Source organism: Leopardus geoffroyi, chromosome C1, assembly GCF_018350155.1.
Source record: "Leopardus geoffroyi isolate Oge1 chromosome C1, O.geoffroyi_Oge1_pat1.0, whole genome shotgun sequence".
Lineage (NCBI taxonomy): Eukaryota > Metazoa > Chordata > Mammalia > Carnivora > Felidae > Leopardus > Leopardus geoffroyi.
The window spans coordinates 98858135-99129732 of record NC_059328.1 but is presented as its reverse complement, the minus strand read 5'-3'; the positions used below and the strand labels follow the sequence as shown (position 1 = coordinate 99129732).

Sequence of the window (271598 nt, the reverse complement as noted above, 5' to 3'; positions counted from 1 at the left end):
TTTATGCACAAAGGGGAGCAGAGGGGTTTTAAAAGCCCCAGTCTCAGCACCACATAATCAGGTTCTTCCCTTCAGAGTCCAGTTCTGAGGTCGGTCGAGTATCCCAACATCCCTTCTCTCATGGTTCCAGCCTTCGGAACCATTAGTTACGTCACGGGAGGAAGAACGGGGTAAGACCAAAACGACAAAAGACAAATCGGTTTGCAAGCTTCCTTTTTAAAAGTGAACGAGAATGGATGTTTCGAACAGGATCCTGTGATCGTGAGCAACAGAGCTCCAGCAAGGTTTCCGGGCAAATTCAGAAAGTCCCGGAAGCCCAGGGCCAGGTCTCCCTTGGCATCTCTGCTTTCCTCCCTCTCCCCTTCCTTGTCCTCTCTCAGAGTTTCTGTGGGTCTCTCTGCCCGTCTGCTCTTGTCATCTCTCCACCAACCAACTGCCCTGTCCTCTGTTGTCTAGAGCACAGGCTCTGCCTCCTCGGAATATCGGCTTTTGTGTGATTTTCTAACCCGCTGGACATCAAGCACCCTTCACCTTCTGCTCGACTGCTAACCCACTCAGCCTTCCAGTTTCCCAAGTCCTAATTCCTAGGAGAGCTATGTGAAAGGCCCATCTTTTCAAGATGGGCTGCACAAGCTGGTCTGTCTATAAATTGGTGGCCTTTGGGCAAGTTGTCCATCGTTCATCAGCTGTGGCAATTAGTATTCACTGTGTCTGCTTTGGCGACAGGGGCGGATGGAGGTGGAAAGTCTCTTTTACAGGGCGTGTGGGTGGATAAGCTTCATAAATGAGTGCAGGGCAAGGCAAGTGAAGTCCGTTAAAATGAGCACGTTGCCTGCGGCCACACTCAGTGTCTGCCGCTGACCTCGCTCCACGTTAGCCAGTGACCAATGTCCTTATGGCCCTCCCAGAACAAAATCCTTTGGAGAGACTCCAGGATAAGATGCTTTTGATATTAACCTCAATTATGGCTGAGCAGCGTGATGAAGGTTTGTAGAGTAAGACCTGTTGTTGACCCTCCCATCGCAAAAGGAAATGAAAATAATGGTCTTGGACACCGGGGAGACTCCGGGCCTTTTCAGTCAGGCAGACCCAGGTCATTTACCATTTGTACCAAGTGTGACCAGTTTCCAAACCAGCTTTCTTACCTGCAAAGCGTAGAGAGCACAGTAATACCTCCTTCGTAGGGCTGTAATGAGGACTCTTCTTAAGAAGTCCTTTTACAGCCGTGTTATCATTCAGACTTCTTAGCTACACACAACAGAAATCAGTTCTTGCAGACAGAAGCAGAAAAAAAAAAACAAACAGATGCACTAAAGAGGTACTGGGGGCTCCTGGACTCACTGGGGAAGCTGGAGAATCGGGGTCAGAAATGACCAGGAACGAGTGGAGGCGGTAAGTGGGAGCCACAGCCAGCAGGAACACCTGCACAGCTGAATGGGGGCGCCTGGGCCAGTACCCCACACAGCACTGGACCATGACGCTGCTACACAGCACTGCTGGCCTAGAAACCGCTGGGGCCAGATGAAAACTACATTCTCTGATATCCCTTGGTTTGGGGATTTTTTTTTTAAGACTTTTTTTTTTTTTTTTTAAGAGCAGTTTTAGGTTTACAGAAAAATTAAGAGGAAGATACAAAGATTCCCCATACACCCTGGACCTCCACAACTGCATAGCTTCTCCAGTTATGGACACCTCCACTAGAGTGGGGCATTTGTCACACTGGATGACCCTACACTGACACACCCTTATCATCCAAAGTCCGTAGTTTACCTTAGGGCTTATTCCTAGGGTTGTACATTCTATGGCTCTGGGCAAATGCAGAAGACATGCACCCACCATGATAGAATCGTACAGAGTATTTTCACTGCCCCTAAAAATCCTCTGTGTTCGGCCTACTCCTGTTTGGTCCTTTGCCTCACTCATTTCCTCCCTCCAGGCTGCGTGGAAGCCATCTTGGCGCCATGCAGGGAGACATTGCCAAGCAGCTGAGGAAGGAGAAGTGGGAGGCTGGAAAGAGCCTGGTGCTCAGATGACATTGTTGAGCAGCTGAATCCACCCTGGGATGCCTTCCACCAGCCTTCCCATGATTCAGGTTGTTATGATTTAGATCACTTTTAAGTATTGCTATAGTTGCTATTTAAAGCCAAATGAACACTGATACGTTCCCCTTAAACAGCTGGGCTCAAGCACCTTGACGTACAGCAGAGCTCCCTTTCCTGCCTGTTCACCATTGGCAAGAGGAGCTTAAAATGGCTAGGTGACAGTCTCAGCTTCTAATTCAGTGGGACTATTGCTTTCCCCCCCAGACTGTGCTTTCTTTGGATGCGAAGTTCTCTACATCAGTGGAGCCTGAAGTTATCGGGAACGTAAGTGGAATTTTACAAATGGTAGTGAGGCATAACTCCTGCTTCTACCTTCTTGATTCCCAGATAGGTTTATCCTCGCCATGGCTGAAATGGCACCATATAGTGGCTGCGAATTCAGGGAATAAACTTTAACTCCCAATGCCACACTGTAACCTCACCTGCTTTAGTTTCCAGTGAGGCTCCATAACTGAGTCTTTGATGGACTGTCCCGCACTTCTGTTATAGGCTGTGTATACCAGTGTTTACAAGCACAGGCTCCGTGGCTACATTGTTTGGATTCAAATCGCAGTGTCTCCCTTACTAACCAGGTGACCAGAAGCAATTTATTCACCATTCTTAGACACTAGTATGATGATGTGATTACCTCAAAGGGCTGTTGTAAGAGTTAAATGGGTTGGTATATGTGAGGTGCTTAGAACAGTGCCTGGTATGTCTGGTCCCTGATTTATGATGGTTCAACCTAACAATTTTTTGACTTTACAATGGTGCAAAAGTAGAAACCGTATTTTGAAATTTGAATTTTGATCTTTTCCTGGCCTAAGGACATGTGGTACGATCCTGTCTCATGATGCTGAGTCGTGGCAGCTCCCGGTCATCTACGCGATCACGAGGGTGAACAACCAATACGCTGACACCATTCTGTCCCATACAGCCCTTCTGTTTCTCACTTCCGTACAGTAGTCAATAAATTGCATGAGAGATGTAAAACTTTACGATAAAATAAGCTGTGTTAGATGATTTTGCCCAAGTGCAGACTAGTATAAGTGTTCTGAGCATGTTTAAGGTAGGCTAGGCTAAGCTGTGATGTTTGGTAGGTTAGGTGTATTAAATGCAGTTTTGACTTACGGTATTTTCAACTCACAATGAGTTTATTGGGACATAAGTCAAAGAAGATCTATAAATGTTAGTTGTCATTACTATTCTGTAAGGCCAGCTGCTTCTGGGAAATGGGAAATAAATCCTGTGAGTCTCTGCTTTACTTTTTCAAAGAACAGCAAGTTCCTTGCTCAGAACCAGTGCTCTGTAGGATTCCATAGAAGAATGTCTGGCATCTTTGTTTCTACAGATAACAAGGGGGGCAGAATCATGGTGGACAGGGAAAACAATTCTGAACTCAAGAGCATATATCTACCCTCGAGAGGACAAATTTCTGCCTCCGCACTTGAATACGGGAGTCCAAGGTTACCAGGGGGGAACAGGGGTGTGTTGGCTAGGCTTTTGGGGAATACGGTACCATATTTGGACCCCATATTGGTGAACACTGAGAGCAAGTTGGGCACTCTGAAGTGGCAAAAGCCAGCAGCAGGACAGGAGGGCAGGCAGTCCACGATATTAAGCCTAGGAATATTTCTGATTCTACCATCATAGCCAGTACTGGTTATTCATGAGCCTGTTTAATAAGCCCGGGTAACTGGGGGAGGAGGTTGACTAACTTGCAGAGCAAGTAATTTTGACCACCTGATTAAAATCTTCCTCTTTGGAAGGGACTTTTGGATAAACATTTACATGGAACACTGACAGTGCCACCCTTCTAGACCATTCCCAGGGATTTACCATGGACTCCTCCAAACCTTCTTGCTATCAACCCTCCCATCTTGTGCCTTCCAAGTCCCTGACCATCCAACCATATTACTGGCTACTGCTTATGAAATAGAATAGACCCTGACCTCAAGCCATGTCTCCTTCTAAGAGGAGTGTCCCTCTTGAAGTTCTGCCTTCTGGAGTGATTTTCTTTCCTGATTGTCCTCCAGGGCCCTCCTGAGTAGGGATGTCAGGTTGCACCATCCACTCCCCACTGATGTCATCGTATCATGTAGAGTCACCTCTAAGCAAGACTTTTTCCCCTCTCCTCATCCAAGACCATAGGAGTGAATTGAAGAAGACCTACAATGGAGGATCTGCTCCCGTGACTATGGTATCTTTAGGGTCTTGCAGCCTGCCCTATACATTACATCACTTCTCCTGATGATATGGAGCTACCAGGCACGCCCAACTTTATGGCTAGGAGAGGGTCAGCTCTCCCCATTGAACAATGGATGGGACAGGTTGCTTGTAAATAAAGGTGCATCCATTTCATAAAAAGAGAATAATCCCTTGAATTGTGTACAGCAGGAGTTGGCAAACTCTTCCTGTAAAGAGCCAGATAGTAGATATTTTGGGTTTGGGGGGCCATACTCCACTTTGACACCATAGTGTTAAAGTAGCCATGATAATACGCACTTATGCTCATCTGTATGGACACTGAAGTTTGAATCGTGTATGATTTTCACATCATAAAATATTCTTCTTCTTCTCAACCATTTGACAACATAAAAACCACCCTTAGTTTGTGGGTCATACAGAAACAAACAGTGGGGTGGATCTGACTTGTGGGCCGGAGGCTGCCACCCACCGGTGTAGGATAGTATATGGCACAAAAGGATTTCTTATACCCAAATGTACCTCACTTGTTTCTGAGATCAACCCACTGAAGCAGCTAGAGAAGAAAATTCCTTGCCCTATTTTACAGAGAAGGAGAAAGTCCCAGAAGGATCGAGCAATGTACTAAATCAGTTAGTAAGTAGTATAGATTTAGATCTGACCCGAGTCTCCAGAATCTGCTCTCTTTCATCTACCATGCTCCCAGGTAGATACTCACCTTTACAACACATTTTAGAAAAAGGTATCAGCTGTCCACCGTGTATACCCAAGGAACGGGCTGCTCCCACAGGTGAAGGGAGAGCTCTCATAACTGGGGGTTTGTTCACAAGTGGTTTGTAGTCACCGTGAAGAGGACTGAGAAAGACAGAAATATATCTCCTGATTCTCTCTAACCCCCATAAACTTGACTTCAGGAAGCAGGCCCCGAGGGCTTTGAACCTCCTCTGAAAGCTCTCATCAGGGCAGCCCCATGGCACATCCAGCACTTCCCATCTTGGGCCCACCTGGCCTGTGTTTGCTTTTCTATCCATTTTGTATCCCAAAGGCCCAATGCGAAGAGAAGAGAAAAAGAGAGAAAAAAAGAGAAAGTGAGCTGCAATGTGTGGGTTTGTGTCTTACCCATCCTGCAGAAATCTGAATTTCTTACTTGATATACTGCCTACAGGTTGGGTATTGTACTGTCACATTGACTGGAGAGCCCTGTTAGGGCTGCATGATTTGAATACCAACTTCTCCTCAGACGTGGACCTCCAAGTCAGAGATTGGTGTGATTTCCATTCAATTAGGAAGTTATTTTACATTCAAAGTTAACTACTTGCTAAAAAAATAAAACATTAAAATGACCAATATTTATACATGTGTATATATACTATATATATGTATATGTTGTATGTACGTACGTGTGTGTGTGTGTGTGTGTGTGTTTTCCAGTGTTATATACCACTATACCAAATATACACGGTGGTATAATTACATGTGTTCCCAAGAAGAGCAAGATTTTTAAAAAAATTTTTTTGATGTTTATTTATTTTTGAGAGACAGAGCATGAGTGTGGGGGGCAGGGGGCAGAGAGAGAGTGAGACACAGAATCTGAAGCAGGCTCCAGGCTCCAAGCTGTCAGCACAGAGCCCGATGCGGGGCTCTAACTCATGAACAACAAAATCATGACCTGCCCTGAAGTTGGACGCTTAACTGGCTGAATCACCCAGGTGCCCCAAGTAGGGCAAGATTTAAAGATCTATAAGGATTTGGGTATTAGGTACTATCCGAGCCTGTTCAGACTGCCATAACAAAACACCACAGACTGAGTACTTAAACATTTTCTAACAGTTCTGTAGGCTAGGAAGTCAAAAATCAAGACGATAGCCTTTCTAGCTCCTGATGACAGCATTTGTCCTGGCTTGCAGATCACCTGCTTCTGGCTGTGTCATCATGTGACCCCTTCTTTGTGCAGCTGGGGAGAAAGCCTGAGCTCTCCAGTGTCTCTTCTTACAAGGGCACTAATCCCATCAGACCAGGGCCCCATGCTCATAACCTCCTCTAACCCTAATTACCTCTCAAAGGCCACATCTTCCAATACCATCACATTGGGGGTTAGGGCTTCAACATATGAATTTGGGGGTGGGGGACATAAACATAACAAGCACTATTTTCAATGTTTAAAAACACAAACATTGTTCCTCTTTTCTCGACCTTGGGGGAAAAAAGTCATCCATCCATTCATTGATTAGCTGGTTATTTTAATAAGCACCTACTAAGTGCCAGACCTTCAATCTTTTAGTGATTGAAAGCTTCAAGAATCACAGAGCCCCCTGCAACCCAGAGTGGACATCCCTCCCTGCCTTTCTCTTTGGCTCTCATTATCACCTCTTCTTTTTCATGTGTAGTTACTGAATAAAGTCCCCAATGGGTTTTAAATACTTTTTTCTTAGATCTCCACCTTTCTTTTAATGTGGCTCAACAAACAGAAAGTGACAACTGCTATGTGCACCCCATGTTTCCCAGTGTGACTTCTCAGCAACTCTGTTTCTGCAATTAGTTTTTACCACCTCAAAGGAGAAGGCCTCTCTGCCCACAGGTACTATATTTGGCTGTCAGGTGGTTAATAATTAATTACTTGGATTTACAATTTCTCTCCTTATTAATTCTAGTAGGCATCTAGTTCACTTATAAGATTGATTCAGATTTTTAAATGACCATACTCGTTTCCCAAGACACATAAACTTTATACACACAGTCTACATAACATTAGAAATTGTGTTTAAAAAAGAAATACAGGGGCACCGGGGTGGCTCAGTCGGTTGAGCGTCCGACTTCAGCTCAGGTCACGATCTCACGGTTCGTGAGTTCAAGCCCCGCGTCAGGCTCTGGGCTGATGGCTCAGAGCCTGGAGCCTGCTTCTGATTCTGTGTCTCCCTCTCTCTCTGCCCCTCCCCCATTCATGCTCTGTCTCTCTCTGTCTCAAAAATAAATAAACATTAAAAAAAATTTTTAAAAAGAAATACAAAGTGGTTTCCCATAGTTGCCATCACAAGCTTCTGTGTTTGTGCTTCCCAGCGATGCTGTCGTGAAGTCATGGTGCACTTTTGGGCTGAATCTGTTGTGGGCAGCACCATAGGCACTTGTTACTTATATGCCTTTAAATATGTAGACAATTTGCTCTTTGTGTAAATTAAGGCAGAGTCAAGGTTTCTCCCTCAATACCATCGCTACAGGAAACAGGAGGCAATAAGGCATGACATGTAAGAACATTCTACTCCCTAAGCTCTCAGCCAAGCTACACCAGTGACAGGCTGAATAACTTTAGCCATGACAATTAAGATTAATAAGTCTCCATTTCTTCATCTATCAAATGAGGGTTATAATAGGATTGTAAATGACTTAGGTTATAAAAAATTTCAGGTTTAAATTATGAGAATTAGTTCAGAATGTGAATAAAAGAGTAGAGTGCTTGGCATATGGTAAATATTCAATAAAGGTGAGCTAAAATAACGCTATTTTCTTTTTTTTTTTTTAATTTTTTTTTCAACGTTTATTTATTTTTGGGACAGAGAGAGACAGAGCATGAACGGGGGAGGGGCAGACAGAGAGGGAGACACAGAATCGGAAACAGGCTCCAGGCCCTGAGCCATCAGCCCAGAGCCTGACGTGGGGCTCGAACTCACGGACCGCGAGATCGTGACCTGGCTGAAGTCGGACGCTTAACCGACTGCGCCACCCAGGCGCCCCAATAACGCTATTTTCAAAACTACTACTACTGCTATTATTATTATTGTTGTTGTTGTTGTTGTTGTTGTTGTTATTATTATTACAACTGAGAGGCCATCTAACACAGTGGTTAAGAAAGAACGTTTTGGTTCAAACAAACCTGGTCAGGATCTAGCCCTGCCACTTACTAGTTCTGTGAGTCTAGGCAACTTGCTTAACTTCTATTAGCCCCATTTCATGATATCAAAAAAAGTAGATAGAGCACTGTGGATGCTAAATGGACTATAAATCACCTGTTCAAGAAAATACAAAGTGCCTGATAAATAGTGATTGTTCAATAAACGTTTTCAATGATGATAACAATGGTAGTGCTTTCTTCAAAGTGGAAGGGAGGCAGGAATTGTGTTTAGGAAGCCCAGATCCATGATCCATTTGCTCACGAAAATATATTATTATTGATAAGGGAACGGCAGTCCTAGCAGATTTGAGAAATAGTGAGTCTACCAAAACATGTCAACTCTTCCCTCACAATTCCAAACCACCAGAGAAGCCTAGCATCCTGAGACAAACTGGGACTGCTGTATAGATCAGAATTGGGAGTTGATTGCTTATTGACATAAAGAACACATGATTTTGAAGGAAGAAAGAAACCTTAGAAAGTATGTAGTACAAATCTTTCTGTTGTTGTTTGTTGTTCAGGGAGAGAGAGAGAGAGCACAAGTTAGGGAAAGGGGCACAGAGAGAGAGACAGACAGACAGACAGAATCTTAAGCAGGCTCTGTGCTCAGCATAGAGCCCCATGCAGGGCTTGATCCCACGACCCTGGGATCACAACCTGAGCCAAAATCAAGAGTTGGATACTTAACCAGCTGAGCCACCCCGGCACCCCCAGGTACTTAATTTTAATACACAGTCAACCAGACTTGGTTAGAAGACTATGTAAAAGAAGGATTTGGTTTGCATCTCTATTTCTATGTTTGTGTAATGGCATGACTCTAGGGTTTTGATTAAAGATTGTGTTGACGTGTCAATTGAAAACTAAGAGACAGAGAAAGAGGGTTATCAGAATGTTTCAAACATCTGGATGTTTCATCCATGCTTTTGTACATACAAATCATAAGAGAAGAAAAATTAGTATTTACTAAGTACTCACCAAGTGCCAGTCACTATATAAACTATCTCATGTAAACTTCATAATAATCCCAGAAGGAGCTATACCCATCAGGGTTCAGTGCAGAAAACAGAACCTCCTTTGGCTATTTGAAACAGAAAGGGAATTCCGTACCTGTAAGAGTATTGAAAGATCTCAAGGAACAAGCTTCAGATAAGACCTCCAGGAATAATGGCTTCCCCAAACACCACCCTAGAACTAACCTGCCATGGGAGCTGCTCCCTCCACTGCACCAGGAGTCCAGAATCTGCTCCCCCTACTGCAGACTCTAAGATCCTTCCATCGAAGCCATGCATCCGGGACATGACTCCAACAAGGACCGTTGGCCCCAGAGTTGTGCTGTAGCTGCTAGATCCACAGGAGTAACAGGTGATGCCCTTTAAGCCTGTTTTCCCGTGATTCCCAAGTCTGCTTGCATGGCGTGCATCTGATTAGTTCAGCCAAGTCACATTAAGACCTTTAGGGGCGCCTGGGTGGCGCAGTCGGTTAAGCGTCCGACTTCAGCCAGGTCACGATCTCGCGGTCCGTGAGTTCGAGCCCCGCGTCGGGCTCTGGGCTGATGGCTCAGAGCCTGGAGCCTGTTTCCGATTCTGTGTCTCCCTCTCTCTCTGCCCCTCCCCCGTTCATGCTCTGTCTCTCTCTGTCCCAAAAATAAATAAACGTTGAAAAAAAAAAAAAAAAAAGACCTTTAGCTGCAAGGAGTCTAACACATATAGTTTTTAGGTTTTTAAGGCTTTGCAGATCAGGAAGCCATATTAGAAGGAGGTTGCAACAAATGTCAAGCAGGCCAATATCCATTTTTATAAAGGCAATATTTTGAAAGGTTAAATAGCTTACCCAAGGAAGGTTGCATACCAGTTCGTAAAAGGGAAGAGATTCAAATTAAGATCTTCTGGCTCTATTACTGTCTGTGCTTATGTCCTTAGCAGTATGTTGGTATCTCTGGTACATCATTTACCACATTGGGGAGGTTGTATACTCACTCATTTCCCTTGATTAGGAAGTCCCTTAAGGTAGAGACATGTTGTGGTTGATTATTACGTTCGGGGTCTCCCAAATATTCATGCCTTTGTGCAATCCCCTCCCACACTGACTCTGTGGTTGGCCACTGATTTGCTTTGGCCAATGAGACGTCAGCACACCTGATTCAATAAGGGCTTGTGCATGGGGACACTGCTACCACTGTGTCAGGTGGTTCAAGGAACCAACTTGATGGTGAGAGAGAATTCTAGGCCACCTGCCATCCCAACTGAGCCCACCCCTTAGAGACCTCCAACCTCTGCATGAAAGAGCAGAAGAACTAGCCAGTCAACTTACCGAATCGTAAGAAATAATAAATTATTGTTTTTAGTCTCTAAGTTTTGGGGCTGTTTGTTATGTAGTAAAAGGTAACTGAAACATAGCTTATTTATTATTGTGTCTATGTATATCCAGCAATTATTAATTAGCATAGGCTAGATCATAGACGCTGTTGATAAGCACTGGGAGATATAACAATGAACAAGACAAAGGCCTTGCCATAGAGAAGCATCCAGTAAGGGGCAGGAAAAAATAAAGATATGATTATAGTACTACAAGATATAGACTATCAGAAGAGTAAACTGTGGGTGCTATGGAAGAACATAGCAGTGGCATATAGCTCAGTTTGAGGACAGAGGGTCATATGAAAATGCCTGATGTAGACACTCGATGCATACATATATATATACATACATGTATATATGTATATATATATGTATATATATATTGGTTGTTGTAGATGAGAGAGAATTTCAGCTATTTGACCAATGTCACTTGATTATTGGGACTAATAAAATTTCTCCTCTCATTTGAGGATAGTGTACTCAAAGGTTGTTTATTTACACAAGTATTTTGTTTAGTTGGTTTTGTTTTGTCTACAGTGGAAATAATATTCTTGCCAATAAGAACTAAGGTCTTGTGGTCCTAATAACTGAGCTTTCTGCAGGCATAATTTTCTAAAACAGATTAGCCTACTTTCCCTACTTTAATAATTCTTTATTAAAAATTAAAAAGTAGAATAAATTATTAGAGGAGTTAAGATTAAATGTCAAAAGAATATGTTACATTGGAAAGATACTTTTATAGAGCAAGATTTAAGAAAACAAATATTGAGGGGCACCTGGGTGGCTCAGTTGGTTAGGTGTCCGACTTCAGCTCACGTCATCTCACGGTTTGTGGGTTCGAGCCCCACGTCAGGCTCTGTGCTGACAGCTCAGAGCCTGGAGCCTGCTTCAGATTCTGTGTCTCCCCCTCTCTCTGCCCCTCCCATGCTCATGCTCTGTCTCTGTCTCTCTCAATAATAAACAAATGTTAAAAAATACATATATTGAGGGGCGCCTGGGTGGCGCAGTCGGTTAAGCGTCCGACTTCAGCCAGGTCACGATCTCGCGGTCCGTGAGTTCGAGCCCCGCGTCAGGCTCTGGGCTGATGGCTCAGAGCCTGGAGCCTGTTTCCGATTCTGTGTCTCCCTCTCTGTCTGCCCCTCCCCCGTTCATGCTCTGTCTCTCTCTGTCCCCAAAATAAATAAACGTTGAAAAAAAAAAATTTAAAAAATACATATATTGAAACACCATTTGGTGCCTTTCTTAGTAATCTTCAATTATTACCAGTCATGGATAATCCAACTGTTTTCTCCCCATCTAAACCTGAAGAAGCACACAAATCCTGAGACAAAAGTGACCTTCAGGCCAATGAAATTGCTGCTAGCAAGGTCCTATGACCTCTCAAGGAGTCTTAAGTGTCACAGATAGGCAAAAGAATACATTAGAAAAGGACAGACATGATCAGTAACCCGTATTTTAGTTAAAATACACGCTTGTACATAGAAACAAGACCACCAGTCTAGAAAAAAGTCCTCAAACAGGCAGTGCAGTTTTAATTAGTTGAGTACGGAGACTAATTAATATGCAAATGAGGAGCTTACCAATATTAATCATCTGTTTTACTAGGCAGCTTTTACTAAAGAGTTTCTAACGAGTTTGCAAATTAAGTTTCTTTGACATTAAAAATCAGCTAAACGCCTGTCTGAGAATAATCTCTTCTAACTCAAAAGCAGGAAGGGGGGATTTTTTTTTGGATGAAAAACAGCAATATTTAAAACCAATTCCCATGTTGGCAAGCACTGTGCAAGAGTTTGGTAACAAGCCTTTCCAGGCTCTAATTGAAACCATTTCGGCAAGAAGAGACACCAGAAAACAGTTGGAACAAGAGACAAATAGGAACCGTGGTGATTTAAAGATGCATGACCTAAAAAGCTGCATCACAAAATTTGTTCGTGACCAGCATTATTAAAACGTGAAAGAGGTTACACACATTTTTATAAACTCCCCTTTATGGCCTTACACATACTAACTACTCTGCCTCTCTTCTCTTGGAAATGTTGAGGATTGGGTTGGATCTTGATTTTCAGACATGATTTGAAGTAGGAGGTGGATTGCAAGATTTTCCTGTGGTCACTTTTGTTTTAGGATTCCTTTTCCTTTGTTTTGGGTAGAAATGCATGGGTTTGGGCTCAATTGCGTCAATCATTTTCAGTGTCCCCCAGCTCCGTTATTGTGCCACTCAGCCATTAATAGAAAACAATCCAACACAAGATAATAGGATATTATTAGGCAGAATGTCAGAAAAGAAATTCTGTAAAGGAGACAATACAGAGCAAACGCACAGCTGAAACACACAGTTGCCCTTAAAAAGATGTTTTCTGTCCCATCATATCCCTGTGGAGATTCAAAGGAAGCTTTGAAGTGATACACTTTTAATCAGCTCACAATCTGTGTTTCCTCTCAAATTTTGCATCTCTGCCTCCTGTCCCCTTTTCTATAGCTGTCAGCGGGACCAATTTGTTATCGTTCATTCATTCGTTTGTTCAATAGTTATTTATTGATGGAGCTGAATTCAGGTGCTGAGCACCTCACACTGTATCAGGTACTTGTGAGATGCAAATATGTATGATTAGCAGTGTCAAGGGGCTTACAGTCTACTAAGAAAAGAGAACACATTCCCCCAATAAGCCCATTTTGAAGAATTATGTGATAAAATAATGATGTTGTATTTCCCATGTGCTTGCTGCAAATGACTGAACAATCTTATGGAGACACTACGACTCGATCTCTTGATACGTATAGCAGAGATGGTCTTAGTGAGATGCATGGAGACAAGGATGTGATGGGTGCTTCAGTACTTTTAAGGTTTGGTAAGTTTAACGTGGGCTAATGCAGTGAACACTGGAGAATGTTCCCACTTTCTCCATCTTAGGAAGAGACCGTTCTTCAGTCTATGGATATGTTTACTTGCTGACGAGCAATGGTGATGCTAGTGAATCACTGGCCAATGATGGCCAGTGAATGGCATTCACTTAAAGATGGCCGGTCCAGGAGCTCTGGATTGTACTGTTCAGGGTCTATTATAATTCTTGCTCGTCCGAAGCTTTATTTCTTTTGGTCAGTGCCTGTGTTAAATGTCATGGCTGGTGGAAAATACTGCTACGTTCAGATTCATTGAAATTCATGGCAAAAAGAAAGTCCTTAATCAAAGGCACAAGATAGATTTTGCAAAGAAATAACCGCCAGAAAATTAATCCAAAACGCGCTTTGGTTTGGGCTTCTGTGCAAGTGTGATTTGGCGGCAGGTCTGGACCCGAGGTTCTGGGAGTGCAGGAGTGGAAAATGGAAATGGTTCATCCGCACCTGCCCTTCCTCCAGAGATTTGGCTCATCCTCTCCCATGACACACAAGGCCTGTTTACACTCAGAAAGAAGCCTGCAGGCTACCCCCTCACTGATGCCCAGGCCCCAGCAGCCTGGTCCCACAAGTCACTGTCCCTGAAACTTTACTGTTTTACAAATGACTACATGCTTGGATATGGGATGTAACTCTGTGGTCTGTATGAATTCCAATCTTCCGCTCTAGAACAGCTCTGTTCAATAGAACTTTCTGCGGTGACAAAAATGGTCTATAAATCTGTAGTCTCTGATACAGTAGCCACTAGCCACATGTGGCTATGGAGCACCTGGAACGTGCAACTGACTTTATTTTATTTATTTTTAATTAATTTTAATTGAAATAGCCACATATGGCTAGTATCTACCATAATGGACAGTACAGCCCTATAAAATGGCTTCATCCATTTGGATTTTCATGACTAGAGGTGAATAAATGATCACCCTATGATAAGGATATAATCTCAACTTAGGGACATGAACTAATTGTCTTATTTTTGCAATAAACAGAATGAATAAACATCTAAAAGATTTTTTTTGTCCCCAGTATTCAGGTGGCATCTGAGGCTGTGTCTCATCAATACCCAACTATCAATATAAAAAGAAGACAACTTAGAAGACTAGATTCTTACCCCATGATTACCTAGGTGTTTGGAATATCAGTAGATAATTACAGCATCAGACTTCATGTCTTCAGTCATGTATGTATAGGCAACTAGAAGTTATTCTGATCAAGGGAATTCGGAAGAAAAATATTCAGCCTTTCTCCTATTGATGAAAAAAAAAACCCAGTAAAGCTTTAATCTCAGCTGTCTACACTGAATATGTAACTGACCAATTGCTTACTTTGATTTTTTTCCCCCATTTATCATACATCTTTGCCTCCCACTCCTAGCCGTGGATAAGTGAGATTGCAATTTACTAGTTTCCCATCATAGAAGAGACATGAAGATGCTCTAATCAGTACAAACAATTATAAAAATATAAATATTGTAAATACAAGTAATAGTAATAACCTCTAGATAATTCATTCTAAGTGCTGTTTGGATCAGATTCTTTTTTTTTAATTTTTTTTTTCAACGTTTATTTATTTTTGGGATAGAGAGAGACAGAGCATGAACGGGGGAGGGGCAGAGAGAGAGGGAGACACAGAATCGAAAATAGGCTCCAGGCTCTGAGCAATCAGCCCAGAGCCTGACGCGGGGCTTGAACTCACGGACCGCGAGATCGTGACCTGGCTGAAGTCGGATGCTTAACCGACTGCGCCACCCAGGCGCCCCTGCATCAGATTCTTGAACAACATGGTGACATGTCTACACTGGAGCTAAATCTGTCATAATTTGAAAATTATGGAGGCAAGGGGCACCTGAGTGGCTCAGTCAGTTAAGCAACCAACTCTTGATTTTGGCTCAGGTCATGATCTCATGGTTGGTGTTGTGAGTTCGAGTCCCACATCAGGCTCTGTGCTGACAGCGCATGACCTGCTTGGGATTCTCTCTCTCTCCTTCTCTCTCTGCCCCTCCCAACTCCTCTCTCCCTCAAAATAAATGAATAGACTTGAAAAAAAGAAGAAAAAAATTACGGAATCAAGTAGTGATGCATTCTAACGAGAAATGAAGAAACCAGCTCTTTTGTATATGGTGATAGACATGACACTAAGCACAGCTAACACAAAGCAGCACAGACTCCAAAAAACTTTATTTTAGGTTTTACAATATTATGAAATGTAATGCGTAGCTCCTGTCGGGTGGAAGATGCCACCGATATCTGCAACAGAAATAGAAGCACCGGAGACTCAGTGGGTCTGATCCTCAAGACGGGAAGTAAGCACTCCTGAGGTGCTGACCGTACTTCTGGGCCCCCTTCCTCCGACTGACCCATGTTGATCCTACACACACAAGACACTAGTGTTTGTCACTTTTAAATCTGCCCCTATCCATGAATATGGTTTAGACTAGACTGAAAATTGTAGCATTTCAGGTAACCAGAGGCTTCAGCCCAATTCTGGACTTGAGCTTGAGACCACCTGCTCCACTGACTGCATTAGTAGGGCTCCTGGCAGATCAACCTACTTGTTTATACAGCCTGTCTTACTTCACAGGATTCTTGTGAGAATCCAATGACATCCCGAGACAGTTAGACTCCTGCAGTAGAGAAAGAGCAGTCAATGATCAGAAATACCTGAATTCTAATCTTGGGATTTGACTGAACTTGAGTTTTCCTTTTCTTTTCTTTTTAATTTAAAAAAAATTTGTTAAGTTTATTTATTTATTTTGAGAGAGAGAGAGAGAGAGATGCAGGGAGAGAGAGCAGGGAGAGAGAATCCCAAGTAGGCTCCATGCTTAGCCCAGAGCCCTACATGCTGCTCAAACCCACAAGCCGTGAGATCATGACCGGAGCCAGAATCAAGAGTCCAACGCTTAACCAACTGAGCCATGCAGGCACCTGAGTCTTCCTTTTCTTCCCTGCAGAATGAGGGTAGGAGTGTCTGCTCCATGGGGCTTATAGAGTTTCTGTGTGAATTACATGAGGCACATCACGTGAACACACTTTTTAGTTTCACTTCTGTATAGACAGAGATTTCCAGTCTCTGTTTTCCAGATGAGATTCGTTGACTTCTGTCCCTCAGTCACCGGTTGCACATAGATGCAGGATGATTGGCTGGGATTAGTGGTATGGTCTGTGAAGGTGAAATTGAGTGAAATGAGAAGAACCATAAACGCCCCAAATCCGTGGCCTTGACTTCATTAAGCAGGCATGATTTTCATCAATGTGACCTGTCTTCAGTCAAATGCAGCCTTCTGACCTTTTGCCAGCTTAGCCTGGCTGTCTGCAGCTGAGGGCCCTGCCAAAGGGCAGGGGGAGGGAGCCCCAGGTTGCCCACAGTGCAGATGATCTCGGAGATATTCAAGAAGGACTGTAAAATAAACCCCCAGTCCTGCAATTTTACTTCAAAAAGCAAAAAGGCTTCCAGATAATGAGCATTTTGCTCTAATAAGAACTGTAGGATTGATTAGGTTCAAACTGTTAACAGACCTCCTTATGGCTAATGAAGCAGCATTGAAAATGCCTCTTGATTTTCTGGAAACTTAAATCATACAAAGGCAGCAAGGAGCAAGAAAAGAACTGGAGGTGGGATAGAATCAACTGTCTGCTAGTTAATACACTCGAGATAATGAACAAAAAATGTTTGTCCTTTGAAAAGTTAATATTTATTGAGAGTTATCTCTGTGGTGGGCAAGCAATAAACTTTGATGATTATTGTTAAAACATTCTTTGGATAACATGTTTTTCTGTGAATCTTGAGTGGGGGAACGGAAGCTTCTGCCATTTTAATTCCTTTGTTAATGTCTTTATGAATGCAATTAACACTTCATTCACGCTTCTTTGTTTCTGGATCCCATTAGGATGTGGTTTATGCCAGTTTCTCTCTCCCAGGAGACAGCCCCGCATCACACAACACTTCACTCAGCTGTGTGGCTGAGCACTGACAAACTCAATTTACCAAAGGCAAGAGTGAGTTGACACCATGCTGTGGCAGTTGTCCTGATGGGAACAAATGACTCATTTCATTCCAAGGTGGAATCCACCTTCTCTGTACACAAGAGTATGGGCGAGGGAGACAAGGAGGTAGAGAAAGCCTCCGGCTGATGCAAAGTAACATCAGCGCAGGTCAAGACGTGCTGAGAACCAACACCTTATAAAGGAAAGCCGGCTAGGCCACCGTAGGCACAACGGGCTGCTACCACCCCCTCTCAAGCATTTAGCCAGGGCTGACTACCTGGAAAGCCAGGGAAGAGCCCCGAAGTAGGAGACACGGTCACTCCCTTCTGGAGCTTACCGTTGAAATGACAGGCAAAAGATGCACGTAACAAACATATCAGCAAGGGTACTGGCAGCACAGGTAAGTCCTGAGTGGGTGTAGACCATAAGAAAATAGGGGTTCAGACCTCCGTGCCATGGGGAGGCGGTGAGGGGGGAGCTTTTCTGAGGAGACGGGACTTAAGTCAGAGCGGTTCTGAGGCCATGCTATGGAGATGGCCAGGAAAGAGGGGAGGGCGGGAAGAAGTGGCCAGAAGGGGGTGGGGACAGGCGTTAGCAAAGAGGCAGAGGCGCAAAGTGAATAAGAAGGTTCATGTTCATGAGAAATTATTTTCCCGTTATATTAAAGTCTCTTCTCCAATTGATGGCATCATTTCTATTTCAAATATCAGTGTGATATTTGCTTAACAGCCGAAGGCACCGCGGATGAATATATCTGAGTCTTACTAAGATACTGTACAGGAGGTGGAGGAGGTCTGAGGAGACGTCAGAGACAAAGGAAGGAGAAGGAGGTACGGCCCATCTTTGGGGTGACGTTTCTCCTTAAATGAAAAATCACTGCTCAGAGGCCCTCTACCTGTGCCATGATTTTAAGGTATTTTTTTTTTCTTCTGACAAAGATTAAAAACAAAACAGTTTCTAATAATCGCTATGAAGCATCAAATATTACCAGGAGACGAAGTAAAATAGCCAATAGCCCCAAGTCATCAGTGCCTGACGCTGAAGGTGTGTGTTACCATTACTTAATGATATGCTGATTGCTTGCTTTCTTTTCTCAGAGTTTCTCCAAAAATCTAGCAAGTGTTCCATTCGTTATATATAGCCTTACCTGGTACCAAGATGTGTCTCCTGTCTTTTTCAACCAGACCTGGGCTGTCAACACCACCATATTCTATTATAATAAGGCCTGGCTGCCTCTCTAAATCTCTGCCCGATGGGCCGCCCTTGTGCATTAAAGCGCTTCAGACCACAGTCATGCCCCGCACTTTTTTGTATTAGGAAGGGTTATTTTGTTTACAGTTCATCCTATGTGACTGCTCTTCCTGGGGAAAATGGCTTCCTGTGCTACAAATATTTCTCGGCCAAACAAGAAATCCCAACAAATGTCACCACTGATCGTAATCAAAGGTTCAAGTGTGGGTAGATAGTTCTGGGAGTGGCTGTTCCTTTCTCCAAAGCAAATAGTTGTCAACTGTTCATTTTAGAACTACTCCACGATTTACTGCAAGAATGACAACTCATTAGAATCACTAAGTTAATGTCCAAACAGTAAAAAGGGAAAGAAAAAGAAAAGATGATGCTCTGGGTCTATGGGGGTCATGGGGTACTTTGGGGTTCAAAAAAAGACCTTTACTGGAAGTGAAGTCCTTGTGCTTGTGTGCTTCTTGGTTTTTTGTTGTGTTTTGTTTTTTTTTTTATTTTTTGTTTTCTGTTTTTTTTTTTTTTTTTTTTTTTTTTTAATAGAAAAAGTCACTCTGCATTCCCTGGCCTGGAGCCACTAGGTAGGTAGCTATGTAAAACATAAACAGGGTCTGTGTTTTGGTGCATTTGGGAAAGATGTAAATGTGTGAATATGATGGAAGAGGTTTTATTTTCTTTCCCCCTCACAGGAATGATCTGACAGCCCCAGGCGGGAGAATGTGTCTCTCCCAAGTGCTCTGTCACCCTGGTAACCATGGAGACCATGACGATCGATTAGATGCCATCTGATCTCAACCTCATAAAAAAAAAAAAAAAAAGGCAGCAGATGGCAACCAGGCCACTAGACCTGTCTCAAGAGAGACGCAAAGGAAGAGAGAGAAAGGAAAGGAAGGAGGGGAGAGAGGAGACGAGGTGGGGGCGAATCGGTGTGGGGAGGAGAAAGCACAGAAGCAGCCCAGGAAATGAACAGTTTAGGAAAAAAAAAAAAAGTGGAAATAGAAACAAAAACAGGGAAAGCAGGAGTAAAGGAAAGAGGACACACAATGAAAGACTGAAATTAAACCTGACTGTGCAATACACGTCCCTACTGATTGGGAGGAAGAAAACCCCACAGAAAGCGATTGGCATGTTCCTAACTTTCTGCTTGGATTTGTAGCGCTCAGGATGCTGTGGAACCTGGGCCCCACTCGGGCTCCTGGCTCTCAGTATCAGTTGGGATGTGATGCATCTACCCAAGAGTGCTGAGGCCTGGCTGTCAGAATGCGTGCCCCTAATCAGACAGGGTTTCCTTGTGGCCTTTCAGATGACAGGACGCGTCAGGACCCTCCACCCCATAGCCAGCAGTGTTCTGCTTACCCTTTAAAGGAACAAGTGATAACCATGTGAGTAGAGACCCACAGTAAAAAGAACAGTTAAGTCAGCGCTGGTAACTCGGGAGTCTTAGCTAACATCCCAGATGAATGCAGTGGCTAGTATTTATAAAGTGCTTACGGTGGGGGTGCCTGGGTGGCTCAGTCAGTTAAGCGGTCAGCTTCGACTCAGGTCATGATCTCACTGTTGGTAAGTTCGAGCCCCGTGTCGGGCTCTGTGCTAACAGCTGAGAGCCTGGAGCCTGCTTCAGATTCTGTGTTTCCATCTGCCTCTCTGCCCCTCCCCTGCTCACGCTCTGTCTCTCTGTCAAAAATAAATTAAAAAAACATTAAAAAAAAATAATAAAGTGCTCAGCTCACAGTGTGGCCATCACACACACTGCTAACCACTGTATATAGATCACGTTACATAGATGATTTAATGCAATCCACTTAACAATGCTGTAAGACAGGTGCTGTTATCCACATTTTACAGATAGGAACTGTGTTTGAGAAGTTAACCACCTTCATTAAGGCACACCTAGAATGCAGAATGTATGTAACAGTTTGCTTGCTCTTGGTGTTTTTCTTTCCCTTTCTAAATTTTTAAATTTTTGCAGATTACAAAAAGACACAATTCAATGTAGAAAATGGTTTAAAAAAATAGAAAGAAAAGAAAAAATACCTATAATCTCACTAGAGATAGGTGTGTGGGTTGTATATGAAACAGCACGTTCTATGGGTATATACATTTCCATAGAAATATATGTATCTCACATATTTTAACCTAGTATTAAGCCTTAAAAACCATTTGGTTAACCCATCCTTTTTCCACAATATATTATGACCTTCTTTCCACATTTTTAGCTATTCTTCTATTTCATCTTATTTTTTATTTTTTTAAGGTTTATTTATTTTTGACAGAGAGAGTGAGAGAGACAGAGCATAAGTGGGGGAGGGGCAGAGAGAGAGAGGGAGACACAGACTCCGAAGCAGGCTCCAGGCTTCAAGCTGTCAGCACAGAGCCCGACGTGGGCCTCGAACTCACGGGCCGCGAGATCATGACCTGAGCCGAAATCCAGATGCTCAACCGATTGAGCCACCCAGGTGCCCCCGTTTTATCTTACTTAAAGATGACACAGCATCCTACCGTTTAAAGGCATCGTAATTTATGTAACTACTTCCTTATTAACGGATTCCTAGATTTTTGCTACTATAAATAAAAAATCGTACTTCCATGTAAACCTTTTTTGTATTCCTCTGAGTTTTCCCTTAGGATGAAAACCTAATTGCTAAATCAAAGGTTGTTTTCATAAAATGTTTTAGTTGAAGCATAACATATACACATCCAATGAATAAATCTTAAGCATATGCCTATTTGAATTTTACACCTGTGTGTACAGCTATATTACCACTACCTAGGATCTATGTATTAAACATATACGGCTCCCTCGAATGCTCCTTCATGCCCCTTCCTAATTAGTACCTACCTCAGGTTCTTGAACTTCACAGAAATGGAATGACAGGGTGTGTATTTCTTTTGTTTCTGGCTTCTTCCTCTCAACATGATGTATGTGATTTTCATCCATGCTACAGGGTATAGCAGTAATTCACTTTTTAAAAATGTATTTATTTCTGAGAGAAAGAGAGAGAGGAAGGGAAAATACAAGCAGGGGAAAGGAAGAGAGACAGAGGGAGACACAGAATCCGAAGCAGGCTCCAGGCTCTGAGCTGTCAGTACAGCAGGGCTCGGACCCACGAACTGCGAGATCATGACCTGAGCCGAAGTCGGACGCTTAACCGACTGAGTCACCCAGGCGCCCCAGTAATTCACTCATTATATCACTATGTAGTGTTTTGTTTGAATACACAATTTGATTCAGTTTATTGTAGATGGCCATTTAAACTACTATGAATAGAGTTGCTATGAACAGTTCTGTACATGCCTTTTGGAGGACGTGTGTACACATTTTTTTGAAGCAAACTAGAAGTGGTCATTGGGTGGCCATGTTTAGCTTTAAATGCAGGAGAAACATTAAAAAAAATTTTTTTAATGTTTATTTATTTTGGAGAGAGACAGAGCACAAGTGGGGGAGGGGCACAAAGAGAGGGAGACACAGAATCCAAAGCAGGTTCGAGGCTCTGAGCTGTTAGCATAGAGCCTGACGCAGGGCTCGAACCCACAAACTGTGAGAACATGACCTGAGTCAAAGTCGGATGCTCAACCGACTGAGCTACCCAGGAGCCCCCAGGATAAACATTTTTTAAAGGGTTTTGTTTGTTGTTGTTTTAGTCTATAGTTGACTCTGGACAACACAGGTTTGAACTTATACACAGATATTTTGCTGCAGAGTACTGTGAATGTGAATTTTCTCTTCCTTATAATTTTAATAACATTTATTTTCTCTAGCTTACTTTATTGTAAGAACACAGCATATAACACATAATAACATAAAAAAGATGAGTTATTCAATTCCTTAGTTTATTGGTAAGGCTTCTGGTCAGTAGTTAGCTACTAGTAGTTAGTTTCTGGGGGTCAAAAGTTACACACAGTTTTCAGCTGTGCAGGAAGTGGGGGCTTGGAGCCCCTAAACCCTGTAATTGTTCTGCGGTCAACTGTACTTTTTCTTTTTTTAAACAGGGGGCATTTAAAAAATGTTAATGTTTGGGGCGCCTGGGTGGCTCAGTCGGTTGAGCGACCGACTTCGGCTCAAGTCATGATCTCACCGTTTGTGAGTTCAAGCCCCGCATCGGGCTCTGTGCTGACAGCTCAGAGCCTGGAGCCTGCTTCCAATTCTGTGTCTCCCTCTCTCTCTGCCCCTCCCCCCACTCATCTCTGTCTCTCTCTGTCTCAGAAATAAATAAACATTAAAAAATTAAAAAAAAATAAAATAAAAATAAAAAATGTTAATGTTTATTTATTTGGTGGGCAGAGGGGCAGATGGAGACAGAGACAGAAAGAGAGAATCCCAAGCAGGCTCCACGCTGTCAGTGCAGAGCCCAATGCGGGCTCAATCCCATGAAACCGTGAGATCATGATCTGAGTCAAAATCAAGAGTTGGAAGCTTGACTGAGCCACCCAGGCACCCCCAGGGGCAACTGTACTTTTACACTGGCCTCAGAACAGCTGTGCCAATTTGAACTCCAGCCACTCATTGTTATGAGAGTGTCACTCTCTTGGACCCTTACCAACTGCAGCAGCCTTTTCCGTTCTTTTTATCAATCTTCTTTTGCCAATCTGAGTGACTAAATGGTATTTGGTTGTTTACATCCATGTCTGATGACCAGGTACGTTAAACAACTCTTGCTCTATTACCAGACATTCTCATTTCTTCTTTCATAAATTGCCCATATATGCCATTGCCTATTTGGTATTAGCTTGAGGATAAGGCAAAAAGGTGAAACATAATCCATATAGTCTACACAAATTCATGGGCATTGTCAGAAAATGCATTGACATTTATGACCAGAACAAATTTACATTCTTTGCATAAGTTGACATCCTGCTCTATATATTTCAGAAGGAAGCTAACATTTACAGAACACCTTCTACTGAGCACATTTACTTTAGAAGAGCCCTATTCATTTAATTTTTATAGCTTCATTTAATTTTAGTAGTAGCATTTAATTTTCACAAAAGCTCTAAAAGACACTTAATATTCTGCCTATTTCTACAAACGTAGAAATCAAGTCTCACAGTCACACAACTATTTAAGTGGAGGGACTGGGATTTAAACTCAAGACACTTCAAGTCCAAAGTAAATTTTCTTTTCTCTAGATACCACCGTTCAGGGAAGTGATCCTCATTTGTTTTTGTTTTTTTTTTTCCACTTTAGAAACTCTAAGAGGGGTGCCTGGGTGGCTCATTTGGCTAAGTGTCTGACTCTTTATTTCGCCTCAGGCCATGATCTCACAGTTCGTGAGATTGAGCCCTGCATGGGCTCCGCGCTGACAGTGTGCAGCCTGCTTGGGATTCTCTCTCTCCCTCTCTCTCTCTCAGCCCCTCCCCTACTTGCACACACATACTCTCGCTCTCTCTCAAAAGAAAGAAATAAACTTAAAAAAAAAGAAAACTCTAAGAGAGTTCCTGAATTCCATCCTCAACACACATATACTATTCTACCATGATATTGTTACTTGATTTTCTAAAACCCCTTATAATTTTTCATTATTTTTTTTATGAACTCCATATGCTGGATTACCTCTTCGTATGGCAAAGATTTTACATTTTTTATCTAGAAAGTATAAATCTTTCCTGTTCATCGTTGATCAAATTTGTCTTTTATTAATAATTTAGGAAAGTTTGTGAGCCTCTTGTCTTACTATTGGTATCATCACATAAATGTTTAGGATTATAGTCAATTTGGGGAAACTTTTTCTTGTCATATGTGAGTCTTAAGATTTCAGAGCATTTCTAGTTTTTGTTGTTTTGTGCCTTATCTTAGATGTTTTGAATTGACAGTGCTCTCTGTTAACGAGTTTGTTGCCAATGTCCTCACTGTAGTGGTGTAATTACGAGTTACGTTATCTTTGCCAACATGACTATCCTTGTCAAATCATAAAGAAATTTAAATATGTTCACATAATCACTTTTCTTCATTAATTGCATCATTAAATAATCTAAGAGCCTATTTATTATTTCTATTAGCAATTTATCTCTTCCTCTTAATGGTTTACTACTTTTGGAATGATCTGGGTTGGTTTTGTTTGGTTTCAATTCATTTGTAGATATCAGAATAATTTCTATTAATGTCATTTGCAAAAAATTGAAAAATGATTTCATGATATGGCACAAAACCACAAAAGTATTCGCTGCGTCTTCATGTATATTCCCAATGGGAGAAAAACCTCATTTTAACTAGGTGTCAATGAAAACGGAACGCTTTGTTTGCAATTGATTGGAAAAAATTTTCCATGGACTAGCTTCCGGCTCCATTTCAAACATTCCTTTGCCTCCACTAAGGTCACAGAACACACTCGTATTGTCATACAACATCTGTATGTGCCTTTATGTTAGGACATCAGATGTGTTTCTACAGTGGGAATGCACTCCCACAAGAGGAAGGCTAGAAATACTACATGCAGAAGTGACTATGAATCACATAAATATATCCTGATACACAAAAATTAGTATATTTCAAATCCACTTGACTTAGCTTCCCTCCCCCCCAAAAGCCTGCGGTGACTGATGGCACCTGGTAGGAGAGCAAGTTGGAGTCGAAAGAGACAGAAGTCTGACCTGTCAAGACTAAAATATCTGACTTTTACAAATTTTGCAAAAACATATGACAAGTGAATGCATTGGTAGGGTTCCTCCTAGCACAGAGAGGGGCCCTAATGCTTAACATTCATCAGCCTCGTGATAAATCCACCTCTGGAGATTTTCTTCTTTCCCATAAAAGTTTGCTCTGGGTAAGACTCAGATTATCGGTCATTCATCTAGTCACAAATGGTGATTTTGCAGGTATTATGGGTTAAACACCCTTTTAGTTATAAGGGATAAAGTAATGAACAAGACAAAAATACCTGTGGTGTCACAAAGCTTACTTTCTTGAACTAGTGAGATAGACTTTCGAGAGGCCAAGCTGTTAGTACTGTGTTAGTGCTCTCATGGAAATTTGCATTTGAGATCCTTTATCTCTGTCTTTATTCTCCAGTTAACGATTTCAAACAGCAAGGACTCGGGGGATGTATTTCAGATGGGGAGGGATACTTTTCCAATTTCGTGAAGCCTTCCACTTTTATTTTTGCACAAAACCGGCCTTGGCTTCCCCAAGTTCAAGTGACTTTCCTCCAGTCCATGCCTTTCACTGGGAACTGTATGATTATTGTCAGAGCCTCCAGAACAGTCTCTTGACCAGGGCGATTTTAGATTATATACTAGGTTGTATCTGCTTCATGCTCTGCAACAGGTCTTCTGCTGAGGTGGAGTACGGCCCTGGTAGATATCTAGGATTTTAGACCACTTTACCTGGTCACATTCAAACTATCCTGAGTGATGACAGTGCCTTAGGTTCGGCGCTAAATTATTTGATAGTTAAACCCTTTGCACTGTGGAGGAAGCCATCCTAGTTCTATCACGATGCAGTTTCTCTTCTTTTCATCCATTAGTCAATATTACATTCTTCCTTTTACGCAGGCAACAAACAGGTTTTGTCTTTCTCATGAGGACTACTTAGAAGTTTTTAGTTTTTGACAACTTGTATTAGTTAAGATTCCTTTCTTGCAAGCAACAGAAAACTCAAACTGGCTTATAAACTAAGATAAAGTACGGCCACAAAACCAAAGTCTAGAGGAACTTGAGGCTTTGGGGTTGACGGGGTCTTGGGGCTCCTGGCCCTCTTTCGTGCTGCTCTCTTAAGCTCTGCCCTCTTCCGCCTGCACCTTCAGCCTCAGCCTGGTAGCAGGGCACGTGTAGCAGATGGCCTCACATCCAGGGACATGTGATGGCCAGAGAAATGCTTCCCAAGGCAGTCTCTGAAGAATAAGGATATTTTCCCCCAGAAGCTCCAAGAAAAATCTTTTTTTGCCTCACCGGCCCAAATGATTACACACTCATTTCTGAACCAGCCGCTGGCAGTAGGTTGAGATCACCCTCGACCAGATCAGACTCCCCCGGAGAGAGTGGAGTTGGGAGGTGGCCTCGGACCTTCTTTCCTGGAAGCCCATGGAAATGCCACACAGAGCCAGAGTTCTGAAGGGCCTGGGGGAGCAGGAGCAGATGCTGGCAAAGGGCAAAACCGCCCGTCTACTTCAGATGTCATTCTAGTTGCCTCGGTGATCTTTTGTCAATTTCTGAACTTCTTTCTCCAGTTTCCAGTTAATAAGACCAGGCTCAGACATGCCAGGCGATGACTATGTTTAGTATTTTTCGTTGAAGAAAATGAGGCTGGATGTAGTACACAGATGACTAAGATACATAACTTCTCTTTTTAGCTAAAAGAGTTGAATTTTAGGTTTTGAAAGTGGCCCACGGGCTTTAACTGCCGAAGTTTCCATGGAGAAGCTAGGGAGATTTTACTGAATATACCTGCCACACAGAGCAAAGCTTCCTCCGTCCCACCCAGAGGTGTACATGATCAGGTTGTTTGGTTTCACCTGCACTTTGGCATATCTTGAGCCACTGAGGGGCTTGGTCATTCTCTGTGGTTCCCTGCCTTCCGCCTTCAGAGGCATTTTCTTTCTTGAATCAAACCCCGCATCGCTACTGACGTTTCAAGGACATTTGCTGTTCTCCCTCTCTCTTCTTCGGGGGGTGGGACAGAGATGGGCTGTACAAAAATCTTTAATTTCATGTAAATGACCCACCTTTCCTTCTTCCCCTGGGCAGGGCAGGGCGGGGGGTGTATAAAAATTAGTGTTCTAAAAACATTTTTACAAAGTGCTCCCTTGAGATGCAAAGAAAAGTGCTACCAGCTCAGCAGGTTCTCTACAAAAGCTTTTAAGTGGGAGGAGGGAGGAAGGAAAAGTCATACACATGCCTCTGGCGTTTTTTCAGGTATTTGGGAATTCAAAAAATGTATCCTCACAGAAATTATTTTGGCTTTCCCCATCAACCAGTTCACAGACTGGGCCTATGTTCCCTTCTCCCACTTGTCTGGCTGTTGACTTAACTAGGGCGCCTCCATGGGAAAGGTTAGCATATCAGAGTGGTGTTTGTTGAAACTGACAAAGTGATAAACTAGGTTTGTATTTATTATTACCAAGGATACTTTTAACGTCCTTTTGATGTGCTAATAGTCCTTCCTAAGGAAAATTATGCAAACAAACTATTAATTAAATCAAGAGCAGCAGTCCCTACTGAACTACAATATGCAGATATGCTGATCTGCATGGACTTGAGCCAGGCAGTGGCCTTTGGCTGTATAGATGCTCTCAGGGGCCAGGTCTCTCACATCTGTACCCCTTCTAGAAAGGGTTATAGGAGCCCTGTGTCCACTGGCCTCCCTAAGATCTCAGAGTTCCTTCCCTTGGGGGCTCTCCACACATTGTTCCAATTCACCAGGGAAGATCAGCTACGGATCCAAATGACTGAACACGGGGACACAGGAAGACAACACAGAATCATACACGTACCCTATGAATTCCTAAAGTGTCATTAGAGTTCCTGTATGGCTTACAACTCTTTACGGAGGTGAAAGAATCATCACGTCAAAAACCAAAAGCCAAGAGGACGATGTGATGTGTTATAACCCAAATCATGGTTAGCTGAGTACATTTCACCTGCTGGCTACTTGTGGTTCTAGGAGCTACCATCGATGAACATAGTGTGACCATTACTATCACTGGGCTATGAATACTAATTCTGGGGGTGTCTGGGTGGCTCAGTCGGCTGAGGGTGCCACTTCAGTCAGGGTCATGATCTCAGGTTTTGAGCTCAAGCCCTGTGTCTGGCTTGCTGCTGTCAGCGCAGAGCCCTCTTTGGGGTCCTCTGCACCCACCCGCCTCTCCCATGCTCGTGCTTTCTCTCTCTCTCTCTCTCGCTCTCAGAAATAAAAACATTAACAAAATGTATTAATTCTGGCCCAGGTTGCACCTGACCACATGTGTACCGATGCCCGGCACATGCAGAGAGGAGCCAGGTTGTATCTTGGTCCCAGATGGGCTCCAGTTTCATCCACGGCCCCAACCAGCCCTGGCCCTCCTTGATGCTTCATTGTACTGGCAGCTTCCATCCCGCTGGCTGCTCACGCTTCCTGTTGGGGGATTTTCAGCAACACAGCTGCAGGTAGATGTTGTGGTGCACGTGACTTTTTTTCCCCCCCTCATTGGAGGTTTTTTTCCGTCCATCCCCAGAATAATCCCCGTTTGCCCATTTTCCTGCCCAAGCTTTTAACTGTTTAGGTCGGTTTTTTTCTCTTTTCGCTCCAAAATGTTACTGGGTGTTGAATTTCACATTTCACACTGTTAAGTCTGTGAAATGCATTCCCAGAAGGACCCCCACGACTCCCAAGTCTTGAGTGGGACACCTGTGTGAAGTTCTGTACCCTGGTCTCTGCTCCACCCTCATCCAGCCACTGAAGTAGATGGAAAAAGGCTCTTCCCTTTTTCACAGAATGTGATGATAAAGATGCCATGGAGGCTTTCCCCAGAGCCACTGGCTCCCTTACTAAGAGAAGGGGAAGCCTATGATACCACTACTGGAGATGTAATCCTTTGGTCTAATTCAAGCATTTCCTCTAGTTAAAATGAATCTGTCTAAGAGGGGTCACTCCAGCATAAATGAGTCACCTGGACCTTCTAAGGAGGCTTCTGAAGAAGTAAAGGATGTCGGGAGATCACGGTATAAGTTCCAGAGTGGGAGCGGTGGGGCTATATGGTGGGGCCAGGGCTGGAATAGGGTTGAGGGAGGCGGATGGCATAGGCAGGAAGCATATGTTCTCGACTGACGAGCCTCCCACTGTTGCTGAGGGCTGGTCCATCCCAGGTACGCTAGCTGAAGCAGGGTCCTGAGACCAGGTGTGGGGCCTGCTCGCCCTTCCTGGGCCCTAAGTGACCTCAAGACAACTGGCCTCGGTAGGAGTCTCGGATTCTGCAAAATAATCAGCTAACCCAATGGGGGAGGAAAAAAAAAAACCTGGGCTCCCTTGGTTTGGGGAGTTTATTTTATTTCGGTTCTCTTTGTTCAACTGACTGGTTGTTCATGAAAGTGACCAAGTGTGTCACTGAGCGGCCTGGCTGCTTTGTGAAGAGTCACACATGAACGGCATGACCGGTTCTTTTGTTCTCGAGTAACCACAGCCTTAAAAACCAGTCTCTCTGTCAGTGCACAAGCGGGGCCTCTGGGCATATGGCCTTGTACCCAGGAAGGCCGATGCCGGGGTAGGAGAGGCCCAGGGTCCATTTTTGAAGCCCCTCTTTGTCAGCTGGGGGACCCTCCATGCCCTAATCCTTTCACCTGCAGATGGGGATACAGTGACACCAAGCTGGTAGAGTTATTTAAGGAAGAATGATCCTGCACATGAAGGGCTTACACAGTGCCTGGCAAATACTAAGCATCCAGTAGATGCCAGTTTGCTAGTTTTAATCCTAGGGGAGGCCCAACAGGCCAGGTATTTAATAACTAGCATGTTGATAATCAGGAAGATGCACAGCCTCTTTCCAACAAGCCGAATTTATCCTCAGAGTAGTTCCAGGGAAGAAGACACAGCTACGCATAAGGGTGGAGTGGGGGGCAGAAGGAAGAAGGTCTGTCTCCACAGTGTCCTACAAACTACCCTGCAATGTAGGAAGCCGCACCTACATTGAGTGTGGCCTTCTGGGGGAAGGAGCAAGGATTGGGAATCTGGAGAACCCTGAGCCAGATTGATTTCCAGTCCACTGCTCTCAGGAAAAGGATTTGTGTCCTCAACGCACATACAGGTGTATGGCCTCAGCGACTGTACATTTACATGCACACACACGCACACACATTCACTCACTTCAGGCTGGAACACCATTGCATCGAGTGTATTTTTTTCTGGTCTTCCTTCTTATCTCTTACATCCTTTGCAGTCCATTTGGGCATAATTATTATTGCTTTGCTGGCTCGGTTCTGCAGCTCTCTAGAGTGCAGCAGATGTCGACAGCTCTGAAAGATCCCATGCTATTACACAGCAGAACAAATGAGGATGTCAGAAAAGGCTCTTCAGTCTAACAAGAAAACAGAGGAAAGAGACAAAAAGAATAAAGCCTTTGGAGACCAGCAGACTCGCTCTGATTAGATCTTATGCTAACATGATGCCCACTCTGCGTACTAACAGTGATTTAATATGTTTAAACGATACAGGGGAAATACGTCTTGGGGAAAAAAAGAGAAAGGAGAATTTCTTCTCTGGCAGGCATGATTAAGATGGTGTGGGCTCCCTAGGAACACACAACTGCAGCGTGAGACTGTGGAGTGCTGGCCCAAGCATATTTGCCTACAATGCCTGACATGGTCTCATTATCCTGGGCAGCCACTGTTTTCCCCAACACACAGGGGCCCCACGGGATGCTCCGATGGCTTAGCCAGCCGGTGCGTGCTGGGGTGGCGGCCTCACTGCCGGGCCATTGTTCCTTCTCTTGACATGGGAAGCCGAACTTTAAATTTTTTTTTTTTTTTCAACGTTTATTTATTTTTGGGACAGAGAGAGACAGAGCATGAACGGGAGAGGGGGAGAGAGAGAGGGAGACACAGAATCGGAAACAGGCTCCAGGCTCTGAGCCATCAGCCCAGAGCCTGATGCGGGGCTCGAACTCACGGACCGCGAGATCGTGACCTGGCTGAAGTCGGACGCTTAACCGACTGCGCCACCCAGGCGCCCCGGGAAGCCGAACTTTAAAAGCATTTTACATATGGGGCCACAAGTCCACACACCTTAAGCTTCCCAGAACAAAGATACAAGATACTCTAGAGTTTTGGAAGTGGGGGAGAGAGAAGTCTCTAATCAAATGGACGTACCAAAGTCCATGTATTATAGATTGTATCATGCAATTTACTAACTGAACGGGTCTCTGGTTCCTTTCTCTGAACCTATTTACTCATTTTCTATTTATAGTCCTAACTATTAATGTAATAGTTCTTTCACCAGACCGCAGCAGAACAGGGGAGAGAGGATTCAGAAGGGCCAACTTTGGGATAGCAAAGGCAGTGTGAAAGGTATATATGCAGCTATTCAAAAAATCCTGACAGTATCAGCTATCTGATAAGTTGGCTGTAAATGAGAAGACACAAACACCACAAGGAAGTAGAGAGCATTATATGTGTTTGTTTCCTTATTTGTTCTTAAATCCTTCCACAGTGGGTCTGCCCGGCAGCTTTTGTTATATGGATAAAGAGTATAGCACATACTTCAAAAATCCCCAAAGAATAGAAGTTTAAGAAAATAAATAAATGAAATGAAATGAAATGAAATGAAACAAAATAAAATAAAAACTCCCTGAAGGGGAACAGGTTATCAGCATTCATTGTTGAAATGCAATAAATCAAAAACTGCAGGACTTGCCCCTGTGCCTAAAAGTGCCCCGACTCCCTAGTCCAGATGTTAGGACTAGTCCAGAAGCAGAGATGGCCTCAGTAGGAGAAGAACTCAAAAGGTCACCTGGTCCAGCGTCTGCTTCTGACATGTGATCAGTTGGCCCGTGCTGGATGCCATCTAGGGACACTCCCTCATGAGATGCCAGTCCATCGTCAAGAGTGCTCAAATTATTAGAAAGTGCATTGTTACTTGAACCTAAACATGCCTCTGTATTTTCACCCCCTTGGCCATGGCTCTGCCTTCCAGGACTCCAGGAAGGAACACTTGAAGCCTGTTATACATATGAAGGCAGGGATCCTAACACCCGCCTTCTTCCTTGCGTCCCTCCCACCATGGCCCAGCCTGCCTTTTCTCATCCCATATGTCTATGATCTCAAGTCTTCAACTCTGTCTGTGTAGAGATATTACTTTTATAAGGTGACCGGATATACCAAGGTATAAGGTATATCAGCTCTATCTAGGTGTAAGCCAAAGGGCCCAAAGGCAGCCTGGAATGATGGTTTAGCACAAGGTGGGATCAGAACACCATGTTCATGTCCCGGCTCTTGTATGTGACTTTGGACACGTTACTCAGTCTCCTCGGGCTTCAGTTTCCTTATCTGTAAGATGGGGTAATAGTAGCCCCTGACAGGATAGTGAGACTGGATGACAGAATCCACAGAAAGATGTTTGCCATATAGCAAACTGAAAATAAGAGCCATCACTTTGGAGGAAGAAAGGTTATTGCCTCTCTTATATTCTACCCCCTTCCCGTTACAGTCCAAATTTACGGCACACCAGTGATTCGTTTTGAGCCCATAACCAACTGAAACATCTCTATCATTTCCACGTGGGCTACTATCAAAGCGCATCTGCTGCTCATTCCATCTTAGTTGTTTGTTTATTTTAAACAAGTGCAGGACTTTGCATTTATCCCCATTAAACATAATCTTATTAGATCTGGTCCATTGTTTCAGTCCGTCAGATCTTTTTTGCATCCCAATTGTGCCATCCAACTTATGAGCTAGCTCTTCCAGCTTTGTGTCACCCACAAATTTTATCACCAGGCTATCAACGTCTTCATCCAAGTCATTAATAAAAATAGTTAACAAGGCAAGACGGAGGCCAGAAACCTGTAGTGTGAAAGATCCTTTCTCCGGATCGTCATCAATCTATTAATTAGTACTCTATATTCAATCAGTTCTTCATCTACCTGATCCGGCTACCTTCTGCTCCTGCCCAGAGGTTCATCTCGTCTGTCTTCAAGGACAGGGACTTTAGCTGTCAAAAGGACTGCTACAAACGCATTCTGTTTACACAATACCCAAAAACCAGTCTAGCAACTCTCAGAAAGAGATGTGGTACGTCCGGGAAAATGCATTGACTCCTCGCTTCTCACCTGGAGACAATGTCCAGCTCGCGTGACCAAAGATCATCCAAACTGCCTGCCCATTTTTTTTAAAAGATCGTAACTTTCCAGTGGCTGGGCTTCTAGCCCCTTCCCTCAAAGTCTCAGCTCTTCAAAGCAGACAAGTCTCCTAGAATTTAATTTATCTGGCCAGGCCCTGGGACCCTGAGCGGGCCTTTAGAACACTCCTTATTTCTTGCCTGGGTTTCCATTTTCTGTCACCAACATCTGTGGGAACCCTGCCTCTTCCAACTTGAAGTTTCTTTCCTGGATAGGGAATATGAAAAGAACATAAATGCTGCGAGCGCCAATAATAGTACTGATCAAGCCACGGATGTGTTTTTGTCCCTTGCCAAACATAACTAACAACTTTGTTTGAGAAGTCTGGGTGTCTCTTAGCAGCCCCAGGAGCAGTACCAGCAAAAAACTAGATGGCTCACCACAAGCCAGCTTGTAATGGCAGTAGTACCAAGAGGGATCTGTCCCAGTCACTGGCTTCCTGACTGTCCCCTGTCTCCATTTCTCACCCTCAGATTCTGATCCAAAACTTTCCACTATGGCTGGAGACAAACAGTGTTTAAGATCTTGGAATTCTAAGCCCATCAAATGCTAACACACTCTACACGTGCCTGGTGCAGATCTATAAGGGAGACACAGTAGTAATTACCTCTTAGAGTGGCTGTGAAGATCACATGATATAATGGCTTTAAAACTGCCTGGTCCAGGGGTGCCTGGGTGGCTGGTTAACCATCTAACTTTGGCTCAGGTCGTGATCTCACCATTCGTGGGTTCGAGCCTCATGTCGGGCTCTGTGCCGACCGCTCAGAGCCTAGAGCCTGCTTCAGATTCTGTGTCTCCCTCTCTCTCTGCCCCACCCCTACTTTCACTGTGTCTCTCAAAAATGAATAAACATTAAAAAATTAAAAACAAACAAAAAAGTGCCTGGCCCATGCGGGGTCAAATAGTGGTCCTGCACTATTAGCTTCTGGTTTCTGTCTTGTTCTCGTCCCCATTTGGTTCTACTCTTGTCACCAGTCCTTGGCCCCTTTCAGCCTGTACTAGATCTGTCTCAAACTTTAATTTTCAACTTGCCCCTCACAGACTGGCTTCCCCTTCCTTGCCCCCAAGCCCCTGCCCACACACACTGGCTTTTCACAATACCTCTTTTACACTGAAAATCCCTTGCTGACTCTACTTCTGGAGGGAGATACAGATCAAATATGTGTGCAAAATCCTACCCCTACCTGGAGAGTCGAAGTTTCCATTTATGACAAGTCCCAGGGAATAATAACAGCCTTCAGAACTTTTTCACAAATCTCAAAGGTTGTAGTGCTTGGGATCAAATCCTGGCTTCCTCATTTTTTAACTATGTGACCTTGGACAAATCAGTTTGCTGTCTGCGTCTCATCAAAATCAAATCCTGGCTTCCTCATTTTTTAACTGTATGACCTTGGACAAATCAGTTTGCTGTCTGGGTCTCATCTGTGAGGTGGGTATGATAAGATAGGGTTGTTGGGAGCATACACTGTTTAGCATCGCGCTTATTACAAAATAAATGCTCAGTAAATGTTAGCTGTTATTATCAGCCTCATTAGCACCAGCCGTCCCCACTTTACATTTCTTGTTAGTATCCATTTTCTTAATAGATTCTTGTAATTCTAGTGGTTACGTCCACTAAATTTCTGAGCTCAATAGCGAGGTCTCCAGAAACCACATGGATCATTCTACATCATGCCTTCCCTTCTATGAGAAAAGGTATCTAAGCTACAACTACAAAGCACAATGAAAATGATAATTACTGTATTACTACATTTTGAGATCAATTTCAACCACATTTGGATTTGTAGAGTTCATACCCATCCTTCTGTCTTCCTAGAGTTCTTTCACAAACTGTATGGAGCCATGTGTTTGCATGTTATACCATGAGTTAAACTTGACAGTAAATCCACGTTTTAGTCATAACCCTTCCCTTGTCCCAATCTTCACCATTCGTTAATAACTTAATTCTTATACTTACTGAACTTCTGTTATGTGGCAAGCCCTGCCACACATCAACTCTAAGGTGTAATTCCCGTCTTCCAGAAACTAAGTTAAGTGGGAGAGAATTCTGTTTCAGGTTAGCATGTAAAAGATTGCAGCACAGGGGCGCCTGGGTGGCGCAGTCGGTTAAGCGTCCGACTTCAGCCAGGTCACGATCTCGCGGTCCGTGAGTTCGAGCCTCGCGTCGGGCTCTGGGCTGATGGCTGAGAGCCTGGAGCCTGTTTCCGATTCTGTGTCTCCCTCTCTCTCTGCCCCTTCCCCGTTCATGCTCTGTCTCTCTCTGTCCCAAAAATAAATAAACGTTGAAAAAAAAATAAATAAATAAAAAAAATAAAAGATTGCAGCACATCTTCATTCCCATAGGAATGAAGAAAAATGAAGAAAAATTTGGGTAACACAAAAATCATACAGAGTATATTTTCTGGCCACACTAGAATTTAACTGATAACAAATTTAACCAATAACAAAAAGAGATCTCAAAAATATTAGAATATTTAGAAATTGAACAATACTCTTCTAGAGAAAAAAAAAATCTCAAGGAAAAACACATATATATCCTGCCCAGCACAGAGCCCACCACGGGGCTTGAGTCCATGACCCGGAGATCAAGACCTGAACTGAAATCGAGTCGGACACTCAACTGACTGAGTCATTTGGGTGCTCCCCAAGTTTTCTTCTTAAGAAGCTAATAAAGGAATGATAGACTAAACTCAAAGTAAGTAGAAAAATAGCAAATAATAAAGAGTGAAAATCTATGAAATAGAAAACAGATAAACAATGGAGGAAATAAACAGCAAAAAAGAAAAAAAAAGAATTTTTGAGAAGATCAATAAAATTGATAAATCCCTAGTTAGATTGAACAAGGAAAAAATAAAGAGAAAATGCAAATGACCACTATGAACAATGAAAGGAAGGATAGTGCCTCAAATCCTACAGAGCTTTTTTTTTAAACTTTAAAAAATATTTACTTTTATTTATTTTTATTTTTCAAAAAAAATTTTTTATGTCTATTTAATTTTGAGAGAGAGACAGAACACAAGCAGGGGAGGGGCAGAGAGACAGGAAGACACAGAATCCAAAGCACGCTCCAGGCTCTGAGCTGTCAGCACAGAGCCCGATGACGGGCTTGAACTCATGAACTGAGCCAAAGTCGGATGCCTCACTGACTGAGCCACCCAGGTGCCCCAATCCTACAGATCTTAAAAGAAAAATAAAGGGATATTCCAAACAACTTTATGCCAACAAGTTTGACAATGTTTATGAAATGAATAATCCCTTGAAAAATACAATTTTTCAAAATGGACACAAGAAGAAATAAATGACCTGAAATCTGTTAAAGAAGTTGAATTCACCATTAAAATTGTTTCCCCCACAAAGAACACTTCTGGCCCACATAGTGCTAATGGTAAATTCTATCAAACACTTAAGAAATAATGCCAATCTTAATCTCTTACAGAAACAAAGGAGGAGAGGTTACCTCTTGACCTTCTTTAAAAAGCCTAATATTCCTAATCATATTCCTAATACCAAAATCTGACAAATGCACTACAAAAAAAATTGCAAACCGATATTCCTCATGAACAGAGATGCAAAAAGCCTTAGCAAAACATTAGCAAATCAAATCCATCAATATATAAAAGGGATAACATGTCATGGCCAAGTGAGGTTTATCACAAATCAATGCAAGGTCGGGTAAAGCAAAAACAACAAAAAACAAACAAACAAACAAAAAAACAATGTAACCCATCCCATTAAAAAACAAAGGAGAGAAATCACGTGAACATCTCAGCAGGTCCAGGAAAAGGATCTCACAAACCTCACCATCACTTCGTGAGAAAAACTCTAGGCAAATTCAGAATAGAACAGAACTTCCTTAACCTGATAAAAGGCATCTATAAAAACCTATACTTAACGTCACAATGGATGATAAAACATGGACCATGTTCCCTCTCAGGTCAGAAACAAGGTAAGGATGTCTGCTCTCACTGTTTCTAGTCAACCCATGTTATGGTATTTCTTTCCATTAAGAGTCCTGGAGACTGGGAGAGACCAAGTTTAAATAAGATCAAGTTAGCTTTATTTTCAGAGACACAATTTTGCATATAGAAAAATCAAAGGAATCTACCCCCAAATCCTACTGAGGCTAGTAATTCAGCAAGGTTTAAGGATATAATGTCAATATAGAAAATTTAATTATATTTCTGTGTATTACCAATAAACAATTGGAAAAGGAAATTAAAAGCTAATAGCATTTACAACAGAATCAATATCGCGAAATACTTACAGATCACTTTTTAAAAAGATAGGTGAGACATGTACACTTAAAGCTATAAAATATTGGGGTACCTGGGTGGCTCAGTCGGTTAAGCATCTGATTCTGGTTCAGGTCATGATCTCACGGTTTGTGAGTTCAAGCCCCTTGTTTGGCTCTGTGCAGACAGTGCAGAGTCTGCTTGGGATTCTCTCTCTCTCTCTCTCTCTCTCTCTCTCTTTCTCTCTCTGCCTGCCCCTCCTCCACTCACTCTTTCTCTTAAAATAAATAAACATTTTTAAAAAACTATAAAATATTATTGAGAGAAATTAAGACAAATAAATGGGGAGAGATATACCATACTTACAGGGTAGCTGAATCAGTATTGTAAAGATGGTGGTTCTCACAAAATTGATCTATAGATTAAATGCAATTCTAGTGAAATTCCCAGGAAGGTTTTTGTAGAAACTGATGAGTTGATAAAAAATAAAATAGTTGGAGGATTTACACAACCTGATTTTAAGTGTCACTATAAAGCTTTATGGGATTTTTAAAAGACTATTGTTTTTATGTTTCCATATAAATGTTAGTATTAACTCGTCAATTTCTGAGACAGTAAGTTACTGGTATAAAGACAGACAAATAGATCAATGGGGCAGAAAAAAACCCACAATGACTATCGAATGATCTTTGCCAGAGGTGCCAAAGCAAATCAATGTGGGAGGGACAGGCTCTTCAACAAATGGGGCTAAAATGAACTCAGCAGCAAAAAGAAACATACTATGGACACTTGAGACCCCCAAATATCATGTGCTAGACTGGAAGGAGCCAGACACAGAGGAACACATACTTAGAATCAATATGAAGTCCCCACTCATGCAAAACTAGTCTGTGGGGATAGAAATCAGAATAGTGGTGGCCTCTGGATGGAGGGGGTGATGACTAGAAAAGCACACAGAGGAATTTTCTAGAATAATGGCAGTGTTTTAGGTCTTATTTGGGGTGTCAGTTAAATGGGTTTTTACATTTATCAAAACTCACTGAATGGTACATTTAAGATTTGTGCACTTTACCATTATTATAGTGCATAAACATATATTAAAAAAAAAAAAAACCCTAGGTGCAGGATAAGGAGGAAGAAGACACATAAAGAAAAATTACAATATGATGTTGTAAGTGCAATGCTAGAGACACACACAGAGTTTTGTGAGAGAACATGGAAAGAACACAAACAGTTTGAATGTGGACAAGTCTTGAGCTTACATCTATCCACAAGACAATTATACGTCTCTACCCTTCCTGGCATCTTTGCCAACTTGTTCCGAGAGAAGTTCATTCTCCAGTAGTTGAGTGAGGTCTTCACATCAGGAAACAATTGGGGGTGCCCCCTGACTTTTGACTACTGGAATCTGGGACAATTCACTGTGGTATGGTGAACTCTCCATACTTAGGGAGAAGGGGGAAAGGAGGAACAATCTAGAACCCACTTAACAGCTGTCAAATACTGGTTTTTCCTGTTTTCCTTTCCTGGTGATCACCCAGACATCCATCGGCGTTTCCAACACTGCAGCTTTATGAATCCCTCCAGCACCAAATATTCCTATTACCCCACCCGCCCCCCGCCCTGCCTTTTTTGGTCCAATTTAACATCAAGATTCAAACTATGCAAATCTGTTGAAAAATCTGGCTATTTGCAAACAAAGAGAAAATGTATTGCCTTACACACCATATAGCAAAATAAAACCAGATGGATAGGAGACAATTTTAAATGAATATCGAGATGAATATTTGTCAGAGTTCTGGGTGGAAAAGGAATTCCTGTACAGATAACTAATCGAGGGAATAAGAACAAAACAATAGATTCCTTGATGAAAATACAAAACTTATGTACATCAGAAAGTCATTACAATTTTTAAAAGCCTTACAACAGTCTGGCAGAAAACATTTGCTGCAAATATTTCAGAAAAAAGGATTTATATCCTTCATAACTAAAGAAGGAAAGAGAAACACTGCCGTTACACTAAAAAAAAAAAAAAGGTAGGCAATGGACAATATGAATGATTAACTTAGAAAAACAAAAGTTCACCTCAGGAATACCCAAACAAATAAAATAACCCTAGAATACCATTTTTAAATCTACTGAAATAACAAAGTGTTTGAAAAATGACGACACTCAAAGTCTGGTAACATCAGCATTTTTCCCCCCACTGTGGAGGTAGTATAAATTAGTGCAGTCTTTCTGGAAAGCAGTTAGGCAGTCTTGCATCAAAAATCTTAAAAAATAGTCCTGTCCCTTAAGAATTCCACATGTATGAATCTATTGTGAAACAATCAGAAGGGTGAACACATTTTAGATGCAAAGATGTTTAATAAAAATGGAAAACTTTACCTAAATGAGCACAATGACTGAATTATGTGCAATTGACTGAATAAATTGTTGTATACCAAAATAATGGAGTATTTTTCAGGTTTTAAAAGTCTGTTTTAAAAACATTTTTGAGGGGCACCTGGGTGGCTTAGTCGGCTGAGCACCAACTTTGGCTCAGGTCATGATCTCACGGTTCGTGGGTTCGAGCCCCACATCAGGCTCTGGGCTGACAGCTCAGAACCTGGAACCTACTTCAGATTCTATGTCTCCCTCTCTCTCTTTCTGTCCTCACCTGCTCATGCTCGGTCTCTCTCTCAAAAATAAATAAACATTTAAAAAAATAATAAAGGGGAAAGTCTACAGAGAGGTAGAGAGAACACACTCCATGGGGTGAACCATAGCTCCAATTTCCCAACTGCATGGTGACCCTGGACAAGTCACTTTCTCTGGGTCTCACCTTCTTCGTTATAAAGGAGGCATAGCGGCACCTACTCAACTTACTTCCTGAGGAAGAGTAAATTAGCTGGATAGGCACTGTGAAATTTCTTTGTTCTACAAATCTAAGGAATGATTATATATCTGCTGTACACTTGCTTGTTACAATGTGAGGATTTAAGTCTTGGGTGACCTTATATTTCCTTTGCTGTGTGATTTTGGGGCGTAGGGCGTATCAGGTTCACAACTGAAAGCACGGTCTTGCTCATCACAAACCAGGCTGAATGGTGTGTGCCACCGTCAACACACGACCAGTAAAGCCACATAAAAATAAACACCGCAGACCAAGTCTCCCTCTCTCTGAGAAGGAGTCAGATTCTGGGAGTCATAGCCCTCTCCTTACCCCCTCTTAAATCATGGAATCTTGATTATAATAGGGGCAGATAGAGTAAGTGGATGTTGTTGCCAGTAAAGAATGCGATGGCTCATGTATTAAAGACACCGGTGACCATACTCTTAGAGAAACAGTTTTCTGCACCTTCTGTAGATGGTCAATCTGAACAACATTGAGATATCACCTGTATGTGGAAGCCATAACTGAGAAAACAGGAAATGCAGAAAAATTATACAGCAGTTGAGGATTATTTTGTTATGGTTGTTTCCCCTTAAAACCGAGAACTGCTATAAATTGCTGAGAGTCAAGAGTTTATGCTTTAGGGGCGCCTGGGTGGCTCAATCAGTTAAGAGTCCGACTTCAGCTCAGGTCATGATCTTGTGGTTCGTGATCTCGAGCCCCACATTGTGCTCTATGCTGACAGCTCAGAGCCTGGAGCCTGCTTCAGATTCTGACCTTCCCCCGCTTGTACTCTCTCTTCAAAAAGGGATAAACATTTAAAAAAAAAAAAAGTGTATGCTTTAGAGTCAGAACACTTTAAGGTTGAACCCCAGTGGCTTACTTGTCTAGATGTGTGACTTCAAGTGCTCCCATCTGTCTGCACCTTGGTTTTCTAATCTGTTCATCCGAGTTATTTTCAAACTCATGGGGCTGTGCTGTGAATAAAGGAGAAAATGTATATAAGCACTTACCATCATGGCCAGCACAGAATATGTGCTCAGCAAACAAAAGCTAGAAATACTGAATAATGGCTGTTATCGTGATCATTGTTTTTACCAGAATATTTTTGCTTATATAGAAGTCAACTGCATTCGTATACACTAAGTTATAAACTAGAAAGTGCAACTGAAAAGAAGACACCGTTTACAACAACAATCGCACCACACACAAAATCAGGCACCTAGCAGTACACTGAACAAAGTATCTGCAACACCTCCATGAGAACAAAGAAAGACCTAAATGAATGGAGAGTTAGATCAGGTCATGATCTCACAGTTTGTGAGTTCGAGCCCCACATCAGGCTCTGTGCTGACAGCTCAGAGCCTGGAGCCTGCTTCCGATTCGGTGTCTCTCTCTCTCTCTGTCCCTCCACTCTCTCTCAAAAATAAATAAATATTAAAAAAAAAAAAGATTATGTGTTTCTAGTGGAGATACTGTCCAATATAATAGGACCTCAGAAACAGACCCTTGAATATATGGAACTTTGATATTTGAAAGACTTGGCATGGAAGGTCAGTAGGGGAAAAGAGACTATGTAATGAATTAACCTGGGGGAGAAAAAGAATATCCGTACGGTGGGGGGAAAAGTGAAACTAATTCTTTTTTTTTTTTAATTTTTTTTTACTTTTTAAAATTTACATGTAAATTAGTTAGCATATAGTGAAACAATGATTTCAGGAGTAGATTCCTTAATGCCCCTTACCCATTTAGCCCGTCCACCCTCCCACAACCTCTCCAGCAACCCTCAGTTTGTTCTCCATATTTATGAGTCTCTTTTGTTTTGTCCCCCTCCCTGTTTTTATATTATTTTTGTTTCCCTTCCTTTATGTTCATTTGTTTTGTCTTTTAAAGTCCTCATAGGAGGGGCGCCTGGGTGGCGCAGTCGGTTAAGCGTCCGACTTCAGCCAGGTCACGATCTCGCTGTCCGTGGGTTCGAGCCCCGCGTCAGGCTCTGGGCTGATGGCTCAGAGCCTGGAGCCTGTTTCCGATTCTGTGTCTCCCTCTCTCTCTGCCCCTCCCCCGTTCATGCTCTGTCTCTCTCTGTCCCAAAAATAAATAAACGTTGAAAAAAAAAAATTAAAAAATATATATATATATATGCTTAAAGTCCTCATAGGAGACCGGGCGCCTGGGTGGCGCAGTCGGTTAAGTGTCCGACTTCAGCCAGGTCACAATCTCGCGGTCCGTGAGTTCGAGCCCCGCGTCAGGCTCTGGGCTGATGGCTCAGAGCCTGGAGCCTGTTTCCGATTCTGTGTCTCCCTCTCTCTCTGCACCCCCCCCCCCCGTTCATGCTCTGTCTCTCTCTGTCCCAAAGATAAAATAAAAACGTTGAAAAAAAATTAAAAAAATTAAGTCCTCATAGGAGTGAAGTCATATGATTTTTGTCTTTCTCTGACTGACGAATTTCACTTAGCATAATACCCTTCAGTTCCATCCACGTAGTTGCAAATGACAAGATTTCATTCTTTTTGATTGCCGAGTAATACTCCATTGTATATCTATACCACACCTTCTTTATCCATTCACCCATCGATGGACACTTGGGCTCTTTCCATACTTTGGCTATTGTTGATAGTGCTGCTATAAACATGGGGGTGCATGTGTCCCTTGGAAACAGCACACCTGTATCCCGCGGACAAATGCCTAGTAGTGCAATTGCTGGGTCATAGGGAAGTTCTATTTTTAGTTTTTTGAGGAGCCTCCATACTGTTTTCCAGAGTGGCTGCACCAGCTTGCATTGCCACCAGCAATGCAAAAGAGATCCTCTTTCTCCACATTCTTGCCAACATCTGTTGTTGCCTGAGTTGTTAATGGTAGCCATTCTGACAGGTGTAAGGTGGTATCTCATGATTTGTATTTCCCTGATGATGAGTGATGTTGAGCATTTTTCCATGTGTCGGTTGGCCATCTGGATGTCTTCTTTGGAGAAGTGTCTATTCATGTCTTTCACCCATTTCTTCACTGGATTATTTGTTTTTTGGGTATTGAATTTGATATGTTCTTTATAGATTTTGGATGCTAACCCTTTATCTGATATGTCATTTGCAAATATCTTCTCCCATTCTGTCGGTTGCCTTTTAGCTTTGCTGATTGTTTCCTTTGCTGTGCAGAAGCTTTTTATTTTGATGAGGTCCCAGTAGTTTATTTTTGCTTTTGTTTCCCTTGCCTCCAGAGACATGTTGAGTAAGAAGTTGCTGTGGCCACGATCAAAGAGGTTTTTGCCTGCTTTCTCCTTGAGGATTTTGATGGCTTCCTGACTTACATTGAGGTCTTTCATCCATTTTGAGTTTATTTTTGTGTATGGTGTAAGAAAGTGATCCAGGTTCATTCTTCTGTATGTCGCTGTCCAGTTTTCCCAGCACCACTTGCTGAAGAGACTGTCTTTACTCCATTGAATATTCTTTCCTGCTTTGTCAAAGATTAGTTGGCCATACATTTGTGGGTCCATTTCTGGATTCTCTATTCTGTTCCATTGATCTGTGTGTCTGTTCTTGTGCCAGAAAAGTGAAACTAATTCTAAGTTTGTACCATACAGAAAAATATCTCTTGATAACTCAAGCACTTAAATGACAAAGACAATAATACCTTTATTTTTCTTTTTAGGAGAAATTATAGGTGAATATATATATATATATTTATTTAACATTTATTTTTGAGAGACAGAGAGAGACGGCGTGAATGGGGGAGGGGCAGAGAGAGAGGGAGACACAGAATCCAAGGCAGACTCCAGGCTCTGAGCTGTCAGCACAGAGCCCAATGTGGGGCTCGAACTCATGAACTGTGAGATCATGACTGGAGCCGAAGTCGGACGCCTAACTGACAGAGTCACCCAGGCGCTCCATGAACATATATATTTTTAAGTTTATTTATTTATTTATTTTGGAGGAGAGGTGGGGGAAGGACAGAGAGGGAAAGAAAGAATCCCAAGCAGGCCCCGCACTGCCAGCACGGAGCCTGACACGTAGCTCAAACTCACAAACCACAAGATCATGACCTGAGGTGAAATCAAGAGTTGGACGCTTAACTGACTGAGCCCTAGGTGAATCTATTTCTAATCTTGGGATAGGGAGAAAGTTTTAAACAGAAATGCTAACTATTAAAACTTGATGTTTTATTAAAATGAAGAAATTCTGCTCATCAACAGCCACCTTACAGGATGTGAAAGACAACTTACAAATTGGATTGGGAAAAGGTATTTTCAACACATGAATTATTAGGTTAATTATCAGGGGCATATAAAGAAGTCCTACATTTCAGTCAAAAAACATCTCCACCCCCCACTTCCCAAAATGGCACAGCCATAAACGGGCAGTTTACAGGAGAGGCAATAACATAGAAAGATGTTCACCTTGAGGGAGATGCCAATTAAATCCACAGTGGTTATTTTATACCCATTTAAGTAGCAAAAATTAAGAATTCCAACCTACTAAGTATTGGAGAGGCTATCCATCCACAGGATTTTCTATACTTCACTGGTAGGAGTGTAAATGTGTACAAACTCTTCAGAAAGCAGTTCGACATTATCTTAAATGTCAGCCAGATACCTGCCCCACGACCCAGAAACTTCTAGATATATATCCAAGACAAGTTGCTGAACACATAAACATACAAGGGATGTTTATAGCAGCATTCTTCCTAATGGTAAAATCTGGAAACAACCCAAATCTGCAATTATTAGAATATACCACAGTGAATTAAAAAAAAAAAAAAGAATATACCACAGTGTATTTATCCATTCCCTTGGTATATTCATATAATCGAACACCATACAGCAGTGGAAGCAATAGATTTCTGTTACATGTAACAGTGTGAATTCTGTATTTGACCTCTGAGGAAATATGCCAAGGTAGGATTAACTGTGGGAAGTTTTCCTTAGGAGCAATGCTTGTGGAGAAAATGGGAGGAAGTCTGGGGGAGTCACAGACTGCGATGCAAATATGACCCCAAGTGAAGGAGGAGGAAAGGAGGGTTGGACGGAAGGGATGTAGACTGTACTAGATCTGCAGATGATTCAGCAAGGTCACCTCGGTGTCCTTGAGCGAGTGTCAGCTGTCACAGGAGCCCTGTGTCTCCCAGGACTGGGGCTGTCTCAGTGTCTCGACCACACTCAGTCACCAGCTGGGAGCAATGTCCTAGGGATCCGCAGGAAGCGTGGTCTTGGCACAGCTCAGCAATGTTCACAATAGAGAGCCGAGAAGAGGGCCCTTGGTCAAGTACGCCTGCATTCTCATGGCCACCAACAGATGCCTTAACAATATAATATTGAGTGGGGGAAAAAAAACCCAACAAGATTGCATTCAGGAGAATATCCTCTAATATAAAGAATAGTTAAAAAAAAAAAGAAAGAAAGAAAAGAAAAACTACATGTTAAAAAAAAGCAGGGGAATGACACACACAGGAGTCAGGACAGTGGGTGGGAGCCACAGAAGGACAGGATGGAAGACAAGTATGCAAGCTATTGTAATGTAAGCTATTGCCATCAGTTTCCTTCTCGTGTTGATGGGGAGGGGGGTCCTGCATTTTGCTTCTGTTACTTAAGAAAAACAAGTCAGCGAATATATACATGAAAACATGCATATGAACCAAGAGGGCCATGCATGGATCAAAAATGAAGAGTGTTTCATGAAAAAGAGATTATCATTAATCTAATTCTGTGACTCTATGTCCAAAAATATTGCCTCTTTTCTCTCCTATGCTCTGATATGTTTCTCAATAATTGTTGGTGACTGAGCTGTTGATGGATGAGAGACACTGCCTATGTATCACAGATTAAATTATAGGTTTGTTAGGATCTCCCCGATATGGTAATCTGGAACTTGGATGTCCCAATTTAGGATCTCTTTGATGGTGTGTTCGAAGTCCAGGTGCTAAAATAGGAGCAGCGAAAATAGTTAAATGGTAATAGCATTGCTGTACGTGGGTTTTCTCCAAGTACTAGTTGGTGATCTCCTTCTCAAACTAGCGTCTGGCGTTCAGAATTCTAGGAGTAGAGACCTAGCCTCTAGGGCATGAGGTCCAAGGGAGCAGGGAGACGGCAAAAGATAAGAGACCACAGGGTTATCAAGAGGCACTATGGTACCACTGGTTAAAGACACAGACTCTGAAGTCAGACTTCCTAGGTCTGAATCCCAGTTCTGTCACATTTTCAGTTTGTCACCTAATCTCTGTGGGCCTTGATTTCCACATTTCCAGAGTAGGAATAACAGTACTTTCTCTGTAGTGTGGTTATAAAAATTAAATGATTCATTATACCCAAGATGCTTGAAACAGAGCCTGGGAAACTGTGTAAGTCAGAATGAGCTAGGTTATGGTACAGTAACCAGAAACTCCCAATTGCTAGTGTCTAACAAAAAAGTCGTATTCTCCATGCATAGAAGGCCAAGTAGCACAAGGTGAGCAACTCTGTGCACAAGCTTTGGAATGGAACATCTCTGAGCCCTCGCACAGAGATTCATAAAGCCAGGGGGAGAACACTTACGGTACTCTTTAACAGCTCTCTTTACCCAATAGCAGGAACTGCCCACTAAGCCCCATGTGGTTTCTGCTTCTAAGGTGAGGGTTCTGCTCTAGATCTCCCCATTACAAGATCAAGGTAGATAGATCTTCCACTATTAGGAGAACTGTCGATTGCTTTGGCAAGGGAAAGAGACACTATGTGCAATGGTCTTAAAATTTCTTCTCAGATGTGTCACACATCTCATTGGCTGAAGCGGGTGACTGCTTCAAGTGGGCAAGGAACTGGGAGCCCACTACATTCCTGCAGGGAGGAGAAGCAGGATATCTGTGAACAGTCCAATGGACTGTGACATATCCGGTGCTAAGTGTTAGTTATTATAATTCTGGAAGATCTGCAGTGCCAGCTGAAATATGTTAATAGGATATCCAGGAGGAACCAGAAAGGCAGTTTAGCCTACGCACAAGTCCCTCCTCTACCAGTCTGCCGTGTCTCTAGTGACCATATTTTTTTAATGTTCGTATCACTGACACCTAGAAGCACCCAGTAGGTCTTTGATAAGTAACAGAGACATACACCAGGGACCAAATGACCAAAGAATAAAGAGTGACTTCTAGAGAATGCTCCTAAAGTGACTTTTCCTGGGCCAACTCCCAGATTGCTAGTTGAGGCCCCCATGTGGGTTTTCTAGGCTCCCTCAACCATGTATTTTCTGATATCAGAGTCCTGGAAGGAAGAGTCCCCTGGGTAACCATTTCTGCTCTATGGGTCAATTGCTTCATGCTCTTTGCTGCCACTATTAACACAGCCACGTGAAAGATCTCCTGTAATAGAACAGAAGTGTGTTTGAAGGAGACAGAGGAATAAACTTTCTTTAGGTCAACAAACAAATTCACAAACTCATTAATGGCATGTACATGACACAAGGCTCCAATCCACTTCGTCGTGAGACATGTGGCCACTCTGAGTGGAGCCAGTGGACTGCTTCAAAGCCTATGAGGTTCTTCTATTGACTTTGAATTAACCACTCAGGAACGAATAGATACCGTTTCTTCACATTTAACAAACATTTCATGTATAATGATGACTGACTAATAACATGGTCCCTGTTTTCATGCAGTGCAGGGACTGTTTTCGGACCAGTGCAGGGGTTTCGAGGAGAGGACGGTCATCAAACAAATAAACACATAGATCAGTCTATAATTAAAACTGATAGATATCTATCTATCTATATAGATAGATAGATAGATAGATAGATATATACTTTGAAGGAAAAGGTCATCATTCTATGAAAACACGCAACAATAGGACCCCATCTAAGGAGGGGGGAGGGAGTGAAAAATAGGGGGAGGGAAGGGGCCTGGAGCACAGTCAGAAGTGACCTTCTAAAAACAAAGTTGGAGCTGATATCTAAAAAATAACTAGGGATTGAACAAATCAAGTTTAGGGGTAAAAGGTGGTATTAGGCAAAGAGTAATATAGGGGCAAAGGGTCTGGAGTAAAAAGGTGTATGGTAAGTTTTTAAAACTAAAAAAAAAAAAAAAAAAAAAAAAAAAAGTTTCGGCCAGAATGTAGAGGTAGAGGGAGAGTAGTATAAGACAAAGTTGTGCTGTAGGTTATATTAAGAACTTGGTCTTTATCTCAACAGTCACAAAAAAGCCTTTGACAGAAGACCCTTTGGGAGGATCTTTGGATGGGGGACCAGAGGGGAAGAACTTATATGAAAAACAGCAGTGACCCTCAGTACCTTAACTCTGGAGTTAGGTAGGGTTCCCTGCCGTCTCCTGCTAATGGTAAGGAGGGACAGTGGAGACCACCATTTGCTAGTGAGTTCCACTGAACACAAATCCTTCAAGATGTCTCTTTCAAAAAGTATTGTATTCAAATAAATTTTTTTTTTTAATTTTTTTTTCAACGTTTATTTATTTTTGGGACAGAGAGAGACAGAGCATGAACGGGGGAGGGGCAGAGAGAGAGGGAGACACAGAATCGGAAACAGGCTCCAGGCTCTGAGCCATCAGCCCAGAGCCCGACGCGGGGCTCGAACTCACGGACCACGAGATCGTGACCTGGCTGAAGTCAGACGCCTAACCGACTGCGCCACCCAGGCGCCCCTCAAATAAATTTTTGAAGTAGTTCTATACTACCTAGCACCCCTGGAGAGCCATAAAACACAGGAACTATATACAAGGTCAAGTCCTACAGGAAAGATCAACATTGCTCAGACCAGTATTTCTAAAACTTTCTGATCATGGAGGCATTGTATTTTCAAATAAATCTGAGTTCCAACCTGTGGGGCTAATATTCAGTGAAATACTCTTTTAGACTGGTGTAGACAGCTTGGGTTTATGCATGATCATAAGTAGCAGTTTAAAAAATAAGTAGCCCTCCCTGATTTGTGGGGTATATGTTCCAACATCCCTAGTAGATGCTTGAAACTGTGCATAGTACCAAACCCTATACAGGTACTATGTCTTGTCCTACACATGCATATCTATGATAAATTTTGTAAATTAGGTGCATTAAGAGTAACAGTAACTAATAAAACAGAACAATTATAATAAATGATAATAAAAGGCATATGAATGTGTTTTTTCTCAATCTCTCTCAAAATATCTTCTTGTACTGTACTCGCCTTTCTTCCTGTGACGATGTGAGGCAAATGATGTAGACATTGTGACATTAGGCTACTACTGATCTTCTGACAATATATCAGAAGGAGGATCATCTGTTTCTAGACCACAGTTCACGGTGGTTAACAAACTGTGGAAAGTAAAACCAGAGAGAAAGGGCAACTACTGTAAAAAGGAAACCTTTCATAAACATGGATTTTTCAAACACAGATAGTGACAAGTAACCAGCCAGAAAAGCCATAACTGCCTCCAAAACACCAATGTGTTGAACCCCACAGTTGAGAACCACTAGGCAGGAGGCCAATAAGAAGAATGATGTCTGGCCAACCAATGGCTTAGGGACCCCAGGGAACCTATTGATTGCTCTATTGATTCCAGACTGTTCTCTGACGAGTGTGTCAGAAGAAATCAACCAAAGTGCTCTGGAAGTGTAAAGCTTCAAGAGCATGGTCTTTGAGAGCCAACCTCATGGTGGTCTTGATCCATAAGCTGGGGTTGTGATTGCGCAGGACTGCTTAGACTAAACCCTCTTTTTTCATTACTAAGTCTGTGAGGAAAATTAAGTCCAGGTTCCTCACAGAAGAAGGGCCAGAGCTTGTAGTTCAAGGAAGAAAGAATCAAGGATTGCATGGTGGACACGTGATGGTGGGTGCAGAGAACTGGAACAGAGGGCAAGCCTCGCAGGTCTTGGGCTGAATCACAAGAGGAAATGAGCACAACATGAAGAAAAGAGTGTCCTGGGCTGGAGGGAGAAGGATGTGGGACCGCCAGGCTTACCAATGGTTGGGGCGTTGGAAAGTGAAGGCTCGCGGAGAAAGGACTTAGGGACCCTGTAGTCCTAGTTGCTTGTCTTACGGATGGAACCCTCCGGCCTTCCCCGTGGCACACAGCTAGAGAGCATTTGAGCCCAGGCTTGAATGCCAGGCCTGTCTACGTCAGCCAAGTAGTAAGAGCAGTGGCAAGGCTGGCAACGTAGTATTAATCATTTAAATAAAAACAAAAATTAATCTCTCTGGAGCCTGAATTAAGTATAAAGAAAAATTTTTTGTGTTCCTTAAGAGACAGGAAGAAAGGCTAACATTTTTAAATATACATAAGTCTGGGAAGAGAAAATCGGCAGTTCCTAAAATGAGACAGAATTTTTTCCTTTTTCCCATTCATTCGGAAAAATTTATATTCACTTTTTTTGGTTCCAAACAAGATCAAGTAAACACAGGCAACCTCACGTCTCTTATTAACTACAACTAAAAACCTTGGGCAAAACCACATAATTGAACTTTCAGAAGGCTCTGACAGGTGGATGAGATCAGGCAGGGTGAGCAAGGATCACTGGAGTCAAGAAGAGGACGTGGTGGTGATTTCTGAGGCTTCTGTTTTGAGGTTTGTTTTCTGAAGGGGATGGGTCCTCTTTTTGCCTCTTATATATCCTGACCTGGATGTTAAAACAGCCTGAACTGCCAGTGGATGCACACAAACATACATACATAAGCAAGCAAGCCAGCCCCAGTGAAAGCCAGAGTGTCTGGAAAGGGAGGACGTGGCAGGACCAAACCCTACTCCAAAGCCCCAGCTTTCCAACCAGAACACTAGGAAGGGGAAACCCTGGGAGACAGAGGGTGCAGAGCGGGGTGGGGAGGCATGAGAAAGGACTCCATTAAGACTGCATATGAAGTTCCTGGCTCACGCTTGAACTGAGCATGTGTCAACCAGCCTAGAATCAGCCCTGTGAAGACTTTGAATGCTGAACTGTAGGGGAGACCATGGCCCAGGTTTCAGACTGGCAGCTGAGCGGTATATAGGCTGGGCGGGTCAGCAGAGCACTTGTAAATGCTTTCAAAACTAAATGGACATTGGAATCACAGACCACAGAAAGTAGACCAGGTTGTGCCATCTGAACCTAACGAGGTTGCCTGTCTGGTTAAAAAAAAAAAAAAGAAAAAAAAGTATAAACTTTCTAGATTTAAATAGGACTCAGAGTTTCATGACATAATAGTCAAAATATTTACGATGCAACCCCAAATCACTTCACATACAGAAGAACAGGGAGACATAGATAACTCTCAAGGGAAAGGCAGTCAACACAAGCGAACATTGAAAAGACTTCAGTATAGGAATTGTTAGACAAAGACCCTGCAATAGTTATTGTAAACCATGCTTCAAGAAGTAAAGGTAAATATTTTTTTATATAAATGGAAAGATAGAAGTTTGCAGTAAGAACAAAAGCTATCAAAAGGAACTAAATGGAAGCTTTAGAACTGAAAAACTCACTGGCAAGACTCAATAGCAGAATGGAAAAGAACTCTACCTCATAGAATACACAAAGCTTAACTCAAAATGGATCACAGAACTGAATACAGAATTAGTTTTAACTTTAAATACATGAGTTAAATTAGAACTAAATATAAAGTTAATTTGAACTCATGGAAGAAAAACTGGAAAAACACTTTGACTTTGCGTTAGACAAGAGTTCTCGAACTAAGAAATAAGGATCACCCACAAGGAAAACATGGTTAAACTTGGCTTCATAGAACAGAGAAGCCTTTATACTGCAAAGGAGATTGTTAACATCCTGTGAAAAGACAGGTTCTAAGCTGGAAGAAAGTCTTTGTGATCACCTATAAGACAAAGGATTTGTAACCAGAATATATAAAGAACCCAAGATTCAATGAACAAAACAAAGAACATATTTTAAAATGGGCCAAAAATTGACATACACGTCACCAAAGAAGATATATGGATGGCAAATAAGGTGCTTCAGGTTAATAAGATTAATAACATGGATGAAAAGATGCTTCAATATAATTTATGAGTGACACGCTGATTAAATGGCAATTCTAAGTGTCAGTGAGGATGCAAATCAACAGGAGCTCCCACACAGTGCTGGTGGTAATGCAAAATGGTACAGCCACTCCGGAAAAATGGCTTGGGAGTTTCTCATCAAGCTGAATACATGTTTATCATACGACCCAGCAATCCCACTAGCAGGTATTTATCCTAGAGCCATGAAAACTTATGTTCGCTCAAAAAACTGTACACAAATGATGATCGCAGCATTATTCATAATCACGAAAAGAGTTTCAGTGGGTGACTGGATAAACACACCGTAATCCATCCACACCACAGAATACTAGTCCGCAATAAAAATGAATGAACTATGAACACACACAATAACAGAGGTGAACTCAAATGCATTACGCTAAGTGAAAGATCTCAGTATGAAAAGGCAGCATGTGATAGGATTCCATTTCTAGGACATTCTGGAAAAGACAGTGTTGGAACAGAGAACGGATCGGTGGTTTCCAGGGACTGTAAGTGGAAAGAGGGTCTAACTAAAAAGAGGTAGCAGGAGGGAATGCTTTGGGATATTCCACTAGTTCTCCATCCTGGCTGTCAAAATCCATGCAGTGTAAAAATTTACACACAGCACACCAAAAGGTGAATTCTACTCTGTAATTTTTTTAAAGTTTATTTATTTATTTATTTATTTATTTATTTATTTATTTATTTATTTATTTATTTATTTATTTTGAGAGGGAGAGAGAGAGAGAAAGAGAGCGCACAGGTGGGGGAGGAACAGAGAGAGAGGGAGAGAGAGAATCCCAAGCAGGCTCTGTATCATCAGCGCAGAGCTGGATGCAGGACTCAAACTCACAAACTGTGAGATCATGACCTGAGCTGAACTCAAGACGCTTAACCAACTGAGACACCCAGGTGCCCCTACTCTGTGATTTTTAAAATAAAACTTTAGGGAGTTCCTACTGTACGCCATAATCTCTAACAATAGAAGGGCGATTTGATCTTTGAAACTGAATAATGTGAAAATGTAACTTTTGAGATTTCCATGAGTCTGGTTTTCATCCCCAAATTGCCTTGAATTCTAATCAATTTAATCTATTCTAGGGCTTTCTGTGTCTGCAGGCCTGCCTCGGACTAGGGGAAAGAATGGTGTGACTCGTGATATCACTGGGAGTCAGAGGTAGGTAAGGACTTAGATGTTTGATTGGAAATTTTAAGAATTTCTTTCACTCATGGTTGGTGCTGACAAGTAACTTGAAACCACGGAGCAGATGCTGTGACGGGGAACAGCTGGGGACCAAGCACCATCTTGCCCACAGCAATAGAGGCAGAGTTTCAGCTAATCCTGTGGTTGCTTAACCCTCCCTGCATGCGGTTCCAGCTGGCCTTTTATTTGGGGTGGGAATGGGAATTGATATTCAAATGTGTTCTGTAAATACGATAAAGCTTCTTCGTGTCTGTGATGACCCAAAGGGGAAAAATGGGTGACGCTGACCAGCTATATAAGAGAAGACGACCATGGATGTAAAAAACCGAGTGATAACTTCATTACTGAATGCAATACCCCAATACACGTTTCTGTCCCTCAAAGGTGCCCAGACTCCAGGCAGAGTTCTTTGAAGCCAGGGAGTTTACTACATGGAAATCCAGGCGGCTCTAGGCTGTAAACAGAGTAAGTTTTGTTTTCACTTAAAGTGAGACCTACTCACTCAGGGAGGAAACTTAGCTTGGAAAGTACAGGTGTGCACCCCACCCCCAACACTGTGAAGACAGCCCCTCCCTGCTACAATTAGAGGAAGCAAACTCCCAGCTGACCACGGAGATGAACACTGCTGTGATTATTTTCATTTCAAAAAGGATCCACTTAAAATATTTACTCTGGTAGTTCCTTCAAGTGTGGACCACCTCTGGGGGCATTTAGATTTTTCATAAATCATTAAGCACCGGGCTGAGGGCATACAGTGAGGGCGAGTTCAGGATCCTTGCCAATTGAAGATTAATAAAAGCGAAGGGGCCGTCATCCCGGCGATGATGCTGTGAGTCGATGGGAGGGATGGGGTTATGATTTACACCCCGGGCTTTAGGAAGTGTGTCCAGGGAATGAAGGGAACGGTCTGGGTGATGCGGAGGCGGGAAACCGCTCCTCCTAAGGTGGGTTGCTGGGTGCCATGAGAAAGTCAGGAATGTCCTGTCACCTCTGCCCATTTGTCCTCTCCCCCTTCAAAGGGCCTGTGACTGGAGGTGACAGGTTTTGGTGAAGCTCAATGCATTCTGCCTCTGGGCCTCACTTGCTCATTATAGAAGGGCTGCAATTTCATTCCAGATCGGCAGTGTAAAACCTGTTGTCATATTTTATGTGATGATGTTAACTCTGCTATGAAATTATACCCTGAGAATACCCCAGAGCCGGCTCAGTACATATAAATAGCCATTTATCAGATGCAACCCGTAATCTTCCCGCTGCTGTGACCCATTCTGTAATTTTCCCTCAGCTGACAAGCTACAAATGAAGAGTGTACTTAGATTTCAGTTATGAGGTTTAAAATATGGATGTGGATATAAAAAGCTAAGCCCTTCAAGAAGAAACCAGGGAATTTTCCCATTAAATTCTAAGGGCCTTCATCCATCTGCTTTCTAATCGTACAAGAATCCTGTGATCCCTTCGCTGACCCCTCCAACACAATCTCTCCCCCACTGATTCTGTCACTACCACCCCCCGCCTGACCCACCACCCACGTATGTACCCATTTCCTCACACCTACAAGCACACACACTTTCCTCAGATGTGCTCACAGAACGTCTCTGCTAAGCTGTGACCCTCATCATCTTTGCGGACATACTGTTGCAAAGTTGTTTTTATCCACAAAAATCAATATTCACACGGTAGTACCGGGTGCCAACCACTATGTACTAGATACCTCACACATCTGGTCTTATTTTATATATGAGGACACACAGGCTCAGAACAAACTATGTCTATGATGACACAGAACTACATTGGACCCAGAGTCTGAACCCAAGAGTAGCAGACCCTGCATTGGTGTCTGTGGCTGGGGTAACCACCACAAACTTGGTGGCCAACTAATAGAAATGTGGTCTCTCACAGCTCTGAAGGCCAGAAGTCTGAAATCAAGATGTCAGCAGGTCACACTCCTTCCCGGGCCTATAGGAGGGAGTCCGTTCTTCGCCTGTTCAGTTTTTGGTGGCTCCCCATGCTCCCTGACTCCTGGTTCCTGGACTCGGTTCCATCTTCACATCACCTTCCCTGCATGTGCCTCTCAAAACTCCCTCCACCTCGCTCTTCCAAGGTCACATGTGATTGCATTTAAGGCCCATGTGGATGTATCAGGATGAGCCCATTAACTTAATCAAGAGCCATAACTTAAGCACATCTTTCGCCATTTAGAATAACACTTGGCAGATTCCAGAAATTGTATGTGGGTATCTTGGGGGGTGTGCTAACTTTTAGCTGGCCGCAGACTTCAAAGCTGTCAAAACTCCATTTCTGTGGTCCCCATCACTAATGCATAAGAAATCCTCGAGCTGGACCTAAGGGTTGCCTCACCTACAAGTGCACGTAGCTCCTGAGCCAGATCCAGTTACTTGAACTTTCCAGGGACCTGAAATTCACAAACTCCTTTGGATTCAAACATCAAGACATGAACAAAACAAGATATCTGGGAAGCGTAAGTGAGGAGGCATTACCAGCCACAATTACCTTAACTGAGATCAGTTTATCAGATTAACCCTCATCACTCACAGCCCTGCAGAAATGAGACACCAATCACGTCAAGTCTGATGGCCTAGTCAGAAGGATATTAACACTTTCTTCAGGCACGTTATGTTGACAGGAACAATGGCTTTGGAATGTACTTTGAGCCACGTTTTTTGTTTTTTTTTTTTTCTTTTTCTTTTTTTTGAGTCCTATCTGACAGACACCAGAATATCTGGATGAAAAAAAAAATGCAACATTTAATTAACTGTAAGTTTTATCCACAGAAAAAATTTTATATGCTTGATTATTCACAGCACTTAGCTATCTGGCCATCTCCTTTTAGGTTTAAGTTGTTTGTCAGATTGGCATTTCTTGATCCATTTGTTTGTTATTTCCATGTCCCCACACTGAGAACTCTCCAAAACATTTTGCTTTTCCTCCAGGAAAAGACCTTTTTTGTAACCTTTTTAAAAATGCTTATTTTTCGAAGAATTTTATGTCAACATGAAAGAACATCTTTGAAAGGATAAAAAAAAAAAATCACCCCTAATCCGACCAACCTAGCAAACAAGAGTTTTCAGGAGGAGAAGGTTCTAACATTGAACATCACTACGCTCCTCCAGCAACAGCTTGAGACTGTATGTAAAAGAGAAACAGGGGGCGCCTGGGTGGCGCAGTCGGTTAAGCGTCCGACTTCAGCCAGGTCACGATCTCGCGGTCCGTGAGTTCGAGCCCCGCGTCGGGCTCTGGGCTGATGGCTCAGAGCCTGGAGCCTGTTTCCGATTCTGTGTCTCCCTCTCTCTCTGCCCCTCCCCCGTTCATGCTCTGTCTCTCTCTGTCCCAAAAATAAATAAACGTTGAAAAAAAAAAAAAGAGAAACAGGAAAATATTTGCTTTTCAGTTGTGAGGCAAAGAACTACTTCAAGAACTGATTAAAACATTTAGGTACCCTGGCAACAGTCTTATGAATAAATAGGTCTTCATCACGCCCTGGCACCAGAAAATGCTGACGGATGTGCTCAAAGAAGTGGGCAATCACCTGGTAAAATCCCAGGTACTATGAATCTTCACTGTGATTCGTTGGAACTTTGTGCTAAAACTTTGACTTAGAAATCGGATGGAGTCCCTGGGGATGTTGGGATTTTCCAGGGCAAAACGCTCTCTTGGTGTCTCACTGACACCTAAGCCACCTCTTTGGAGCCCGAGGAATGTACTCTTAATTTTAGGATTACTGGGAAATACAAGAGAGACACTTATTTTCCTGGAGGGCAAACACTACTTACTAACATGAGGTTCTCTGGGAAGCCTTGAAGGGGCACCAAGGGATGGATCTAGACTGGATTTTCTAAGATTGCCTCCGTGTAGCCCAGGGTAGCCTGCATTTCCCTTTGTGTCCTGAAGAACGTGTGGATGCACATTATTGGTTGCTTGGCGAAAATCGTAATAAAAAGGAAGCACACAGGTGCTAATGCCAGCTTGCCTTGTGTGAGCTCCAGTTCTGTCACAAATCAGCTGTGTGACCTCTGAAAAATTAACTGACCCCCCCCCAACCCCGCGCCTTTGTTTCTACATCTGAAAATTGGGGATAACGGTAGTACTTGCTGCCTAGGATTATTTGAGGCCTGAATGAGCGAAGTGCTTAAAACTTCACACATGGTGTATGCTCTGTAAACACCAGTGACTGTTAGCATAACACCTGTCCTTGGAAAATCATGCTGAGTCCAGGGATTTTTACCCCTTTATTCCCCCAAGTACTCACAAGCTGTCTGCTAATTAGGACAGCCCAGGATTTTTTCAGGGATTAGCATCAAGCCCACTGGGTGTTGGTTGCTGAAATATGTACCCCACTTCTTAGGAGAGAGCACCACGTTTGTCCTTAAGCCAGCATGGGTCCTCATGCCCCACTCGCCTCAGGTTTTATGTAAGGGTTCACAGACACACCTGGACATCTTTCATCCAGCCAACAGATTTGAGTCCGTTTAAAGCGAGTAAGGGAGACTCTTACTGTTTATTCAACCCGGTACGTACTCCAATCCTGTCCTAGCCAGTATCACACTACCCGTTACCATTTGAAGATCATTTTCCTTGACGGAAAAGATGAAAGAAACACATGAAATGAATTGTTCTGCCTCCTTTGTGCTGCTGTTAACACCCAAACTGCGCTGTGGACATAAGCTTCCTTGTTCTTCTTCCAACCCCAAAGATAACTGAAAGGTCTTTCCGATTACTAGTAGGCTTCCAAGCCTCCCCTAATTCTGTCCTTTACGTACAGAAAAAGGGACCCATTCTTGGTGTTTGCTCCCGGCTGGATGTTTTTGGTTCACTCAGTGCAGGGCTCCTAGGGACCCAAACTCATCACAGAGCCCCCGCGGGGGCCACACTGACCTGTTTTCTTGGGAAACATCCTGTTGGTGGCAATGTAGGATCGAGAGTTAGAACTTAAGCCACCTTCCCTTTTTTAAATTCAGACTATGGGATCACAGCTGCTTTTAGCTCAAACTTTCTGAATTCCGTTTTCTTAAAATCCAGGGTATGTGCCAGAACAACACACACTTTCTTTCTACACTCTCATGTCAGGTCCCTTGGATGTGAGGCTGTCGATTTCACTTCTTTCCTTCCAGTTTGCCAGTGTGGGTCAGGAGAGGGCAGAAAGAAACTGTTTCTTTCAAAGCACCTTCCACCTTCTGGGACATTCACTAGCAAGGGAATCAAGACTTTATTCGATGTTGTAGTTTTTTGTTTTGTTTTGCTTTGGGAGGAAGACAGAAGGAGACTTTTATTATTATTTTTTTTAATGTTTGTTTATTTTTGAGACAGAGAGAGACAGAGCATGAGCGGAGGAGGGTAGAGAGAGAGCGAGGGAGACACAGCATCAGAAGAAGACTCCAGGCTCCGAGCTGTCAGCACAGAGCCCGACGCGGGGCTTGAACTCATGAGCTGTGAGATCATGACCTGAGCCAAAGTCAGACACCGAATCGACTGAGCCACCCAGGGGCCCCAGAGACTTTTATTATTTTAAGTAAGCTTTTCATTGGGTTATAACATAGGTATAGAATACACCTTAAGTCCTAAGTGTACTGCTCCACAAATTTTCACAAGGCGGACACACCCCCTCTAGTCACTTAATCTCGAAACCTATCAGCTCTGCCGAAACTTCCCTCTTCCTCATGAATTAGTTTTAATGGAGTTATAATCTGTGCTGGAAGAGGATCATTACCCTAACGGGAGCGAACACTTGTGGAGAACTTGAACTACGTGTCAGACACTGTGCCAAACAATGTATATGCGTCACCCCTTTGAATCCTCACAGCAGCTCTATGAGATGGGTGTTATTATTTCCCCCATTGTAAAGCTAAGAAACGGAAGCTTGGAGAGGCAAGATCACTAGCCTAGAAGGAATGGAGCAGCGATTCAAATCCAGGTCGTGGGGGGTGTCCTGTGCATTATAGTATGTTTAGAAGCAGCATCCCTGGCCTCTACCCACAGGATGCCAGAACCACAATTTCCTCTGCTGCAGAGATAGTCAAAAATGTCTTGCCCCGTTGCCAACTTTTCTCTGGAGAGTCAAATTGCCCCCAGTTGAGAAGCACTGCTGTAGATAATCCCACACTTCCATGCTTAGCTTCTGTCTCCTTGCTGGTTTGATCTTTGCTATATGAGTCCATCTGAAACCACGTTAACACAGGTGCGCACCTTCCTGGTAGAGAGCGTGATTCTAAACCCCAGGGATCCATCGGCTTCTTTGGAACTATGGCCTCACTGCCTGGATTGCATTTAAGAATCTGAATTGAGGACTGCTTCATTTTGTTATGCAAATACGTTCTTTCCCAGTCAGTCTTGTGAAGCCGCGACTACCACTGCTCCTGCCACAACTGTCATGGCTGCTGAGTCTCTTCCCTTTGACTTTTCCGTAGAAACTCAGTGGGCGCTTCTTCCCATTCACTCCCCTCTTCCACCTCACACCCATCATCCTCCTTATATAACTATCTGTCAGCTAAAGCATACTCAAAAAGGGCAAGAAGCAGTTCTCAGATATTACTTATGAAGGAGAGAGCACGATTTGGGGAAACCGAGGCAAGATACTGCAGCACTCTGGGTGTGGCAACCATAGGGAGGCAATCCCGTTTCTAGGACTGAAGGGCAAGGGGAAGATGTGGTTACTTGAGCCCAGAGACAGTTCCTCTATGGTGGCCCTCACTGGTTCAAGCGAAACAGGAATCTGACCATCATTGCATCATTGCAGCCTTTATGGTCAGATTGCCAGGCACAGAGCAGCGGGGAGTGGGGCAGAGAGTGGATCTGGATGGGCAGGTGGAACGTGTACAACATAGTATCTTTACAGTTTTATCTGAGCGCGTTTCTCTGCTCCCTTTGCTACATTTCCTTTTGGAGTCCTCCTTATCAGATCACAAGGCTTCTTGCCAAACGTGCTATCCTGGTTTTTGAAAGATACCTTCCTCTTGTTGCCAGGAGCCCATCATTCTAGCATCAACAGCCATGGTTTAGAAAACAAACTCTGGTTTTTGACACCACCTATTTAGCCAGCTGTCATTTCTCCTACCCTCCCTTCTCTTCCAAAATTATAAACTTCAACTGGAGGAAGAAATGAGAAAACCTGATTTACCTTGTGGGATCTTGGGTAGGTTTCTCTATCAGCTTCAGGAAGGAGTAACTCACCTTGTAGCCCTTTCTTTGCCTGATGTCCAGATCAGGATTTCTCAGACCTATCAATGTCTGGGTCTTCTCTCGATTAATCTCAAGGACACATAATGCTGCTTTTCCCTCAGATTCATCCTGAAGGTCTTCAGGACTCGGTGAAAGAGAGCCTCAAGATGGAAAGTTTCTGAGGTTTTTTCCTCTTTTCCTCCATGCCATACACCTGCTGGAACACCCCTCTGTCCTCTTAAAAATTGCCCCCCACTTTTACTACCCGCTGGGTTATTTCTGCCACTCAGTCTAAGAACCCTTTCGTTCTCTCTGCCAAGGCTTTCCTCAAATCCTTTTACCCTCTGCAAGGAGAGCAGTGGCATTTATAGCCCATCTGAGAGAGACAGAGAGAAATAGAGACAGATAGACACCAAGTAAGTGGGCTCCAGAATATTCCCTTTCGTGTTCCAACCATCTGAGAGTCAAGTTGAAAAAAGAACCTTGTGTAGTTTCTTCTATAAATTTCTGCTTCTGTTTGCTTTCAAGTTCCTGGTCTCTTGGGGATTCTTGGTAACAAGCGACATCAAGTTGACAGGGCTGTTTTCCTCCCCTTCTCACCTAACCTCCGATAATCTACAAGGTATTGGTAATTAGCAGTAAATTGCACCAGCTACGAATCGAGTCCAGTTTCTTGCAGTGAACACGGCGAGGCAGCAGTACTGTTCTTGATCCACAGAGACCCCGATGACAATGACTCACGCGTATCTCCCCACCTCTGGCCATGCCTGCTGTTTTGCGGCTGGGCTCAGTGTAACCGCAGACCAACCTTATTACACCTTCTCAGTCTAATGGTAAGCTTAACTAGTGGATTTTTACTTTTCATTAAGACAGCCTAGCACTTTAAAACAGTGTTTTACAACAGTTAGACTTAAGAGCAGCTACATAGACAAAATAGACGTAAATAAATAGACGTAAATAAAATTGATAAAGCAGTTATGACAGTCTTTAACATGTAACTTTTAAAAATTTTTCAAAGTGCTTCTGGGGCACCTGGGTGGCTCAGTCAGTTAAGCGTCCGACTTCAGCTCAAGTCACGATCTTACGGTTCGTGGGTTCAAGTCCCGCGTCCTGCTCTGTGCTGACAGCTCAGAGCGTGGAGCCTGCTTCTGATTCTGTGTCTCCCTCTCTCTCTGCCCCTTTCCCGCTTGTACTCCATCTCTGTCTCTCTCTCAAAAATAAACATTAAATAAATAAACAAATAAATAAATTTCAAAGTGCTTTCCACATTTCCTTAATGTTCCTTATGTTTACATATTGCAGATGAGACAACTAAGGCAGGCATTTGATTTATTCTTACTTTTTGACTTTCTCCGTCTTACATTTATTATCAGGTTAACATCTTTAAATTCTGCATTCAATGTCAACATTGATTTCCTGATTTGGATAACTATAGGGTGGTTATGTCCTTGTTCTTAAGTAATATACACTGAATGTTTAGGAATAAAAGAACGCAATTCGCTACTCATTCTCAAATGGTTGAAAAAGGAAAGATTATGTGAGTGCGTGTGCGTATATATATTCATATATACCTATGTATCTTTCTACATCTAGATCTAGATCCCTATTTATCTACCTATTTATAGCCATCTATCTAGAGAGTGCAAATAAAGTGTCATTGGTTACCTTTAGAAGCAAGGAAGGCCCTACCCTATTATCAACCCTATCTGAAAATTGGGAAATAAAAAGAAATAATAAAAAAAATTCTACTGGTCATGTAGTAGTGGTGAAGCGGTCCTTTGCTAACTACATTTTTTAGAAGGGGCTCTCCAAACATTTGGTCACACATCACAAACAGTAAAAAGTTGTTTGAACACATTCCCTCAGCATATGTTTGTTGCTTTATTTATAAATTACATGTAGTACCAATGTACTGATAGGGAATACACAAATAATAAATCATATTTAAAAAAATATATACATTTCCCTTATTAATAATATGAAAGCCCTTTTTAATATCACTAAAATGAATGTTAACAAATGATAAGTAGAGAGAGCAATGTTATTGAATATGCTTAATTTTTTAAAATTTTGGCTGAACTCTTCGTAGTTCAGCAGTTCAAAGTTCTGGTTCTAAGCTTCGTCTATCCTGACTCTTGATTTTAAAGACTGGCATAGTGAAAAAGAGATCTTACAACATGTGAGACCCAAACGAAGGACCTGTATCATTGCCTCCACATACTGGTTTTCATTCAAATTTGGCTAGTGAAGCTCCATTTTTTCCCTGCCAAAACCCACCTTCTTCTTGCAAACTACTCAGAAGGCATTGCATTAAAAAAAAAAAAATTTTTTTTTAGAGAGCATGCATGTGCACATGTGCACAAGAGTGGGGGAGGGGCAGAGAGAGAGAGAGAGAGAGAGAGAGAGAGACAATCTTAAGCAGGCTCCTTGCTCTGGGCTGGATCCCATCACTTTGGGATCATGACCTGAGCCAAAAATCAAGAGTCGGACACTCAAGTGATTGAGACACCCAGGCCCCTCAGAAGGCACTGCATTTCAATATTTACATTTTTATTTAATATTTAGTATTTATCTGGGTTTAAAAGTTATTGAAAGCTTTTGTTTTGGAAACATTTTAATTTTAATTAGTCTCCAAATTGTTTGTAAAGGGAAGAGGTATGAGGTTTCCTTATAGGTGAAACATATTTTTTTCTGGTAACAAAATCACATTTCCATCCTTCAATGATTCCTCAAAAGCACCAGTTTTTTTGAAACATTATTACTTGCTCACTTTTTGTTACTTTGGCAGAGCAGATTAAGTGTGCTTGTTTATTTATTTTTGAAAACATATACTTGGTTACAAACTCCTTTCTGTCGTTTGTTGTCATAGGAAGGTCAGTATGTTTGGAGGACTTCCTTTTTACAAAAGAAAAGTGTTAAATTCCATTTCTAGTTCACGGCTCTTCAGAGTAATTTTGCATGAGTTCACTAGCAAATTCCCATGTGGGATACAAGATCTTGAGGGGCACTCCTCATCTCATAAAAAAAACATACCCTGAAGATTCTCCGATGGTGGAAAGGTCTTGCTTTAACAAAAAGTAGCCACACCAGTGCTACCCTCTTAACACCAAGGCTACTATGCCCTGCAGTTCACCGAGAGCAAAATAACACGCGTGACTTCCACTGCCATCCCCTCCCTGCAGCAGGGTGCACATGTGGCTGCCCAAACGAGGTCATCGCTGTCACTCTGTGCACTAAAGAATGGTAACAGTTATTTCATCTTAGCTAAAATTTAAAAGTGGTTGGAACCTTTTCTTCCTGTAGCCCGAAGGATTAACTTGCTCTTCCCCTGGGGTATACACACTCCTCTTTAGGGACCACTGACTTCAAGAATATGTTCCATGCAACTGCTCATCCCTTCATTACTGTCCCCACCAGAGTGCAGGATCATTTTCCCCACCATGTGGGTTTTCCATCGCTGAGTCTAAGCTGCACGCGGCTCCCATTCCCTGACGTCTTCCGTGCACTTCAGTACCTTCCCTCTGGACCTCAAGATGGGCAAATCTACCCAGGGAAGTATGAAAAGAAAACACCATTTTATTTTCAAAAACTGACATTACTTCAGATATAGGTGTCAGTATTGCCCGTAATTGCGAGGTATTGAAACAACCTAAATGCCCATACATAGGAGAGTAAGCCCCGATGTGGGGCTCGATCCCACAAAGCGTGAGATCACGACCTGAGCTGAAATCAAGTCAGACGCTTAACTGACTGAGCCACTCAGGCGCCCCTAAAGATTTTATTTTTAAGTAATCTCTACACCTAACGTGGGGCTCAAACTTACAACCCCGTGATCAAGAGTTGCATGCTCTACTGACTGAGCCAGCCAGGTGTCCCTAGAATTTCTATAATTTCTAATTTCTATGTCCAATATTCTAGCAAACGTTTTATCTAAAAAGAGAAATTAAGCCTTACAGACATATAATATGTGGACTGATCCTCGTTCCTTCAGTTGGGTTTATGTCGTGTAGCCATATGTCATGTGTGGTATAAAAGGATCCTCAGGGCAGAGTGGGAGTTGTCAAACTTACAGGGGTTGACAGTGGAGAGGCCTCTGCCATTTAATCCCTTTCAATGTACTGTGATGTATTGCAGTTTGAATGTGCTTGGTTAAGAGGATTTGCAATTATATTATCTAGCTTTAAGAAAATAACCCTCACAAAGAGACCAATGGCTTAAAAATAATTCATTTAAAGATGCCATAAATTATATATCATACTACCAATGCAGATACCAACAAACAAGATGGCAGCCGTCACTCTCTCCATTGCAGACATGAGTGCTACATCAGACATTTCAACAAACACCACGTGGAGCTAAGCAGGTCCATCAAGAACTTATCTAAAAATGTAAAATTGTTAACAGTGTAAACTAGTGAACAATGACACTCAATCGAACGGTATCTTTTATCCTTAGACATAGCTCATTTGATGATAGTGCCATGCCGTCATGACAACCATGAGTTTTTACAATTACTCATGGAGTTTCACTTTTGCTTAGGCTGTGGAGGGCTGCAAAGATGTCATTCCCATCCTAATATTGAGCAAAATCCAGATAAAAAATAAAACTGAAAATTTCAGCGAACCTTTCTGAGAGCTGAAATCACAAAACAAGGAAACAGCCTGAGTTCCAAAGACACACAAGTCCTTCTAATAAGAGGTGGAAGACACAAACTCTCTCACCTATGGAAGAGTACATGAGAGAAAGGTGTTGGCCAAGAAACATGTGAGGAACGAGAAACAACTACAACTTTAAGGGGTTGCTAAAGGCCAAGAGGGGGTTCGTGTGTCAGTCCAGAACAGTGAGGGCCCCACCAAGGGGAGTTCATTGTTTTCATAAGCTCTTATCCTTAAGCCTTTACTGAATGCTCACGAACGAGAGTAGGGGTGGAACAGGTGTATGGGAGGTCACTGGCAGGCATGGAGTTCAGGCAGAAAACACCACTTGTTTCCCTAGATTCTTCTCCCATGTGAAACAAAAGCTTTAAGCTTTTGGGGGACTGGCAGCAAAGACTGTTGCCCAAGTCACAGAAAAAGACCTGCTGTGGGACGAAAGTAGGTTATACAAAGAGTAGTCCTAGGGGAGAAGCACAAAACCATCTTGAGCCCAAGATCCTGAATTGATGTCAAGCAGAGGTTTCCTACCAGTGGGGGAGGGGGAAGAAAACTGCTCAAGATCAATCACAAATCCAAGACAGAACTTGAGCGCCATAAGGAGGAGGAGCAGGAACGCAGAGAGGGGCCCACACCTGAGGCTTGAGTACATAGGTCCTTTCCTAAGACTTAGACCAGGGTAGAACAACAGAGAGGTCCTTGTACTCCCAACACAAGCCTGGTACAAAGCAATAAACACCAGCAGTCTGTAGCTGGGGACGGGGCGTGCACATGGCGAGAGACCTAGGCTGAAAGCTGATGGTGGAGTGATAATCCCGAGAAAAGCTTCTATCATGACAGCTCTTATCCTAACCACGAGGCAAAGGTAGCCCGCCACTTGAAGAATTTAAAGTCTATGGTTGTACTGAAGCTCAGCATAGCAACACCAAGACCCACAGCCAGCCCAACGCTGACTGAGTTCACTCACATGACTCAATTCTCCACGCTAACAGTCCAACCAAAGAAGAGCCACGATCATTTCCTGGCATGAATAATATTTATCTCAGTCTCTACTGTTCTACATGAAACATCTGGTATTCACTGGAAAACTACACTTTACACACACTCACACACACAGAAAACCTACTGTCAAGAGACAATGCAATCAATAGGAGCAAACTCAAGCAATACTCCGATAATGGAATGAGCAACAGGGATTTTACAATAACTATAATTAGTATGTAAAAGGATATAGTGGAAAAGGTCAACAACAGGTACCAACATATGAGGAGCTTCAGGAGAGGGAAACTCTAGAAATGATAAACCCAGTATCAGAGATGCAGAGTGTCTTCAACATGTTCATCAGTAGACGGAACCCAGCTGAGGGAATCAATTAGCTTGAAGATCTGTCAATAGAAATTACCAGTCCCCCCCATCACACACACAAAAGACACAAAGAGAAAGAACAAGGCCACAGCAACAGCAACAATGACAACAACAGAACAGAGCATTCCAAAGATCCAGGAGAGAATCAAACATCATAACATACTTATAATTGAAAGCCAAGAAGGCGAAGAAAAAGAGAATGGGAAAGAAAAGATATCTAAAAAATAATGGCCAAGAATTACCCCAAAATAATGAATCACAATAAATCACAGATCCAAGGAGCTCAGACAACTCCAAAGAGGATAGACACTAAACTAGCAAACCAAAATACTTCACACACACCTGCATACATCATAGTTAACCTGCTGAAAAGCCAAAATAAAGAAAAAGTTTTGATGGCAGCTGGAGGAGTAGAGGGAGAATACATGATATACAGAGGAATAAAGATAAGGACTAGAGCAGACTGCTCGTCAAAAACTACACAAGCCAAAAAAAAAAAAAAAAAAAACAAAACAAAACAAAACCAACCCAGCACATATTTAAAATACTGAAAGAAAAAAAATAAAAACAGCTGTCAATTTAGAATTCTATACCCAGTGCAAATCTTTCAAAAATGAAAGCAAGTAAAGACATTTTCAGAAAAACAATAGGTGAGAAAATTCAGTGCCAGCTGACCTGAGGTTAAAGGGCATTCTCCAGGCAGAAGAAATATGTTCCCAGACAGAAACTTGTATCTCCGCAATCATATAAGGAGTTCTGAAAATGGTAAAATGGGTACTCCCCTGCAGTAATAAGGAACAAACTATTGATACATACAACAGTACAGAAGGATCTCAAAATAATGACCCATTGAGAAAAGGCACGCAAAAAAGAAAACCTAATATTTGATCCCATTTATATAAAATTCTAGAAACACAAAATAATCTCTAGTGACAGAAATTAGACCAATGGTTTCCTGTGGGGTGAGCAGGAGGGAGGATGAGCGGGGATGGATAAGAGTATAATTGATATGCTCATGGCCCTGATGGTGGTGATGGTTTCACGGCTCTACACATATCCCCAAACTCTATTACACGGTGCACTTTAAATGAATGCAGTTTATTAAATGCATTATACCTCAGTAAAGCTGAAAGGGGGTGGGGGTTATATAAGATAAAATTACAATGAGATACCACCAGACACCTATTAGAATGGCTTAAAATAAGCTTTTAAAAACTAACATAATAAATACTAGGGAATTTGTTGGACAGCTGGAGCCCTGCTGGCAAAAATGTAAAATGATAAAACTACTTTGTAAAAGAGTTTGGCAATTTCTCATGAAGATCAACAAACACCATACCACCCAATGATCTCACCCTAGTTATTTACAGGAGAACTGTATATACATATGCCCTCACACATGCCTGTATGGGCATGGTTATACCAAATTTGTTAGCTGTATTTTTTTTTTTTTTTTGAGAGAGAGAGAGAGAGAGAGTGAGCAGGGGAAAAACAGAGGGAGAGGGAGAGAGAGAATCTTAAGCTCTAACTCACGTCCATGAGATCGTGACCTGAGCCGAAATCAAGAGTCAGATGCTCAATCGACTAAACCCCCCAGGTGCCTCTCTTAGCTGCAGTCTTAGTATCCAACTGGAAACACCCCAAATGCCGATTCATCTGAGAATAGATAAACAAATTGTGCTACATCATACAATGGGCTACCATCCAGGAAAATAACAACACCACCACCAAATTGCTGATTCATGCAACAACATGGATGAATCCCAATAGCCTTATGTTGAGGGAAAAAAGCAGACTCAAAAATCTACACACTGTATGATTCCATTTTTACAATATTCTGGAAAAGGCAGAACTATAGGAACAGAAATCAGATCACTGATTATCTGAGGTTGGGTGGGACAAAGGAACTGGTTACTAAGGGAGACTGGGATGCTTTTAGGGTGATGGAAATGTTCTAGATTTTGATTATATTGGTTAAATGAACTTACACATTTGTCAAATTCATAGAATTTGAACCATCTCTGAAGGGTGAATTTTACTTTGTATAAATTAAACTTCAATGAACTGATTTTAAAAATTAACCATCCAAAACATGAGAGCAAACCTCTTAAGTTTTTCAGTGACATTTAAAATCATATCATAATACAAATATCATATGACTTCACTCATATGAGGACTTTAAGATACAAAATAGATGAACATAAGGAAAGGGAAGCAAAAATAATACAAAAACAGGGAGGGGGACAAAAACATAAGAGGCTCTTAAATATGGAGAACAAACAATGGGTTACTGGAGTGGGGATGGACTAAATGGATAAGGGGCATTAAGGAATCTACTCCTGAAATCATTGTTGCACTATATGCTAACTAACTTGGATGTAAATTTAAAAATAAATTAGGGGCGCCTGGGTGGCGCAGTCGGTTAAGCGTCCGACTTCAGCCAGGTCACGATCTCGCGGTCCGTGAGTTCGAGCCCCGCGTCGGGCTCTGGGCTGATGGCTCAGAGCCTGGAGCCTGTTTCCGATTCTGTGTCTCCCTCTCTCTCTGCCCCTCCCCCGTTCATGCTCTGTCTCTCTCTGTCCCAAAAATAAATAAACGTTGAAAAAAAAATTTTTTAAAAAATAATAAATTAAATAAAAATAAAAAAGTTAAAATAATGTCATAATCTAGTACTTTTAAACATTTTACTAAATCTGGGGCTTTTGGGTGGCTCAGTTGGCTAAGCATCTGACTTCAGCTCAGGTCATGATCTCATGGTTTGTAAGTTCAAGCCCCCCATCCGGCTCTGTGCTGACAGCTTGGAGTCTGGAACCTACTTCAGATTCTGTGTCTCCCTCTCTCTCTGCCCCTCCCCTGCTCACACTCTGTCACTGTCTCTCAAAAATAAGTGAAGATTAAAAAAAAGTTTTTAAACATTTCACTAAATATAATGGTAAATACTTAGAAGCTTTTTAAAAATATTTATTTATTTATTTTGAGAGAGAAAGAGAGTGTGTGTGGGGGGATGCAAAGAGAAGGGGAGCCTTGGGGAGAAGGCTGAAATAGTACACAAACACTAAGAAGGTAACCAACTAAAATGCACTCCCATGTCAGCAAATTTCACTGATAGACATGGGGACACAACACACTGCTGGAGATTTGAAGAAACAAGTATGAGACCAAATCATGTAGTGTTGGAAGTTTGCTATTTAGTGGGATGAGAAAAAAAAAAACAGCTATTTCTAACGTGTTTCAGCTCACAGTACTTCACAGATTGTTTCAATAATCAAATACACAAAGAACTTCTCTTTTTTTTTTTAATGCTGATTTATTTTTGACAGAGAGAGAGAGAGAGAGAGAGAGAGAGAGAGAGAGACAGACCATGAGCGGAGAGAGAGAGAGAGAGACAGACAGACAGACAGACAGACCATGAGCAGGGGAAGGGCAGAGAGGGAGGGAGACACAGAATCCAAAGCAGGCTCCAGGCTCTGAGCTGTCAGCACAGAGCCCATTGCGGGGGTCGAATTACGGACTGTGAGATCATGACGGTAAGCCGAAGTTGGACGCTCAACCAACTGAACCACACAGGCACCCCAAGAACTTCTCTTTTTAAGAGGGCATTAAAGGTAAAATGTATGGGAGAGGAGCTACTCACAACGGAAATGATCTTTAATAAAAGAATGACTTATGGGGGTGCCTGGATGGCTCAGTCGGTTGAGCATCCGACTTCAGCTCAGGTTATGATCTCACAGTCCATGAGTTCGAGCCCCGCGTCGGGCTCTGTGCTGACAGCTCAGAGCCTGGAGCCTGCTTCGGATTCTGTGTCTCTCTCTCTCTCTCTCTGCCCCTCCCCTGCTCATGCTCTCTCTTTGTCTCAAAAATAAACATTAAAAAAAATTTTTTTTAAAAGAATGATTTATGGAAAAGTTATGGACGTATAACCACTGAGGAAATGGCTTCTTTAACTCAAATATAGAGCCTGGGGCCAGAAATACCTCACAAACAAAATTTATTCACTAAATAATTCCTAGGCAAGAATTTTCCATAAGGAAGTTGAAGAAGTATACCAGATATACCCATGTAGTTTTAGAAATACGAGTCTTTTAGAATATGGTAGAATCTTTGCAATACATGAAACTAGAAGAGACCATGAAATTCTAATGTCCCGCAAAGAATCAATTAGTACGTAGCAAAGCTCTTACAGAATCTCTTAAAAGATCTTGTTCATATTTAAGTGTTCCAAATCTATTTTTTTTATGACTAAAGGATGTCAATTGGAAGCTAACAGATTAAAAACAAACAAAACACCTTAAATGTGTCTCTTCAAGTATGTATTTTTAGAAGAGTTAAGTAGTGATTTTTAAAAAGAAAATCTGTGCCACAGTAAGAGAGATATTTGGAAATTGTTCTATTATATGTGATTTTTGATGTCCAAAACAATGGAAATGTGCCCGTATGTCAAAATCTCTTACATGTGAACACTTAAAATACTTAGAAAAATCTAAACTATTAAAAAAAAGTGTCCAAATAAAGAGTTTCAGGGATTTTGAACTCATTTCTTAAAAGAATAATAAATTCCCACTAGAAGGAAATTTGCTAGCTAAATTTCAGTGAAACTTTGGCACATTTGGTAGATAACACAGAAAAATCAGAAATAGAATTTAGTTAACAGTCAATGATGAACTACTATTTGGATCTTTGAATTTTTGTATTACATCCCTTTCTGTTGTATTTGCCATAAAACCAGATTCTAAATAAGTTGGGCTTAAAAACCAGACCATCAGATCACATTATCACAAAGGGTTAAGCAATGATTACAATAAAATGAAGCTTATTGTTTCCAAAAACTATATATTATCAATATTTTTTGCAGTTAATAGGCTTTTGTATTTTAATACAAATTTTTTTTAATGTTTTATTCATTTTTGAGACAGAGAGAGACAGAGCATGAATGGGGGAGGGGCAGAGAGAGAGGGAGACACAGAATTGGAAGCAGGCTCCAGGCTCTGAGCCATCAGCCCAGAGCCCAAGGCGGGGCTCGAACTCACGGACCGCGAGATCGTGACCTGGCTGAAGTCGGACGCTTAACCGACTGCGCCACCCAGGCGCCCCTTTAATACAAATTTTTAACAAAAATTATTTTTATGTTTAGCATTACTTAAAAATGTCTTTTCATTTATGCTTTATAATTATAGAATATGCAGTAGTCTCTGCATAAAGTTTGTTAACAATAAAATGCATATACTGGATGTGTATGCTCAAAATTTTTGCTGATAGGGTGCAAAATGGAAGAAAATAGATTGGAAACAGCTGTCTAGTGGAATTAACAAATAATTATAAAGCTTTTGTAGTCCAGTAACGTCTGGAACAATGCTAGATGCACAGTAAGTGTTTAAAACTGTTTGCACACTGACCACCTCTGAATGCAAAATGTGGTATTTTATATATGTTTTGCGTGTATATATATTTCTCCTTCAGAATATGCATTTCTTTTGGTGAATAAGTCCTCTACCTGAGTATATTTGTATAGGATACTATGACCATAGAAGCAGTAAATGCACAGTGGTGGCAGTTTCTGAGTTTAGACTACCTCAGTCTATATTTTGGCTCCATAATTTATTAGCTGTACACCCTTGAATAGATCATGTTTTGCATCCCAATTTCCTTAATATGCAAAACCAGGACAACAACAGTACCTGTCTCAACACTTTGTGGTGAAGATAAAATGAGTTAATATGTGTAAAGTCCCTAGACCTATATTTGACATGGAAAGTGCTCACTGTAGGTTAGTTGCCAGACAGACAGACACACACACACACACACACACACACACACACACACACACACACAACTGGGGTGAGTATACGGATATGTTTATATTTCATGTGATTTTATTTTGTATTTCTGGTTCACAATATTTATTTTGAACAATAACAGTAATATTATTAACAATATGAATAGTCAACTTGATTGAGCATGAGTTTTACGCAGTTAAGTACACAGATTATCTTTGTTCGTCTTTAGAAAAAGAATGACATAACATAACAACATGATATACTTTTCTCATTCCCATTTTATAGACAGAAAACTGAGGTCCAGGATAGTAAAGTAAATCCCTTAAATTTACATGGCTAGCCTATGATAGAGCCAGGAAGTCTGGCTTTTTAAATCACTGCTTGCCACCTCCCTACTGATTTAATAATATTACCTAATATTACTCCTAATACTCCACAGTATCTTCATTTGTATGATGCTTGGTATTTTAGAAGATACTTTCACATACGGTGAGTCTCATAACCAGCCTGTGAAGTGAGGAGGGTAGGATTATTATCCTCACTTTTATAGGGGAGGAAACTGATAACAGATGAAACTAAGGGTCTTTTGATGGAAATGTTTCTGTGTTACAAATACTCCAGCTGCCTCTGTACATAGAGAGTCATTCACCATAGTACTGAGTACTTACAATGTGTCAAACTCAGACATCCGTGCTGGGGCCATGAGCTACAGACCTGCCCTGGGAGCGTCACAGCCTAGTGGGAAACATAGGTATGGAAACCGAGAATCACCGTGTACGATATGTAATCTCTAAGGGGGATAGGAAAAAAAGTGCTTATGAAGCACAGAAGGAGGGACCATCTGTGCTAGGGAGGTCTTAGAAAAGGCAAAGGTGGCAGTAGGAGAGGGGGAGGCTTTCCTGGAAGAGAGAATGCACACGTGTGTGAGCGTGAATTCATGTTTGTGACCATAACTGTGCATCCAGCCATGGCTATGTATGAGTCTAAGCGTGTACCTGTTTACAAGGGCTTTATGTACACGCAGGCTGTCAGTATGGAATTGGTAAGCCTGAATGTAAAAAAGAACGTATCTGGATCCACACACACGTTGGCAGGATCTGACCTGCCCTGGTATGTTCCCCCCACTTCCTTCCTTCCTCCAACACCAGGGTAACTAGAGATACCAGTGGCTTCCCACGGCAGCAATGGTCTCATGAGCTATGGTGATTACACTCACCAGGTTTTTCACTTTGTCAGTCTGAATGTGTAGCAGTCTAACAGAGCCAGCCAGATTACATGAGTAGTGGGGGGTGAGACTACAGGTATCTGTGGGTGCACATCTGGGTGCACAGGTCTGGCTATGTGTGGATGCCTGGCCAGAGTGGGGAAACCTCCCTTTTCCCTTCATCTTTACACCTTGGGGAGTTCCTCCACTCACCTCTTTCCACTGCCACCTAAATGCAGCTGGCTTCTGCCTCTGCTGAAACGTCCTGGGGATATCTAAAACATGCTTCTGTGCTGGGGCTGGGCAGAGGCAAAGCTGGGAAGTGTTGGTGCCCATTTTCCTTGGAGACACTTCCTACTCTCCCCACCCCCACCCCATTCCGGTCCAGGCATCTCCCATAGGCTGAAATATGTGTGCAAAGGCAAACAGGACTGGTGGCAGCCATGAGGGTCACTCCCAGGGGTAGGCTGATCAATCCTCTCCCCTGATGATAAAACCTGTTTTTAGAGCAAAATTGAAAAAGAAGGAAAAATGAGGAGTCCTCTCTCCACAAATGTTCCCCCAGGGAATTATTAACATGGAGAATAAGGCTACAGTATTTCTTTATTTCTTTTAAGCTTACACAATCAAAAAAGCCAAAATGATTGCAAATAATACTTAGCTGATGGAGACTAACAGTGTCTTTATAAAGTGGCCAAGTAATTGAACTAGATTTTCCCTTTTGTTATAAGGCATATAAATTCAGGGCCAAGGGGTCGGGTATAGCAAAGGCATAATGTGCTGCAATACACTGGTGATTTGTGTGTGTTTACATCCTGGCCCAATGCACTGCCCCTACGCTAAATATTCATATGGTAAAATAAGCAAAAATGAAGTGCAATAATCAACACATGTAATATGCCAGACTTTAACTTGAATGAACGAATGGGTAAAGAGAAAAACAAACATGTTTAGGAAAGTAGGATGGTCTCCTAGAGTGCTCTCTGAAATTACAATGCCTGGATTCTGTTCCCAGTTCCACCAATGACTTAATCTATTGAAAGGGTTTTTTTTTTTTTTTAAACCACATATTGGAAAATTAGTCCAGTGGCAGGATATATTTCAAAAACATGAATATGCTTCATCAAGTCTTGACCAAATATCTTCTGATGATCACTAATAAACGTTGGCCATTGCATACGTGAATATATTTATTATAGTACCATATATAGTATATATTTTCATGTTCTGGACACAAATACTTTCCCAAACATTAGGGGAAGATGCCGGTTTTCTAATATGTGAGGAGAAATTTTCCACAGTCAATATGTTGCTTATTTGCACTTAAAGACTGCATCAATAATTGGAAAAAGAGAAACAGTCTGATAATGGCTAGAGATTCTGTTTAGAGGCTAAGGTTTCTATCATGGACTGCTTTCAACTGTTATATTTTATGGCACAGATTCAGTGGGAATCTGATCTGCTAAAATATTTGGGCTGTGAAAACTCCCACACTGTGACAGATGTCAAGTCCAATTAAGTGACTCATGTCCAGGTTTCTGTCCAATAGGATTTCCCATTAAATATCAATTTAGGGGAAAAAAATTCCATCCCCCTTCTTAAGCCTTTATCTCTTCCACCATTTCCAGGCTGAATCAATTGGTACCAGGAGAGCCAAGAAGCCACACACGCATCTCTGCCTCTTTGCTCTGGCTCTCCCACCCTCTCCCGTCTTTCTCCGCGTCCCTGTCACTGTTACTCCGGGAGACGTTCACTTTCCACGAACCTTTCTCCAAGCGTCTCCAAGCCAGACTATATGTATTTTGCTATAAGGTAAAGAAAGGAGGGGGTGGGGGTGGGAGGTGTTAGCAAGCCTTGGAAGACTTTGAAACTGCAAATAGGTGCCTGTTTATACAATCTACAAGTAAATGAGGAGAGAGGAAGAGGCAAGCTTAGCCCCGAGTTACAGTATTGTGTTCCTGGGAACTGGGGAGACATCAGCTGAACAAAGCCTTATCTCAAAAAAAAAAAAAAAAAAATCACTTCTGAGGAAGATCGCATCTCTGCCTTGCTCTTCCCAGTTTCTTCTCCACGGTATTAAGGGAAGGAAAGGAGTCCTACAGGAGCGGGATCTTATCTAATGTAACCATCTTTCTTATTGATTCTTCCACTATTAGAAAGTGGAGGAATCAGCCCTTTGATGTGATTGTGTTTATCTCTGCATCTCTTTTGTTATTTATAGAGACCCAGAAGAGGAAAAAAGGCACGAGACTTTTCAACACCTCATTTAAAAAAAAAAAAAAAATCAACAACGAATTTCCCGAAATGTTTGAGAACAATTAAAAGGAGAAGGCATTTTTGGTCTATCAACTAAGTGAACAATCATTTACATCGTCCACATCCTGAGACACTATCGTCCCTCGCTGTGGACACCAGCGAGATGACAGCTGCTTTTTCACACTCGAATGTAATAAATATTTGCTGCTTTTAATATATACTTCGGAATTTCTCCCCTCTATTCTTTGGGATTTGTAACTCTAAAAGATTGGAGAAAAGATTATCGAGAAGGCTTTTACAAGGTAAGGCTCCTTTAAGTAATTTTTTTTTTCCCACCTTGGAACTAAGTTAGATTATTCATACCGTCTTCATAGATGTACTTCAGCTAATTGTGAAATGGATGTATGCACGACATGCTATTTGTGACAATTTTAAAAAGATATCTGGAGGAGAATTTAGCATGCTTTGAAGGCAACCCGGGAACTTTTTAGCCGCACTACAACTATGTCGATGCTTACTGTGATTTTCCACCACTCGCCAATTTATTTATGCCCTTTCAAGCCGAATGTACAGGTGCAAGTTGTTCTCCTTTATAAACGTACCCGAGAGAAGCCCGTAGGGAGTCACATGTAGCTCACTTGGAGCATTTGTTTTTATTTTGCCTTCGAGGACCCGCTTTCCTCGCAGCGCAGTACGAGCCAGCTTGGAGACACATTCGCTCCTGGGCGAGCGCGGCGCGAGGAGCGGATCTCACCTCCCTGGCTTTTGTTTCTCTAGAAGCGAGCCCTCCGACTCGTCGCCGCCACGGATTTCTCCCGCCGCGAGCGTCTCTCGCGCGGGGCCCGCGGCCTGGTGCTCTCCCACTGGCGCCGGCGGTCGGTGCGCGCTGCCCCGCAGGTGCCGGCCCCTTTCCTGGAGGCCGGACCCCCCCCCCCCCCCCCCGCCGACCACCCGAGCCCCGGGGGTTGTGGGCAGCCCCCTCCCAGGAGGCGCGCGGTCGGTGTCGGAGCTCCAGGCCCCGGCAGGAGCCCGGCAGGGCGGCCTTCCCGGGAAGGCGTCGTTCCAGGAGAGCTGAGCACAGCCCCGCTCCGCCTGGGCCAGGCCGCCCCAGGGCCGCTGCGGGGCTCTCGATTCCGACCCCCCCCCGCCCCCCGCCCCCAGCACCGGGCTTGGCCCTTGGAGAGGAAGCTCGGGTCGCGTCCTCCCGCCCCGGGTCTCCCTTTCCCTCCCAGCCTCCCCTCCCGCCACTACCCCGCCGGCGGCATTTTCCCCGTGAGGTGGCCGGCCGGCTGCTGGGCGCATTGTCTCATGCCACGTCGCCGCGTCCCTAGGTCCCCGATGTGTGTGGCTGTCTGCGTGACAGATGGTGCTTCGGGGGGCCGCGAGGGCAAAAGGGTCAATTTTCCGGAGAAAGGAGCCTTCGCGTTTGTTCAGTCATTGCTTTGTTTTTCCGGGGAAGCGCGAGGGGGACGGAGAAGCTGCCCGCTCCGGGCCGCCTGCCCTCCGTCCGCACTAGTGACCGGGGCTCCCCTCCAGCGCGGGGCGCCCTCCACAGCCGCGGCCGTCCCGCACGCCCCAGACTGGTGCGAGGCCCGTGGGCGCCGCGGCCTCCGGCTGCCTGGTCCAAGGCCCTCGGGGCCGGGGCGCCCACGGCGTCCCCCCGCCCCGCGTACACCCCAGAAGTGCTCGCCGTTCGGCATCGTTCGTTTGTCAGGGAAGGGGAAGGAAGGCAGGCGGCCTGGCGGGGTCGGTATTTTGGCAGAAGGAGGCACCGGACGCGCGCGCAGCCACCTGGGCCTGCCGCTTCCCCGCCGGGCCGGGCCGGGCCGGGCCCACAGGCCGGTCTCGGCCTCCCGCAGGCCGGGGAGTCGGGTCCGGGATGCGGCCGGGGCCCAGCCGGGACCTCGCTGGCCCCCGCGCGGGGAGGCGCGCGGCTCGGGCCCTCGGGTCTGCCCCTCTCCGCGCGCTGCCTGCCCGCGGGGCCAGCTCCGCCGAGCGCGCCCGCCTGGGGTGGGGAGGAGACCCGGGACGCGCCGAGGGCCGGTCCGGTAGGCCCTCGCCCGCTCTCCCTCGGATCCAAGGAAGACCCTTCCTTTTATTGATTGATGTTCTGACTCCCCCTCAGCTTCCAAAATGATGCTGAGTCCGGACCAAGCCGCCGACTCGGACCACCCCAGCTCGGCGCACTCGGACCCGGAGTCGTTGGGCGGCGCGGAGGCCAAGGTGCTGGGCAGCGTGTCGGACCTGGAGCCGGTGGAGGAGGCCGAGGGCGACGGCAAGGGCGGCAGCCGGGCCGCGCTCTACCCGCACCCGCAGCAGCTGAGCCGCGAGGAGAAGCGCCGCCGCCGGCGCGCCACCGCCAAGTACCGCTCGGCCCACGCCACCCGCGAGCGCATCCGCGTGGAGGCCTTCAACTTGGCCTTCGCCGAGCTCCGCAAACTGCTGCCCACGCTGCCCCCGGACAAGAAGCTCTCCAAGATCGAGATCCTGCGCCTGGCCATCTGCTACATCTCCTATCTCAACCACGTCCTGGACGTGTAGGGCCGCGGGCGCGGCGGGAGGCCGCCTGTCCGGAAGCCGGGGGAGCGCCACCGGCCCCGGGGGGCAGCCGCAGGGCTGGTGGACGAGAGGGCCGCCCAGCCGGACAGCCGCCGCGAGAGGCCTGGACGCGGGACGAAGCTTGCCATGCGTTCGAGCTCTCTCCGGTCAGCGGGGAGTCGAGGGAAGGTTTCCAACTCGGGAAGGTGGGGTTGTCTGGCGAGCCCCCGGGTTTGCAGGGGGCACTATTCCAGGCGAGCCTCCCCGAGGCACCCGCAACGCACAGCCTCCAAACCTCCCCTCCGTGTGTTAGGATCCCTTTAAGGGTGGTTGCTTTAGCTCACTGGAGGCTTTGAGTTCTCCATTTATCTCCCACAGATCTTCACGTTTTGAAAGAATGAGGGCAGGAGCTCAGAAGCTCAGAGTAAAGCCTCCTAACTTTAGACTATCTGGGATTTTTCTAATTGACAAATCACCTAACATTTGGAGGGGGTGGGAGGGACTCTCCTCCAGTGTAGAGATTTAAGGCACAGAACGGTGGAACAGGAAAGTTTCCATTCTGCTGTGGAAGGGAAGATTATATTAGGATCCAAATAAAACAGACAAACCCTGAATATTGGTAAGCTTAAAAGATAGATTAAGAACAGACACACTGTGGGAAGATTTGATCTTGGTGAGATTTTAACCCCAAGGTAGGACACTGATGTAGACAGGAGAATCCATATTTAAATGGAAATTTTAATATCTGATTGCTTTTTCAGGCAAAGTGCCCCTTTATATATCCAAAAACATCTATTTGTGACCTTAAACATGTGGACCCATAGGTACAGTTAGCAAAAGACAACCTATTTTTATTTATGTTAGAAGGAGTAGAGTATTTTTTTCAAGACATTTATTTTTCAGAGTGGTGATAATTTTACTTTGGATACTCTGTGCCAATTTATTTATAGTCAAGTGTTTACAATTTTTCCTGTGGAATAATTATGTCTAACTTTTTATGTGTCTGTTGAGATTATACTGTGGTCTTTCTTTTTTGCTCTAATTATATTGCACTTGTATAACAAATTTCCCACTTCTCCCTGTTTCTAAACATATTTTATATATTAAGATGTTTGTTCTTGAAAAGGTTCTTTTGTTGTGAGATCAGCAACATTAGCACTTCACTATTATAGTTTTTTAAAAAAAAGTAAGTGTTGTTATTCTTATGTGTAGTTATGTCTGAAAAGTACTTTACAAACTGTTTATAAGGACAGTAGCTTCTTTGTGTGTGTGTGTGTGTGTGTGTGTGTGTGTGTGTGTGTGCTGTTTGTGCGTGGGATGATTTTAGGAAACTAAGTTATTTTCCTAAAAAAAAAAAAAAAAAGATTTCAAAACTACTTTCCTCTGTGACAACCAAAAAGAAAAGTCTATAACCTGAAAATGTTTCATGTTCTCAGCTGTGAAACTCTTAAAACAAGGAGTGTATTTTACAGACAAGGGAAAAAAAAAAAAAACCACACATCTGCTATCCAAAGATTTTAGTCTTTTTCAGGGTTTTTTTGTGTCTCTGTTGCTTTATATAATGCAATATTTTGTAGTGAAAATAGATATAACCTGGTTTCTATCTGACGAGTTTTTCATATCTCATGAATGGTGCGCTGTTTTGCATATAAATAAAGGTATCAAATAAAGTTCTCTCCTTTATTTAAAGCATACTATTGAAAAATAATAAACATACTGGCTGAGCATGAAGTATCTTAATGGACACAATCCTCAGAAAGGAACTAATTAAAAAATATACACACAAAAAAACCCCCAACAACCCAAACGTTAACAAATTTATGTACTGAGGTATTTGATACTTTTCCTAAACTTGGATACTGATCATCTATAGATATCCTACATGTGATGGTGACACAGAGCATGTTCCTCCCAATGAGGAATAAATTATAATGCTTACAGAAAAATATTATTTAATCATGGGGTTTTTTGGCTCTAAAAGGAGTCTTAGTAATTAACTCAACCTCTTCAAATTTGATTTAGGAAACTGAGGCACAGGGAGTTTACATGCCCTACACTAAATCACACAGCTACTTACTGGCAGTAAGAAGACCCCAAGATGATGACACTGAGTCCTCGTGGCACTTGTTAAGAACAAGGTGTACATTGTAGCACTCGAACATCTAATCCAGACATGACACCTGCAAACAAGAAAAAAAACTAAGTCCTGGACCAACCTTGGGATGTGAAGAATGTCATCTACAAAAGCCTATAAAAATGTGAAATAGTCCGTGTATAAACAGAACACGTGAATAACTTTAAAACTCTATACATATGTACAACATATATATACACACACACGTGTAGAATATTATGAACCATGAGTCTATATCACACCAAATCTCTGGTTGCCAAGTAAAAATTATAATTATGTGGATGCTTCGTTTTATGTCTGTGAAATATCTGGGATTCTGAGCATTTTTCACCTTTCACCCAGGTGTCTTATAGTCAAGTTCACAGATACCTAGTGAGACTTCATTCTCTTCTTCACATGGAGGTGCATAGTAAGAACACACTTTGTAGGGCATGAAAAAGAATGGAACCTGCTTTGGCTTTGTACCTGGACCAAGTCCTGGACATTGCAGCAGGGGCTGGTTCCTCCAGCCTCCAGACATGCTGTCTTTGGACTGAGTGTTTGAATTGAGGTCTCCCCCTCTCTAGGAACAGTTTCAGTCCTCATGGCACTTCTCTCTTGTATGACAGAAAAATCGGCTCTGCTCCCATGCCAAGAAATGGAGTCAACTTCTGACCTCCAGAACCTTCTGACAGCCCCCTTTTCCTGGTTTATTAGCTCAATTTCCAACTGACCTACACAGACTTCCCATTGACAGCTAGGGGGGGGATCTTTTTACTCACTTCCCAGACCACGGCCCTCACCTCTGGTGTTAAGTAAGGCGGACATGAACCAAGGGCAAAGGGCAACATCTTTTCCCAGGCACACGGCCCCTGTGAGGCCAGGAGAGGATTGTGCAATTTCAGATCCAAGGCAGCTCAGCACCCTCCAAAGAGAAAGGGAACACTGTGGTGCTCTGCTACACCAGAAGATAACTGACTCATCCCTGGCATGTAGCAGGGACTCAGCAACATGTATTCAGCCACGGGTAAGGGAGTAATAATTCTTGTCTGTAGAATGACGGCAATCATTCAAATCTTACATTCAACAAATATTTGTTGAGGACCTACTGTGTGCTGAGCATTGTTCTAGATGCCACGAAAAGAGCAACAGATGGGACCAAGTCTACTGGAGAAAAGACAACAAGTAAACAATATTTAATTTCAAGTTTTGCCGTGAAGAAAAATACAGCAGGGTAAATAGAGAACGGCAGCTGAGGGCATTGCTGCCCTGTGACTGCTGTTAGGGCCGGCCTCTCAGAAGAGGCAGACACCTGGATCCACCTAACCAGCCGCTTCCAAGATCACTGCTACTTGGATGGCCGTCTTCTCATATCTTGTTAACGTGTCTTGTGCGCAAGCCACCCAAAACAGCCCAAGCCGATCTCTCGCCACTCCCCACTGCCAGGGGCCTTGTCCTTCACCCCCAGCTCGCTCCCTCCCTAGACACGCTGGGGACCACAGTTCCTCCCAATGTTTCTCTCACCTTCTGCCCTCTGTCCCAGCTGCCCAACAACTGGCCAGTGCACTGCCACTCCCCAGAAAACTGAGCCCCACCTGGCCCAGTTGACAAGGCCACCTGTGCTGGGTATTTCTATGCCCAGATGACTGCTTCGCTTCTGCCACTGTCCAGAGACATCCAGAGAAAAGGGGCAAAAGTCTTGAGCAAAAAACCCCTCCACGGGCAGGGGGGCGGGGAGGATAATGGGAGGGCCAGTGGCAGAGAGTACGGGTGGTGGCATAGATTAGGAAAGGAAGAGCAGACTGAGGACAGGGGGTGTATATGGAAAGAAATGGAGCTGGATGGAGGAGGACAGAAGGCCTGTTTCCCCCGCTGAATCCTGTTCTTGGGGCTTCCTCCCGTGGCCCCGCCCCATGACCACGTGTCTGTTAGGATGAGGTAAGCAGACAGAGCCCACCTCAGGAGTGCTGTGGTGTATCCAGTCCCTGTCACTGCTATCTGTCTCTGGTTGCCGTCTTCCTCCCACTGAGGTCTGGGGTAGCAAGGGATGAGGGGCAGGGGACAGCCAACTCAAGTGCATGTACGGCCAATACCCCTTCCCAGGCCTGGATGGGCTCTCGCTCATTGTTGGTGTGGTAGATATATTAACAGCTAATGTGTAGTCAGTGTGAACTATGTGCTTACTGCGCCAAGACCTTTGTGTGCATCCGTGAGAGCTTGTTTGGAGGTTCTAGCAGGGGAGCGCAGCTACTCGTATGCCCTTGACTGAAGAACAGTCCTCCTCTATCGGGGAAGGTCGTCCTCTTCGACCGAGCGCGCTTCCGGAGGGACACACGTGGAGCGGTGAGGGAGGAAGGGGACCCCCGCCTAGCCAGCCAGATCAGCCATATCAACCCTGGTGATCAATGGGGTGACAGATGTCGCGGCCAGATCGCCCTCACATCCTGTTTTTGCGTGCATTCTTAGCTCTTTTAATCCTCACAATAACCCATTGAGGTAGGTACTTCCATTTAACAAGTTGAGGAAACTGAGGCTTAGAGAAATTACATAACTTTCTCAGGGCCACGAAACCACGTCTGTCGGTCTATCCAAGTGCCTGCCTTTAGGGGTCACACTCAGTGGTTTTCCTTTGCTAAAGGGGGCCGTGCCATGCACACACCCTACCTTTGGCCCTTGTACCCCATCTTCTCATGCATGTGCTTAGGAGAAGCTCCAGTTCAGGTAACGCCTAAGGAGTGCAGGCCCCCCAACCAAGTGGACCCGTGGAGGCTAAGACTGAGCCTGTGCCCTGCTTGCCAAGTTCAGCGTGTGCCTGGGCTTGGCACTAAGCCATCGGGTGGTAGGGGAGCCACTTTCTACTTTGCAGGAAGACACTGCAGGCAGGTGGCAGCTGTGGACAGGCTCCTCCTGGAGGAGGACACTGTCTGCGACATTACTATTCACCACCACGGTGGGGCTGGCTCTTCAGTCTACCCCACCCACACTCCTTAGCACATTGAGGTCCATTCTCCCAATGCCCCGAGAAACAGCTTTTAAAGATAGCCTGCCATTCCCTGCCTGAAAGCTCTCCTTGAGTTCCCACTGCTTATAAATAAAGCTCAAGTTTTTTCTCCAGGCATAGAAATCTTTCACAAGCTTGTTGCAGACACTCTCTAGCATCATCTTCAGCCATTCTCCCTGAGGTTAAATGTTCCTGCCAAATTCAGATTTCCTCTCTTCTCTGGAGATGGCTGGTCCTTTATAATCTGTGCCTTTGTACTCGCTCTCCTTCTCCCTAGGATGCTCTCCTCCATTCTTATTTTTTGCCCAGAAACTTCCAATCATTCCATTGTCACCTAACTCAAATGTAACCACTTTACATCACTTTCCTCGGTTTTTTTGGGCAGCATTAGCCACTCAGCTCCCTGAGTCCCACGCACAAACCTTATACCAGAATTTGTTTCTCCTCTCCCTGTGTTTGAAACCCAGGGGTCTGGGGCCAGGTTTAGATTCTGGTTCCAACCCACTCTAGATGTGTGATGTGGAACATGTTATCATACCTCCTCAAGCTGTCGTTTTCAGATGTGTAGGAGGGGACAATATATGCATCTGTCTCAAATGCATATCATGAGGTTTCCACAGGATATTGTAGAGTGCTTGCCAGAAGAGCAAGAATACAGTAAGTGCCGCATAAATGCGAACTATTACCATTACTTTGCATTTATAGTATGCATAGGACACTGTATAGGAGAAACTAAAAATAATACATCAATAGTTCATGAGTGTATTAACGATCTGTGGTCTCTACCACCTGTATTCATGTGCATAGGACACACTGCTAGGTCTACAAGAGGTCAGACAGCAAAAATCCCTGTCCTATAAGACAGAAAACATTACAGGGAAGTAAACAGCATGGGATGGAATGAAACATAAATGCATACATTACAAGTGACGCATACATCTGAAGCCCCCGCGCCACCCCATGCGCGAGGCCTGTCCCACGCCTTTTATCTTCTCATCGTGGTTTCTGCCCTCAGCACTGATGCTACCACAGGCAGAGTGGTCAGGAGCGCGGACTCTGACAAAGCACGCTTGTGTCCAAACCCCAGCTCTTCCACTACCTGGCAGTGACCCTGAAACAAATTACTTAGTTCTCTGCCTCAGTTTTTTCACCTGTAAAATGGGGGTGGTGGTGGTGATAGTAGTTCCTACCCTGTAGCATTGTTAGGAAGATTGAGTTAATTCATGTAAAACACTTAGAACAGGTCCGGTGCATGTTAAGAGCTCAGCAGCACTTACTATAATGGCTCTTACAGCAGGTGAGCTTTTTGAAAGTTAAGCAACTAAATTATTTTTGAGGTAATGAAGAGAGGAATTGTTGGAATTTCCTGTCCAGTTTTGCTAAGTATTTCCAGATCAGGAAGGAAGTTCCTCACCTCCTTGATGATCATTCCAGAAAGACACTAGGAAAAAGGGACAGGATATTAGGATATCAGGAATCACGGGGCAGGTGTAAGAGTGGTGGATGTAGGAAAGGGGAGGTCCTCTTTAGGATCTCCTGGGGTCCAGATGGGCTAACTGGGAGGGGAAAGGACATGGGGATCAGTCTGCCTGAAAGGCTCAGGAGGTCAGACGCACTCAAGGGAAGGAGCTGAGTCTGTGGAGCAGTACCTGGTGAGTCTTCTCCTAGGGGATAAAAGTAGTGAGGGTTAGGGGTCATTCCTGGAGCAGTGGGAGGTGAGCTGCGCTGGAGGCAGGCGAGGTCTGCTATGAGGGGAGGCTGCCTCAGTTCCGGAGTGAGTGATTGGGGCCTGGTGAGTAAAAATCAATCAGCATGAATTTTCTGAGTAACTACATTAAAAACCACTCTTAATGGAGAGTTTAAGAACATCTACAAAAGCAAAGGGCATAGTACACTGCGTTCTAATATGATGACATTTCATTTATACTCTTATCCACACTTTCCCCCTACCCCTTTGGGCTGTTTGAAGCATGTTCCAAACATCACATCATTCATCCATAAATACATCAGTAAATATCTCTAAAAGATAAGGACCTTCTTTTAACATAACTAAAAATTACCATTATTAGTGTGAAACAAATTAGCAGTATTTTCTGAATATCATCAGTGAGTACCTACATTTTTGGGGGGAATTTTACAGCTGGCGTAACCCACCTTTCCGAATTATCTTTTCCTCCAGCCAGTTGGATCGTCTCTCCGATGGTTCTCCATTTTATTTATTTATTTATTTTTAATGTTTATTTATTTTTGAGAGAGAGACAGAGAGAGAGCACCAGCAAGGGAGGGGCAGAGAGAGGGAGACAGAATCTGAAGCAGGCTTCAGGCTCCTAGCGGTCAGCACAGAGCCCGATGCGGGGCTCGAACTCAGGAAACGTGAGATCATGACCTGAGCTGAAGTCGGACGCTTACCCAACTGAGCCACCCAGGTGCCCCTGATGGTCCTCTATTTTAAAAATTCTTAATTTTGGCACTCTCTCTCCTCTCTCTCTCACACATGCATGCGCGCGCGTGCACACACACACACACACACACACACACACACACACCATGAATGCCCCTCTTACCACCCTCTCCCTGCCTTGTCAATGGAGGGACATGCCCAAGAACTGGCCAGTTTAACACAGGAGCTGCTGTGGGGGTACCACCTGGGTAGTTAGTGGGTGATGGCTGGTTAACTACAACCCAGGGTAAAAGACAACGCTGCCAGAGCCCAACTCAGGCAGATTTCAAGGACTTAAAAACAAAAAACCAGGTGAATTCTCTCAGCTGTTGGCTGGGAACTGGGGTGAGGGGGAGCTCTGGAGAAGGAAGAATTCTGGGGAATTAGAAGTGAGGACCTGCGAGCCCTCCCTGACAGCAGCATCTGCAGAGGCTTGAGGATTATTAACAACAGCAACAAATGCCCCCAGCACGGTCCTTCCAGCTCACAAAGTCTGTCACATATGCCAGCTCTGTGAGTCCTTCAGGCCCCCAGGACAGAGGTATGGCCAGCTGACGTCCTGAGTGCTTAAGTGGCTCAGCCACAGTCTCCTACCTTGTCAGCAGCAGAGCCGCCTAGAAGCCTCTGACTCCCAGACAGCCCACACTGTCCTCCCTGGGTTGTAGCCCCGCGACTAACAGCAAAACAGCAAGAAGTGCACAGACTTTAGCACTTACCCTGGGCGGGGCACTTTCGATGATTACTCACATGGTCCCCCAACAGTCAGTGACTTAGGAGCCCTTATTTTTCCTAAATCACAGATGAAGACACTGGAACACAGAGAAATTAAGGCACATGCCCAAGGTCACGCGGCTGGCAAGCTCTGAATGGAAAATGAAGCTGGGGCGGGGGCAGTAAAATTCAAAACCTTATACTTTGAAAACGGAGAAAAAGGAAAAAAATACAAGAGTTTATTTTTTTGGTGGGAAACAAAACACCACCCAAAACTACAGGAATTGAAAGAACACATTTTCTCTTAAGCATCCTGGGCCCTGGAGCAGACACTGGCCCAGCCCACTGGACTTGCCCTCTAGTGTGGAGCAGGTGGCTAGGGCCCAAGTGTGGGGTGTGGTTCTGAGCTTGGCTTTGGGAAGTTGGGTGCTGAAAGCATCAAGCTGCATGGCCCCAGGCCAAGCCTGGGAAAGGTCCACAAGGAGTCACGGTTGCAGGGTGACCTTGACAACACCTAGACTTTGGGAAGTGGTCAGAAAGCCTCTGTGGTCAGTGCTCTGGCACGATTCTGAGTCAGTGGAAACAGAAACGAGTGTTCCCACAAGACAGGCAGGTGCAGACACTAAAGGTTCGCACAAAGAAAATGAGCCCACCCAGGAATCGCATGTCTACTGCGTCCTTGGTGTGACAGATGCCACAGGCCGACGGCAGTCACACACACACACACACACACACACACACACACACACACACACACCTGCTCATGTCTCCCCACCTTGTTCTTCGTATCTAGTTCTATTTCTGGACTTTGCTGTCCAGATCCCCTGATGCCAGGCACTTAGTTCTGGCCTGTGGTGTGAGCAAGAGGAAATGGTACTTACTACAGTAGCTCATGATTAATTTTTTAAAAACTCTGAAACCCCAATTAAAGTTCTGGGTGATTTTTTTGGTAGTTGGGACTTCAAGAGGTGTTTGGTTTTCTTGGTTTGCAGGCAGAAGCCAGGACGCTGGCGGCTGGGGTATGTGCTGCGGGCTCTGTGTCCCTGTCCCCGGAGTCATTGTATTTGCATGTGGGCCCGGATTTGTCTTTGGCTTCTTGTAGGGTTTGGGATGAGACCCTCTGGTCCCAGGGGAGGGGGGCAGGTGTTGCTCCAGTCGAGCGAATGGAACCAAATTACAGGCCCGTCTGTCACCTCCTCTGGGAGAAGGTGGAGGGAGGGGGATGGGAGGGAGGGAAGGAGGCAGAAAGTGGGGAGAGGGGGAGAGGGGAGAGGCCTCACTGAAGGAGAACAGAGAGCCAGAATCGGCTCTGGCTGCGGGAGGATGGCGAAGAGGACCTGGAGCGAGCGAGCACCGCTGGGGACGTGGCGTGGGGATGACACTGTGTCCCTGGGGGCCGCCGCGTAGGCTCGCGACCCCGCGGCTCTTTGCTGACCCTCTGAGATCCACCGCCACTCAGGCCGCGTCTACGCGGCGCCAGCGAGCACTCACCCTGGAATTGGTTTCACTAAATAGACTGACGTATTTTCTGACTGCACTGACTTGGGGTCTGTGTCTCTATTCCGTCCCATCTCCTGAAAAGAAACCTCCAACACATCCACTGCCTTAATCTTTTGATCTAGAAAGTGGCTCGCTCACGAATGCACTCTTCAATCAAGCCGCGCCAATCTGCATGTGCAGACCTAGATGCGCCACCCTGATTATAGCCCCGGGTGGGCACAGCCACTGAACCACACTGCCGGGATTTGTCCTGCAGCCAGAGTTAATGCCCACCCTGCCGTGGTGATGTCCTACAGCTTCAGGAACCCTTTGGAGGGGACTGAGGCTGCTAGGTCTAACCAGAGATAACAATGAACACTTGGCTGTCTGAGGCAGCCTCTAGAGATCGTCCCTCTACTGAAGGCCCCGCTGGGGCAGAGCAGTGTTATTCTAAGCTACCTGAGAAAAATACAAACAGATAATGTGGGCCTTTTGTGGGCAGGAATAATACACTACCATCATTTTTCTTTCTCTTGTAGATAGAGTGGTACAAAGAATGTAAGAGAGAATGGGCGGGGGGCGGGGCGGGTGGGGGGGGAGATCTCAAACCAGAGAGAGTGACTCTAATAGGAAACAAGTTCTTGTCAGATTCTCTAGACTCGTGTGGCGAAAACAGCGCTTCACATGCCTTATTCTCTCTCCCTGCCTCTGGGGTAGGAAAGGTTAAAGAAATTGTCAGCTCCTACTAGCTCTTTCAATAAGAAAAGAACTGAGGCATAGAGTGATGATGTACTGCAGGCCCAAGAAGAGACAAATTTCTTCCCCTTTTCTTCGACAATAAAATGATTGACAGAGATAATTCCCCATGTGAGATGAAAAACAGAATTGCCAGCAGCGAGTGGCTGTGCTTAGATTGTGGCTGGTGAGACTCTGTCCACCCGATGTCAAGTGATGACTGAAAAGGGAAACATGAATTCCATTATGCAGCTGTTGCTGCTGGTTGCCAAAATACCCAGATGTTCCCAAACATCTGGGTACTTGACAGCATGTTTTTACCATATATCCAGATGCTTGGTATTGTGTAGACAAAGGCCAAACCTGGACACAGAGAAGCAAGATAACTACCTGGAAAGAGAGGCACCAAAAGTTGGTCAGGGGACAGAGAGAAGGGAGATTGCGGGGTGATGGGGGAAGAAGAAGAGAAATGAAAGGGAAAAACTTAAGTGAGAAGATAAAAACAAATAAATAAATAAATGTTCCAAAAGAGAACAGTTTTCTGTTTCCTAATGGCCTGCACCTTGGCCTCACTCCCCCCTGGCTCCGTGACAGGCAGCTTTGCCTGCCGGTGTCTGGGTGGTAAAGGGCACAAGGGGGTGATCGGGAAGACACCCGTGAACAGGCCTGGAGCAGCGGTCCGGGCCGGGATGCGAGGCTTACTCAAGGCAGGTGGCTGTGCACCTGCAGAGAGGTGGGACTGCAAAGTGGAAAAGTGATCCGCATGGTGGGGGAAGTGGTTATCCCACAGGATGAAGAGTTGAACTTCCTGTCAAGATGCCCACGTTCAGAAAAGCACTGAAGTGTCCCGAGTAGTCAACTTCACTTCCAGTTATCAATCAGGATGATGAGCTTGGTATCGGCACAACCAGGGATGGTGTAACAGAAGGAAAAGGGTAATTGATGGGGGGGGGGGGGGGGAGGTTGTGCGGTTCGGTGACAGATTTAGAGGAGGGGACATGATGTGATCGAGGTGATGGTGGGAGTAAGTGTTAGGCTTTCAGAACAGCTCACAAAGCCCCTGCAATTCCCAAGCTGTCTGTTATCTATGAAATGCAAATCAGGAGGGGAGTGACATCATGTCGGATTATGGCCACAGGGAGTAATTATTTAGACATTAAAGGCTACTGAAGGGAGTGGTTGACAATATTAATGATGTCCAGATGGACAGAATGTGATGCTAAAATTATTTTCTAGTACAAAGAACAAGGGAATTTTTATCAGGCTTTCTTTTCTATTGGACAGCCTGGATCTCTTGGTGGTTTGCCCCTCAAAGAGATAGTGATACTAAGAGATGGCCTCTGGAATTAAAAGTACAATGGGGTTTGCAGAAACAAGCCACAGTCTCCAGCTCCTGCGAACAGAGGTACAATCAATATGCAAAACATTCACATAATAATTATGACCATAAAAAGAGGAAATAATCTCAAGATGGTGTCTATAACAAGCCAGTGATTGGAAACCCTTCTCTCCCAACACTCGCACCACCCCATTCTGCCTTTCTTTTCCAAATACAGCAATTTGTTCCTCCTCAGGGCCCTCCTCTCCCCCCCCCCAACCCCCACCACAATACAAACACTAACACAGACAGTGGTCATTAGTACTGGTATCAACTGCATAACCACAGGTAACAATATTCCCAACCACTGATAAACATAAGGAGAAAGGCATCTCGGCCAAGACCACATTGCGAACAACAACAACAACAAAACCAAAAAAAAAAAAAAAAAAAAGGAAAAAGCCACAACCTGAGATCCAAATTGGGAAAGACTAAAAAGCAACGGCAAATTACAGAAAACCAGTATCAAGGAGACCCATGGGCAAATCTGCTGATCTGGACAGCGTGCCTGACAATGCCAGCCAGAGGTCTGCTATCCCTTCAGAGCAGGTATCAATATTTGAGTGGAAATTCACCAGGGTTCCAGACCTGCTGGTCATCTTTCTGACCCAGGTAAGAGTGAATGATGCAGTGAGGAGAAGCCAAAATGTGTTTTTAATGTATATGAAGTTCCTCAATACGATTAGAGGGATCAGGGGACAGGTGATGTTTTTGCCTCTTACATTTGAAAGTCATAAAATGGGTGAAGAGGACGTTTCAGAAAGTGAATAGGTGATTCCAAAGTTGGTTTTGAAGATCCCCTCCATCCCTGCCTCCAGAGGTTATGGCTTACAATACCAAAATGCAAGCCACTTAGCAAGGGTCAACTAATGTAGACTGTGATTCCCCTAAGCCGGGAGACTTCTAAATGCTCCCATAACCCCTTGTGCCAGCCTCTGTCATATCATTGATGTCACTACACTGTACTGGCTTATTTATTTTTCTGACTCCTCCCTTAGGCTTTGAGCTACTTGAAGCCAGGCAATCTTATTGGCCACTGAGTCATAAGCACCTAGGATGTACCCTCAATTAATACGTGAATAATAAACTAAAAGAACATCATGGAAAGCTTTGCAAACTGTTAAAGAGGGTTTGACACAGAAATTGCCAGAGAGGAAGACAAATGATTATGAAATCACAAAACCCACGATATAATAAATTCCTTATTGTGGAGCACATATAAAGAACAACAGCCTTGGAGAAGGTACTTAAAAAATAGCTGGAGAGAGAATTAGGAATGAACTGTGTTATCTCGTCTATATGCCAATTCAATTCAGCTATTTGAATTCAATTCAACAAGTATCTACTGAGTACCTACATGCTAAAAGGAATATACATTTTTTAGACAAGAAGATAAATGTTTTGCAGAAGTGCTTAAGACTGGGGTTTGGCGGGGGGGGGGGGGGCGCCTGGGTGGCTCAGTCGGTAAGCGTCCGACTTCAGCTCAGGTCATGATCTCGCGGTTCGTGAGTTCAAGCCCCGCGTCAGGCTCTGTGTTGACAGCTCAGAGCCTGAAGCCTGCTTCGGATTCTGTGTCTCCCTCTCTCTCTGCCTCTCCCTTGCTCCCACTCTGTCTCTTGCTCTCTCAAAAATAAATAAACAGTAAAAAAAATTAAAAAAAAAAAGACTGGGGTTTGGGGACATACGAATGGAAATGTAAGTAGTTCAAATAGAAAGCAGTGAAGTATGGTTTAGATCAAGGGTTGGCAACACTCATGGATGTAAAAATTACTGAAATTCACATTTCAGTGTACATAAATAAAAGTATACTAGAACACAGCCACACCCACTTGTTTACTTGTTGTTTATGACCGCCCTTGAGCTACAATGGCAGAATCAAGTAGTTGCAACCGAATTTATAGTCCATAAAACCTAAAATAGTTCCTATCTGGCTCCTTACAGAAAGTTTAAAACCACTGGTGAGAGCAAGACGTCTAAAATCAAAACACCTGGTTTCAAATCCCAGTGCACGGCTACTTGCTAGCCATGAGATTTAGGGTAAGTCACTTAGCTTTTCTATACCTTGTTTTTATCATGTATGAAATGGGTGTAACAATAGCAACTTCTTCAAGGGAATGTTGAAAGAGGTAAGGTGTTCAGAACGATGTTTAGAATCCACCAAGAATATATAAAGAGTTCTTAAAACTCAACAAGAATGCATGCAACCCAATTGAAAACTAGGCAAAAGAGGGGCCTGGGTGGCTCGGGCGGTTGAGTGCAGGACTCTTGATTTTGGCTCAGGTCATGACCTCACAGTTGGGTTCGGTTTGTGGGATTAAGTCCCATGTTGGGCTCTGCACTGACCGTGAGAAGCCTGCTTGGGATTTTCTCTTTCCCTCTCTCTTTGCCCCTCTCCTGCTCACACATGCACATGTGCATGTGCACACTCTCTCTCGTGCGCTCTCAAAATAAAGTTAATAAACAAACATTAAAGGAAACAAGTAGGCAAAAGATTTAAAGAGCCACTTCACCAAAGAAGAGATAAGGATGGCAAATAGCACACACAGAGATGCTCAATGTCATTAGTTGCTAGGGAAATAAAAATGGAATCTATGATGAGATATCACTGCACAACTCTTAGGACAACTTAAAAAATTAAAAACAAAAACGTATAATACCAGGTACTGGCAAGGATATTGAGCAACTGGAACTCTTATATTTTGCAAGCAGGAATGCAAAACGGTACAGTCACTTTGGGAAACAATTTGGCAATCTGTTATAAACATACACTTACCACATGACTCAGTAATTCCACTCCTAGGTATTCACTCAAATGCAATGAAAGCGTATGTTGACAAAGACATATGCATAAATTTTTTTAGCAGCTTTATTCATAATAGCCCTAAAGTGGAAAGGACCCAATGTCCACACACCAGTGAATGGATAAACAAGTTACAGTACAACCATACAACAGAACACTATGCAGCAATTAAAAGGAATAAACCATCCACACGTTAACACGGGTGGTTCTCAAGAACATTATGCTAAGAAGTCAGACACAACAGGTTACATACCGTATTGGTCCATCCATATGACATTTTAGAAAAGGCAAAGAATAAACACAGAAGTAAGACCAGTGGTTGCTTGGGTTTGGGATGGTGTGGAGACTGACTGCAAAGAATGAGGACGCTTTCTGGGGTGATGGAAATAGTCTATATCTTGATTGTGGTAGTTATGCGACTATATAAAATGCAGCAAACTATACATCTAAAGAGAGCAAATATTACTGAATGCAAATTATATCCCTAAACCCAACTTATAAAAATTAGCATCCTGAAAATTTCCAGAAACTTGAAGGTTTGTTACAGATGAATTTTCCAGAATCATGAAGGGAAATAGACCTAGCACAAGGTAGTGGCTGGGCAAATTTTTAACAAGAAAATTATTGGATTGTAGAATGACCCAGGTGACATGAAGTCCCAATAAAGTTTTAAAATCTATTATATACGGTTTTTGAGTGTTGGGAAAAGAGATATTACTCACAAAAGTGGGCATACTTTCAACAATAATAAGCCATGTAAAAGTAACTTTAATTTACTTTTTTCACACGCTTTTTTGGATGTACCTATTTTTAAAAATCGTCTTCTAGATTGTGTCTTTCTTCATCTCCCTTCTAACAGATTCAAAATCAACATCTTTCCTATATAATACCTTCAAATTGGAGCTCCTATTCCTTAGTTCCTAAAGTAAATGGATTATCAAATTGACCAAAAAAAACCCCCAAATCCCAAGTCTAAGGGTGACTGAGTCCTGGGATGCTTGCCTGACATCCAGGCAGACTGAGGAGCCAAAGCTGCCAAAGCTTCCCCCTCCCACTACTTGGGGACAAAGATGTAGTAAGGTAACACTGCTCCCCTTCTGCCCTCCCCCCTGCCACCTTCCCCATCACTCTCTTCTTCTCTTTTTCCCTCCCACAATACAGAGTATGGGGGATTTCAGGCTCTACCTTTGGGAGAGTCTCACATGTTGATAAATGTTGAAGATATTTTTTAATTTTTTTAAGAAACAGAAAGAGAGAGGGAGTGAGAGAGAGACAGAGTGCTTCAGTGGAGGAGAGCGTGGGGGAGAGAGGAAAGAGAATCCCATGCTGAGCTTGGAGCCAGATACAGGGCTCAATCCCATGACCTTGGTTGGGATCATGACCGGAGCTGAAATCAGAAGTCTGATGCTCAACTGACTGAGCCACCAGGCACCCCATTTTTTACTATTCTAATAATGATTAAACTTGAGGAGGGGCTAGGATTTTTTTAAAGTATGGGAGATTTTGGTCGGTAAGTGAACACTTATCTCTACAGGATTATTTTCTCCTTGCTTAAGAAAAAAACTAATAAGATAATATTTAAAGTTTAGATATTGAGTATATTTTAGCTCAGAATAAGTAAAATGAGTCATGGAGCAAGCACTGGGTGATGTAGGGAATCACTGAATCACTATATTGTATACCTGAAACTAATATGATACTGTATGCTAACTAATAATAATTAAAATAAAAACTTAAAAAAAAAAAAAGAACGAGTCATGGAGCAACCAGATTAAGAGAGCAGACTGATCTCACATTTTATCTCCTTTCTTCCAAGGCCTCATTAGAATTATAGTAAAAGAATAAACATAGGTGTAAGTTCAAAACAATGAAGAAAACAGTAGGCAAGGTATCAGCAAAAGAATAATCTCAACACACTTGGTAGAAGGTGGAGGCATGCTGACAGGTGAGAACTGGGGAAACCCTAGCCTAATTAAACTATGTGCTGAGCAGACTTCGTCAGAGATGTGTCCAGCAAGTTCTGAAGGTTTCAAGTTGTGAATAGCAGACATAATGAGGGTTGGGAATGAGAAGTGAAGTCAAACATTGAGAAAGTGATTAAAGATTTAAATGTGGAACAAATGAACTTGCCTGCCATTCCCACCTTCACTCCTACCACCATGGGAAAAGGCAGCTCGACATGCACTTTTAGGAAAAAATAGGATTCTTCTCAATTTCTTTAGAAAAGAACTACCTCACATGGGTGCTAAGAGCCCAAGTAAACTCTTTTTTGTTTTGGCATTTATGGGGCCAAATAGTCCAAATTTCATATAATATGAAATTCTCGCCACTTAACTTTGAAATAAAGTCCAACGATCAACAAGTATCACCCACATATATAGAGCTCATGGTTAACCTTTTTACTTCCTCATTTAAAAATATGTACAAATAACCAAATACCACCAGACATTTGAAGGACAGCTACAGCATAAAAGAGAAACACTAAGATAAATCAATTTGACATCAGAATTAACAAAGATAATTAAGAAAATAATAATAACTTTAAAAATGCCCTGAGGAGTATCTCTGAGATATTATACTAATAAAGGTATTCATAGGAAAACCAGAGAACAGCATAATTTTGGGGGATAAAACAATGTATTTCCTAAAGGAAAAAAAAATAGAAGTATTAGGGAATAAAAACAAGGCCATCTTTTACGACACTGAACAAAAATATGGAAAATATAAGAGAAAAAATAAATAATATGGAGATTCATTTCAGGAGATCTAAAATAGTAATTCCAGAAGAAAAAATGAAATAAATGAAAGGGGGGGGATTATAAAGAAGTAATACAATAAAATTTTCCATAGATGAAAGTATACAACATTATTTGAATTAAAAAGGCCTTGTCATATAGCCTCTCTGTTTCAGTTTTCTCATACATAAAGTGAGAGAAACAATCATACCTACCTCACAGGGTTGTTGAATGTGATAATACATATAAAGCACTTCCAACAATCCTCAACATATAGTGAGTAAATTTTATGTCATTGTGATTATTATATTATCAGTGTTGAGCAGGATAAATGCAGAAACACCACATCTAAGGCATCACTGGGAAATTTTAGATCTTCAAAGATATAGAAGAACTCCTAAGAGTTTTCAGGAATAAAAAAGATGTCCTATAAAAGAACAAGATTTATATTGTGTCAAAAGAAAATATGATTGGGAATGCAAGCTAGGTGCAGCCACTCTGGAAAACAATATGGAGTTTCCTCAAAAAGCTAAAACTAGAACTACCCTACGACCCAGCAATTGCACTACTAGGCATTATCCACGGGATACGGGTGTGCTGTTTTGAAGGGACACACGCACCCCCATGTTTATAGCAGCACTATCAACAATAGCCGAAGTATGGAAAGAGCCCAAATGTCCATCGATGGATGAATGGATAAAGAAGATGTGGTATATATATACAATGGAGTATTACTCAGCAATCAAAATGAATGAAATCTTGCCATTTACAACTACGTGGATGGAATTGGAGGGTGTGCTAAGTGAAATTAGTCAGTCAGAGAAAGACAAAAATCGTATGACTTCACTCCTATGAGGACTTTAAGAGACAAAACAGATGAACATAAGGGAAGGGAAACAAAAATAATATAAAAACAGGGAGGGGGACAAAACAGAAGCGACTCATAAATATGGGGAACAAACTGAGGGTTACTGGAGGGGTTGTGGCAGTGGGGGATGGTCTAAACGGGTAAGGGCCATTAAGGAATCTACTCCTGAAATCATTGTTGCACTATATGCTAATTTGGATGTAAATTTTTAAAAAAATTTTTAAAAAAGAAACTATATTATGTCAAAAGAAAGTAAAGCAATACTCTCAAAGACTTGACGAAAAAAAAGATTTTGAAATTGCAATTTCATATCCAACCCAGTTAGCAATCAAGTGTACAGACAGAATATAATCTTTTCTAAACATGCAAGACCTCAGAAAGCTTGCCTTCCACATATCCTAAGTGAATTATTTGAATACATAACTGCAGGAAAAGTGAGAGCTTCAACCAAAAAAGATAATATAAAACAAAGAAGAGGTCCTACTGAGGACAGCAAAGCAGCCAAGTCCAGATGACAATGGTTAATGGTACAGCTAACCCTGAAAGCAAATAAATAATCCAGTTTGGAGCAGAAAGTTGGAAGATATCAAGAGGGATGCCTTTGATTATAAAAGAGACACCATACACTTGATATCTGAGGAAAAACAAACTTGAGACTATGCTAAAGCAATTAGAAGGGTCATTAGAAATGTCAGAAAAAATACAAAGCTTCATTAAAATGTCAAAGTTCAAATATGAGGCAACCAGCCCAAATACAATCAAGAAGTCAGTGGACTTTAAGAACAAATCTGGGATCTATTCTGAAAGGTGAAATGTGTCAAGAAAGACATGGCCCAAATATAAAACATTAAAACATAACCCCAAAAAATTAATAATTAGTATACTGTAAGAAAAAGAGTATCTATGTTTGTTTATTTATGTTTTTATCTATTACATTTGTTTGGCATGAGAAACATTTGAGAGACACACAGACTGGGACTCTGAAACCATAGCACACTATTCAACTTTGCTGGGATTAATATTTTCATGGTCATAAAATGTGTTATTTGCAGTTTGTTTTTCATTTTTTATTATGAAAAATTCAGAACATACACAAAACTAGTGTGTAGAACAATGAGCCTCTATCATCACCCAGCTTTAATGGTGATCCACCTCATGGCAAATTTTATTTCATTGATATTTTCTTCCTCTCCCCACCTCCTATATTGTTTGGAAATATAGCCAAGTCATTATATCATTACATCCATAAATAGTTCAGTTTTTACTTTTAAATAATAATTCTTTCAAATGAGCTTTAAACATTGGTTGATATGTCTCTCAAGTCTCCTTAATTTGTAGGATTTCCCTCCATTCTTGCATTTATTTTTATTTATTTTTTATAGAAACCAAATTGTTTTTCTCAATGAGTTTCTTGCGATCTGGCTTTTTCTAATTAATCTCCATTTGTTATCATTCATCTTTTGCATTTTCTACAAATTAGAAGTAGATCCAGAAGTTTGGCCAGATTCAGGTTTGAATTTTTGGCTAGCCTGCTCTTTAGGCAGTAGTGTATACTTCCTTTAGGAGGTTAGCTGGTCTCTTTTTGTGATATTAGCAGCCTTTGATGGTCATTAATTAGCCATTATTAGTTGGGTCTTCTACTTCTGTCATTCTTCATTTATTATTTGAGACACTTCTGTAGAGATAAACTTCCTGTCATCAACCATTTGATTAACCTGAAGCATAGCTCAGATAGGAAAGATAGGATAAATTGTTGCTTCTTTCACTTTACTTACCCATTTTTTTTTTATTTTTTTTTAACGTTTATTTATTTTTGAGACACAGAGAGACAAAGCATGAACGGGGGAGGGTCAGAGAGAGAGGGAGACACAGAATCGGAAACAGGCTCCAGGCTCTGAGCTGTCAGCACAGAGCCCTACGGGGGGCTCGAACCCACAGACCGCGAGATCATGACCTGAGCCGAAGTCGGCCGCCCAACCGACTGAGCCACCCAGGCGCCCCATACTTACCCATTTTTATTAACAAGTTAATTCTCTAGCATCCTACCAAGATGACTAATAAGAATTTTTATTGTGTTGTAAAAATATGTTTATGAAATCATGGATCTAAAGTAGTTGATGTGTTTCCATTCCTTGCAGTTATTATCCTTATTAATACTCACACTGGGGGCGCCTGGGTGGCTTGGTCAGTTAAGCGTCCGACTTTGGCTCAGGTCATGATCTCACGGTCCGTGAGTTTGAGCCTCGCGTCGGGCTCTGTGCTGACAGCTCAGAGCCTGGAGCCTGCTTCAGATTCTGTGTCTCCCTCTCTCTGACCCTCCCCCGTTCATGCTCTGTCTCTCTCTGTCTCAAAAATAAATAAATGTTAAAAAAAAATTAAAAAAAAATACACTGCCCCATCCTTGACCAATGAGAGCCTTTTCAGGTTGGCTTCTATATGCTTTTGACATGACCTCAGTATATTTCACAATATTCTTGCTTCTGACCTGGCAGAATATTCTAGCAACATTGTATACGTATCTTTCCCTAGCTCTTTTTAAAAAAATTTTTTTTTTCAACGTTTATTTTATTTTTGGGACAGAGAGAGACAGAGCATGAACGGGGGAGGGGCAGAGAGAGAGGGAGACACAGAATGGGAAACAGGCTCCAGGCTCTGAGCCATCAGCCCAGAGCCTGACACGGGGCTCGAACTCACGGACCGCGAGATCGTGACCTGGCTGAAGTCGGACGCTTAACCGACTGCGCCACCCAGGCGCCCCTATTTCCCTAGCTCTTAAACCAGCTTTTCCTCCAAGATGCTATAGTTCTATTTAGTGCCCGGTGGTGCTTATAAGATCACAGTCTGGGTATAGGGATTCTCATTACTATTGGCCAGGTCATTGTTACTACACTCCTACAGTTTAAAGAGCTAGAAAATATTTTTGTTTGCTTGTTTTGCTTTAGGATAAGTCATTACTTCCAATTGAAATTCAAGATTATATAGGGCTTTTTGTTGCCCTTTTTAATTTTATATCTTCTTCTAGGCTGAATATACCAGTTCTCAATGACAAAAATATAATTACTTATTTATTTGCTTTATCCTACATTAAAAACACAATACAGAATAGCAGAAACAACACTACTATGAAAAATATAACTGAAACATTCTAAGAATTTTTTTTTGGCAATTCTTTTTTTCTTAAGGTATATACCACTAGAGATACATAATCATATTTATGGTTAAAGTTACTTGAAGTAGTTTTTCTCTGCGGGGTAATACCACCCACCAACTGGGTTTATATTTGGGATAACTTGCTTCGTTTTGCTTTCAATTTTCCAGAATTGCTTCTGTAAATCTAATTTTGTTTTAGAATTATATAGACTATTTACATGTTTTAATAGCTTTACTTATAGAATTAGATATATGTAAAGAATTGACCTTATGATTTCCATCACCACCTCTTACTATACTCCCTTCCTCTCCCTATAGAAAACTTGCTTTTACAGTTTATCCTTTACTTTTTTATGTAAGCAAATAAACATATAAATACAGATAGATACCATATCTTTCAGATAGATACCATATCTTTCAATTTCTTAAATGGTGGCATACTAGATGTACTTCTTTTCATATCGTGTTTTCATTTAATGTATCCTGGACATCACTCCATAGGAAAACATAGAAATATTCACATTCCTTTTGAAGAAAAAATTTTAAAGGTATAGTTAAAAGATAATAATAAATGGCAAATGTTTATTTTTAATTTATTTTTTAATTTGAGAGAGAAAGCACGAGTGGGGGAGAGAGGCAGAGGGAGAGAGAGAGAGCGAGAGAGGGAGAATCTTAAGCCCTAATGTAGGGCCTGACCTCATGACCCTGGGATCATGACCTAGTGGAAATCTAGAGTCATACGCTCAACTGACTGAGCCACTCAGGAGCCCCTAAAATACAAACTTTTATCCATTTTTACATATGTAATGCACCCCAATCAAGCTAACAAACACTTTTCCTGCTCTCGTAAGTGTCCCTGTGCCTCTGTGTCATTTATCCCTCTGTGACCCTTGTACCCAACCAATTTCTGATTTGCTTCCTGTCACTATGGATCAGATCACATTTTCTAGAATTTTATATAAATGGAATAATATGTATTTTTTTTCATTGGCTTCTTTCACCCTGCACAACGATTTTAACCATTCACCCATGTGGTTGCTATTATCAGTAAGTAGTTTGTTGCTTTTTATTGCTGAGTAGTATTCCTTTTGTGAATGGATCCCAAAGTATTCCAGTGTGAATGGATAAATCACATTATTTACTCATTCACCTGCTTATGGATATTTGGGTTATGTCCGGATTTGGGCTATTACACATAAAGCTGCCATGAACATTCATGTACCAGTATTTGTGTGGACTTTAACCTAGTTGGTTTCTTCAAAAACTAAACACACTTAAGCATATAACTCAATCATTCCATTCCTAGATAATGCCACTTTGTAGCTGCACAATATTCTTTTGCACAGATGTTTCATAGTTTATAGGATAGTTCCCTGTTGATGGACATTAAGGTTGCTTTTAGTTTTTTATATAGTAAATATATAATTTTGTGCGTGTGTCATTTGGTATTTCTGCCAGTGCATATTTACTATTTATTCCAGGCAGATTCCTGGAAGTGGGATTTTTCCCCAAGTTTTTTCCAGTAAAGGACAGGCTGGTAGGCAGAGAAATCCTCCAGTTCTGTGCATTTTCACAATGACCGCATTCTCGAAACTTATCAGAATAGAATCTAAAGGTGAAAATATCTGAAATTGCAGCCAACCCCAACCCCCTCCTGGCTCAAATAATGACAAGTTCAAAGACAGATGCACTTTAAATTCAAGGTCCCAAAAGGTTAAAAGCAAAAGGATGGAAAAAGATATACTATGCAAACAGCGACCACAAGAAATCTGATGTAACTATATTAATTTCAGACAGAGTAGAATTTAAGACAAGAACTATTACCAGAGATAAAGAGGGATACTTCATAAAGTTAAGAAGGTTAATTTACCGAGAAGACATAATCCTAAATGTGCGTGCCCCTAATAGAATTTCTCCTTAATCATATACTAAATTTCCAAATGCAATTGAATATTACTGTATTTTATAAAATCTTTTCTTCTTCGTTCTGTCTATTCATGGGCAAATACCATCCTGTTTTTATTAAGGCTTAGAGAAGCTTTGTGATGTGCTTTTAATATCTAGTAGATTTAGGCCCTCAATCTGGCCCCACTGTTCTTGGTTTTTCTAACTGCTATTGCTCTTTTCCCTCGAAGTGGACTCTATAATCAATTTATCTAGCTCTGTAAAAAAAAGTCTGATGGTATTTTTATTATTGCATTAAATCTATAAACTAACTTAGGAAGAAAAGATCGTTATGATATTGAGGCCTCCTGTTCAAGAACATATATTTTTTTCACGGATTCAGGTCTATTTGGTTTATTGATTTTTACCTTACAGAATAAAGCTATAGACAAATTATGGCAGACATCATAACAGTTATGAAACAGAATGTTGCCAATTTTGGAAATGCAAAAGAAAAAGCATGGCTGATTATAGTTGAGGGATAGAACGGTGAGGAAGAGCAGAAAGAAGTGTAGGGCTTTTATTAGCCTTCATGAAGTAAGAAATCAGAAATGACAAAACAAGAAAAGGGTGTACTTATTTTTACAGAAGTTAGAGAAATTAAACCACAGTAATGTTACTATGTTTGTAGGAGGGAAGAAGGGTCAATAAGGTGTATAGAGCTAAGGCACTGTCCACCTTAGCAGGAGTTAACAGGGAAGGTCTACCAGTGATACTCTGATGATTTGGAGGACGATGGGAATAGGAGTATTTAATGGACAGCTATGGAAAGGAAGACACCCTAAACAATCTGAGCTCTCAAACTTGGGTTGCTGCCTTCCTTTCATCAGACACCCACAGACCCAGCTCTAGTTTGGAGGTTTTCCCCCTGCACAGCAGACGGAAAGTTGCTCACCACTTCACGAGCAACAACCCCCAACCATGGCAGCAGCATGCCACACCAGGGGTGAGGAAAGAATAACTAGATTATAGCCGTCTTTCTGTGTTTTCCATCTGATCCCTGTGCCCCAAGAGGGACTTCTTTTCTTTTTATTAAAATCCAGGGGTTAATTGATTTGATTACTCATGCATACTAGGGAACAGGAAGTAGACTATAAATTACTGAAGTGGGCTGTCTGAGTTCAATCTCCAATCACAGGCAGTGGTAGACGATGGAGTAAGGGATGAGGCTCCCCCAGTTAGGGCCTCAAGAAGCCTCAGGCTCCATCAACAACCTGCCTCAAATCCTTCCATGGTTTCTCAGCAAAGCTTCTCCCCACTCCACCTGCTCCTGTCTGGCCAATGGTTCCTCTTTTGTGCTTTTATCTTTACTCTTTAGGGCTCTCCATTTATTCATTTAGATAAGAATACGTGTGAATTGACGGGTAGAGGGTGGGACCAAGGAACAGGAGACGAGTATGTAGTCCTGTCTCCAGTCTCCTGTCATTTCTCTCCTTTCTCTCCCAAGGCACATTCCAAGTTTTAGATTTACCATGAGAAATATGATTATTGAGTAGGCTGGATTCTCAGGTCTGCTGGCCACCACATCTCCTGTAGTGAACCTACGAGATAAAGAATTATGACGTGTGCTTGGTGTTATGGAATAAAAGCAAAGGAAGTTGGACAGTGCCACAGGACAGCCCTCTTTCATGAACAGAGAAACATTCTGCAATCCGAACCCCTCCCTGGGCCTCATGGGGCACCTTCCATGTTAGCTCTCCAGAAAAGTGGTCCATCAAAAGCTAATCAAGTAAAACAGTGATAATTTCCTATGGAGGTCGACCAAAGCCAAAGTAAGAAAATGGTGCATTTTGCATTACCACCCCAACTGTGATGGGAGAGTGTAGACACAGTCAGTATCAGGACAGTCACGTCTCTGATCCTTCATTCCCAAATCCTGTGTGATAGAAACACTGCTTATGTGGCTTTCCTGATACTTGTCATCGGGGATTACCACATACTTACTCTAGAAAAATGTTATGTTTGTGAACATTAGCCTGGAGCTGCTGTCTGGGCACTGGGACAATTACCAAAGGCAAGGTGGCGTAAGGTGACTCAGACACGCGAGGAAGAAGAGGAGAGAAGGAATTAACAAGAGAAAAGCCAGCAAGAAAGAGGGAGCAGCTTTGTGTCTGAGACAGAATTGTGACAGAGGATGAGTTGGACACATTTTTCCTTTGCCCCAAGACTTAGCCTCTCTTGCCCGTCACAGGCCCAGAGGATTCCCTTCAAAGCCATGTGCAGATGGAAACACCCGCCGCACCCCCAGACATTGGGTGCATAGAGAGGGGTTTCCCTCCCTCTCACTCTGTCTTTCGCCTGCCGGCCAACTGTGGGGTTGGAGCCTGTGTTCAACTCTGTGACCCCTTAGTGAGAGGAGGGAGTGCCACCACGGTCTTGTGTCTCTGAGGCAGCACGGCCCACGGAGTGGTGGAGCTGGCTAATCTTTAATCTGACTCCACTCAGATGAGGTCCACAGCTTCTCTAAAGAGCAGACGCCTTCCCAGGACCATTGGCTGCCGTGTATCTCCAGCGCCTAGAAAGCCACCGTGGTCGCCCTGACAAGCTGCCCTGGCGTATTGCCCCCACACACCTTCTCTCAATTCAACTCCAACAGCCTCTCCTGCAGCTGCTTCCCACACGTGCTCTGTCCCCACCCAGGTATTTTCTACCGTCAGGTGCCAACATCTCCTAGAGTCAACAATTCAGCTAACAATTTGTTTGTGGGTTCATCCTCTAGTTGAATGGAAGAAAGAAATCTGGTGACAGATTAACCAAAGCAAACACAGAGCCAAAAGGAGTAGAGTGGAAATATAAATTACACCCTATGGGAGTCCAAAAGAAAAGATGATTAATTACAACCAAGTGAATCAGGAAATGCTTCATGGAAATTGTATCTGCACTGGGCCTCAGTGGGCAGGTTTCGACAGGCCAAATAGGAAAAGGTATTCCATAGGGCAGCAGTGGTGTAAGACAAGGACAAAGCTGAAAAGGGTTAGGGTAGGTGGAGTTCTGATCACTGACGGCCTTGAATGCTGTGCTCAGGAACGTGGAGCTCATTCTGTACACAGTGGGGAACCAGTGGAGGCTTTTAAGCAGAGGAATGATAGTATCAGATCTAATAATACTGACCCTTTATGGAGTACTCACTGTGATCCAGGCATCCCACTAAACACTTCACAGGCATTCACCTACTTAGCCTTCATGATGGCCCCCTGAGGACGGTGAACTGGGACAGCAGTTTGGGGATGGGTCAGGGGCAGAATGGTTAGGGGAGAGGCAATAGGAGAGGACATGATTTCAATGGACTAGAGCTCAGGGAGAAGGGCCTGAGTTCAAGCCTACTGGCAGCAGCAATGACAACTGGCATTAGAATTCTGAGCAGGTAGAATCAGAGGACCTGGTGGTCAATTAGCTCCTGGAGTCAAGGGCACCAGTGACCAGATCTAGAAGGAAAGTCTCCAGGTAAACAACGCCAGCAGTCTCAAGACTTAGCTCCCCTACCTCTCCACTAACATCCCAGTCTCAGGAGAACAAGACACTTTCCCACCCGCTGACCACGAGACTTGGAAATTCAGCAAAGTTATAGCAATGAGGGCTCTTCCACTTGGTCCAGGTGGGAGACCAGATGGGACATGGAAGCAAATGAACTGAGAGCAATAAAAGCCCTCCCTATATGAAGCACTAACTATGTGGCAGGCCCCGTACTGGGCGCTTCACAGGCCTCAGGTCACTTAATGTTCAAAGTATCACTACATTGCTTTACTATAATGAAACAGATTCAGAGAGATTAGGTAACCGGCCTGAGCTCACACAGCTACTAAGGGGCAGCTCTGAGACACGCACGCTCGCAAAGTCGATGCTTCTGGCTGGTGCGTGAAACTGCCTACACGGTAGATCGACTTCTCACAGGGCGGGCAAGATGTGTCTGGCTCAAGTTGGGTTCGTGCTCACATCTATTCATTCAGTTATTAGTCCAGTCACTCACTTATTCATATATTATGCCATTACTGAGCACCTACTATGTGGTAGGGAGGGTGCTGGGTAGTCAGAATAAAAAAATTAACAAGACGCCATCTTTGCCCTCAGTGAGAACAGTCTAGAAGGGGAGGCAAACAAGCAAACAGGGGAGGGCAGCTAACCTGGCTTGTGGGGGTGAAGGGGGAACTGAAGAAGACTTTCAGAGGTGATATGTAGGCTCAATCTGGAAGGAGTAAAAGGGTGGCTGGGCTCAGGTGAGGAAGTGAGAAGACAGCAGTGTTCCAGACAGTAGGGCTGATGCAAATGCACAGGCCTGCCTGAGAAATGATGAACTCTGAACTGAGGACCAGAAGCAACTTGGGTTGCCAAAGGCAGAGACGAGAGGCAGAGGAGGCAGAGGCTGGAGGGTAGGGGAAAGAGAACGTTCCACTCAGAGTCAAGACATGGGTAGCGACTGAAGGGCAGACTTATATTTAATAAAGCTCTCTCAGGCTGCAGAGGGGAAGAGACAGGGGGCCAGAAGGTGAGGGAGGAGGCTACCGGTACACGTTTGGGACAACAGAGAGGCCAAGGAGTGGGAAAAAGATCTGGAAAATGTTTACGGGTAACATAGGGACTCCTAGTAAGTATTCCAGATGGGAGCAAAGGGCTGGGGCACCCTCAAGGATGACTCATGTCCTCAGCTTCCTCCACCAGCAGGCTTTCCACTCGAAATGGCTCTTTGCAGGTAGGTGGATACCAGTCAATCCTTATGCTCAATGCACACAGCCTGCGTGGATACCTGTGGTTCCCAAACCACTGCTTTTGGGGGAGTGCTAAGTATCTATGGAGTGAGGCTTCAGTCCTGGAGCCACCAGCCAAGGGAGGGTGTAACCCTCTCCACATGCAGGAAAAGGTTAGTTCAGGAGGATTGAGTCTCTCAAGCTTTGCATATTCCCAAGAAACACCTGATTTAGGCATGGCCCCTGGCCAGCTCCTGGGAGATGAGCTCTAGAGTCTCTGGAATATTCTGCCTGATAAGAGTGTTTCTGTATGCCCGAAGTCTTGGGCCATATGTTAGCAGTTTGTTCAGATAGTTTATGCTAACAATGTGATTTGTGGTGAACACCTATTTTGCTCTGGGGATGGAGTCTGAGTAGCTGAGGTCAGCCACACAGCACAGCATGCCTGCATGACAGACCCCCTCTCCCCAATAAAAACCCTGGATACCAAGGCTGGGGTGCACTTCCTTGGTTGGCAACACTTCGCATATGTTCTGACACACCACTACCAGAAGAATTAAGCACATCCCATCAGCTCTACTGGGACTGGACATCTGGAAGCTTGCACCTGGTGTCTCCTGGACTTTGCCCCATATGCCTTTTTCCTTTGCTGATTTTAATCTGCATCCTTTTACTGTAATACACTCTAACCACAAGTATAAGAGCTTTCCTGAATGCTGGGAGTTCCTCTAACAAACCACAGAGCCTGAGGCTGGTCTTGGGTACCCCTGATCCCACCAAGGGGTGACAGCAGAAAAGCACACAGACCAAAACCCAGTATTTCACCCCAGAGGAGGCAACTTTAGAGTCAGGTCCTGCAAAAACAACCTAAGTGGAATACTTTGTGTACCACACAGAGGGCACAAGGACACCTGGAATGCTGGGAGAATATTTTCCAGCTTCTCCAGAATCCAGGGTCGCTCTGCTGTTCTCCCTGTGGCCTCTAGGAGCTTGCTTTGGTTCTGACCTCTATTATCCAACAAAGCACTTTACCTTTTGTTTTCAGCTCTTGCAAAAAGTGTAATATCCTCCCTCTGCCCCTCCAGTTTGTTTCTTTTGCCAGATAGTTGTGTCAAAACTGCCGGCAATTTCCAGATTCTGTAAAAGAGAATTTGCCCTGAACAACAGATGTGAGAATCTACAGTGTGCCCTAGAAACATAATACATCACTATGGTGGAAATTTATAGGTTATTCGGATAACATGCTGTGATACAACAGGGAAACTAAGCTTCTCAGCAACGTGTATGATCTACAGCCAGGAAATCTGAGGTTCGAGTTGATGTGAATACAAGCTTTCTGTGCTCAACCTTCCTCCTCACTTTACCGCTTGCTCGGTTTGTTGACAGAACGTGAGATGTTGCGAATGAGTGGCACCCACCTTCTCTTCACATTTATCCAGAAAAGGATCTGGACCAATAGGTATTTCTGCTCAACTTGCAGTCCAAACCCATTCTTGGCTTCAACTCCAAGCCTAGGCATCAGGAACTTTTTTACAATATTTCAGTTACATGAATGACTTTTCAGAATACATCCCTATACACATTTGTAAAGCCACTCTGCATCTCCCCAGGCCCTGCCACGTCCTGGTTTAGCTTCCTCTTCATTATCTCCCTCTCTCCAGTACACCGGGGCCCTCAGTACTGCACCTAGATCAGTGGGAAGCAAGACAGGAAGTTCTTCACCTCTTTATGACCTTGTGTGAGGCACGGCTCAATGTGGACAGCAGAAATATGGGTACTGTAAGCAGAGAGGAACTTAATACAAGAAACGCAGTGGTAGCAAGTTATTGGAAGGGCTAGAAGACTGGATTCTAGGCTGGGTTCTGGAAAGCCCGCACTAGAACTATAGAGTTCAAGTCTGTACTTCCATGCCTGCTAACCAAGGGTCTACATCCTCTGCTACTTCCTCCAAACCACCTTTCTACCTCAGGAAGCTAGAGAATGACATTGCTGCAGGCCTTCCCTCTGTCCTTGACCTTGCTCAGCAACAACAACCACTGGAGCAAGACGACAGCCCCTCCCTCGCTTCCACAATCCAAATCCTGCTCCTGCACGTAAGGTGGATGCCAGACCCCAGCTGTTGAGGGAAGGTTAGGAATTTTTCCAGCATTCTCAGTACAGGAAACATTACTAGGTGAGGGTGGAGACTTGAGTCAGGAGATACACTGCACTCCACTGCAGGCTATTAAGGTGTTTTCAAGATCTCACATTCCGTGTATGACCAGGATCCTGAATAAGAAAAGACAACAATCTCCAGAGAAGGACATAAAGGAGGAAAGTATGCCTTCTGCTACCATCTCCTCTTCCACTGCAATCTGCTTAGAAGTTATTTCCAACTAGTCCTGCCCTCTTAGCTTGTGTCTCTTCTGACTACTTTCAGTCTAGCCCCCTGTTGCTAAGAGTCGACAATGACTCCAAGTCTGAAGCTGGAAGAGATTCTAGAAACAACCCTTTATTTAAAAGAAAAGAGCTAGAAACTTGAGAGTTTCCGTAAGTCTCCCAACTTTATCACTTGGGTCTTCAACTACCTTCATCAAAATATTTAAGGTAACTCAGTGATGCTAGAGATGCCATAGCTTTTTGCTCTTCAATTCAGCAAAGGTTTTTTAAAACGTCCTAGCCTTTCCTGTCAAGTGTTAATCTCTTAATTTTGAATACAAGTGGTCCCCCAAAGGCCCTGATTAACTGGACCTTAGGGGGACCTTCCTTAACTCTGATATAGAGAACATAGGGAGTATTCAGAAAGAATATATATTTTAACCAGAGATGCTTGCTTGCTTGCTTGCTTGCTTGCTTTAATGTTTTGAGAGAAAGAGAGACAGAGGGTGAGCGGGTAAGGGGGAGAGAGAGAGACACACAGAACCCAAGCAGGCTCCAGGCTCTGAGCTGTCAGCACAGAGACCGACCTGCGGCTCAAACTCAAGGACCACAAGATCACGATCTGAGCCAAAGTTGGACGCTTAACCAACTGAGCCACCCAGGCGCCCAAACCAGAGATGTTTTCATTTGTTTCGTTAGTTGCTCTCTATATTTCTGTTCTCTATTTCCTAAAACAATATGAGGTATGAAAAACAGAGTTTTTAAAAAACACACACAAAGAGGAATACAGTACTTTGGGATGGGCATGAGGGGCAGAGATATGGCTAGTAAAAGAGAAACGCATTTTGGGACACCTGACTTTGAAGATTCCAGAACTTCCTGGATATTCCAGTCCTTGGATAACTCTGAAGAAAGACTCCAAGGAATTTGAGAGTGGGAATTTAGGAATTCAGTTAGAAGACACTAAACTGAAGAGCCGGAGAGTTTGTACCACTGAAAGGGACAACTGGTGAACAGACAAGACTGCTTCAAGGCAGGGGTTTCTCAACCTCAATATTACTGACATTTTGGACGAGATAATACTATGCTCTGGGGCTGTCCTGTGCATGGTAGCGTGCTTAGTGGTGTCCCCAGCCTGTAGTCTTCAGATGCAAGTAGCAACTCCACAGTCCTCATCACCAAAAATGTCACCAACATTGATAACTGCCCCTTGGCGGGGGTGGGGGGGACAAAATTATCCCCAGTTGAGAACCACTCATTTAAAGTTTAAACTTGTGAATCAGAGAGAGAGAGAGAAACAGGGGAAGAACCTGGGAAGTTAGCATTTCTCTTTTAATCTCACATATTTCTTTTAGGCGGTGACTTCAGGACCTCAGCTGATACAGACCTTCCTCGACTTACAAGGGGGTTTAAATTGAGATAAACCCCATCATAAAGTGAAAATATCATTAAATCAAAAAATGCATTTAATATACCTAACCTACCTACCTGCTGGACATCATAGCTTAGCCCAGCCTCCCTGAAACATGCTCAGAACATTTACATTAGCCTACAGTGGGGCAACATCACCTAACATAAAGTGTATTTTATAATGAAGTATTGAATATCTATCTCATGTAATTTATTAACTACTGAACTGAAAGTGAAAAACAGAATGGCTGCATGCAGAATGGCTATCAGTGCAATGGGTGTTCACCCTCGTGATCATGTGGCCGACTGAGAGCTCCAGCATCCTAGCGCATATCCCTAACCCAAGAGAAGATCAAAATTCAAAGTCCAAAGTATAATTTCTACTGAATACATATTGCTTTTGCCCCATCGGAAAGTTGAAGGTTCTAAATCGAACCACTGCCCATCTTCGACCTTCTTTCGGCATTTCCTCTTCATCTTAAAATACCGTGGCATCTTTGGGGCGCCTGGGTGGCGCAGTCGGTTAGGCGTCCGACTTCAGCCAGGTCACGATCTCGCGGTCGGTGGGTTCGAGCCCCGCGTCGGGCTCTGGGCTGACAGCTCAGAGCCTGGAGCCTGTTTCCCATTCTGTGTCTCCCTCTCTCTCTGCCCCTCCCCTGCTCACACTCTGTCTCTCTCTGTCTCAAAAATAAATAAAAACTTAAAAAAAAAAAAAAAATACCGTGGCATCTTTATTGATAAGGGCTCCTCCTACTGGACATGCTGTGGTTTCCCCTTCAGTCTCCAAAAGCTAAGATGTTGCCCCCTCAGCTAGGATATTTTAGCAAACCCCCACCCCTTATTCCCTGTCACAAATGTACTAAAGAATGGGGCGCCTGGGTGGCTCAGTCGGTGAAGCGTCCAACTTCAGCTCAGGTCATGATCTTGCTCTTTGTGAGTTCGAGCCCTGCGTTGGGCTTTGTGCTGACAGCTCAGAGCTTGGAGCCTACGTAGGATTCTGTGTCTCCTTCTCTCTCTGTCCTTCCCCCACTTGTGCTCTGTTTCTCTGTGTCTCTTAAAAATAAATAAACATTAAAAGTTTAAAGAAAAAACCAAACGTACTAAAAAAAGCTCAAAGGTCATCTATCACTGCATAAGTTGAACAGTTTGGAGGAACTGTTCCACACAAAAGCTGTTGAATTCAAAGACATTCTGAAGAAAGAGAAAAAAGTTCAATGAGAGCATCAGTGATTCCTCCACTCTGAAAAGAGGTTATCATGCTTCAAATGAGCACACAGTCACATAAGAAACTGCCTGGAATATCCCTTGGTTCTCTCCCGAAGCAAGCCCTTCTCTGTGCCCCTCAGGAAGTCTCTGCCTGTGACCATATGTCTGACCCCCAAACCCGTTTCTTGACTCAAAGATTGACAAAGACTCTTCCTTTTCTCTCCTTATCTCCTCTGTGGCACCAGGGGGCCTGAGAACTCCAGTGATGTCTTAAATACCTTTTCTCTGACATGACATCAAACTCAAAAGTGGCAGACTTGCTAGAAGGAATGCCTTTGATATTACGAAGCCTTTAAAAGTCCTGCTTACCTTCTAGAAAGGATGTAACCTGAGAGCCGATCTCTGGCAGGCATCCACTGATCTCAGGAGATGTTAGAGGCAGAATTCACTCAGTCAATAATTATTTATTGGGTACCCACTATATGCCAGGTACTTGGTTAGGGGCTAAAGAGAGAGACATAATTCTGCCTTGAACGGATCCACCATAAAGCAGAGAAAACTGATAAATAAAGTGGTGTGATAGGGAAGCACACAGTGCAGACAAGTGTTATCAATGAAGGCTAACACCAGACACAAAAGGTTGATGGTGGACTTCACAGCAGTCAAGTTAACATCATCTGAACCCAGTGGCCAATCAATCCTAACATCTCAAAAAGTGAAACAATCCGTCATACGTTCCTCCCAACGTGACAGAGTAGAAAGCACATAGCACCACTTATGGAGTATTACTGGCAAAAAAAAAAGTACTGAATCTAATTAAGTCAGCTTTACCCAATAACAGGAAATACAGGGGTTAAAGGAACAGGTTAAATGACACCAAGAGGATGCAATCAGACAAATTCAGAACAAAGGAAGTTGTACAGTGCAAATAATCTAGTCTCTTCAACAAATAAATGGGATGAATTCCAAAATAATAATAATAATTGTTATTATTAACACTAATAATAATTGGTTAATAATAAGAGCTGTTAGAGATGAAGATAAATTGAAATTTAAGATACAAACCAACCAAATGTAATTTTGTAGAGATCATTTAGATCTTTATTCAAACCATAAAAGGACATTTGGGGGAAAATTACCTGAAATTAAACATGAATTAGAGATTAGATGATATTAAAGAATTATTATTACCTTTATTGAGAATAATAATGGTATCATGGTTCTTAGTCTTTTCTTAAAAAATTTTTTTTTTCAACGTTTATTTATTTTTGGGACAGAGAGAGACAGAGCATGAACGGGGGAGGGGCAGAGAGAGAGGGAGACACAGAATCGGAAACAGGCTCCAGGCTCTGAGCCATCAGCCCAGAGCCTGACGCGGGGCTCGAACTCATGGACCGCGAGATCGTGACCTGGCTGAAGTCGGACGCTTAACCGACTGCGCCACCCAGGCGCCCCTCATGGTTCTTAGTCTTAAAAGGGTTCTCAGATTTATTTGAGCTGGCTAAAATATTCCAGATATATCTGCACATTATTTGTATAATTAAAATGAAAATGAGAAGTAAAAGAAAAAATAAAGTGTAGAAACCAGGTCTTTCTTATTCAACATAACATATGAGAGGGACCTCACTTAATCTAAGGAGTTGGGTAGAAGGCACATCTACGGAAACCAGGTTCCAATGATGTTGATTACTGCAGAAGACGTATTCTGAAGAGAAGAGAGAAGCAGGTAAGATGTATTCTAAGACCTTGCTACTCAAAGAGTGGTCCCTGGCCCAGAGCACCAACATCTCTTGTGTTTTATAAATGCAAAATCTCAGGCCCATCTCAGACCCATTGAATCAGAAAATATATTTTAACAAAACACCCAGGTGATTCATTTGCACATTAAAATTTGAGACTCACTGCTCTAAGCGCGTGCTCATCTTTTAATAAAGTTGCTTCATTATCCACCTCTGAAAGCTCCTAGTGACCAAATCTAAGATTTCATGCAGAATCCCCTGGGAGCAAAGATTTGTGTATTAATCTGTTGCAACACCTACACCAGTTCCCTTACTAATGGCTGATCCACCATCTATTCCTGGCCCCAAGCCACACAACATCCTCCCTGCCATGCTTCCTAATTGGTAATCTGCCACCCATGACCTTGACCAGATGGTGTACTGCCTTGGGACCCCTGGCCTCATCAGCTGATTCCACACTTAGGCAGAACCACCATACAAAGGGAGGCCAGTGCCTGGAGCAGCCGTAGAGATGGATGGGCCCCCAAAGATTGTGGCATGCAATTAAAGGGAAAGAACTCTATTAAGTATTTTTATGAGAGGCCAAGGCCCTTTACAGATAGGGGTCACCAGCCCTGCTATTAATCTAGTCTTGCTCTGTCCTCCGAATAGAAAATACTTTACATATGAAGAGATATGAGGAGGGCACAGGGGCAGATGTGGAGTGCTTCAAATCCATCCGGATAAGTGGGAGTCCCTTCTACCCTCTATTTACCCAAGACAGGAAGGAAGGTTTGTCTCCATTAGTGATATCTTTTGGGTAGAGCCAACTTGGGAGCAGTGTCTATGCCTTCTTTGTGATTAACTTTTGTTCATGCACATGGCTGTTTAATGAATATTGATTCTGGTGATTGCTTTGATTAATAGGGTCTGAGGAATTTCACACTTAATATCTGAGTTGAGATGAGGCATGTGGCATCATTTCAATTCTCAGGGAACCGGCAACTACATCACAGCCTCTTTTATAAAGTGTCTTAAAAGAAATCCTTTCCATGTTTCTGAATATTGGCCATCAGACATGCCCGACATCTTCAAGTCTGACTTTTAGTTTTGCATCAGCTAGCTGCCTGAGGGTGTAGAAAAGAGAGCTGAACAGTGACACTGTGGGGGTGGTGGTTTAGGATGTGGGCTCTGAAGCCAAATTGCTTGGGCTTAAATCCCAATTTTGCTATTTACCATCTGCGTGACACTGAAATTACTTACCACCTCTGTGCCTCAGTTTCCTACATGTAAATGGGGATAATAATGTCTTCTGTCTCACCATTTTGTCATGAGGGTCATATGAGGTAACATATGTAAAGCACTCGGAAGAGCGCCTGGAACAGAGTAAGTGCTCACTAACGTCATTATTATCACTGATACAAATACCTACTACGTTCCAACACCAATTCTCTGACACTAACTGGGTGTCCTATGATTCCATTCAATTCTGACACTAACTACTCAGAGTTAGCACAGACCCAAGAAGTTAAGGGTAAAGTCCTTTTATTCTAATTACTTGTAGTACCAGACCCCACGAGATAAAGAGCAAGGTCCCCAAGATAGCCCTTATTTCAGATGCCAGTTGCAAGGGGGATCCCCAGATACCTGCACTTGTGTGTGACTTGGCTACAAATTCAGGGGTTCCAATGTCCCAGCCCCTCTTCAGGTTTGACAATTCACTAGAATGACTGAAGGCTACAGTTCTGAAACCGCCAAACACTGAAGGTACATAGGGTAAGTTCTTGCGGGAAAGGCACAGAACTTCTTTGCTCTCTCTGGGCATGTGACCCTCTCAGCACATCCACTTCTTCACCAACCAGGAAGCTCTCCTCAGCGCCGGTTTTCAGTTTTTGTCTGGGGTTTCACTGTACTATCACCACTGATTAAATCACAGGCCGCTTGAGCGAACTCGATCTCCAGCCCTGCTCCTCGCCCCAGAGGTCAGGGGGTGGGGTTGAAAGAAAGTTCCATACTCTAATCATAACCATGTCTTGGTTTTTCTGACATAACCAGTCCCCCCCTTGAAACTATTTAAGGCCCGTCAAGAGTCACCTCATTAGCATAAACTCAGGTATGGTCAAAGGGGCTCTTAGGATAATAAAAGACTCTACTATCACATGGGAAATTCCAAGGATTTTTGAAACTCTGTGCCAGGAACCAGGGACAAAGACCAGCTGTGTTCTTTATTATATCATACTCAATAAATATTCCAGCACTTACGTTGGGCCAGGTACTATGCTAGGCACTGGGGAATAATCTGTATTTTCAATGGTTTTCATTAAGCCACAAGCCTGCAGAACAGCACCAAGCCTTGACCAGGATTCAGGATCAGCACCTTTACTTCACCATCATGACCACCCACACAGAACCATACCTCAAGGGTTTGAAGAACCACAACTTTTTTGGGCTGCGGGGCACCTGAGAACTTATGAAAACAACTCCACCCCTTTACAGACGAGGAAACCAAGAATCAATTGGCTCAAAGTTTTATTCAGTCAGTGACACATGTCATGACTGATAATCTGTACCTATTTCCATTCGCCATGAGCTATGGGATCAGAGACCTCAGCAACTGTGCCAAAGGTGAAAAGTAGCTATTTACTGTTCTTTGGATTAAGGGCCTAGTCATTCTCCTCTGCCCCACTATTATGGCCCTCAGAGTTGGCTTGGAAGACATATAGGACATGATAGCGAGCGCTGTTGGTCAGAGGAACAGACATCAGACATCCCTTCTCCCTTCTCTCCTAAGCTAATCAGCTCTCCTACCACCACCTTCCTCCCTGGAGGAAAGGTCCTAAATCTCTGGCAACTCCATTCTACTCGGTATTTGAGGAGGGGACACCCACCATGTACAGAGCATCCTAGTAGCTGCTGGGTACACAGAGCTGAGTAAGACTTGGTCTTATATATCTACATACATAACTTGAATGAGAAAAAAAAATGTGAGAAATGTGGCACCAAAGGCATAGTATACCATCAGAATATAGGGGAAAGAGAGATTAATTAAGGTGAGGAATCCTAGTAACACTGCTTTTACAGGGTACTAACCTTTCTGCTAATCTAAAGGCTGATGAGGAAGAACCCAAAAGCTAAAATATGCTGAGTGCCTGCCATGCTATGCAAATACACAATGTTTTATTTGCCTTCAATCCTCTAATTAAGGGTTTTCAAATGATTTTTATCATGTGCCCTAATTTATAAAACATGTGGACAATTTCATAAATATATACATGGTTACGGGTGAAGTGTGAACATATACTGACGTATTGTGTAAAGCACATAAAACACAGCAAGATAATAAAAATGACCAATTGGAAAACCGGATTTCCCATAGATGGCTATTATCAACATCCTCTGTTCCCACCTATTCTTTCTGACACTCCTTCGTTGAGGGGTGATGTCTGTGTTCCCTCCCTTTGAACCTGGGTGCAAGTTTGTGGCTACCCCAGCTAGACAGGGTCATAAAAGGAGATACCACTCTGCTTGGCTCTTTCTCTCTTGGGATGTGTGCCTTGGGGGCCCTGAGCTGAAACAGAGGGTAGATGGCCCAGGCAGACAGGAGCTGACAGTCCCCATCAACTCCCTGACGGGATGATGCAGGTCCCAGCCTTTGAACCGGCCCAGGTGACACCATGTGGAACAGAGACCAGCTATCCTGCTGAGCTCTGCCCACATTGTAAAATGGTAAGTGGGATCAATACTGTCGGTGCTCTAAACTGCTAAGTTTGGGAGCGATGTGTTCTACAGCCACAGTAACTAGAAAAAAAAACAAAGATGAGGTAAAATACTTCTAAATTATCTTACTTTATCAATGGCATAAAAACTCTTTATACTCTTAATATTATCATTCATAACAATATGTTTAGTGAGAGCAACGTAGTTGGATATACTTCATTAAAAAGCAAACAAACAACTCACGATGCAATAATTCAGAGTTGGGAGTTCTATGCCTGGTTTATTTCCCCACTAGATTTTTTTTAAATTGAGGTATAATCGACATATAACATTGTATTAGTTTCAGGTGTACAACGTAACGATTCGATATTCATACATATTTTGAAGCGATCAACGCAGTAAGTCTGGTTAACATCCATCATCACACACAGTTACACATTTTTTTCTTGCAATTGAATTTCTAAGATCCTAGTAACTTTCAAATATACATTATTATTAACTATAGTCACCATACTGCTATATATTCTATCCCCAGGACTTATTTATTTTATAACTGAAGTTTGTACCTTTTGACCCCTCTCCCCATTAGATTTTCATGGCAGACTTGGCCAAAAAGATACCTCATTTCATGAAAACACAATATAAGCCTATGGATTGTACCCTGTAGTTAATGTTACTAACCCGTATTTCAAAGTGTCTTGACAAATCTTAATTATTTTGTCTTCTTGTCAGAGCTAAGTATATCCATTTTGTTTTTACCCCAAAACGTGGCTGAGAGCTCAGGCCAAGAGTAGACGATCTGGCCCCACCATTCTCTTGATTGCTTGTCTGCTGCTTCTTTACAGGAATCTCTTAATGCCACGCAATCATTTAATGAGGAAAAGTTCAGTTACACCAGATAAAGAAGAGAGGCACTACTGCTGTAGTCACCTGTTTACTACCTCCAGAAGCCCCTCACCGCCCTCAGGATAAATAAATATCCAAGCCTCAAACCTGGCAGACCGTGTCATCTGCTCCCTCACATGCACCTGGGTGCCAGCCTTTCCAAATCACTTGCAGCCTCTGTTCAGTTCCTCACAGTGAATGATTATGGAATACATCCATGTATCTGAGTTGAAGTCAAATGCACAGAAGACAGCCGCTCATTCTAAATGTATGCACACTTTGTCAAGGATGGTAGAGAGAAGGGGTCCCACGTACTTGTGTGACAACCTTACCCAAAACGATGGCAAAAATGAGCCAAACATTCCTTAAAGGTGCCTGAAACTGTAGGGTTGGGGGTGGGGGGCAGAGGAGTCCTTGTGCTAACTGAGGAGTTACCAACCACACTGTATTTCTCTTCTGACTTAGCGTGGATGGTATAATGGTAGCCACACCCCAACGGGTAGCCTTGACCACCTTTCCTTCAAATGTGTGATCTTTAAAGCCTTATTATCTTTTAAGTATGGTTCCCATTATCCCCTCGAACAAGACTGTTTATCTGGTACACAGCTTTACTTTTCTGATGAACGTCCATGGCAAAATCTAATTCTGTTACCCAAAAATTTCCTTTTGTAGCCAAACCTTTAAAAACTCATCTATTCTGTAAAGTAGGTATATTTATATTCCTCGTTTCCTTTAGGGATAGAGGAGGGAAATGGAGTAGGCAAATGCATTCAGCTCACCAGTTATTAATGTCGTGGATTACATCCTCCGCGGATTATAAGGGGTGTGTTTTTCATTCTGGGCCAACACTGACCGAAGTACCTGGGGAATAAAAACTCATTTTAAAATTAGCCCAAGCAAAAATAAATAATGAGGGAAGAAAATGCACTGTAAAAAAGAATAATATGAAGCAGGTGAAAGCCAGATAATACGGTTTTGATCAATCACTGCTTTGGACTGCCTTTTCCCTGCTTTCTCTGCCATTTGCATGCATAATTGAATGTTGCCTACTTGATGAAAAGGAACGCTTAGGAGAAAATATTGCCATCACGATGACCAAGAGTGGCTAAATTTGTGCTTTACGAACCTTCAAGGCTCCCTTGTAGGAAATGTCTCGTTTTCAGAGTCTGTGCCCCCTTAGAATTTAGGTCTAGTTTGCCTTTCATGGATAGGCGGTAGACCTTCTAGGGAATTAGCTCTCTATACCTTGGTGTGTCCCTATTAGCCTATTAGGGATTCTTAACGGCATTTCCTTATGAAATTTCCTCAGACATCCACAATTCCCAGGAGATCTGAACATGACATTTCTTAACACTCATACTTGCCTCTTCTCTTCCTTTATTTATCCTTTGGAAAAGTATTTTTTTTTTAACATTTATTTATTTTTGAGAGACAGAGACAGAGTGTGAGTGGGGGGAGGGACAGAGAGAGAGGGAGACACAGAATCTGAAGCAGGCTCCAGGCTCTGAGCTGTCAGCACAGAGCCCAACGCGGGGCTCAAACCCACGAACCGTGAGATCATGACCTAAGCCAAAGTCGGACGCTTAACTGACTGAGCCACCCAGGCACCCCTGGTGAGTATTTTGAAGATGTGGTCTCCTTCTTTTCCCAAATATATAGTGACCTAGACCTCTTCACTCCTTGGCAATCTCTGTGAATCTCTTCACCTCTTATCTTCCTTGTCACTGGAGTGATAGCATCTGAGTTAACTCGAGAGGAGAAGATAGCATTAATTTTGCACACCTCCAAAAGAATGATAAGGCTGTCTGTACATGATGGCAACACAGCTACTGTGAGGACTGATTTATTGAAACATAAGGTTGATAGTACAGATACAAGAAAATTAATCGTTTGATGGCAAATTCGCTTTCCCCTCTGTGGTAGGAGCGCCCAGTAGCTCAGACCTATATGTAGTGGAGTAATCCCCAGAAAGCCTTTTCTTCTGCCTTGCTAAGTAGCACTGTGTATCAACAAACCTTATAAAATAATACCTCGAGGTGCCCCACTGGTATTCTAGAAGCCATCTTTAGGAGCCAGTCAAGCTCAATGAACTGCTCCAGGGAAAGCTCTGACCTTCCAGTGAGTTCCTTGCTGGGCTTCTGCTGACAAGCCATTGACCTGAGGGGCAGAGGGCATTGTGTTTTCTTGTTCACCACTGGAAATTATAATATTTTCATAGACTCTCCTTAGGAAGACCAGAAAGTGCCTTCTTTTACTCCTTTTGTGATACTGTTAATTGAACTTCATGCAAAGTAAAATTGGTCTTCTACAGCTCCCTACACACGTGGGTTACACAGCAGATTTGACTACAACCAAATTGTTTTCTCCTTCGTTACATATTTTCCATTTTTTAATCTACACTTACAAATGCAGTCACTGAAAAAAAAAAAAAAACCAACTAGCCTTTGGGCCTAATGTACTTTTTTTAATAATGATTTTTTTAAAAGGGAACCTACATTGGCCTGACTTCCTTTTGTCTGAATAAAAGCTTTAGCACAGTATAAAAGGGTTGCATGTGCTGAAATGTTGCCCAAGGATATGTGTTATTATTCCTCCCCCCTTGACCAGCAGGGTCTCCGTTCTCTTTCCCTTTCAGCCTTTTGTTTGAACAGATGGGATTGGGGAAGCAGGGAAAGAAAGCCATTCTGTTCTCATTAACTCTCCCCATACACAAACACAAACCTGGGCTTCAGGGACTCTGAAACGGGACAGCTCCCACTCTATTGCCATTGAGACCTGATGTACTGAGATACAAAGAAAGCCAGGCCCAGGGCCCACATCACCATTTCAATGAGGTTGCTAACCAGTAAAATTATGTTTATGTACGTTTTGATAAGTACATTCTCAAAAAGATGTGTCTATATAACACAAGCAAATATCACGTGTATAGAAAAATCCATCTATTACATGTAGTATAAATAATATAGTATTTTCAGAAATTTCTTTATCAGCTATGGTGATATCTTGAGTACAAATATATTTGTGATGAAATATAATGGCGTTCTGTGAATTATAAAATCCTTTCCCCCTTTATCACGTCTTCTCTCTATAGAATAGAGCTTAAATATATTGAGAATGGTGGGGTTCCTATTATCTCATGCTCTCTTGTTCAGCTGTAGCGTAAAAATTTTTATTAAGGTTTCTAGTTTGGATGGTCTTGTTTGTTAAAGCTCTTGACCAAGAAAAATGTCACAAAAAAATTTAAAAATATGGGTCCAAGTATTCAAGGTCTCTCTTCCGGGGTCCTTATACAAATAAAAGACTTTAAGAAATAGATACATATATATCTTGAGAGAAAGTAAAAGGCTTTCCAGAAAGAGCTGAGGGTGTTTCCCCCCTGGTGAGCTAATGCCGGGAAGTGCTATCTTTTGTTCTGGATGCTGGATTAGAAAGTGGTCTGGCCTATTTGTTAGATCATATTTGCTTTTAAATCTCCGTCCATCCTCATTACTATGATGAGGGTACTGAGGCAAAGATAAACAGAGCCTGAAAAGATGTCTTCTCATGGCCAGATGCTACCACATGGGCTTTTGACTCCATGAGCCCTAGGTCTCAGGAGGGCGAGCGAAAAAAGAAAATGCCCAGGAACAGATGCATTTATATTTCATAGCACATTCATACATGCAGAGTGCAGTCCCCAAGGAGCAGGACGCTACTTTTACTCTTCTAGGACTTTTAAAGGTGTGGAATGTGTAGAATAAACACGAAATGGGTAAAACTGTGGAGATGGTAAAAAGATCAGTGGGTTGCTAGGGGTTGGGGAGAAGGAGAGCTGAGTAGGTGGAGCACAGAGGATTTTTAGGGCCGTGAAAATATCCTGTGAGATACCATAATGATGGATACGTGTCAAAACATCTGTCAAAATACATTTGTCAAAACCCACCGAATGTACACCACCAAGAGTGAACCCTAATGTAAACTATAGGCTTTGGGTGATAATGATGTGTCAATGTAGATTGAACGACTGTAACAAATGTACTGCTCTGGTGGGGGAGGCGACGCGTGTGTGCAGGCAGAAGGTACGCGGCAAATTTTCACTTTCCTCTCAATTTTCCTGTGAGCCTAAAACTTCCCCTAAAAAATAAAGTCTATTTTCTAAAAAAGAAAAACAGTCTTTTTTTTTCAATTAAATGGATTTTGTGGCATGTCTCTTGGTGGGATCCCCCAAACACAGGGGGATATTTGTATCAGAAGACAAGCATCTCTAGGCGATAAACAATCCTTTGTAGTGCTATCAAATATTTCCTTGGAGTTTGTTATGAACACAAATTCGCCAATTTACTTTTTTTTTAATGCCCAAAGAAACCAAAGTACAAAATGCTCCAGGCCTGAGTTTGTGATCAAAAAGAGAAATTGAGTAGAATTTCTATTCCTTATTAGCAATCGTTAACTCAGGAACACAGGATTCAAAAGAACCTGTTGAAAATAAAACATTTTGTCAACTATCCAGATCACATCAAAACATGCTGATATTTAATATCCTGTTAGGGAAAGAGAAAAAAAGAACTCTGTTGTATACCATAATTGTTTCCTGCTGTATAGAAAAAAAAAATGCAGATCTGGACTTCAACTAGAAAATCTTGGAATATCTTTCAATATTTTTATTTTCAAAATCGGTTCAGATGGACCAGGCTGAGGGCAGAGAAGATGGCTCTAAATTGGCCAAACAACCACAGGGAAAAAAGGCCAGTGATAAAAGGCAGCCAGTCCCAAGGGGGGCTGTCTTGCAGGGCGCCATGGGGGTCAGCACTGGCTTTAGTCCTATTTAATATTTTTATTACCAATCTGAAGGGGGAGGGGAGGCTGAATAAAAATGAAATCTGCAGATGGCTACTCATTACGGAGGATTTGCAGACCCCAGGAAGAGCAGGAATGAAATTCAGAGGTTCATTTGGAAAGGTGGTCAGAAAAAAAAAACAAAGGCGGCTGGAAAGCAGTGAAATGGGGAATCCCAGGGCAACAACTCCATTGCAGCAGGTGAAAGGCATCTCAGGCTGCAGGAATTCTGAGAGCTTCCTGGCAGTGGTCAAGTTTTACCCCTGCTTATTAAGGAACGCCACACATTTTAGGTGTTCGGACTGGCAAGGTAAAGGTCTGCGAGATGGTCTTTAGATTGCTGAATTCAGTTTCAAGAAGACATAGGGAATTTAAGTTAGGATCTCTTCTCTGCCTTCATAATTGCATGTGCTCCTGCTGAGGGGTGATTTAAGGCATATGGATGATTAAAAAGACCAGTAGGCAACCAGGTCCGTGCCATTCTTCGATGTGCACAGGCAGCCCTCTGTCCTCAGAGCCTGTCACTCTGTGCAGCTTGGCTCCTGAGATGTACACAAAGCCTTTCTTCAGGAAGAGCTACCCACAGGCCTGGCCTCCCTTTGCTAGTGCCCCATTCACTGAAGTGCTGCCCCTGCAAGTTCTGCAAGCTGTCCCTATGTGCTCAGCAGAGAAGTCATTGTCAACTGAGGAGATCTCCTCTTTGCTCGGAACCCTCCGTGGCTCCCAAATGCCTGTAGAAAATTGGCATTCCTTAACCTAGGATTCTGGCTGTCTCCTAAAGAGCATGTAAGTTACTGCACCATCCCTGGAGTCAAGACTGATCGGCTTCAAACTGCCTGACTCACCAAATGCCCATTGTTTCAACTACCAACTACCAGGCACTTTCAACTACCAAACAGGGAAACCAGTATCTGCCTCATCATGTTGTTCTAAGGGTCAAATAAAAGAAATATACATAAAGTGCTTGTATCGTGTCTGGTACACCATAAGTGCTCAAAGGATGCCAGCCACAGCTTTTTGTTTGACAATTATTCACAATGTATCCCTAATGCCCCTTTATCAAATGACCTTTCAAAAACAATCTTCCTGGGTTTATTTATGGCACATGTTTTATCTTCCAGAAACTGGCATTTCTAGGAAAAATCTTTAATCTACCACATACCAGTGATCTTTTCCTGCAGAAGCTTGAGGACCTACCTGCTCCATGTTGAACAGGCACCCGTGTTTGTGGCTCTGCCTGCCTCACGGTGGACCAGCTTGTCATACAGCACCCTTCACTCTCTGATCTCAGCCCAACCTTCCAGCCTCTCATCTTTCACACTCCTCTTGCCCAGGCTCCTCACAGTGTCTCCTACAGGCACACCCCCACCTTCTTCCAACACCCCCCCACCCCGCCGCCACCAGACTGGTTACCCACGCTGTTTGTTCACACACCTGGGGTTTTCATGCCTCTGTGTGCCACTCACAACGCTCCTTCCGTCCTGCCATTACTTCCTCACTTAGAAACAAAATCTCATTCCCTTTAAGGCCCCATCAAGATGGTGCCACTTCTGTGAAGCCTTCCCAGGAACTACTCTGCTCTATCCCTTCTCTGAGGAAACCAATCTCTTCCTCTGGGTTCCCACTACTGTAACTCCCAACAGGCCGTGTGGCTGTCTCCATCTCGATTGTGAGGGCTCCTGCGGTCAGAAGTGTGTCTTACTCAACCTACACCTCAGGTTCCTGGCACAGAAGTCCTTAATAAATATTTGCTGAGTGTTTTAAACTTGTTAACTCATGAATGGAAGCTGTTCTTGCTGGAGAAAGGGAGGAAGCTCCAGGGAATCCAAGGAAAGGGGCAGACAGGTCTGGAGACAGGAGAGCCTGGTCTATCCACTAGGACCCCCTGCTGGACAGAGAAAGTGAGTGCAAGTAAGCAGCTTTGAAATTAACTTTGGGACTGGGAGCCCTTTCCCCACGGGAACTGGGTCTGGGTTAGCCACAGAGAAGCACTGGAAGTGAGATTCCAAAATGCAATTTCACAGTTGGAGCCACCTTCCTCCTCCAGCATGGCAGCAGCACGTCTGTCCTGGGGACAGGCACACAGACTGTGTAATCAGGCTCAGCTGGTAATCAGGGAGCTGCCAAACAGACGCGAGACTAAATTACCTTCCCGTCCCGGACAAAGTGGCCTTCTCGATGAGGGTTCAAACCAGTGATGGTGGAAAAAAACAAAGGAAGGCAAGTGGCAGCTGCTACCAAACACCTGGCCAGTGGACGGCTCCCAATCCGTCCTTATTCAACCCGCAGACCCTCTAAAGCCAGGGTTGCTTAATGAGGAGCGAGCGTTTCAGACCAAAGGTATTTGGTGCCAAAGTCATCGTTAGAGGAGGAAAACAATTTATGCCCGCAGTGACAACAAAAGGGGCAGAACCAATTTCCTGTCAACAGCCTGCCAATGGCCAACCGAGTAAACTTGGAAGAAACAATGTGCCTCAGTTTCCCTCTTTCGTAATTGAGAGGAATGTGCCCTCACATCCAAGATTCAGATGGTAAGATCTTTTTGGGATTGAAGATCCCATTTCTGTTCCTGCATGTGTGTGTCCTTAGGAAGCTGGAAGGGACCTTGAAATTAGGAGAGAACCATGTAAGTTCATGAGCTGTGGGATAAAAAGTGTTAGAGGAAGGAAGGAAAGCCCAGAAATCAAATAACTGCCTAGGAAAGGGGCATTTCTGAGGCTTAGAGGGAGAATGAGGCTGCTATACTCGATTTGTAGTTACTAAGGACTCGGAATACCAGGTACATCCTGTGCACGGAGTTTGCAGTGAGCAAAAACAACCCGAAGCTTACCCTTGCTTTCCTGAAGCTTATAGTCTGGGGGGCAAACAGCCATTAAACAAATCTTCCCACGAGTAAATGTAAAACGGCATCTCTGAGTGCCATGAAGAAGCAAGGAGCTATGGGATTGGCCGTGGGGGACTTGATCCAGTTGGGAAAGGCCCCTGAGAGAGTGGCACTGGAGCTGAGAGTTGAGGGGACAAGTAGGGTTCACTCCATGTGGAAGGGAAAGAGGAGCGTTCCAAGCTGCTGGGACAGGTGGGCAAAAAAAGGCTTCTGCAATTGCAAGTAGGTCTTACTATTCACTGCATCAATTATTGTGTGGCTCAGACGTTTTACACTCTAGGTCAACAGAAGAGGGCCAGGCTAGCTGCAAGGTAAGGCTGCTTTCTACTATGGAGGTGGGTGATGAGGGAGAGGTTCTGCCTGAGTAGGATGGTAAATGTCACCCTCCAAAGGGGGCTGGAGGCAGGTCCTGTGTTTCACCCTGCTGTCTGGGTAACAGGAACAAGGTCAAGAGGTTCTGCTATAGCTTGTGGGTAGCAGCCAGTGAGATGGGCAGGACTTGCTCCACGGAAGGGATTCTGGACAGGGCCTGTGACACTGCATCATCCGTATCAGTCAGCTATTGTCACAATGATGCTGAAAAACAAGTCAGCTCGGCACTCGGTGCATCACCACACTAGCATTTATGTTCATGGTCTACAGTTTTTCTGCTATTCAGCTGATCTAGAATGGGCTACATGGGAGGCTTTGCTTCAGGCTGTGGGTCAAGCAGAGCTCCTGGCTTCAGGTTGGGTTCGGGCCCATTCCATGTGTCATGCTCAGATCCAGGCTGAAGACTCAGTGCTACCCAAGGCATGTCCTTGTCACGGCAGATCACTGGATGCAAAAGCAAGCCATGCAAGCACATTTAAGGCCTCTGTTCATGTTGTGTCTATTAACATTCCAGTGGTCAAAGAAAGTCACATGGTGAAAGTCAACACCAATGTGACAAGGATGTATATTGCACACACAGTGGGAAGGGTAAGAAATGAATATTTGCTTAACAATAATGCAAATTATTACACCATCCTTAAGACCGGCATGTGGTTATTTTAGGATCAGAAACTAGTGCTCTGGAAACTCACTATTTGTATTGTCTGCTATTATTTCCTTTTTGTTCTCCCTTAGTGTTTAGTTAAATTCTTTTTGAAAATGTCAGATTGTCTCAGCTGTTATGAAGAACCAGGAGAAACACTTTTGTCTACCCTTGAGCCTGAATTTTAAATGGAACTGATGGACCCCAGGGTGAGAATCCCAAGTGAGGTGAAACACCGGGGAACAGTTTCTAAGAATTCTTGTTCAGTAGTCACCCCCCCCCCCCCCCCCACCCCCCCCCCCCACACACTTTGCATGGATTCTCCTTCCAGCATTCTTCTCTGCTCACTCCTTGGAGGATTCTGGGGTTTGAGTTCGTAAGAAAACAGTTTCAGTGTACATGACATGTCAGGCTACAGCATGGTAGAAACAACGTGCTATCCATCCTAAACCAAAATGCTTCCAGCTGACTTGCCATTAGCAAAACAGGCCTCCATAAGTACTGCCAGTTGCTCCAACCATCAAGGCAGGGCCCTACACACCAGGTTTCAGGCATGTCTTCATGTCCAGCTAGGGCAAGTGAAGTTAACCAACACTTTTATTTTAGAAAGAAACTCTGGAAACTGATAAACACTCCCACACTGGTCCCTGAGAGGGAGTGCTGGAGACGGTCAGGATCTGTCACTAACACTCAAAACGCAGGTCAACCTCTGTGTCACAGAGGGTAGCCAGAACCTCTCCCCATTCTTCCTTATAGCCAGTGGTTGCAATTTGCAAGAGCGTTCCTCAAACTTTAATGGGCTGAGGAATCACGTAGGGGTTTTGTTAAAATATGGATTCTGATTCACTGGGCCTGGGGTGGGTTGAGTCTGCATTTTAAACAAGTTCCCAGGTTTTGACCTGCTAGTCCATCAAACACACTCTGAGTAGCAAAGGATTTGGAAACCTCGTTCTGTTCTTTCTAGGAAATGAAGGGACTGAAATTGCTACTTTAGGTGTATCAAAACGTCAAAGTACGGGATAACCTTTTGTCAGGCTTTGGTGGGGTCAGGACTGGCTGCATATGGTTTCCAGTCAAATCAGGGAAAAGGGGAAACATTATTCAGAAGCGGATTCAGGCTCAATCTCAACTGGTTTAACCTCACTAAATTCATTTAACCTTTATCTGCTTATAAAGCACTTATAACCTGAGTTGTCTGCCAATGAAACAGCTGTTTCGGATGTACTGCACTTCCTGCTCCTGAAGGTGCTAGAGGAGGAGTGAAGGGACTACTGATGAGAGAGGGCAGGGAGGGTTCCAGCTGTGTGCAGAAGGTGACCAGAGGACCACCTACCTTCAAGGTCTCGGTCTATATTAGACTGCATGTGTGGTTTCTGTACAAGGTATGATTCTAATTTGTGATTTATCATTTTTGTTGTGAAGTGCTCAGAAATGGAAGATGCTGTAAAGCAGTGCACTGCATTCAATGGGAATGCATTCTAACCCTGTCTTCCCTCACAGACTTTGTATTCCTAGGCAATCACACATTTCTTAGAAGTAGGGGGCAGATGTGAAATAGGGGGCAGATGGTGTTTTGCACACTGACCTCAGGGTACTGGCTCTAGAAGAATTCACGTGGGGTAATGTGGAAACAAAGTCTAAGAGACCCAGCAAGTCAGGCAGGACAGTGTCCCCCTAGGAGCCAGAGCCTGCGGGCCCCAATGCTGGGCCTGCCACTTGGATGGCTGTATGTCTCGGACAGGCCATCACCCTCACTTTTCCCATAAGGGCATTAAAGAACTGGATTCGATCCCTTTGCTTTGTTTTCCTGTCTTTTAAGCTGTGGAAGCCTTTTGTCAAATAAAGTCTAAAGATGAACCCAATAGAAAAAAGCAAAGCTGCTGGGCACCTGGGTGGTTCAATTGGCTACATGTCCAACTCTTGATTTCAGCTCAGGTCATGATCTCACGGTTCAGGAGATGGAGCCCCGTGGCGGGCTCTGCGCCCGACAGTGCAGATTCCTTCCCTCCCTCTGCCTCTGCCCCTCCTCACCACAAAATAAATAAACTTAAAAAAAAAAAAAAGCAAAGCTTCTCTCATTGGAGCAGGGAGCCTAGAACTTTTCTACAGGGTCCTTAACAATCCACGAGGCACTGTGGAAGCCAACAGCTGAAAAGACACAGTCTGCAAACCAAAACAAACCTCTGCCCTAGATGACCTCAAAGGTCCCTCCTGTTCCAAGCTGGAGAGATCACCTCATTTGCAAGAACGCCCTCTAAGACTGCATAAAAGGTGGGAATTAAGACTCTCCCAGCAGGACACCTGTCTGTGAAAGGTTTGGGCCCTTCCTTTTTGCTCTTATACACATAAATTCAGGTCTTCAGGAATAAAGAATACATGACAGGGACACCTGGGTGGCTCAGTAGGTTAAGCGTCTGACTCTTGGTTTTGGCTCTGGCCATGATCTCATGGTTGGTGAGATCAAGCCCCACGTCGGGCTCTGCACTGACAGTGAGGAGCCTGCTTGAATTCTCTCTCTCTCCCTCTTTCTCTGCACCTTCCCAACTTGTGCTGTCTCTGTCTCTCTCAAATAAATAAATAAACTAAAAAAAAAAAAAAAAGCATACATGATGATAAAATCCTGATCACGGCGTACTATTCACTAATGTCTGTTTGCAAGGGACAAAAAACAAATTTTCATCCATGTTAGGCAAAAAAAAGGAGAATTTATTGGTTCACATATCCAACCTCAAGGACAGGAGGAGCTGATCTAAAAGCAACTTTCAAAACTTCTCTCTCTTCCTTCTATCTCTGCTTCTGTTATGTGTTGATCCCATTATCACCTCCTGAAGTAAGCAGCATCAGTTCTGGACAGTCATTCTTCAAGCTTAGTAATTAGACAAGAGTAAAATACCCACTGACATACCACGTCCATTAAAAGACATCAAAGGGAGGACTCTGCTTGGACCGTCCTAAGCTGGGCATCCCTCCCTGGGATCTACTGCTCAGGACAAAAGCAGGGTATCCTCTGTGATGGGTAGAATCCACCGGAGCCACATGGCTGGCTCCAATGTGGCTGTTACGAAAAGGGAAGAAAAGAGGAAAGGAAAGGAAAAACAGCAGATGTCCACTGTATCTGCCATTCTGAACCTTCCTCAGTGTGGGTCCGTTGTGTGTTTAAGCATTACTGCTCATTAAGGCTGCACACAGCCTCCACTCCAGCCAAACTAGGCTGTCTCTTGCCTTTTGTTTTGTCTCCCTTGCCTAACATGCCCTTTCCTTCCTTCTCAGCTCGTCTACGATCTCGCCATTCTTCAAGGGATAGTTCAAATTCAAACTCCCCCAGAAAGGCCTCTTCTTCCAACCTGTACATTCTTTCCTTTCCAGGAGAAAGGGTCTCCTGTCTGTACCTTCAGTGGTGTGTTGGAAAACGTTTTAAAACTGCTCCCTTGAAAAACGAAGAATCAAACAAAACCCTGATTTTTCATTTGTCAATTTCCATGGTGTAATTATTCCCACCATGGTCAATTTCCTGCTCTCAGCATGACAGTCACTGAATGCAGAGCTGGAAAGAGGTGTGCAATACAGCAACATTACACAGAATTCCCATAGCATTCCCACCATACAAATACAACAGATCTAATCTCAAGAACATATATGTTAATAAACTGTAGTAAAATAATTAGAAACTTTATGAATTTTAATATATATATTTTTTATTTATTTTGAGAGAGACAGTGAATGCAAGCAGGGGAGGGGCAGAAAGAGGGGGAGAAAGAATCCTAAGCAGGCCCTGGGTTGTCAGCACACAGCCCGATGTGGGCCTTGATCCCACAACCGTGAGATTGTGACCTGAGCCAATATCAAGAGTTGGACGCCTAACCAACTGAGTCACTCAGGAGCCCCAGAAAGCTTACGAGTTATGAGTATTTACTAACTTTGTGTTTAATGTAATTTAATTGTAAGTTTATATTATTTTAATATTGGCAGTGTTTAATAATCATCTCATAAAATTCTTAGAAAACTAACAGCTACGGTTTTGACTTTTCTAGAATTTCATTTAAATAGAATCATACAGTAAGCAGTCTTGTATCTGGCTTCTTTTGCTAAGCATAATGCTTTTGAGATGTATTCATGTTATTGCATCCATCAGTAGTTTGTTACTTTTTACTGATGAAACATAGTATACATCACGTGAATAACACCACAAATTTTCATTCATTCGTAATTTTGGTTTCTAGTTTTTGACTATTATGCATAAAGTTGCTGTAAACATTTGTATATAGGTCTCTGTGTGGATGTAAGTTTTCACTTGTCTTGGATAAATATCTAGGAGACTGTTGTGTTCTATGATGAGTGTACATTTTTTAAAAGGAACCACATAAAGGTTTTCCTAAGTGCACTTACGATTTTGCATGCATATCAGGAATATAGAATTCCAGCTGTTCCATTTGCTCTCAAACACTTAGTGTGATCAGTCTTTCTAATTTTAGACATTCTAGCAGGTGGTGTAGTGATCTCTTACTCTGATCTTGATAAGCGCTTTTCTAACAACTACTGATGTTAAGAACCTTCTCATGTGCTTATTTGCCATTCACCTGTCTTTGGTGAAGCGCCAATTCAAATCTTGTGCTCAATTGTCAACTGGGTTGTTATTGTGGAGTTGTTTTATTATTGAGTTGTCAGCGTTATTTATATATTCTGAATGCAAGTTATTTATCAGATATAGGGTTTATAAAAATGTTCTCCCAGTCTGTGGCTCTTATTTTCTTAATAGTATCTTTGCCCAACCCAAAGACACAAATATTTTCCCCCACATAACTAAAACTATTATTTTTTAGCTCTTATGTTTAAGTCTATTTAATTTTTGTGTATGGTATGAAGTGAGGTTTGAGGTCCGTTTTCCCTTATAAATAAATACCCAATTTTTTCTAGCACTGTATTTTTTTTTGCATTTTTTAAACTTGTTTTTTTATTTTTTTAAATTTACATCCAAATTAGTTAGCATATAGTGCAACAATGATTTCAGAGTAGATTCCTTAGTGCCCCTTACCCATTTAGCCCATCCCCCCTCCCACAACCCCTCCTGTAACCCTCAGATTGTTCTCCATATTTATGAGTCTCTTCTGTTTTGTCCCCCTCCCTGTTTCTATGTTATGTTTCCCTTCCCTTATGTTCATCTGTTTTGTCTCTTAAAGTCCTCATGAGTGAAGTCGTATGATTTTTGTCTTTCTCTGACTAATTTCACTTAGCATGATACCCTCCAGTTCCATCCACATAGTTGCAAATGGCAAGATTTAATTCATTTTGATTGCCGAATAATATTCCATTGTATGTATGTATATATATATATATACCACATTTTCTTTATCTATTCATCCATCGATGGACATTTGGGCTCTTTCCATACTTTGGCTATTGTTGATAGTGCTGCTATAAACATTGGGGTGCATGTGCCCCTTTGGACCAGCACTTGTATACCCTTCGGATAAATAGTAGTGCAAATACTGGGTCGTAGGGTAGTTCTATTTTTAATTTTTTGAGGAACCTTCACACTGTGTTCCACAGTGGCCACACCAGTTTGCTTTCCCACCAGCAGTGAAAAAGAGATCCTCTTTCTCTGCATCCTTGTCAACATCTGTTGTTGCCTGAGTTGTTAATTTTTGTCATTCTGACAGGTGTGAGGTGGTATCTCATTGTGGTTTTGATTTGTATTTCCCTGATGATGAGTGATGTTGAGCATGTTTGCATGTGTCTCTTAGCCATCTGGATGTCTTCTTTGGAGAAGTGTCTATTCATGTCTTTTGCCCATTTCTTCACTGGATTATTTGTTTTTTGGGTGTTGAGTTGGATAAGTTCTTTATAGATTTTGGATACTAACCCTTTATCTGATATGTCATTTGCAAATATCTTCTCCCATTCTGTTGGCTGCCTTTTAGTTTTGCTAATTGTTTCCTTCGCCATGCAGAAGCTTTTTATTTTGATGAGGTCCCAGTAGTTCATTTTTGCTTTTGTTTCCCTTGCCTCTGGAGAGGTGTTGAGTAAGAAGTTGCTGTGGCCAAGATCAAAGAGGTTTTCTAGCACTGTATTTTTTAAAAGTCCTTATTTTTTAGAACAGTTTGAGCTTCGCAGCAAAACTGAAGGGAAGGTACAGATAACTTCCACATCCCCCCCTCCCCCCTGCACATGCATAACTTCTCCAGTTATCAACACTCTCCACTAGAGTGGTACATTTGTTATAAGTAACAAAGCTACACTGACACCCCCAGTCACCTCAAGTCAACAGTTTATATTAGGGTTCACTCTTGGTGTGGCCCAGTCTGTGGGTTTGGACAAGTGTACAATAACACGTATCCATCATTATAACAGCATACAGAGTATTTTCACGGCCCTAAAGATCCTCTGCTCTGCCTACTCATCCCTCCCCTTATTCTAATTCCTGATTTTTTACTGTCTTTTTCAATGACTAATCTGCTTTTAATCCCATCCAGTATACTTTTTATTTCAGACATTTTATTTTTCATGTCTAGAAGCTCCATTTGAGTTTTTTACTGGGACCTACTCTTGTCATTTAGACCCTTAAATAATTTGACTGGTCCTTCCCGGTACTTAATAAGGCCATGGAATTTCTTAGAACAACCTACCACAGAGTAGGGAGTTTGAAATACATAGATGTGGACCATCCAGCTTATTAGTTGTGTCACCACAGGAAAGTCACTTACCTTCTCTGAGTGTAAGAACGATCACCTATAAAACGGGATTGAGTGATAATGCTCACTGAATGGGCAGGAATTTGTTGGGAGCAGAAAACAGATGGAAGAGGTATTTGTGGCCATGAGGCCCCTCCTTCAAGTTTTAGAACCTCACTGCTTTGGAAGCTGGTTTTAGTCATGAGTCAGAGGAAGGATTAGCAGTCCCTTTGCGTTCGGAAGGAGTGGCAGAGGAATGTTTTTGGATGCTACAAGTCCAGACCATACACTGCAAGACACAGTGGCCTGTTCCCAGAACACTGCTGAGATGATGATCTAGAGGATGTCATTCCTGCTCTTGAGAGCACAAGTCCCAGGGTGCCACCGCAACAACAGCAGAAGGCTCTGCCCCATGTTCCTCTTTGGTCATGTGTCCACACCCTCCTCAGCACTTGAGAACTCTCCACAGGACAACATCTCACACACACTCAGCATCTCGCTCTAGCAGGCTGGTTGTGTCCTGAATGGGGATAATCAGGGAGTTTCAGAGAATGGGTGGCTACCACCAAAGGACCCAGCAAACAGGACAGGCAGAAGGACTAATCAAAGGGCCACAGGAAAGGTAAAAGAACCAGGCAGGCTGGGGGGGCTTGTCTTGGAACAGTTAAGGACAGGGTGTCTTTCCCGGTCTAAACTTATCCTGCAGCCTGTGAGGCAAGGAGACAGAGCTATAAAGAGCAACAAGCTGTACAACAAGCCGTGAGGCTAGAGACAGAGGCAAAGCCAGTGCTCACATACCAAACAAGGAACCAATTCTTCAGGTTCTTCACATACTCTTCAGATTCTGTGAGCAAGATGAAGACCATTGCTATTTAAGTCACAAAGACCACAATGCTGGGTAATGTCCAGATGGAGGGAGTCTCGATCAGCACATCAGCAGGAATCTTTTGGTCTAGTCCGGGTTTTCTCAACCTTAGCCCTAGTGACATTTTGGGAACAGACAATTCCTTGTTGTGGGGACCTGTCTTGAGCATTGTAGAAAGTTTCATGTATCACTGGCTTCTGTCCACTAGGTGCCAGTACACGCCAATCCCCTCCCTGTGACTTGAGACAACTGAAAAGGTATTCAGGCACTGCCAAACAGCTCCTGGGTTGTCACATTGCCTTTGGTTGAGAACCACTGATGTGGCCTTCTGGACTTAGACCTTAGAAAAACTGACGGCACTAGCAATCACATTTCCTGACTTCAGAGCTCAATGTGAAATACAGGGACCTCTGCTCAAAATCCCATATTTAGGTTGGTTTACTGATACCTGTGAAGCAAAAAGCCATTACTTATATAAAAATTTGCCCCAAGCCCTTAACAGAGTGTAGTGGTTAATTACACACCGTCCAGAGCATCAAACCCAGCTGTTCAGATTCTAGCTTCATCGCTTACTACTGCGTAGCACTGGGCAAGGGAATTTCATCTCTTTGTGCCTCAGTTTCTTTATCTGTGAACTATGGATAATCACAGGGACTACTTCATGAGGTATCTGAGGATATATATTTGTTGTTGTCTGTGACGCACTCAGAACAGTGTTTGGCAAATGGTGAGCCCTAAAGATGATCTATTCTAGCACTTGTCAGCTGGGGGGGGGGGTGGTCGGGGTGGGTTGTGACAGTGTTCCAAGTGTTCAAGTGTTCATGACATTAACGGCACAAAGATTCCTTTTTTTTTTATAAGTACCCAAAATAATAACTTAAATATCTTGCCACTTAAAATAAAACTGCTTGAGAGCCTCCAATTAAATAGGAGTACACATGGCCCTTAGTGGGGTCAGACAGGCCAGCTCCTGACTCAGGCACTCAGATTATCACTCAGCTGCCACAGCAGTCTGGGCTACCGCAGCACTTTCAATTATCTTTACTCTTAGTCATCATGTTTTCTAACCTGTGCCTACAACACATTATTGTGCAAAGACCAAAAATACAAGGAACACTGGTGCTAAGACACAAGAGGAAGCATATGAATGTTAACTAATTCTACAAATGTATCTTCATAAATCCATGAGTTTACTTTATTCAACCTAAATCCCAATTCACATATCCAGATACAGCCAACGTTTCTAAAGTCAGAGTCCGAAATATACTATCATAGTGAATTTAACTGCTCATTTATTAGGATTAAAGAGACTACTATGTTGTATTACTTGTCCCAAAGAGCTTACACACAGCCTGACGCACTCACCCAGGTGGACACTGTGATTGCTTCCCCCCATTCCTCTCTGACTTTGGACAATGACGCCTTCCTGGCAGTCCAGGGCTTTGGGGGAAGCTGGTCCCACCAGAGCCTCAGTGATTCAGTATAAGTGCATCCCCTGGACTCTGGTTTTCAGAAGTGGGGACATGACCTAATTTTAACTTCAGAAATTGGAGAAGATGGTTCCTGGTGGTTTCTGGGGGGAAAGAACTCACACTGTCCTCCTGGAAGTGGAAGAGAAAACATGGAGCCCAGGAGTTGGTGGCAGTCATCTCTTAAGAACCAGGCACAGCCCATAAGAATATGGTCGAAGACACGAGAAGGTAGAACAGAGAGATGGAAACAGAAGAGATCCTGATGACACTGTCAAGCAGACGAATCATACCAACCCTACAACCCTCCCCACTTCAGTAAAACAAGCTAAACCAGCTTGCACTGGGTTTTTCTTATTTGCGTCCTAACATAATCTTAGCTTTAGCTCTCCTATTTAGAAACAAACTAAAAAAAATTATAAAAACTAATTGAGCTAACTGCAAACTATGAGAATGATCAACATCACATCATAAAAACAGTTTTTGTCTATTTTGTTTGTACAGCCCATAGCTTAATTTCAATTTTCCAAGACTTTTGCTTCCAGCCAAAATGGAGTAACAAAGACCAGTTTACACTTGTACCTGAAACAACAGCAAACAATCCATAAAAACACCGGAAATAATAGTTTTTGAGACACTACACATTAGGCGATGAAAGAGTGTGATCCCCGAGAAAGGAAACCAATGATGTAAGCCTTACAACTGCCCCAATATACTGCCTGCAGAGAGAGCTTCTAGGTGGTGGCACAGAGAAGGATAACCAGAGCAGGGCCTCTGCACTGAGGAGGAGGAGCTGAGGGCCCAGGTCGGCAAGAAGGCCACAGTTCACAGGCCGCTGCAGCAGAGAAGAGAGCTGCACAGAGAGAGAACCATGAAGGTCAAGTCCTGAGGGCCCTTCTCAAGTCCTGAGCAGAATACTGATGAGTGCATGTATAGAAGGAGAATACATGAGACTAGGCAAAAGAACATTTCCAAAGGATTAGACTAGGAGGAACAGTACCTAGTGCTCATATGGCCTAAGAAGGCCAGTTTCCACTAGCCAAACTGAAAAACCTCGTAATGGTGAGACACTGGGTAGACTGCTCAGAAGAATCCTGCCTTGGCAGTGGAGAATAATTAGTCTCAGGTCAAGTGTTGCTCTGGTCCTGCCAAAAAAATACCTTAATACTGAGGCTATAATGGAGACTAAACGATCCCCCCCCCCCCCGCAAAAAATTAACTTCATCACAGAACAAAGTTCAAGAAGACTTATCATAGCACCCAATTAGATAAAATTCACAAAGTCTGGCATCAGGTCAAATATTTGGCTTTTTCAAAGAAGCAGAAAATAAGACCCATAATGATGAAAATTGAAACTGACCCAGATATGACACAGATGTTAGACTTAGCAGACAAGGACATTAAGATAATTATTATAATTGTATTCCATGTATTCAAAAAAGTAATTCAAGGAAGACATAAAAAGAGTGAAGCCAGACTTTTAGGAAATGAAAGCTATTAATATCTGAGATGAAAAATACACTGGCTGGGATTAACAAATCCTGTATTTTGGAGAAGAAAAGACTGGTGAACTTGAAGACACAGCAATAGAACTATCCAAAAGGAAACACAGAAAAAAGAAGTTTAGAAAATGGAAAGAGCATCAGTGAGCTGTGAGGCAACCCAAGTGACTCTATTTGTATGGGTGGAGTTCTTCAGAGGGGAGGAGGCAGAAAAATATTTGAAGAAATAGTGGCTTAATATGTAACAAATTAGATGAAAAATATAAACTCAAAGTTCCAAAGAGCTCAGCAAACTGCAAACACCAGGAACATGAAGAAAACTAAATCACCAAGTCACTAAATCAAGGCAAGTCAGAACCAAATGGCATAACATTAAGGATTGAAAGACCATCTTAAGAACAGCCCGAGGTAAAAAAGAAAATTATGTACAATGGAACAAAGACAAGGATGACAGCAATAGCTTGTAGGGCACAATGCAAGCAAGACGACAGCAGACTAACTCTGAGGTACTAAAAAAAACCAAAACCAAAAAACAAAAACAAAAAACTGACAGCCTAGAACTTTTATCCAATGAAAATATCTTTCAAAAACAAAAGCAAAATGAAAACATTTAGAGACAGGCAAAAGCTAAAACAATTGTTAACAAACTGACACCACAGAAATGGCAAAGGGAGTCCTTTGGGCAGAAGGAAAATACAGATGTGCAATCTGGATGTTCACAAAGCAGTGCAGCCCAATATCCTTCATGAACAAAGGGGCAAGAATTTTAAACAAAATTCTAGTACATTTAATCCAAAATTTATAAAAAGGACAGTGTATCATGACTAAATGGGGTTTATCTTAGAAATCCAAAGTCGATTTAACTTTGAAAATCAATTTGGTAATTCACCAAATCAACAAAGTAAATAAGAAAAACCATATGGTCATCTCAATAGATGCAGAAAAAGTATTTTCAACACCTATCCCCAAAAGTAAATTCAATATCCATTTCTGATGAAAATTCTCAGCCAACTAAAAAAAAAAAATGAACGTCCTCAACCTAATAAAGGGCATCTATAAAAAAAATCTATAGCTACTGTCATATTTAATACTGAAAGACTGAACTCTCTTCTCAGATGATCAGAGACAAGGCAAGGATATCTACTCCCACCATGTCTATCAACATGGTACTGAAGGTTCCAGCCAGTGCAATGAAGCAAGCAAAAGAAACAGAAGGCATCAAAATTTCAAATAAAGAAATGAAATGATCTCTATTTACAGATGACATGACTATGCAGAAGATGCAGTGGAGTCCATAAAAAAAGCTTCCAGAAACTCAAAATTGAGTTTAGCAAGTTTATAGGATACAAGCCCAATATACAAAAGCCAAGTATATCTCTATATACTATCAACAAAAAACGGAAATCAAAATTTTAAAAGCTTATCATTTTAATCATCAAAAACATGAAATAGTTGCAAGTAAATCTGACAATATACTGAAATTTACAAAACACTGCTGAAAGATTATTAAAGACCTAAATCTATGGAGAGATCTACCTTGCTCATTCATGTTCCAGGAAACTCAGTATTGTAAGGATGTCAGTTCTCCCCAAATTGATTTATACATTTGACACAATCAAAATCCTGATGAGCTTTTTTAACTTGATGAGCTCATTCTAAAGTTCACATCAAAATGAAAAGAACTTAGAAAAGACAAAACAACTTGAAAGAGGAGGTTGGAAGGTAACTACTCTGATTTCAAAACACTCTAAGCTACAATTATCAAGTCTATGTGGTATCGATATTTTAAAAAGATAAACAGATCAAAGGTACAAAACAGAGCCCAGTAATAGACTTATAGGTATACATAAAACTAATTTTTGACAAGGTGCAAAGGTAATTCAGTGGAGGACAGACTTTTTAAGTGGTGCAAAACCAATTGGATATCCTTACGCATACACATACACACAAAACACCACAAATTTGATATACTTCACACCGTTACTTATTAAAAAATTAACTCAAATCACAGACCTAAATTTAAGGGTTTATGTACGAAAAAAACCCAAATGTCTACCAATATGGAATGGATAAACACACTGTGTATATTGATACAATATAACTCTAGTTGGCAATAAAAATGAGAGGTATTAATATATGCAACAACATGACCAAGTCTAAAAAAATAATTATGCTGAGTGGCAGAAGCCAGATTAAAAAAATAAAGAACAGATAATATGTGATTCCATACATTCTCGTAAATGACTGGCACAGGGTCTAGAAAGCTGGACAGATGAGAGTTTCTGTCCAATCTGCCTTTTAATGGCTGAATAAACTTTCGAGGATCACTTATTCTCTGATTCTCAGTTCCCCCCCTTGTCAAATGGGGATAACTACACCTATAGTTGACCTCCCAGTGCCTCAGTTTACCCATCTGTTCAACGGGGATACTAAAATTACCAACTTCATAGCATTCAGACTAAATGAGTTAAATTTGTAAAGTACTTTTTCTTTTAATTTTCTAAAGTTTACTTATTTATTTAGAGAGAGAAAGAGCACAAGCAGGGAACAGAGAGAGAGGGAGAGGGAACCTCAAGCAGGCTCTGCACTGTCAACATAGAGCCTGATGTGGGGGCTCAAACTCACAAACCATGAGATCATGACCTGAGCTGAAATCAAGAGTTGGACACTTAACCAACCAAGCCACCCAGGTGCCCCTGTAAAGCACTTTAAAATAAGGCCTAGCACAAATTAAGTGCTTCCAATTTACTTAATGACTATTTAGTGAGAACTGTGACAGGCCAGGCTGATTTTGAGGATTACTGTTAACAATAATCTGCTACTATACGGCTACTTTAAGGCTCATTCTACCTGGGGGAAACAAATCCCCAGGATAGAAATGTTTCCAAGGAGAACTATTGTGTAAGGTCAGTGAGTCAGCCAGGGGTCTACACTGGGCGCTTCCCTGACGACGTGTCATTAGTTACAACTTGGGACTTATTATTGGTAAACTTTGGGGCTCTTTTTCAACCAGCACTAGTCTTTTTCTGCTCGGTGCTGTTTAGTAGGAGTTTCCTGGTGCTGGGCAGAAGGCTCCTGGGACGGCCTGAATCCAGGCCTGTTCCAATCCACCAGAGGAAGCCTCAGAGTGGGGAGCACCGGGCCCTAGACACAAGCGCTTCTGGGACTATCAGGCCAGCAGGCTGACTTCCCGGGCCACTGGCCCAGCCCACTGGGAGGGAAGAACCGGATCAAAGAAAGAAAGATGCCATGCTCCGCTTTATCCACGGGGTGGAGTATTTTAGCCAAAGAAGGGACCTTTGGAGGCAGTGAAGTCCTGGAAGAAAGATAAGCCCGGACTCGTCCAGAGTCACGCCCATCAAACCCTCCTCCGCAGGCAGTCAGTCATCAAACTTCTCAAACCTGAGGGCTGTGCCAAGGCCTATCCTGGTAAAAGAAAATCCTCTACGAGCCTCAGCAAATTTAAAAATTTGAGAGCCAAAAAGGGACCAGGGGAGACCAGTGAGTCTGACCCTTCCCCCCCACAAATGAGAAATATGAGGGCCAAGAGGGGAGGGAGGAGTCCTGACCGAGGTCGCACTGCCAGGCTGCGTCAGACCAGCCCCAAACCCAGGTCCCCCAGCCGCCTGTCGAAGCTCTCTCGCTGGGCCGCCTCCGGGTCGTTCAGACGGGGTCTCTACCCTGTAGACCTTCCAGTGCAGCTGAGATCCCATCCACATGTTTCACTGGGAGGTGCAGTCTGAGCGCGGAAGAAGGGGGAGGCGGACACAGCCCTCCGCTGGTGGAGTCCCCCAGGTCTGGAGCATGGAGGCTCGCGCCTTCCCCCTGGGCAGCCTGCTCCCGGCTCCCCTCTCTTCTGCTCCCACGTCCCCTCCCAGAGGAGCTTTCCTCAACCACCCGTCCAAAGGTGCCTCCACTTACCCACGGTCTCGGACTCTCCGTTGTTCTCCGTTGTTCTTCAGAGCATGTGCCTCTACTTGCCCTTACGTATGCACACACCATGCGCGCACACCTACACCTTCATGGGCTTGCGCATGCGTGCGCACACCCCGCGTTTACGTTTTGCTTGTGTGATCATCGTCTGTCGAGGTTATAAACTCATGTAAAAATCAGGTTAGCGACCAGTCCCCAGTACCCAGAGAAGTGTCTGGTAAGTAGAAGATGCCCAATGAAAATATAATTAACAAATAGAGGGAAGACCATGGCTTCAAGTCCTGATTAATCTGTGAAATAAATTATTGTAAAGATCAAATTAAATAATATATGCAAAATCACTCTGGCACCTGACGAGAATAAAGAATTGAAAGGGGTTAGATTAGATTAAAGGACTGTAGGTAGGGCCCTCTCACAAAGTGGAGAACTGGCAAGAACAACGGGCCTGCATTGTGATAATAATTAACATCTATTTGCATTTTTTTTTGTTTTATCCCTTCCGGTTTAAACAAACCGAAACGAAAATAATGCTACAGGCACATAAGGATACACACACTTCTGCACAATCACAAACTAGGAGTGTGTGGGGGTGACACACTGGGGCAGCAGCTAAAACCCGAATGAGAGGGCTGATTTCGTAAATAGATACAAAATTGACTCAGAAATGTCCGGAAGCATTCCCTGTTTACAAAATGAATTAATTAAGGCTGGTGAGCAAGAATGCAAAGGAAAAACAAAAAGAGGAAAATATAAGCAGCCAGAGAAATGACTGGTACCTAAAAAATAGACCGTGGACAGTGAGAAGCCTGATTTCTACAGCATGTGTCCTCTGGGCTGGGCTGCAAAGCCCCCAGTAGAGTCCAGGATCTGGGGACTGGAACTTTCCACACTAGAGCTTCTCTCTGTTAACATGCAGTTGGTCTAAAGCCAGACTTGAAGGCTTAAACTACATTTTCCAAATGTATTTCTTTTCCTTGGTACTTTTTATCAGTTTCAAGTCAAGAAATTCAAAGACTCTGACTTTAAATATTTCCAAATTTTTCAGTAAAATTTTAAAAACCTTTCATATTAAGAAAAGTGGGGCATATTCTAAATAAAGGTAACCCTGTGAGATTGAGACAATGGGAACAGGTTTGGGAAACTGACCTGGAAAAGACAAGACATACATTGTTTCACTCGGAAATCTTGTTCCTGGGAAATTTTCTACAGAAAGCCGAGATCTCAGGTGCTTGCCAATGACCTGGAAAGTTAACCACGCCTTAGAATGGCTATTTTTGGCTCCATTTTTAAAAGCAGAGAGAATTCACCTTTAGAAAGAACTGAAGGTTTTCGCGTGTTCACTGATGGGTTCTTCAAGGTCCTGGCTTCCTGGACATGAAAGTGTCCTGACAGCTCCTTGTCACCCTACTTCTCAGCATAAGGCCCTCTGGATGTAGAGGAGGGGCCTGGTCTTCCTCGAGTAGGGTGACAAACCTCTTTTCCTTCAATCCTCTGTAAGTGTTGTGCATGAGTGAGTCCTCACTCTTTCCAAAGCCGATTTTCCAACCAAAGGAAGACAAAACTTTGGTCCAAATTTTAAGAGCCATGGACCACTCTAAAGAGTGGAAAGACATGACTGGGCTGTTGTTTGACCAGAAAGGATGGTCGAGGAACCACTTAAGAAATTGCCCTGAGTCGTAGTTAAAGCAGCCAGCAGCACCTGGAATCCTCCCACTGGCAGTTAGGAAGGCTATTTCAGACAAGTTGCTGATGTCTCTGAATCTCAGTTAGCTCACCTGTGAAATGAGCGCTTATCAACTCTGCCCCAATTGCCTGCTTGGTTCAAGGAGAAAGTGGACCGGAAAGGATTCACAAACCACTATTATTAGAAACTGACAAGTCTTATAATAACCTATGCTCCACCATCTCCAGTGAGAATGAAGTAAGTATAATAGCTACCACGCACCTGCTTTGTACAATGCTTTTCCATCTCTGTGTTCCAAACCTTACAATATAGTCATAATTATCGTCATGTGACAAGGCAGGGGGAGGAACTGAGAACCAGAGAGAGTGAGTGACGCTTCAAAGTGCATCCAGCCATTAAAAGGCAGAACGGGGAGGGGCGCCTGGGTGGCGCAGTCGGTTAAGCGTCCGACTTCAGCCAGGTCACGATCTCGCAGTCCGTGGGTTCGAGCCCCGCATCGGGCTCTGGGCTGATGGCTCAGAGCCTGGAGCCTGTTTCCGATTCTGTGTCTCCCTCTCTCTCTGCCCCTCCCCCGTTCATGCTCTGTCTCTCTCTGTCCCAAAAATAAATAAACGTTGAAAAAAAAAAAAATTAAAAAAAAATAAAAATAAAAAAAAAAAAAAGGCAGAACGGGGATTGGAGCTGTCATCTGTCCAACTTCCAGACTCTGTGTACCAGTCTGTCTTTAATGAAGAGGAAAGGGACAAAAATGATACATTAGGGGTTAAGGTAAAAAAAAAGAGATATAACAGAGATGGTCTGTCATAATCTAAGAGAGTTTAATCTAAGAGAGTTTCTGAGGAAGACTGTTGAACTTTTACTTTATTTAAAGTATTTTAAATTTATTTTAAAATGGAGATGGGTCTTCCTGGTGTCAGCAGTGTTCAGCTGTGGGCAGGGGTGGAAGGAGAGGAACTGAGGCCCCAGGGCGGGGGGTCTGACAGGGAGGGTGTCCCTGTATCCCTTGCCCAGTGCCTGTCAGGGCCATGTGAGCATGGCACAGAGGCCACCCGGGGCCCAGTTCCCAAGAAGAGAGGATGGGGGGCAGGGAAAGGCAGGTGCAGAGCGTGAAGTCCGCCTGTACTGGACTGTGTGAGCAGTGAGTAGGTAGGGGGACAGGCAGCCCACCCAGAGGGGACAGGCTGACTTCTCTCCTTAATTGAACGATTCCGAGGCCTGGGTGGCCCTGTGTACATGCAGACGTCTCCACTAGCTTGTCTCGTTTACGGTCCCATCTCTCTCCCCTCTCATCTTTTCTCCCTCCTTCTTGAGTTTCTCTTCCCTGACCTTGCTGTCCTCCTTATTCCTTGTGCACGAGTTCTCCTGTTTCCCTCCTGCCTCCTCCCTTGCTACCCCTCTGACAAACTGTATCAGCGAATCCCTCAACAGTGTCATATCTAACTTTTTTTTTTATTCATTGCATGATTTATTTTTAGCCTGAGACAACTGCATCCTAAAAATGGAGTTCCTGATGAGACAGGGGCTGGGCCCAGTTATGCGAGGTATCTGGGGCCTGGCCCGGCCCGGCCCTCAGTCTCCGCACGCCTGTGTCCTGTGCCCAGGAGTACTAGTAGCTGGAGCCCAGGCAGTGGAGAGTTGGTCCTCCGGGCCCAGGAGGGATAGAGAGGAGGGACCAAATCTGCCTCTCTGCTCCCCTGCTTCTTGCAACCAGACCTCTGAGAGTCTTCCGGCCACTTGCCTGCCCTCAGTCTTTCTGGGAAAGTGAAACGAAAACTGTTCCCAGATGAAGAGAACGCACCTGTTCATCGTGGGGGTCTACCTGCTGTCCTCCTGCAGGGCAGAAGAGGGACTCAACTTCCCCACGTATGATGGCAAGGACCGCGTGGTAAGCCTCACTGAGAAGAACTTCAAGCAGGTTTTGAAGAAATACGACTTGCTCTGCCTCTACTACCACGAGCCCGTGTCTTCAGACAAAGTCGCGCAGAAACAGTTTCAACTGAAAGAAATTGTGCTGGAGGTAAGCAGGGGGCATGCTGACCACCTTGTCCCAGCAAGCACGGGCTGGCCAGCGGCCTGGGGATGTGGGAACGCAGGAGCGGAGACTGTGTCCTGAAGTCCGGCTGCATTTTAGTCTCATGTGAATCTGAAGATATTTTTGTTGCAAAGCTGGGGTGTGTGAACAACGCAGGGTGGGGCCTGACTCCTAAAATAGGGACAATCGAATGTGTTGCACAATGCATGGGTCTGATTTAAAATCTGTCCCATGATGGTCCTCTTGGTTTTTCAAGGGCAATAGTCCCAGCAACTATTTTTCTGAGATAATTTTAAAAGTTTGTTAAGTGGTCTTGGGTGAAATGCATTCAGAGACGATTTTGGTTTCATTCGGTGTGCTAATTCCCCACTTTCTGCTCCCTGAACTTTTGCCGCAATCCTGGAGAGACAGGAGGCTTTTGACCTTGCTTCTCTCCATGGGTCAGCCGGGGAATATCACTAAGTGATCTTTGTCTCTTGTGATCTGGGTTCAGTCAACATTGCACAGTGTACATGTGTGAAGATCTTTAGCTGCACGTTCACTAATTAACGGGAATTTTTTTTTTTTTTTTGCCTCAGAAAGTTCTTGGTGTGAGTTCAGGGCAGATGCTGAAGTCAGTTCTTGTTTTATCTGCATTACATGGCCTGTCTGTTAAGCCTGGCACTGTGGGGCCCATCCTCTAATCCTTGGTGAGGGCTCCAGGGCCAATTTCTGCAGCGCCTCCTGGACAGTGTAAGGTCACTTACACTTCAGGAGCACCTCTGAGTGCCAGGAATTCTAGTAGTCACCAAGATCCCTTATCAGCCCCGTGTCCAGCCCAGGCACAAACCTGCGGAAAGAGACATTTGAGAATTACAGCAGCTTGTTAACTAGCACCTCAGAAAGCTCAGCTTGATCAAATATTGTGATTACGAGAGTTACCATGTATGAAACTCATATAAACTCATAAAAAAGATTCAAATAAACTCCATGAAAGCCATGTGGCATATAGTCAAATATGTTGGATACTTTAAAAAGTACTTCAGAATCCTCAGTGTCTCCCGATCATCATACAAGCACCTATTCTCAGAGCACTTATATGTGGCGGTCTGGTCATTACAGAGAGCTCAGGTTGACAAAAAACTAAGCGTTTAGAAAATATCGCCACTACCATTATGTTTTGTCTCAGGCTTATCCTGGGGGCTGCAAGTGGACGTTCATCTTGTGGGTTGCATGCAAAGAGAAAGCAGGAACAGTTTTTAGATCTTTGTGCTATCTATGGGAACATTGCAGGCTGGAAAAAAAACCAGGACGTATAGCATAGCTGCTACTCAGCCCCTGAAATCCTCGCTCATATCATTGTCTCTGTCTCAAACTGCCATACTCAGTTATTGAGAGACTGAAAAAGTTAATTGAAGGCATAAAGATCCTACCCTATATGCTCATCACTGTCTGGCAGCCTGGAACTCAAAAAGAATGCCAGTACCAGCAATGACTTCCCATTTCTGATGCCCCATCATATTAAAACACACATGCACACACACCTACACATGCACACACGTACACACACTCTCCCCCAAGAATGTATCTCCCGCAAAGACCTAGGGCCCTGAGAAGGCACTTTCCCCTGGGCTCACCATCCCTTCACGCCCCTTTGATCCAAGAGTGCCTGGCAGAGACCCATGGGACATAGTTGATGCCCTGCAGGGTGCTAAAGCTGAGGTGGGCATCCTTAGGGGAAAAGGACACAGAACTTGGGGTTGGGAGATCTAGATTTATATTCTGGCTTTGCCTTTCCTGGGCACATGACATAGGGCAGATTGCTTAATTCCTCTGGGTCTCATTTTCTCATCTATAAATATAGAAAAAACCATCATACATGCTTAAGAGATAATTATGTAACAATAATTAAGATTTAGTGAATGCTTACTGTTTACAGAGACGGTTCTAAGCACTTTGTATATGTTAGCTAGTTTAATCCTTACAGTATTTCTGTGACATAGGTACAGTTCCCATCCCCATTTTACAGGGGGATGCTGAGGCACAGAGAAGGTAAGTTGCCCAGGGTCACCCAACTAGTGCAGGCAAAGGTGGTCTTAGCCCCTGCACTGCAATATTGCTAGAACCAAATGAGACAGTGTTCAGTTAGCTGCTAGATACTCTGTTGAGGATTTCTTGGAGTCTGCCTTAGAGTTGCTCTGCCGCGGGCCCAGACCTGGTGAGGCCAGCTGTATCACACTCACGGTTGAGAAGGGCATAGCCCTGGAGGGAGGCACTACTTATGCAGATGCCCCGATCAGGCAGGAGACCATGCTCCCTTAGTGAGGATGGAGGTGAGGGGTGGGAATGGAGGGAGGTTTTGGGGGTGTTGGGGGTACCTGTCAGGTGCAGGCTCTTTCTCAGGGTCCAGGACAAAACTGATTCCATGAATCCCATGGGTAGAAAGAGAGTGACTTAAGCCTCTACATTTTCTTCATAGTCAAAACAGTTATTTTGTCCTCTGAATTCCCTGGACCTGAGACCTGCATGAAGGGAAGTACACTGCCTGTTCCAGCGCGGTGGCTTTAGGGGGATAAGAGGCAAGGACACAGCCCCCAGCCAATGTCCACAGGAAGTGAGGTCTCAGCCATGGGTGGACAGTGCAGGGGACAGTTGGCTCCTCTCCTCCAGCCAGTTCAGGAAGGTGGCTTCTGGTGTCTCTGTGTCATAATTCACCACAACCTAGTACTCAGGGACACATACACAACGGAAACACAGATTTCATGGGACAATACTGATTATTATTTGGAGAAATACTTGGGTTTTTAACAAAATTCTTTTGTCTTCTGTTTTATTCTTTCTGTTCTAGTCTATTCTGTTTGTCTTCATTAAAAAAAATATTGATTCCAATCTATTAAGTTGATTTCATTCTACAGTTATTAGTTGCTACCCCCCAGTTGAAACACCTGAGACATGTTTAGGGATTAGAAGCTCATGACCTGTCATGTAAGGGCCACCCCATTCTGCTAAAAACCCAGAGGAACTGTGGTCATGTATATATTTTGCCCACCGTTCTAAGGGATGACAAGAAAAATGACCCAGAAACATCCCCCTCCACAGGGTGAGCAGGTCACTCCCTGACTCAGGGTCTTGAATGCTGATCAATCAGTCATTTGTCTGTTACTTAGAGGTTGGGTCTTGGGATAGATGCTGTGGACACAGGAAAATGAGACCCTCAGGTGGCTCTTGACCTATTATGGAAGAAGGGCAAATAAAAAACTATAGTGCAATGGGGTCACTGTTAAGAGTAGAGCAACTTAGGGGCGCCTGGGTGGCGCAGTCGGTTAAGCGTCCGACTTCAGCCAGGTCACGATCTCGCGGTCCATGAGTTCGAGCCCCTCATCGGGCTCTGGGCTGATGGCTCAGAGCCTGGAGCCTGTTTCCGATTCTGTGTCTCCCTCTCTCTCTGCCCCTCCCCCGTTCATGCTCTGTCTCTCTCTGTCCCCCCCAAAAAATAAATAAACGTTGAAAAAAAAAAAGAGTAGAGCAACTTAGAAGGTACTCCCAGAGCACAAAGAACAAGGGCCCTGCTTCCCAGGAGAGACACGGAAGGTATAACAAGGAAGAACTGGTTTGTGAAAACGAGGAAAATTTACCAGGCCAATAAGCAAGGGCTGGGGAGGGAACCGCAAGAGCAAGGATTCTGACAGCCCTCGGGGATCTTCCCACCCGATTTTCCTAAAATTTGCCCATGAGGGTCTCATTCCTTTAGGGGAGGATTTTTCTCCAAACACAGTTAAGCCCCTCTGAGAGTAGCAGTCCTTTAAAATGTTGCCAGTCACTTATACCTGCATCTGACCACGTTTGAGTCCCGTGCGGGAACAGGGTTTGACAAGGGGGAAGAGGAGTAGGGAAAGAATAGAAAGTCACTAAAAGCTTGGGCAGAAAAAGGGCAAATTAAATGTCACCAGGTGACACCGAGCTCAAACTGCTTTCTAGTTTGGCCGCGGTCTGTCTCTGGAGGGCACCAGGGGCAGTGCGTGGTAGCTAGTTCTATAGAGAAGTTCTGTAGAGGCTGGCTGAATGGATGCCATGTTCGAGGAAACGTTCTCTTTGAACACCGTCTAGATTGTTCTGAACCTTTACTTCACAGCCGTGGCTTTGTAGTGACAGGACTCAGGCAGCTGGGAATCCCGATTCCTGGTTGGGCATTTTATCCACAAAATAGTACATGCTCACTTAGAAATGTCGGAATATATGGAAAAGGAAAAAGAAGGCAATAAAAACATCCACCCAGAAAGCAACACGGTTCACGTTCTGATAGATTTCTCCCCCGTACTTTCTGTCTATATGTAAACGTACAGTTTTCAGTGGGTTTATACCAATTATACAGTTTTGTTTCCTGCTTTTTTCACTTCAGTACATTGTATTTCTGTGTCACGAAAGAGTTTAATATTCTTGACAAACAATGTTAAGGCTGGCCTAGCACTCCATGGTATGACCATGCATATTCTTAAGATAAGTTGTCCATTTGGGGAGGTTGACACAATTTTCAGTTTCAAAAATCTTTGTCTGTTGAGGTTTTCATTGTAGTGTTAATGAAAATTCTTTGATTTTTAGCGAGATGGAATGTTCCCATAAAATTATCTGCCATTTATATTTCTTTCTCCCATGAATTATTTTTCGGTGCCTTTCCCCCATTTTCCTGTTGAGGTGTCAACACAATTATAAAGGGAGTTGCCATGCTGCATGCTGTTTCCTTCAGCTTCAGCCCAGACCATAACTGAGTTACACCACAGCAGCCAGATTCTGTTAGCCTCACCGGACTCAGGCACAGGAGGAGGACGTGACCGGTGATTTTGATTCCCCCTTGTCCTTTTGTTTCTTGCTTCTACTTTTCCCTTGAAACTGCCGTGCAAGTTACTGCTGCTATCACGCGCTCTAGAAAGGGTGTCACAGAAAGTCCTCCAACATTACCCATCTGTCTTGGGTCAAAATACTTGAGAAGTGGTGCGCTCTAACATGGGCTTCCGAGTCAGGTAGACCTGGAGCCCCATTCCTAAGGAAGATGCCCCTCTGCGTTCGGGCTCCATGTTGGTGACGTAGAGACGGCAGTGGTGGCTTGGCAAGAGCACAGCTTCTGGCAAACAGGAAGTACTTCACAAATACCAGCAACTTGCAGTCCGCACTCCACTCTTGAGTCACGATTTTAGACGGCCCCAGCCTAACCCTATCACTTCACACACTGAAGACACCAGGCCACTTTCAGAGAGCTCGGGATTTGTGACACGGTGCCATGTTGCTTTTTCGTAGGCAGCTAAGCCCCAGAGAGGACGAGTGGCTTGCCCATGATCACAGATTCTTGAAGCACCCCCTCCCCATGTTCAGCTCTCCCTCTGCTTTCCCGTGCTTTGCCAAGTCTGTGCCTGATGCACTAAGCCTCTTCGCCAACACCGTTTATTAACTAGGCCCCTTCCACATTTTCAGTTACAGTGCAGACACTCAGCCTACCGAGCCACCCAGGTACCCCTCATGTTCAAAGCTGATACTGTTAAGTGTGTACATGTGTTTTGTGGGCGCATGCAAACAGGCCAACCCATAACCAATATATATTTATTGGATTAGGAGAAGCCTTGGGGGATCTTCTCAGGCAAGTTACTGAGCGATTTGGAACATGAAAATAAGTATCGTGAATCCCTGAACAGAAATATTAATTCACCAAATACCCACTGCCCTTACCAGACTCTGAGTAACGTTAGCATGAATAAATGAACAAATGAGCCAGTGAACGAGTGATGAGCAAGCTGTGCCTTCCTCATTGTGAACAGTGAAAACTGGTTCAGTTGCTGAGGGGGAGCTAGGTCCCTTAGGCAGTCCCTAGGGCAGGCAGCCCAGGGGCCTGCAGGAACAGCCACACCATCCTGGTAGTTTCATGCCAGGTTGACTTGGTATTCCTGTTATTTTCAACAGGCCTCAGCTGGGGTGTGAGGTCCGAGGCTGCTCCTCTGTGTCCCCCTCTGGGGACCTTCTCTTCTTCCTGCTTATGGAAGTCCGACTTCCACTCACCACATGAAAGTTGCTGCCATCCGCACACAATCTGCCCAGTGGCTTTGTCCTGGGCCCTCTTAGATATTGATTGCAGGATGGTCACATAAAATTATTGGAAATGGCCTATCCACCAGGAAGAGGACAGCCTGTTGTTATGACCAATTTTCCAGGACTGGTAAGCAGATTATTTTCCAATAATTTTAGATGGTGACTCTGGCACAGATTATGCATGAGGCCCTGTGGGGCTGGGGGAGGCCGGTTCCACCATCTGTAGCAGAATCAAGGATCAGAATCCTGGGCCATGTCGGCCTCTGGGTTCTGCCACTATTTAAGCAAATCTCTTGCTGCTGCTGCTCTGAGTCTACCAAGGTCCCTAACAGACCGAGCTCCCTTCTCTATTCAGAACCTAGTCTCCTAATCGATTTGCACATCGGTGAAATATCTTCGGCTGGGAGCACAACCTCTTCAGACCCACCGTGCGCCCAGTGTCGCTGACGTGACTCTCGTGTGCGCTTTCTGAGCATGGCCGTCCCCTTACATCTGACCTCAGTTGAGGGAGCCATGCTCAGGAAAAGCAGACAGCTGGAGTTCAGAGTGCTGAAATTCCCTGACACTTGCTTTTGGATCCAGGGCAAGTCACAGATGAGCCCCGCATTTTGCTCCTCTGCTAAACCAGTCGTGTAGTTTCTATCAGTGAATGAGAAGACTTCAATGAAAGCAGGTGAATGGAAATTTCTCATAACATTATAAGAAGCTGTACACGTATCAGGTATTATTATTTGGTTATGCTGATTACTGTTTAGGAGGTTCATCTATGTAGGATGCCTAATTGAGGGTCTGAAATATATACCCAGTGCTTATCAACTGCTAATTCTCTTCACCTGTTGCTCGAAATTTAGACCATGTTCTTGGCCGGTTGCAATAGGTCTCAACCTTGGCTGCATATTGGAATCACCATAGAATTGTTAAAAACACTGGTGCCTGGGTCTTCTCCCCCCAGATCCTGATTTCATTGATGATGAGGTAAGAGATGATATCTATGTACTACAGAATTTAAAAGCTCCCTGGGTGATTCTCGCGTGCAGCCAAGTTTACAGGCACTTGAGACTTGATGCTCAAAATGTGGAACCCAGAGCAGTTCCAGTGACATCACCTGGGTTCTGGTTCCATTTAAATGGCATTTCCCAAGTGATTCATAGGCATGTTAAAATTTCCAAAGCATAGTACTGGCCTCTTGGGTTAGAGAAATTTTCTAGATGACCAGAATTGTGTTGTAATTGCTTGACCCTTTGTCTCTTGCCTCTCTCCAGTGCTATTGGACCGGTTAGCACACCTCTGGTTTGAACTGCTGGGATAAGTTGGTTACTGGGGCTGTAGGGATTCAAATTTGCTCTGGGTCTCACCCAAGCCTCCCAGTGCACTCCCGCTGTCCTCTCTGATTCACACTTTGACCTCCTTAAAAGGGGATGAATGGGCTCATGGGAAGCCTTACCCTACCTGAGAGGTTTCCCTTTGAGTTACAGGGTTTTCTAAGGTCAGATCAGAAAGTAATCTTCAGTCAGGGTCCAGCATTTACCTTCAGAAAGACGAAAAACATCTATTGGGTTGCTGTGTTGCATTGCCCTTTTCTGCCAAGAAATGACAAATCAGAGAACCCTAGAGAATAGGGGATACTAAGGTGTTACCATATTTAACAGAAAACTATGGGGGCGCCTGGGTGGCGCAGTCGGTTAAGCGTCCGACTTCAGCCAGGTCACGATCTCGCGGTCCGTGAGTTCGAGCCCCGCGTCAGGCTCTGGGCTGATGGCTCAGAGCCTGCAGCCTGTTTCCGATTCTGTGTCTCCCTCTCTCTCTGCCCCTCCCCCGTTCATGCTCTGTCTCTCTCTGTCCCCAAAATAAATAAACGTTGAAAAAAAAAAAAAGAAAAAAAGAAAACTATGAGAAAACTGGTTACAGCAAACTCGTGAGTGTTCTATAAGGTGAAACTTAGCCCATGGCTCCCCAAAGAGAAACATTCACCCTTTCATTGATCCATCAAATATTCATACCCGCTTCCTTACAAAATGCAGATGGCATGGCCCCTTACAGCTAAGGAGATGTTCTTTCATTAATGCTAAGAACTCACCTTCAAAGAACTTTAGTTCTTTGCTTAAATGGCATCTTATGAAAGAAGGTATTTCCCTGACCTCCTACACAGATCACTCTCTGAGCACTCCTTTTGACCCGTCTTCCCTACTCTGTCTTTTCTCCATAGAGCTTGGCTGGCACGGTGCCCGTTGTGTGATGCCCTTAGAGAATGTAAAATCCACAAAGGCAGAGGCAAAATGTTCTCTTCATTGCTGTATGCCAGCACCTACATTAGCATCTGACTCAATGGTGGGCACTCAGCGGTGTTTGTTGAGTGAATGTTAAGTGAACAGAAGAGAAGGAGGAGAAGGGAGATAGCACTTGTTATGAATTTACCATGAAGCGTACCCAGTATGGGCGCTTTATATATGTTACTGTACTTAACTCTTAACAACATTTGTTCGCATCATGTGCCAAGAACTGATCCTGAAAGTAGACTGCCCAAGGTCACAAAGCTATAAAATGGCAGAGCATGTATCAGGATTTGAATTCATGTCTGTTTGGTTCCAAATGACATGTTCCTTCCACTAAACCAAGGAACAGCTGAAAGGGATTGCTTTGTGTTTGTAAGCAAGGCCAACTTAAAAAGGGACAAGAGTCTTTAGCTTGTATTCTGGATTCTCACCCATGCTTGAGCAACATTTAATTGTACAATTGGATTATGTTGAACCAAAATGACCAGTGTGAGCAAATGGGCTAATGCTTAGCACCTACTTGGGATTTAATAAAAATCCAGAAAACACTGGATGGATGGATGGATGGATGGATGGATGGATGGATGGAAAGAGAGGGAAAGGCAAGCAATTATAAATGTGTTGCCTATATTGAAAATATATTTGTCCTTGATCTCTTTTTAACATTAAATTTATTCCAAAAAAGCATTGAGTGGAATAGTATAAAATTAGGTTGACTCTGTCAGATTCAGGGACCTGTTTGTCATCTTTGCTTAATCCCACTGACATAGGGGTAAAACTGATTTTTTTTTTTAAACCACAGGACTCTCAGTCCCAACTATATATCCAGCATAGGCAGAAACTTCTGGGCTCTGTGAGGCTGACCCTGCCTTCAAACCTATTTAGCACTGGCAAATGTCCCCATGATTGCATTCCTAAACCCCAGGAGAGGAAGGCAAAATTAAGTTGCTGGAGTCGAGTAAATCTACAGATGGAATTATGTGGGAACTGTGGGCAGAGAATAGCAACACACACAGGATTCAGGTATTTCTTCCAACTGTTCACTGCCCAAAAATGGCATTCTCCAAACTTGCACCTGCTGCCCTCTGTAAAACTGGATGAGGTCAGGCTTATTTTGGTTTGGCTTTGGGAACGAACCCTCACATAAAGCCAGTCCTCTCTCCCACGATGTATAACCATGCCCACTCTTAAATTGCAGATCTCCTTAGAGCCCAAGTGCCGCCCAAATATTTGATGAGAGTTTGCTGTGCACTTCCCAGGGGCAGATGTTGGAAAGACAGAAATGCTATTATAAGATCATGGCTTGAGTTGACGACAGTGAAATTCTTCCTTCCATATACAGATGGAATAGAGATTCACAAAATGGAAAACACACTGTTGACTCAGAACTTCTAAACCACTGGAAGTTTCTTCTCTCACTATGTTACTCAAGTCTGGCCATCAAATCCCTTAGGTAGACCTTCTCCCAAAGTTAAACATGTTTAAATGGAGACGTGAGATACCATAAAAGTCACCACTATAAAACTATCATAAGATAAAGCAGTAAAATAAAAAGTCAAAAATAAAATGTTTCAGAATCACTCAGTTTTTCTTTAAAAGCAGCAGCCCCTTGGGGCGCCTGGGTGGTACAGTCGGTTAAGCGTCCCACTTCAGCCAGGTCACGATCTCGCGGTCCGTGGGTTCGAGCCCCGCGTCGGGCTCTGGGCTGATGGCTCAGAGCCTGGAGCCTGTTTCCGATTCTGTGTCTCCCTCTCTCTCTGCCCCTCCCCCGTTCATGCTCTGTCTCTGTCTGTCCAAAAAATAAATAAACGTTGAAAAAAAAAAAATAAAAAAAATAAAAGCAGCAGCCCCACTCTCCTGTAGTTTGAGTCTCAGTGGTTGGTGTGGAGGATTTTTGTATAATTGACAGCTCGGCCTTAGCATCTAAAATGACTTCTTCCACCAAGAAAGCCAGCCGTCCAGAGTACTGAGTCTGTACAAAAAAGCCTCAGAGGCTCCCTCTTCTGAAAACTGGATATGATTTTATCCAGATAAGCCATTTCTGTTTGGACAGCCATGCAGGAAGATGGCCAGTGCGCCATCTTGCAGCGTGCTGGGCTGGGCCGGCCAGACCCGCTTCTGAGTGCCCGCAGAGCCTGTTCCAGGAGTGCCTGCCTGCTGCCCGGTGCCCCACGCCAGACCGGCCTCTCCTCACCATCTGCTGTGTGCTGGGCATGGAGGCGGGCCAGGCGAGCCAACAGGTACTCCCTCACATGCTCACCTGCCTGTACCTCACACCGACACACATGGCCAAGTTGGCTCAGGACACCAAACGGATCTGACCACACTCACCCGATTTATTTATGAAGACAATGAGAGCATCCCCCAGACTCAAAGAAAAAAGTGGACACAACACATAAACGGGCGCCCTCAATATCCCCTGGCAGAGAAGCACACAGCTCGGAGTTAGACCCACGTGGTTGGAGTCCTTGCACTAGTGTGTGACCACAGGCAGGTCACTTCACTCCTCCAGCCTTCCTTTGTAAAATTAGAAACCGCAATACCTTCAGCACAGAGCTCTTACAAAGAGAAACGAGGGGATGTGTAAGGCGACTGGCACATGTTTGGCACACAACAAAGGGCTGTTCTTGAAACTATTGGGTACGTGAGAGCATGTTGCTGTCCCCACGCTTTGGATATCCATGCTATTTGTTGTCATTAGCAGATGATAGCAGAACAGACACTGGTAAGACATTTGATACGGTTCAGCCAAGCAGCAACAGGCTTCTCTTCTGCTTTTCACCACGTGCTCTGGGAGCGACAAGTCAAAGAACTCCTGGTCTGCTCATTGTTTTATCTTTAGGAAGCTTCTCCATCAGCTGAAGCACCTCTTGCATTGTGTGTGTGTTTGTTTGTTTTTGGATGAGGTGCACCAAACTATGGAAGTTTTAGTTAGAAAACAGCTGGTCTCTGGGGCCCCATTGGTTAAGCGTCCAACTTCAGCTCAGGTCATGATCTCATGGCTCATGAGTTCGAGCCCTGCGTCAGGCTCTGTGATGACAGCTCAGAGCCTGGAGCCTGCTTCAGATTCTTGTCTCCCTCTCTCTCTCTGTCCCCCACCTCTTGTGCTCGCTCTCTCTCTCTCTCTCTTTCTCAAACATAAATAAAAACATTAAAAAACAATTTAAAAAGAAAAGGGCTGGTGTCTCTCTGGTTTCCAGAACATAGTGACTACTTTGTGGGACTCCCTTCTAAGGCAGGCTGAGGAGGGAGCTACCAGAAGAGGTCAGGTCCGGGACTGCCAGATGTCATTTTCACAGCCTCTGGGGCACAACAGAACCCCACTGAGAACAAGGTTAAAGGGCGTGGCCTGGTCTCATGTCAGTCAAAGCCATTTTTTTTTTTTTAAATTCCATTGCAACAATGTTTTTAGTGTGAAAAGGGAAAAACATGGCCTTTCTCATTCAGTCTGTATGGACATCGCAAGATGCTATGTGATAAAAGATTGTGATTATAGGTTAGAGACCGTTGTAAGCCGTGGTTCTCAACGTGTGGGCCTGGGACCAGCAGCATCAGCGTCACCAGGGATGCATTTCTCGTCATGAATGCAAGTGCGTGTCACAAATCCCATCCCAGACCTGATGAGTCAAAAACTCTGAGGTGGGCCCAGGAAATCTGTGTTTTCACGAGACCTTCCTCCAAGTAATGCTGATGTGGGCTCGGATTCACTAACTACCAGCTCAACGTCATGGTGTTGCCCCAAGTGACTTTAGAGGGAACAAACGTTCCTTAAGCACTTGCTCCCATGTAACCTCTACAAGAATGAGATCTCATCTGTAGACTAGAAAGTTGAGATGGGAGAAGTTGTGAGCTGCTCAGAGTCTCACAGCTGATGACTGGAGCCTGGGTTTCTCTAAGACCCAGGTGCAGGAGTAGAACGTAATGGGGGAGAGCCGGGGCTCCGGAGCCACGGTGTCAGGTCGGGAACCCGGCCATGTTACTTAAGCACTGTGTGGCCTTAGGCAAGTTGTTTGACCTCTCTATGCCTCCATTTCCTCATCTGCAAACTTCTACTCTTATGTGGTTTTGGGGAAGATTCAATAAGATAATTCATGCAAGGCCTTGGAGCATAGAACAAACACCCAATGGGTGATACTTTTATTATAGTTGCTATACTGCTCTCAACATGGTAGAGTGTAAAACACACAGCCTTGGCCCTTGGGTTTCTTCCCTGGCATTGACCAAAGTGAGAGCCTCACAGTGCCAATAAAACCGTCAACAGCCTCCCTCTTACCCCAATAATCAGAGGCCACCCATTCCAGCCCCAACAGGCCCCAATATTTACTTCACTCTCATAAAATAGCTGTTCCATTCCCTTGCCTGCCCCCCGCGTGGAGACATCACGTGCAATGCCCAGCTATACATAGCCCGGGCCTCATTTGAGGGTGGTGGAAAGTGACAGGAGATTACCGGGGATAAACATCAGCTCTCCGGTTTCAAGGGAGGACACACAGTTGTTGAATTGCTTGACACGTTGCCAGATGGTATCAGGGACAGTGGGTGAAAACAGTTTGCTTCTTGGCTTACATGGGAAGAACAGGATTGCAGCCAGGGTATTTTTAATGACTGGCCTGAGGGACGTTCACTTGGAGCAAAGATCAGTGATACTTTTCCCCAGGCTCCTGAGTCCTCCCTTTTCTTCGGATTCTTGACTTTGCAGAAGGTATCCCCCCCACACACTCAGTTCCCTTTAATGGAGCCACTGTCTTTCCTCTGCTACCCCATGCCTTCCCCACCTTCCCTCTGACCATGAGATGCAGTATGAATGTAGCTTTCTTCAATCTGTCCCTGGAGTTGAGGCATGCCACAAAGGGACTGGACTTGGAGGGACAAATATGGGGCCCTGGTGTTCCTCCTATGCTGTCCTGAGGCCCACGGGATGTACCCCACATGACGTGCCCCCCAGTGCTGCTGTACCACTCTCTCCTACCTTTCATAGGCAAACTTCTTAAACAAGTGATCCACGCCTGCTCTAACATGTCCTTGCCACCCACTCAAATGCTTAACTCCCAGTGCTTTGGCTCCTGGCCCAGCTCTTCTCTAAAAGGTCACCAGTGACCTACCAGTCCTGATAGGAGACCTCAGGGTGGTCCTACTGTCTGTTACTCCTCCCTGCAATATTCCAACCGACCACCTGCTTCTTCTCAAGCCACTCTCCTCTCATGACTTTGGAGTCACTACGCTCCCTGTCTTCTCTGATTTCTGCCCCCCACTCCTCTCCACCTCCAGAGCAGGCTCCTCTCTCTTCCTGCTCTTGCCTCCTATGAGGTGGTCAGTCTTTGACCCCGTGGTTTCCTTACCCACTGTTGTCCCTGAAGATGCCACCCACCCTTAAACTTCTACCTCTCACCTCCACCACTCCATTTGGGCCCTCTCCCCCTGAGCGCCAGCTTGGCACCTCGAGCTCTTGGCTGGACTTTGCCATGAACACATTGCATCTAAATCCAAGCTGAGAACCCTGCCTCCGGTTCTGGCATGCCCTCCTGATGCCATTGTTTTGTCCTTCACCTCGTTCCCTGGCTGGAGACCCTGGAGTCATCTTGCCTCCTCTTTTTGTGTGGTCTCCCTCCCTTCTCTCTCCAAAGCCATGGAAGAGTGGCCAGTCTGATGGACTCTTCACTTGTGGCATCACCACTCCATCCACTGCTGCTGCCTCAGTCTGAGATCAGTCACCTCCCATGCAGACAGTAGCATCAGCCTCTCAGCTGGTCACCTTTCCTTTCCACTCTTCTTTCTGTCTGTCCGGGCTATGCCCTCAGATCAACCCTCCTCAAGCTCAAATTAGCCATATCGTTCTCTTACCCAAACACCCCCAACTCAGAACTGCTCGTCCTGATATTCACATCCTTTACACTCTTTCTCTCGTGTACCTTAAATACACCACTCCATTCAGTGCCCTCGAATAAGCTTTCTGTCCAAGTAAGTCAGCCTCTTGTACACTCACTCTGCACGTCTGCATCTCCAAACCTCCACTTCTGCCATTTTGTCTTCCTGAGATGCCCTTGCTGCTCTCCTCTGCCTATCCACACACTCCTCCTTGTTCAAAGTCTAGTGGGCCTCTCCTTTTCCAAGGAGCCTCCTGTTTCATTCGTTCATTTACTTAAAAAACAAATGGTGTTTTTATCTATTAAACGGTAGAGATGTAGTTCCAGCTCTTCTGATACTTCAAGGAAAGTCAGAAATCTCAATTTCCATATGAAAGTGCTTAATTTAGAAATTTGTGCACCATATTGTAAAGATGGTACCTCCCATAGTCCCTTAAAATTGCAATTTATAGGTTACTTCATGTGCAACATGGATGTGAAATAGTAACATTCAATGTGCGGATACAAAAGACAGTAACTATTCTACTTTTCAGAACAGATTTTGGCTGTATAAATAGATTTTCCTGAAAATCAGGAGTTGAATGTGATATCCTATGAATTTGGGATTTAAATGATAGGCGAAAAGTATGGCAGTGTTTATCATATTTTCATTTTACAGATGGATTCAGTAATATAACACTTCCATCAGTTAATGTAACCAGATGACTTCAATGTATCTTATTTTTGTTTTATGAAAATATTCAATGAAACAATTATTAAGATACATTAATCTTAAGATATATTATTATTAAGATATAACTGCCATATAACATTGTATTTGATTTAGGTATACAATATAATGGTTTGATACATGTATATATTGTGAAATGATCACCATGGTAAGTTTAGTTAACACATCCATCAGCACAAATAGTTGCTAATTTTTTCCTTGTGAGAACTTTTCAGATCAATTCTCTTAGCAACTTTCAGACATACAATACAGTATTGTATACATATAGTTATATATATATATATATATATATATATATATATATACATACATACAGTACAGTATTATATATATACAATATAGTATTATATATAATATAAACATAGATCATATATATGTAAATATGTATAATATATATATAAAACTATACCCATTATGCTCTATATTACACCCCCAGGACTTACTTGTCTTATTAGTGGACATTTGTACCTTTTGACCCCCTTCATTCATTTCACCCACCCCCCTCCCCGCCACCCCACCTCTGGCAACCACCCATCTGTTCTCTGTATCTATGAGTTCAGTTTTGTTTTTTGTTTTGTTTTGTTTTTGGATTCTACATTTAGATGAGATCATACCAAAAGCAAGGAACTAATGTTTTTTGAGATCCATTCTGGTCAGGTACTATACTGAGGAGAGTATGGGGAGGAAAACAGAAGTGGACAGAGAGCTGACAGGCTATCAAATGAGTAGGTATAGACAAATGATTGTGTAGGTTGAGGTATGCTTATGAACTGAGAAACAGGTATGAAGGAGAAGCCCAGGCTTCCTTGGACAAGAGTACAGAAGGCACCCAATTCAGATTGGGGGTCAGGGGGTGCCTTTTGAGAAACTGACATTTACGTGTAGACTTCAAGGACAGTAGAAGTTGATAGGGGTGCCCGGCGGCTCAGTTGGTTAAGTGTCCGTCTTCAGCTCAGGTTGTAATCTCTCAGTTCATGGGTTTGAGCCCCGCATCAGGGCTCTGTGCTGACAGCTCGGAGCCTGGAGCCTGCTTCGGATTCTGTGTCTCCCTCTCTCTCTGCCCCTGCCTCTCTCTCTCTCTCTCAAAAATAAATAAAACATTAAAAAAAAATAAAAACAAAAAGAATTTTTAAAAAAAGGCTAGTAAGAGTTGGTGAAATATGAAGGAAAGGCTCTTCTTGGAAGAGGGGTGGGGGCGTGGAAGCAGGGCACATTCCCGTGCCTTTGTGTGACTAGAACCAGGCATTTCTGGCAGACAGCTGCGGCCGGTGCCCAGCCTTGGGCGTGGGGACACAGCTGAACGAGGATACCCTGTACAAAGACCTCCTGAGGCAGGAGACACCTTGACGTTTTGAGGAACTGAAGAAGAGGGTATTAAGTAAGAGGCTGAGTGGCCCCAAATGAGGTTGGAGAGGCAGGCAGGCCAAACTGGGCAGGGCCCTGTTGGCCACGTTAGGGATTTGAGAGTTCATTCTGAGTGTGTGGAAGTTAAATCCACGCTGCTTATCACAGCCCCCACTAGGCTCTGCATGGTTTGACCTCCCTGCTCACAAGCTCTAAGTCTCCATAACCCTTGTTTTCTTTAGTACCTACCAGGTAATTTTTCATTAGCTTCTCCCTTAATGAAATCACATGGTCCTTGATGCTCTAACGTGTCTTACACACTTTTGTTTAGCACGTACCTTGATCATAGCAGGTCCTCAATTCATAGTTTTTGCTTTCTTTCCATTCCAGTCCATTCGGCTTTGATCCTTTGGAATTGGCACAAGGTCCGGAACCTTATCCAGCTGTCATAATATTAAGAACAAAATATAACATTTATTTGGCACTTACCGCATGCCCAAAGCTGTGTCAACAGCTTTGCATGCATTATCTCATGTAATCTTTACAACAGCCTTGTGAAATAGGCTGTAATCATCCATATTTTATAGCAGAGTCACAGCACGTAGGGCCAAGTCAAGAATCCAGGTCGCTGATGCCAAGTGCTGTATTCTTAATGACTGGGATAAACTATTTAAAGAAGAGACTCATTAATTCATTTAAAGATGAGATCTACTTTGATTCCATCAATACAGAGGTAACACTGGTGTAATAAATATCTATACAATGCAATATAAAGATAGAAAGGGTATACTATCATATATGCTTATTTACACTGAATTGTGCATATTATTTAGTACAACTTTTTTTTTTTTTTTATGAAGTTAGTTTTGTACTCAAAAGAATCATCTGGGGTGTCTGCACGGTTCAGTCAGTTAAGCGTCTGACTCTTGATCTCAGCTCAGGTCTTGATCTCAGGGTCATGAGTTTGAGCCCCGTGTTGGGCTCTGTGCTGGGTGTGAAGCCAACTTAAAAAAATAAAAAAATAATAAAATGAAATTTAAAAAAAATAGAATCATCTGTGGTCAAAGCAAATCCTAATATTTCTGGAAAGAATAAGCATTGTACCAGTGCCCAGGACTGCATATGCCAACCAATAAGAGATGACCCCAGTCTCTAGGACAGACGACAGAGAAGTAACCAACCAACCAAACTAACAAAACCAGCAGGGGAAAGATGATAAGTCAACAGGAGAAAATTGCAGTCAGATGGGATGAGAGTATTCCAGTTTTCTTGGAATTTAGGAGACATATTGACTCTATTTTTTTCTCTTCCTCATGTTTGTAACTCTTAATCACTGTAATTAGTGACAATTGCCTCTTCCCACTTTGGCTCAGAAGTCCCTTGAACTTATGAAGTGCATGGGCCCATCCATCTATTCCTCCAAAGCATGCCAAGTATCTCTAAGGAGCTAGATGAGAGACCCAAGGCACAAAATGGGGTCCTTCCCCTTAGGGAGGAGAGATGGACAAAACAGGAGAGACTCAGACATGACTCTGACTGCAAAATAAGTGTCAGAGAGCCACGCCCCTGCCATGGGCTATTGGAATTCACAGAAAGGAGGCTGGAGTGAAAGATGAGCCTGGAGCTGGCTTTACAGCCAGGGGCGCCAAGGCTGGCAGCAGCTGAGAGAGCGCAGTGAGCTGGGCTGCGGGAGAGTGGGGAAAGGAACATATGAGCTGGAGATTTAGGATCGGAGCAAGGGCGACGCAAGATGTTGCCAAGTGCGAGAGGCAAACGATGTCCAGCCAGCCCCCATCAGCCTGGCAGGGATTCTCGGTCCTGGGGAGACTGGGTCATGTCAGGACTCAGCCCAGGGGGGGCCCAGACTTTCACCACAGACGTTCTCCCCCAACCCAGTTTCACTGCTCTCTCTTGGGTTGCTGCCAGCCCCGGCCACCCTTGGCTCAGCCCATGAGGGGTGCTTGCGAGGGTTGATGGGAGCGATGACAGAGCTCAAGTGGGCAGGCTTTGGGCCTAATCAGGGTGGGAGGTGAGAGTGACAGACACTGCCGGGACTGTGCCAAGGAGGAGGTGGGCAGGTCTCAGCTAGCACGGGTTTCTGGCCCATCTGTGAGTGCTGGCTCTGTCCATCCATCCGATCCTAGGACAGTGACTGGCTATGCTTAGTTAAACAGGAAACCCAAGAAACAGAACTCAGCTTATCTGAGATAGCACGTCTCGCTCATATAGGTTCAAAAGTCACATATAAATATCAATCAAGTAATTGGAGGCCATGCTTTTCATGCCTGGGTTTTTGCATCGGCCTAAAACCCAACAAAACATGGTGGCATATACCTAGGAGAGGTCAGTTAAAACTTCTGTTTCATTCTCATAGTTAATCTCTTGTATTCTTACTATTATTAATATGTGTCTCCTATGCCTGAGGTAGAGGGGTCAACAGAGCCACACGTGGGCCTGAGGGTCACAGGTGAAAAAAATTACACCGTATCACTTTTGGATCAACTGACAATCATTTATGGCAGTGCTTTCTAGAGTGTAGTGTGAAATCTGCTGTGTCAGAATCATGAGATGTGGTAGTGTGGCTTGTAACAATGTAAATTTCTGAGCCCCACCCAACTCTGTTCTCTACTTTCTGGTGCTGAGGCTCAGGAAGCCCCATTTTAACTGGTGATTTAAATGCATGCCATACTTTAAGAGCCACTGCTAACGGCTCCTGCGGTAGGAGTAGGGAAACTTAATAGTATCATTATTAACTTTGCATGATAGACAAGGGGGCATTTAAATCAACATTTTTTTTTTTAATTTTTTTTTTTTTCAACATTTATTTATTTTTGGGACAGAGAGAGACAGAGCATGAACGGGGGAGGGGCAGAGAGAGAGGGAGACACAGAATCGGAAACAGGCCCCAGGCTCTGAGCCATCAGCCCAGAGCCCGACGCGGGGCTCGAACTCACGGACCGCGAGATCGTGACCTGGCTGAAGTCGGACGCTTAACCGACTGCGCCACCCAGGCGCCCCTAAATCAACATTTTGATAGCATTAAGTAGGACAGAGTGCCTTATAATGAAAACCAGAAAACTCTTTCAAAAACGACCTTGTCTAATGAATTGAATGCAATAGGCTAAAGCCAAGTGACTTTCCAGAAATATTAGCCTGTTTAAGTATTGCAGGAAAGCTCAAGATGAGTCATAACATAAACACTGATAATGATGTCTTTCATCCAAAGCCTGCTTTCCCTATTCTCAGCCAAAATCCAAGAAAGGAGAGAAAACTGCCCTAGGGGCAGGTGGTGCCATTTGTTGTCTGCCCCTCCACCCCTGGTCACCAGGGACACTCCACAGAACAGCTTCTGTGCTTCCCACCAATATCCTTAGCTTTAAAGGAACAGGAGTAGTTAGCAGCAGAGAGAAAGAAAGAAAATGGCAAGGAAGAGTGAAGATGCAAAGAAAGCCCTCAAAGAAGTTATAAGAGGAAAGGAAATCCAAGGGAAAAGACAGAGATGCCGGGAAAAATGAAGGCGGATGTAGGAATGAAGAGAAAATGAGAGAAGCAACCACAGAAGACGAAGTAGAGGGATTTATAGCACAAACTGCAGAGCCAAATAGATCCAGGATCACTCCACAGAGAAAACAGGAAATACTAAAGGGATGTGCACAAAGGGGCAGAACTGCACAATGTGTGCAGCAAAAACTGATAGAACGGAAAGGAAAAGTAGACCAAGACCTAAGATTGAGAACAAGGCGTAGATGTCTGCTTTTGCCACTTTTATTGAACATAATGCTGGAAGCTCTTGTCAGTGCCATAAGGAAACCCAAAAAAAGAAAGGCATACAGACATGGGGAAAAAATTGTCCCTCTTTGTGAATGACATGGTTGTCTACATAGAAAAATCCAAAAGAATCTGCAAAGAACAAAACAAAAACCTCTTAGCATTAATCACAATTCAGCAGGGTTGCAAGATACAAGATAAACATAGAAAAAGCAATTATATACCTATTTACCATCAATAAGCACATGACCACCAAAATTTTAAATGCTATTAATAATCACTCAAAACATTTAAATAATTAGGTATAAATCTAACAAGGCATGCATACATCTTGTGTGCTAAAAATTACACAATGCAAATGAGAGAAGCCAAAGCAGATCTAAATAAATGGAGAGGCATACCATATTCCTGAGTTGGAGGACAACATAGTAACTATGTCACTTCTTCCCATGTTAATACACAGATTTAAAGATTCAATGCAGGGGCACCTGGATAGCTCAATTGGTTAAGCATCTGACTTCAGCTCACGTCATGATCTTGCGGTTTGTGAGTTTGAGCCCCATGTGAGGCTCTGTGCTGACAGCTTAGAGCCTAGAGCCTGCCTCAGATTCTGTGCCTCCCTCTCTCTCTCTGCCCTTCTCCTGCTCATGCTCTGTCTCTCTCACAAAAATAAACATTAAAAAAAAAAAAAAAGGTTCAATGTAATTCCTATGAAAATCCTAGAAATATTTTTTTTATAATTAGAGACAAGATTATTCTAAAGTTTATATGGAAATGCAAAGGAACTAAACTAGCTAAAACAATTTTGAAAAAGAAGAATCATGTGGGAAGAGGCAGTCTACTCACCTTCAGGAGCTATTATATAGTTACCGTAATCAAGGCCGTGTGATATTGACAGACGTATGAGAGAAAACAGCAATAGATCCACATAATTGTGTCAAATGATCTGTGACAAAGGTGTAAAAGCAATTCAATGGGGGAGAGATGGCCTTTTCAACAATGGTGCTGGCCAAAAAACAAAAAAGAACAAGATAAATCTCACACGTTACTGAAATGTAGCTCAGAATGGTTCATGAACCCAAAAGTAAAATTAAAACTATAAAATGTTTAGAAAAGGAATTAGGAGAAAACGTCAGGATATAGGGCTAGACAAAGAGTTCTTAGACTTAACACCAAAGGCACAATCCATAAATGGAGAAACCGATAAATTGGACTTCATCAAAATTGAAATGTTTTCTTCTGTGAAGGACCCTATTAAGAGGATAAAAAGATAAGCTACAGAGTGGGAGAAATGTTTGTAAACCACATCTCTGAAAAAGGACTAATATTAAAAGAGCTCTCAAAACTCAACAATCAAAAACAACCTGTTTACTAAATAAGCCGAGACATGAATAAGGATTTCATGGAGAAAGACATATAGATGTCAAATAAGCACATGAAAAAAAATGTTCAGCCTCATTAGACATTAGGGAAATGCAAATTAAAGCCATAACGAAATATCACTACACGTCTGTAAAAATGGCTGAAATTAAAAATAGTGACAACTCCAAATTCTGGCAAGGAGGTGGAAGAATGAGACAGCTCATCACTGCATTGCTGGTGGGAATGTCATGTGGTACAGCTACTCAGCAAAACACTTCGGCAGTTTCTTTAAACATTAAGCATGCAGTTGCTATACCCAGAAACCACACTCCTGAGCATATATCCTAGAGTAACGAAAACCAACCTTCACAAAAAGCCTGTATGTTAATGTTTATAGCAACTTTATTCATTATAGCCCCAAACTTTAAACAACCCAGATGTCCTTCAATGGATGAATAATTGACCAACTGTAGTACTTCTATACTATGTAAATACTACTCAGCACATAAAAAACAAATGACCTTTTGATATACATAAGCATCTGGATGAATCTCCAGAGAAATACGATGAGTTAAAGAAACTACTCCCAAAAGGCTACATACTATGTGATTGAACTTAGGTAACATTCTTCAAATGAGAAGGTTGTAGAAATCTTTTTAGGGAGGGGATGAGTTTGGGAGAAAGAGGATGTGACTATAAAGGGGTAACATGAGGGGTCCTTGTGGTCATGGAAATGTTCTGTATCTTGACGACATTAAAGCCAATGTCTAGTTTGTGATATTGCACTATCATTTTGCCAGGATGTTACTTTGGGGGAACCTGGGTAAAATGTGCAAGGGATCTCTGTATCATTTCTTAGAACTGCACATTAATCTATAATTACCTTTTTTAAAAAGTTTAAAGAAAGGGGTGTCTGGGTGGCTCAGTCGGTTGAGCATCCGGTTCTTTTTTTTTTTTTTTTTTTTTTAATTTTTTTTAACATTTATTTATTTTTGAGAGAAAGAGACAGAGCACGAGGGGCGGGGGACAGAGAGAGAGGGAGACACCGAATCAGAAGCAGGCTCCAGAGCCGGATGCGGGGCTAGAACTCACGAACCCGTGAGATCATGACCTGACCCGAAGTCAGACATTCAACCTACTGAGCCACCCAGGCGCCCCTGAGCATCCGGTTCTTGATTGTGGCTCAAGTCATGATCTCACGGTTCATGAGATCGAGCCCCATGTGGGGCTCTGTGCTGACAGCATGGAGTCTGCTTGGGATTCTCTCTCTCCCCCTTTCCCTGCCCCCTTCTGGCTCTCACTCTCTGTCTCAAAATAAATACATAAACATTTTTTTTAATTTAAAGAAAAGTGACATTAATGTTTCATGATCTCTCTAGTATCTCCTTCACTGTTTCTATTTAAGCTCCCATTCACCAGATGGCAGGACATAGATCTCTGTCAGTTGAGGGTTTCCCTGCTTCCTTAAATCTGAGTTTCAGGAAGATTCACGTGATGCCAGTCCTGTGCTGGTGTCCAACCATCTGTCCACCTAGGACCCTGCTGCATCCTTTTCACTTTTGGGGCTGATGGTTCCATTCTGGTCCTCTACTGGTTCTTTTTCTCAGTGGGCTGTGGGAAAGCATCAGAAGCCGTCTTGGGTCTATTGGCCAGATACACCGGTGGGCATTTCAACTCCACAAGCCCAGGGGCTGAAGGAACCCAAGGACCATGCTTGACTATTGGAGATACAGGTCTTCTTCATTTTAAGGTTCCTCAGCTTTTTCAGGGATGAGAGGGAGGATTTAGATGAGGCATGGTTAAGTGACCACAAAGTGTACCTTGTGATATCTTGTGTCCCCACCTGACTCCATGTTCGGTTGGCGGCAAGGGAAGGGCTCTGGGCCCATTGTCATGTACCTGCGGCTGTCCAAATACTCCTTGCTTCCTTTTTGATTTTTCTTTCTCTCAGTTCAAACTTGATCTACCTCAAGGGCAGAGGAGGGTGTGAGACAGTGGATGTACTTCCAAATCCTATATCTTAGGTCTGGTCCTCATATTTTTTCTCCTAGGTTCTCAGCATTCTGCTAAACCATCCTTCTCCTGGGGGTATGGCATGGAATCTCTTTGTTGCTGCTTGAATTGTCAGAGTAACAGGATGTACGGAGGACAATCTTCTTGTCGTTATGTCAGAATATTATCCCGTAACATATTGTACCATCTTTCTGCCCTTGGTCCCCTTACTGTCTGGCTTGTCTTTCCCTTCAGCTTGTGGCCCAGGTCCTGGAACATAAAGATATAGGCTTTGTGATGGTGGATGCCAAGAAAGAAGCCAAGCTTGCCAAGAAACTGGGTAAGTGGGACTTCTTTAGGCATACCAGGAAGAAACAAATGTGTCTTGCAAAAAAAAAAAAAAAAAAAAAGTACAGTTTCATTTCTTCTTGCATGGTAACTGGACTATTTTTAAACAATTCTGCACACCTTAGTCTTGGGTTAGGGATGAGTTTCATGAAAGTAGTGAATGAATTGAATTGATTTGAATGATTTCACAAGAATCATCAAATATATCTTGAATTGAATGATTTCACATGAATCATCAAACATATCTTTGTATCACCATAGAAATTGACACCAAAGAAGTCAAACCTTTCTTTTCAGCTCCTAGAACAGGCTAAAAGCCTAGCCTCTTCATCTCACTGCCATGGTTATCTCTCTGGAAGAGAGCAAATCTCTTCTTTCATCATCTATTATTTCCTTATCTCTTGGCTGAAGCAGCCAACACAAGATAACGTTAATAGTAGTGACCCTGGGGTCCCAGTGGTTTCTAAATGTAAAGCTAAACCCCAGCTGGGCATTATCATTAAGGGCGAGAGGGAGGATTTAGACACAGCATGGTTAAGTGACCACACGGTACGTGTTGTGATCTCTTGTGTCAATACGTCACGCTCAAGTTCAAGTGCACTTTAAGACGCTCACACCCCTAATCCCAAGGAGAGACAATATGGGTAGCTCCTCTGGTTTCCCAACACCCACACACATGTACTGCCCATTTTGCCTTTTCTGCATGACCAGTGAAGAATGGCTATTTAAATATAGCAGGAGCTTATAAAACAGGACCTTTGAAGAAAGGTTAATTGGATTTGGGGTAGTAAATGCAGGGGGGAAAAAAGATTAGTGGCTTTAGGTACACGAAGGTTCATTATCTTAGAGCATTACAAACAACTGTTCTCTATTTTATTTTCAAGAAGACCAGCTTTTTTTTTTTTTTTTAAGATTTAAATTTTATGAGATTGTATTTAGGTTAGACACAAGGAAGAACTCATGGTTATAAAACGATAGCAAATTATTAAGAATGTCTGGGGTATCTCTTTCCCTGGGGATAAATTAAGGAATATTTTCCCCCTTTGGTCGGGGGAACAGAGTATGTTAAACTGCTTCCCTAGTCAAAAGCAATTTAATGACTTTTTTCTCTGCCCCCAGATTCTATTGCTACCCTAGTCTTCTTTCCCATTGCTTTCATGGAAAGTTGAATTTGAGAGAATTTCCAGTAAATTTAGTTAGGGGAAAATACTAGTATTCCAGTGATCTAAGAATTTAGGGCGGTGGGAGGCAAATGCTGGACAAGCTTTTATAAGAGTGGACCAATGGGTATTCTCAAGTGGACAGAGCTTGAAAACTCTAAACGAACTTTTCTCTACATTCGGCCTGGAGGAATTGGAGCAGATTCTTTTGGACTGTTTGGCTCTCAGAGTTTACAGGACAGTGGTATTTTGTGAACCTGCTCTTTCTTCGTCATCCTTCCTTCCATTTGCCTGAGTTTGGTCTCCATCAGGCTATGCCTGAACTACTACAAAAGTCTCCTAACTGGTTTCACTCAGAGAAAACTCCAATATCAGGACACTGGCTGATGTTCCCAAGTTACCCGTTGTTGTTGATCATTGCTGGCCTCAAGGATACTTGACACCTTGACCCTTTAAATTTGCAAATGGTGCTCCAGAATGTGTCTGGGGTTTTTCAGATGTGCCCTGGGACACAGCAGGCAGTGGGCCGGCCTCCTCTTCTCTAGAGGCTCTACAGGAGAGTTCCTTTGGAGAAAGCATTCTCCAGCTAATAGAGAGTTTGAAAACAATTTGTCTAAGGAATTAAGGATGCCATGCAGTTAGACTAAATGCCAGCCTGAGTTATTTAGCATTCCTGGAGGGAAACATAGTTTTCCAGCGAACATTTGTTAAAGTGCATAGCATTATGCCAGCAGCAATGGAGGGCAGAAAAGAGGCAGAACTTTCCCTTGCAGCATTATCAGCTAACTGGGAAAAGATGTGCAGAATTCAGCCACGATAGAAAAGCAAGCCGCTCATTCTGGCCACGGACATTTATGAGGTGCCTGATGTGTCCAGGCTCTGTGCAAGCTTCTGGGGACACCAAGGTGACAGTGGTCCTGCCTTTGGAGACCTTACTGTTCCAGTGAGTACCTGTAAATGAAGCTGAGAGAAGAGTAATGGTGGTGAGAGAGATTGGAGTGGCCTTCTTGGGAAAGATGAGTCCTAAGCCGAGATCCAAAGGAACTGACCAGGATGAGAGCAGGGTTGGAGGTCACTCCAAATTTGAGGAACCAGGAGAACATCTGTGTAAAGAACCACACTCTGTGACTTTTCCTTTACACACTCTTTCACATCAGCATGAGGGCAAGAAGGAGGGAAGCACACAAAGAGAGCGGGTCTACCCAAGGGAGAATGCGAAGGATAGGATTGGCACTAGGTCATGGAGGGACTGGAATGCCCGGCTAAAAGGAGTCAAGTGGGCACTGAAACATTTTATAGGGAGAATGAGGTTGGCAGCATATTTGGAAAATGAAAGCAGTGGTAGGGTAGAGAATAGATTTTTCTATCAAGTTAAAGTCCAGGTGGGGCCATTGGTTCTTGACTGTTTCAATTTAAATGTGTACTTAGGGTGTCCTTTACAGGGGTGGTTTCAAGGGGAACTGATCCTGAGGTTAATGCTAGCTCCATAGATCTTGAGCCAGACTTCAGCCCGGGGGATGATTTTTCTTGCATCAGGATGACCTTGTCTTGGGGACTCTTTGTTTCTTCCAGGTTTTGACGAAGAAGGAAGTCTGTATGTTCTTAAGGGCGATCGCACAATTGAGTTTGATGGCGAATTTGCAGCTGACGTCCTGGTGGAGTTTCTCCTGGACGTAAGCATTTATGCACAGTGGCCCTGCTTGGAGCTGTTTGGGTTCAACTACAGGGGGATGTAAAACCCCAAAGTAAAAACAGAGAAGCTGGATAATCTGTCCTGGTCTAAGACAGATTCCTCATGCTTCACAAAAAACCTGGGAGTACCTACTTCACAGTGCTATTTTCTATTGGGAAGCTGGCCCTTAAGTTACCTTAGAAACTGTTTTATTAGTGACCAGAGGGTCACTAATCGGGATCGTGTAGGCAACACATTAGTTTTCTTAGCAGTTATACACCAGGAGCCCCTGACGCCCCCTTAGCTTTGCTCCAGGGCTTCTGGAGAGAGTGGGAAAGAGAGATGGGTAATCACTTAGAGATAGAATAACAATCAGCTGAGGGTGGCAGGACTAATGAGCCCCCGATATCATACTCCCTCTCAGCCACAGAAGCACGACACTATAGATCCATATGCTCAGGCAGATAGAGGAACAGACATTATAAAAGTATGTTATCCATAAACAAACTCACACTTTCAATAATAGCTGTGAAGTCGAATGCTTTCAAACAGATACCTGTACAGGTAAATGACATCTATGCTGGTGATTTCCTATCTACCAGCTAGTGCACAGTGGCCTGTGGCCTTTTCCTCACGGCCTCAAAAACCCAGAAAGAGTGAGTCAAAAGAGAGTTGAAGGCCACGTCCTGCAAAAAAGCACCCAAGAGTCTCTCGGCTCTCTCATGGACCCATACCTACAAGCCCTAAAAATGTGAAGGAGGCAACAGAAAACTCTGGGTCAACCCAGCACTGGCCCATCTCTGTCAGCCAAGTGGAGGCTTCTAGATGCACGTAATGGAAACCAAATTCAGCTACCTAGAAGCACAAATGGAAGGGCAGAGAGAGGGCAGATTTTAGACTTATTGACAAATCACAGGTAGTGTGCTTTTCAGAGTGTTGGTTTTGTCCCCCAGCTGACTCTTCTCAGGTCGGTTACAAGAAAGCCAGTGGCAGGAGCTGATACTCACATCTCATTCATATGCAATGGGAGGTAAGGGCGGGGGGTGCGGGGAGGATCTGGCTTCCTTTGTTCTCTTTAAAAGAAAGGAGAACTTTCCCAAAGCTTTTAGCAAATCTACCCCGAGAGCCATTGGCCAGAATTGAGTCACAGACTATTCCAAACTCAATAGAGGAGGAGACAGAGAGAATTGCCCAGTCGACCTACTCCTGAGTTAAGTCCATTCCTCAGAAGGCGCTGCCGCTGTGCTCACTGGGGATGCATGGGGTCCACAGCTTCCTGCCAAAGTAGCTTACATGTGTGCCTGATTTCCCCACTGAGGAAGGAACGGTTCTCTTGTTGGAACATATTTCATACACGTGTGTGTGTGTGGCATTCCAGCTAATTGAGGATCCCGTGGAGATCATCAACAGCAAACTGGAAGTCCAAGCCTTTGAACGCATTGAGGACCACATCAAGCTCATTGGCTTTTTCAAGAGTGAAGACTCGGAGTGTAAGTTGTCTGTCAGCCCCATCTGGGAGTCTAAAGCCTAGATTCCCAACCAGATATGTTACATGTCGCCCATAAAGAAGATGGGCTATCAGCATATCCTGTGCTGGGTGGGATGGAGGGAGAATCTTTCTTGCACCCTCTGCCATGGGTGGGACCCATGTCCAAGAATTATGCAAAACAGGCAAGGATGCTGGAAGAGCATTAAGGTTGGGGCCATGTTCCCTGATCTTGAAGCGGGGAGGTGAGTGCTTTACAGAAGAGAGAAAAGTCTCCCTCCCCTTTTTCCACCTGGCCACCTACCAGTGGGACTCTCCCCTAAAATAAGTAAATAGCAGGCTCTCTCCCTGATGTTCGCCCCTCCTGTGGTCACCAGTTGGAGAGCTTCTCAGTCACTTGGACAGGATTAGAGGAAAATTTGAGTAGGTGGGGCTTAGCAGCTGCCGCACAGTGTGGAAAATTGCTGGCCAACCCCACAGCTGACTACCAGGGCTCACTGCAACAGCACAGCTTCACCCTTGGGTATAATCCCTTTGAACGCTTTGTGGTCAGGTTTTGGGTGGGCACAGGAATGCCTCATAGCGCTACTGCCACCCATACAGGGGTGAGAGGGTAGAGAGTGGGAATCAGGAAGAGGAGGGACCAGCAAGGCTACTACTGGAGTGCCTCTTTCCAAAGAGCTTTGGCAGCATGACCCAATGAAGTAATCCTTTTCTTGAAGTCTCAGCCGTGGAGAGAAGGAGAGTGATAGAAGGAGTGGGCATAACCATAGTAGCATTAGCGCGTGGGGGACATGCAAAGGAGGGCTGCTTATGATGTTTCTGGAAAGTCCAAAATATTTTGAAAATATTTTGAAAATCCTTTGCAAAGCTGTTACTCGTCTGCCAGCTGGCATCCTTGGTCTTTGCACCAACAACCCACCTATTTTCCCTCTCCCGTAACCAAACGTAACCGTTTTCTCATGTGTTATATAAAAGCCTCTCCACTCGCCCTCCTTAGCAGCGTGCCTGCAGAAGGTGGCTAGCCAAAGAGGTTTGCCCAGCTGTCCTTTGGGTGATTTCACTTCGATTTTTCTGTTTCTTTTAGATGCTGACTACTGTGGGGGGTGCTCTGCCTACTCCCTTCTTCTTTCTCTTTAATTTCCTTCTATTTCACTTTCTCCTTTTCTGTCCCCACCCCTCCGTTTGTTTTGTCCTCTGTTTCTCTCTCCTCCATTAAGCTCAGGATAGCAGATAAGGAGGGAGGCCAGGCCCAGACTGGGATAAAGAGCACGTCTTCCAGTTCCTATTCTTTTTAAAAAAAATTTTTTTTTCAACGTTTATTCATTTATTTTTGGGACAGAGAGAGACAGAGCATGAACGGGGGAGGGGCAGAGAGAGAGGGAGACACAGAATCGGAAACAGGCTCCAGGCTCTGAGCCATCAGCCCAGAGCCCGACGCGGGGCTCGAACTCACGGACCGCGAGATCGTGACCTGGCTGAAGTCGGAGGCTTAACCGACTGCGCCACCCAGGCGCCCCATTCCAGTTCCTATTCTCCTTACTAAACCAATTGACAAAAACAACTTCCTTTTTTTAAATTTTTTTTTTTTAACGTTTATTTATTTTTGAGACAGAGAGAGACAGAGCATGAACAGGGGAGGGTCAGAGAGAGGGAGACACAGAATCTGAAACAGGCTTCAGGCTCTGAGCTGTCAGCACAGAGCCCGACGCGGGGCTCGAACTCACGGACCGCGAGATCGTGACCTGAGCCGAAGTCGGCCGCTTAACCGACTAAGCCACCCAGGCGCCCCCAAAACAGCTTCCTTTAATAAACACACGTCATGGGCCAAGGCCTATGCCAGGAACTCCATACAGATGCCTTTATTTCTTTCTCATGACTAGCCTGTAGGGTGGTTACCGTATTATCTGCATTTTAATGATGAGGAAATGAAAGGAACAAAAAGGTTAAAGTAACTCACTGTCACACAGCTAGTAAATAAACTGTAGAGCCACGATGTCAGTCCTAGGAATCTGACTTTATAGCTGACACACTTAAACACTGTTTTGTACTTTCAAGACTTACACACTTTTTTCACGCCATGGCACACACAAAACGTGGGAATGTTTATACAGCCCATAGGAGTAAACTGGAAAGGATTTGGACTTAGTGGAAAAACGAAACAAAACATTCTTTTGCTTTCTTTATATACTACTACTGTTACCAATAATAATAATAATAATAATAATAATAATAATAAAAGAAGATAAAAGTTATCAAATATTTCATTGCATAAATCCTTCAAATAAAATATTTTTAGATTTTTGAGATAGCTTTTGAAACAGCAACATGCTATTCCCGGTGAAGGGTTCAAATGATCTCTTCTATTCTTGATGGTCACAGTTGACAAGAGACTTTGGATGGTGGCAAATGATAGGACAATGGTCATTGCTTTGTCTTTGATGGATGAGCGGTCTTTTCTCACCACTGAACAGAATTCAGGAAATCTAATCTCTAAACTATCCTTCCAAGGTGTGAGTGTTCTTTTAGCCCTCATGGCTATTACTTTCTTTTTCATCGATAAATGGAATATTCTTGTGATAATCTGAATAGATTTCAAATTCAAAGCTTTCCATATTATATATTTGAAAATAACGATGAAGCATTTCCTTAGGAATACACAGATATTGCTCTCCTGGTCTTACCATTTTTTTCCCCTGAAGATTCAAATAATAAAATCACTAGTGAGCCATTTCAATCTCCTTTGTAAGGCTGAATTTTTATCTTTAAATTGACACGGTTTGACTTTAGGAATACCTGATACCAGACCAGGTTAATAATACTGATTATGATGATGATGAACACAGTAAAAAAGAGCAATTATACATTCATTCCATTGATGTTAGTAGAAAATACAAACATTAGAGTATATTAAATCAAAACCGAAAAAATGGACTATTTTACAGAGTGTCACAAACCAAAAAACATCACTGATGACGAACAAACGTGGACTTTGGTCACAATCACAACACCTGAGAAGATCCAGTGAGGAAGTCAGGGGAGTGGCCTCTCCAAGGCTGTCTTAGCTGTGATGCTTGCTGACGTCTTCGGCAGAAGATAATTGTTCCAGAATGCAGGAAGTTTACAGAGGGGGCCATGACTTTCAGATATAATACTAACTACTGTAGAATTTTGAATGGTTGTGGAAAGCACGTAGGAAGTTTATCACCACAAGAAAATGTATGTCTCTCAAGGCTGTTGTGACGCACCGGTTGCTACCGCACACTGACTGAAAGCATCACGATGTTCTATCAGGCATCCACATCTCTCTGTTTCTTCTTGCCCTGCAAAAGAGGATGGAGTCCGTGGATGGGGAAGCTAGGAGTTGGTAAGGCACCAAGGGAAGCAGTCCTGTATTTCTGCTGTAATTTGAGGGTGATTGGTCAGGGAACTTTAATGGCACCAAGAGCATTGGCTCTACAAATGATCCCAAGCCATCCTATAGAGCAAGAACAATGGAGGGACAATGGAGAATTGGAGGGGTTTCACACATAGTTAGACTGGGATGGTCTTGGGAGAAGAGGGTCCTAAGTGATTTGGGACCAAATTAGAAAGGACCTAGAAGAACTGGGGGGCTACATCTACCAAGGAAGTTGGACATGAAGGTTCACATCTGGCTTTAACATGTAGCTATGGATGCTAGTGTTGAAAGAGCATGACAGGAACTCTCTGGGGGGAATTCAGCTGATGTTAAGAATTCCAAACTGGGGGAAATCTGGAGCTTGCGGGGGCGGGGGAGGGTGGTACAATACTCAGAACAGAAACCCCTGAGAGATGGGAAGAAAGGTGAGGAAATGCTAAGATAAGGCTGCAGTAAGCTGGAGGTTGAAGGCTGAATGTTGAGGAGCCTATTCCAGAAGGGGAAACTGGAGGGTCAGACTGAAGGAGCCAGGACGGAGCTGGTCAGCATCAGAACAGGACGTGAGGACAGGAAATACCTGGGACCACATGAGGTGAGACCGAGCAGGCGGTTAGACCAGGTTCCCTGCAAGACAGCTGCTGTTTGGGCAAGGTTAAAGGTTCAGCCACAGTTTGAAGCACCACCCTGGAGACTTGCCTTGCTCTATCTAACCTTCATCTTAAAAGGGATATAGACTGGTTCCCTAGGGGAAGAAGGGAATTCTCTGGACACAGGTTTAGGCCATTCTTTCCATCAGGGTAGAAGTTAAGGAAGTGGGGAGAGATTCATCAGGGACAAGGGGGTCAGGGAAGGAGGATTCTGATGGAGCCCACTGCAGCTTTAGATATACATAAATGACTTCGGTATAGCTTAAACACTTCCATTCTCTCCCACCTTCTCTTTATGCATTCTCCATACCTCCCACCCATCTTCTTTCCCTCCACCCCCTTCTCTACACCAACTATCAGTCTATAGGATATATTTTCTGGCTACCCAGTTACTTTTATGGGGGTGGGTTTGTGTGAATGTGTATCAGTCTGTACAGGCATTCTTGTAAATTTTTCAACACCCCCCCCCATCTGTGTTTATTGTGTTTACCTCTATTCTAGCAACCACATTGCACTGTGGTTCTCTAAGGATCCATACCCTCTCTGGGTTGTGAGCCTTTGAGATCAGTGGCTTTGTCTTATATCTTGGTGTTCCCTGAGCCAGTTTTATTCTTGAAATGTTTTTGATTGACTATTAGAAAAGTCTGCATGCTCTTAGAATCCTAGCCAAAGCCTATGCTTCTAATGATTAAGAGACAGGGGATTCCACAAAATGGGAGAAAGCTAATCTTAAGAATGAATCATAGGATGACCACTTTTCGGGATTATAGACATTATGCAGAGCCACCACCACCATCATTACCATCACCATCACCTTCACCTCTAAGGCTGAAAGACCAGTGTATTTGCCAGGTAGCTATCCCGATGTAGTAAGGCACAGTATGGCCATCCTCATGTGTCTCATGCCTCTCTTGACCAGTTTGGACTCACGTTTGGGACCAGAGTCAAGCATAGGCTTGATTAATTTTAAATCATCCTCCCAAGGGGTCAGAATAAAAACAAAACCTTAAAAAGAGGGAAAGAGAGGTGCCTGGGTGCCTCAGTCGGTTAAGCGTCTGACTTCGGCTCAGGTCATGATCTCACAGTCTGTGGGTTTGAGCCCCGCGTCAGGCTCTATGCTGACAGCTTGGAGCCTGGAGCCTGCTTTGGATTCTGTGTCTCCCTCTCTCACTGCCCTTCCCCTGTTCGCTCTCTCTCTCTCTCTCTCAAAAATAAAATAAAACATTAATGAGAGGGAAAGAAAAATGAGGATTTACCAAAAGGGGTATTCCTGCTAAGAAGTTTAAAGTACCTTCATGATGTCATCTTTAATTGAGGTTGCTTTCCATACTAAGGTGGATTTTCTTCTTAGCACTCATTTATAGTAAGCTGCACTCTCTCTAGAGGGCACACTTACAACTAGTGGTGAGTTTGAGTGGAAGAACTTTTCCCTTGGGTTTAGAGTCTAATATTCTATTTTCCTCCCTCTCTGAGTTTCCTCCATTTTCTCCTTCCCATTTACCAATTCCCAAAAACACATAAAAATGTGGTAAAGGGTTCTTCTTTAGCTCAAGTGAATACCAGTCAATTCAAACTCCTTGGGGGGAAATTGTGGGTTTAAATAGTACTAAATCATTATCTATCTAAATAATATCTTCGGAATAATTATCCAGTCAGGATTAATTGGCCCCCCACTTTCTCGACATTATTTAAAGAGAGAAATGTCTGCAGTGTGCATCTTGAAAAGGTCTCTTTCTTTGATCTTTTTCCCTCTTAGATTACAAGGCTTTTGAAGAGGCAGCTGAACACTTCCAACCTTACATCAAATTTTTTGCTACGTTCGACAAAGGGGTAAGTACCTGTGAAACCCTGGTTTAAATACTTTTGTAGGCACGTAGGATTAAAATTTGAACTTTTCAGTACTGTTTTCTTCTTTTGGAAACATTAACCATCCTCCATCCATTAATACTTTCTCCAGAAGTGCTAGATATATGGCAGGACATCACTTTTGAATGGGAGAGGGGTACAAAGATGATAAATCTAGAGGATCGAAGAGTATTTCTGAAAACAGTCCATGAAAAGTGATGGACCACTCTTTGCCACCTCGATCACTAAGAGTGGGAGGTGCATCAGCGGAGTGTGCCAGGACACCGGTCACTGCTTCCTTGTTTTTAGAGCGATTCTCTCCCTTCCCAGGGTTGCATGCTCCCCGCTCTGTTGAGTTAGGATGGGACGGAATGGGGAGGACCACTGGTCATTTGGAGCCTCGCGCGCTTCAGTAAGTTGCCTACATCTCCAAGAGAAGTCCTTGATGTACTTGTCTATAATCCAGTTCTTTCTTTTCTGGATGTGGCAAGTGCTTTCATAAGCCAAAGAACGGCCTATGTGAGGGACTTCGAATCAATGGGTGGTTTATTTGGGGTCTACTGTGGTTGGAGTTCTGACTCCAATGGCTACTATTTATCAAGGGCTTTCCATATGTTAAGTACAACTTGCAATATTGCATTTGTATGATCTCTAATCATTTCAACAACTTTGAAAGGTAAGAAGTCCCACGTCCCAGATGACAAAACAGAATTAGAAAGATTCAGTAATAACCAAGGTCTCCAGTGAATTAATGGTAGTGCTGCGATCCCCGCCTATGCCCCAAACCCCTGCCCTTTCGTTGGTACCACACACGTAAGCAGAATACCTTGTACCTGCCCTTGAGATTCAGAGTGCATGCCCACACACCCACACTCACATAGCAGACACACATAACACAAAACTCATACATAACACACCACACACATAAGTACACAACACACAGGACACATACAACACACACACTCACACAACACACAAATATAACACATACCTCCTCACACACACTTACACTCAAATCCACACCACACTTACCTAGCTATACTCAATACACACATTCACACTTACATCCACACCTCCACATATATGATTCTCTGTCTCTCTCAATCTCTCTCTCTCTCTCTCTCACACACACACACACACACACACACACACCAACTAAAAACCCTAAATCACCATATTTACTAGAACAAATAAATCTAGGACAGACTAAATCCTGATCACATTCAAGTAAAAGTTAGGCAGAGAGTGGCCTACTGAGGAATAAGGTAGTGGGGGAAGGGGTTCTGATGGACCTTTATACTATGAGAAGTTCAAGTATTCTGTGAAGAACAAGAGGAAGCCTGTAAGGAAGCCTGTAGGTGCTGAAGCAAGGAAGGAGTATGACAAAAATAGATCGTATTCAATCTTTGTATATGTGTATATTGAACCACCTCTATGGATAAAAATTCTGGATTAAAAAGGATCCAGAAGAGAGTCTATAATCTGAGTCTTGTAACCTAAACTTGAAGAAAATGTACTGTAACTGGTTGGATTAGAGTCCAAAGAGATCTTGGGCAAGAATGCCAAGAAGAAGAGTAACTATCACTTATTAAGTACTTTTTACATGCCAGGCTTTGTACTGAGAGCTTTACATAGCTGTTTTCGATTATCTCAACGTGCGTATAAAGGGAGGATTAGTATTCTCAGTCAACACAGAATGAAACCAAGGCACCGAGAGATTAAGTGATTTGCTCACGGTCACATAGTGAGGAAGTAGTCAAGCCTGATATAACCTCAGCTCAGCCTGACTTCAAAGTCAATGCCATATACTACTTACTGTACATCAGAGAAAGAAACAATACATGTGAAGCACTTCGCTGGCGTCTGGCACATGGTAAACATTCAGTAAATGTTAGTCCTGCTGAGCATAAAAGGCAGCCATCTAAGCCCAGGAAAATGGAGGTTGGAAGATAATTTTAGAGAGAAGGGGACGTACAGGGAAGTCTAAACTGAATACATCATTGATGTTCATTTATGATAGGCCAGCAGTGACTGACGTGGCTCCTGGGTAAGAAATCATCTGAGGGAACAGAACCAGGCAGACGGGCTTGGCCAAGCAACAAAGCCTCAGTTCTGAGAAGGGTGGCCCAACGCTGTGTTCACGGTAGTGTTTGTTTTCAGACGTGCCTCCCAGCCTAACCATATGGCTTCGTGTCTGTGGCCCATGAAGAAGGTGAGGTCAGGCTATAATTAAAAACTCAGAAACCTCTTCACTCAAAACTCTGTAAGACACTGAGTCATAAGTGTCCCCGTTCACATAGCCTTGTTGGATTTTATAACATTTAAAAAGAGAAAGACACCCTGTCTTCCTCTACATGGGACACAGCAAAGCAGTCACACTTAGAGGACTCAGTGTCACTTGGGGCTTGAAAATTGCACCCATCAGTTGGGAGACAGAGCCCAAGGCAAGAAGAAGATGGTGAAGTCCAGAAGGCTTGGCTGCTCCCAGCAGCTGCCTCAATGGTGTCCAGCAGGGGGCGCTAGTGAAGAAGAGAGAGCTGGAAGAACCTTTTGTTGAGACAGCATGGCAGCCCAGAGGGACACACTAGAGCAGAGGTGCTTTGTAGAGGTGTGAAGTCAGGAGAGTCGAGGGGCAAGGAGGCACTCATATGGTCTCAAAGACGAAAAGCCAACTGGCAGAGGTCGAGATGACAAGAGGACTTGGCCACTATTGAGGTGAGGGAGAGAAAGCCAAGAGAAGACTCAAAAATAAGATTGCAAGTCTCTGTTTCGAGACAGCAAAGACTTTGAAGCTACTGAAAACATTAGGGAATCTAGGAAGAAGAATCTACTGAGCAACATAAGGATGGGGTTGATGAGTTCTCTTTCTGCAAGCAGGGAAGACGTATAACTAGAGATGGCTTTCATTTATTTATTCATTTTCTCATTCAGAGAATATTTATTGAGTGCCTTTTATGTGCCAGAAGCTCTTCTAGATGCCAGGAACACAACATCGAGCAAAACAGATTCCTGTCCCTGTAGAATTTAGAGTTAATGTGGCAGGGGAGGAGGTGAGGTAAAGATGGGAAGACAGAAAGTAAATAAACAAACCAATAAATATGTTATATTAAATATATGAGTAAGAGAACCATAAAGACACTGAGATGTCAGGGCCGCTGATGTAGATTTGGGAGTTAGTAGTTTCCAACCGCTGTCCATATTGGTATCCCCCAAGGAGCTTTTAAAATCATGGGTTCCTGAGCCCTACATCTAGAAGTTGGTGTTTTTTTATGGTTGTGCCCAGGCCCAGGAATGTGTGTTTTCAGAGAGCTCCCTGGGGAGTTTTACCTGGCCCACAGGTTTGGGACCAGTACTGATTGATCTACGCATCCTGATCCTAAACCAAGCCACAACATCTCTGGAGCAAATGGAGCAAGAGAATCTAAGAGCTAAGAACGGCAGGCTTACTATCCAAGATACCACTGCAAGAGTGGAAGAAAGGGCTTCTCAGGGATACAGAGCGGGGCATTCTGTGGTGGTGGTGGCGGGGATATGGTGACTATCTGGAAAATTTTGTTTGGGTTTCCCAGGACTGACACTTAAGAACATCACAATCCAACTTTACGTTCATGATCTTGACATCGCAAAGCCAGACACTGGCGCTCACGGACCGGACACACACACACACACACACACACACACACACACACAAACTGCCTGGATTTAAATTCAGGCTCTATCCCCCTCCACATATGTGATCTTGACAAATTGCATACACAGATTGTGCCTCTGGCTCATTATCTGTAAAATAATTATAATGATGGTTCTCACCTCAGCAATCCAAGTGAGGATTCATAAAGGACTCAACAGAAAGCACCTTGCACGAGTGCCCGGCACACAGTGAGCACCCCTTGTGCTTGCTACTATTACTGTTTTCCTGCGTCCTGTCAATTCCCACTTCCTATAAGCACAGTTCCCTGGTTCCTAAAATATGTAGTAAGTGAAGTCAGAAACCCAGAATCCAGTGTCATCTTAAGCCCATTCTCTGACGGGCCCAGCTTTGTAAACAACAGTTTGAAAACCCAGACACTGGTTGTGTGGTTGCTGGTTCCCTCCTACACTCCCCACCCCATCATCCACACCACCCCCGGCCCCGTACAAGAGGGGGGGATCAGTAAGAAAAAACTCCATACTTCCCTGTCCCTCAAAATCAACATGACCATAAATCTCTTTTGACTGACTGTAGTTCCTAAGAAATGTCTTTTGGAATATAGTGACCTGGAATTAATAGCAATTGATGACAAAAGCCATAGGGACACCAGTGTTGGCTCAGAATGGCCCTCCTTGTATAACAGCTTATGTAATACCCAGTTCCTCCCCCTCCCCAATTAGTCACGGCTGCCCGGGGCCTCTGTACCATCGGTTACCACCACAGGGCGTCAGCTCTTAGGCAATTCCTCTTTCGTTTCAAGGGAACCACTGTTCATCCCTGTGCTTTCTTGGACCACAGCTCTGAACTAGAAAAGAATGGCATTTGATTTTCTACAAAGCCTTGCACATTCCAGGCCTCTCAAATCATTTCACAAAAAGAGATTTGAGCTCAGCAGCTCTGCAGGCGAACACAGCAACCATTCTGCCCTGAGAGCAGACCGTGCGGGCACTTTAATCAAGAGCACCGATGTCTTCTGGGCTACAGGCTGGCCCCCCGAGCTTGTTATTTGGTAGAGGGTGAGCAGTTCACCCTGGCTTGCCAGGTACTAGCCCAGTGTTAGCACTAAGAGTCTGAAGTCTGGGAAAGCCCTCCACTCTGGACCAACCAGGATGGCTGGTCACCCTCTGGCTGGCAACAAAGCGGGCAGTTCCCAGAGCCTGAGAACCCGTAGGACAAGCCCTGCACTGAGAGAGAACCCTAGGGCCAGTGCTTTCAGCCTAAATCGAAAGGAGGGGGTAGGGGCTGATTGAGGACGGATTAATGGGTTGACCTCTGATTCTGAGTACTCGTATGCTCTAAATGGTTTCCATCAATTGCCTGTGCTATCAAAATTGGTTCAGTTAAATCCATGCATCCCAGAACACTGAGCTTGCTCTGTTGACATTTGCTTCTTCCCCCAGCCCTGGCAAATACAGTGGCGTGATGACGACTGTGCAATTAGACTTCACACTTTTTATTCCCCCTGCTCCCTGCTCCTGCCTGGACCTCATCTGCCAGATAGGTTTTTTCCTTCCTATCGGTCCTTCTCGAGTCAGTTGAGCTAAGCATCGGTGATGAGTTTCTACCATTTCAACATTAAAAAAAAATTTTTTAACATTTATTCATTTTTTGATAGAGACAGAGCATGAGTGGGGGAGGGACAGAGAGAGAGGGAGACACAGAATCCAAAGCAGGCTCCAGGCTCTGAGCGGTCAGCACAGAGCCTGACCCGGGGCTCGAATTCACCGACTGCAAGATCATGACCTGAGCTGAAGTCGGACGCTTAACCGACTGAGCCACCCAGGCGCCCCTCTACTACTTCAACATTTAAGTTAAAACTGTAAAGAACACCGTCATGTCTTTGCCAGAAAACTCACGCACTCCTTACAGATGGGCAACCCACTGCCACTCTAAACTGGCATTTAAGGAAACTATTGTCGGATTTCTGAATGTTACAGGTTGCAAAGAAATTATCCTTGAAGATGAATGAGGTTGACTTCTACGAGCCATTTATGGAAGAGCCCATTGCCATCCCCGACAAACCTTACACAGAAGAGGAGCTCGTGGAGTTTGTCAAGGAGCACCAAAGGTGCCCCAGATGGCATGCAGGGGATACGCGGTGGTGGCGGTGGTGGTAGTGGTGGTCTAGGGTCTGGGGAAGGGAGAAGAACCTCTTGGTCCTAACATTGTGGGCCTCCCGAGAACAACAACCTGGAGTTACTGCCCCAGTAGAACTGATGTCAGTAGTATGGCTTTGTTGGTCATTGATCAGTTGGGCAGGGATGTTGCTACCTTTTCTAAATATGGGTCTACACCTGCAAATGGGGTTAGACCACCTCCCCACAATCAGCAAATCCCCCCTAAGTCATAGTAAGATACAAGTCAAATTCCACAATAATAACAAGAGATTTAGTGACAGCCAAATACCAAATACCATGCTAAGTGCTTATGGAAACTATTTATCTAACATTCAACATTATGGAGTAATTAGTATTATCCCAATTTTGCAGATCAAGGAATTGGGCTACGAGTAGTTAAGTAGCTTAGCCATGGCTGAACATTTTATACACAGTACTTCTGGGAGAGGAATATTTGATAGGACTTAGAGTCGCTGTAGCACAGATCGGCCAACTTTTCCCATAAAGGGCCAGAGAATAAATATTTCAGGCTCCGCGGGCCAGATGGTTTCTGTTGTAATACTCAGCTCTACTGTTGTAGTGTGAAAGCAGCTGTAGACAGCATGTAAACGAATGGGTGTGGCTGTTTCCCAATAAAAGCTTATTTACAAATACAGGAGGCACTGGCTGGATTTGCCCGCCAGCTCTAGTTGGCTGACCCCTGCTCTTGAGGGAGGGACAATATTGAGACATGGAACATGGGGGTGGGTTCACCGCTTCACCACCCACCTTCTCCAACACGTGCCCACATTGTTCATTGAACCTGGAGCATTATGATTGCATCACCTGGTCGTCCTGGTCCCCACAGCGAGGTGGCGTTTGGAGGAGCAAATATCAACGTGTCCAGCACTATTTGCCAACATTCAGAAAGACATAAAACCATGAGCAAAATAGAGTTTTGCCTGTTCTTCCTAAACATCCCTAAAGAGATTTTGGGTGATGACCCAATGACAAGACAATGCAGTTCTGGGCTGGAAAATCCAAGACTTTTGTTTTCTCTCCCAGGTGTCCTCATTCTGGGCCTGTTCTGGGTTCTCAGGAGTGTCCTCTGTCAATGGGGAAGGAAATGGCTTCTTGCCCAGGGAATGAGCCCAGCCTGAGCCCTCTGACCCACTGTTTGTAATCCTTGGATCACATGGGTCTGTGAAAAGGCTGGGAGCTTCAGGCTCAGCTCTGTGTGTGACCAAGCAGGGTAGAACAGCTCTGTCTCCTTAGGGGAGATTTCTAGAGCTCTTCACCCCCTTCATGCCCTTGCAGATGAACCAGCATCTCATTGTACATTTCGCTGGGCTGAGGCTGCAGCGTCTGCCTTGGAAATCCCTCCTCAAAGAAGCTCACCTTTGTTTTTTTCAGACCCACCTTACGTCGCCTGCGCCCAGAAGATATGTTTGAAACATGGGTAAGAAAGTGGCAAACCCTTTCTGCCTTTTTAGACACGAGAATATTCCCCAAGAGGGGAGTCCCCAAACTTAAACCAAGTTTTATTGTGCTGGAATGGATGTCTGGAGGGTGGAGTATTTGAAACGTGGACAACATTTAAATTAAGTTAAATTAAAGCCCAGTTCTCCATGGACCCGGTTGAAGAGTCTTCGGTACCACCCACTAGGTAAGATTACTCCATCTCTGAGTTGGTTTCCCACAGTGACTACTGGCTTCTGTTGACTGGCAACCAGAGACCCAGGGTCATATAATGGAAGGAGCTCAGGCTGTGGGGGTCATAGAGACGCGGGTTCAAATCCAGAATCTGCTACCTGGTAGGTCTACATCCTGCATCAAGTTATGTTATCCTTCTGAGCTTCAGTTAGTTTCTGCTTCTCAAATCAGGGCTTTTTGTTAGGGACGAGCAGTGCGAAGAACCCAGAGCGTGGTAGGTGTTTGGCCGGTCAACGGTAGCCCTTTTCATAAATGTCAACTCAAGGCGCTGGAAAGCAAGTCAGATTATTCCCTGGGTCTGTGTCATAGATGATGCGTCAGGTGGGTCAAAAAGATAGATATTGAAAGATGGCCATGGAGGTGCACCTCCCCTCCTATCTCAGCTTTACACAAAATTCCCTAAACGATAACAACCAAAGTCTGTGGAGCATTTTTCAAAGCATGTATCCTCTTAAGCTGGATGTTTCAACAGTTCCAAAGAGTAATGTAGAACAGGTCATATTTAACGTCATTTTACATGGGGCAACTGGTGGTCATGTGGAGTAAGTTAACTACTCAAGGATACAAAACTAATAAGCATTAGATCTTGGGACTTTAGTTTAGATCGTTTGGAGCCAAATCTCATGTTCTCTTTAGTAGAGGCCCCTAGAGGAAGCCATGTCCCCATAAGGCACCATTTTGTCAGGGGCTGTTGGGGGAGGAGAAAGGAATTAATATGGAGGCACTTATTTATTTATTTATTCTTTAATTCAGAGCCCAAAGTGACAGATGAACAGAACCATGGAGTAACTTAACACTTTGTGTTTTACCGCCTGGTAACTTATTTGTACATCTGAGGGCAGAGCAAACATTTCATGGGACACAGAAGAGCAAATAATCCCGTCTGGAGGAGCGGCCTATTTAAGAACAACCCAGTGCTTTGGCAACATATTTTCCTAACATTTAAACCTTTCAAAAATTTAACCTTAAAAAAATTTTTTTAAGGTTTATTTATTTTTGAGAGAGAGACAGAGCATGAGCAGGGGAAAGGCAGAGGAAGAGAGGGAGACACAGAATCCAAAACAGGCTCCAGGCTCTGAGCTGTCAGCACAGAGCCCAATGCGGGGCTTGAACCCATGGAAGGACCGTGAGATCATGACCTGAGCTGAAGTCGCACACTTAACCGACTGAGCCCACCCAGGCGCCCCTCAAAAATGTAACCTTTAGGAGGTCTTGTGACAAGACTTAAAAATAACAAAAGTGTATAACAGTGCTTTAAAAATAATATTCCTTTAAAAATATTTTTACCTTTGGGGCGCCTGGGTGGCTCAGTCGGTTAAGCGTCCGACTTCAGCTCAGGTCACAATCTCACAGTCCGTGAGTTCGAGCCCCGCGTCAGGCTCTGGGCTGATGGCTCAGAGCCTGGAGCCTGCTTCCAGTTCTGTGTCTCCCTCTCTCTCTGCCCCTCCCCCGTTCATGCTCTGTCTCTCTCTGTCTCAAAAATAAATAAACGTTAAAAAAAAAAAATTAAAAAAAACCATTTTTACCTTTTATTTAAAATAATTTCAGACTTACAAAAAATAATGTAAAGAATTCCATGATCTGTTTACCAGATTCCCCAAATGTTAGCATTTTATCTCCTTTGCTTTCTCACACACTTCTGGACAGATACAGATATAGACTTTTTTCCCGCTGAGTTATTTGAGAGTCAGTAGCAGATACAACTCCCCTTACCTCTAAATACTTCAGACGTTTTCTAAAAACAACGAATTTCTCTCATAACCATAATATACTTACCAAAATCAGGAAATTAGTAAAATTCGATTTCATCTATGGACCTTATTCAAATTGACCAGTGTCTCACTAGTGCCCTGTATAGCACAAAATATATATATATATACATATATATTTTTTTTTCCTGGCCCAAGATCTGATCTTGGATCTCACATTCATATTTTGTTGTTATGTTTCTCTAAGTTGTCTTTAATCCCAAATAGGCTCTTGATGTTTATCTTTCATGACACAAAGCACCATTTTATATTTTATTTTATTTTGTTTTATTTTTTATTTTATTTTATTTTATTTTATTTCGTTTTATTATTTATCTCATCTCATCTCATCTCATCTCATCTCATCTCATCTTATCTTTGAGAAAAAGCAAGAGAGCACACATGAGCAGGGGAGGGGCAGAAGGAGAGAGAGAAAATCTTAAGCAGCTCCATGCTCAGCACAGACCCCAGCTCGGGGCTTGATCTCATGACACTGGGATCATGACCTGAGTTGAAATCGGGATGCTTTCAACCAACTGAGCCACTCAGGTGGCTCAACCAACTGAGCCACCCAGGCACCCCACAAAGTACCATTTTATTTTATTCATTTTATTTTTTAATTATGATTTTTTTAAAGTGTTTATTTATTTTTGAGAGAGAGACAGAGCGTGAGCAGGGGAGGGGCAGAGAGAGAGGGAGATACAGAATCCGAAGCAGGCTCCACGCTCCAGGCTGTCAGCACAGAGCCCGACACAGGGCTCAAACTCACAACCATAAGATCATGACCTGAGCCGAACCTGGATGCTTAACCCACTGAGCCGCCCAGGGGCCCCCACAAAGTACCATTTTAAATTGAGAGTAATTCTCACTGTTCTCTTGTGCTATGGCCTTTATTCTTAGTTCTTTTTATTTTCTTCATCCCTAAGAGATGCCCTGCCTTCAAGCCTTTTCTCACTGACACAGCATATCACACCCAAGACACCACGTGCTATGGCACAAGAGCCTATGTCCTGCCCCTCCCCCTGACCACAAACACCCTGCCACCCCAAACCGCCCAGTAGAAATGCTCCTTCTCATTATGTCAGAGGCAGATGTTCAGAAAGACCCTTCTGCTGTCTGGCTTCACTGGAAGTCATTCTCTGCTTCCTTTTCACTTAAGGAAAAAGGCACGTTACAGCCTTTTGCTATGATATAACAATGACGGCTGGTATTTTCTACATTATTATATATTCAGTTGTTTTCTAATCAGGAAAGGGCTGTGTATTAAACCTGCTAGAGGAAAGGGCAGCTAGACTGGTTTCCTTCTTTCCTACACCCCATCATGGAAAACCCACATGACTTCCCCAGAGGCCATAACCAGACCTAACCAACCCCAAGTCTCCATCTAGGGCGGGAAGCCAGGACAGACCCTTCCAGCATCATCTTTCCATCCTTAAAAAGGAGAAGTCAGAGGGATTTCTGGGGAGCCACCCTCCATGCACCTTCCCCGTCCACCTTTGCCCACCTAGAAGAGATCTGCTCCAAAGAACAGCACCTCCATGGGCCACTTGGCTGCAGCAAATGAAACTACAGATGCTGGAGAAAGTGACCAGTTAATGAACTTGGAAGTCTTTAACTTCACCACCCACTTCCCTAGACATTGCAAAATATTTAAATAAGATAGAAAAACTAAGTCAAGCTAGAGCAACTAGTGGCTTTTCTCTTTCCCCAGCTGTGCGGGGTTTTAAAGCAGCAAGCCATAAAAAACACAGAATTGAATATTACTAAAGAAATTGGTGGCCAGCAATACTTGCTGTGTATAAATCGAATAGCTATTTGTTTATTTAAAATATTTAAAGAATATCAAGGTGGGGCAAGGTGGTCCAGACTGAGTGCTGACGTGTCCTTCCTCTTTGACACTTTATCTTCCAACCGGCTCGCCATGCTGGCAAGTGGTCAGAGTCCCGGGAAAAAGCCCACAGGGATGGGAGTCAATAGTTCCTTAGAAAATAATCCTCTGTCTGTGGCAGTAACAAAGTAGTACTTCTTTTAAATTTTTTTTTTTTTTCAACGTTTATTCATTTTTGGGACAGAGAGAGACAGAGCATGAACGGGGGAGGGGCAGAGAGAGAGGGAGACACAGAATCGGAAACAGGCTCCAGGCTCTGAGCCATCAGCCCAGAGCCTGACGCGGGGCTTGAACTCACGGAACGCGAGATCGTGACCTGGCTGAAGTCGGACGCCTAACCGACTGCGCCACCCACGTGCCCCCAAAGTAGTACTTCTAAAAGGCGTGGGGGTGGGGCAGAAACTTCCAGATAAGCCCCTGGAGCATCCCATTGCACCAGGGAGTCTTCAGTTTTAAGTGCATGTTTTTTTCCTTTGCATCTCTCCACTCAATGAGAGTAACAAACCTTCAATAGAACCTGGAAGGAAACAGAGCAAAACAGGAACAGTGGTAATTAATTTATCTGGTTGGTAAGTAACTAGTTTCTTCTTGGAATTTAACATTTTGTAGATTTTTCAACAAGTGTTTAAGATTCTGATCACCATATTCTTTTTTTTTTTTTTTTAAGTCAATGGGCATTAATAAGAACCTATTACATTGTGCTAAGCACAGGGGTTATAAAAATGAACATTGCTGTCATGACCTTAGGAGTTCAAGGTTGAGCAAATGAAACAGTCTCAAAATGTATAAACCAGTCCAGTGTGTTGATGCTATGACAGATGGACATACAAAGTGAAAGAGAATTCAGAGTAAAGTATTCACCAAAGTAATTCTAGATCTCCAGTTCTTTGGGGGATCTGGGGCTCAGTCACTTTACATAAAGGCCCCTTATCAGCCTCCTTTAACTTAAGAGTCACTTGGGGCGCCTGGGTGGCGCAGTCGGTTAAGCGTCCGACTTCAGCCAGGTCACGATCTCGCGGTCCGTGAGTTCGAGCCCCGCGTCAGGCTCTGGGCTGATGGCTCAGAGCCTGGAGCCTGTTTCCGATTCTGTGTCTCCCTCTCTCTCTGCCCCTCCCCCGTTCATGCTCTGTCTCTCTCTGTCCCAAAAATAAATAAACGTTGAAAAAAAAAAAATTTTTAAAAAAAAGAGTCACTAATCTGAGTTTGAAACACCTACACACCCTGCAGGGGACAACAGATTCATGGAACCCATTCTACTGCTTTAGGTGATGTCAAGGAAGAAAACTTTCCTCTACCCTCTTATGTTTAGTATTGAAGGCCTGCAAATTAAACTGACAAAATACAGATTAGCATGAGCAAAAAACAGATTTAATGACCGATTATGCATGGAAGTTTACAAGGAAATGTGACTCAAGAAGGGGCTTAGCATCTTAATTGGAAATGGAAGAGGCAGGGGGCAGTTCTGGGAGAATAGGTAACCTGTTAGAAGGTTGAGGTAAAAGAGAACTTATGGAAAAACAAATGACTTTTTTGGAAAGAGAAATGGGCCCTTGGGGAATAGATGGGAGATTTGATAGTTTTGTGATAATATCTATCTGAGAAATTAGAGCTACTTTCGGGGAGCGGGTTGATGACAATTGAATTCTTGTGGGCGGCTCTGTTTTTAGGTAGGTAAAGGATTTCAGGAATTCATATGCCTTCGGCTCAAAGTAATTTTTATGCCACAGTGGCTTATTCTGGACCTCCTTCAGTGAGAAAGTACAAGCATGTGGGGCCACACAGAACTGACTGGAATCCCAGCCATGTCCATGCTAGTTCTGTGGCTTTAGGTAAGTCACTTCAATTCTTTAAGCACTAAACAGGAATAAGACTTTCATTTGAGATTTCGAAATAATGTACTTACAAAGTACTGATACAAAAAATGGCAAGTGGCAGATACTATTGTGGCCGTTTTAACCATTGTTATTTTAAGGCATAATCCCTTCCCTGCGAGAGCTTGCCATCTGGTTGAGAAGGGAATATTGGTGCTATTAAAAAGATAGTTTCCAAGGCAATATGATCCAAAGACCAAATGGGTGATCTGGAGTGAAGGCTGTGGGGTTCGGAGAAAGCCCCTGGGTGGTCTCAGTCGTGTGGGTGGCCATCTTGGTCCTTCCTCACTCATGCATGTTGGGTTCTCACTGAGCAACCCTGATTTCTAGGCTTGCCTGTGGATTCTCGCTCTGTGAGTTTATTACTGAAAATATCTGGCACCCGGCGTGCACCCGCTTCTTTGCAAGTGTTAAGCACAGGGCTGTGTGCTGAATCTTTGAGCCCCATCAGTCCGCCATCCAGGCACCGTCTTAGGCCTGGGGAGTGACAGGCATATTATGAGCAGACTCTTAACAAACAAATATAGATTCTTAATTCCAAAACCAATTTCCAAATGCATTCCAGAAGCACACACAGAAATGAAGCCTGCTCCACAGAGTTAATACTGCTCACTTCCAGCTGATGGCAGGAGACAAGAGACACAGGATCGCCTAATGAGAACTGATCAGGATATTCTCTTTGGCGATAATAGCAAATGTAAAACAGTCAAACCTCAGACTCCCCTTCTGGTTGCTGTCGGATTTGTGTAATAAACTTGCACACAGACGCGCGCACACACGTATATATCCGTACAATTCAATTCCCCAGGGCATCTGACCAAGCCCAGGCCCACTCTCTTGTTTTTAACAATAATATTTTCCATTTAATCTCTCTTAGAATTTTTGGAGGTTTTGTCCATTCCAAACTCAAAGGGAAAAAAATTAGCATTTAGATAGGATTGCACCAGCATTAAAATCAATTGAAATGAAAACAGAGGATCATGGGAGGGTTGAGATGCCTGGAGTTTTTTCTATAGGATGATTCTAGTGTGACAACCAGGGTGCCCAGTGACTCCCTTTCATTAGTATTCACTCAGATTTGTCCCCAGTGCCTCCTTCTTATACATCTTCCTCTCCGTGTTTTTTGGGGAATCACGGTTCTCATCACAGAGGGTCCTCCAAAGCTCCTGCTATGGATGGGATGGGATGGATTGATGCGAAGGAGACACAGGTGTATGGTCCTTTCTGTCCAGGATGTAGAAACATGGAGTGCCACTTGCCCACAGATGTGAAATAACTGCTCGATTCTTGGCCTGGCCCCGGGCCTCCACAGCCACACCCACATGTCAGTGTCACACCCTCACCTTTTGCTAGCTCCCACATCCACTCTTCCCACAGCCCCCGACACTCATAGAAATCCATTACAGGCCTTTACTGCTTCGGCAAGCTTTGGGACTCAAGCAGAAAGGACCCCAAGGAAGGAAACCTGGAAAGTCAACGTCAGCAAGGTGCCCCTTACTGACTACAAAGGTTCTTCAACAGGAGGTGTGTTAGCGGAGAAGCCCTACGCTTGTGTATGATTCTTGTGTGAACAGAACAGACCCACGTCCTAATTTGCCTCAGAGTCCTGTCTGCTGTCAGTTTGCGGCTGGTTGCAGGGTCCGTCAGCAGCATTCAGAAGTTCCCCTAATCGCTGGTTCTGGCGGTGAATTCTCGAAACACAGGCCGACAACGGCGTTTACTGAGCTAGGTGCAGAGTGCTTGCTGCCCTCAGAGTGCCTGACGGGCCAGACTCATGTTTTTCCTCCTTGTGCCTTTTACTGCAGCTCTCCTGGACCCAGCAGCCCATGGGAGTGAGGCCCTGTCAGTGCTGATGTGTGTAGTGGTGTTTTCCTGTCTCGCAAACCCATTTATCAAACAGCGCGTGTTCCTCCCAGCTGCTCGTCAATATTTCCTTCCTTACTGTGCGCCCCTCTGTTCCCCGGGCCCCCGTGTCCACTGCCCCTCCGCCACCTTCCCGCTGCCCATTTCCGTTCCAGCCTCCCTGTCTGTCTCTGACTTGCTCCTTAGTATCTCTCCCCCTGGGAGCGTAACCTTTGATTCTTTTCTCCTCCAGGAAGATGATTTGAATGGGATCCACATTGTGGCCTTTGCAGAAAGGAGTGACCCAGGTAGGAAACCCCCAATCTTCCCCTTTGCACCTTGAGCAAGATCTGCCTTCTCACCTTTGCCGGCCCGCATTCCTTTCTCTTCCCTCACTTCCTGTCTGCAAGGCCACTGCAAGATATTGGGCACCCCCTGGTGGTCGCTTGTTACGTAGGACTTCATTTTCAGTTGTGCTGGTGGCTAAGGGATGTGGATGAATCATAACCTCATTCTGTTTTGCTTAGCTGGCCAAACTAGGAAGGAGCACTGAGTACTGGGGAGGATATGAAAACATCCTAGCTTTACAGGGTGTGTGTGTGTGTGTGTGTGTGTGTGAGAGAGAGAGAGAGAGAGAGAGAACTTCTGTTCACATTAAAAGTTTATTTACCAGTGTTGTGATCTAGCCTATATAAATAACAATCCTATGTTAGAATTACAACAAATGTACCCTTTGGTTTGTAAAATCCTGTATGTGCTTGGGAAACTTCATAGAAAATATTCCCTCAAATGATGAGAACTGGACAAAACTAGCAGTTAATTTCTCAAGTGCAAAATAACCCTATAAATGGATGAGTAACTTGGTTTTATTTGGGAACCTGGATGACTATTTCCTGGCTTCACTCTTTTTTTTAAATTAATTTATTTATTTTGAGTGGGGGTCGGGGGCAGAGAGAGGGAGAGATAGAATCCCAAGCAGTCTCAGTGCTGTCTGCACAGAACCCAACCGTGAGATCATGACCTGAGCTGCGATCAAGAGTCAGACGCTTAACCGACTGAGCACCCAGATGCCCCTTGGCTTCACTCTTTTTCACATCCGTGAAGAGTGAAGTGCAGGAAAAATGAATGTTGCTGGCGGTAAAATGCTAGGTCCCTTTGGCAATGCCCTGTGAGATAAATCGTCCCCAAAGGGAAAGTGTGAGTGGACATTCTGAAGTGTGTTTGGGGAGACCTGGCAAATCCAGATTGCAACCAGAGAAGGCAGGGAATTTCATTTAGGATGGCTAAACAGCCAGGCCTTGGGACATAAGGTGCCCGGGCAGGGATTCCAAACCTGCCAGCACAGAGAAGCACAAGCACCAAAGCCACCTGGGGCTGGTTATAACAGGACCTTCAGAAACCTGTAACTTCACGGAACTCCGGAACTCCGAGGTGAGTTAGTTAACACAGCATTGGGTTTGGGAACTGCCGCTCCAGGCAATGTAGGACTGTGGCCTTTGCCTGGGGCCTCTTGTATACTCATAGAGACGACCAGGAAGCTCCGAGAAGCTGAGCAAACTTCCCACGAGGGCACAAGGAATTAGTGGTAGGTCATGAGGGAGCCAGAGATGGTCTTGGCCATCAGTGCTTACCTGGTCCTTGTGCAGTGCCTTGACGAATAGTGGATACTCAATAAACAGCTGTCGGGAGGTGATCAGATCAGCATGTGACTGACCAAGACTCAGCCCCAAGACTCCACTGCCATGCTGTTAATACATTATCAGCCTGCGTAGTTCTTGCAGATTGAGACTTAAATGTTGTTATCATACAATTTTTAATCAAACTTGAGAGATAATCCCTACATGACAATATTCACTTTAAAAAATTGTTTTTATTGCTTATTTATTTTTGAGAGAGAGAGTGGGAGCAGGGAGGGGCAGAGAGAGAGACACACACACAGAATCCGAAGCAGGCTCCAGGCTCTAAGCTGTCAGCACAGAGCCCGACATGGGGCTTGAACTCACGGGCCATGAGATCATGACCTGAGCCGAAGTTGGGTGCTTTAACCGACTGAGCCACCCGGGCGCCCCAACAGTATTCACCGTTTTAAAGTGTGTGATTCGGTGTAGCTTTAATATATTCACAAAGCTGTGTTCCATCTAGTTCCAGAATGTTTTCAGGCCCTCAGAAGGAAAGCCCACGCCCATCAGCAGTGGCTCCCGTTTCTCCTCCCCCAGCCCCGGGCAGCCACTACTCCACTTTCTATCTCCATGGATTTGATTATTCTGGACATGTCATAGAAGTGGAATTATGTAATCTGTGGCCTTTTATGCCCGGCACCTTTCGCTTGGCCTAATGTGTTCGAGGTTCTCCATTATGCAGCATGCACGCATCAGTAATCCACTCCGTGTTAGGGCCAAACACTGTTCCATTGTATCAAGACCAAATGTATGCTCCAAATTATCTGAGGGTTTCCTCCTCCCTTTTTTTTTATTAAAAGTTCTGAACGTCCACTCTGTCTCAGTTTTCCCATCACTGACTTGCAGAGTTGGAAAAACTCTCCCAGGATATCTAGTCTTTGACTGAAAAAGAAATGCCCGAATGGTTCCAGCTTCTCTCCACAGTTTCTGGCTACCCCTCTGCCCCTGGAGGAGAAAATAGCAAAGGAAGCCAATTGCCCAGGGTTTACAAGGTATAATCAAACAGAGTCGGATTCCTGGTGTTGTGTGAACAGAGATGGAATTGCCATCAGCAGCAGTGTGCTGGCCAGACTCAGGGTGGGGGTGGGGGGGCTTCCTCTCCCCCCCCCCCCCCCCCCGCCCCACCTGCTCCCTTCCGGGATGGTGGGGGAAGCCTGTCTGGCTCTTCGGAACAATGGAACAAAGAGGCCTCCAAGAAGTTGTAGGAACCTGTTTGACAGAGATTGCTGCTGTAATGAATCAAGCTCCTGAAACTACTTTCACCTCCTCCCTGCACAAATATCCCTGGGCCCGAAGCTGTGTCTTTCCCCAAAGGAGCCCAAGCTTGGGCTTGTTACTGAGAAGCAGGAAGAAATGCACTGAAAGAGGGGGCGTGTGGTCTCATAGCAGATTTTTTCATCAAGGGAGGGCCTGGCCCACTCAGGCCTAGGAAAGGGAAAGGCTTTTCTGCGAAAGTCCAGACTGCGTGGCTAGTCAGTCATTATCCGAAGGTCACTGATGTGTAACCCGGGGCTGAGGGGCCTGGCTGCAGGACTAGGAATTTCATTCCTGCCCAGACAGTGGTTGCTCATATACCTTTGCTCTTGCTAACAAGCTGTACATGGCCGATTGCCCCAACCAAATCCCTACCCGCTGGCCAAAGAACGATCATACGTCCAGGAAGTGCATACGATTCTCCTTAAAGAGCTAACAGTCTTGAGGAAACGCGCTATACGGAGATGACCTCATCCGGTCCCCAAAGCCACGCTGCGATATATGTGCGATTATTGTCAACCCAGCTCAGATGAGAAAAGCGGGTTTTAGAAGTTAAATGACCCAAATCACTTGCTGTATCTAAGCCAAGATTCAAATTCCAGCAGGCTTTCTTGACCTCCGAATCCGTCCTGATTATGATGAAATAAATGGTCATGATCACTTATCTGCTTATGAGACAGAACCCCACGCGGGCATCCCATTTTACAACTTGTTCCCATTTTACAACTGAGGAAGCTGAGGCCAGGGTGGCCTGCTGGGGGAAGCAGAGCAGGAATGAGCTGTCTGGCTTCCTTCACAGGAAGGCCTTGCTGCAGACTTGGGGGCCCCTCCCAGTTACCACCTCAATGACCTCCAGTGATCACTCGGCCCGCCCTCCTTCCTCTCTGCTGCCCTTCACCACCCCCTCCACCTCCACCATGTGAAAGACACAGAGAAGTTCCATAGTGTGTGCTCGAGATCACATGGACAGAGGCAGAGCAGACACAGGAGCTTCGATTTCTTGCCGGCGCAGCTGAGCACCCTACCTGCCGGGCCACCTGGCCCTAGACGGGCTCTGAGCATGCGCAATGCAGCTGGAACATGGAGATGAGGAGGGGGTGGGGGGGGGCAGGGAGGGCAGGAGAAAGGGGGAAGTGAGAAGAGAGTGCCAAGTAAAGGAGGGAGGTCAGCCATCCTCCCTGCTGTCCACTGATGTTCCCAGATTTGGAATACAACCGTCTATCCTAGTGATCTGGGTCCCTCAAGGGCTCTTCTCCGACGGGTCCTGACAATGCCAGCTGTGAGCTTGGTTCCCAGACTTCAGTGCCTGCTCTCTGGGCCCTGGAAGGACACGTCTGGCGCTCTGCTCTCGCCCCAGGCCCCAGGCCCTGTGTGCGGCTCCGTCTTCCTCCTCCAGAGCCTCTCCCGCTCCTGCGCTCAGGATGCCCCCGGAGCCACAGTTTGACAGGTTTGAAAACGAACGCCTCTCCTCTGCCGCCCCTAGACGTGTCTGCATCAGGCTGACATCTTCTTTATAACACCTGCTGAAAGGTTCGCAGACTGGCATTTCTACATGAGCGCATGCTGGATGGATATCCTCCAAGGGCCCAGGGAATATTCTCACTAACAAGCTGGAAATGCAAGGACGGGCTGCCATGTGCAGGCGCGGATTGGCCCCAGAATGAACGTCTCCAAGCCCTATTCCAACCGGATTGCGACTGCCTGAGGTTCTTACGAAATGCTTTTGAGACCAGTTGTCTGCAGTGGGCATGCTGACTGCTTATTTGAGCTTCCAAATGCAAATCTGATTTATCGAACTTAGCATTTGGGGTTCTTGCTAAGTGCTAACTGTGCAGGTATCACAACCCTATGTACTAGGTATGGTCCTTATCATCTTCCCTGATGTACAGATGAGGAAACAAAGGTATGGAGAACTTAAATAACGTCACCAGGTCACATAGCTAAGAAGTGGTCGAACTGGGGCTCAAATCCAGGCCCCCAGCCCCTGGGCTTGGCTCTGAGATACACAGGTCTCTGCCAGACAGAGCCCTGGCTGCTGTCACGGCTGGGACTGTCCCCCAGGGCTTGGTCCAGCCTCATTCCCACCAGATCCTCCCTGCCTGGGAGGAGGAGAGCATAATCACCAGTTTCCCCTCCCACAGAGCTGTGATTCCCAGAGGCCTCTCGCCTGCCGTGGGAAACCTGGCTCCACACTGGCCCTCAGCGCTGGGTCATGGGACGTCAGGTTCCAAGCCTGTGTGGCAGGGAGGGAGTCACAGTTCTCACAGTGCCAGGTCCCTCTTCTTTATTTAGGTCGATCTCTGAGACTCCAGTCACACTCAGGGACACCGCTGAGTTAGCCAACCAAACACACTGGGGCTGGGAGGAAGAGGGGCGTGGCCCTGTCCACCTGCTCCAGAGGACGCTGCCCCCATGCTGTTTCCTGGAGCCCCGTGCTTCCCTACTATTGAAGCTTTCACACTCAGCTTGCAAATCTCAGGCACAACTTTGAGGGAAGAAGATGGCAACAGCTTTGGTAGGAGTGCCGAACTCTCAGAGGGAAAACGACAGCGGAAATGGCTCTAGACGTGCAGACCGAAAACCTGAGTTACAGTCCTGGCTCTGCCCCTTGCTCTCAGGTGACGCCGGGCAAGCCACATACTCTCCTTGTGTCTCAATTCCATCCTCTTTAAAATGGGGATACTAAGATCTTCCTAACCCCATCAGGACCAGATGTGAAGATTAAATGCAGAGACTAGTCCTGTAGTTGTTTTGGTGTCTAAATAACTACTGGCCCCCCAAAAGCACAGAATAATATTTCCTCCTTTTTTTTTTTAAATCTAGCTTTTTAAAAAATCGTGGACTATTCCTTCTGAAAGATACATGGGGGTGCCCGGGAGGCTCAGTCGGTTAAGCATCCACTTCTTGATTTTGGCTCAGGTCATAATGTCACGGTTGTGAGATTGAGCCCCTCGTAGGCTCTGCCTGAGAGATTCTCACTCTCCTTCTCCCTCTGCCCCTCCCCCACGCACACACACGCCCACTCTGCACACACATTCTCTGTCCCCCCCCCAAAAACAATTAAAGATATACAGCCACACTCTTACAAGGTCTCTAAGCTTAGTGCATCACTGATGAAGTAAACATTTATTCATTTCAAATCCACCTATTTATTCATGTGATCCCAATTGTGGGCTCATCTTCTGCTTTACATTGAATAACAAAAGTGAAATATGGCTTCCTACGCCTGCCTTCCTGGTCAGAAAGGGAGGGTCCATCATGGCTGTTTCCCTTTCCCAAGACACCTGCTTGGACACCTGTTTTACAAAGAAACAGAAGCTGTCCCTAAGAGGAAATTGAACTTGTAACTTACAATTTTAGCAACTAAATGCCTGGGAAACCAATCTAGCTACCTTAACCCAGCTTTCCCAGATGCATGAGAATCCATTCCAGGAGGTCTACATTCAAGGCTGGGATAAAGGGGAGAGAATGTATCTATCAGGCTGTGAACCTTGAATCAGGAATATCCAAGTTAGCTTAGTGACTTTAGAACGAAGGAGACAAATCTTGCTCTAACCCACATATTGAGGCAAGATTCTCATAGCTACACCTACTGGCACAGCCACCCTGAAGCCTTCAGTCATAGAGTCATTAACAGGGGCCAGAAGGAGCCACCCCATCACATACTGTCTCCCTGTGTAACTTCCTATGAGTCTGTCTTATCTATTGCATGGGACCAAGACTGTATCTAACCCACCACTTGTGCCCAGATCATTGTATTTATTACTGATGCATTGAATGGAGAGATGAATGGTCAAATTCCTTGTATTCAAGCAGAAGAATCCAGATGATTTAGGAATAACGGCTAAAGCTTACTATGTGCCATGCACCATCTCAGTGCTTTAGAGGTATGAACTCATGTAACCTACAACCACCTTATGAAACAGGTACTATGATTATCATCATCCCATCTTTACAGATGAGGAACCAAGACTTGCCGTAAGTCACACTCAAAATGGCGGAACCTGGATTTGGACCAAGGTTGTTTGCCCCAAGGGTCCGTGTGTTTAAGCATCATGCCAGGCTCCTTCTGTCTGTTCTGTTCTTGAAAATGTCCAGGGAGGAGAAGGATTATGACCATTATGGAATTCGTCATCCTGAAAGTCAAAAAGCTGCCTTTGGATCTGGATGAGGTTTCTCTTGCTTTAATGTCAACCTCATTTATCCATTTATTACTGTGAATGTTTTCTGAGATTTCCTTACTCCTCTATAGATGCAAAAATATTTTATATTCCTAAAAATAAGCATTAAGCCAAAATTTTCACTTCTCTTGTTTATGTAAAAACTCCGGTCCATTTGATTTTTCTTGCAGAACCCAATTTTTATTCCTTCAGTTTTTTTTATTTTTATCTCCAAGCCTGCTCTAGCATGTAGAATAGAAAAGGTTCCTGTACATAGCATTTCTTTGTATTTATTCCAACATTCTGTAGGGTTTTCCATCAGAAAACTATAGTGCTATCTTGTGTGTTTAGTCGTATTTTTTTAAGTTTTTTTTAAAATTTATTTTTGACAGAGAGAGGCAGAGCATGAGTGGGGGAGGGGCAGAGAGAGAGAGAGGGAGGGAGATACAGAATCCAAAGCGGGCTCCAGGCTCTGAGCTGTCAGCACAGAGCCCGACACAGGGCTCGGGCTCACGGACCGTGAGATCATGACCTGAGCCGAAGTCGGACGCTCAACCAACTGAGCCACCCAGGCGCCCCTGTTTAGTCGTAGTTCTGGTGACAACCTTGCCCCTTTGCAATACAGTGTCCAACTGGCTTCTTGCTTCCCTTTATGCGAGTTCATCTTTTGTATCTCGAGTTTAGTTTCTACTTGAATCAGGGTCTGTGTCATTGAATTTCATCCTCTTTGTGAATTTCTGATTTGTCAAGTTCGCTTTTTTAAAAAAAAAGTGTATTTATTTTGAGAGAGAGCAAGAGAGCATGAGTGAGTGTAGGGGAGGGGCAGAAAGAGGGAGACAGAGAATCCCAAGTAGACTCCGTGTTATCAGCAGAGAGCCCAAGGAGGGGCTTGATCCCACAAACCGTGAGATCACAACCTGAGCCGAAGTCAAGAGTCAGACACTTAACCTACTAAACCACCCAGGTGCTCCTCAAATTCACTTTTAAATTTGATTCTTACCTTCCAGAGTACTTCCTTCTGGCTGCTGGAAGTAGTCATGGGAAGTGTTTTTGGAGAATTCCCCCTTGTGGTCTGTGTAATGATATATAACCCACAGATTCCCTGTTCTGTGGCACGGTTCTGTCTCCAGAGAAGGGAGATCCATGGTGTCCAGATATCAGGAAATAGAACTGTGCCACAGAACAGGGAATCTGTGGGTTATGTATCATAATACGCAGTGCTCGACCTTCTCAGCCTCTCCTACAGGCACCAGGAGTAATATCCCCAGACCCAACCCCATCCAATCCCCACAATGACAATGAACTCTAAAGCCTGCAGCCCTATTCCTCATAAGGGTCTGTCCTAGAAGGTAACTCTTGATCTCCAGGTTTCCCTCGCTAACCGAACATTTGCTTTACATCACATTGCTTTTACAAAAGTCCTATGTTAATACCTGCTTTTGCTAATGAAAAGAAATCCAAAGAGGATTTTGGATTTTATAAAATGTTATTGCTTCTTCGCTTTACAGCATTTTGGTTCATAGGAACGTTCTACTTTTGGATATCAAGGGAGACCTGTAATTCAGAAACTAGGTGGAAAAATCACCCAGGCAGAGCATATCTCTGCTGGAAGAGTCTGCGGCCTCTTGACTACTAGCAGTAACTCTGCTCTCCAGATAGCAAGGCCTGAGGGGGCCCAGTCTGAATCTAACAGTTAGCAGTGTGAGCTAGTGACAGTGTGAGTGACTCCACCCACTCAGAGCCGAATTGCTAAGGATGGCATGCATTTTGCCTGGAATGTATTGGAGATGAGGAAGGGCAGAGAAAATCTTTACCAAGCAAAGGCTAGAGCTCCTGGAGAGGGGCGAGGCTTGTTAAACAGAGAAGAGCTCCAAGTGCCTGGGACCTCAGCACAAGAAGAAACCTTTACAATGAAAGGGCAGTTACTAAACTGAATTAGGACGCAGGTGGCCAGTTGCTTGTAGAGAGGGCGTACATTTCAGGCCACACATCAGCTAGGCCAGACATGGAACTTTATTGTCTAGAACCAAACCTGAATTGTACCCAGTGGGAACTGGGTCTGATCATCGATGCCCCCCACCCCAACCCTCACCCCACCATCCCTAGAGGTCCGGGGTCTTGCCGCTTCCCGGGGGCACAGACAGGTGCACTATTCACCTGGTCGGTGTCGGCTGTGGTTGCATATGGTCTCCAGCCCTTGTTCCCAGCAGGTCACCTCTGGTCCTGTCCATCCCAACTGTGGCATCGTCCATGTTCCTCAGAACCACAGAGAACTCGGTGGGGCCTCGGGACAGACCTTTCTGCCCCAGTGCTCCTGCACTGAGGGGTCCTCCAGGAGATTCGGGGACCTTTCCATTTTCCTGAGTTTCATTCTGAAACAAAGCCTGAGGCCCCTATGCTCTGATTTTCCCTGGAAGTGTGGAGTTTCTGTGTGTGGACACACATGTACACACCAGCTTACATCTGTGCACACGCACGTACAAACACGTATGCACAAACACATACGCACAGGCACAGAGCTCATTCTCAGATACTTCCCAGAGTCTCCACTCTTTGTTTCTAGTTTGGAGTCGGGTGAGGATGTAGTGGGGTTAGGGTGTGCTTTTTCTTACTAAACATTCTTCCAAAACTTTTTGTTTCTGGTATAAATTTTATGCTCCCAGTCCTTAAAGGTTTAGGCTTAATTTTTTATTTTTATTACAAAAAAAACCCCAAAAAACTGTGTTCTTGAGGCTCACAAGGCTTGTCTCTGCTTTTCTTATGAATCATCCCTCCCCTGGGGGCAATGAATGCTGCTGCCTGGTTGGGGGAAGGCAGACATACAAGGAAATGGTGAGGGAGGAAGAGAAACCCTATTTGCTATCTCAAAGCTATGAAACCAGCTGTAAATCAGAAGCATAGTTTGAAAGTTTTAGAAATTCCAGGTTGTAGAAAATTAAGCATCCAGGCTGCATGTTCTTGGTATGTAGAACTCAGGGATGGCAAATTACTCGTTTCCAAAGAGGGCACAGGGCACCGAGGACCAGGCAGGGGTTCCTCTGATCTGGGATTGTACTTGCTGACTCAAGCCTGGTCAGTTTTCACGTGCAGATTAGCCAATGGAGCCCAGCTTTGAGTTAAGAAGCAGCCGCTTCCCTGTGAACTTTTAATTTTTTTTTATTTAAAATTTTTATCATTTCCTTTGAGGAAGCTGCTTTGCGGCTGGAGTTCTCATCTGACTCATTTTATAGAATAATCCTATAATTAAGGGTATGCACCAAATAGGCCTAAGAAACCCTCGTGGAAAAACCACACTCCCTGCTCTTGGTGTTGGAAGCCATGTCTGTGCTGGGGTTACTCAGCCTTCTCGAATCCTGCTTCAGATGGTTACGAGTTCCTGGAAATCCTGAAACAGGTTGCCAGGGACAACACGGACAACCCTGACCTGAGCATCGTGTGGATTGACCCGGATGACTTTCCTCTGGTGAGTGGCTCAGACCCCGGCACCTTTGGCGGTCACCTTCACAGTCTCATGCTTGTGTTTAGTGTGAGCCCCAGGAGCACAAAGCAGGGTGTGAATCAGGAGACGCACTTGCAGAAACACGATGACCACCCCCATCCAGTGTGGGAGACCTTGGCCACTGGGGCAACACTGACTTTCGCGCTGACACGATTAGACCCAGCACTCACCTCCCTGGAGACCAGGGGTTCCTCTGGCCCACCCACGCGAGTGAGCGGGGTGAATTTCTTCTGCTAGCACGTCCATTGCTGTCCCCATCCCACCACCTTCCTTGCTATCGCCTCCTTCATGTTCTGGGGGAGGGGGGAGCGTCATTCCAAGGGAACCAGAGTTACTAAGAAATTAAAATCAGACCTGAACATTTTGCATGGAGTTAAGAACTTCATGGAGATGAAGGAGCAAGTTCTTGGAGAGCAAAGACCATCTGCCACATGCATTGTGTTCTCCCAGGTCCTAGCATTGTTGTATCTAGCACATGTTGAATGTATAAGAAAATTAAAGTCCCCAACTCTTGCTGGTGTCAGTGATCAACGGCCAGAAAACCTTGATTATGCCTATTTTTATTTTTTTTTTAAATTTGTTTGAGACAGAAAGAGAGAGGGAGAAGGAGAGGGGGCAGAGGGAAAGAGAGAGAGAATCCCAAGCAGGCTCCACACTCAGTGTGGAGCCCGATGGGGGTGCTCGATCTCACGACCCTGGGATCGTGACCTGAGCCAATTTTTTCAAATTTTATTTGAGCGAGAGAGGGTTATGCTTACTTTTAAAGAGAATAATAAACAGAATTCATACAGCACACGAGCCCAGTGGTCGTGATAATGGATGTAGCTAATTTACTCCACTGTATGCTTGGAACCGTAGTAAATTCTTCACACGGACCATCTCATCTAATCCTCCCGACAACACTATGAAGTAGGGACTATCATAATCCCTGTCTGACAGATGAAAAGCAAAACATCTGGCAAGGTTGAAGCTACTATGTGGTAGACGTGATATCCTGACCCAGGACTATGTGTTGCCAAAGTTTTGTCTGCTAGTCAGTGGACTTTAGGATGAGCCAGCTGCTGCTGACCAGTACACGTTTAGTTATCATTAGATTATAAACGATAACTTGTCTTCTTCCCGAAATTACCATTTGCTGCATAGGACACGACGGATCATATCATGATTAAATAGTCAAAATGGAGGGGATTTCATGAGTTTGAGGGTCCTGAAACCCAACCCTACATACAGAGTAAGTGAATCGAAGGCAGAGACTCTCCTGACACCTGAGGTCACTGTCATCATTCTGGGTAATCGTAACAGAGTCATGGCCTCATAAGATCCTAGATATTATGACATTTTTTAGTTAGCCTCTGCCAGACTGTATTTCTAGTTTACCCGGACTGTTTTGTTATGCAGGCTTGCAGATGGCCAGCAGCTCTCCCAACTTGCCCTATGTGTTTGTTTATCTTGGTTTTTACAAAGGAGAAATCTTTAGACTGTCCCGACATCCAGGTTCCTGACTATCCCTGGTCCCCATCAAGCCATATATTTGCCTTGGAGACTTTCTGTCACTGAACATTTGCACTGTCTTAGCCCCATGGCCCCTTACTCCTTTAGTCTCCCCCCCCCCGCCCAGTCTAGTCCATGTGGATCCCAAGCCTGGCAACGTACGCCTCCCCCGCCACCAACCCTTTTAATTGGATGGCACTTCACTACCTTCCCAGCCACCTCGTGGATCAGAGTAGTGCAAGGTAAGGGATTTTTAAATGGGCCACTGAAAGAGAAGTGGGGGAAAATGGCTCTCTCGCCACACATAAACTATAAAAGAGCCACAAGTAATTTGGGAATCAACGTCAGACCATCTCTGTAATATTCTTCCTTACAGCTGTAGAAGATTTTATATTACATGTTTTCATAGTTTGTGTTACAACATCTTGTTTTCATACTTATTTAAAGTGCTTGAGGGCTGAGGCCAAGTCTTCAGTTTTCAAAGTGCCCTCAGATGTTTTGGAGACCTTTAATCAATGGTGACCTATGATGATGGGATGGCAGGTGGGTCCAGCCACAAAATGTGGCTTTAACAGGGAATGCCCTCTGTCTGCTGTCTAATCTCATTTTTTTTTTTTTTTTTTGTTATTGCTTCAGCTTGTTGCCTATTGGGAAAAGACTTTCAAGATTGATCTATTCAAGCCACAGATTGGGGTGGTGAATGTGACAGATGTGAGTATACCCCATGAAAGCTTGCTCAGGCACCCTCAGACTGTCCCGTCTTGACTGGGCCACCACGTATACGAGTCTAGCCTGTCCTGAAATGAAAAACTTGCCGGTGTGGCCCAAGCCTAGAGTCTGAGCCAGTCTTAATCTATGGTTTCATGATTCGCTTCCATGGGCACTTCCTTGGAAACGTATGGCCATGTTTCCTTGCTTACAGGGCCAGCTGTCCTGTTTTACTATTTGGAGCTTTCCACCCAAGTAACCTCTCCCGTGAATTTTCTCCCCAAGCACAACAACAAAGTGTTTTAATGCAAAAGAACCCACACATGAAGCTTCCATTGCACAGTGGCTGATCAGCAAGGGGGCTACAGGAGAAGGGGAGGAAGATCACATAGGAAGAGGGGGCCTCTTCTCACCATGCAGGCACCATTGAACTGAGGGCAGGGAGGCAAGCTGGTGTGGCGGACTGGCAGAGCATGAGGAATTTTAGATCTCAGCCCACATGTCTGACACAACTCCACCATAAAAACAAAAAACAAAAAACAAAAAAAACAGAAGGGGGCACAGATACAACAGATAATGGGCAAATAATGGACAGAAAGAGATGGTCACAGAGAAGTCATTAGAGCCCTAATTAATGGCGGTGGAAATGCTTGTGAATGGGGCCCAGGTAGCCATGCCCTTTTACCCTGTTGCTGGGCGTCTGGTCACCTGGGGAATTCTGTACTTATTTATTTTCGAAACTGCCTTTTAAATTAATAATAATAAACAAGTTTTAAAATTTGCTCAAGTTAAAACATTTTTAAGTAAAACAGCAGACGATAAGGTGAAAAGCAAAAGTATTTCCCACTGCCCTGACCTTCTTTTTCCCATTCCCCGAGGGAACCACTGGTAAGTGGTTTCATGGCCATCCTACCAGAAATGTCATATACATGTTTGTTCTTATTAAATAGGTGTCTTGTAGATATGCTCATGTAATCAGAGGGAAAAAAAACCAGTGAAAACATAATTACAATTCATAATAATACTTGATTTCAATACCCCTGGAAACCGCCCCAATCCTGGCCTGCCTCCCCATCCCAAGCACTTTCCACAGTAACGACCTAATGCTTGGGATAAGGAGAGCAGGCAGGTTAGGGTGGGGAGTGCTGGGGATCTGGAGGAACTACTCCTGGGTGGAGAAGCAAGGAAGAAATTCGGGGTGTGTGGGTGGGGGGAGGTGGCATCTTAAGGAGGGGCTGGGTTGAAGCAGCTGCCAGTCTCAGCATGCTGGGCTCCGCCCATTCCCCTGCCAACCCTCCACAGCCCTGCCTCCACACTCTTCCTCCTTCCCCAGAAACTGTTCTGCACAAACTACACACACACATACACACACACACCCCTCCTTTTATCTTGCACAAGTGCGATACTACCCAGAGTGTTCTGCATTGAGGCTTTCGCATTTAACAGTGTGCACACGTCCCTGACAACTGAGCCAGGCTGCTTGGACCCCTCTGGTCTGACTCGTCCTTCCTGCACTCACTCACTCACTCGGTCCCTCGGTCCCTCGGTCCCTTGCTGCAGGCCGACAGCGTCTGGATGGAGATCCCAGATGACGACGACCTGCCCACAGCTGAGGAGCTGGAAGACTGGATCGAGGATGTGCTTTCCGGGAAGATAAACACTGAAGACGACGACAACGAAGATGAGGATGACAGGGATGATGACGAGGATGACGATGACGATGACGACGACAATTCTGATGAGGATAATGATGACAGCGATGATGATGATGAGTAGCCCCCACCCCGGATGACTGATAAAAGCAAAATCACAGCTACACGACCATGCAGACAGCACGGCGGGGACAGCACACAGCCCTGGCCTCCGCCCGCCAGCTCCTTCCCCCTTGCCCATCCCTTTCCCCAACCCCTTCTCATCAGGAGCTGTACCATTCAGCAAATGCCTCTAAACCCAGTAATCCCACTCAGCAGGAACAAGTGGGGGAATTATTGCCATGTGGACTGTCTTGATTGTCTTGGAAAAACTCTTGTTCTTTGCCAGACTGTCAGCGGCTGTAGCAGTGCCGGAATCCAGTGGTCTGGTCGAACAATCCCCTGACACCGCTACTCAAGTTTACTTGTTGTCTTTGATGTGACGGTAACAGAATGGACAGCTGGCAAACTCCGAGCATAGAATGACCTTACAGTCGGAGCCCAGGGAGACCCGCAATTAATCCATTTGGTTCCCGTGCCTAGAACATCAGTGGGGATCCCTCCTCAAGGCAAGAGGTTCTCTCTTAGGGAGGGCTCAGCCTTAGAAACGAGTTTATAAATCAGTTAAACTGATTCTTTCAAATGTAGGTGAGGCCATTATGAGCTCAGATCCAAGTGTTGGGATAGCTACTGGGAGGCCTTGAACCCCATGTGTACAGATATCACCATCATTTCTAGTACGTTAGGATCTGGGATCGGAGGTAGATTTGCTTTCTGAACTTCCCTTTAGCGATGACAAATCTTGCACTATGCACAAGGGGGTGGGGAAAGTGGGAGGATTACAGGTTTTTAATTTTTTCTTCTGGGTTCATGCCCCTGATTGAGTCAGCTGGCTTCCTAGTCTGAACTGGGATCTAGATACCCTTCTCTGTTGCTGCTAGTGAGCCCTCCCTTGGGGAGTGAAAGTTGGTTTATCTAGAGGTCAACCAATGCTCCATTTGTCAGCCCTCCCACACTTGCACAGGACAATAGCTAGAGTTCATAATGGCGCCCTCAGGAACTGAGAGAATCCCAAAGTGCCTTCAAAACTATCTAGAAGTTACATTGTGCTTGATAGTTTTAGCAGTAAGTGTGCATTATAACGTTCTAATTTATTTTCTCAATCTTTTAACACGTGTAAAACACGGTGCAAATGCTTTGGAAATAGGGTAATCCTTGTATGGAATAGTAGCCAACTAACACTACCATTAAACTTATACTTTGAAAATATTGAGACTATCTTGGAAATCCTCGCTTGGTTTTCCTGATCCTGCTCATTTTCTCTTGGTTCCTGTCCTACCTCTCTGTTCCCTCTGTTTTCCTTTCTGGCCCCTCTTTCCCTGCCTGCCCTTTAATTGATAGTGTTTCACAGTATCTCTTGACTCTAACTTTCTTCCAAGGTACTATCATCCGTGCCCATCAGCTACCACCTGTGGGCTAATGACGTCCAAGTCTGGGTCTCTAACCTTGACCACTCTCTTAGTTTTAGACCCCATTCATCTTGGTTTGGATGTTGCACAAGCAATGCAAACAACATGGCAAAACCCCAACTCATTACCTTCTCCCCTAAACTTCTCCTCCTCCTCTTCATGGAGTCCCATATTGGAAGAGTGGTATCACTGTGTATCCAATTGTCAAGGTGATCTGAAGGGGCTGCCTTCCCCTCTGCAACCATGGAATTTTGTGCATACCCCAAACCATGGAAATTGTCCTTAATTGTAACGCATAGGAGCGCCTGGGTGGCTCGGTCGGTTGAGCATCCGACTCTTGGTTTCGGCTCAGGTTCATGGTTCGAGCCCCATGCTGGGCTCTGTGCTGACAGTGCAAAGCCTGCTTGGGATTCTGTCTCTCCCCCTCTCTCTCTTTCTCTGCCCTTCCTGTGCTCTCTCTCTCTCTCTCACAGAATAAATGAACTTAAAAAATCATTTAAATTGTAACACATATTTATGTGCCTGTCTTTTCACTAAATTGTAGGCTTCTTGGAAGCAAGGAATTTATTTATCTTTGTATCCTCAGCAACTAGCACTTTATCCAGCACAAAGTACACACTCGTTTCTTGAACTGGTGGGTGAATGATTGATTCACCAGAATACGTATCATTCCCCAGCGCTGTTGGATAACAATGCTTACAAGGCCTCCCCTTCACAAAGCAAGGCAGACACTTCCCAAGCTGGACTATGTTGTGACCCAGCCAGACCCAACCACACCTCTAATAAGCTCTTGGGGAGGTAAATTTTCAAAGCAATCTTTGAAGCTAATCTTTCAAGTAGTCAAGGAATGTGGTCTGTCATGAAAGTGGTCTGTTCTCCAGCCCAGGAAAAATTCCCTGTTCCTGGAGGCTGAGTAATATGCATTAAGCCTAAATCATGTCGTGGTACTCCCATATTAGAAGCACTGAGTGTTAAGTTAGTACTGTTTGTATGTAGTAGTGCTGCTTAGTTATTGGTCTAAAACCTCTTGAGCTGGTATTTATTGAATGTTTGGTATGTGCCTGGAGCACGATGCTATGTGCTTTACATGTATTATGTCATTTAATCCTCACAAAGTTCTTATTCTCCCCATTTTACAGATGAGGAAGCGAAGACTCAGAGGGCCCAAGGAATTTTCCCAGGGCCACACAAACACTTTAAAGGAGTATAAATGTAACTTCATTTTTATACTGAAATCAAGGATTTAAACTAAATCAAATTCCTTAAATTAAGCAATCAAAGGATCCCAGTTCTTTTCCTTGGATAGTGTCCTGAGATGGACGCAAGTGAATTTCCCACAATTCTTTTCGCTGCTTAAGCCAAGATATTCCTTCCCTGGAGGCCATACTCAACTTATCCCATATTTGAAATGGAGGTTAATTAGAACTGCAAGTTCTGGCCATCCTGTTGGGGAAAAAATTCATTGTGCTATCCAGAATGCACAATCATTTTCAGTGTATTTTTTAAAGTAACATCTCATAGCTAGAAATGAGCTGATCTTTTCCACAATAAGGCTGTGTACTGTCCAGGCCCTAGTGTGTATAATGCAGGAAGCCCATACTAGTAATGTCATTTGTCATAGATCATTACCAAGTAGCTTTTGATCAACAATCCTGATACATGCAGACATACCCCTCGTAAGTGCTGGTGGGTCCTGGGGCTCTGCCTTCCAACTTCCCACTCCCACTGGGATTCTCCACCCTGCTCAGCGAGCATCAGAATATTGTCCTCCAAGCTTATTTAGAAAACACAGATGCCCGTCTCGAGCCCAGACACCCTGATGTGCCATCTACAGAGCTGGAGACTGACCATCTACATTTTAGAGTCACTGGGGACTGACACAAGCCAAGGCTAGGAACCACGGCTCATCCACTCCCCCAGGTGATCTCACTCAGCCTGTGGTTACCAGCATCATGTGTCTCTAGCCAGGCTCTCCTGTTTTCAAACCCCTCACCCCAACCATCTCTCCTGGACAGCTTCATCTGGAGGTCTCCTAGGCACCTAAGATCAACGCAGTTTGGGGGCTTTAAAGATCTCCCCCAGATTAGGTCAAGAAGTCAGCAGTGCAATGTTAGTAATTAATAATAATAATTAATAATCACCATTATTACAGAAGAGCAGCAATGTGGAGACTAGATATGAGAAGAATGGGCTTCCCAAGCTTCCTGCCTCCAACTGCGGGCTCCCCAAGGGAATCAGACTTGTAGAGAGGACCAAGGCCATTGCCTTTCAGTGGGCGAGGATGGAGGAGAAGAGAAAAAAACCAGACCCTCCACACTAACTTCAGCCCCAAGAACTTCACCCCAAGAAATCTGGACAAAGGTCTGTTACCCATTAACCAGGTAACTCGCTCTATCTCAGGACAGGAGTAAAGTTTAGGCAAAAGGCCAGCAGCATGTAGGAAATGATCCTTCTTCATAGAAGCAGAGGAGTGGGGAAGAGGTATCCCCCTCTGGCAGTGTTTGAGCCAGAAATCTTACAGCCATTCCGTTGTGTCCTGCTTCTGCATCGACTAGGGAGCAAGTCCTGGGCTCTCCCCTGCGCCCACCCCTGCTGTGTAACTGAGGATGTACAATCTCCTACTTGGGTTACAGCAGGGTTCCAACTGCTCTCCCATCTCCAACCCAGCCTGAGTGCTGTGATCAAGTGATCTTTCTAAAATGAAAAACCGATCATGTCACACACATGCTTAAAATTCAGTGGCTCTCTATTCCCAGTAGGTGTTTAAAAAAAAATTTTTTTTTTCTGACTAGAAGAAGCCAAAGAGTGAGCTATGAATGGAAAGGTCGTTGACTGTGAATGCAGAGCCAGGATGTGTCGTGGGAGGTTGGGGAGGAGAAACGGGATGGGTTTTGTAAAACCCAAAGTCCTTGAAGTGTCTCGCCTCCATATGAAGAAAGCAAAGTGTGAGTAGCGCTGACTGATGCTGGCGGGATCTGGGATTCTGGATTAGGAAAGCATCGGATGAGACGGGGTGATTTCTGCTGCCTACATGGAGTGTCTGTCTTGGAATTATGGCATCCACATGCCCTTTTGGGATTATAGCGCCCGGTGGTTGTCTTATCAGAAGTTGTTTTATCAGCACCACTGGCAACAGGCTACGGGGTCAGGTGTACCTTTGTAATTGGTAAAGGCCAGTTTCCTTTGCAGGACACTCAAGGTCTATGTGTGTTGCCTTTTATCCACCTTATCAGCCTCATCTCCCATGATGCTTCCCGACCACCTGCCTCCTCTATTCTTAGAAGCTAAAGTCTGCGGAAACTTCCTGGCTGCTTAACAGCTCCAAGCCTTGGCTCATGCTATTCCGTCTACTGGAATGCCTGTCCTTTCCCATCTGTGCCTGCCTGACGAACTCCCAACTATCTTACCTTAAGTATAAAGTAGGATGCATCCTATGACTCTTCTGTGACTCTTGGAGCTAACTGGCCACCTCATCTGCTGAGCCCTCACTGCACCCTGTGTAAAGTTCTCTTATAGAAACTACAATTTATTATGCTTTTATGTGTACGTCTATTCGTTTGAAAGCAACCTTGGGGAAAAGACTTTGTATAATTCTGTTCTATCCTCAGTGCCTAAGTTCTGATAGGTACTTAATAAACTTGTTTGACTAAGTACTCTCTAAGCCCTACGCAAAGCTAATTTAACAGTGATTAGCACCGCTAAGAATGTGCTAGTGATTATCAAAAGCTATTAGTACCATTAAGAATATGCTGGTGATTATCCAAAGTCATGCAGGGACTTTTTGGCAATGCTGTCATCTGTTCAGTGTTGCTTCGGAGAGCCAACTGCTAAAAAGAATAGAGTAGAATAGAATAAAATAGAGTAAAATAGAATAGAATAGAATAAAATAAAATAAAATAAAATAAAATAAAATATAATATAAAATAAAATATAAAATAAAATAAAATATAAAATAAAATATAAAATAAATAAAATATAAAAATAAAATAAAATAAAATAAAATAAAATAAATAAAATAATAAAATACGAACACAGGAACTCTTTGGCTCAGTGAGGAAGCTTCCGATGTGTGAAGTTCTTTAGTCAGGTAAGCACAGTCACCTAGAAATACAGGCACCACGACGGGAAGCAAAGCGGCATGGGATGGCAGCAGAAATCCCAGACCCCACTCTCCGGGAACAGGATAACCACAGCCACCTGACTGCGCATTTATTGTAATGCATCTGCAGACCCACATGCTTGCAAGGTGAACTAAGGACCTCTTTGGAATTAATCTGGCATTTTAACAGTCTGAACTCTTCAGAGTAGCGATGGCTAGAATGCTCAAGGTTAACCCTAGGACCCTACAAAACACCAACGATTCCCTTAAAATAATCACATGTGATTAGATTGTGGCTGGTAGCTTCAGCCCTGAATATGCTATCGTGTTCTCATTCACTCATTCGCTCAAGTATTCAATCAACGGCCCTTTGACGCTTGTTCACACATGCGGATCACAGAAGGCAGAAATGAGTGGGTGAGATGGGAGCGCTGAGCAAAAAGCTAGAAAAGGAAAATGTTTAAAGAGGCTTGTGTCAGTCCTACAAATGCATCATCATCTTGTCTGAAATAGTACAAATTCTCAGAACCTCAGTAACACATTCAACTGTAAATACAGAGAACATACCCAAAAGTCAAGTGCAGTTTTTGTTTTTCCAGGTCAACCTTAGCCTGTATAACCGGAAGATGCTTGCGTGACACGTTGACACTAGCAGGGAACTGCCAAGTCTCTCCGGAAACAGGGACAATGCCCATGTCACGCCACTGCTGGTGAGCCCGGTCTCCGGCACTGGGCGTGCAGGCAGTGACTTAACTGGTGCCATTCTGGTATCTCTCACTCCACTTCCGTAATCTGATAGTTTATCATCTGATATTCTCAAAACTCTTCCAAAATGCCATAGCAGTAGAATGGGTAGTGAATGAAAAAGAGAGGACTCTTCGGTTTATGTCTGCAGGCAACTTTAATCTTTTCTCCAGCAGGGTTTGCTTGTGCAGATATAAAGTATGCATGTCTTGGCCGATGGCCCAGAGAAACAGAATTTGTCAATAATCTATACAGTGAATATCTTCAAATCAATTGATTTCTCTGACCCCTGTCCATGCAACAGGTGAGAATTTGATTGTGTGCTATCAGCATTCTATCCAGGTAAAAAGTAGCTGAGTATAGCAGAAGGCAAGTTCCAACATTTCTTTGGAAAATAATCAAGTTCCTTTTAAATAGACCTACCTATCTGAAATCCCTCAATAATTAACATTGAATTACCAAACCACTCACCAAAACAATCCAATATTTACCAACAAATCCAGGGTCTGACACTTTTCTTCCTCCCTACTTAACTCCAGGATCTTTTTTCACTTGATTTATTCAAAAGGCCCATTTGATCTTCATTTTTAGAGCCTACGATTTTAGTGTTATCTATTCATTTTAAAACATTCTCTTGAGCATAAAATGATCACAACAGATAGTTTTCATTACAGTGGCAATCCACATTTCATTCAATCTATCATTATAATTGTCTTGGTTTTCACAGAACCTTGACGTGTTTTTAAGAGGGTATCAAAATCATACAAGAGCGCAAATGTTCCCTAAAAAAAGAAAAAAAAAAGAAAAACCCCAAACAACTTTTTAGATTGAAATAATCACATGAAAAAAAGAAGCCAAATATAATTTGGGAGTTCAGTTTATTTTTCAAGTTTTACAGTATAAAAAAATGCAACATGTAAAATGTTTTAACAGTTAATTGGGATTGGGGGTGGGACCCAAAAGGGGACCAAATGACTTGGCTGCCAGGTACGCCGTGTCAGCTGTAAACACTAACATTGGTACTGATAGATGTCACAATGAGAAGACATCTCCTAGGACACACCTTGTGCATGTGTGTAAGTGTCCTCGTGTGGATGACTGCTGGTTGATCCATTCATTTAGATGTTCGAAAGGCCTCATCAGAGCCTATTCAGAAGTTCTCATACATACGTGGTGACGGGAGCAGAGACTGATTAGCAAAACTGCCCCTCCCGGTTACAAAAAGCACAGTATCAACTACCAAGAAAGAACGCAAAGTCCCCCAGCCCCGTTTTTGCACAAACCATTCTGGCTCCCTCAGACAGAGACAGATGGTTTTGTCATGGAATCTTCCGGGTTGTAGATACACAAGTGAAAATTTCTTTCAATACAAAAGCAATTTGTTGGCAAATGAACTTCTCTGAAGACCTGACTCGGCCCTGCTGGCCTTCTCTCTAGAGTCTTTGTTGAGTAAGTGGTCATTCACCAGGTGAGTGATGTTCACCACCCCCATGAGTCAGGACCCAGCCGTTCTCATTCTGGCTAGTGTCGTGTACTCTACACAACAGTTGTACTCACAGACGACTGCTTGGACATCAAGTTTGGGTAATGTCATAATTTAGGGATCTCAGGGAAGTTTGCTATTTAACTAAACCCTACAGCAAATTCATTATAAAAATAAGGAATTACCACCAGAGTTCGAATTTTACGATCATTTTTCTTGAAGAATGATGAACCACATGAAGCGAATATTCCATTGTTTCTATAACGGAGGGGCACCTCTTCCTACCTGGCCCCTGCAATGGTGACAGTGTGCAACGATATGAATTCCCTATGACATGAGTCAAACTAGACTTGTCACCCACAGATCCCATGCCTGGGTCCCATCACTAATTCCCTGAGTGACAGTCTCTGGTCCTCAGAGATGAAGCTTTCCTAGGCTTTGGGCTTTTGGGGGGCTTAATGACTCCTAAATGACCAGCTCCTTTAGAATGAAAGCTCATGTTACATGGGCAAACTCCGATAAATATAAGCAAACACAAAACCAGACAACTGTACATTCAAATATCTGTATGCAAAACTTATTTCAGTGCCAAAAGAAGTGCCAAAGACACTCTGAAGACCAAAGCCTTGGCATTTATCACATTTGTCCCACTGCACCCCACCCCTCCCAGGCTCAAGGTAAGAGTGTTTTTATTCCCCTAAGTCAAACCACTGGTGTTTTCAAGCTGCGAGACTTCGTAATTGTAGATCCTTAGTGCCATATTGGAAGTAACCTTTCACTTAATGCTTCGGCTGTTAGAGATCTGTTGTTGTATCGGGGAAACTCTAAAACAACCCATTAAAAGAGATTTATTTTACAGGTGAAACAAAGCAAACTGGATTATCTAAATAAAAATGGGACAAGGCCTGGCAAGGGAGACTCACAGAGTCCCCAAATTCTATTTTATTTAGCAGTTTTACAGTTTCTTTTCTACCCTTTGGAAATCTGTGCCAATCCCTAAGGACCAGCCATGCTGAGAAATGAGAGCCCCATCTTCGTTTTCCCGTCCTTTACGGAAAGCAAACAGCAGGAGAGAAAAAGGTAGTCTGTACTCCAAGGAACAAAACTTAAAGGCATCGGAAGAGAGGAAAACTGCGTTTCCAGAGTTCTGTTTCATCAGTTCTGTTAAAACTGTTGAGGGCAACTGTGGGGAAAAAGGGTGGGGTGCAAAGTGCTTGCTGAGAGCACCGATGTCATGGGGAGGCCAGGGACCCCCAGTTCCAGAGCTCCTGAGGCGGGGCCTGTGGGTGGTCTTTCTCCCACCCTAACCAGGTGAAGCAGAGCACCAGCGAGAAGCTTCCTCAGCTCAGGAAGAAGCCTGGTCCCCCACTGCCCACCTGCCCAAGCCAGCAGGATGGAGGCAGAGGGCCAGAGGGGCAAAAGCAAAGGGTGGCTGCCAGAACAACAGCACCTTGGTCGTGCTGGTTTTCCTGGGGGTGGGGCATTCTCAAATTCTTTCAATTAGAAATCGCAAGAAACATGCCAGCACCATAGAGAGGTTCCCCCTGGGGCCACAGCTCCGGTGCAAAGTGAAAGAATCGAAGGGATTCCACCACCTCCAAGGAACCCTCACCCCCAGGTTCAGATTCAAGGTCAAGTGTCCTCAGGTCCCTCCTCCACATTCCCAGATGCCAGATCATTTAGATCACACCTCGAGGTACAGAGAGCGAGGGGCTGGAATCAGACATTAGATTTGAAATCCCATTCACTAGCCATGAGACCTGAGACTGGTCCCTCCCTCCCTGATTGTCCTCCTTCCCACCTGTTAAACTGAGATAAACCTGCCTCCAAGGAGTTCCCGTTCTAGAACAGCACCTGATGTGATACCTGAGACACAGTGTCGGCACCCTTCTCTTCCTTGTCTGACCAAAATATGTTTTGTCAAAAACATGACCTGAAATCTAATTTTCTAGGCATCAACTTGGTTAAAGTGCAATACGGCAACTTCAATGTAGTGTCTAAATTACCTTGATTCACTACTGCCCTGAATACCATTTAAGAACTGTGCTATGGGCTTAAGAACGACTCATATTTTATTAACGATGGAATGTGATCACAAGGTTTCATAGTAAATTCACAGTAGTGATTTATTATTTTTTTTTTTTTGTAACAAGATCCATAAAGCATAAACACTACCCAGAAATACTTACATCACTTTACAATCGCAGGATCGCTGCTGGACTATTTAAATATTATGTTAACATTTCTGTGCTACTTTTAGTAATCAGTCTTATCTTTTTTTATGAAGCTCAGTTTTTAAGTTATATTCAGAAACATAGAATAAGGCTTCCAAGGTAGTGAACTTGGAGCAGTGATTATCAGAAAGCTTGACCTTTCTTTCTCTGCTTCTTACTGTTTTCAGGTCATAGGGTCCTGAGGCAGGAGAGAGTCTAATGGATTGTCTGCAGGACACCAAAATTTCCAGAAGACACTTCTATGCTAAAGCCATTTACTCCTGGGGAGAAGCCAGTATAACTGATGGAAAGGAATATAGGAGCCAAGGGAGAAATAACGGACTTTAGAGAAGCCTTCCGAAGGATTGGGTGCTGTTAGGAACTCTCTCCACCATAGGGTATGGGGGAAACACAGACACCCTCAAGACACTCATCCATACAAACACACGCATCAATTACCCGCTGACAGAACTAACCCATCTATAGACAACACAAATGTTCAGATGGCTAACATATAAACCAGACGCCGCCTGTCTCGTAAATTACCCTCAAGAGAAATGCACACAGATATGGAAACACATACCCACAAACAAGTGTGCATCCCCATTTAGGGAATGCTACATCACAGAGCCCAGCCAGAGGGCGTGTGAACCAAGGGCCCGATTCTCTTGGTTTTGTGGAGTGACTTAACACTCACTTCCCCAGGCGCCGGGGGTGGGGGTGAGGAGAGTCAGGGTAATTAATTCCTGCCATCTCGACAGAGGACTTGCCACAGAGATACAGCCGTATCTAAACACATGCACGCAAAATGAAGGGGAGCCATGAGTAGGGTGAGAGGGGAGAGGGACACCTCATCTCATCACCCCCCCACACACTGAAAAGGCGCTTGAACTCTAGCAATGAGCCACAATGCTGCATGTGTGCATGTGCACACACACACACACACACACACACACACACACACACACCTCCCCACCCCCCCACCCCCCCAGGGCCACCTACCTCCACCCGCCTCTGCACAGAGTTTCTCCTGGCCGTAGATGTGAAAGGGAAGGACAGAGAGGGAAGACGATGAGAGCCAGGCAAAAACCTGGCCAAGCATTTTCTCAAGGGCTTTGTGAACTCCAGCATTAAGTATTCTGGCTTCTGACTTAACCGATAACGCAGAGGATGAATAAACCACAAAGCCTTAGAGTTCCTTCCCCCTCTAGGAATGCAGACTTTTTAACTGTAACATGCAGTTCGTGGACGATTGAAAATTATAATCACCATCAGAAGTAGGCACCGAAGAACAACAATTACCCACTGGTTAAAACAGCAGCAGGGAGCAGAGTGATCTCAGGCACGCACTCCTCATCCGGGTCCTCTACTCCTCACATTGAACATTCATGTTTTAATACCTTAGGCTGAAAGTTACAGAAAATCTATAAACATTTAAGGCAAATGAAATCCTGACTCCTCTAATGTGAAGTCTCCTATATTTTACTAGCCCTCAGGCAGTTTACCCTCTTTTAAAAAGAATAGCCTATTGGTTCCATGGACTGAAATGAAAATGCATCGTTTTCGATTGTGTGACGCAGCTTTCTGAAACCTTCAATCTCTTTAATGTCACTTACAATGTTCCCACTGCACCAGCAACTCGAGTTATTAAGGTTTTGAAAGTGCAAAGGCTTTACCCAAAGATCCTGCATTTTATTTTGTTCTTCTTTCAAAGGGGACTCAATACGAAGCCAGTGTCAAGAATCGATATCCAATTTAAAACCGAAACAATAATTTCAGAAAGGCTGACATTCTCCTATGCAAAGACTGGGGGGAGGGAGGATGGGGGGAGGGGAGAGAGAAAACAAATTCCTTAATTTAAACCCTTTTTCACCCTGCTGGGAATACATGCACCAAGGCAGTGACGCCAACGTAACTCCTGGGCTGGGGACTTAAGATCGGGTCGGAGGCACAGTATTTTAGAACGTTGATGAACAGTGTCATTACGAACTACGTGTCCTGTATATGAACTCTACGGACTTACGGCGTCTCCAGCCGCTGTGTCCCTCCCTGATACAGAAGCCTCTGACACCCTTAGCCTGGGACATTAGAACTGCTGCACAGCCAAAGTCTCATCCACTTACACCTTTCCTTGCCCCATCTCCCAAAATAGATTTCCTGAGAAAGATATCATAAGGAATGTCCAGTTTGAAAGGACCTAAAGGCAACAGCTAGGAAAAAAGCACCATGGTTACATGGTATGTGTTTTTCATAAACAGAACCATGTAGTGACACAGCACATCCTGGCTCGAGGCCACACTGACTGGTGTCTCCTTTCTGCTTTTCCAACACTTGTCTTTTTGAGCGGAAGGCTGTTGATTTGAGAATGCTGTTTACTTTTTCAGGTACAGGTGCGTTACCAATATCCAAAGCCAATTGTGATTTTCAAAAATGATACACAAATACTGCACCACTTTTGGAACGCACAGCCCAGTAAGGGTACGTGCCAACACACACACAGAGAACATTCCGACAGCGTTCTCCTTTTCTAAAGCGAGGTGATTGAATACCCCCAACTTCCTGGGAAAAGCAAGACCAAATACTTTGTAAAGGTTTGCCATGATACAGGAAGGCAGACGGAGGCACAGACAGGGGCTCCCTTACAGCAGGCCTCCGCCGGGTCAGCTTGCCACAACCCCCACCCCCAAGCCACGGCTGCTCCCTCTGGCCAGGGGTGAGCCCACTGAAACCAGCGGCATTTCAGAAACCGATCACAGATGAATGGCTCGGGATCCTAAGACTGGCTCCCTCCCTTTCCTTCTCCCAAGCTAGGCCGTTTACCCAATCCCTCTCCCCACTTTCCCAATAACTACAAGAAATTCCAGCACCAGGGCCAAAGCAGCTCCTTCCCTGGTGCTAAGTGGCAGAGGTGACGAGTTGCACAGTGATGGTGGTCAGAAAGCAGGGAGCGGACAGCAGCAGCTGTCACTGCGCCAGGCACTGTTTGGTCTCCCGTGGCAGGGCAGCCGGCTCTGAAGCTTTGGTGAGGACTCATCTCCGCGGGAAATGAGAGGCTCCGAGCTGCACCTGCCAGTCCCTGAGTCCCGGTGTCAGTCTTCCGCCTGGTCCCTATGAGCAGCCGGGAGGAGGACCGGGAGGGGAGGGGCTCCCACTGCAGCCTGGGAGGGACAGCCTAGCAGGCTTGCTCGCCCTGTCTTAGGCATTCTACGCTTCCCTGTGCAAACAATCCCTGGGGCCCACTGGAGGCGGCACACAAAGCCTGCGAGCCCGCGTGAAGAGCCAGGTCCCGGCAGCCTTCCCTGGCCGGTGTGTGGTGCGTGCAGGGGAGGGCAGGTGGAGGGAGATGGGTGGGCAATCGTGGGGTCAGGAAAGGTCTACCTGCTCAACTCGAGGGAAGCAGGGTCAGAAACAGGACAGGCAGGTTTTCTCCTTGGGGAGAAAACAACATAAAATCACGTAGAGCTGTAAACGGATAGAGCACATTTTCTGTCGTGACCTCTCTCTGCAGCACTTAAGGCAACAAAGAACAAAGATGAAGGCAGGCGTTTCCTGAACGGCCCGTGGCTCCCGTGGGTGATGTGGTGCTGGACGTTTACTTACACAAACACATATGTGGACATGTCGCGTCTGGTTTCCCCGAACAGAATAAAGATGTGTCCCCCCGGAGCTCTACCAGGGGGTGGACCAGAAGTGACAGGAGGGCGTGGTCCTGGACGAGAGGCGGGGACTAGATGCTGTAAGGTGAGGCTCCTGAGAGCCACCAGCTCCGCTTTGGTTTACAGCTGTCACAGAAGCGCCAGGGAACAGCTTCTAGAGAAGTCCCATCCACAGAAGTCAGACGTCGTCAGTCACTGTTTTCCAGGGTGGACATCCCCTGCTTCCTTCCAAATAAAGTGCGGATGGTGAAAGGACACTGGTCTATCATCTGCCAGTTTCAGTCAGCGATGAAGAAGAATAAAAAAGGATGCCCCTCTGGTATACATATATATATATATATATATATCTCATATATTCTTTTTTTGTAATAAAGCCACAAATATAAAACTTTTAAACTGAGGTTTCAGACTGTAAGCGAAGGACAAATTTGTGAGATTTGGGGTCTATGAACTCTTCCGAGAGTACGATGAATGGAATTTTCTTCACATTGACCACGAGGCTGAAGTCCAAGCATTTGAGGACGAAAACGATTCCATCCCGTAGTCCGTTAGTGACAGCCTCATCACTGACCAGTCTCCACTGCGTCGAGAGCCAGCGCTCCTTGTCATACTGCAGGGTGGGGCCTGCGCTGAGGTAACGTTCCAGAAAGGCCTGGAAAAGAGGGGAAAGGCCATCAGGGAAGAATCACCCCACGCCCACGGCAGTGCCACCAGGGACCTCTTCATCCTGTGCCGATGAAAATGTTTCCCAGCAAACCAAGATGGAACCCAGCTTATCACACCGTATTCCCATCAGACCCTCACAACAGAGACCTTGTTGGGTAGGGAAACCTCCTTGGACGTCCTCATTCCCCTCTGCCAACTTCCAACCAGAGGTGGGGCGGGGTGGGGGTGGTGGTGGCTGGCATCCGAATCTGCCCGGAAGCCATCGTTGAGGCACCAGCCCAGCCAAGGCTCGGCCCCACCACACATGCCACCACTTGTCCCTGTGCTGGGCCTGCCTCCTCTTGCACGGACAGCTCCTCAGGGCAAGGGCTGGCCCCGAGGGACACCGGGGAAATGTAAGCCTAACACATAAAAGGATATACTTGCACGCTTGAAAATGCATGCTGTGCCACTCACAGGTTGTGTGACTGTGGACAAGTCATTTAACCTCCCTGTAAGTGGAGAGAGTAACAGCTCCTAACTCACAGGACCGCTGTGGGGATGAAAAGATTACCTCCAACCATAGCATGGCACAAGGGAAACCCAACCGGTGTGAGCGATGGTGATCTCCCGTGGGACCAATGTGCACAGGGCAAGTCCGAGGGATGCCAGAGCCCACGTCCTTGTCCTTCTGCTCCAACAGTGCTTAGCTCCTTAGCTCCTGGGAGTTCTTGGACAGCACCCCCTGCCCCCGTTCCGCCCCAAATGGTGTCCCCATGCACTGTTCCTCCTGGGCGTTTACATCTCCTCAGACCACCACCTGAACCTCTGGACACATGAACACACCCTCCTCCAAGCGCTTATAATCACTGGCCTGACTCCCGTGTGACATTCGGCTCAGCGGTGTATTAAATCAATAAATACACTGGTTAAACTGCAAGAGAAGAATGAGCCAGCAATTCAGACAGGATATATGGGGATATAGCACTCTGGTCCTAGACACAGGATGGTTTCTATGTGCATCCCCTTCCTTCTCGACCTCACTCTGCTGCCAAGTATATTATTTCTGATCTGTACGCTTATATTCTAAGGCGGGAAGTACAGCCATGCCTCAACATCCTTCTAATATAAAAATAGCTCTTACGGGGGCACCTGGGTGGCCTCGTCGGTTAAGCGTCCGACTCTTGATTTTGGCTCAGGTCATGATCTTACGGTTTCTGAGATGGAGCCCCTGCTTAAGATTCTCTCTCTCCTTCTGAGCACCTGGATGGCTCTGTCGGTGAAGCATCCGACTTTGGTTCAGGTCACGATCTCATGGTTTGTGAGTTCGAGTCCTGCGTCGGGCTCTGGGCTGACAGCTCAGATTCTATGCCTGCTTCAGATTCTCTGTCTCCCTCTCTCTCTGCCCCTTCCCCACTCATGCTGTCTCTCTCTCAAAAATAAACATTAAAAAAAATTTTTTTAAGATTCTTTCTCTCTCTGCCCCTCCCCTGCTCATCCCCTCTCTCTTTCTCTCTCACAAAAAAGAAACAGCTCTTTTGAATCATGAGAAAAAGAAATAACTCAGCAATTAGAGAAATGAAATTAATAATTTATAGAATAAATATTAATAGAAAATTAACATAGTAAAAAAGATGTTCTACCACATTAATAATTCAAGAAATAGGAATTAAAATGAAAAATATTTTTTTCCTCTTATGTGGACAGTGATTAAAAAGAATGGTAACACCCAACACGTCAATTGTGTGGGAGAAATAAACAATCCTATCTCAGAGGCAAAAGTGTAAAATAGTAACATGCCTAGGAAGGACAATTTGGCAAGATCTGTACCTTTGATCTAGCTGTTCCTCTACCAGAAATTTCTCTTTCGGAAATAGTTACACAGATGCACAAAGACATGTAAAAAAGATATTTGCTGCAACCCTGTTTAGACCAGGGGTTGGCAACATTTTCTCTAACGTAAATATTTTCAGCTTCACAAGCCACACTCTGGCACAACTGGTCAACTCAGTCTGTGTAGAGAGAAAGCAGCCATAGACGATATGGAAATAAAAGGGTGTGGCTGTGTTCCAATAAAACTCGATTAACAAAAACAGCTGAGCCCTGGTTTAAACTAGTGAAAGATCTTAATCCAGATGTGCATCGTAAGCACTGGTTAAACAAATCGTGCTATTCAGTGGAATAAGATGCAACTGCTAAAGAGAACGAGTTAGATCTGTAGGACAGAGATCTGGAAGGTACTGACATGGGAAAACAGCCAAGGGATCGTTTTAAATGAAAAAAGCAAGTTTCCAAACTGCGTGTGTGTGTGTGTGTGTGTGTGTGTGTGCATGTGTGTGCACAAGCTCCCATTTGTGGTTTGCTTTTTTTTTTCCACTTCTACTTTAGACAGACAGACACACACACACACACACACACACATACATACATACACACACACACACACACACACACACCCCCTCTGGAAGCATACATACGTACTCCTTATCACTACGAACAGTTTAGGGTGTAGAATGGAAAGTTCCCTTTGCACATTATATTTTTCTTTAGTGCCTGGATTTTTACACAAAGAAAGAGTTTTAATTCAGAAAAAGTATACATTTTTGTTTTAAATGTTTATTTTTGAAAGAAAAAAAAAGAGAGAGAGAGAGATATGGAGCATGAGCGGGGGGGAGGGGCAGAGAGAGAGAGAGAGAGAGAGAGAGAGAGGGAGACCCAGAATCCGAAGCAGGCTCCAGGCTCTGAGCTGTCAGCACAGAGCCCGACGCGGGGCTCAAACCCAGAAACTATGAGATCATGCCCTGAGCCAAAGCCAGGTGCTTAACCCACTAAGCCACCCAGGCACCCCAAAAGTATACATTGTTTAAATTTTTTTTTTTCAACGTTTATTTATTTTTGGGACAGAGAGAGACAAAGCATGAACGGGGGAGGGGCAGAGAGAGAGGGAGACACAGAATCGGAAACAGGCTCCAGGCTCTGAGCCATCAGCCCATAGCCTGACGCGGGGCTCGAACTCACGGACCGCGAGATCGTGACCTGGCTGAAGTCGGACGCTTAACCGACTGCGCCACCCAGGCGCCCCTACATTGTTTAAACAAAAACGAAAGCAACCAGGACAGTAAGACATCTCAAATAAAAGGAAAACGGCTTCCGTTCCACATGGTATCAGCTATCACTTTGCACGTGTAGACGTATCATACTCGTACTTTCTTGCATTCCGTTTTTTGTAACTTAATATTCTAACAAAGATTCTTCTATTTTTAACAGGTGACATACCGTGATGTATAAGCCACTGTTCTATTTTTAAGTGATGGCCGGCGTGGAGTTATTCCAGATTATTTTGCAAAAATCACCTTCATGTATATTTGTATATGTATGTGACTGCGCTGAATACTTTTTCTAGGAGAGGAATTAGTGAGTCAAAGAAAATGGAAAACCTTACAGACCCCCACTGAATATCTCTGTATTGCTTTCCTGACGGTTGCTACTGATGAGTGACAACACAGCCACACGTTGTACACGTACAGGGCGATGCGTGTACACGGGCCCTTAGAACAAAAGCCACCAATCATTTCATGAGCACTGTATGCCAAGCTCATTCACTCCCTACCTTGTGATTTACACGTCGTGTTGCCACATTTAACATGACTTTCACACAACAGGCCTATCGGGTAGATGCTGCCACTGTCCCCATTTTATAAAAGAGGAAACAAATGTAGAGTGACTTCTACAAAGTCACCAACCAATCAACTGGTGGAGCTGGGATCTGAGCTCCCCTCTGTCTGGTGACAGGTCATTTACTCTATTCTGCTTCCTTGGCCACAGCCCTGAGATGCATAGCCGTTTCCTGCAATATCCCTGAAAGTATGCTCATGTCATAATTCAAAACACCATTCAAGTAAAACTAACTCCACGACATCCAAAACGCCTAACAGAGTGCTGGCATTCTTTCCTCCACTAATAACAGTCATTTACTCAGTCCTTACCATACGACGGGCACTGTTCTAAGCACTTCATATGAACGAGCTCTTTGAGTTCCCAAAGCAGCCCGATGAGGTAGGTATTAACCATTAGCCCCAATGGATAGAGCAGGAAAGTGAGGCACAGAGCCATCGAAGCGTTTGCCCAAGGTGACCAGCTTGTTGGTGGAGGAGGAAGGTTAGAAGGAGTCTGCTCGGTTCCAGAACCCGCCGAGTACCTTTAACTACGGCCTATACTGTCTCTAAGTCAAAGTCCTTCCTCTGCGTGAACCTAGAGGCTGTCAAAGGGCCATTTAACAAAAACCAATCGCACCCAGATAATACAAAGTTAAGTGGGAGTCATGAATTCTCACGAGTCGGTGCTTTAGAGAAGACTTTGACCATATCGCTCCCGGGCACACCCGACAGCGGGACCTCCCAGGCTCAGGGACAGGTGGCACCTTGGGGGTCATGCTGTTGGTGATGCAGAAGGCCAGGTGCTGCAGGATGCTCTCCATGCTGTGGTAATGCTGCTGTCGAGTGGTGCGCAGGTATTTCTGCAGAGCCCGGGCCATGGAGGGGAAGATGGCCTGGGCGGCCTCCCGGGGGTCCATCACCTCCCCTGGGGCTTTCTGCTGCTCTTCGGCCTGGAGACGCTGGATGTGGATGAAGGCCTCCTCCACGGCCACCACCAGCCTGGCGGGCAACAGAAAGTCATCAGGACGGGGCCTGCTGCAGGCTTGAGAGCAGAGCGGTGCTAAAGGGGCTGGAAGGGCCCCCGCCCACCTCTGCGTCCCGGCCTGCCGCCAGCTCACCCAGGGCTCACCTCCTTAGCTGTCACTCCAGACGGCTGAGAGGGGACAGAGGGAGAAAGGAAGGCAGGGGAGCCAGAGGGGTGAAGAGGAAGGAGCCCTGGGACGGGGGGATGACCGCTCAAGTCGATTCTGCCACGAACGAGCTCAGGGGCCTTGCTTCAACCCTTCCATCTCCACAACGAAGGGTTACAGGAAAAGAGCTGTAAGATTACTCAAACTCTGGCCACACACAGGGCTCTGCACATGCTGAGGGGTGGCCGGCGGTTCAGAAGCAGCCTTGCAAGGAACCAGAGCTGTCTCCCCCTTGATCCAGCCACCCACACCAGCAGCCTCGGGGGGAAAAGGAGGGAAGGGGCCCAGCATCCACGATGGAAACCAACTTTGTCCGCTTCCGTTCACATGATCAGAACTTGGAAACCAACAAGGGCCTGGGGGTGTAGGAGGGGGGCCCCTCAAAGCGTGGGCCACGCAGCCCAACGGCTTCAGCATCAGCTGGGAATTTGTAAGACGTGCAGATTCTTGGGCCCAACTCCAGCCCCACTGAATAGTAAGTCAGTTACTTTTGCAGGTGGGGCCCGGACCCTCAGATCCGTGTTTTAATAAGCCCTCCTGAGGGCGCCGAAGTATGAGAAACCCTGGGACGGGAGACACTCCTAAGGCTTGAGCGTGTCACGTTTACACGTGGAGATTTCATTCCGGCAGTACAAAAATAAAGAAATAAAAAGTCTACTATGACAGGGGGTTATGTCGGGGTGGGGTGGGGGGCGACAGACCTTGCTCTCCGCTTCTTCACCCGCCGCTCGTGCTCAGCCTCTTCATAATACAACTCGTTGTGGCTGGAATCTCGGCGCCGAGCGGCAGCAGCAATCATGGCCCGGGACTGACCAGTGGCATTGTTACTGGGGCCTTTGGGGAAGGACAGTGGAGGCGGAAGAACGGTTTTAATGCCACGGGGCTGCAAAGTACAGCAGAAAGCCAGTACCCCGGACTGTCAGTACCATCTACCCGCCTACCCGCACATACACAAATCTCAGAAGGAGCTTCCCAGGAGGGTGGACAGGACCTCCTGTACTCACATTCAGTGCGCTCCCTGGGGGAAGGAAATCTCCCCCAAACCCCCTGGGATCAGTGGAAATGGAGAAAGAACTCAGGAGGAGATGATTAAAACGTTGGCCAAAAACAACACACAGAGTACGCTGAAGAGGTTACTCACCATTGGCTACATAAAGTTTCAGTTTGGCCACAAAGGGTATGTGGAACATCACGTTTCGGCAACAAGACAACGAGAGAGAATGAGACGCAACGGGGAGAACGAGGACAGAGATAAAAGAAAGCCAAGGGACATGGAGACACGGATTACGCACAGGACAGCAAGCCATGTTGGAATATCACAGTGGTCACAGTATTTATTAAAAAAAAAAAAAAAAAAAAAAAAAGGACTTGAGGTCTGGCAATATGGCCCATCTGTTAATACAGACTTGGAACTCGCGGCCCTGTTCCCAGCTGCCCACAGACGAAGGACAAGGCAGATCACATGCTTTCTTCTGTATCAACTACTTAGTTAATAACTTGGTTTCACTTGTGGGAATTTATGCTAAGTTTTCAGAGCAGGTGAAATTTACCAACCCTCTGGGAATCCCACCAGAGTGCGTATCTCATGAAACCACCTCCCCCCCCCCCAAAATGGGGAGGATATCACCACTAAAAATTGACACCATCCATAAATCACTTGACTTGTTAACAATATGATCCTCTTATAGGGTCTGCAAAGCTCTTGCCCTGACCCAAGGCACTGAGCAAGAAATGACACTGTGTCCTGTTTCTTGCACTTAACCATCTGATAGCTCTGAAATGCAGCTCTGACGTCCCCAGGCTGGCCTCTGGCCTCCGGCCACCCACTCAGCCCCAGCTCCTAGCCAGGATTGAGAAATCCCTGTAAGTATCTCACCAGATGCCTGAACTACTGAAAGTTACGGACTCCATGGACCTAGGGAGCTGAGTCTGTGGGTAGCTTATCCAAAATTTCAAAAGCGGCTTTCTGAGCAGGATGCAGGAAACGTACATCACTATTGTTTTCAATCAGAAAATCCCAAAATGAATGAACCTCCCACATGTGTGGGCTGTAAATCAACATTCCTTTGAAAGCATGTCTGCCTGCAGAAAGAGAGAGAGAGAGAGAGAGAGAGAGAGAGAGAGAACGAAAGAACAAAAGGAAGAAAGGAAGAAAAGGGAGGGAGGGGGAAGAAAAGAAAAGGAAAAAGAGAAGCAAAGCAAAGCAAAAAAATGGTTCTGAACTGAGAATGTACCATAGAGATGGACACTGAGGGGAGGGAGAACCAAACAGATGGACCATAAGGTTGAAGCTAAAGAGTTGCCCAAACTGTGCTCCCTAGGTCCACCAATGAGAGACACCATTTCAAGGCACGTACCATCTACATTGTAGACTTTCAGCCCGGCCATGTGCTTGGCTGCTCGGAATTTGGAGGCTGTTAGGAGATTGGGGTTATAGATGGTGAAATCTTTATAGTAATTTTCCAGAACCACCAATGCTGCTCGCTGGATACTGAGAAAAGAGGGCAAAATTAATGCAATGCTTTTTCATTGAATAAGCAGGTCCTAAATGAAAAAAAAAAAAAAAAAAAAAAAAGTCCTCTTCTGGAGTCAGGACACCAAGGGTAACCTGGCAGACTGGCAGCGGCTCCTGGGTGTCACCACCCCATTTGTCTCCGGGGCGAGAATTTAAAGGTGAGACTGAGCTCCGTCATCAAGCGGCTCCTGTGCCTTCTCCCGGGCTATGTCATTAGCCACATCCCACCGAGACAACAGCTGAGAAAGGAATCAGTTATAACTTAGATTTGCTTAGGCTGCACGGAACTTTCCCATTTTTCTCAGTTTACAAACGAGGGAAGCGAGGAGCCCACAAGGGTCAAGAGCCTTACAGATGGTGGCGGGGCTAACGGGTGAAGGGACCAAGTGTAGGTTCAGCTTTCTCAGGTCTCCGTGCAGGGGCTCCCTCTAAGCCCCATCGCCCCTGTTGTAAGGAAGGCTGGGCTTTCGGTTTTCTAGAAATCAGAACCAACTACAGCCACACAGGGCAGAGGGCGCGTGATAGAAGCCGGCTCCAGTGGGGCGCCTGGGTGGCCAGGCTGGCAGCGCGGGGCCTGCTTGGGATTCTCTTTCTCTCCCTCTCTCTGCCCCTCCCCTATTCGCGCTGTTTCTCTCATAAAATAAATATAAACACATAAATACATAAGTGCATGCTGCCTGCAGATATTAGTTAATCCCGATCCCTCCTCTGGGTTCCATCCTATCTGCCCCAGGTCAGCTGGAGCTCCGTGTTTCAGAGGGAGCAAGACCCCTTGAATCCTCAGCTGAGACCTTGACCTTTCTTGGTGTACGAGGCCTTCTGCCCTTGGCCCTCTGCTGTCTCTGGCCCTCAGTAGAGGCGTACGCAGCGGGCTCTCCCTGCCCAAGGTCAGGCCCCTAGGAGAGCAGCAGGGAAGAGGTAAGGCCAACAGGTACAGGGGCAGAGGAGGGAGGGCGTCCACGCTCCCTACTGGCGGCAGAAGAACCTGCTCTTGGTCAGGACACTCACCACCTCAAAGAAAAACTTGGGTTCATACAGCACTGATTTTCGCATACCGTCGTGTCTGACTCCCACGATCATTCAAGGTAAGAAAACTGTCGTTCAAAAATCTCTGACCAGGGACACCTGGGTGGCTCGGTCAGTTGAGCATGGGACTCCTGGTTTTCAGCTCAAGTCATGACCTTGCAGTTTGTGAGTTCTAACCCTGTCGGGCTGTGTGCTGACAGTGCAGAACTTACTTGGGATTCTCTCTCTCTCTCCCTCTTTCTCTCTGCTCCACGGCTGCTCGTGTGCTCTCTCTCTCTCTCAAAATAAATAAATAAACTTAAAAAAAAAAAAATCTCTGATCGGCACACAGGAGAGCTGGAACTCCAATCTGGGTTTACAACCCTCCAGCCTATGCTCTTTCCTTGCGACACGTGGCCCCTGTGGGACAGTGTACGTGCTGACACCAACTCTACAAATTTATTTTTATCTTGCCCTGCTTATTTTCCTTCCTAGCCCCTGCTAAGTGGGTGAGATTACCAGGGTCACTTACAATAGCCCAGGTGCCAGGACAGGGTTGCCCTCCATTCCTGGATGGCCACTGTAACTCTCTGAGTGGCTCAGGGATGTGCACTTCACAGAAAGACAACACAGCCCCCTAACCTATCAGCTGGACACTCTGTCAAACCCCGGCTCGGCTCCCCTTGTTTGGCACAGAGTCTAAAAACGATCCAGAAGGCAATCAGCTAACCTCCCTGATAGCAGGGCCATGGCAAAGCTATCCCACTTATATCCCAACAGTGCTTCAGTCAATCAATGGTCTACCCTCGGCTGCTGCTTAGTATCAGCCTCGACAGGCACACTCACGGGAGGCTGGGAGAATCTGGCGAGACCAGCCCTGTATAATGGAAGTAAGAGTCCTACGAGCAAATGCGCGTTTTGAAAGCCCTAGTCATTCAGTCACACGGCTGCTCAATATCCCTTCCACATTTGAGTGCCTCCGTCTGCCCAGCCCCGGGAATGCAAAGGCAGGACGCAAGGGGCTGCTCGTTAGCCAGCCCTACAGAGAACCCAAGCCCTGTGACAGCTGACGGGAATACGTGTGGGTTGAGGGAGCGCAGGGAAGAGTGCAGGGAAGGTCCAGACTCCCTGAGTAAGCCAATGGGTCCCTGAGCTGAGGTTTTGTGTCACAGGTCTTAAGTCTGCTCAGTGGCTCTCCAGCTCAGAACGACCCAGGCTCCTCCTTGACGGCTGTCTCTGGTATTTTCCAAAGCAGGGCAAGAACTTCTTCACCCCCACCCCTCCATCCAGAGACTCTCTGTGGCCTGATCACACGTGCACGCACGTACACACACACACACACACACACACACACACACACACCCGCCCTCATAAGCACCCATCCCACCCCCTTCCCCGTGCACTGTCTCTCCAGAGGCTCCGGGCTCGGTGAGACCAGAAGTCCTCGCACACACAGTGTCTCAGTTCATGCACACAGACACGCTGGCGTGCAAATATTTCCTCCCACACTACCATATGCACGTGAAAGGTGAAAACATCCCTAGGCTCCTGGCTTCCAGCTGAAAGTTATTTCTCTGATCAAAACTTAAAACTTAAAGGGCAACTCACAGGCTATTCTCAGGCCCGTCTTCAAAGCAAACCCTCTTGTGGTTGCTGGGTTTGGCTTTTCTGTCCAGCCAGGCCGCAGAGAGGAGCCCAGGGGATCCCGCTAACTCAGTCAGGGCCTGCTAGGCAGGAGAGGGAAAGCTGGATGGGAGCCCGGTGGCCCCATTTCCCAGCCTCTCTACCCCGAAACCACAGACAACGTGCTGTGCTGCCTGGAGAAGGGATGTCCTGCCCAGGCTCAGCTCCAGCATGGCTTCGCTTGCCGGGGTGCCCACCCCACGCCCTGCCTCCTTCTGGCACAGGGCTGCGGGCAGACACTCTCCAAACCGGGCAAGTCCACAAGCCTCCCTCGAAGCCCACTTACGCCAAAGCCCAGGCGGCCATGGGGAGTGCGCAGGGATGGGGCAGGGAACCCGGGAAAGGAGCTGCTGACGTTTACCTGTGTGGCTCTCCGAGTCCTCGAGAACCTTTGCTCAGGAAAACAGTTCGGAATGAGGGGGAAAAGTCAGGCAGTGCTCGGCTTCCCCAGGACTGTCACCTCCACAGAGGTACCAGAGTTTCCCAGAAGCAGCCATGGACCGGGCCAGCCCCACTCCAGGCTGACAAGCTGACACAGGAGCTGAGGGACTCCTCTGGGAAGGTTAGAAATGCCTCTAAGAGGGGTGCATGGCCTCGTCCATAGAAAACGAGGCCATGCCTCATGCACCACTCAACAGATCTAGCAATGCCGGGTACAGAAAGCTCCACATAACTAAAAATAACACATAACTGAAGTCCCAACGTCAAAAAACTGCTTGTGGGGCGCCTGGGTGGCTCAGTCAGTTAAGTGTCTGACTTCGGCTCAGGTCATGATCTTGAGGTTCGGGAGTTTGAGCCTCGCATCAGGCTCTGTGCTGACAGCTCCGAGCCTGGAGCCTGCTTCGGATTCTGTGTCTCCCTCTCTCTCTGCCCCTCCCCTGCTCAGGCTCACTCACTCTCTATCTCTCTCTCAAAAATAACTAAATAAACATTAAAAGAAAATCTTTTTTAAATGTTTGCAAAATCTGGATTAAAATGTGGGGCACCTGAGTGGCTCAATCGGTTAAGCATCCAACTCTTGATTTCGGCTCAGGTCGTGACCTCACTTGGGCTCTGTGCTGAGTGCAGAGCCTACTTGGGGTTCTCCCTCTCTCCTTCTCTCTCTGCCCCTCACCTGCTCATGTGCTCTCTCTCAAAACAAATAAACTTTAAAAAAAAAAATCAATATGCCTTTTTTTACCTTTTTAAAGACAGTAACCTACACGTGACTTAAGGCTTGTTGGTGACTCAGGATGAATGTTTCATGTGTTAATTATGAGCTGTGCCACGTACACAGCCCCGTGAAAATGTCAGACCCCACAGGAGACAGAGGCCACCTGTCCCCACGCCCCACGCTGGGTACTCAAGGCTGTTTCTTCACATCTCTTCTGTACTCCAGCCTTCACTATGGCTATCAGATTCCTTCCTAGGTGCTGTCTCCCTACCTGCCTCTGGCAATCATCTTTCTGTTCTCATACATCCTCAGCCTGGGTATAAATAGGGAAAAGGGCTTTGGCGGACCCAAGCGAGGAACTCTGCTCCAGCTAAGTGACATCCGCTATGGCACGTGAGTCTGAGGTCTATTTCAATCCAAAGCCTAAGGTCTTTTTCATGTCTATTCTGGATCCTGATTCATGCCATGGACTGAGTTTATCCTATAACTGACTGTAGGTTAAAAGTAACATGCTACTAATATGGCATTTGGCTTCCAGTAAAAGAGCAATTCAGCAGCCACTGAGGGGACATCCTGCAGGGCACCAATGCGGGCCTCAGCCATGGCCCACAATGCCAGGATGCAGGAACACCCTTGTCCCTGGCCATTGTCAAGGTTCAGTATCTTTCTGCGCCTCTGTCCTTCACCATCTTCCAAACTTGGGGTCTTCCAAGGCCCAAGCAGGCCCAATTTCTTTTAGAAAGCCTTTTCTAACTCTCTGGTCAACACTGATCTGTCCCTAAAACGCACAGCATCAACAGCCACCACACAGGACCTGTGAGGTTTTCAGGCGTGCTACTCTCCCTCTTCAGCAAGGCCATCAAAGTCCCCAGTGTGCAAGGGATACCTCCTGTGACTTCCCCCAAGGACATACCACTCACTGGCTCAACTTGCTCGTGGAGGAAACCCCAGAATTCCAACAGGCATACGATCAGTCCAGAGCATGCATTTCATAAAACCATGGGGTTTCCAAGGCAAAAAGGGCCTCAGAGATGGAGAAAAGCAAATCTTTCAACTAGTCCCAGTCTCCAGACCAGACCGTCTCTGGGGACGGAGCGGGGGCAAGAACAATCAAGTTGGTGAGAAACCTGCCATCTCTCTTATCGCCGTCATATTCTGAGAACTAGTAATCTGACTAAACAACCCTCACGCAGAAACCCCGTATTATGGGCAGGTGGAGCCTGACGTACAGATTATAGACATGGCCTCACCCAAAACCTACGGCAAGGACCAACCCCCCAAGATAGAGAAGGCTGAGCTCAATCGATATCGTGTTCCAACATACACCCCTAGATCACGATCCAGGGAAATAACTGCTCACAGACCACACGGATTTGTGGAAAACAGCACGGTGATAGGCAGAACTGTAACAGAAATTCCCTTGAACCTGCACGTAAAGACATGGACAGGAATGCCAGGTATGTGACAGACCACACGGACGATGGAATATTTAGGGTCAGAAGAGCCGACATCATTGCCAGAGCAAAAGCACACCCCTCTACTCTGCTTGGCCCAGGCTGACCCAAACTTGAACTCGCGGGAAAGACAGGCCCGCAACGGGTCAGCACACACGTCTGAGGCAATTCAACAGCCACTTTTATTTACCTTTTTAAAAATTTTTTATTTTTATTTTGAAAGAGAGAGAGAGAGAGAGAGAGAGAGAGAGAGAAACAGCATTAGCGGGGGAGGGGCAGAGAGAAGGAAAGATAGAATCCCAAGCAGGCTCCGCCCTGTCAGCACAGAGCCCGAAGCGGGGCTCGAACTCAGGAAACGTGAGACCATGACCTGAGCCGAGATCAAGGGTCGCACGCTTGACGGACTGAGCCACCCAGGCGCCCCTCGACAACCACTTTTAAATGTGAAACTCACTGCTGACAAGGTTGCCTTACTGGCCCGCTTTCTTTTCAGGACAAAGACGGTGGAATGAGACGTGTGGTGGCCTCTGGCGTCTGTTACGACTGCCGTGGGAACAGAGACAAGGGGCTCGCCCTGCCTGTGCACTGCGGTAGAGACAAACACCTGGGAACAGAGTTCGTGCTTTAGTTCCTCAGAACCTGAAAGACATTTTTGAAAGATGAATCTGAAGGCCCAAACCCAAACCAAATCAATGTCCTACACAGCTACGCTTGCTACTGTTCTCTGCATCTCTGCTATGGGAAACCGTGTGCACAGAGCAGCTGGTCCCGGGCTTTGGCCCCAGACAGCACGACTCTTGGCTCTATCGCTTATTCTCTGACCTTGAACTTCCTGAGTTCGAGCCCCACACTGGGCTCTTTGCTGTCAGCACAGAGCCCGCTGTGGATCCTCTGTCTCCCTCTCTGCTCCTCCCCTGCTCTCTCCCTCTCTCTCAGAAACAATAAACATTAAAAAAACTGGGAAAAGAAAAAAAGAAAAGAAAAGAAAAGAAAAGAAAAGAAAAGAAAAGAAAAGAAGGGAAGGGAAGGGAAGGGAAGGGAAGGGAAGGGAAGGGAAGGGAAGAAAAGAAAAGAAAAGAAAAGAAAAGAAAAGAAAAGAAAAGAAAAGAAAAGAAAAGAAAAGAAAAGAAAAGAAATTCCAGAGGCGCCTGATGGTTCAGTCAGTGAAGCGTCCAACTTCGGCTCAGGTCATAATCTCGTGGTCTGTGAGTTCGAGCCCCACGTCCGGCTCTGTGCTGACAGCTCGGAGCCTGGAGCCTGCTTCCAATTATGTCTCCCTCTATCTCTGCCCCTCCCCCATTCTCTCTCTCTCTCTCTCTCTCTCTCTCTCTCAAAAATAAATAGCGTCCAAATTCGGCTCAGGTCACGATCTCGTGGAAATTCGGCTCAGGTCACGATCTCGTGGTCTGTGAGTTCGAGCCCCTCACTGGGCTCTGTGCTGCAGCTCAGAGACTGAAGACTGCTTCGAATCTGTTTCCCTCTCTCTCTGCCCCTCCCCCATGCTCGCTCTTGCGCTCTCTCTCTCTCTCTCTCTCTCTCAAAAATAAACAAACATTAACAAAACAATTTTAATTCCAGGGACAGAGGGCAAGATCCAAATACGCCAGGATCTGACTGGAGTCTAGTGACACCTGTACTTACCTCCTGAGCTTAAATATCAGTGGAGACAAATACAAATTCTATGGCTTTCCAAGACTTTAAGGTCAGCTGGCATTTAGGTTGGGAGAAAAACCAGAGACCTCTACCTTCTTGCTCTCAAGGAGGAGGCTTGCTTGCCTGGTTTAGGTGTATTTTTTTTTTAAGGATATTTATTTAGGGGCACCTGAGTGGCTCAGTCAGTTGAGCATTTGACTCTTGATTTTACCTCAGGTCGTGATCCCAGAGTCAGAGGATTGAGCCTGGCATCAGGCTCTGCACTGAACACGGAGCCTGCTTAAGGCTCTCTCTCTCTCTCTCTCTCTCTCTCTCTCTTTCCCTCCCTCTGCCCCTCTCCCCAGCTTGTGTGCTCTCTCTCTAAAATAAATGAAAAAAAAATCTTTGTACAGTTTATTTTGAGAAAGAGAGAAAGGGCGCACACACGCACAAGTGGCGGTGGGGCAGAGAGAGAGAATCCCAGGGAGGCTGCGAGCCCAACGCGGGGCTCGAACTCACAAACCGTGAGCTCATGACCTGAGTCAAAATCAAGACTTGGACGCTTAACTGACTGAGCCACCTAGGCGCCCCTTCGGGTACGTTCGAAAGATTAAATGAGATACTACATTCCGAAGTACGTGGCCCGAAGCAAGGCCACAGGGTGCGGCCACAGGAAATAAGCCAGGACACATCCCCTCTGCACAGCTTTCCTTAGTGCCTCAGACCCTAGAGTTGTGCTACCGCCTGTTTTTACGCAGCGTCTCCTGCCAACCCCAGCCTCCTGCAAACCGGGCCCTGCTCCCGGGAGGCGCCCACGACACACGCTGTGGACGAGGAGCAGCCTCAGAGTCAGAAGGCCTAGACCCCAAATCTGCTCCCGCGGCCCTGTAACTCTGTACAGTCCCTTCCCTTCCGGGGCCTGTTTCTCGGTCCCCGGAGCCGAGATGCCAGAGAGCACCTAGGGCTGTGTGCGGATGTCCCGAAGAGCAAACGAAGGAAGGGCAGGAAAAGCATCTGTGAACTGCACGCGGCCACGGGATGCAAACGGTCCCGCTCCTAAGGGCAAGGAGCATCTGGCAGCAAAGGGCTGAGGCTGGCTGCTGGCTCGATTCTTCGTGCGTCTCTGGGCGTGAAAGCACGACCTAAGCTTCCCTGCCCCTGAATCACAAAATGTTACTCTTCGCAGAAGGAAGAGAACCTTAATGCTCACCCAGGCAGAGACACAAGAAGCAAAGAAATCCGAGTCCGTCTAGGCCAAACTCCCAATCCACATACCGATTCTCTTTATGGCGCCCCGGACGGCAACCAGCCTCTCCGTGAAAAGAAAGTTCTCTCTCACTTGGCCTTGAAATGACCTTCCTCTAAGTTCTACCCAGGGGTCCTGCCACCGCTTCCTTCTGCACCCAAACCCTCCTTTCTTGTGAAAGCTCATCAAATATTTGAAGGAAACAATTGTGGCCATAAACTTCCCCCCTTTTAACTCTCTTCCTGCGCAAATAAGGGCACCGAGGCCTAGAAACGCGTGTATGCAAATATGCACACATACGCATGCACACACAGAGAGCTCCCTGTTTTGTTCCCTTTTCCTTGGATTTGGTTGTGGCTTCCGTAATTAAATTAAGACATGCTATTAAAATCAGAAATATTCAGGTTTTAGAGCTCAGCCGGTCTGAGATCCTCGCACTTTACAGGCCTTAATGTCTCTCCGGGCAGCTAGAAAGGCCCTCCCCTGACAGGGCCAGGTGGGGAGGCCTCAGGCAGGTTTTAGCCAGTTCTTTTTAAATTAAAAAAAATTTTTTTCACGTTTATTTATTTTTGAGAGAGAGAGAGAGTGAGTGAGCAGAGGAGGGGCAGAGAGAAAGGGAGACACAGAATCTGAAGCAGGCTCCAGGCTCTGAGCAAGCAGTCAGCACTGAGCCTGATGCGGGGCTCGAACTCACAAACCGTGAGATCATGACCTGAGCTGAAGTTGGATACTTAACTGACTGAGCCACCCAGGTGCCCCTTAAATTTTTTTTTTTTTTCCAGCGTTTATTTATTTTGGGGACAGAGAGAGACAGAGCATGAACAGGGGAGGGGCAGAGAGAGAGGGAGACACAGAATCGGAAACAGGCTCCAGGCTCTGAGCCATCAGCCCAGAGCCCGACGCGGGGCTCGAACTCACGGACCGCGAGATCGTGACCTGGCTGAAGTCGGACGCTTAACCGACTGCGCCACCCAGGCGCCCCCCTTAAATTTTTTTTAATGTTTATTTATTTTTTGAGAAAAAAGAGAGAGGATGAGCAGGGGACAGGCAGAGAGAGAGGGAGACACAGAATCTGAAGCAGGCTCCAGGCTCCGAGCCGTCAGCACAGAGCCTGACGCGGGGCTTGAACTCATGAACCGATAGATCATGGTTTGAGCTGAAGTCAGACATTTAACTGACTGAGCCACCCAGGTGCCCCTAGCCACTTCTTCTTAAATATTCATCTGATCCCTTTAGCTCTGTCAACAAAAACAGCTTTCTTCATGCGTGAAAAACGTGGAAGCATTTCTTACATGTTAGTGCCCCACGTAAATGACAGCTGCCATTAATCTGGTTACCTCGGTGTATGCCGACAGGAAGGCACTGAAGAGGCAGGGTTCCAGTCACAGCAAAATCCGCAAGGGCTTGCTTTCAGGGCAAGTACTCATTACTCTACTAGCCAGCTAAGGATGCTGACACTCAAAAAAATCCTAACAACCAGTCTCCCCAACACCATTCACAGGCTAGTATGAATTAGGAGCACCCGCTAGATCCCAAGGACCTGGAAACAGATGTGAAAAGAACCTTAAGAGGCTCAAGCTCCCGTCGGTGGTGACCCACAGACTGTGACAGAATCTGTGACCAGGGGAGGGGTGGAGGGTTTCAGGTGAAGATCTGCGGCGGAGGCGGAGCGGAGTTGCTAAGCGTTAAATGATGGATGATGGCCACGCCGTGCGCACAACAGGCTGTAAAGTGAATTCCAGGCAGAGGAAGGGGTGTGGGCAAAGCAGGCTGGTGTGAAGCAACCCTCCCAAACAACTACAGTAACAGCGACAGGGCCACCCTGCTGAGTCACAGAACAGCTTTGAGACCCTGTTGGTGGGGTGAAGTGTCTCCCCAAATCCACGTGTGTACCCAGGACCTCACGACGGGATCCCTGCAGATGTAATTACAGCGAGTTAAGGTCCTACTGGTATCTTTATAAAGAAAAGGGGAGGTGCGCCTGGGTGGCGCAGTCGGTTAAGCGTCCGACTTCAGCCAGGTCACGATCTCGCGGTCCGGGAGTTCGAGCCCCGCGTCGGGCTCTGGGCTGATGGCTCGGAGCCTGGAGCCTGTTTCCGATTCTGTGTCTCCCTCTCTCTCTGCCCCTCTCCCGTTCATGCTCTGTCTCTCTCTGTCCCAAAAATAAATAAACGTTGGGAAAAAAAAAAAAAAAGAAAGAAAAGGGGACACACACAGAAAGCGCCACGTGATGGCAGAGCGGAGACTGCGCTGATGTGGACGCAAACCAAGGAGTGCCAAGGACGGCCAGCAGAAGCCAGGAAGACCAGGAAGGATTCAGAGGGAGCCTGGCCCTGCCAGGACCTAGATTTGAGACTCCTAGCCTCCAGAACGGACAGAGAAAACTGTTTTAAGCCACCCAGTCTGTGGTCCCACCGCAGCTTTAGGAAGTGAACACATCTGTATTTAGGGCAAGACGGATGGAGACAGGGAAAGAGCAGGGCCAGGCTGAGAGGATGGCAAAGGTCGGAGACGGTGAGGGGGGACAGCACGACAGAGAGGGCGTGTGTGGGTAGGAGAGAGGGAGAGCCAGCCAGGAAGATCCAGAGGATGCTAACAGTAAAGGCTGCCTGGGTGCCAAGGCCTCCCTCTCTCCTACTACTCTTAGAGGCGTGCCTGATCCGGCGGCAGCTTTTTAGGCCTGAACCCGGGGTCTTTGAGAAAACGCTAAAATGGTTCGACTTTTTGTGACAACTCCCAGTGTGGGCGAGCCGGCAGATGGGCTCAGTTCTGACTAACTTCTCCCCACAAGCGTCAGCAAGGCCGCAGCCTGGATGCGTGGCCTTCGCTGTTGGCCTGGACGTAGAGATAAAGTGACTTTGGGGTGACCAGGAGTCAGGACAAGGTGCAGCAACATTCATGCCGAGTCCCAGAGACGCGAGTATAATTAGCCCCTCAATGCCGCTGCCACCTCTCCTGGGAACCGCGCACAAGAGCGTTTGCATCTCTGGGCCCTCCTGCCTTTTAATTAAAATGTTTGTCTCGAGACTGCCTTTGGGGATGTGGCTTACACGAATCCCACACAGGGAACAGGCAATGATCACCTTGGAACTTGAGGACAGGGAGGGGTGAAAATGGGAAACGGCTTGTGTTTACTGACAGACCTGGACTGGACGGTAGAAAGAGTTGGGCACAAGCCTGGATTTTCAGGGACTCTGTCACAATGGGCCAGGTGCGACACACATTGCTGCCTGAGATCCTGGGATGGGAGGCAGACTGCCGACCTTGACGGAGGCCCCACAGCTGGGGCCCTGTCCCGCTGGCCCGGCCCAGGGAGGCTCCCTTCCAGGGTGCGGGCTCCCCAGCCACACGGAAGCTGCAGAAACCTAGTTCTCTGAATCAATATTTATGGGTTGGAAAGTGTCCCTGGCGTAGGCACCAAATGGGGCTGCACGCAAGCCCTGCAGGGGCTCCCCATCAGGAGGCAGAGACGCTAGAGGCCGGGAGCAGCTCAAACGGGGTTGGTCACCAAGGAATGGCCTCCAAAGTGCAGTCTGGGGGAGCACCGGAGCCCTTCTCTCTGCACTTTACGTCCCCCCTCTTAACAAACGATCACCCTGGAAAATACCCTCCCGAACGTCAGGCAGACCACACTGGGGACATGTGCAGAGACCACGCTCTGCCTCCCTGGGAGGAGTCTGGGAGGATGAGAGGTAGCTCACGGCTACCTACACCGGCCTGGTTCTTCTGGTCTCAGGAGCCAGACAACAAAACGCTGTCCCGCGTGTCGCCCTTTTAGGCCACGATGCCATGATCCACGGGGCGGGCGGTTCTGAGTGTGGCGTCAACACTTGAGACCTCCTTCGGAGGTGATCCCGTCATGGCGGGCTGTCCCCTTGGCGGCCCTTCCTGCAGCAGAAATGCTGGCAAACCTGAGACACGCCTCCCTGTAAGCGGCAGGTTTGGCTATTGCCACGGTCTGCCCGAAGAGTCCTCAGCCCTGCTTCCGGGACAGGGCACCGACCCCATCACACCGCCACCTCCCTGCATGGTCCAATTTCGGCCGCAACTGCTGGCCCTGCCTGGGATGGAAATTCAGCTTTCTCAACGTTTCAAATTACTGAGCTGAATCACACCAGATAAACATCAAAGACAACTGCCTGCTTGGGGCTAAGACAGAGTTTAGATAGGAACTACGGTACCTCCAGACCCACCTGGGATGCCTGACTGGCATTCTCTTAGCCAGCCTCCCATTTCTCAGCCTCAGTACCTCTGGCCTTGGGAAGGACCACGGGAGCAGAGCATGAAAAGTCGGGAATCCTGAGGGCCATCAGCCTGGCCCACTAGACCTCTGCCGGCAGAGACGGGGCCAAAACGGGCACAGAGCGGAGCCGGGCAGTGGCTCTGCAGGACAGGGAACGCAGACACCTGTCCATCCGCCTTCTTGTGTGTTGGCATGTCCTAGCCACCTGTGGCCCCACAGGAAGGCCATCTAGACCAGTTCTGCATCCACGGGCTCCTTGGCCATTCGGTGGCTGCGCTCTGTGAGGGTTGGCCCCTCGGGGGCTCGGAGCAGGGCTTACGGGCAGACACTGTGCGAGGGAAGCCTTCCCAGCTGTGGCCACTGCCAAGAGGCAGCTGTCCAAACACAGGGCTGCAGTGTCCAGCGTCTCACACCCTCATTACAGCCACTTCGAACAGGCACCCCCGGGCCAAACCGCAAACGGCAAATTCTCCCACAGCAATGCAGATCCGAGCAAAAACCTTTCCACTCTACTCCTCAGCTTTTACTCGTTTTTATCCTTTGCTTTTTTAGGGGACAGGCAAACGTCTTCGATGAAAAGCAGTTAAACAAAACACACCTCTCTAAAAATGAAAACTGTGTACGAAACCATGATCATAAATGACATGAACCAAAACCCCCGGTGGTCATTTAAAAACACTCCCCAGCTTTGCGGCCGATGGTGCTGGGTCCTAACCAAACCCGTTGATGCCAGTCTTGAATGTGAGAGGGAGGGCCCACAGCTCAGCGGGACGGTCAAATCTGGTCGGCGGTGTTAATTACCAGCTTGGATATCGCTTGACCCAGGATCACAGACCTAGGATTTCAAGGGGAGGTAGATCTGCCCTGGAATTACTGGAATAACCTTAATCTCCCCCAGAGACTCCCGCTTTCTCACTTCTAACTAGAAAACCCAAGTGCATTCGAGAGAAGCAAGGCTCCCACTTGAGCTGTGAGGACGCAGGCGTGAGCTGGAGAAGGGACAATATGAGCTCTGTTTCATCAGGGTTGAACTGCGCTCATTGATCCCATGGTTTCCTGGGGCTCTGCGCTCAAGAGTCACCACTGTGTCATGTTCCCGTCTTAGCTCGGGCTGCCATAACAAAATACCATAGACTGAGTGGCTTAAACAACAGAAACTTATTTTCTTAGAGTTCAGAAGCCCAGATGTCCAAGACCAAGGTTTGGCTGATTCAGTTTCTGGTGAGAGCCCTCTTCCTGGCTTACAGATGACAACCTTCTCATGATATCTACACATGGCCGTTCCTCGATCCGTGAGCACAGGGGTGAGAGAGAGAGAGAGAGAGCACGCACGTGCGTGTGTGTGTTTATGTGTGTGTGTGTGTGTGTGTGTGTGTGTGTGTGTGTGTGTGTGTGCAAGCTCTCTGGTGTCTCCTCTTATAAGAACATGCGTTTTATATCAGATCTATGACCTCACTGAACCTTAATGACTTCTTCAGATACCCCATAAAGCCACACAGGGTTTAAAGTTGCAACCTATAAATTCTGGGTGATACAATTCAATCCATAACATTCCACCCCTGGCCCCTAAAATTGATGTTCTTCTCCCATGCAAAATATGCCAATTCCATCCCAACAGCCCAGAAGGTCTTGACTCATGCTGGCACCAGCCCTAAGCGCAAAGTCTCATCTAAGTGCTGAGACTCAAGGTATATAACCTACAGTGAAGCAAAGATCCCACTCCAGCTGTGAACCCGTGGAACCAGACAACTTATGTGCTTCCAATATATTAATGAGATAGGGATAGGATAGGCATTCTCATTCCAAAAGGGGGAAACTGGAGGAAAGGGTTGATGGATCCCAGACAAGTCCAAAACCTAGCAAGGCCAATTCCATTAGATCCTAAGATCTTGATCTTAAGGGTGATCCTCTTTGGTTCAACACGGTGTCCTCGGGGCTCAGGGCTGGCCCTGCCCAAGCAGCTCTCGGCAGTGGCCCCAAGTGGGGGACCCAACCTCTGAAGCCAATGAAAAAGGAACCTGGCCCTGGGGCCTGTAGTGGGAGTGGCAGCCCGATGATCTCTGGATCATCTTTGGGGTCATTCCTCCCTATTCGTGAGGATAACACATGTTCTCAGCCTTCCTTCATTCTACACCCCCTTCTCTGTATCCTTTAGTCCCAGGTGACAGTGTTACTACTGGGACAAACCCATCTTCCCATCTTTATTCTTGGCTTCTGCTGGAATCGCTGATCAACTCCTGATTAAATCAAACAGAGCTTGGCTGGCTCAGTTGGTAAAGCACGCAACTCTAGATCTCGGGGCCATGAGTTCGAGCCCCACATTGGATGTAGAGATTTCATAAACAGACAAACAAATAAACTTTAGAAAACATCAAACAGTTGTGTGACCACACCCTTGATGTTGTTCTCTTTAATATCCACTTCATCATTTTTTGCTATATGAATAAGCTGAAAATTTTCCAAACCTTCAAGTTTGGATTCCCTTTTGCTTAACGACCTCTCCTTCTGCAACACATCTCCTTGTCACATTTTACTATAAGCAGTTAAGGAGGACCCAAGCTGCATCCTCAACACCTTGCTTAGAAATTTCTCAGCTAAACATTGGGGCTCCTGGGTGGCTCAGTCGAAGCACCTGACTCTTCATTTCTGCTCAGGTCATGATCTCACAGTTCATGAGATCGAGCCCCCGGTCAGGCTCTGTGCTGACAGTGCAGCGTCTGCTTGGGATCCTCTCTCTCCCTCCCTCTCTCTCTGCCCTCCCCTGCTTACACGCTGGCATGCATGCTAAGTAAATAAACATTAAAAAAAAAAAAACTATTAAAAAAATTCCTCAGCTAGATATCCATCACTCACAAGTTCTCCCTGCCACAGAACACCAGAACATGAACACAGTTCAGCCAAGTTCCTTGCCACTTTATAACAAAAATGGTCTCTTCGCCACTCTCCAGTGACATGTTTCTCATTTCCACCTGTGAATTTTGGGGGTGGGACACGACCGCCCCTTTCAACACAGCAATGCTACGATCATGCATGACCATAAACCTGCACTGTTTGAAAAGCAATCCGTGAATCCTTTCTTCTAAAGCACAGGTGGTTCTATCGTCAGTAACCAGACCCTTGATAAAAAGGTGCAGGGTCGGCACCAATTTATAAGATACTCTCCACGTCAGTGAATGAAGCATGCCTAGAAACCCACATAGTCAAAGCCTGCTCGCTGAATTAGGCACAACGGAGCTTCAGCCAGATGAATATCTCACAGAACACGGGTCACTGTCAACAGGCAAGAGTTCTACCTGCTTTTGTGGTTCCAGTCTCTCTGCTGATGACTCCCGGCTACCACTTTTCCTTGATGTTCACATGCCTCCCTATAGCAGCTCTCACTTGAAATGTGTTACTTGTGGACTTGTTTGAGGTACAGAAGTCGGTAAGTAAATGTTAGAACTATATGCAAAGTAAGAACAAGCAGACTGAGAATGGGAGCCCGAGGTGGCTGGGGGAGTCGGCTGCCTACCGCTATGGTTTCAAGGTCCAGGTTTTGCGTGCTGACTGAACAAAAAGAACCAATGGGCTACGGAATGGCTGCAGAGAGCAAGCCGGACATCTCTGGCAATCCTCTCTGCATTCTCTCCTTTCCAGCCCTGCAGCTGAGAGTTCAGTAGAATCACGTATTTTAAAAAAATCGCCAGCACCCAGCCTGGCCCACGGTGAGCAACTCCAAATTGCTGATGAGTTCGCTCACGTGTTCTTAAAGCAGTGATGCGAACATGGACGCATCTATCCAAAGGTTAAGAACATTCTGGAACCAGACAGCCTGGTCTCAAACTCTGGCTCCCACAATCACAAGCAGACAACCAGCTTAACTCTTCTGTGTCTCAGTTCCGTCCTCTGAAGGTGAGGATGATGGTGCCTCCCCCAGGACTGTTCAGATTAAATGAGTTCTGTTAGGAGCGCAGAAGGAACTCGGCACATGGTAAGGACCAGGTGATTGTTACCTTAGGGTTTCACTGTAAACTGCTCTCCTACACCTCAGATTCAGTCAATTCGACTGGCTTCTACGCTCCAACATTCACAGTATTTGGCTTTAAAGAGCTCAAAACTGAGAAATATATTAATTATGATAATCAAATGCCATTTGTCTCTCTTCTGGATTTCTCCCCAAATGTGGTCAGATCAAAACTTACCAATATTTGGTGACATCCTAGAAAAGTCAGCAGCTCATTGTGAGAATGGGGTCAAAACAAGTGACCAGAGAGGTGTGCATGCATAATTACAAAGCAGATGTGCTGAGACCCAGGGTGCTGCAGGGAGGGGTGGGACCCCCAGGAGGGCACACAGGTCCCTGATCTGTGTGCAGCTTGGGCTCCCCTCTAATCTTTTTTAACGTTTATTCATTTTTGAGAGAGAGAGAGAGCGAGCGCAAGCAAGCGCACAAGCAGGGGAGGGGCAGAGAGAGAGAGAGACACACACACACACACGTGAGGCAGGCTCCAGGCTCTGAGCTGTCAGCACAGAGCCTGATGTGGGGCTCGAACTCACAAACCATGAGATCGTGACCTAAGTCAGACCGACTGAGCCACCTAGGTAGCCCCATACCACCTGCCCCACCCTGGCAGGACAAGAGAGGGAAATGACAGCAGACATCTAAAAAGCCCCGTCATCCCCAAGGCACTGGACAAACGTTAGTAATATCTTAGTCTATTGACAACGTCTCACTTTGTACCACAATAATCTTTTATTTTTCTGGAAGTTTTCAAATAAGCCCATAATTCCATTCTTGCCAACAAACAGGGCCACTGTGCCTTTTGTGAGAGCTAACGAGGAGCATATCTGCTTCGAGAAACGAAAGAACAGGCATTCTTTTGACAACTGTCAAAAATAGCTCAGTCGATTCAAGAAAATCATCTTTGAGGACAAAACAAGGACTAAGAACTCACCGTGGCCCTGCACCTAAGCCCATCAGGTCATTGCCACGGGGAAGGCTTTACATAAAGGGAAGGGAGAAGGGCTGCACACATCAGCTGATCTGATTCCCGGCCTCGCTCTTTGTCTCTCTGGTTCCCCACCCCTCCCATTTCCACACTTTACGAAAGGGTTTAGAAGTTCTATTTCTGGCCCCGTGACTCTTCCGGCCACCGCTGGGCGCAGACCAGATTTAGCCCAAGAGTCGGCGGGTGACTGAGCCCACACGGTGCCAGCAGGAGAGATGCCAAGCCCGCTCCAGCTCGCACAGACCGGCTGTCACGGGGGCGGCCAGGCATTCGTGTAGAAAAGGCGTCTCCCCTTCCCCAGCCACCTTTCCACCCCAGAAGCAGGGTCTCCACCTGAGGACAAAGAGGGCCTTACTGAAGGCAGGAAGAGGAGGAAAACAAAGGGCCCAGAGAGAAGCCACCAGGAAGACCAGGGCACCCCCTCAGTACGCTCCCCCCCCCCCCCGGGGCCGCTGGCAAGGTGCTACGCTCGGGTTTCCCTGGGGGCTGGGGTTAGTGGCTTCAGGGTTGGCAGGGAGAGGCTGGGCAGCTGTCGGTCATGGTAAGAACAACCGGGAAGGGTCCATGGGCCCCAGGAGCAACGCAACAGAGCCCTGAAGGTAGCCATCGCGCATCAGGAGCCCCAGTGCCGGGCTGCGCACCTGACAGGTGTCTAATGCAAGTCTGCTGGTCATTCTCCACCGCAAAACAGGGGAAAAGAAAGCAGAGATGAACAAGCAGCAGCGGCTTACTTGCCTTCAGAGCCGCACAGGCATCTGCGAAGGACTCGAAACACAGGATTCTGCCGTGCAGGGCGCGTGACTCAGACACCAATTCCCTCCAAGGACCGGTCAGGATGGCAGCAGCTTCCAATGCTAATCTCCCCTCCCCCCCCTCCCCCCCCCCCCCCCCCCCCCCCCCCCCCCCCGCCCAGGCCTGGGGTGGCCCAGGTGAAGCCAGAGGAACGAAAGAGGGTGTGTGCCAACACTGAGCCAGTTTGGCCCAGCTGCAAACCAGGGCTGGGCCACCTTCCTGTGTCCCAGCCAGAACTATGACAAAGCCCATTGTTCTGAGATCCACTAAGGTGCGCCTGCCGATACTGGCCGCTTTGCCAGCTGCACGATCAGAGGCCGTAATGGCCACAATTAACTAAGGGCTCACCAGGTGCCAGGCAGGTTACACACCTCAACACATATCGCCCGAGGAGGCAGGAGAGCCCGACGAGACGGCCAAGTCGGTCATCCAGGCTATCCGTTCACCGGGAGCCCTGTGAGTGCCAGCTGTATGCCACGCTCTGGGGCCAGACACTGGGGGTGCGATGAGAGGGAGACACAGCCCCTGTCCTCAGCCCCTTCCTCAGTTGGTGGGAGAAAACAGACAAATAGTCCCGTACACACAAAGTGAGATGTACCATGATGGAGGCATTAACCTAAGCCCAGCTTCACAACAACTAGGTGACTGCAAACGAAGGCCAGCTGTTACTAGTTTCTACACATTGTTTAAGTGTCCTAATCCCCCTCATCTGTAATACTGGGATGAAGAGGGGCGCCTGGGTGGCTCAGTCGGTTAAGCGGCCGACTTCGGCTCAGGTCATGATCTCGCGGTCCGTGAGTTCGAGCCCTGCGTCGGGCTCTCTGCTGACAGCTCGGAGCCCGGAGCCTGTTTCAGATTCTGTGTCTCCCTCTCTCTGACCCTCCCCCGTTCATGTTCTGTCTCTCTCTGTCTCAAAAATAAATAAACGTTAAAAAAAAATTAAAAAAAAAAAACTGGGATGAAGAGTACCTATAGCAAAGGGTTCTGTGAGGGCTAAACGTGACAATATCTACACGAAGCGCTTATCTTGGGATAAATAAAAATAAAATAAATGAGATAAAATGCGACCACCGCTTTTTTAGTTGACCACCAAGTAGATTATATACGCAGATTTAAAGTATGACATCTCAGTGTATTTCTAACTTTGTCCCACATACGTACATTTTCAAAACACTCAACTCTCACAAGTTCAGGGTCTCCAACCTGCACCTGATTCGTTACTGGAGGGTCACTAGGGTGGCCGTATAATTTAGTGCCTAGACCAGGACGCCTCTGGGCGTGGAAAATAAAGGAACAATGAGCGATTCTGAGCAGCCTGGAGGTGCTGGCCACTCTGTCCACTGCCCACAGGCCAATTTCAGGGGCAAGGCCAGCAGCCATCACTAGGCATCCTTCCTCCAGCTCTGTTGGGAGCTGCCATGTTTGAGAGCTTGCCCAACAAAACTCCAGCCTGGATGACAGGCAGCATTTGTGTCACCCCACCCCGCAGTCAGGAAAGTCCACGGACAGGGACACGCCCCCACCACACACACACGCACACACACACACGTCTTCCCAGAACCTCAGGGAAGGAGTCAGACTCTGGTCCTGGCACCTGTCCTCACCCCTCACGTGCGGCCTCCTAGAAAGATGTCAGTCAGCAGCCCTTACCTCAGGTGTCCCAGGCTGTAGAACCGGGACTCGCCGTCGGTGGAGCGGACCACCTGCAGCGTGAACATGGGCTGCAGCTGCCTCAGCTCCAGCAGGACGATGGCCAGGTAGTGGATGAAGAGGAGGGCGTCCACGAGGGACACCGCGTACTGCACGATACCCTGGTAGTTGCGGTCCCGAGAGTCCAAAATGCGGACCCCATAAAACAGCCAATAGGAAACCACAAAAAAAAAGATGAGGACCAACAGAAGGGCACGGAACACGAAGACGCGCGGCACGTCAGCTCTCTGCTTGCGGAAGAAGAGCGCCCAGGTCCCGATGAGCAGGATGAGGAGTTTGAACGCCACGGAAATGAAGAGTCCCTCACAAATTGTGCCGCAAGGCTCCAGCTCGTCCCTCCACAGGATGGGGGGTAACAGGATGAAGGCAATGGGGGTGAGGAACACCAGCAGTCCAAGGACCGAGGCCACGGTGAGGCCCAGGTAGCGCCTGCAATCCAGCCTCACGCTGTCTTCCATATCCTTGCTGATCCTGGCAATGTCCTCCTGTGATATGCTGTGCTCTGAGGTGCCTGTGATGGCCGTGGTGGTCTCTCCCCAGTTGTCATCCTGACGGGGAACACAAACAGGGAGCGTGAAGAGCCACAGGCAGCAGGTCACTGGTAAAAGCCACGAAGCAAGCATTTGGACACACGGCGCCCACGGAGGGCCCTCCTCTCTGAACCAGCCCACACCCACGGGCATCCCAGAAAACGGAGGCTTAAGTCTTCAAATACAGGAAGTTTTGACCTGAACGGTTTTCACTGGCATTTTTCCAAGGGGGTCATATACTGACCTTTCCAAACAGAGAAAACGCAGTCTACCCTTTTGGTGTGTTTGTTGGGGGATTCATTCTTATCATGTTGATTATCATCCCCCGTGCTGGAATCTCCGGAGAGGCTTGTTGGCCCAATAAGCAATCCCGCCGTGAGACTGACATGTGAGGGCTCACCCGTAACATAAGAAAACTCTGTGTTCTCGCCTCAGTTCATGGCTGGGTCACGAAGGCCGACAAAGTCCAACTTCCGGAAGTGAGGTATTATAATACCCCCCAGCAGCTCTGAAGAGCCAGGGACCTTCACTGCTATGTACAAATCACAGCTAACCTGTAACTATTTTTTTTTTTTTTTCTTCAAGAAGTATCAGTGTCAAGCACTCCGTGACAATGTTTCTCAGCAAGCAACCTAAGCAAATTCAAGTACGGATGGCCAGGACAACTCAAAACTTCCTCCCTACGCCTGGGTGGCTCAGTCGGTTAAGTATCCGACTTCGGCTCAGGTCATGATCTCATGGTTCGTGGGTTCAAGCCCCGCATCGGGCTCTGTGCTGACAGCTCAGAGCCTGGAGCCTGCTTCCGATTCTGCATCTCCTTCTCTCTCTGCCCCTCCCCCGCTCACACTCTGTCTCTGTCACTCAAAAATACACATTGAAAAAAAAATTTAAAAAAAACAAAACAAAAAACTTCCTCCCTAAACACACATTCTCACTGACACATGGAATATCGAGGGTACAGAACTACCAGACTATTGCAGTGTCTCTGACTTTTGTGCTTTCCTCTCTCTTTTTAAAGTCTGAGGTAGCTTCCACTTGGAGCAAGCAGTCTCTTCCTTTACCAAGATCCACTGGTTAAGATTTTCAAACAATTCTGCTATTTCGCTGGCAAGCAAACCTGACTTCACTACAAAGGCAATAAAAAGCCACAGGGGTTCCAAAGAGGTTTTTGCCTCAGAGATTTGTGTACATGATTTAACTTGGAGAAAACAGTCTGATGTAGGGACAAGCCGGGTGAAATTCATGCGTAAGACACCAACTTTGAAAAATCTAGTTTAAGTTGACAGCTGAATCAGCAAGAATTGGGATCTCAAAACTGAACAAGAACCTTAGATCTAGAAATGATCAGAATCATGATCTATGAACAGATAGGCTATGACAAGGACTGGTGGGCGGTGGCAATGGTCTTGACCTATGAACAAACAGGTCTTTGACTTGGAAGGTTACAAGTATCACATACCACAAACTCTCTAGGACAACAGCCAAAAGCCACCAAGACTCTCTCACACATGTCTGAGGGAAGTATCGAATGGTCCAAGCACTCTTGAAAACGGGTCTGGTAGTGTCATACAAATTTCACTATATGCTGAACTGTATGATCCAACAATGCCACTCCCACGGTTTTATCCAAAATCAATGAAAATACACATCCGCAAGAAGACCCGTGCCAGAACATTCTTAACAGCTTTATTCACAGTAGCCCCAAATGGCACACCTCAAATGTCTACCTATCATCAGAAGGATGGGTAACAAACTGTAGTATATTCAGACGACAGAATACTACTCAGCGAAAATAAAAAAGGATGAATTGCTAAAACACACCAGAACTTGGTAAATCTCAAAATCATTACGCTGACTAAAAAACGTCTCAAACAAAAGAGTACGATCCCAATTATATCAAATTCTAAAGCAGGCAAAACTAATCTATGGCGGTAGAAATCAAAACAGGGTCTGTCTTGGAGAGGTGGGGGTGGGGACGGGAATTGACTGGGGAGAACATGAGAACTTTGTAGAGGAATAAAAACATATGTATCGATAGTGTAAGTTCTCTGGGTTTATTCAGCTGTTTGAAATTCTCAAACCCTACACTTGAAATCTGTTTACTTCTGTGGGTAAATTTCCTTCAATGAAAAAAAAAATCACCGATATAGAGGAAAGAATAGCCACAACGTCAAAAATCAACAACTTGTGGGGAGCCTGGGTAGCTCATTCGGTTAAGCATCCGACTTCGGCTCAGGTCATGATCTTGTGGGTTCGTGAGTTCGAGTCCCGCCTTGGGCTCTGTGCTGACAGCTCAGGGCCTGGAGCCTGCTTTGGATTCTGTGTCTCCCTCTCTCTGTGCCCCTCCCCTGCTCGCACTCTGTCTCTCTCTCTCAAAAATAAACATTAAAAAAAAAAATCAACAACTTGTAATATAAGGTGAGTTCACAGCCTACATAAAATAATTTACTTTATAACACCTAGAAAGAGTGAAACGTAAATACTGGATTCCATGTTGTGTACTGGGCCTAATATTCAGTTGATTATCAGTGTGGAAGTAATTATTCCTAGTGTCTCGTGGTCATTTTGTTGACCACCACACTGCTATGGTTTAGCCAGCGTTTCTAACTAAATCCCCTGAATGGATATACACCTTGTGCCTAAAGAGCGTAGCTGTCCGAAGCGTCCTCCGAAGCTTGGGGTTCTTAGAAAGGATCTAAGATCCTCTAAATCTGGTATCTAGGGGCGCCTGGGTGGCGCAGTCGGTTAAGCGTCCGACTTCAGCCAGGTCACGATCTCACGGTCCGTGAGTTCGAGCCCCGCGTCGGGCTCTGGGCTGATGGCTCAGAGCCTGGAGCCTGTTTCCGATTCTGTGTCTCCCTCTCTCTCTGCACCTCCCCCGTTCATGCTCTGTCTCTCTCTGTCCCAAAAATAAATAAACGTTGAAAAAATAAATAAATAAATAAATAAATAAATCTGATATCTAAAGAGCCTGAGGCCCACAAAAGTCATGACTGCCCTTGGTCACAGAGCTGCTGAGAAGTACCGCCTCCAAAAACCCATGTCAGGGCCTTTCCCATCACATCAACTTAGTGTAAACACGAACAGCTTCCCGGCGAGCTCCAAGGTGTAGAGAAGCGGCAAAGAAGAAATGTCCTCCCAGCGGGCCGCCAGCACTGCGGAATCCACATGCGGAAGGAAACTGCCGCCCTGCAGCACTTCAAGGGCGTCCAATCTCAGGGTCAGCCAGCCAAGGCCACCCCTCTGGCCCTCCCAGAGCCGTGGCAGATAGTGCGACGTTCCTACTAACGGCATTTACTCATCACTGGCCAAACTCCACCTTCATCCCACAGCTGAGCGTTGGGTTCTGAGAGCACCTCGTGTGCTCTGAGGAATCGCAATTTTGGTGCCTCTATCTGCGTAAAGATGCACGTAAGTGTGCAGCTGCAGGTGTGAGCATACATCGGTCTATTCGGGGCCAAGGCTGCACGTGCATATATTTCAAGAGCTGTGGAAGGTATGCAAGCGTGTTTCTGAGTACAGCTCAGATGTTTATTTAACTCAGGCGGGCTGCCAGATAGTCAGGACCCAGAGAGAAGAACCCACACGGTGTCTTTTCATACACTGCCAATATTTTAAAACTGGGTGACTTCACATAAAATCCTGATTTCTAGCTCTTCTTAAGTACCAGTACACCCAGAAACACAGAATTCCTCCACCCCTGAGCAGTAAGACGTGTCCAGAGCTGGGGAGCTGCTGCTCCTTTGACAGAGGAAATGCATTCTCTAGTTTGCCACAGACCCCAACGCTCTACGCCTCTGTCCGGATGCTGAGATGCCCCACAGTTTGCTGCTCAGCCCCCAGCCTGCCTGATATGTGTGTGTCCCTTCTCTGTGACTGAGGGCCTATTTCATTTTTCCAGGTTTTCCTACCGGGCATCTAAGTGTCCAGCGTCCGATTTATTTCATGTATCTCTTAGCGGTCAGTCTGGGCTCTCTGAACCTCTTCTTCTCCATGCCACTCAGGGCTGCTAGAGAGGACATTTCCTTCCCTCCCGTACTGTTCCACTTTGGAACGAGTCTCTGGAGACGACAGCCTGTAACTTTCCCTTTCTCTGCCCTGTCATCAGCCCGGCTGGCTTCTTTTCAACACCATAGTCAAAGCAGGCCAACCAATAGCATTTCAGAACAATCCCCAAGGCAGCCAATGGCAGGACAGGTTGTCCTTAGACCAACAAGAAACCACGAGACATAGATAAACTAATTATCATGCTAGAAAAATAAAGATAAAAACCCAAGAGAACCTACTGCAACAAGACTTAGGAAAACATTTACTGAAAAGAGTCTTGATCCAGTGGCAGTGTGCTTACAGACTGCCTTTGATCCTTACCTGAACTTCCTCTGTCCGAGTGGAATCGTTTGCCAACAGGGGCTCTCCAGTGGGAGCTTGAATGGTGACAGATTTTTCTGACCCTCTGCCATCTTTATTCCGGGGTGATTTGTATCTCTCTCTATTTCTCTCCCTGAAAAAAACAAAAATGACTGATCATCAGCTAGCACGTTTATACCACGTGAATCACTTCTCATCAAAATACATTGCAGATTTGATTTTGAGCTTAGAAAAATTCTACACACACACATATACACACGCACGCAGCCAATACCCACCCACGCCACCCGCCTACAAGGAATAAGCTCATTTTTACTCCCAACTTAGTATTTTCCTCCTGCCATCCAAAGACCCAAAACAGAGACAGACGGTCACTCCACCCTCAACAGTGGAATTGAAAATACACCTTTTCAAAGCCTCACACTGTGAATTTTAGAATTTCTGTAGCTGACTTGATTTGCTTACAATTTGCCTAAATTCATTTTCTAGGACTTTCTTGTGGGGGCAACACTGCAAAATGTTTACACTTTGGTCTGTCCAAAAAAATCTGGGACACACTGTCACCCTACCCCTTTGCATAACACAAGAAGAAAGGACATTCTAAACCAGCACAGAGAAGCATTTACTTCTCATTCCTAGAAATTCAAACTGAAAGTCATTCCCGTAGGCTCTGGCTGAGTCCAAAGGACCCAGAGGAACACAAAAGGCTAGTACAAATGACACCAAGGGGTGCAACTGTCTATGTGTGTGTATGTTCAGGCTTCCTACGGAAAACAGGCTGCTGCCTCAGTTTACCCCAGATGCACTTCCTGGGTGGTCTTCCAGGGCAACCCTGAGAGCACCCTGCCTCGGGTCAATGTTGAAATTACAACAGGGATCAACTACTGTGTGAAGCTGAGTGTGGTCACAACCTGGCCATTAACCACCTACGGAAACTGGGACTCCCACCCCCGTCTGTGAACACTCAGTTCAGGAGCCCCCCCAAAGAGCCCCTCGGTGGCCAAGAGTAAGCTCCCTCAACCTCCGTTCTTATAGGGCCTCCTTGACATCAGTCCTCCCTCAAACACTTGCCCTCATTCCCAAGGCCCCCCAGGCAGGGCAGAGCACTGCACACATAGACTCTGGGGACATCAGCCAGATCTCAGGTCTGCCCCTATTCGATTTGCACAAATTATTTAACTTCTGAAAACCTCAGTTTCCTTATCTGTTGACATGGGGATAATGATCATACCCCACAGATAACGTATGCAGATTTCAGTACAGGGGCCTCGAAGAAGGAGATATAAAAGGAGCTATTAATACACAATCCAACCCCTTCTCCACAGTGTCCTGTTAACCTACCATTTACCAGACAAAATCACATGCAGACTTCCTGGGGGCAAACTCCTACCTTATCAGTACCTCCCTAGGATAATCATTGGTTATTTCCTTCAAAGAGCAGGGAGGCTTTCTTGGTCCCAGAAGTTCTCAGTGACAGCATCTCCAACTGCTAGAGCATAACTTATCATCCCAATCTATTGCTAAATTAGAGTCTAGAAATACACGTGCTCTGGTCAACTTGGGTGTTTTATTTTAACCAGGTAACGAGGGCAACAGCAGAGAATCTGTCTGTTTACCTAGAGATGCATCCATCAGTGCCAATCATTCCACTCCCACTCCGAGTTAGAGAGCACCTCACTGTGTGCTTTAATTCATTAACTTCATTCAATCCTAACAGTGACTGTCTGAGGCTGGTAGTCTTGTCCCTGTTTTACAGATGAGGAAACTGAGGGTCATGGAGGTTAACTGACTTCCCAAAGTCGTAGTGAGCGGCAGAACAGGATGTGAACCCAGGTCTGCTCCCACCACCGCGTCTCATACCCGCTACGCTGCGCTGATCTGCAGATCTGGTGGCACGAACATTCCTAATGCTCATCCTGACACCCTCTGTTGGATGAACTACCAGAGCCATGAAATCTGCCTGTGGAGCTACTTCTGGCGGCCACAAAGGCACTATGAACTTGGACAGCACGAAGCGATGGGTCCAATGCTCTGGGCTGCCGAAGACACTCACTTCAATAGGACCCAGTGTGCGAAACAAAAAACAAGTTGGGAGAGCCTTCCCACACGCCTGTGCAGTCTTCAGGATGAAGACTGTGGATGAAGCCTAGAACCCCCGCTCCCCAGGGCCTCCATCAGCCAGACCCAGGAGCCTCCCCTTCCACCCTGTTTCCACCATCCCCAACCGCTTTCCCACCCATCACTCTTTCCGCCGTCAGCCAAGTCACATGCTCCCCCAACCCGTCTATCTATTCACTAGTCCCAGGGGTCAAATCCTGTGACAGCACAAATTCCACTGGAAATCAAAATTCTTTCACTGAGTGCCAAGTGCTGAGCCTGAACGTTGCCAAGGCAGAAAGCAAGTGGGGAGGCACCCAGGGATGGAAACAGCCTCTCTAGGGCTAGCCATCAACCTGACCACCTCCACCCCGTGGCTCTTAAAGGGCCCCGCAGCACCCAAAGGAGAAGTGACAGCCTAACCATTCCCCTGGCGACGTCTGAGGTAAACCAGACAGGAGCCTACTATCTGATAACCCCGGGAAGGTCTCTCATCCCCCAGAGCCAGATACCCTAAACCAGTGCTTCCCACACCTGCACCAGGATGGGATTTAGGTACATTCGCTGGCCCCACCCCTAGGGAATTCTGGCAGGCAGACAATGGGAATCTGCATTTGTCACCAGCACCCCCAGTGATTAAGATGCGGGCGGTCCGGGGAAACTTGCCGCAAGGTGCTTCCCCCAAAATGCTCTGGGGAGGACGGTTGTTGGGGGTGACTGCCTGGCAGCCTGGCTGTTTGTGACATGCCTGTATACAACAGGGGCTCAATAATGGGAGCCGTGAGTGTAACGCCTGGCTGCGCGAATTGTTGCGGCGTAGCGTGGCTTCTTTATTAAAATAGCGTTAAGCGGATGAGGCTGGGGACAAGGCTCAGGCCAGCGTGCATTGCGTCAGGACACAGCATCAGCAGCGGGGTCCGTCAACACTGGGCCGGTGCCTGTGGTCACACGGCTTTTACAAAAATCACCGGTTGTGAGTTACCACTCTGGGAAGGTGTCGGAGCCAGTCCTAAATGGAGAAGTCCAACAAAATTACTGCCATTCGGTGCTGTCCAGGGTGCAGAGCTTCGAGCCGCAGGATGGCCGCCTCACTACAGTGGGTGCTCACATGTCCATCTCTACGGCTCCAAATGCCCTGTGGAGGGCACTCCGGGAGAGGGCTCCCCGCTGTTTGCGGGATCTAAGAGTGGAAACAGGAGACTGAAGCAGGGGGCTGGGTAAGGCCACCACGCCACAAGAGGGCTGTGACAAAGTCATGCACGCCAGGGAGGGTCTCCAGCTCCGCCTCAGTGGTGTGGATCACCGATGTGCCGGGCAGCTGTGTCAGCCACAGGAACTGGTGTCTTTACCTGTGAGTCGGTCTCTATGCAGCATGTGCCCATCAGAGTCCAGATCAGTGCAACTGTCCCGTGTGCATGCGGGCGAGAGGGTGGAGAAGCCAGCGACGGCACGCAGGAGGCCCCAGCACGTGTCTGTACCTGCGTGTGTGTATGTGTGTGCAAACGCATCTACCCAGGCGGCTCTAGAGCTGAGCCCTTGGGGGCTGCTGTAAAACGCCCTTGCTCCAGCCAGAACCCCCATCGATTCCTGTTCCGTTCCCACCACAGTCGGCATTTCCTGGGAAGACTATTCAGCTCTGTGTCTGTTGTTGGTCTATTTCTATTTGGGGAAAGCAGGCCCCGCCAGTCACTCCTCCCTTTCCTTCTCTACCACCACCCACTACCTGTCCGAAATTTCTCTGCTGACTGCGGGGCTGGCTGGCCACTTCCGGTAGGCATGGAGTCGGGTGGGAGGGCTGGGCACCTGGCAAACCGACTCTGGGGCGGCCTGGGAACAAAAGCACCAGTTCCCTCACCACTCAGGCAGCCCTCTTTTGAACAATGCATTTCAGCACACGAGGGTCCTAGCAGGTACCTGCCAAGGGTTCATTAGCATCACTGTTATAGCTGTAGCATGTAACTCCAGGAACGCGAAAGGTAAGGCAAGGTCGGCTGAAGTCCGCACCATTTTCCCAGCAAGTTAACTGGACACCCTCTGGAGACAGCAGACATCACAAAACCAGACCACTGACCTCTTTGTTAAAAAGGAGCCACTTGTCATCTGTTTGGAACCCAGCCAGTCCCCCAAAGATGATCGCCGAGTCACTGGGCATATCAAGTTTGGTACACTTCATTATTCCTGAGTTAGGGGCCTACTAAAATTACCAAAAACCAAGGTTCCTCCCCTTTCCTACTTTTCATTCAAATTTCTGACAAATCCCTGAGCAGAGCAGCCTTCACGGGGACACTCCTGGGGGACACAATACCCTTGGCTGGGTCTAGGGCCTGCTTATGCGCCAGTGAGGGGTATTATTACCACTTAATATTCTTTACGCCCGGACAAAGAACTCCCTGGCATCCACCATCCACAGACTACAGGCTCGGTCCCATCGTCAGTTACCACACCCTCCAGGGCTCTCAGAGAACTCACCGCATGTGGGTGCTGTTTTTCCCCATCCCTTCACCCAGAGCTTTTCTAAATAGGTATTCAGGAACATTCCTTGACTGCTTTATTAAAAGTCTCAGCTTGTGCTATCATTCGCCAAGGACTTTCCACATGGGTCCAAAAAGGCACTAAGAATTCCGCAGGCTGTTTTAATTGGAAGTTATTGTCTCTTAAAGTCACCACGAGAGCACTGCTGTATCAATTTCTGGGGGGCCCCTGAGAGGCCGGAGGAAACAGCAGAGCACAGCCTGGGGCCTTGAAGTGTGACAGTTGGGACACACATACAGGCAGGGGAGGCCAGAGATGGTTCCTACTCAGAACATGTCTTCCCCGATTCATCTCCAAGCACCAACAGAACCCCAAATTCCTACTTCTGTCACTGCCATGTGGAAAAGGGAAGCTTGGCACACTGACAAGGGAATGGCTTTCTCCAGTTAGAGCCAAAGATCTGATGTTTCCAAACCGCTGTTTCTGGTGTTTTAGAACTCGTCTGGTACATGTACCCAGCGGCTGAAATTTGTGATGAATCTCTGATCACCAGAGGGTTTCTGACTTTCTCGGGATCTGGGCTCATCTATGGTACTTGAAGCCTCACTCAGCAGGCTTCTGTTCCACATGCTGCCAGAAAGGCTTACCCAGGGTCTGGGGCAAGCTCATTCACATCCCTGTCCCACATTTTTAGGATTAGAAGACCAATACATGAACATTTAGAAAATGACGGAGGTTTCAAAAACAACAACAACAACAATCAAAATCTTAATAACCCTATACTCAGAAACAGGACAAGCATCGTCAATGTTACCATTCATTTTCTCATAAGAATATGTAACTATTGTAACGTGCGAAGTTTTGACTCCTGTTTTTTTTATAACACAGATTCACAATTCGGGCCATTAAACAATCTTCGGAGATTTTTGTCTTATATTCTTTCATTCCGTTCATATTCTTAATTACGAAACACACCCTTAGGGAAGACTGAATGGGTACAGAAAGATAAAGCGTAAACAAAACTGCCATCAGTCACCATCTCGTGTCTGGACCCTTTCCTGTGGGTGACCGCTGCAGGCAGCTTGGAGAATATCCTCCCAGACCTCCCGCTGCCTGTGTAAATCCGTATGGGCTCATAAACGAGTAAGTCAATTAGACAGACACATCTTACTGCCGTTTTACAAAACAAAATCCCACTACTGCATTCAGCTGCTTGTATGAGGAACTGCTTGGTCAGGGAAACACTACCTCCACTACCGTTCCCAGCCCACACTGGGCTGTGACCACAGCTGGACCTCTGGGCTGTGGCCAGTTGGGACCTTTGAATGTAATGCTGACATGCCAAGGCCATTAATAGCATTGATACGGCCACGGGATAGTGACCTCCCACCTTGTGCTGTGTTAAACGCTTTATATGCACAACCTAATTTAATCCTCTCACTAGCCCTGTAAGTAGGGTACTGCTATACCCATTTCACAGGTGAGGAGTCTAAGTAAGAGGCAGCACACAGCACTACAACTTTACCATCTGTATTCTTAACCAGTTACAGTAGCACCCCTCCCTCCCTCCCTCCCTCCCTCCCTCCCTTCCTTCCTTCCTTCCTTCCTTCCTTCCTTCCTTCCTTCCTACCTTCCCTTGTTCCTTTCCTCACCAAACATTCTGCAGGTCTGGAATACCTCAGGCTCTAGGAACACCAGTGCAGACCTGTGCACTTTGCACAGAGGAGGGCAACAGGGCCCCATCACCTCGGATGGCGTTTTTTCATAACCTGGGCCTGTTCACTGGGAAAACTAGTCAGAGAGAGAGATGGCACCAGGCCAATCCCACCACCTCGTGCATTAACCTCACAGCAAATGCCTAGTGGACAATGAGTCAGCAGCTTTGGGTAAAAAGCAACAAATTAACACTTTTCTTTTTTTTTTTTTTAACTTTCATTTACATTCTCGGTAAAGCTTTGGGAGAACTGTCATCTATGAGAAGCACTTAGAAATGAAAAACATTTCCACTGCAGGGAGAAACTTTAATTTAAAATCAGTTGTGAACACTTAAGGTCGTCAACCGTAACAGCAGCTGTAAAATGTACATTGGTGGTATAGTTACTCCCAATGCGAGTTAAATGCCCTTAACGTCCAGCAGCTTCTCACGCACCGTGGGCTGAACCTCCAGCCATCAGCAGCCCTGCAACCTGGCTTTGCCATTTGAAAAGTGAGTCTTGAAATCTGGACCCACCTGCCAGGGTCCCCAGAAGGAAATGTGGAACAACCCAGAGCTTACATACCCTTGTCTGTGAGACTTTTTCGAATGACTTGAATAGTAAGAATATCCAGAGTATGTGGATTCGGTATCCATAGCAATGGGGAGCTTGCTCTTGATGAAGGAGCGGGCAGTGTTTCTCCTCAGAGGTAGGGAATTTCACCTACTCGCCTCCTAAGACTGCAAAGGGTCTGGAGACCCAGGAGCCGCTGTTCGACAGGAACAAATTCTAGGAAAAGTGGAGAGAAAAAAAGAGATTTACTGTCAAAGGCAACCCAAAGATCTTGGAAGATAAATGACGGCAACCACCTCCTCTGGGGTCTCTGTTATGGAACAGAGTGAGCAAGGAAGAAGTGTCTGAGTGTTAAATGCACCACCCAGGCAGCAATGAGCTTCCCCGGGTGTCTGGGAGGCAGGTGCGGGGCAGGCCAAACCCCTTCCACAGCAGCAGGCAAACCAGAGCCGGGAGAGACCTGGCCCTTGGCCATTTCCTGGCCACAGCCTCGCTGCATGGGTTCAAGCTGGAGGAAGTGACTTCCCATCCCACAGCCTAGACAGTGCCCAGCCCCCACTGCCAGTTTGCTGGTCCCAAGAACAATACACAGGGAAGCAGCTTTTAAGGGATGTTGCTTGCAGTTGCTGAAAACCAATGAAAAAAAAAAAAAAAAAAAAGAAAGAAAGAAAAGAGAGAGAAAGTTTTTTGTCTCTTTAATCCAGGAATCCAAACACCTGAGAATTTATCCTAGGGAACGAATTTTTTTTTTTTTAAAGAAAAACTACCGCATTGTCTATAACAGTGGAAAGTGAGAAATCATCTAAATGCCCCCAAAGCAGAGGAATAGGTAAGGAAAACATGATTCATCCACCCAAAGAAAAATCATAGAGCTGTTTAAAATAATTATGAAGTATGGAAAGTTTTACAATATAATGGTAAATTTAAAAGGCAGACTACAGGGGCACCTGGGTGGTTCAGCTGGTTAAGCGTCCAACTTCAGCTCAGGTTATGATCTCACGGTTCGTGGGTTTCAGCCCCATGTCAGGCTCTGTGCAGACAGCTCAGAGCTTGGAGCCTGCTTCGGATTCTGTGTCTCCCTCTCTCTCTGCCCCTCCCTTGCTCGCGCTCTCTCTCCCTCTCTCTCAAAAATAAATAGATGTAAAAACATTTTTTAAGTAAAAAATAAATAAATAAAAGGCACACTACAGGATTATAGATACATCCTGAATCTGGGTTATGGTTACAATCATATAAAAGGCTTATGTAAACATGATTAAGAGGGACCATCAGAAAATGGAAGTAGGTGATTTATTTGTTGCCGGCTCCTGGGTGTTTCCCCAAATTCATTAGATATTGCATTGCAATAGAAATAAATGGGAAACATTTCCAAGTACATTCCGGAGCCCTACATGCTCAACCTTGACTTCTAGAAGCCTGAGAACCACAAGTCTGTCTGCCCCCGTATCCCTCACCCCAGAGCTGGTCTCCGCCCATTCAGGGCCCCTCCTTCCAGTGCAAACAAAGCCAGTGAGATAAGTGTGGAGAGAAAACAAAGGAGCTGCAAATGCCAATGCCCTCCCCGCCCCCCACAATGACCCTGCCAACAACCTGTAAACCTAGAGGCCCTCAGCCTCAAACACTGCTTAGGATGCGTCTGCCCTCAGCATTCGCTCTAAGTGAGGCACGTTCACTTCCAGGGGCTGTGACCCTGGGCGAACCTCCCTGGGCCTGGGTGTCCGGACTCATCATTTCTCCTCTGCCATCAAGAGCCCAAGGCGAGCAGTGGGGGGACATGGGTTCTAGCCAGACCTCTTCACTGTCCAGGACGACCTGGGAGGGGCCGCTTGCCTTGAAGTCGGCCTCAGTTTCCTCATCTGTCAAACTGGGATAAATCAGCCAGCCACTGTTCTCCCAGGGGTGATCTGAAAATGGCAACAGATACGGTATCGGGAGCTGGGTTCCAATCCCAGGTTTTACTCCCTTATTGGTTATGAAACCTCAAATTACTAAACCTCTCAGTACCAGGAGCTAATTAGCTAATTCTGGCTAAATGCTGCTGGCCTGTCTCAGAGGCAGGTGACCCAGGCCCTGAGACCTGGGCTGGTCCTGTTCATGCTTCCCAGTCATGACATCTCTGAGCCACTATTCACCCACCGCCCATAAAATGAGGCCACTTCACATGAGCTCCTCCTAAGGTTGGTGAGAGCATTAAACCAGGCTCCCTGCGGAAGGCACATGGCAACCCAGGCTTCATTCCCCTCCTCCCTCCGCACAAGGATGTCATTCCAAGTCCTCATTAAAACCTCCGGCCATCTATTAGGACAACTCCAGGCACGTCCCTCAAAGGAAATCCTGGGCTCCCGAGTGCCCTCTGGGGAAGGGCTTTACCTGACTCTACCGGCACCCACGTCCACGTTCTCCCACAAGTCCTGCCTGTACAAAGGGGTGGTCTGTATCTGCTGCCACTCCCTCCCTCTTGACTGTCACCCCAATCCTCCTCCCTCGACACTCCACTGAACTAGCTCTAAGTGGGCCAAACCCAAAGGTCACAGCCTCGTCCTCCTTTCCCGAGACCTTCTGACCCCATTTCTGCATTCATCTACGTCTGCATTTAGCAAGCAGCCACAGGAGACCCCGGTAAGCGCTGCTGGGACACAGCAGTGACAACAGCACACGCACACGGCCCCCGGCCTGTCGTCCCAGAGCTCTCTGTTGCCCGTCAGCCTCTGACTTGATGGTACTGGTGCTACCATTTCTCCAACGCGCCTTCCCTCTCCCCACATCGGGTTATCCCTTCTGTCTCAAAACTCGCCCTTTCTTCTTCTTTGTCCACGGATTTATTCTCGCATAAGCTCCTTGGGAGTCAGGAGCTATGATTTGCCTACACCAAGATACTCTGAACGTGGTAGGTACTCAACAAATACTGAAAGAATCCCCAGGGCACATCTCCTACTCGGCTACCTCTTTCCAATTTCCTCTGCCGGGGGGGTACAGTCCAGCCTGGTGCCACTTCTGACAGTCTCTTTCCTGTGACTCGCACACATCCTGCTGTCACTAAGTGCTGACATCAGTCCTCAGGAGCCTCCGTCACTCTCCTGGTGCTCAGCCACCCACTTCCCCCAGGCTCTGTGGACAGGGGGCTCGTGTATTACGAAGCCTGCAGGTCTCCCCACGGAATCCAGTCTACACAGAGCTCGGGCCCTTTCTCCTAAATCATGCTGTCTCTATTTCAGCGATCTACTCTTGTCCAAGATCTGAGTAAGGATTAAGCACGAGCAACAGCAGGCAAACGGAAAAAATCCCGGGTGGACTCATTTTAAGGGCCAACGAAAGAGCTTCGATATAGCCCACAGGAACACCCATGGTGAAGCTTATCACTGCAATGCTATGTTTCGGAGACAGTTCGCCTCTATGCACAAGAAAGTAGCAGGATTCAAATAAGGTCAGAGGGATGCCTTATCAGGAAAATAATAAAGTAATGAAAAGGAATCCGGTTCCTGGGGTAATAAACTGATAGGCTGCTACACTGGCCTGAATAGGACAGTCATATAAACGTGTAAACATAGGGGTGTCTGGGTGGCTCAGTCAGTTAAGCGTCAGACTCTTGGTTTCAGCGCAGGTCATGATCTCACAGTTCATGGGATGGAGCCCTGCATCAGGCTCCATGCTGACAGTGCAGAGCCTGCTTGGGATTCTCTGTCTCCCTCTCTCTCTCTGCCCCTCCTCCACTTGCACATCTGTGCACACGCCTGTGCGTGTGCTCTCTCTCTCAAAACAATAAACTTAAAAAAAAAAGTATAAATATAGATCCTGGAATCTGGAACTGTCCCTCTATCATCCTGGCCCCAGAGATGACCCACAAATGCAGATGCACAGCACCCAGAGCGATCTTTCATATCACAACGTGGAGGTCATTTCTCTGCTTGAAACCAGTCCATGGTGTCCCAAGACAGTTGGCATAAACCAAAATCCTTCATTTGGTGTGTGGGCCCTGCCCACCTCCCAGGCTGCACTCTTCCTTCTCCAGCTCCAGGCCCTTCAAGGCACCAGGCTCTCCAACTTTGGCTCAGGTCATAATCTCACAGACTGTGAGTTCGAGACCCCCATCCGGCTCTCTGCTGTCAGCACAGAGCTCGCTTTGGATCCTTTGCCCCCCTCTTTCTCCACTCCTCCCCTGCTCACGCTCTCTCTCTCAAAAAACAAACATGAAAAAAAAATTCAAAAATAAATAAATACTGCTTCTTTCAAGAGGCCCTTCTGGACCCTCCAGTCTACATGAGGCCCCTTCACAGAATCCTATACTTTTCCTTTATGTCACAATTTCTAATCATACATTGCACGATTACTTAATGTCTGGCTCCAGTGGAGACTGTAAGCACCACGAGGGCAGGGACCACATTCATTACTGTCTGTTCAGCTCCTGAAATACACCAGGCAATCAATAAATGTGTGCTGAGTAAGGGTTTCTGTGGCAGACCTCAGGCCGTGGAGGCCACAGATCCACTGTGGAAGAAACCCTAGCCATTGTCTAGTTTACATTCTCAGTTTTACAGAAGAGGAAAGTAACGCAGAGATTAGGTTAGTGGTGATGTCAGAACCACCAACTTTTTGCTCACACAACAATCTCACTGCAGACACACTAAGTAAAAATCAGCAGCCGTCTCGTTCAGCTGCTTCCCACAAACACCCTGACTACCCCCTTTCCCCCCACCCCAATGCCCTCCTGCCTTTCACCCCTGTAGTACCAGCTATAGGCACTGCTTGGGTGGGAGACGGAGGCAAACACCAGGAAAGGGTGAGGGCTGGTCAAGTGACATCTCATGAACGCCAGGAGGGCAACGCTGGGACAGGTGCACAGGGCACTTTTGACTGCATGGCAGCATCTTAAATTCTGGGATTCCCAGGCACAAATGTCAGAGAGAACCCCCTTCGCCATGCTTTATTAAAAACAAATTGAAGGTCACTGGCTTCAGAGAGGATCTTTCCCTAAAGTCAAGTTCACCCACATAAAATATACCTGACTACTACTTAAAAGAAAAACACAGTGTTCAGAAAATCATATGGGGGAAATAATATGTTACGGTAATGACAGTGGTAAACATAAGTTAACCTTGACGAAAAGGAAATTATAAAAACATCAACGGCTCTGCCTACAGCTATGAAGTAATTACGGGAACTCTGGTTTGGAGGGTAGAAAGTTATCTTGTGAGGGGTATGGAGACATACACTGTATTTAAAGAGCCACTCTGCTCCTTCTGCAGTAAATCCAAGGGAAAGAAGTTTCTGGTGCAATCGTGTTTATCCATACTGTGCATATTACTTTTTATCATACATAGCATGCTAAAGGGTTTACTCCATTAACTTTTTTTTTAAGATCTTTTTTTTTTAAGTTTATTTTTTTCAAGCTCACAGAGTGTGAGCGGGCAAGGGGCAGAGAGAGAGGGAGGCACAGAATCCGAAGCAGGCTCCAGGCTCCAAGTTGTCAGCACAGAGCCCGCCCCAAGGAAGGAATACCTTCTTCCTTAGGAAGAATACCTTAGTATGGCACGCACAAGACTTCCCTACCAATTGCATTACACTATATGTACATTTTTTGGTCAGTGCTACTCTACCTCGAACTAATACCATTAACTGTAGCTAAGTAATTTAGTGACATCCATTCTGTTCCTTGGGCCTCCTTTTACTAGTCCCAGGTTGGAAGTGACTATCAAAGGGATCAGAGAAAAAACTGTGTGTTCCACTGGGTTTATCTGGAGGGCCTTGGGGTTGTAAGCATGGGAGGGTGGGAAGGGTATGGTGAACTTGTGCTCTCTAAACCATAAAACACCCTCCAGGTCACTGATGGGGGGTCAGAAGGCCTGTGGCATTTGTGACAAACCCAATTGATATTTTCATTACAACAGACCTCTGATAAATGAATGATTCTGGGCCACTATACAAGCAAAGAAAATGCTAACCTCATTTTTTTTTTTTTTTTTTTTTTTTACCTGTTTTGCCAAAGATTTCAACTCACCTTCCTCGAATAACTGCTCTTGGCTCCAGTCGCTAATTACCCCTGGAACACCCCCCAGCAGCAGGGTGTGGATTTCTGAAGAGCTGTGAATGGTTAACATGTCTGGGGTTCTATGATGGGTATCTGTTTTCAAGTCACCCCCTTATCCCCTGCTAGATTTTTAAGCTACAAAAAATAGATTTTAGGGGCACCTGGGTGGCTAAGTCGGTTAAGCGTCCGACTTCGGCTCAGGTCATGATCTCTCGGTTCGTGAGTTTGAGCCCTGCGTCGGGCTCTGTGCTGACAGTTCAGAGCCTGGAACCTGCTTCGGATTCTGTGTCTCCCTCTCTCTCTGTCCCTGCCCCATTCGTGTTGTCTCTCTATCTCTAAAAAAATAAACATTAAGTTAAAAAAACAACAACAACAGATTTTTATGAGTACTACCTCCTCTGTAAATCCCATGGTGCCTAGTCCAATGATTGCTGTCCAATAAATGGCATTCAGAAAGGCACTAATGGGGACAGCAGCATGCACCTTTTCATCAGGCTGCAGGCGAGACCAAAGCCGCTGGCAGAAACATGGTCCACTTAAACCTGTCTTGTCCACCTTCTGGAAAATGGCATAGCACGATGCCCACATCACATGCCCACACACAGCTGGTCCCCTAACCACAGCTAGTTACCTTACAGAGAGCGCATGACAATAACAATTTAACAGACTACAGTTACTTGTGTGCTTACTATGTGTTGTGGACCATTTAAATCATTTGCATGCAATATCCCACTTAATCCTGAGAACAACAATGTAAAGGACATCAGATATTAATGTCATGCTACCGTTAAGGAAAGCAAGGTCACAGTAAGTGAAGGAGCCAGGGCTTGAACACTGAGAATCTAATTCCAGAACCTGTGCGCTTAGCTATGGAAAACGAATAGCAATACAGCAATTACCAGAACTGTTTATTTACACATTGGAGGGCAGGCAACCATCATAAATTGTCCCAAACCACACATAACCCACAAAGATTTTTGCAATTTCAACTCCTGCTCACAGGCCCGGTGTCCCAAGCGTTGTAGAGAGTCCGGAAGAAAAGAATCTGAAATAGCTGCAGGTCCAAAGGTAGAAACTGCTTATTAAAATACAATGGGATAAGCACCCATGTAACCCAAAAATGCCGCTGAGGTCTGGGGTGACAAACAGGGTGTTTGTGTGTATCGGGGGATGGAGGGGAGAATAACTTCCTCACGCCTGTTAATTCTTCAATAGACTAAGGTGACACGGAACTGGTGCTTGGTAAGGAAACTTTCCTTTATGGTTCTGTCCTGGTGCTCAAACACGTAAGACAATAAAAATGTACTGCCTGGCAAGCAGTCCTTGCAAATATGCCGTCTCAAAATGCTGCCATTTTACTTACAAATTAAGTTGCAACCAAATAATTTCACTAATTACCTTGACAGACACCAATGTTTGGGAATTCTAAAGGCTCATGGATAGGTGAAGAGTGTCCTTCTCTCTGAACTGCAGAATAAAACAGTTTCCTCCCACAAATCAAAGCCCCGGCTAGATCACACTGATTTAATTCAGCTCTAAAAACTCTAATTAGTAGTTACATAAAATGACTAATTACTTTTCCCTGGTTTTAGGCAGTTTCTGCCATGTCACTTTAAAAAGCCTAGGAGCTGTGTAATCAACCCACCCGGAGGAGGAAGAATGCTAATTAGCATTGTTGATGGATGACACAAGCTATAATATTTTCCAGCAACTCTGTAAAATTCATAAACATATTAGTGAAAACGGCCAGATTCTTTACAGCTTGCTGGCTTTTGGCATAAAGGTTTAAAAATACATGCACTTCCAACCACAGCCTGGTCCAAAGGGGCTCAACAGAACGCACGCGCCAGCCACACAATCATCAGAATATTAAGCGCTCTGACATCTCTTAACGAGGAGCTAAACGGGCTCACGACACCTCCTCGGCTGGGCCTTGATGACCTGGTTTGAAGACGCGAAAACTGAGCAAGAGATTTCTCAGCTCCGAGGCTCAGCCGCTCACCTCCCGGCCGCCAGGCCACGGCTCCGCCCCCCGCCTGCCTCCGCCGGCGACGCGTTTAAATTTTTATAAAGCTTCACACTTCTCTGGGAGCGTTGCTTGGGGCAGTTCAAAGGCTGCAGGAGGAAGGGAGGTCCTGCCCATGGCGAAGGCTGCCCCGGTGCGGTGAGATTTCCTCCAACGGGGACACCTCGGGCGGGGACTTGCCGGACGCCTTCTGCTCCACCCCGGCGTTTTTGAAAGTAAACTCCTACCTGCCTGTTGCGCTCTCCCGGGCGCAACCGGACTCGCACCCCCCCCCCCCCCAGGCCTCCGGGGCCGGCTCAGTTTTGCAAGCGAGGTGCGAACACAGGCCGGCTCTGTGCCGGTTTCTGGCCCGGGGCCGGCAGCTCCAGGGTCGAGCCCCGCGGCAGGGTGGGAACCGCGGTGCGCGCCCGACTCCCAGGGAGCGCAGGGCGGCCCGGCCCCCCGCCCCGCTGGGCCGGTACAGCCGCCCGGGTGCCCCGGGAAGGTCGGCCACTCCCCGCCGGCTGGCCGGAACGCGCACCCCGGGGCGCACCCCAAAGTGCGGCCGGGGCAGAAGGCGGCGTCCGAGGCGTGGGGAGGGAGCGCTGGGGCGGCGGGGCAGGGGCCGGGGCAGGAGGGGCGCACCTCGCGGGCTCGGGAGAGGAGTGGGACCCCGGAGGCACGATCCGGGTGCGGTGCGCAGGCGGGGAGCGGGCTCCCGGGCGGGAGGCGAGGAGGGCGGGGACCCGAGGTCCCAGTCCGGGGTCGGGGCGCGGGGTCCCGCGGCGGGGAGCGGCTCCGCGCCCCGCGCCCGGCCTCCCGCGGGACTCACCTCCGCGCCGGCCGTGCGGGCTCCCCGGCCCGCGCTCTCGGCTCACAGCGGCCCCGGCTCTGCGGCCTGCGCTGGGCTCCCGTAGAGGCAGAGCCCCGCCGCCGCCGCCGCCGCTGCACTGCCGCTTTCCGCTTCCTGTCCCGGCGCCGCCCCGCAGCCCGAGCCCAGCCCTGCGAGCCCGGCGCGGCCGCGAGCCAAGAGCAGCGAGCGCGGCCGGCCCCGCCGCGGGCCCGGCCCACCTGCAGCGGAGGGCGGGACCGGCCGGCGTCTCCAGGCCCCTCCCCGCCCGCGGTCGCTCCACACCCGAAGCTCGCACACACTCACACACGCGCATGCACACTCATGCACACACAGGCCCCAGGGACTGACCACACACACTCACTCAATCATTCTCTCACTCACTCATTCATACATCGTTAACGCATGTCCCGGCCTCGACCCCACCCCGCACCCCAACATACTTGCACCCTTGAATGCTTGCCCGCACACACACACACATATTCACAACCATGCACAAAATCCAAGCCTATTTGCCCTGACCGGGGCCCCGCATACATTCACACAGACCAGGGACTGACCCCAACCCCCCCACACACACACACACTCATGTACACACATCCCAAGTACTGAGCTGCAAATGTCCATATACGCCCAACCAATACACGTTACTCACACTTAAGTTCACACACAGCCCAGGAAATGAGCCCACAAATAACCATACACCCCTACACCCCCACAGCCAACCCTCTCCCTTCTCCTCTGACAGAGCAGTCACTGCCCCCCCCCCCATCCCCACCCCAGCCAGTTTTCTGGAAACTGCTGGAAGAGCACACCTCTGAAGGCACACAGCCCCCGGGGTGGGGGGCTCAGTCCGGATTGAACCCCTTTGGCTCCATCTCTGAGTCTGTTTCCCTGTCCAGAAAGTGAGAGGATGGGAATGCCAACCTTGCAGCATCTGGGGAGGATGATAGAAAGTGGCTGGTGCCCAGGCAGGCGCTGAACAGTTGTCATCTGTTTATTTGAATATCTGCATTCTTCTTACTTAGTTGTGTCGCGTGGGTAGGGCTGAGCATCCCTGTGGAGAGTCTGGAATCCGGCTGGAACCCAAAGTTGCTCACGTGACGAGCTCTCGTGTAGAGGCATGTCTAATGAAGTACTGTGGGCAGTTGGTGTGGGGAAACACACGCCCACCCTAAGCTAGACTTGGGGGAGGGGGGGAACTTCAGCCCCAAAGCCCACACTGTCCCCTCACCACCTTTTGCCCCATCCCTCTCCTCCCCATTGTCTCTCCCACATGTCACACTTCTTCAG

General features: G+C 45.2%; 3 protein-coding genes and 1 long non-coding RNA gene across 4 annotated transcripts; 2 read left to right on the top strand and 2 right to left on the bottom strand.

Moving 5' to 3' along the window:
- The first annotated feature begins 74132 nt into the window (after window positions 1–74132).
- On the top strand, window positions 74133–80312 carry NHLH2 (nescient helix-loop-helix 2). The gene is made up of 3 exons (XM_045478768.1): window positions 74133–75660; window positions 76070–76406; window positions 78230–80312. The coding sequence occupies exon 3, from the start codon at window positions 78238–78240 to the stop codon at window positions 78643–78645; it is 408 nt and encodes a 135-aa protein (XP_045334724.1). The 5' UTR covers window positions 74133–75660; window positions 76070–76406; window positions 78230–78237; the 3' UTR covers window positions 78646–80312.
- On the bottom strand, window positions 80304–141196 carry LOC123598517. The gene is made up of 3 exons (XR_006712660.1): window positions 141112–141196; window positions 118752–118833; window positions 80304–80822 (listed from the first exon to the last, which is right to left on the bottom strand). It is a non-coding gene; the product is annotated as an uncharacterized LOC123598517 (long non-coding RNA).
- Window positions 141197–144324: 3128 nt separating this feature from the next.
- CASQ2 (calsequestrin 2) lies at window positions 144325–209388 on the top strand. Its single transcript, XM_045478767.1, has 11 exons — window positions 144325–144824; window positions 168482–168566; window positions 171307–171407; window positions 172785–172896; window positions 178696–178769; window positions 184413–184543; window positions 185985–186030; window positions 193887–193941; window positions 204089–204189; window positions 206353–206427; window positions 207985–209388. The coding sequence occupies exons 1-11, from the start codon at window positions 144591–144593 to the stop codon at window positions 208198–208200; spliced, it is 1230 nt and encodes a 409-aa protein (XP_045334723.1). The 5' UTR covers window positions 144325–144590; the 3' UTR covers window positions 208201–209388.
- A 5901-nt stretch (window positions 209389–215289) lies between these two features.
- VANGL1 (VANGL planar cell polarity protein 1) lies at window positions 215290–270519 on the bottom strand. The gene is made up of 8 exons (XM_045478766.1): window positions 270288–270519; window positions 261438–261641; window positions 254590–254722; window positions 249632–250239; window positions 229628–229761; window positions 227972–228104; window positions 226845–227079; window positions 215290–222431 (listed from the first exon to the last, which is right to left on the bottom strand). The coding sequence occupies exons 2-8, from the start codon at window positions 261506–261508 to the stop codon at window positions 222171–222173; spliced, it is 1575 nt and encodes a 524-aa protein (XP_045334722.1). The 5' UTR covers window positions 261509–261641; window positions 270288–270519; the 3' UTR covers window positions 215290–222170.
- Window positions 270520–271598: the final 1079 nt, after the last annotated feature.

Bases quoted from the DNA above. Each gene is read 5' to 3' on its own strand.
- VANGL1 (XM_045478766.1), bottom strand. From the start codon at position 261,508: ATGGATACCGAATCCACATACTCTGGATATTCTTACTATTCAAGTCAT. The intron at 250,240-254,589 runs GTAAGGATCAAA...GTTCCCCGTCAG, and splicing joins CTCGGACAGAGGAAGTTCAG to GATGACAACTGGGGAGAGAC. The intron at 227,080-227,971 runs GTCTGTCGCCCC...GTTGCCCGCCAG, and splicing joins GTGAAGAAGCGGAGAGCAAG to GCTGGTGGTGGCCGTGGAGG.
- CASQ2 (XM_045478767.1), top strand. From the start codon at position 144,591: ATGAAGAGAACGCACCTGTTCATCGTGGGGGTCTACCTGCTGTCCTCC. The intron at 184,544-185,984 runs GTGCCCCAGATG...TGTTTTTTTCAG, and splicing joins TTTGTCAAGGAGCACCAAAG to ACCCACCTTACGTCGCCTGC. The intron at 206,428-207,984 runs GTGAGTATACCC...CCCTTGCTGCAG, and splicing joins GGGTGGTGAATGTGACAGAT to GCCGACAGCGTCTGGATGGA.
- NHLH2 (XM_045478768.1), top strand. From the start codon at position 78,238: ATGATGCTGAGTCCGGACCAAGCCGCCGACTCGGACCACCCCAGCTCG.